At 37.5% G+C, this 288358-nt stretch overlaps 12 protein-coding genes, 11 long non-coding RNA genes and 2 pseudogenes across 33 annotated transcripts in view; 13 read left to right on the top strand and 12 right to left on the bottom strand.

Annotated features, from left to right (window-relative positions):
* Nucleotides 1-5530, top strand: part of LOC149039694 (uncharacterized) — a 14942-nt gene extending 9412 nt beyond the window's left edge. The window contains exon 3 of the long non-coding RNA XR_016180010.1: nucleotides 4193-5530. This is a non-coding gene — a long non-coding RNA (uncharacterized LOC149039694). The remainder of the gene's footprint in view (nucleotides 1-4192) is intronic.
* LOC149039691 (uncharacterized) overlaps nucleotides 1-67521 on the top strand; it is a 95748-nt gene extending 28227 nt beyond the window's left edge. Inside the window, exons 2-3 of the long non-coding RNA XR_016179996.1 lie at nucleotides 65061-65129; nucleotides 67290-67521. This is a non-coding gene — a long non-coding RNA (uncharacterized LOC149039691). The remainder of the gene's footprint in view (nucleotides 1-65060; nucleotides 65130-67289) is intronic.
* Nucleotides 11265-28942, top strand: LOC113683872 (uncharacterized). Of its 2 annotated transcripts, none has more exons than XM_089183370.1 (7): nucleotides 11265-11284; nucleotides 11545-11565; nucleotides 14729-14752; nucleotides 15397-17597; nucleotides 19207-19276; nucleotides 25856-26110; nucleotides 26376-26768. In XM_089183370.1, exons 1-7 carry the CDS (start codon nucleotides 11266-11268, stop codon nucleotides 26633-26635), a joined length of 2850 nt encoding a protein of 949 aa, XP_089039496.1. In that variant the 5' UTR covers nucleotide 11265; the 3' UTR covers nucleotides 26636-26768. The 2 variants fall into 2 exon arrangements, with proteins under 2 accessions (XP_089039496.1, XP_089039497.1); XM_089183371.1 differs by lacking the exon at nucleotides 11265-11284 and adding an exon at nucleotides 26843-28942 and having other exon boundaries at nucleotides 11348-11565; nucleotides 26376-26453.
* Nucleotides 32990-37818, top strand: LOC149039693 (uncharacterized). Its single transcript, XM_089183402.1, has 5 exons — nucleotides 32990-33144; nucleotides 33358-33453; nucleotides 33701-33849; nucleotides 36706-36748; nucleotides 37594-37818. Exons 3-5 carry the CDS (start codon nucleotides 33734-33736, stop codon nucleotides 37816-37818), a joined length of 384 nt encoding a protein of 127 aa, XP_089039528.1. The 5' UTR covers nucleotides 32990-33144; nucleotides 33358-33453; nucleotides 33701-33733.
* On the top strand, nucleotides 47227-53625 carry LOC149039692 (uncharacterized). The gene is made up of 7 exons (XM_089183066.1): nucleotides 47227-47442; nucleotides 47933-47986; nucleotides 48375-48792; nucleotides 49389-49628; nucleotides 50194-50226; nucleotides 52104-52750; nucleotides 53376-53625. Exons 1-7 carry the CDS (start codon nucleotides 47227-47229, stop codon nucleotides 53520-53522), a joined length of 1755 nt encoding a protein of 584 aa, XP_089039192.1. The 3' UTR covers nucleotides 53523-53625.
* A 32527-nt stretch (nucleotides 67522-100048) lies between the features above and the next one.
* Nucleotides 100049-105700, top strand: LOC149039690 (uncharacterized). Its single transcript, XM_089183405.1, has 5 exons — nucleotides 100049-102269; nucleotides 102381-102450; nucleotides 102700-102954; nucleotides 103209-103286; nucleotides 103660-105700. The coding sequence occupies exons 1-5, from the start codon at nucleotides 100191-100193 to the stop codon at nucleotides 103851-103853; spliced, it is 2676 nt and encodes an 891-aa protein (XP_089039531.1). The 5' UTR covers nucleotides 100049-100190; the 3' UTR covers nucleotides 103854-105700.
* A 5860-nt stretch (nucleotides 105701-111560) lies between these two features.
* Nucleotides 111561-114607, bottom strand: LOC149039689 (uncharacterized). Its single transcript, XR_016179989.1, has 2 exons — nucleotides 113777-114607; nucleotides 111561-112025 (listed from the first exon to the last, which is right to left on the bottom strand). It is a non-coding gene; the product is annotated as an uncharacterized LOC149039689 (long non-coding RNA).
* A 2331-nt stretch (nucleotides 114608-116938) lies between these two features.
* On the bottom strand, nucleotides 116939-123197 carry LOC113666306 (uncharacterized). Its single transcript, XR_016180001.1, has 3 exons — nucleotides 123060-123197; nucleotides 118536-121912; nucleotides 116939-117203 (listed from the first exon to the last, which is right to left on the bottom strand). It is a non-coding gene; the product is annotated as an uncharacterized LOC113666306 (long non-coding RNA).
* On the top strand, nucleotides 122366-231312 carry LOC149039677 (uncharacterized). 5 transcript variants are annotated; one of them, XM_089183401.1, is made up of 4 exons: nucleotides 122366-122841; nucleotides 226879-227016; nucleotides 229605-229643; nucleotides 230535-231312. In XM_089183401.1, the coding sequence occupies exons 1-4, from the start codon at nucleotides 122839-122841 to the stop codon at nucleotides 230661-230663; spliced, it is 309 nt and encodes a 102-aa protein (XP_089039527.1). In that variant the 5' UTR covers nucleotides 122366-122838; the 3' UTR covers nucleotides 230664-231312. The 5 variants fall into 5 exon arrangements, 3 of the variants coding, with proteins under 3 accessions (XP_089039527.1, XP_089039526.1, XP_089039525.1); XR_016179973.1 differs by lacking the exons at nucleotides 226879-227016; nucleotides 229605-229643; nucleotides 230535-231312 and adding exons at nucleotides 123102-123584; nucleotides 124493-126208; nucleotides 127098-129965 and having other exon boundaries at nucleotides 122367-122841; XR_016179974.1 differs by lacking the exons at nucleotides 226879-227016; nucleotides 229605-229643; nucleotides 230535-231312 and adding exons at nucleotides 123091-123584; nucleotides 124493-126208; nucleotides 127098-129965 and having other exon boundaries at nucleotides 122367-122841.
* LOC149039688 (uncharacterized) lies at nucleotides 133142-134335 on the bottom strand (annotated as a pseudogene).
* On the bottom strand, nucleotides 150922-153760 carry LOC149039687 (uncharacterized; annotated as a pseudogene).
* Nucleotides 163443-170156, top strand: LOC149039686 (E3 ubiquitin-protein ligase DZIP3-like). Its single transcript, XM_089183065.1, has 3 exons — nucleotides 163443-164134; nucleotides 164343-164504; nucleotides 170116-170156. The coding sequence occupies exons 1-3, from the start codon at nucleotides 163465-163467 to the stop codon at nucleotides 170154-170156; spliced, it is 873 nt and encodes a 290-aa protein (XP_089039191.1). The 5' UTR covers nucleotides 163443-163464.
* LOC149039685 (uncharacterized) lies at nucleotides 170964-176750 on the top strand. Its single transcript, XM_089183380.1, has 5 exons — nucleotides 170964-173808; nucleotides 173904-173973; nucleotides 174138-174392; nucleotides 174649-174726; nucleotides 175117-176750. Exons 1-5 carry the CDS (start codon nucleotides 171781-171783, stop codon nucleotides 175308-175310), a joined length of 2625 nt encoding a protein of 874 aa, XP_089039506.1. The 5' UTR covers nucleotides 170964-171780; the 3' UTR covers nucleotides 175311-176750.
* On the top strand, nucleotides 188592-190947 carry LOC149039684 (uncharacterized). Of its 2 annotated transcripts, XR_016179984.1 has the most exons (3): nucleotides 188592-188818; nucleotides 188910-188996; nucleotides 189857-190947. It is a non-coding gene; the product is annotated as an uncharacterized LOC149039684 (long non-coding RNA). The 2 variants fall into 2 exon arrangements; XR_016179985.1 differs by having other exon boundaries at nucleotides 188592-188996.
* Nucleotides 191200-194024, bottom strand: LOC149039683 (uncharacterized). Its single transcript, XR_016179991.1, has 2 exons — nucleotides 193416-194024; nucleotides 191200-191658 (listed from the first exon to the last, which is right to left on the bottom strand). It is a non-coding gene; the product is annotated as an uncharacterized LOC149039683 (long non-coding RNA).
* On the bottom strand, nucleotides 196517-208730 carry LOC149039681 (spondin-1-like). The gene is made up of 3 exons (XM_089183391.1): nucleotides 207923-208730; nucleotides 197876-198169; nucleotides 196517-196781 (listed from the first exon to the last, which is right to left on the bottom strand). Exons 1-3 carry the CDS (start codon nucleotides 208437-208439, stop codon nucleotides 196669-196671), a joined length of 924 nt encoding a protein of 307 aa, XP_089039517.1. The 5' UTR covers nucleotides 208440-208730; the 3' UTR covers nucleotides 196517-196668.
* Nucleotides 200835-204678, bottom strand: LOC149039682 (uncharacterized). The gene is made up of 2 exons (XM_089183384.1): nucleotides 204306-204678; nucleotides 200835-204200 (listed from the first exon to the last, which is right to left on the bottom strand). Exons 1-2 carry the CDS (start codon nucleotides 204443-204445, stop codon nucleotides 202103-202105), a joined length of 2238 nt encoding a protein of 745 aa, XP_089039510.1. The 5' UTR covers nucleotides 204446-204678; the 3' UTR covers nucleotides 200835-202102.
* On the bottom strand, nucleotides 212018-214246 carry LOC149039680 (uncharacterized). The gene has a single exon (XM_089183387.1). It carries the CDS (start codon nucleotides 214244-214246, stop codon nucleotides 212765-212767), a length of 1482 nt encoding a protein of 493 aa, XP_089039513.1. The 3' UTR covers nucleotides 212018-212764.
* On the bottom strand, nucleotides 215481-219774 carry LOC149039679 (uncharacterized). Its single transcript, XR_016179992.1, has 3 exons — nucleotides 219580-219774; nucleotides 216350-216505; nucleotides 215481-215771 (listed from the first exon to the last, which is right to left on the bottom strand). It is a non-coding gene; the product is annotated as an uncharacterized LOC149039679 (long non-coding RNA).
* LOC149039678 (uncharacterized) lies at nucleotides 225170-226999 on the bottom strand. Its single transcript, XR_016180012.1, has 2 exons — nucleotides 226837-226999; nucleotides 225170-226624 (listed from the first exon to the last, which is right to left on the bottom strand). It is a non-coding gene; the product is annotated as an uncharacterized LOC149039678 (long non-coding RNA).
* A 1473-nt stretch (nucleotides 231313-232785) lies between the features above and the next one.
* Nucleotides 232786-247803, top strand: LOC149039676 (uncharacterized). Of its 3 annotated transcripts, XR_016179988.1 has the most exons (5): nucleotides 232786-232860; nucleotides 237237-237305; nucleotides 238179-238202; nucleotides 243939-243959; nucleotides 247783-247803. It is a non-coding gene; the product is annotated as an uncharacterized LOC149039676 (long non-coding RNA). The 3 variants fall into 3 exon arrangements; XR_016179986.1 differs by lacking the exons at nucleotides 243939-243959; nucleotides 247783-247803 and adding an exon at nucleotides 239404-240232; XR_016179987.1 differs by lacking the exons at nucleotides 232786-232860; nucleotides 243939-243959; nucleotides 247783-247803 and adding an exon at nucleotides 239404-240232 and having other exon boundaries at nucleotides 236938-237305.
* A 21770-nt stretch (nucleotides 247804-269573) lies between these two features.
* LOC149039675 (uncharacterized) lies at nucleotides 269574-271543 on the top strand. The gene is made up of 2 exons (XR_016180006.1): nucleotides 269574-270578; nucleotides 271047-271543. It is a non-coding gene; the product is annotated as an uncharacterized LOC149039675 (long non-coding RNA).
* Nucleotides 271544-272039: 496 nt separating this feature from the next.
* On the bottom strand, nucleotides 272040-278840 carry LOC149039672 (uncharacterized). Of its 3 annotated transcripts, none has more exons than XR_016179982.1 (5): nucleotides 278072-278840; nucleotides 272825-272992; nucleotides 272679-272746; nucleotides 272470-272511; nucleotides 272040-272193 (listed from the first exon to the last, which is right to left on the bottom strand). It is a non-coding gene; the product is annotated as an uncharacterized LOC149039672 (long non-coding RNA). The 3 variants fall into 3 exon arrangements; XR_016179980.1 differs by lacking the exon at nucleotides 272679-272746 and having other exon boundaries at nucleotides 278072-278223; nucleotides 278321-278571; XR_016179981.1 differs by lacking the exons at nucleotides 272040-272193; nucleotides 272470-272511 and having other exon boundaries at nucleotides 272525-272746.
* Nucleotides 273018-274504, top strand: LOC149039674 (P2X purinoceptor 7-like). Its single transcript, XM_089183064.1, has 3 exons — nucleotides 273018-273535; nucleotides 273675-273807; nucleotides 274333-274504. Exons 1-3 carry the CDS (start codon nucleotides 273217-273219, stop codon nucleotides 274502-274504), a joined length of 624 nt encoding a protein of 207 aa, XP_089039190.1. The 5' UTR covers nucleotides 273018-273216.
* LOC149039673 (uncharacterized) lies at nucleotides 274662-275589 on the bottom strand. Its single transcript, XM_089183388.1, has one exon. It carries the CDS (start codon nucleotides 275518-275520, stop codon nucleotides 274705-274707), a length of 816 nt encoding a protein of 271 aa, XP_089039514.1. The 5' UTR covers nucleotides 275521-275589; the 3' UTR covers nucleotides 274662-274704.
* Nucleotides 278841-288358: the final 9518 nt, after the last annotated feature.

The following is a 288358-nucleotide window of genomic DNA, read 5'->3' as shown; positions in this document are numbered from 1 at the left end:
GTTTAGAGACTCTGATGAAACAAAAAGCCCGAGGTTATGAAACATATTTTCTGGGCCCGGTTGTTCAAAACCGCGATTAAACTAATCACCGATTAGGCCTAATCGGCGATTAAATTTCTTAATCGTGGGTTAGTTAATCGTTGGTTAAAAAACGGTTGTTCAAAGGAAGATTACTCGGTCGATTTACTAATCCGCGATTAAGCATAAAATGAATTATATTAATTAATTATAATTTATTTTGTGCCAGTTTACGTAATAAAATTGCCGGAAATTTATTTTTGTCAATATGGCTTCTCCAGCGAAGAAAGTGCGGAAAGCAAACTTTTCACCCGCTGAAATTTCCGTTTTAACGGAAAAATTTGAAGAAAATATGGACATTCTTCAAAGTAAATTTACCAACAGATATATCAAATGCAAAAAAAAGCAAGATTTGGGAAGAAATCTCGGAGGCGGTAAACGCCGTCGGTGTGACAGCAAGATCAACGCAGGAAGTACGAGACAAGTGGAAAAACCTCCAGAGTCACGCAAAAAGAGAGTTCAGTTCCTTTAAAAGTGAACAGAAGAAGACAGGTGGTGGCCCTGCTCCCCCGAACCCATCAGAAGCCAGTTTAAAAATAATAAACATGTTCAGTGACACACCGTCATTTACTGGGTTACAGGGGTTTGAAACAGGTAAGTTTATAAATGGAAACATTATTGTAATACCTCTCAATGTCCATACCTTGCATAAAATGTATACTTCGCTAACAAACACAAAGCAAAGTGAATATTAACGGACTTTAGACTTTTGTTTCTTTCTTATTTTCTTTTACATGTACTCCCATGTAAACAAAAAAACAAATGGCGCCGAAAAGTCTGCCTTGGCCCACTCTTCTCTTCTCGGCTTCAAATATAATATACTCTAGAGACTCTTTTCCAAAGCGATACCTTGCTCTTAATTCTTCGTCTGTATATCCATCTATCGTGAAACCGATGCTCCTAAACTCTCTTTGCTTCCTTTTTCTTCGCCCATCAACACCAACACAACCATACAACAAGTCAGCCATGTTGTGATTTTTATTTTTTAATCTGCCGATTAAGGATTTAATCCACCTAGCGAGCAGGGTTAGATTTAACCCTTGGTTTGATTGAAGGTTAGGAATAATCGGGCTTTGAACAACAGAAACTAATCGGCGACTTAAATTTAATTGGCGATTAGCCTATTTAATCGTGGATTAGCGCTAATCGCGGTTTTTGAACAACCGGGCCCTGAAGTTTTGCTTTAAAAGGGTGTCGATGAAAGCTATCAGTAATCATATCACTCCATCTTTCCTCCATTACATCAGGTGTGCGTAGTCATTAAAATCGACATCGATTTAGTGTTCTGTTTTTCTCCCGAATGTGATCGAAATTCATCTGAACTTTTCATCTTTAAGTCGTCAACCAATTTTAATTGCAACGGCACCTCAAAGTTATTGACGATTTTTTATAAATGATTTTAAAGGAAATAAGAAAGCCTTTCGACTCTTGCCTCGCAAACGGTTTGCGAGGCAAGAGTCGAAATTTTTTTGCGCGTAAGTTACCCTTAATTCTTAAGAAATACTTTCGAAGTTTTTTCCGAGTGAAAGCTTTTGATTGGAAAAATTCCTATTGGACGTTTTGGTGTGCGATATCGGTGAGCATTCTTAGTTGTTACTTTGATTATGGTCGCCGGCGCGACAAAATTAGCCCTTTTTTAATTTTTAGCAATACCTCACTTCTAGATATGTCATGATTTATTTATAGTAACCATCATTTCTTCGAGAGACCCAACAAGAGCGAAAAGCTATTTCCACGATCCATTCTCTTTCAAACATGAATAATCAGTGAGGTGTTCTTATCCACGAGTTTATTCTCATCAAAATCAGTAAGGAACTGAGATGATTTATATCTTACTTTAGTGTAATCCTTATTTTGCTTGCCTTGCAGCGTCTGAAGAAAAAGTATCAGCAATTGGCTTTTACTAAATCTTTGTAGTTTTCAATTTCCACATAGTCTAACAAAGGAGCAAGTTTCTAGGGAAACTGAAGTGCTACCTGGATGGGCAGTGGGTTTTACAAGAAAATTTGGTTTTATCAACTAAGTTGATGATGTTAACTTGGCCACTGTAAAGAATTACTAAAGCTGAGGATTTGTCTTTAATATATCGGGATGTTTGTTTAAACGGATAAAACTTCTATCAACGATACATGCGTTTTAATCTTATTCCTCCTTTCTCAGCAATTTTTTTCGCAAAATCATCGCACTCTCCCTGTTATTTCTTCGGAAAAAAAAAACAAAGAAACTCGTTCCATTAATGCTCGTTCTTACTCTAAACGTACATATCATGCAAAAATCCAGGTTTTCCTCTGCATGAGTATTTCAGCGATATCGGTTTTAGAAGTGATATGATTTTGCATACCTAGCCTGAGTAAGTTGTTTATCATCGGTTTAGTAATTTTCTTTTGGCAGTGTTTCAATATTAACAATATGAACTACACTGCTAAGTGGATATGTGTGTTTGTTTAGATAGAGCCTATGTATCCAGTAAATAATAACAGGAGCACAGTTGTTGAATTTGTAACCATCTGGTTGGCTAAACGGAGCTAGGTTACCAGCTTGTAATCTAGTTCCGATCAGCCTTTCTTCAAGACTTTGCACAATTTGATCACACTCCCCAGCTTGAGTAAAGGATATGATATTTTTTTTGTGCGAAGCTTGCCAATTTCGGAAAACATCAACAGCCCACCTCTCTTTGTACTGTACTTTTGGACTTCGAAAGTTCGAGCACAAAAACTTCCTTTTGGCTATATTTTGGTGGTTTAAACTGATAAGACTTATCCCGGCGTAGATGCTTCATTCCACTTTTCAAAATTGAGACAGGAGGTCAATGCACAGTGACGCTGCCTCTGATTAAAAAGCTGCTGTTGCAAAAATCACAAAAACATCTTTCATGACACTGAATACCAAATCTGTTCATGTTTTAACAGTTCAATGAAACAAGAGAAAGCAAGAACTAACTAGAAGCATGATCTTTGTTTTGCTTTAATTTTGTGTTTATTGCTAATAAATTAGACCCTTTGGAGAAGCCATTTCATAAGCTCGGGCTTCGTGTTTCATTAGGGTTTCTAAAAACTCGAATACAATAAAAGCACTCGGCCTGCTGCTGCTTCATTCATCAGTTTCCTCGTGTTTAGAAACCTTGATAAAACAGTCGCCTTCGTGTTACCTTTCAAATGGACATCGATCTAGTTTGTTTCGTTTCTCCCAAATGTAATCAATATTCGTCCAAACTTTTCATCGCTAAGTCTTCAACCAATTTTAGTTGGAATGGTACCTCAAAGTTATTGACGGTTATTTATATAGGTTTTTGAAGTAAAATAAGAAAGGTTTGTGAGGCAAGTGTCGACAAGTTTTTGCGCCGAAGTTACCCTTAATTCTTACTCGAGACTTTTAGGTGTTTTCTAAGTGAAAGCTTTTGATTGGAAAAACTCTTATTGGACATTTTGGTGTACTGTATCGGAGAGCATTCTTAGTTGTTAATTTGATTCTCGTCGCCGGTGCTACAAAATATAGCTCTTCTTTGAATATTCAGCAACACTTCACTTCAAAACATGTCATGATTTATTCAGAGTAAACCTTCATTTCTTTGAGAGACACAACCAGAGCGAAAAGCCGTTTCCACAATCCCTCCTCTTTAAACATTGTTAATCAGTGAAGTTTACTTATCCACGAGTATATTCTCATCAAAATCAAAAGGGATATACTAAGGGAAAGACGTAAAGAAACAAGTAACAAATACTAGCCCGTTAGCAGCAATTTGATTGTTTTGTAGTAGTTTGGTTTTTTTCTTGGTTTGGTATTGGAGGCTCGCATTTTGCTTATATTAAGTTGAGCTGTAATTGACCGCGGATTTCCACTGACCATAGCATTTTTTAATTTTGTTGTTGCAAGGATGATGAGCCTGCTGCTTTATCGGACATTTCTGCGATAATTAACCCTTGCATTTGTTTCTGTTAACTTTTATTTATGTCTACAAAACACTCTTGGAGTTGGGATAATACTTTATTTTTTTAATTAGGTAAATTAATGCACCCTTAAGCCACCAGATCTGTAGGTTCTCTACATAATTGTATTCAGGGATTGGGATGATTTTACAAACCAATCGTAATTAGTCCTTTTGTTTTCATTTTAGAGGAGAGGAAAAGGCGAGAGGGTAATTTATTTGTTATTTATTTATTTTGACCGTGTTTCAATATTCACTCTATACACTACACATTGTATATGTATGTTGGATAATAGCAAATATACTTAATAATACAATGAATTTCAATTCCTTTATTTTATAGTAGCCCATTATATTAACTGAAACTGATATAAGCATCGTATTATAAATTTACAAACTTGGCAACAACACAAAGGAAACACATTGGAAGAACGCAGCTTAATGCTTAGAAATAAAGCTGAATCGTTCCTCGGCTGCAGGGTGTGCATCTCTGTAATACCCTTCATAGACAGAACTAAACTGGTTACCTTTTAACAGCTCATATCTGTGTGATCCAACCAGCTATTTACGGTCAAATATTACCCGATAACAGTCACGAGAAATAATTCTGAGACTGATCAAATAGTATTGTTAGCGCAATCAGGTTGTTTATTAACCTCAACAAAATCTGACTTAAAAGTAAACCAATTTCATGCACGCATTCAACTTTCCTGCTCGGCTTCAACTACCCTGGACGACTGAGAAATTTCGGCACGACTTTAATAACAAGTCTCTGTAAGAATCAAACACCTTGGGAAATCCAAATTTTCAACCCCCCTTCAAATTGTGCATGCAGTTAGGGACTCAGGGGGATGCACAAAAATGCCTTTTTAAAGGTTGTAACACCCTTGTTACCATGGTAACAACGGCTGCTTGTTTGAGGTCTGGGGCCTCATTTTCATACAAAAACGTCGCAAAAAAGAAGAGTGAAATGTTTATTTCTCTATCTAAAGCTAAATACAACATTACAAATTGGCACTTCTGCCATACATAGTGACATCATTCGTCTTCACATTCAATTTCCCTGGGAGTGAAAGTGAACACACCAATAGATTATTTATCTCGGTACAGTTCGGTCGTTTTTGTTGAAGGGTAAAAGAGGGGAAACGTTTATCTGAATTTCTCCAAACGTACACCGATTCTGGAACTGAAACTACCCACCTAGCTGGTTATAATATTCTAGTTTTTGAGTATGTAAACATCTGCGGTTCTGCCTCTACTTTTTATTGGGGCAATTCGCGAAAAAAGCTCAAAATCAGATATTGCATAATTTGGCGATGTTTACATTAAATGTTCTCAACAAAAAATGTTTCAGAAAAATGAGACATGAAAGGCTTTGAAAGAATGTTATCTAATGAGCAATATCGCGAAGAGGAATCTGGCCTCTGGTTGTCATCTTTAAAAAAAAAATTGATCAACCTCCATGGAGGACTACCTGACGTAACTACAAACATATACCTCAAATCGTGTGCATATCATCCAGATTCCGAGTGCCCTCTGAAGATACACTGTTATACTTGTATGTCATTTAAAACATGTTGAAGTCGGCTGATCTACACGAAACTATCCCCACACCGGTCATTTGTCATAAACATGTAGGTTACCACGATAGCGTGACGGTGTATTTCTCCGTGAAGTTTCCATCGGTCACCCCAAAGAAGACGAGAAATGGACATTTTTCGATAAATCAACAGGTTTCCGCTTTCAGAAGTAAAAACAACCAAAACAAAAAAAAAACAAAAAAAGAAAGGGGAAAACCTCGATTGAACGCTCGTAAACACTGGGAATCTAAGAGTATAAATCGTAACTTGTCAACGGAAAATTTTTTTGCAACGTTTTTGTATGAAAATAGGCCCCAGGCCTCGAAGAGGCAGCCGTTGTTACCATGGCAACAAGAGTGCTACGACCTTTTAAAGGGCATTTTTGAAGGGGGCTTGAAAATTTTCATTTCCCAAGATGTTTGATTCTTACAGAGACTTGTTCTCAACATTCCGGCACGACTTTTTCTGGTTCTGTTCTGTTATCTAACAGTACCCACAAATATTGTTTTGTGCCGATGTCGAAAATGGCGTTTTATACGACAACGGCGAACGGCAAATGAATAAGTAAATTCTGTTCGAAATAACAATAGGGATTGTGTTTAGGCTCATATAAATATTTTATATATCCAAAAATACGTGTGTTTGGAAAGAAATTAGTAAAGGAGTGCAATACTTAAACAAATGCTCGTTCGATTGTTCGCAAGAAATTTGTAAGGCTGAAGTTTAGGGAAAGGCTATGCAGGCCCTCCAACCTTTCTTCAAGACTTTCACACACTTTAAACACACTCCCCGGCTGGCGTAGAGTGTATGATTTTTTTCGCGTATAGCTTGCCAATTTCGGAAAACATCAACAGCCCACTTCTCTTTCTCCTGTACTTTTGAACTTTGAAAGTTCGAGCACAAACAGTTGTTTTTGGCTACTTTTGGTGATCGAATCTGGCAAGACTTATCCCGGCGTAGCAGCTTCTTCCACTTTTCAAAATTACGACAGAGGAGGCCACTTCAAAGTGAGACTGCCTTTAATTAAACAACCCCAGTTGCAAAATCACAAAATAACATCTTTCGTAACACTGACTTGCAAATCTGTTCATGTTTTAACGGTTTAATGAATCAAGAGAAAGCAAAAACTAAATACACGCATGATCTTTGTTTTGCTTTTGTGTTTATTGCTAATTTATTAGACCCTTTTGAGAAACCATTTCATTAACTCGAGCTTCGTGTTTCATCAGGGTTTCTAAACACTCGAATACAATAAAAGCACTCGGCCGCTTTCATCAGTTTCCTCGTGTTTAGAAACCCTGATGAAACACAAAGCCTGAGTTTATGACACATATCTTCTGAAGTTTTGCTTTAAAAAGGATGTCAATGAAAGCTATCAGTTATCATATCAGTCCATTTTTCCTACCCTAAATCAGGTTGTGCGTAGCCATTAAAATCGACATCGATTTAGTGTTCTCAGTTTCCCCCAAATGCGACCGAAATTCATCTGAACTTTTCATCATTAAGTCGTCAACCAATTTTAATTGCAACGGTACCTCAAACTTACTGACGGTTGTTTAGAAAGGATTTTAAAGGAAATAAGAAAGGTTTGCAAGGCAAGTGTTGAAATTTTTTTGCGCGTAAGTTACCCTTAATTCTTAAGAAAGACTTTCAAAGTTTTTTTTGGTGTGCAATATCGGTGAGCATTCTTAGTTGTTACTTTGATTATGGTCGCCGGCGCCACAAAATTAGCCCTTTTCGAATTTTTAGCAATACCTTACTTCTAGACATGTCATGATTTATTCATAGTAATCCATCATTTCTGCGAGAGACCCAACAAGAGCGAAAAGCTATTTCCACGATCCATCCTCTTTCAAACATGAATAATCAGTGAGGTTTTCTTATCCACGAGTTTATTCTCATCAAAATCAGTAAGGAACTGCGATGATTTATATCTTACTTTAGTGTAATCCTTATTTTGCTTGCCTTGCAGCGTCTGAAGAAAAAGCGTCAGCAATTGGCTTTTACTAAATCTTTGTAGTTTTCAATTTCCACTTAGTCTAACAAGTTGCACACTGTAAGCTAAGTATCATAGGGGTAAGTTTCTTGGGGAACTGAGAAGTGCTACCTGGATGGGCGGTGGGTTTTACAAGAAAATTTGGTTTTATCAACTGAGTTGATGATGTTAACTTGGCCACCGTAAAGGATTGCTAAAGCTAAGGAGTTGTCTTCAATCTGTTGGGATATTTGTTTAAACGGATAAAACTTCTATCAACGATACATGCGTTTTCATCTTATTCCTCCTTTCTCAGCAATTTTTTTCGCAAATCATCGCACTCTCCCTGTTATTTATTCCGGAAAAAAAAAAAAAAACAAACTCGTTCCATTAATGCTCGTTCTTACTCTAAACGTACATATCATGCGAAAATCCAGGTTTTCCTCTGCATGAGTATTTCAGCGATATCGGTTTAGAAGTGATACGATTTTGCGTACCTAACCTGAGTAAGTTGTTTATCATCAGTTTAGTAATTTTCTTCTGGCAGTGTTTCAATATTCACAACATGAAGTACACCGCTAGGTGGATATGTGTGTTTGTTTAGATAGAGCCTATGTATCCAGTAAATAAAAACAGGAGCACTGTTGTTGAATTTGTAACCATCTGGCTGGCTAAACGGAGCTAGGTTAGCAGCTTGTTATCTAGTTCCGATCTCTAGCTCCGACAAATAAGGTCTATAAATTAGTCAGAGAAGTGAGAAAAATATTTCTGCGAGCGGGCCGTGAAGCAATTGCGGGGAAAATTGGTTTGCCTCAGAGGTCACAACTTCGGAAATAACAGAACTGACATAAAATACTTGTTATTTCCTTATTTATCTTTTATTTCGAAGAGCAGAATGATATTTTCACATTGAACGCGACTGTCAAAAAATTCGTGGCTGGTATGACGCGGCGTTTCGTCTCGGCTAAGAGACATGTCAGATACTTTTACGAAATCGTCGAGCATCACGCTCTAAGTCCCGTTCGCCAAGTCAAAATGTTAGCAGGCTGGCCCTTTACCGATTATCATTGGTAACCCTAACCCTAACCCTGGGCTCATATAAATATTTTATATATACAAAAATACGTGTTAGGATATCCAAACACATGTGTTTGGAAATCAATTAGAAAAGGAATGCAATACTTAAACAAATGCTCGTTCGTTTGTTGGGACGAACTTTGGAAGGCAGAAGTTTAGGGAGAGGCTATGCAGGTCCTTCAGCCTTTCTTCAAGACTTTGCACAATTTGAACACACTCCCCGGCTGGAGTAAAGGATATGATATTTTTTGCGCGAAGCTTGCCAGTTTCGGAAAACATTAAAAGCCCACCTCTCTTTGTACTGTACTTTTGGACTTCGAAAGTTCGAGCACAGAAGCTTCCTTTTGGCTACATTTTGGTGGTTGAAACTGGTAAGACTTATTCCGGCGTAGATGCTTCATTCCACTTTTCAAAATTGAGACAGGAAGTCAATGCACAGTGACGCTGCCTCTGATTAAAAAGCTGCTGCTGCAAAAATCACAAAAACATCTTTCATGACACTGGCTAGCAAATCTGTTCATGTTTTAATAGTTCGATGAAACAAGAGAAAGCAAGAACTAACTAGAAGCAGGATCTTTGTTTGCTTTAATTTTGTGTTATTGCTAATAAATCAGACCCTTTGTAGAAGCCATTTTATAAGCTCGGGCTTCGTGTTTCATCAGGGTTTCTAAACACTCGAATACAATAAAAGCACTCGGCCTGCTGCTGCGTTCATTCATCAGTTTCCTCGTGTTTAGAAACCCTGATGAAACAGTCGCCTTCGTGTTACCTTTAAAATGGACATCGATCTAGTTTGTTTCGTTTCTCCCAAATGTAATCAATATTCGTACAAACATTTCATCACTAAGTCTTCAAACAATTTTAATTTGGAACGGTACCTCAAAGTTATTGACGGTTATTTATATAGGTTCTTGAAGCAAAGCCGAAGTTACCCTTAATTCTTACTCGAGACTTTTAGATGTTTTTTAAGTGAAAGCTTTTGATTGGAAAACTCTTATTGGACATTTTGGTGTACTGTATCGGAGAGCATTCTTAGTTGTTAATTTGATTCTCGTCGCCGGTGCGACAAAATATAGCTCTTCTTTGAATATTCAGCAACACTTCACTTCAAGACATGTCGTGATTTATTCAGAGTAAACCTATATTCTTTGAGAGACACAATCAGAGCGAAAAGCCGTTTCCACAATCCCTCCTCTTTAAACATTGTTAATCAGTGAGGTTTACTTATCCACGAGTATATTCTCATCAAAATTAAAAGGGGACTGAGATGATTCATATCTTACTTTGTAGTAATCCTCATTTTTCTTGCCTGGTAGCGTCGCAAAAAAAGTAAAAGTAGTTGGCCGTGTTACTAAATCTTTGTAGTTCTCAATTTCCATATATTTTTACAAGTTGCACACTGTAGGTGAAGTATAAAAGCCAGAAAACAAACAAAAATACTAAGAGAAAGACATAAAGAAATTATAAGTAACAAATACTAGCCAGTTAACAGCAATTTGATTGTTTTGTAGTAGTTTTGTTTTTTCTTGTTTTGGTATTCGAGGCTCGCATTTCGCTTGCTCTTTGGACTGAATTCAGAAGAAAAAGGAAATTCGTGAACAAGCGACCTCCTAAAGAAAAGCAACAGCGACAACAGCGCTGCTTCATCAGACATTTTCTATGATAAATGATCCTTGTACTTGTTTCTGTTAGCTTTTATTTATGTATCGAATACACACTTGGAGTAAGGAAAATATTTTTGTTTTTTAAGTAGAATAGTCTTGCATTATAGCAACACCTTGCGGGGGTCAATGCTTGGGAAAAAATATGCATTCTTAAGCCACCAGATCTGTCGGTTCTCTAAATCATTTAATTCAGGGATTGGGATGACTTTGTAAACCTTATCGTAATTCGTCATTTTGTTTTCATTTTAGAGCGGTGGAAGAAGGGAGAAAGTAATTTATTAGCTACCTACGATAATGAATCTTAGTTACTTTTATTTTGACAGTGTTTCAATATTCACGCTTTGAAGATATTAGATATATTAAATGTGTATGTATTTTTAATAAAGGCAAATATACTTAATTAAACTCTCCTTATTTTTTACTTCATTTTCTTAGAACACATTCTATTGTGTTAGACTGATTGAAGCATCTTAGTATAAATGTATAACAGGCCTTGAGCTGTTGTATTTCTTTTTTTTATTTCATGCTATCGTAGATCTACGGCATCGCTAAGGAATGCAAACAATTTTCTATTTTCTTAACATTCCCAGACGATACGGTAGATCGGCGAAACCTTAGAATAAAAGAGAAATACAGTTGCCCAATACCTCAATCGAATCGTCCGCTTGCCTGGTTTCTAAGGCCTATAAAATTTAGACTTAAATTACTGTTTCGCTGTGTGTCCATTTGAGCTGTAATTGGCCCCGGTTTCCACTGACCATAGCATTTTCTAGTTTTGTTGTTGCAAGGAAGATGAACCTGCTGCTTTATCAGACATTTCTGCGATAACTAACCCTTGCATTTGTTTCTGTTATCTTTTGTTTATGTATCGAATACGCACTTAGAGTTTGGAAAATAATTTTGTTTTTAAGTAAATCAGTCTTGCATTTATCATTTATCAGTAATTTTCTTTTCATTTTAGAGGAGATGCGGAGGAGGAAGAAAGGTAAGTTATATGTTGCCTATGATGATTAACCTTAGTAAGTTACAAGCTAAAATACACTGTTGGAGTTAGGATAATACTTTATTTTTTTTTAATTAGGTAAATTAGTCTTGCAATATAGCAACACCTCGCGGGGGTCAATGCTTGGAAAAAATTATGCACTCTTAAGCCACCAGATCTGTAGGTTCTCTACATAATTGTATTGAGGGATTGGGATGATTTTACAAACCATATCGTAATTAGTCCTTTTGTTTTCATTTTAGAGAAGAGGAAGAGGCGAGAAGGTAATTTATTCGTTATCTATTTATTTTGACCGTGTTTCAATATTCACTCTATACACTACACACTGGATATGAATGTTTGATAATAGCAAATATACTCAATAATACAATGAATTTCAATTCCTTTATTTTATAGTAGCACATTATATTAACTGAAACTGATATAAGCATCGTATTATAAATATACAAATATGGCAACAACACAACGAAAACACATTGGAATAACGCAGCTTAATGCTTAGAAATAAAGCTGAATCGTTCCCCAGCTGCAGGGTGTGCGTCTCTGTAATACCCTTCATAGACAGAACTAAACTGGTTACCTTTTAACAGCTCATATCTGTGTGATCCAACCAGCTATTTACGGTCAAATGTACCCAATAACAGTCACGAGAAATAATTCTGAGACTGATCAAATAGTATTGTTAGCGCAATCAGGTTGTTTCTTAACCTCAGCAAAATCTGACTTAAAAGTAAACCAATTTCATGCACGAATTCAACTTTCCTGCACGGCTTCAACTACCCTGGACGACTGAGAAATTTCGGCACGACTTTAAGAACAAGTCTTTGAATCAAACATCTTGGGGAATCCAAATTTTCAACCCCCCTTCAAATTTTGCATGCAGTTAGGCAATCAGGGGGATGCACAAAAATGCCCTTTTTAAAGGTTGCAACACTCTTGTTGCCATGGTAACAACGGCTGCTTGTTTGAGGTCTGGGGCCTCATTTTGGGGCCTCAAACCTGCTAATTTATCGAAAAATGTCCATTTCTCGTCTTCTTTGGGGTGACCGATGGAAAACCTCATGGAGAAATACACCGTCACGCTATCGTGATAACCTACATGTTTATGACAAATGACCGGTGTGAGGATAGTTTCGTGTAGATCAGCCGACTTCAACATGTTTTAAATGACATACAAGTATAACAGTGTATCTCCAGAGGGCTTCGGATCGCTCAAATTCCCGTGGAAAAAAGGTGCAGCACTCGGAATCTGGATGATATGCACACGATTTGAGGTATGTGTTTGTAGTTACGTCAGGTAGTCCTCCATGAAGGTTGATCAATTTTTTTTTAAAGATGACAACCAGAGGCCAGATTCCTCTTCGCGACATTGCTTATAAGATAACATTCTTTCAAAGCCTTTCATGTCTCATTTTTCTGAAACATTTGTTGTTGAGAAACTTTAATGTAAACAAATTATGCAATATCTGATTTTGAGCTTTTTTCGCGAATTGCCCCAATAAAAAGTAGAGGTAGGACCGCAGAGATGTTTACGTATTCAAAAACTAGAATATTATAACCAGCTAGGTGGGTAGTTTCAGTTCCAGAATCGGTGTACTTTTGGAGAAATTCAGATAAACATTTCCCCTCTTTTACCCTTCAACAAAAATGACCGAAACTGTACCGAGATAAATAATCTATTGGTGTGTTCACATTCACTCCCAGGGAAAATTGAATGTGAAGACGACTGATGTCACTATTTATGGTAGAAGTGCCAATTTGTAATGTTTTATTTAGCTTTAGATAGAGAAATAAACATTTCATTCTTTTTTTGCGACGTTTTTTGTTTGAAAATAAGGCCCCAGGCCTCGAAGAAGCAGCCGTTGTTACCATGGCAACAAGAGTGCTACATTTTTTAAAGGAGAATTTTTGTGCACCCCTCCTGAATGCCTAACCGTATGCAAAATTTGAAGGGGGCTTGAAAATTTTCATTCCCCAAGATGTTTGATTCTTACAGAGACTTGTTGTTAACATTTCGGCACGACTTTTTCTGGTTCTGTTCTGTTATTTAACAGTACCTACAAATGTTTACCTTAGGATTGAATGTCGTCTTGTCCAATTTTATGGGGAATAGGCTTTGGTGAAATGATAACAATCAAATTGTTTTGTGTCAACACGCAAGGCCATAAGTAAAGCAGTTTTGTGACGGTTCAAAATGAAACGAAGCCAAAGCGATTATTCTAGTCAGTAGGAACAGGTTTAAACAAGAAAATGAGCCAATCATGCAGATGTTGACGAGTGGGTTGGCCACGTCTGAATTTAATTCTTCTCAGTACATTGGCGATACAGAGAACCAGTCTAACTTAAGTCCTCGCAGATATTTTATCCTCTATTGTAAACTGATTTATATTCTAGCAACTGAGTGCAAGACAAGCACATTACGCATAATTTGATGGAGGAAACTTATCTTATTTAGAAACTTATCCAATTTAGCTAGGAAAGTTGCAAATTTATTCATAGTTCTTACCAAACAGTGTGAGCTAGAACAAGTACACTGCGATCGGCCGGCGGTGATGATGATCTGATGTGTTGATTCTTGTGTTGAGTCTTTCGATGGAAAAAGTTAAATGTCGTGCCATGAAAGAGTCGTGCCAGACAAAGTCGCGCCAGAAAATTAAAATCGTGCCAGAAAATTCATGTCATGCCGGAATGTTGAAGTCATGCCGGAGTCACCGCAGATTTGGACGCCCCGCGGATTTGGACCCCTCCCCAGTCCAAATTCGTTAGCGGATATGGATCCACTTCGCAAATTTGGACCCCCCTACCGAACTTTCCTTTTAAGCATCCTTTGTATCATATTTGGTAACTAAATCTATTTGCAAGCTGTTGGTCGATGTTCTTTTCAATCACAACACAATTACCAAATTTTCTATTGTGTTAAACTGATTTAAGTATCTTAGCATAAGTGTTCAATTGGCCTTGAGTTACTGTATTTCTTTTTTTATATTCCATGCTTTCGCAGATCTTTGGCACCATTCAGGAACGTAAATAATTTTCTATTTTTCTTTCCATTTCCTAACGATGCCGTAGATCGGTGAAAGCTTGGAATAAGGGAGAAATGCAGTTGCGCAAGGTGTCAATTGAATCGTCCACTTGCCTGGTTTCTAATATAAGACCTGTCAATGTATATATAAATCACTGTTTCGCTGTGTGTCCATGTGAGCTAGGTTTGGTCCCGGATTTCCGTTTACCTTGAACATTTTCAGCTTTGTTGTTGCAGCGAAGATAAAGCTGTTGCTTTATCAGACATTTCTGCGATAAATAACCCTTGTATTTGTTTCAGTTATCTTTTGTTTATGTATCGAATACGCACTTAGAGTTTAGAAAATACTTTTGTTTTTAAGTAAATCAGTCTTGCATTTATCAGTAATTTTCTTTGCATTTTAGAGGAGATGCGGAGGAGGAAGGAAGGTAAGTTATATGTTGCCTATGATGATTAACCTTAGTAAGTTTTATTTGGACAGTGTTTCAATATTCACTCTATGTAGTACACATTGGATGTGTAGGTATGTTTGATAATAGCAAATGCAATCGATGATACATTAAAGTTCATTTTTTTTAGTTTATCATGGAACATTCTATTGACTTAAACTAATTTAAGCATCGTATTATAAATTTGTAACAATGGCCACAGCAAAAAACAAAAACGAAAACAATGATGTAACGCAGCTCAATGCTTAGAGATGAACCTGAATCGTTCTCCAGTTGCGGAGTGTGTATCTCTGTAATACCCTCCACAGACAGAACTTTAGCAATTAGGCTTTAACGATTAGGCTTTAACGGCTGTGTGATCCAACCAGGTATTTACGGTCAAACGTTACCCGATAAAAGTCACTGGAAATAATACTGAAACTGATTAAATCGAATTGTCAGTGCAATCGGGTCGTTTCTTAACTTATGTTGAATCTGACTGAAAGATGAACTCATTTTTAATTATATACTGGAAGCGCCCGTAGTCAGTATGAAGCGAATTCTGTGCTCTGATTGGCTATCTGAGCGGGATTGCCTGCTCTGATCCCATCGCTGCTAACATGTCGTCCAATTTACGCCCCTAGTCCCTTTAGAAATTCATGCTAGAGGTCCTGTGGCGGTTAAGGCCTATAACGACGCCCTCAAAGACGGAGAGGCATCTGTAAACAGAATACCAGTAATCTTGGTCGGACAAGAGCGAACAGGAAAAACTAGTCTAAAGAGATCTTTAAAAGGAGAGCTTTTCAACAAATTTGAAGAAAGTACGGATGGAATTCAGGCAGATACTGGATATTTCAAAGTCTCTAAAGAAATTTGGAAGACCGGGAAAAAAATTGAAGATGCGGGTCCTGAATCAAGTATCTCGTTTGAAAACCTTGCGGCAGCTAAGTTGATTCTTGAACGGTTAAGGCGAGAAAATTTGAGTTCACAGGATGTTCCACAACAAAGTAAAAACGCCACTCATCTCGATACCGAAAAAACCAGCAGAGATACGGCATCATCTACTTCGAGTCAGCCAAATGGAAACGATGACAGTCCCTTACACATGCCAGAAATACCTGAAGAAGTACTTCATGAGCTAACCAAACTGCTCCAGAGGGAGAGAGATGTTTCCGACATTAATGATGTCTATTCAATCTTGTGGGACTTTGCTGGGCAATCAGTCTACTACGACACCCATCCAATTTTCCTGATTGAAAATGCTATCTATCTTTTGGTAGCCAATCTGAGCCATAATCCTGAAGAGAAGGCAACTCCACCTGTGAAGAAAGGATTGTACAGTAATGTGGTAGACTCTCATAGCAACAAAACAAACCTTGACTTCCTTGACTTTTGGATGTCATCAATTTTTTCACTGGCTAGCCCCCAATCCAGCTGCTCAGATTCAGCCACAAATGGTCAAGAAAATTTACCCGGAAGACTTCCCCCAGTGTTTTTGGTTTGCACCCATGCCGACAAGCCCTTCTACAGGACTAAGGCTAGAGATCAAGCGCTTGAAATATATGGGTTTTTACGAAGCAAAGCATACAGGGAGCACCTTTTCAAGGACGTTTTCGCCGTGGATAATACCAAATCAGGAGGTGACCACGAGTGCCTAGAGGTCGTGCGCCTGAGAGAGAAAGTACTTGCTGTAGCAAAGGAGTTCCCACTGATGAAAACAAAAATACCATTGAGGTGGTTGAAGTATGAAAACTTGCTTCACATCCGTATGGAGCATGACAAGTGGATACCGCTCAATGAAGCCAGGTGCATTGCATTTGACGAGTGCATCATTCATAACGAGGCAGAATTCTCGACCTTGTTGAATTTCCTGCATGATCAGAGAATTGTTGTTCATTTCAGTGGCTCCCCAGAGCTGGAGAGGATGGTGATCTTAGATCCCCAGTGGCTTGTCGACGTTCTCAAGAAGATTATCACTGTAAAGCGGTATGAACACTCTGAAAAACAAGTAGAGTCCATGTGGTTAAAGCTTGAAGACACAGGGGTCTTAGATGAAAGGCTTATCGACCATGCATGGAGAGACTTGTTTGACAACCAAGAATCCCGCGACAGCCTCATTGCAATCTTGGAAAGATTGAGTCTTCTTTGTTCTTGGCCGTCCGCTGATTCTAACAAGCAATATCTTGTGCCATCCATGTTGATGTCACCCCCAACGAAGGATGTCTTGAGGCTTCTCGCCTCCGCAAAAATGCCATCACTTTTTATCACATTCGCGTCAGGTCGAGTGCCCCCTGGTCTCTTCTCCCGACTTATCCTTCTTTTCCTCCAATGGTGCAAAGAAGAATGGAAGAGCGAAGTGAGACCACAGTTGTTTCATAATTTTGCCGTGTTTTATATTCTTCCAGGCCAAGGTGTGTCCTTGATTTTTTGGTGCCATTCCTCGTCGATCGAAATCGTCGTTTACAGTGGAGACATCGACAACGAGACAGTAGCAAAGTCTTCTTATGAAAACTATGACCAAACTCTAGGCCGTACTATTCACTGGAAATTGAGATTGGTAATGGAATGCATGCGCAAAGAGTTCCACTGGCTCAAGTACGTGAATTACGATATGTGTGTCTGCTGCCCAGTATGTTCTCAAGCAAGCTCTATCAAATGTCGCGCTCATGACGTGTATGGATGTGAGTGTCTACACTTCTTGTCAGAATCTGATTTGAGACAGCGTCAATATTGTGACAGACCAGGACGCAGCCTTCTTGGGGATTGCAGGATTCGGGTCAACCAGTTTGAATATTGGTTCTCATTCGAAGACGTAGAGAAAAGTACTAGAATTTCAACTAATCGGGTAAGTTAAGTTGATAATCTAGAGGCATTTTCGTATAAGGTCAGTGTTTACATAATCTGAATGAACTTGACAAGTACATGTATAGTATAAAACAGTATAGTGGATAGCATTAAAGGCAGACTCTGAATAGCTAATCAAACTCCGCATATCCTTTGTCATTTACCTTAGAGTAACTCGCACGGGATTTTCGCCCGAAATTTGGGTAATCGTTGCAGGAATAAATGATTTAAAATTATAATTTTGTGCTATCTTATCTCAGAGTTTAAGCGTATACTAAAACGTTCACTCACCTCCATTTCGTTGAATAGTTGATTAATAATAATAATAATGATAATCATCGAAATATTTGACCAGGATAACCCTTCAATACAAAAGTACTGTTATCAACGGGATCCTGCTTATTGAGAATTAAAAACTAAAAATAAGAAATATTAAAATATGTATAAGATAGTACCTATAATACAAAAGACACCTCGTTAAAAACTGCTGAAACTACAATAGAAATCACAAGTAATAATTGTCCAAGGCTTTCCTAAATAAAACTTAAGAGTTAATGTTCCTCAAACCCAAAGGTAATTAATTAAAAATCGAGGGACCCAAAAAATAAAAATCTACGGCGCGCAAAATCCAGTTTGACCCTTGGTAGCTTTGTTGGTTTCCCATTGTTTCTAGTGTTTTACGCGTTATGATGTAATCGTTGGAAGTAGTCTTTAAATGGGAGACATATGGTTCCATTAAGGCAGTCAAATACAGAGCAGCATGCTCTCTCTTGTTAAAAGTTGTCAATTTTTAAAAATCGAAGATCATAGTTCTGTGGACTGCATTTAGGGGAAATGGAAATGGTTTCGTGGCTTCTGGCCTCAGTGGAGCGGATCAAGTGTTTGCGGGACTCTGACCATCAAAGACTATTATACCCGCAATACGTAAATATTAGCTTAATCATCGATTGGTAAATTCTTTGGGCGCTGACGGTATCAATGCTAGAGCGGATACGCCGTAAGAGGTTCATTCTTGCTGCTGCCTTCTTGTATATTTTATGAAAATGCGTGTCAAGATTATGTGTAGGGTCCAACTGAACATCGAAGTACTTCTAAGATGTAATGGTATTGATGTGAGAACCATTGACCGAGATCTTGACTTGACAACCAAGTATAAAAGTATATAAGTATATATTGGATATAAGTTCTGGATACTGACTTTCAATACATCGTGGTGAATTTTAAATGAATATGAAATAAGTTAACATTAATAACAGGCAAGAAGTCACTAACCCAAAGTTGAATAAAGTATTGGATCTGTGTCTCCACTTGAAGATGTTCTAGATTGATTCATAAAATCTGCACCATACGAGCGATTTTAATTTTCATCATATCTATCCTTCAAATCAAGGAAAAACTTCTCTCCTAGCAATAATATAGCTGTGGCGTACTCGTTACTAAATTGAAATAACAAATTCAATTTAAAGAGTTAACATTGTAGCCTGCAACGTGTAGCTGTCCGTTTAGTAAGCCAGCCAGTCTCATCCCCTTGCTAGGGGCAATAAGATGCGAATACGTTTTGTTTTTTTAAGGCCAATCTAAAGTTGATTTAATCTGCTTTGTTTATTTAGCATCCCCAAGCTTTTAATGCCTCGGGTCCTGAAAGTTCTCTCGATGAAGAAGGCATATCTCCCTTTGAAGGTGAGAGGCACTTTCTTTTCATGTCATCATCGCATAATGAAAATGTCGTACTAAAAAGAAAAAATTCAAGGTACATAAGAGTACTTTAGGATTCTATCGAGATCCATTTCCATAAATTGTGATACGAGAGCATTTCGAACGATGTTCTCTCTCCCGGAACTGGCATAATTATCAGTTCATGATGTTGAGCGTCAACAAATAACTTTTGTTATGGAGAGCGCCCATATTTTTTTAGAGTGCGTTGCGTTACATAATTATTAAAAATAGAACGAAGAAGTTTCTAGAACATTTAGTCATGATGACTAAGCGAGAACTTTAAGGAGAACCTTCTAGAACCGTGACTCAGCATATTTTTGTTATGATGTAATCATAGTGTAATGTTTCTAAAAATAACAATATTATAGATCTCTAGAACATTCTAGAACTTTTCCGAAAGATATATAAGGAGTCACGCTAGCTTAAAGAAAGAGGCCTTTTAGTGAGCTATAACTGTTGTTGCGAAGAGCCCAGAGGAGCGAGAGCCGGACAGAGTTGTTTACTGGAATTGAAAGCCGTGTGGAAGGCTACGTGAGAGAAAGAATTACGGACGTCGACAGTTTGTTAAAGATTTTCAAGAGAACTGTGAGTTGTGCGGTAGTGCACTGAGATTTAAGTGATATTATTTGTGAAGGACTCTAAGTTATAGGGATACTGATTGTATTAGCATTTATATCGCTCCGTAGATAAGTGAAAAAGATAGTTATTGTATTGGTTGTCGATATCGCTTCGTAGTTATTACGTTGGTCAATAGAGTAGTTGAGTTGTACGAGTTGTATCTTTCTGGCGGTTTGGAAAATACCGTAACAGAAATTGGGGGCCTGTCCGGGAGCGAATTTTGTGGAAGTGTATTTAGAGCAGAGGTAATTGTTTGGGAGCGAATTTTACAGAAGTATTTGGCATATAAGTTATTGTCTAGGAGCGAGTTTTGTAGTGAAGGTTATAGTAGAGTATTCTAAAGATAAGTTATTGTCGACTTAAGTAGTCATAGAGTATATCAAGATGTCAAAGTTTAATCCAGAAGACTTTATGTCGAGTCCCGACAAAGGAGTATTTAATGCGTTAAGGAAAGACGAACTTATTTTATTAGCAAAACACTTAGAGTTAGAGTCTAAGCAAGCAATGAGAAAGGATGAAATACGACAGATTATAGTAAACCACTTAGTGGATACTGAGGTTTTTGAAGGGACAATGTTAGAAACATCGTCAAAAACAATGTTAGAAATAAAAAAGTTGGAGATGCAAGAAAAGCGAGAGAAAGAGGAAAGGGAAATGCAAGAACGACTGAAGAGAGAAGAAATGGAGATGAAGAGAGAAGAAATGGAGAGACAAGAAAGACTGAAGAGAGAAGAAATGGAAAGACAAGAGAGGCTAGAGAAAGAGAAACTGGCTTTTCAGCATGAAATGGAAATGAAAAAGTTAGAGCTACAAATGAAATTAGGATTAAGCTCGGATAGTGAAAAGCATAGCGAAAAGTTTGATGTTACAAAGAACATCAGGTTAGTGCCTCCATTCCAAGAAAAAGATGCTGATAAGTACTTTTTACACTTCGAGAAAGTAGCTAGTAGTCTTAAGTGGCCTAAAGAGTGCTGGGTTATGTTATTGCAAAGTGTATTGGTTGGTAAAGCTAGGGAAATATATACACAGTTAAGTGTAGAACAAGCTGTAAGTTACGACGAAGTTAAGGATCTTATTTTAAAGGGTTACGAGTTAGTTCCTGAGGCTTATCGTCAAAAGTTTAGAAACTATGAGAAAGTTAGTAGTCAAACCTACGTAGAATTTGCTAGGAGTAAGGAACAGTTATTTGGTCGTTGGTGTCATTCACAGAAGGTAGATAAGAGTCACGATAAGTTAAGACAGTTGGTATTAGTTGAAGAATTTAAGAGGTGCATTCACAGTGATGTCCGAACGTTCATTAACGAGCAAAGAGCAGAAACGTTGGAAGACGCTGCACGGTTAGCAGATGAATTTTCGCTGAGTCACAAACTGAACTTCGTGGAAAAGCCCCGTCAGCCTGACAGTAGATTTCAGCCTCCCTCCGCATCACGATGGGTTGGAAGCCAGCGGAGTAAACAGAATAACGGAACACCTCCCAAACGGAACCCTGGTAACCATTTTACAAATCGTTCCAGCTCCACCTCGCCAGGACAAAACAGGTTTGTTCCAAATAAGCCCATCAAGTCACCAACCTGTTATTATTGCAGAAAAGAAGGTCATCTGATTTCCAGTTGCCCAGAAAAGTGGAGATCTGCGCAAAAATATGGTGTGGAGTCGAAGCCCAACGGATTTGTTGCCAAGCCGTCGCCTTCAGTTTCTGAAAGTGAATGTACACCTCCGCGATTTTCTCGAGAGAAGACCCAGACAATCTCTACAAATGACGTCAGTGGTTTGTCTAAATCTGTCATGGATATGTTCCAGCCCTTTATTCACGATGGCTCAGTATCATTATCCCGTGATATGACAGATTCAGTACCGATCAAGATTTTAAGAGACACTGGAGCCTCACAGTCTTTGCTATTAAGCGACACGTTGTTGTTTTCTGAGAAATCGTCCACTGGTGCAAGTGTTCTAATCAGAGGAATCAGTTCCGAGTATACCCCAGTGCCGCTCCATACAGTTTTTCTGTCGTCAGATCTTGTGTCTGGTCCTGTGAAAGTTGGAGTACAATCAACATTGCCGTTCGATGGAGTACATCTTATCCTTGGAAATGACCTTGCAGGAGACAAAGTGGTCATTAATGCTGTCGTTACAGAGAAGCCTAGTTCAGAAAAGTCTCCAGACCCCGTCGAGAAGATAATTCCTGGTCTTTATCCTGCATGTGTAGTAACGCGAGCCATGAGCAAGAAGAGGAAAACCAGCGATGAAGAAATTGCCTTAGCGGACACCCTTATTAGTCGAGTTTTTGAGGATGAGCAGCCAAGTCCCTCCCCTTCTGAGCCAACAGAAATCCTACCTGAGAAGAATTTAACAGATCAGTCTGAGAAGATGTCGACCTCTCAGCTCATCGCTGGACAACGTGAAGACCCAGAAATTTCGCCGTTGTTTTCAAGAAGCGTCAGTGAAAACGAAGTATCACAGAACCCCACCTGTTATTTTACAAAGAATGGAGTGCTAATGAGAAAGTGGAGACCGCTCGATGTTCCAGCTGAGGACGAATGGGCTGTTAAGTACCAGATTGTTGTCCCGAAAACTTACAGGCAAGACATTCTAAGTATGGCACACGAGACTCCCCTGGCTGGCCATTTAGGTGTGAACAAAACTCACAGAAAGATCTTGAATAATTTCTATTGGCCCAACCTGAGAAAAGATGTAGCTGAGTACTGTAGGTCATGTCACGCCTGTCAGATGGTTGGGAAACCAAACCAGACCATTCCAAAAGCGCCACTGCAGCCTCTGCCAGCCGTTCAAGAACCATTCAGCCGTGTAATTGTTGATTGCGTCGGACCGCTACCAAGAACGAAGTCTGGAAATCAGTTCTTGTTAACCATCATGTGTGCGTCCACCAGATTTCCTGAAGCCGTCCCCCTGAGAAACATCAAGGCCAAGACTATCGTCAAAGCTTTAACGAAGTTCTTTACGCTGGTCGGACTTCCTAGCGCTATCCAGTCTGACCAAGGTTCTAATTTCATGTCTGGTATTTTTCAACAAGTAATGCACGAACTTGGAATCGCACAGTATAGATCATCCGCGTACCATCCTCAAAGTCAAGGAGCTCTTGAAAGATGGCACCAGACTTTAAAGAACATGATGAGAGTCTACTGTTTCCAAACAGAGAAAGATTGGGACGAGGGAATCCACCTATTGCTGTTTGCGGCACGCGAGTCCGTCCAGGAGTCCCTAGGATTTAGTCCGTTTGAGCTCGTTTTTGGGCACACTGTGAGAGGGCCTCTTAAACTGCTTAAGGAGAAATTATTGTCAAGCGGTAGTGAGTCTATTAATCTTTTACAATATGTTTCAGACTTTCGTACTAAGTTATTTAGAGCTTGTGAACTAGCTAGAGACAATCTTAGTTCTTCTCAGAAGTTAATGAAGAAGAAGTATGATGTAGACGCTGTAGAACGTAGTTTTAAGCCAGGTCAAAAGGTTCTTGCATTGTTGCCAGTGCCCGGTAACACATTGTATTCTAGATTTTTTGGTCCTTATGTTATTGAGAAGAAGTTAAATAACCTTAATTACGTAGTAGTTACTCCAGATAGGCGTAAGCAGACGCAATTATGTCATATTAACATGTTAAAGCCTTACCTAGAGAGAGATAATAATGTAGTTAAAGAGCCCGTAAACGTTAATGTAGTTATTTCTGAGCCCGAAGACTTAAGTAGTGAGTTTAGTAGTAGCCACCTCAGTCCTACTGACACATCAAAACTCACCAACTCCGATGTGCTAAAGAATTTGGACTCCAAGCTGTCACACCTTGAAGAGAGTCAACGTCAAGACCTACAGAAGCTACTTGAAAGGTATAGTGACCTGTTCCCTGATGTACCATCTAGGACAAATCAGATTTACCATGACGTGGATGTCGGTGATGCTGCTCCTGTTAAACAACACCCATACAGGCTGAATCCGAGAAAACAACAGTACCTCAAAGAAGAGGTAAAATATTTGTTGGAGAACGATTTTATCGAACCAAGCAGCAGTAGTTGGAGTTCTCCATGTATACTCGTGCCTAAACCGGATGGGAGCTATCGGATGTGTACCGATTACAGGAAAGTTAATAGTGTGACCAAGACAGATACCTTTCCAATCCCAAGAATGGATGATTGTATCGATAAGCTGGGAAAGGCAAAGTATGTAACAAAATTTGACCTTCTCAAAGGATTCTGGCAAGTACCGTTAACGGATCGCGCTAAGGAGATATCAGCATTTGTAACTCCAGAAGGACTCTACCAATACAAGGTCATGCCCTTTGGTATGAAAAATTCTCCTGCTACCTTCCAACGTCTCATTAACAAAGTCATCGCCAACCTTGAGGATTGTGAAGCCTATATTGATGATGTAATCATCTATAGTGAAACCTGGGAGAAACACCGAGAAACTATCCGTGAGTTCTTCAGGAAGTTGAGCGAGGCCAAATTAACAATCAATCTCTCCAAAACCGAGTTTGGCCAAGCACAAGTGACGTATTTGGGACATGTCGTCGGACGAGGACAAGTACAGCCAGTTAACGCCAAGGTCGAAGCCATAATCAAGTTTCCGCGACCAGAAAACAAAAAGCAACTGATGCGTTTCCTTGGTATGGCTGGTTATTATCGAAGGTTTTGCTCTAACTTTGCAACTGTCACAGAGCCATTGACAAAACTGCTCAGCAAGAAGGAGAAATTTAATTGGAGCGACCAGTGTGAAAAGGCTTTTGAGGAGCTGAAAGCCATGTTACAGAGTGCCCCTGTTTTAACAGCGCCTGATTTCTCTTCACCGTTCAAGCTGGCTGTTGATGCAAGCGATGTTGCCGCTGGTGCTGTGTTGTTGCAAGAGGATGATGAAAGTGTAGAACACCCGGTTTGTTATTTTTCAAAGAAGTTTAACAAAAGTCAAAGGAACTATTCTACCATCGAAAAGGAATGTTTAGCACTGCTGTTAGCTCTTCAACATTTTGAAGTTTATGTTAGTTCCTCAAGTTTGCCCGTTGTTGTGTATAGCGATCACAACCCCCTCGTATTTCTTCACAAATTAAAGAGCAAGAATCAGCGATTGTTGAGGTGGAGTTTAATGCTGCAGGAGTATGTCTTGGACATCCGACATATAAAAGGAAAGGATAATATTATTGCAGACTGCCTCTCGAGACCTTGAGCTTTGCAAGAAAGTTTTGCAAACTTTCTTTTCTCGAAGGGGGAGGGTGTTATGGAGAGCGCCCATATTTTTTTAGAGTGCGTTGCGTTACATAATTATTAAAAATAGAACGAAGAAGTTTCTAGAACATTTAGTCATGATGACTAAGCGAGAACTTTAAGGAGAACCTTCTAGAACCGTGACTCAGCATATTTTTGTTATGATGTAATCATAGTGTAATGTTTCTAAAAATAACAATATTATAGATCTCTAGAACATTCTAGAACTTTTCCGAAAGATATATAAGGAGTCACGCTAGCTTAAAGAAAGAGGCCTTTTAGTGAGCTATAACTGTTGTTGCGAAGAGCCCAGAGGAGCGAGAGCCGGACAGAGTTGTTTACTGGAATTGAAAGCCGTGTGGAAGGCTACGTGAGAGAAAGAATTACGGACGTCGACAGTTTGTTAAAGATTTTCAAGAGAACTGTGAGTTGTGCGGTAGTGCACTGAGATTTAAGTGATATTATTTGTGAAGGACTCTAAGTTATAGGGATACTGATTGTATTAGCATTTATATCGCTCCGTAGATAAGTGAAAAAGATAGTTATTGTATTGGTTGTCGATATCGCTTCGTAGTTATTACGTTGGTCAATAGAGTAGTTGAGTTGTACGAGTTGTATCTTTCTGGCGGTTTGGAAAATACCGTAACACTTTCCTTCATCGTAAGTTTGTCATCTCAATGAGGCTCTTTTTTTTTTCAATTATTTCTATATCATTTCCAAGGAACGACACGGAAAGAACTTGCGCTGCCAGAGAATGTCAAAAGTTCCATTCAGTCCATTTCATTCCGTTCAACAAGTGATGTTGAGGATATTGTGAGTCAGTTTCAAGAAACTCTGCAGTTGGAACCAGCATCTTTGACCAGTCCAGAGCCCGAGACGAAAAGTATGCTTCGCAGCCTTGCTTTGAGAGCGAAATCTGAGAAAAGGGTTGACTTGGTGAGACACTTACGAAAGATTACACCCGCTGGTACTACTGGTGAGTTTGAGAAAGATAAGGCATTTTTTTCCTGGCGAAGGGGGGTGAGGCTCTGAGAAATAACCTTGTACTTGTGTTAGTTTCCTTTTTATGCTGAAGATGCTGAATTATTTTTTTTTGTGTTGTTGGATTTTTTGTTGATACCCTTTTGATCCGCTGTAATGTAATTTTTTAGTTTAATTTTGGTATTAAGTTTTCCAATGTCCGTTTCGCTTTGATTGTCTTCTTTTTCTTTTTTTTTTTTTTGTTTTCTTTTTCTCTGAAGGGCCCTTGTTGAACGAGGAAATGCCGATCGGTCACATGCCTTATGGACAGTACAAGGATTTGACGTTCAGCCTCTCGGGTAGGGAATTAACTAGACGCCTGTACACCAATTTATCCATAAACGAGTCTTCACCATTGATTGAGCTCATGTCAAAGGAAGGAGGAGCCTCGATGGAGCCTCGGAGAATTCGTGCCTCGACAAGATTCGATTTTGCCGATGCGTTTTCACATCACATTCCGGCTAGATTAGTTTATAGCTAGCTAAATTTCATCATCATAAAACCCTTTCCAGAAGGGTTAGACAAAGATAACTTGGAAGAAATTTGGAGGATAAAGGGGCGTCAAGGAAAAGTCAGCATTTGTGCCATTTGACTATACTGTCCACAGTAGAGTTTGGTTTAAGGTCAAAATCTGTTTTTCCAATTGTAACATAATTTATGAAAGTGCATAATATCTTTTTCTATGCAGGTGGAGACCAGTGGAAACTGTTGGCAGATAGGCTGGGTTTCTCCCAAATCGACATTCGCTTTTTAGACAAGAGATATCCGAATCCTTCTGACGTTGTCCTCGGCGCTGTGGCAAACCGTCGCCACCTGAGTGTTGGAGAAATCTATGACACATTAGTCGACTGCGAGCTACCAGCTATCGCAGATCTAATGTAATTAAAGTAGAATATGAACACCGGATGAAGGTGAGCGACACAGCAAGAAGCAGAAGCGAAAACAAGGTAGTGACCGTTCACCTATTAGCAACACATATATGTAACAATGTATTTCCTGAACATTTAATCGAGGTGTCAGAGCCTTGGTCTGTTTCAGGTAGAATTTTTTAGCAGTTTTATAGTCACTTGGAATCGCACTTTTATAAAGTAAAAAGCAAAAAAATTCTTTTTATTGATTTCCATATAAAACGTTTGCTACATTGCAAACCATAGTATAGGGATTAAATCAAGCCTCAAAGCAGAGCTCTAGTTTTTTGTTTGTTTGTTTTTTTCTGTCTTCATTTGATATTTACGTAGAGGGTTTGGTTGGGGTAGTGAACGAGAAAAAAAATTGGTAATCCAGGGTATTTTGTAACAGTTAGCGAGTGGGAATTCTTTGTTTCCTTAATATATGAGGGATTTTGTATGATGATGCATCGGAAAATGAGCTTTTAAGCGGTATAATGACAAGTGGGTCAAAACTTAAATAAAAACCCCAAAAGGAGGGCACCTGCATTTTTCAACAAATTCTATAGCTTAGTTTGAGTAGTTATCATTCAAAAGAAAATTATTTTACATTATGGCAACCAAGGATATGTTTAAAATAACATATATTCTAAGAGCGCCTTGATCTGATTGGTCAAAAACCTCTCGTTTATTGTAAAACCATAGATAATTGAAACATTTTGAGCTTGTTTTTTAAAAGTAATAGTATAGACTGCACTTTCTATCCGTTAAACGGCGTTGAGATATTGGTACGTCGGGAAAACAAGGGATGATTATAACAACCTCGAATAGGTTGTTAAACTCACTTGCCTCCGGATCACGATGTACAAACTGTCTTGGCATTCTCCCAAATCCCGCAAAGGCTGTTACGCCGATAACCGACAGAGAGTGTGTGGTCTACATTCATAGACATGAACTCAGTACAGTTTGATTTAGAGCAACTGTTGTATTTGAAACGGAAGAACCACGACGAAGGACTAAGCCGGGTTGATTTATCTCCATTAACAGAGGTAGCCTCGATTAGGGCCTGGTAAATAACATGAGGCAGTCTTCCACACTGGAGTCATAGCCTTCAGTTTTAAAAAGTATATTTTCTTTGTTTTCTAGACATTTTTATGAAATGTTTCAAACGCACCAGTAAATCTTATTTGTCGTTTCTTGCGAACAAAAAATTTTAACATGGTGGGGCATGCTGAAATAATACAGTTTTGCTTTACTTTTATGTCTATATGGCTATGGTTTTGGTGCTGATTTCTTTCTTTCTGAGTGTTTTGTGCATGCAAGTAATTAAAGGAACAAGAACAACAAGTGTTCATTATATCGAAATATTTTTACAACATAATAGCAGGGATTAACGGTGCAGGGAAGGGATGGGATCTCCCGCGAAAGAGTTCAAATCGTTTGAAATCTAGTCGTAAGCATTAAGTGTTTCCTTCTTATTCAGCATTGACGAACTTTCTTAAGGCGCGGAGCTCAAATGAAGTGACGAGGTTTCCTTGCACATGTAACGTCTCTGTATTTGTATTAGTTTTCATATTTTCTTGACTAATACACTGTTACAAAAAAATGATTTTATAATTATTAACACATGTACATTCAGTTAGCATCAGAATAATCTTCCACATTGGAGTTACCCATTTATACCCTTAGGGTAGGGAAAGTAGTTTTTACAGTGAAGTGCATTGGTGAAAAAATAATGATTTGTTGTAGTTAGTAATGCACACTGAAATATATTGGATCATCGGTTGTGCATGAACTAGTTTTGAGTGTAACTACTGAAGCAGCACATCTTATCTTCCGCTTGACCTATATGTATACCTTGTATGCCAATGTAAAGCCAAAATAAAATCGTGTGTGTTTTAGTTTATCATATGATTGAATGAGAAAATTATTAAATCTTATTTCGCTCGAAGAAAGTGAAAGATGTAGTTGTACACTTTTCCTATTCCATTTCTTCAGATTTCCGTTTTAGCCGTGGTTTACTATTCATAATCCTGAAAAAAAAAATACTTTATGAGAGAAACGTGTCTCCCACATAAAACAGAACACAGTGAGCTGAACAGGGCAACTGAAGCTATTCACCATCACCCCCAGCCCCCCTTCCACATTTCCCCCCGGTGTCAAGGTCAGTTAAGGACTTTCTTGACCTTCTATCGCAGCGTTTAGTCATTACTGATCATAAACCAAATTCAAGTTGATTGTTTTCTTTAATTACCCTTTTATGTAACTTATTACAAGTGCTAACTTTATCTTTCCCTTTTTCCTACAAATTAAACTTTCTTGGAATTGATATAGATAGTTAGTTTTTTCACTTTAACGTAATGAATGAATTTATTCCCAATGTTTGAAAACATACCGGTCCTCAAGCTGAGACTATCCAGTAATATCCTCTCTCTGTAAATTTAACGATTTAACGCACGATCAAATAACTATAAAATCAAACAGACTGCCCGTGCATTGCATGCAGGGACTTTTTTGGTTTTTAGTGATTTTATGTCAATAACTGCGAACTGCAATTCGACGGGGAGTTGCACAACCAAATTGAAGTGACCTAAATGAACAACCACAACAGAGAGAAAAGCTATTATTATTTTTCACTGCCTACCGATAAACTTCAACTCGTATCAATGATGGCGCTGATTTTATTCAAAGGATCTGATCTGAGTATTTAATGAACACATGATTTTTTAAAATAGTGTGGGTCACATTCTGTCTTAAAAACTGAAAGGAAGCCAGAACGGCCCACGAAGTCGAAGCTTGCGTGATACTTCTCATGGAATAAAATAGCAAAATCTCAGCTCTGTATAATTTGCAACTCGAGTAAGTCAAACACAGCAAGGTTTCCATTGAATGAATAATTGAGTCAATCAAAAAATCCATACGTACATCAGCTCTATTCAAATAAAACAACTTATATACTTTCTAATTAACTCACAGCTTTTAACCTAGAAATATCACCTAAAGACAAGATCTTTTATCGGTGTCACAAAAAGTATTTTCCCTCCGTGATGGATGGAAAATTTCGATTGCGCTGTTTCTACATCGGAAAAAAAGTTTTTGCATACCGAGGAAAACTTCAGAGAGGCCGAAAGAGCCTCATTTGACAGGTAATTGCTTGGAGATTTGGCCGAGGGAGTAGGTTTCCCGCAAATCGAATCCCAAATCCAAAGTCTGGTCTTTCGACATCGCATATTCCGAAAAAAAAAACTTCTCATAGTTCCGTCGCCCCTGAGTTTCAGCTAATTCTTATTACTGGCAACTTATTTTTTATGCTAGTGTAAGCAGATTGTCCGCTTTCCTTCCACGACAGCTGTTGTGTTCAAGGATGCTAGGTAATCATTTACAATCAAAGCCGTCTACTGTTGGCCATTTCTCTGAAAAAATTAATATATCGGGTTCTGTTTGACCCAAAAATTCACTTTAAACAGGTAAATAATCTCGAGTTCAATCTGGCGTAACTAGTTAGTCAGTTTTCACTGATGCACCGGCTATCTCGGTCACCATAAAGGTTTTGTATACGAACCTACCGACAGAAAATTTAATTATGTGGCCGTGGATTCAACTCGCATAGCCGATCGCGTTTCGTGCAGCTTTGTTCCCGTCTTACTGAAGTTAAACTCATTTGAAAAGTTGAAAGGAGTATTGGTGAAAAATGCATTAGACAGTTTAACAATTGTCTTGTAAAGAGTGTATTTTAATGGGTAATTGTGTTAAACCAGTAATGATTGTCGAGTTCACTCACTGAAGGTACGATGTCATATTAATACATTTCTTGCTACTTTGGGGAATTAAAATTAATTTATTTGCCCCCAGATAAAAAAAAAAAAAATGTTAAAAACTTTGTTTTATCGTTAATATTTAATTAAGATACCAAGTCCATGAGTACTGAAGGGCAGGAGCCAGGAGCTCATTACTTATATCAATAATGGACTCCTGTGAAGGATCAAAACTTAGGGGGAACAGGGTCACAGCAACCGAAATTGATTGAGCAACAATCGCAAGACTATTTGGTGACTTGAAAAACAATAGACTGTTCTTTGCGTAAGAGCCACGAGTTTTGATGGAAAATTACTAAGTCTCCAGCTATCAGTTTAAGGCTTGAAATATTTGGCGAGTTCGTCCTATTTGTCTTCAGACCTGACACTCTCGGCAAATTTTACACGCCTCTTCTTTTCGTCAATGTGTTTATGAATCATAGACACTAGCCTTTTCTTATCCTGCCCTCGCCTTTGCGAAAACTCAACGAATTCAAGGCGTCAATAACTAATCATTTAAGATTTAATTTTTTGACAATAAATCACAAACTTGTCTGGTTTCTATTTATTACAGTTCTCTTGTAAACAAAGCTCGACTGTTGTCCTAGAAATCGACTTAAATATCGCCATAGGTATAATATCATACTTCTCTACATTTCCAAGGAGACAAATCCAAATTTCCTGGTATACCTCGCAGACAAATTCAAATTTCCTGGTATGCTTCGCAGGTCCTATGTGCTACTTTAAATGTAGGGAAATCCACTGTACGATTATCTTAATCTAAGGTTGCACTCTACGCAGACACCATGTACTAGAATTGCAAGGCTAACTCATTGAATTGACTAATTAGATGGTCAATCAGTTTTGCATCGTTGAATTGTCCCTTCAAAATCTAATTTCCTGAAATTGGAAATGACGTACAGCAACGTTAGGTTTCCCAATAAAAATGGATATAATTGTGCTTGTAAGCCTCTTTTTGGCCAATATTATTTACTTACCTCGAGCTCGATTTCCTTGTACTTGAGTCAACATACCAATCGTGTTTGCAAAAGCGGCTGAGTTACGGCCCACGTGCTCCTAATTAAATTCACCAATTTTCCTCTTATGCCTTTTGTAGCTGATTGTCTTGACTGCAGTGATTTGGCTACAATTTGTTTGAATGTTAATGATGTCGCTTTCATTTTCCGGATTTAAAAGAAAGAACAAGATTCAAGAACCTTATAAAAATGTCTACATAGGAAATGGAGTTAAGTATATTTATTCCATGTGATTTTTTTTCCCGCCAGTGGAAGAAAGCTTGGTAATAGTGCCCTGGCCTGGTTATATATTAATTAATCCCAAAGATCTTTGAGAGCTCATTTATTAAGTGCGCATGTCGGACAGTTTAGGCGGGAAGCGACCCAGCGGCAAAATGAGTGCGCATGCTTGTGACGCGCGCGAAAATTTACGCGCGCAAACTAATAAGGAGTGGGAATGACAATATTTCCATGCTAGCTACCTTCACATTTCTCCACTCTGAGTGATAACCCGTTACCACGAGACTGGAAAAAGTAAGGCTTGTTATCAATCAGGGACAAGGTGGTGCACAAGTTTTCGGAGAAACGTCAACAAAACATTTGCCATGATGACCACCTATAAAAAGCCAGTCAGGAAAAAAAAAAAAATGTTGGATATATTCAGAGGCTGTCATCTCTTGCTGCATATTCTAGGTTCACAAACTTCATCCACTTATGTAATAAACAATAAAATAAATGATGACATAATTCTCAGCCTGTTTGCACGAGAAGATCACGAACTCAAAGAAAAATAATCATGCAAATGAAGATGGACGGAGTGTCATGCAAAATTCGGTTGGAGTGCTAACAGACTCCATGGATGGACAATGGGATTATCAAGTTGCAGACAGTGTAGATAGTTGTACCTGCTGTAGACAGTGTAGATAGTTGTACCTACTGTAGACAGTTTAGATAGTTGTACCTGCTGTAGACAGTGTAGATAGTTGTACCTGCTGTAGACAGTGTAGATAGTTGTACCTATTGTAGACAGTTTAGATAGTGGTACTCACTATAGAAAGTTGTAGCTACTGTTACACAATGATACTTCTTACATAACAGTTCCACAAAGTGGCGCTATGGTGACAGAATAATACAGCCTACACGCATTGTTTTACAAAGTGACTATATGTTGTTCCACCATGCAGTTTAAATCGCGTCGTAGGATTAGATTTGACATATAGTTTATTGCATTTCGCCAATGACAACGACTTTTCTGTGAAGGAGAGTCAAATTGTGGACACCCGATTCCCTCGAGTAGGTCATTTGCGCTGCTTGATTTCTGAAGAGGACACTTAATTGCGTCGCCGTGTGGTTTTAATCCAGATTTCACTTAACAGAAATCAGCTTACATTACATATTTAAAACAAAGATTTTCTAGTTATGACCTTTATGATTTTCTATTTATGAACTAAGCCTAATATCCAATCGTGTTGTTTAAATAATATCATGTTTGCACATTTAATTTAGGTGAGCCATTCCAATCATTTGAATTCCGGACACAACCGTGACTTGTCGAAGAAAATTTAATGTTCTGATGGTCGTGGTTCTGCCTCTGTATTAATGGTAAGCTACGACGAAAAATTAGCTGATCTTTATAGCAAGTATGCATAAGAATCCATACTCATAAACACGTGATATCCGTACTTAATACATTTAATTTTTACTCAAAAAAACTGGTTTAAATCTTTTATAAGGCACGCACATCTATAAATTAAATGTTTGTGCATCGCAAAGGGCCAACTGCAAGTGATTTATTGATCTGTGTTAGTCTTGGTCTACGAATATTTGGAGTTGGGTTAATCTTTTGTAGCTTTGTTATAGGATGAAGATGAAGCAGACGTAGATGTGGAATTTGCAAGCGGTGGAGATGTGGAGAAAGTATTTGCAAGCTAAAGTTCCTGTACACCAACAAGCAAGGAGAAAGGAAGCGCTACAGAAACACCTAAAAGTTCAAAAAAGGTTTGTGCCTTTTTATATCTTGTATTGCTAACCAATCTCTATACTCCCACAGGATAAAATTCTAGGAGGTGGAATTGAGTTGTAAAATAAAATTCAGTCAATTACTTGTATCTCTTCATGAGATCCCCTCCCTCCCCCCCTTGACCATTGTTAGATAAACATGCTAATTAGAATAAGAAAGATGGTCAGTTTTGAGCGCGGTAAGAAAAAGAGAAAGTTTTATTTTTCGGTTTGTGATGAGCTTGGAACAAAGAAAAAAATTTGTTTGCCAAAGTGGAATTGAACCTAGGGATTTCATGCCCCGATGCTCACCACTGATCGAGCCACAGAGACTCTATGGTGAGCAAGACCCATTATAAAGTTCATTTAAGACACATTCTGCATACTGCTACTGATCAGCGAGCTATAGAAGTAAAGCATTGATTGGTCATTTTACAGACATTTAGGTGCAATGCTTTAAATGATGAATTTCTTGTATTTTCCTGCTGAACAATGCTGTGTTCAAGGTAATATGTCAGCTGGGGGTGATTTTTTTTTTTACTTTAAGGAATCCTTGCTTTCAGGCATAGATTGATTCTTTCATTGACTGATCAGTTCTTTCTCAAATGATCAATTTCACATTTTCCTTGCTCTAAAATACAGTGATCAAGGTATATGCCAGGGGTGCAAAGCCTTTTTGCTGGGGAATCCTCACTGTTAGGCAATGGTTTATCATTTTACAGCACATGTAGGTGCAATGTTTGAAAAAATTTTTCTTTGCTCCACAATACTGTGATCAAGGTATATGCCAGGGGTGCAAAGCTTTTTTGTTAAGGAATCCTCACTGTTAGACATTGACTTATCATTTTACAGCTCATGTACAGTGAAGTTGCAATGCTTAAAACATGTTTTTTTCTATGCTCTACAATGCTGTGATAAAGGTATATGCCAGTGGTGCAAAGCTATTTTGCTAAAGAATCCTCACTGTTGGGCATTGATTGATTGATTATTTTACAGCACATGTAGGTGCAATGATTGAAATAGTTTTTTTCTTTTATCTAAAATACTGTCATCAAGGTGTACACCAGGGGTGCTAAGCTTTTTTGCTAAGCAATCCACACTGTTAGGCATTGATTGATAATGTTTACAGCACAGGTTGGTGCAAATTGCCTGAAACATATTTTTCTTTTTGCTCAACAATACTGTGATCAAGGTATATGCCAGACATGCAAGGCTATTTTGCCAAGGAAACCTCACTGTTTGGCATTGGTTGATTATTTTACAGCACATGTAGGTGCAATGCTTGAAACATAATATTATTTATTCTTTGCTCTACAATACTCTGACAAAGGTATCTGCCAGAGGTGCCAAGCTTTTTTGCTAAGGAATCCTCACTTTTAAGCATCAATTGATCATTTTACAGCACATGTAGGTGCAATGCTTGAAATATATTTTTCAAATGATTAATCATAGATATCAAACTTTGAGGGATTTCATGTCTCATTGAAGCAAGTTAAATGTATAAGTGAACGAAATGAGCTATTAGCAACTTTCAGTTGTAGGGGATAGCCACAGAAACAAAGTTGTGTTAGGCCTGGGAAGGTTTGGTGTTTGCAAGTTTACATGTATGTCTTTTCCAGTGCAGTCAAGTACTATAGTGAATCAACTACTAAAGAAACTGTAGCTGAGGAAGCTTGTGTTTTATCACACATTTCTCACAAAGCATTTCCCTTCCTTTGGTGTAGTTTTTAGAGAACTACTTAACTGCTTGTATGAGAGGTTTGTAGAATTAACCCTTTACCTCCAACATCAAATTTGTAATTCTCCTTACTGCCAACCATACAATTCTTAGAATGGTAATTCAGAGAATTTAGTATTTGATCAACTAATTATCCCCAAATTGATATTTTTCTTTATTCTCATCACCTATCTGGTTGATATTGTATTTATATTGTAAGGAGAAATTTTGTCTTGGTCACTCATGGGAGTTAAAAGGTTAAGGAAGGGATCAAACATTCATTTACCATTTTTAGAGCTCTTTAGTCAGAGAGTGTATGTGTTGACAAATCATGGTTAGGCATTTTAATGCAATGTAGTTGGGATTCTATTATCTTCATGGAGTAGGGATTGTCCACAATGACAAAAAGGAGATAATGTATTGATTTCAGAGGTGAATAGGGGTGATTGGCAGCCAAAATAATAGACTTAAATGAAGCATGTGAAGTTAGGAAAACCAAGGTAGAAGTAATTCCTTCTGGATCAGAAAGAGCTGGACTCAAAACATGACATAAACACATTGATCCTGCTTTGTATGATGGTCTGTATGCCCCTTGTTCAACTTCAGATGTTTATAGCTTTGGTTAATGGCAAGTACAATTGCAAAGACTAAGAAATCAGAACCAATTGATAAATTAAGTCTGACTTGTATGAGCAAATATAAGCAACCAGCATTTGAGACATTGGTGAGGGACCTTCACCCTTTAACTCTCAAGATCTTATTAGTAATTCTCCTTACTGTCTGCCATATAGTTCTAGTGATGTTAGTTTGGAGAATTTGGTATTCAATCAACTAATAATCCTGTAATTAATGTTTTTCCATATTCTCATCTCTTGTCTGCTTGACATTGTATTAATATTGTAAGGAGAAATTCTGTCTTGGTCATTCATGGGAGTTAAATGATTGTTATTGCCTTGTAAGCTGTTTAATTTTTCAGATTTGATGCATATAATATGCAATGTACTTTTGAATATGAGTAGTCACATGTTATGATTTGTATAACAATTACCATTTCAGTGGTTGAATGTACATTGTGTTAAACAATTTGTCAATAAATATGCTATTATTTTATTCAGCTTGTCTTTTTTTTGTTACCTTAGGTGGAAGATTGGATACATGTATAGATTTCAACTTCCAGCACATGTGAGTATAAAACCATATTATGTAAAATATTTAATATTAAGGAAGGATATTTAAAATAGCAAGTAAAACCTTACTCATTTAATTGTTTAACTGCTCTGGGCTACTGCGTAGCCATTATTAAACTTAAAACAAGTGGGTGTTGTGGATGCATTATTTACAGACTTTTGGGGTTAGCTGGGGTGTCCTATTGGAAGTCAACAATACTCATCATATGTGTGTTAAAAGTGTTGAATTGGCCATATAATTTTTTATTTGATGTTCATACATTGAATAATCTTTTTGTACCAGAAATTAAAGATCAATTTGTACTGTTTTTAATTAACAACTGCAGATACTACAGCAAAAGGAAAGGGCCCTCAATAAGAAGTGTTTACAATCCTACCAGTAACTGTCTTCTACCGAAAGAGACCAGAGACTCTTTTAATTTTAGAGCAGATTATTGAAAATAGAAAAACAGAACAAACAAACAAACAGAAATGGCTGTGAAATCAGTGTTTGCATCAAATAAAAACATGCTATTGACTGCATGTAGCTTCACTTTTAATGCCTAGCTGTGTTGTCACACACTTTCCTTGGCTGCAATTTTAAAAACAAAAATACCTATTGATCATGAACTTGCCAATGTATACAGTTGTAAAAATAATTTTGAATTGTTTGTTTTGGTCATTGATAGCCAAGGGGAGCATTTTATCTTTTTGGATATAAGGGACTAATTCCAAATTAGTCTAGCTGATCACTCAGCAACCTTTTAGTTACAACTTTCTTCTTTTGAGACTTTGTTTTGCTCATTTTTATGGGGTCAGGTGACTCATTTTTTTCATTTTTATTATTTTTTCTTTTTACAGAGAACAGCTTCAATTGATGATGAATTATCGAAGTCCTTTCAGCCTCAAATTGTGGCCATTGGTGAACAATTTGATTTTGATAAACTAACTATCATCTATGAGGGCATTATTCTATGCAGCAAACCACAACAAAGCATTGTAAATAGCATTGTGGCTTTGCTGTCATCATTTTATATATTCAATATGTGGTTTATAAAGACAGCAAAGCCATATTGTCCTTCCTAGCACACCCTTGCGAACTGAATTCCCAGTTTTCTGGGAATTCCTAGGAATTCCTAGGAATTCCTAGGAATTCTCAAAAATTCCCAATTATGCAAATGACCCTTGCAAACTGAATTCCCAGTTTTCTGGGAATTTCTGGGAATTCCTAGGAATTCCTAGGAATTCCTAGGAATTCTCAAAAATTCCCATCTATGCAAATTAACTCTGATTTAAAAAGCTTGGAATTACTGGGAATTTCTGGGAAAGGAAGACTCCAGTTTTGTGAGGACTTGGAATCCCTAGAAATTCCTAAGAATTCTCAGCTTTACAAACTACCTATAATTTAAGAAGTGTGGAACTCTTGGGAATTGCTGGGAATTGAATTTGAGGCAATTTTAATACCCTGAGGTCCACATAAATTCTAAGAAATTCTCAATACCTTGAATGTGAAGGTTTTAAGGAAAAGAGTAATTTCAGAGGCTTAAAACTTTGGCTCAATAAAAGGTATGCTATACAAAACTTACCAAGAGATATACATACAAGTACATGTTTATAACTTAAAGATCATGAAATTTATTACTCAAACTAAGTTTTAGTAAATCTTTATATTAATATGGATTTTCTCATGAACCAGCTGTCAGTTATGTTAAATGGAAATTGCCAACTTCCACAATAATTAACAATAATTACATTGTTATCTTACTTCCCTAACCTACATTACTGGTTGCCTTTGTTAGAAAACCTTGGAACAGTCAAGCTCAGTTGCCTCAAACGCTGTCAGAGACTTTTTGTTGACAATACTTTTAGTAGAAATTTCATGCCTTAGACCAACAAATTCAACACCTAATTAATCTTTCTTTTTTCATGATTGTTGTTGCTGCTTTTTTCAGTTTTTTGCTCTATTTTCATGACTAATTGCTGTAATTTGTTTTCCTGTTTTTATTCTTACAAAACATTTTTGTAAGAGTTCCAATACTTGTGGATCATCCACACACTTTGCAAACATTTGGCATGCAGACAAGACAGAGGTAGTCAATGTACCCTTTGAGGAAAAACACCTTTTATATGACGTCTTCAATTTACTTTATTTGAAACTCTGATCTGAAAATATTTGTCAACAAGACTTGTTAGTAGTGAGAAGTACCAACCAAGTTTCCTTTCATAACTTAATTTCTTAAATGTCCCAATCACTGGATCTCCCAAAAAAATATTACATCCTTTTATTTTTGGTGCAAATTACAAGTCCTTCTTTATATAAAAATGAAAAATGCTAGTCACACTTCAGTAATAACAGCTCTTAAGTTTACTTGTTGTTCTTCTCTGTCTGTCAGCTATCAACAAAATTGTTTTATACTTCGGGCAGTGCATAACTATTTGTGGACCAGAGTTCCAACGCACCTCTGTAATCGCATATAGCTACTCCTGTCTCTTGTACAAATGTTTCTCCTTTGTAAGACGCACTTTACTCTGTTGTCAATACTGCTTTAAGTTTAGTGGAAACGACTGACTGAGGAATCGAGATGGCGGTGTTGGAACGTGTTGCTGAACGTTTGCTACGGTCAAGCTTTGTAGATTTAGGTACTGGTACACTGGGATCATCTATGTATCTCTTACACTTCCGAATGTGGTATCCTTCTTTTATAAATATGAGGGTAAAAGACGATTTGTAGTAGCATTCAAAACTGTGATTGGCTTGTGTTATTTCTCACCTTTGCCATTAACACAACTCAAGTGAGTTTCGAGTCTTTGTTTCCTCGACAACTTTCGGCCACAAATCGTGCATTTGTAATACGATCGATTCTTGTCGATTATTTCTACATAGAGTGAGCTCACATCTTTATTTATATCACCAAGCTATCCATCTTCTAGAAGCAGAGAACCGGTCGGAGAAGTCAAAATAAAGTTCGGCGCTTCTCTTAACACTGCAATCGGCAAGCCAGCGGATTCACTTTGCTAGCCAATGACAAGTCCTAAAAGATCCACGTGATCATGCCCGTGATCGGAAACAAAGAAGACTCCATTTGGCGCTCATCTTTGAATGTACTTTTCATCGGTTGATCGCTTTTCTCAACTGTTTTGCTTAATATAACATTTCTAAAGATAGCTTTTATTCTGGTTCAATGGGAAAACGAGAATAGCGTGAGTGTTGTAAAAGAGAAGAAAATCGTTGGCGCCGTGGAGTTAAAAGTAGGGACAACAGTTGACATATGGACCGGTACAAACAAGGGTCGAGTGGCCATCTGTAAAGCTACGATTTTGAAAGTTTGTGGTGAGTAAAAATTGCGATATTCGTTGTGATCAAAATCTTATAAAAGAATAGATGTAGCGGGTTGAATTAAGCTTACATAACGCTCGGCGCAACTGAAACTAGAATAATTCTGAGAATCGAATCGGTCACTTGCATGCCGCAGTTTCTTAAGCTTATGCTTTACAATGAAATAAACCTATCAGTAAGGTTTCAAGATTCCTCTAGTCACGTTTGGGAACATTCAAGATTCATAACAAACTTTAGTACATAAAGAAGCCCTCCTTGGTAAAAACAAAATAATGTATTCAGCCCTTTTTTAGTAAAATCCATGAGAGAGATGTACTAACTCCAATATAAAAGTCACTCAATATAACACAGATTTCTCAATTTGAGAATCCAATGAATGCCCTTTTCCTCATAGCCATCTTAAAAGCCTGGTCTGAGCTTTAAACATACATATTTTAATTTTTTTTTTTTTTTCAAATTCAGATGTCAAGGAATCCAGATACAAAATGGTCAAGGTTCTTGTTGATAACCTCATTCAAGGCCAACTCATTGTGAGTCCAGGAAAAAAAATACAAACAGTACAAACAGCAGCTAAGTTTGCAGTTTAGGATAACTTCATTCTAATTTATTGTTACAGTTATAACAAGATTTTAATCAAAAAATCAATTTTATTTGTCTGTAATTAGCCCCTTCACTCCCAAGAATATAACTATATAAATATAACTTAGGATATTGTATTTTTTGGAAAAGAATCAACAGATTTTATTCACAATTTGTGTCAAACCAAATTTAATGATTGATTAGAACTATTTTATACGAATAGCTATAACTGAGGATTAATCCGTATGAAGTTTCCAAGAAAAGAAAAATAAATCAAATTCCATCCTAATATTACCACACATTGATGTTAATAATTAATCAAAAATATTTTACATGTACGCCTTAATCAAGCTTTTCAATAAATTTCATTGAATACTTGAATTTTAGCTGGGTTTTTTAATTTAAAGTATTTATTTTATATCATTAGCCTCAAATTTTTGCTTAAAATTCCCAGTAATTCTTAAACATTCCTAAAAATTCCCAAAAATTCCCAGAAATTCCCAGAAATTCCTAGGAATTTTTTAGATTTACAGCTTTTCAGGGAAAGTCATTGGTTCTCTGAGTTGGAATTCCTAGGAATTCCAAGTCCTGTTGGCTATAAACTTGGAATTTCTGGGAATTTCTGGGAATTTCTGGGAATTTCTAGGAATTTCTAGGTTTTTAGAACCAGAGTTGTTATGGTTGGGAATTCCTAGGAATTCCTAGGAATTCCCAGTCCGAATTTACCGTGAAAATTCACACCTTTATTCCTAGGAATTCCTAGGAATAAATTCCTAGGAATTCCTAGGATTTTCCTAGGAATTCCTAGGAATTCCAAAAGCCATTTCGCAAGGGCAGGCCCTAATGGGTAAATTTGGCCAAGGTCATACTTTGCTGAATGTCAGCACTTTCTTTAACCCTTTAACTCCCATGAGTGACCAAGAGAAAACTTCTCCTTACAATCTCAGCACAATTTCAAGCAGAAAAGTGATGAGAATAAAGTAGAATATGATCTAGGGGACTTTAAGTTGATCCAATACTAAATTCTCCCAAATAATATCAAAAGATTGTATGACAGACAGTAAGAGGAATTACTAATACGATCTTGGGAGTGAAAGGGTTCTTGAAATTTCAGAATTAGAATCATTGGTAGAATTTATTTGTAATTTCTATTTGTATGAAGAAACGTTGTACATTCTCAATGCTGTGGTTTATAGCCCTTTCACAGTAGTTTAATGCACATGTATTATTTTTAGCTTACCAAAAAAGGTCACATTTGGAGAATGTAAAACTTTTACATTGTTGATAAACCATTTTTCCCATATGTATACACAACTATTAATCGCCATTTAAGGAATTTTTATGGTATTATTTTTGCTGCTTAGTGTTGTAGAATGAGTGTGAATCAAATAAATAATTAGAATCATCTCATAGGATAAATGGAAATTGATTTTAGCTTTAACAAAACTGTTGTAGAACTAAAGTTAGGAGTCATTCAGACTTTGTTTGTATTGCTTTAGTCACAGGAGGTGCTTTCCTTTTGCCCCAGCAGGGGCTAAATGAGTCACCCTTTGAGGGTGTTGTTGGCCTAAAATGTACAGATGCAAAATAGCTCAAGTGGGGCAATTTTATATCATAACAAAAACCATTTTAGTTCAGTTCAGAGGTCTGTTTTACATAATTTTGGCCCCAAACAGCTCCTATCAAGAGCGTCGTTTCAGACCCTATGATGACGATTGAGCCATTAAATTTTGTTTGTTTTGACCATACATGGGCCTTAATTGGCCACGAAATGGGAGCCACTTTCCAATCTTTTTAAAGTACGAATTGGTTCCAGAAGGGCTGATTTGGCCAACCATTTTTGACCCCTTTAAAAGCTAAAACTACCCCTCATTTTCCAAAAACTGCCCCGTTGTGGAGTCATTTAGGCTGTCCCATACAGGGCTACAGTATTTCTGCCCTTTTTTGCTAAGGCCGAAACATTTTCAGAAGGGCCACATGAGCCCCAAAAATTGGACTATTCACTCACTGAAATGGCCCTATTTTAGGAGCTGAAACAGATCCTTTCGATTTACAGTGTAAAAATTGATGTATTTAAAGTAAAAGTATGAGAGTAGTTACTTCCACTCTGAAAATAACAGAAGTTGATTAAAACACACTTGAAATATGTCTGTAAGTATTTTGCTGTATGTCCGGGGTTTTTGCTTTTGCGAAATAGTTACCCAGTGACATAGTTCTTTCTAGCTTAAAAGCAAGCGAAAAACAAAACCTGTATGAAAAAAAATGGAACTAAAAAACCTCGAAACACTAAACAGTAAACCTTACAAAGTGTAAGTGATTAAGTGTAAATATTGTAAACTTTGTATACTTTTGAATTTAATGTGTATAGTTTAGTCACAGAGGAAAACTATAGCGAAATTATCGCTCTGACGAAGGGCTAACGCTCCAAACGTCAGCTTTTTTACCTTTTACGGTGGCTAATTTACGTTTTCAACCCAGTTGTTAACACTAAATTACCTGCTATACTCTCCCACCGACGCAGTTGTGAAAACAGGTTTTGCCTTCACAAATGAACGGACGGACGGGGACAACTCTTAAAACTCTTTCTGGGTAAAGGCTTTCCTTGGGGGCACTCGCTGGCTGCGGGAAGGTAACCGGAATCTATTACGGTTGCTGACTATCCTTGGGAGAATGACTAACGACAACAGGGTTGGCTCCAACGTAGATTTATTCTGCAAGCTCTACTACAATTTTGACCAGAACGGACCTGGCCAGGGCTGGTTCGACCCTGCTCTTCTCCCCTCTCTTTTTCTTTTCTCTTCCTCTTCCTTAAGCTTTACACAAAAGTCCTATTTAAGTCTAACGTACATGGATAACGTAATGCCATGAATAATCTAAATAATCATGTAATCTAATACACTATTGGCTAAGTAGGAATTTCGCCTTTTACAACATTAATTACTTTCAAAGAGTTCCGGTGGATAACAGTTACACAAAAAGACATGACAGGTGGCTGTTACACTGAGTTTAACACTAACAACAACTGTTTACGGGTGACTGAAGGAGAACTGGTAGCGTTTACGCTTTGCTGAACTAAGCTTTCTACGTTGAATATTGTATTTTTTAAGCGTAAGCATGAAAGAACTCGATAACTAAAAATCCTATCGTTACACAGTACCACAGTTTCTTTAGAAACTTACCCCTTTATATATATGGACAGGCCATTTTAGCTCCGCTTTAGAACATCATTGTTTAAAAACATTGGTTGTAATTGACCCTTTCCAGAAACTTGAAAGGAACCACTTTGTGAGCTAACTCGTCAAATTAAAATGTTTTTATCTTTAGCAAGAAAAGAGGGAAGGTTTAAACATTTTTTGTACTAAATTCTAAAAACATAAAATTCGGTGCACATCTAGCGTGGATACATCGGGAAAAAAACTTGATTTCTTTTAAGCCTTTAAATCTTGGAAGTGATTAACACAAGTAACTTCTCCCTATAATATCCATACATTATCCAGCAAACAGGTAATGAGAATATACTCAAACCTATAAGGTAGAAGTTGTTGTCATGATCTAACACCAGTTACTCGTAATTAGCTTGCAAAGGAATGTGTTGTAGCTAGAGAGAAGAATTAACAATCAGATATAGGGAGTTAAGTGCCACTCTCGCTAAGAGCGGTCCTCTCGACTTCCCGTCGGAAAAAAGTTTTCTTTTATTTTAGCCCATGAAAAGGGTATAGGACACATGTTTCAAAAATAGTTTAGTTGTTCTCCAATTCTCTTTTTTTGCGTTGCCACAAGCCAAAAATGATTTTTGGCCAGACCAACCCTGTGGACAGCGATCGAAAGTCTAAATTTCAAAGATTTTGTCCAGCGTGCAGCGACTGCAACAATGTAGCTCACGGAATTCTTTCTTGTTACAAGTTATAAGGTGTATTCAGTTAGTTCACAGACAAAATATGGAAACTTCAGCTGAAATATTTTTCATACCAGCGTGATCAGAGGAGACCCCTCTCTTCGACCTCAATTTGCATATCAAAAATTCACTACTTTGTACGAAAGAATTCTTAAAATGCAGGCGTTAATCGGGCTGAAAAAGTATATCAGTGCATAGTTTATACACCAATGAAGTCAAAGATTGCCTCAAACCCGCGGGTATGTTTCTAGCTTCCATCCACCAACTACTTAAAAACAACGCAAATCCATGTGTTTGCTCAATTGCGCTCGTGTCAAAGATCATTTGTATGATTCTTAGAATTGACCAAGATCTCCTTTTGACCGTTCGAACTTCGTTCATTTATCTTCTACGATGAGGATTTTAGGTTTTCACAGCAACTGAATGGAGATTTGAGGCCGAGCTGTCCTAAAACGTTGCGTAAACGTGATCGGTCGTAACGCTTGCGCGCTTGCGTGACTTACAAAGTAGACAAAGGTGATCGGAAGGCGCCTTCTCGATAATTTACGATGAAATATCAAGTCATGAACTACGCACAGTGAGGAGAAGATCAAAATTAAAGAATAAAATTTGGCACTCTGGTCATAACAGACATATTGCTTTGTTTAAAAGGACACAAAAACAAGTTAAAATAGGTTACAGTGTTTATATTTACAAAACAACACGCATTCACTCTGAAATAATTCTTGGAGTTTCTCCCGAGATTTAGTATACGGAGCCCGATGAACTAACCCTCCTTTCTGCAGATGTTTTTCCGTCACTAATGATGTTACGCTCTTATGGACCACAACGGTTTTGAGCGACAAACTCGACATTACCCTGCGACCATCAAAATCAACTGGACAAATCCAGCTTGATATATTGCGTGACGTGATTGTGCAAATTTTTCCCCTTGCCATATGGCCTGTTTCGCGGGTTCTACAAATTGAAACCAAAATTAGTTAGTGTAACGAATTAGAATCGAAAGTTATTTAAATGGACTAAAGAATTTTACATTTTAATGAGAATTTTATCGTTTAAATGTTTACTTGATTCATGGAAAGCAAGGATTGGAGTGGCTTTGGGTATTTCAGCCCTAATTTCTCTCCTGGAATGCCGGTGTTACAGCGGATTTGGACCCCCCTACCAAACTTTCCTTTTAAACATCCTTTGTATCATATTTGGTAACTAATTCTATTTGCAAGCTTTTTTGTCGATGCTCGTTTCAATCACAACACAGCACTCCTCAATAAAGGTTAAAAAAAACCCCAGCCATTTCGTTGCAATTCTTCCGCATTTATTATAGCAAGTCGTACAGTATACGTAAGAATTAGATGTGAACAAACTACTGCATTCGAACGATTGAAATAGTTACAATAAATCTTTACTTCTTCTGATGCGAATCAACATTGGTACGAAGCGTCATAACAATAGTGGAGACTATTGCGTCCAGTCACAAAAATAACTGATTAAACAGTTTTTTAACAAGAACAAAGAAACTACTCCTATTACAAGTCGTTCGTAAAGCCTATGATAAGTAAAAATGTTTCTATTCTGAACTATTGGAACTCTCAGCTTATTTTAAGATGCAAATCAACATTAACGTGAACGTGAACGTCTTAACAAAAGTGGAGACTATTACATCGAACTCAATCTTGTTTTCTAATTTTAACGATTATTAACTGTTGAGGGATTCGAAATAACACCTTAACAATTACGAAGACGTCTAGAGTCTGGCAATCTGCAGACAATGCAGAGCCACTTGCCCTCCGGGACAGTCTTAAATGGTCTTAGATCCCTCGCAGCTCATGTGTAACCATTCCTCGCACAACTCGCACTGTACCACGTCGTTCCAACACTCGGGCATTGAACAATGACGAAATAAATTAGTGTCACAAGTTTGTCTCTTATTAAATCTAGCGGTGTTCGACTATCGCGGAAAAGGTTCAAAAACGACCTTTCTCCAGATATAACTAAATTCTTGCCCATTTTCCCTTGGTCAAAAGAAACATCCGACGTGATGCTGGTTCGTATGCATTAACGATACGCAAGTGAACATTCAAGAAACACGCCCGAAAGCTGTTCGATTATCTAAATGAGGCTTTTCTAAATATGAATAAAGGAGTTTAGTTTCTAAAGAAACTTTTGTGTTGCGTCGGTTGAGGTATTATAACATAATTTGGTTTTATTAACTGATTTTATTGTGTAAATTGACCATCGAAGAGAGTTTTTTAAGGCGATTATTCGAGCGTTAGCCCATCGCTATGACGACCAAATTATCTTTTCCAACAATAACTAGATAAAAAAATTCAAAATTATGGCGACTTCCACTAAACTTTGACTCTACGACAAATCAACGAAAACCAGACCACGTCAAGGGTACCATTTATTAATTTTTCAGACCCAGTATTGGCTATTACGCATTGCGCGTCTCTGTTTTTGTCATGGTATTCACGAGAGTGAGGCTTGCATTGTTTCGCCGTAGCTTGTGGAATAATCAACTTTGAACTAGTTGCCACCGATAACCAACGCCGCGTGCAATGTATACTGGTCAAAAATGGGCCTTTAACACAGGCATTAAAGATATGAAAAACGACAATACGTAAACATGTTGGCCTTTTCCCATCAATGTGATTTCAATTGCAAATTGCCATGTTTCGCTTAAATGGAGTCGAACCAGTCAAGATTTTACAATAAGGTGTTCTATGTGTATCTCCTGGATGAAATCGCTCTCTTGATCCAATTTCTGTATGATTTCGGAAGCATGATCGCGGTGGAAATTACAATTGTGGTGATACTAGTTACCACGCTCGCCTTCGCGCCATCTTGTGACGTCCAGTCTCGAAGGCGCCGTGGATCATGCACTCCACGAAATTGCCAGGTCAGCCATTGGTCTTCATAGAATCCGTGCAGTGTAAACCAGTGTGGTCAACAAGGGTCTCAGAGTCGATCAAGAACGGTGGTCTCATCACTAGGTTGTGAAGGAGACCAGTGTCCTAATCTATACGAGACACAGCAATGTAATGGCATTAAGCCGATTAACTGTCAAGTGAGTCTTTGTTCTCTTTGGAGTGGGTGCGGTGCTGAGAAATGCGGGCAACAAGGGACTGAGAATCGATATTGAAAATTTTTTATTGCTTGTCTCATAGACTTTGGATTGCTATTGTAGACCATCTCCGGAGATGGTCTGTCTTGAACTCTTATAGGAGTTAAAGGCTAGTGGAAAAAGTTTGTCTAGTTCAATGCATTGTATTCGCAACACGCACACAATAATTATGCGCTGGTAACTTATACTCAGCGATATACGATCAGTGTTAGAAGATTAATGTCTCTTCACATGTTCGTTTTCAATGTTGTTTTTTTTTAATCAGCGCTTTGTAGGGTTATCCTGGACTCCAAAGCAATGCTACTTTGTCAGGGACCAGGTATGTCGATGGGAACAATGTGTATGCGGGTACACTCTGGAACACACATAAGCAATTACATGTATAAATCTATATTTCCGCAGGATTTTTGAGAACCAGACTGGCAATTATAGTCCCAAAAGTTAAAGTCTTGCAGTGCTCTCCAGTGTTTGTATACATCAGCCTTTTTGACGATGAAGGCCAACTGTAAGTGAAACAAAACAAAATCAAAACACACATACAGACCCTTAGAGCCGGTTATTTACACGAGCTCTAACCCAAATCGCTCTTTTACGCAAGCAGTGGGCCTCGGGGATTCGTCCCAAACTTCGTGGTGGGACAAGAGCAGCTCAAGGACCTGTTCAAATTCCTTTCCTTTGACGTGCTAAGTAAAAGAGGTCTTTAAAAGGACGTGATCTGTACTTTATCCAAGAAGTTTGCAAAGAAAGATCCCACTCACTTTGACATATTTGTTATTATTTTGATGTCTGTTTCCGGAAGGTGCAGTGGAATATCTCGTGCTGATGGTAGAAACGCGAGCCTTGAACATATCATGGTGGAGTTCACAGCATCAACGTGTCCCTCCCTCCGGGGTAAACCCCGGCTTTTTTTCCTTCAGCATTTCAAAGGGACATCTTGGGTAAACGATGAGTGCTCAGTCTTCGCAAGCAGAAGCTTTACAGAAAAGGATACCGTGAGGTTGCTTTGCATTTTCACCAGTGAGAAAGACAGCTGCCCCGAAGAAGCCGACTTTCTGCCTATTTGTGTGACTTCTACATATCCAGCTGATCAACCCAACAGAGAACCAGGGTCTTTTTTTTTATCCAGCTGAAGGATCAGTCATCATTTCATCATCGCCGGGGGGGAGGGGCGCTGGAGGATTTGGGGGGGGGGGAATCACGATGTTTTCAGGGGAGAAAAGATTGAAGTCAGTCGTCGCTAACAGAACATCATGAAAGACTTTTGAAAATTGACTGCAAATGAGGGGGAATCATTAGAATGCTACGGGGCCACAGGGGGATCAGATAAGTTTTACAATGACACAACCAAAATCCTCCGGCGATGGATAATGACGGGTCGCAAAGCGTACGAATCAAGGAAGTAAACGAAGCTTGAATTAATATTCACCAGAACCAGTCGAGCAAAACTGATATCTATTGCAGCTCAAATCAACGAAAACTTCAGGCATCATGCAGCTTATTAATATCGATGAAAATGTAATATTAAAATGGAGGTTAATTTTCTTGCCAACTTTAAAATGTCAGAGTAGAGAACTCAGAGGTAGAGTGACGGTAGGGGAAGAAAATTGTGACAAAACTGCGCGATGCACTTCAAGTGTTGGATAAGCTCGGAACGAACAGAAGAAGCCGGGCCTTGCTCAGAAAGCGTGAAAGATGGCTGACGTACCAAAATGGGTAATTTTTTCGTGGATTACCATATATATACTCTTCATGTGAATTATTGAATCAAGGGAGCGGACCAGTTACTTTTGCTTTGCTCGTTCAACAGATCTTGGACCAGGTCATAAGAAGTTCCTTTCATCTGTACCATCTGCTTGACATGTTGACGATGGTAAACAAAAAAATGAAGGATAAACAGAGTGAACAACCAAGCATCAAAATGCCATATCGGAACCACACACTCAGAGCAAGAGTATATTTAGGTAAGAAAATTAATGAAGTAATGCGCCGATCAATTTGAAGCATCAACCCCTTTCCCCCCCCCCCTCCCCCCCGGACTGGCTGAAGTTTTGAAGACTTCAAGGACTAACGTCATCATTAGAGTCTGTCAGTGGAGTGTCATAGGTCTCGTTCTTGGAGACTGCTGGTCAGTTTGAATGTTAAAGGTTTTCAAACCGAGAAATGCATACTGCATAATGTATTGATGCTAGTGACGATACGGGAAGAACACAAGTTTTAGATGAGCTTCCTCTTCAACTAACATGCCTTGGATATTGGTAAGCCTCTAGGGGGGGATTCTCGTTCTCTCTATAGTGAAATAAACGCAGCAGCTAAAGCTACACGCAATGACCGTACGATATTACTTTCCGTCCTGGAAAATTGGAACAAGTGGTCGCTGGTGAGAACAGGAGACACTTAGTAACTAGATCTGTGTTTTTCAGGTTTTGCCGTGCATCAAACATATTCCTTTTAAAATTGATTGGGATACTGAAATAATTTAAGTGGATATGCAATTCTGCCTAAAAATGGATGTTTTTTTTTCTTTAGGTTCAACAGTGCCTTTAGCCCCTATCACTCCAGGTATGACTGTTTGGATTCAGTCTCTTACTCCATTCACACCAGGAAAAAAATACTTAGTTTAACCGGGTTTAACTGACGGAAAATCAGAAACAGAGAACAGAATCAAAGTGCTCTGTGAGCAAACTCGTGAATTGATACATGATTTTTTAGATTATGTTTAATGTTATCTGGTTTAGGGAATTTTGTGGTTGATTGTCATATCTAGAGTACGAGCAGTAGTTCAGTGTTCGCTAATGTAGCAAAGAAACAAAGTAACGTTGGGATAAGAAGGCATTAGAATTGAAATAATCATGCTATTACATTTGGTAAGGTGGATGATGTCGTGTTTTAAACGTCTATCATTTTTGTTTCTGGTTCAAAAGAAAAGGTTGGAGGTAAATGTGGGTGAAAAGTGAAATTTACTGTCTTTCGTTGTAAATATTAGAAAATCAAGGCAATACTGTCTTAATGAAAACATTAACGATTCCCTCTTTATCAAACGAGACAAACGGGAACGATTTTTGAGTGATATAACTAAGCCAAGCCTGCCACCGTCATTTTGGATCTCCGCCTGGGTACCGGTAGATTTAAGTCACGTGCTAGGCAACGTATAATCAATAACAAGATAGAATTTCATTTCAGGCCTATTTATCAATTTTTTGGTGTGTAACTTTCGCATTTTAGTACGTTGTATGTATGTTGAATCTTTAAATTGTCTTGAAACCTAAAAGAAAATTGTTCTTTAAAAATTCACTGAAAATCGGTAGCTAAAATTGTTTGTTTAGGTGTTATTTAATTTTCGTGTTAACTTGTTATTTCGTCAGTCGCCGGCATCTTTTGTTGCTTCACACAGGAAAAACACACGCGACCAAACGTAGTGATCGATTTTGTCCGCAATCTCACGCCATAACAGAAAAAGCTTTTGAACATCTGTAAACTCCGAGCGCTTCGCAGTAAGTGATATTTTTAATGAATCTTCGGATTGTTTTCAAGTTCAAGGATTGTAAATTACAATTTTATGAAAAACAAAGGTTGTTCTGTTATTTCAATGTGAATCCTTGCATGCCTGCCAGTCGCTGGCACCGCTTGTTGAAACTAAAACGAAAAAAAAAACACCATTTTAAGATTATCATTGGCTTCTTTTTCACCCCACCACTATTTTAGCAACAAAGGTCGCCATTTCGTCTGTTTATTGCTCGCCAAAAACTATCAAATGCACTCAAAAGCCTAAAATCGAAAAAAAGTTTACAGGAATCGACCAATCGAGCGAGCGAGCGAATGCCACTCCCCACATCGTATCTATAACTCGCTCTTGCGCATGCGCACAATTCACGAGTTAAAAAGTGAATTTTCCATAGGATTCAAGTAATCGCGTACTTGTATTTTCAATGTGCTACATTTGAAGTCGACAGCTTCTACGAGGAAAAAACAATTTAAACCGTGTTGAACAAAACAGCCCTAAAACATGTGTAAGCTTTGGTGTGAATGTTACGGTGTATATGTCATTAGTTAACTATCCACTGGATCGTAAATACGTATTAAATACTATATGCCATTTCACCTTTTGAAAATTATAATGGTTAAGATTAAAAAAGCAAAAGGGGCCCTGAACCCTCAGGGTGATTGGCTCCTAATTTTTCCTAACAGAATATTAATCATCCTTAAATCAAAAATTAAGATCACGAGAAAAAAGAAATGATCACCAATTTAGGAAGCTCCTGATTGTCAAACAGATTATTCTTGCAGAGGAAATGAGAAGAGAACAGTGTGCAGAATATGAATACCAATGTGAGAGTGTAAAGGGTTAAAAACCACTCATATCGAGCATTTGTTATTGACACAATTGATTAATGAAATTTCTTTGATTGGCTTTTAAACTGAAACTTCAATTTTTTTAGCTTTGGCCCAGCAAGTGAGCTATGAAATGAACAAGGATCCTCGAGGATTGTGCGTCATCGTGAATAACGTCAACTTCCAGAACAGGGACCTGAACCGACCAGGAGCCGTCGAAGACGAACGTAGCCTCCAACTTCTGTTCAGGACGCTCTTCTTTGAAGTGATTATCCGGAGAGATTTGACGAGCCACGAGTTGGAGAAAGTGGCACAGAAGTTTGGAGCTGCAAATCACAAAGCGTATAACGCGTTTGTGTTCATCGTCATGTCGTATGGAGGAGATCGCGATTGCATCTTGGGCGTCGACGGAAGGGAGACAACCGTCAAGAATTTGATGTGCGAGTTCCGTGAGAACAAGTGTCCTTCACTTAAGCATAAATCCAAGGCGTTCATCATCCAAACTTGCAGAGGATGTCGAGACAACGCTGATAATTCAACTTCCTCACCTGTTAATGATATCAATTTACAACAGAAGGTCGCGACAACGTCACAGGCACAGATAAGCTCCCAGCCATGTGATACTGCATTCGTTACTGACTGCACCCTCCTGCGGAGCGTGTTTCCACCGGAAGCCGACTTTGTCCTGGCCTTTGCCACTGCGCCGGGTTACGTATCATATCGAGATCCGGATAATGGCACCTGGTTTATACAGGTAAGAAATTGCAAAAACTAAAGCAACATGCTTTGTTCGATTTATGTGCTAACAGCGTTAATTGACAATACTTAATTACCCTGTTATGCTCTCACCGACGCAGCTCCACAGTTTTTTTAGAAACTTATCCCCTTTACTAACTAATCTCCTACTGTCGAGCAGCAGCTCCACTTGAAATTTGGCGGTCGTTTATAGAGTTAAGAGTGTTTGAAGTAATCGTAATCTCCTAAGAGAGAAGTATTAGAAAAAAAACTAGAAATGGATAACTCGCTAAAATGGCCTCGTTTCAACAAAGTAGGCGGTCAGACAACAAGCGATGCTCTGTGAAAGTGAGGCGAGGCGTAAATATTCCCATACAAACTCTTATATTTTTGCCTTGACGCTTACCATGCAAGACTATCATCTCAGAGCTGGAGCTTGGGCCGCCTGTGGGCTGACTCGATTAAGGGTCATTTTAAAGGTCTTTTTCAATTTCCACATAAAGTATCCTTTTGCCAACCTAGCTTGGCCTGCGTTATAATTTTCGTCTCAAGTTTCTAAGTCTTTTGGCTCATTTTGTCCGAAAACGGTTCTTCTGCCTGGATGGTGATGTTCCTCATTTTTTTGTACTTGATTATTGCAATAGGCTTTAGTCGAAGTGATCAGCAAATACCATTATCATCATCACTTCCTTGAGATCTTGACAGAAGTCACTAGACTGGTAGTGGAGCGTGTTAACTCTGTCCAGGTTCCTGCCCCCATGGATACCTTGACTAAATTTCTGTATTTGTGAGAGGGGACTGAGCTGAGCGATTTACTGTTAGCCGTTCATATGAATACCTTGACTAAATTTCTCTACTTGTGAGAAGGGACTGAGCTGAGCGCTTTACTGTTAACCATGGCTTAACTGTTATTATGTTAGAGATTTAGAATGAAACTTATTGAATAGTTCAATGTTTGTGGACACGATTGTTACCCGATGAAAGAGGATGCCTCATCCTTTCTTGAATCAAATTAAATCAAATCACAAATTATGAAATAAATATGAAATGGCTGCTGGCTTTTTTCTTATTGAATTACAAATCAAGTTGATTTTAAGACGCTAGATGTCCTTTTCATCTGTTTACAATTTTATTTTTTATTTTAAGTATAGGAATTATTGTAGAGAGTTTACTCTAAACATTTTCATTTTTTTCTTAACTGCTTAGACTTTTAGACCCTAATTATCCATCTTGACCTTACCATCTGAATGGGAGTTTAAGAGAAACTCAAAGAGTTGTTAGAAAGTTCGTACAAAATTTTCGAATTGGTACATAAACTACCATTTTATTCTGACAAAAATATTTCATTCTGCAACAGAACGTAGAAAATGATATGTTAAAAGTTAGAGAGCAGTTACTTCCACTCTAAAAGAACAGAAGTTGATTAAAACATACTTGAAACATGTCTGCTTGATAGCAAGCGAAAAACAAATCCTGTATGAAAAAAAAATAGAAATAGTAAACCTCAAAACACTAAAAAGCAAACCTTAAGAAGTGTCATTGAATAAGCGTAAATATTGTAAAGTTTGCATACTGTTGAATTTAATATGTATAGTTTGGTCAGAGAGGGAAATAAAATGATATCACATGTTGGTTGTGTATCAAATATTTTCATCCTGTGACTGCCATTAAATAGCCGATTTTGCTCAAAAAGAGATTAGTAAGATACTCTGGGAATCCTTAGCGGTCCTAAGCCGCTTTGAATGAGCTAGATCGCATGATGTAAATGACCCGACGCATCTCATTATTTCAGATTTTAAATATTTACACAGAACGATATTATCGTGCAGATTGATCTCTGGAATCTGACTGAGCCTGTGAAGTCTCAGCTTTAGCTTAGTGATCTTCCAGATACAAATAAAGAATAGCTTGTTGAAAGATATGCTAGAAGGATCGTGACATAACTTAGAACGCTTTTGAGAAAGGAAATTTCTTCAAGTGCTCGAACAGGTAATTTTAGCTCCGCTTTGAAACATTGCTGTTTGAAAAGTGCCGTAGTTGACCATTTCCAGAAAGCTTGAAAGGAAACACTTTGTGATCATGAGCTATTAAATCAAATTAAAGAATTTTTCTCTTTAGATATTTTTCTCTTTTGTACTTTATCTTAAAAACATAAAATTCGATGCAAATCTAGCGTGCATGCCTCAGGAATATATCTTGAGGTCTTTTAAAAGCCCGCCCAATCTTCAGCCCAAGGTCGTCTTGGCCTCTTGTCAGCGGTTTGGTAGCCAAATAATGACCTCTGGGAGAATGAAATTTTTTTCCCAGAAACCGTGGGATTCCGGCTTTAACTGCGCATGTCTACATTGTTAGTTATTGCTTCCGGTTGACTTCTGCGCATGCTTAAATTAGAGTAGACGGTCCACTACGCCACCAAAAGAAGAAAAGAACGTAAATTACTGTTGTGTACGTGAACATAAGAATCATCGTAACAAATAGAAAGTGTGATTTATAAACCAGTAGAAAATACCGAGATTTTTTCCATTATGTCCTCCGGTGCTCCTGGAAATGTGGAAGTGAAAGAAAAAGGGATAAGTGATTTCAGTTCTCGCGCGGGGTAAATCGATTGCAAGCTAGTTAGTAGAGATGAACTTTGAGCAAGCAGTTTCATCTTCTTTTAGAGAATTGAGCTCAGAGGAAATGAAAAAGGAACAACGCCAAACTCTAGAAGCGATTGGTTTAGATTTAAGAGAAGTCCTCCTGCCTCTACTCCTGATGCAAAAGCTGCTGATGGAGCAGGTGACTGCACTTGAACCGGGATAACTACAAAACAAAGAAAAACAGCAATGTTTTGAAACTCTTATAAAAACACCCATTCCGTCGCCTCTAACATGCGACATACCTTAGACAACTTTCCTAACCTTTCCTTGATATACTTAACAATGAAAACATGACAAAAATGTTTCTTTTGATACTAATTTAATATTTTCCTGTTTGACATATTATCTTTTGACCTTTTGAAATGTACTTTTTTTTATTATTTCCATGTGAGAATAAAATTATTTAACAACTATTAAATGTGCTGTGCACTTGTTCCAAAAAAACTTTAGGAAGCAAAATTTAAAATTGTTACTTGATGTGTTATATTTTGTAACATTTTGAGACTATTACTTGACCCTGAGTTTACTGAAAACACATGCATATGAATTAAATACCCACATCCCTCCTTAAGATCAAGAGAAAAAGAGAAGCAACAAAGATAATTTGAACCTTGAAAAAATCACAAGCTTTGAGTTTGCTCTTGCTTCTTTATTTTATATGATTCAGTATGCTGAATCAAGCTGGGGATTAGTTGTTTTTTGTGGAGAGAAAAAAATGTGGAGGGTTCACATTTTGCAATTTTTATGCTTGTGATGTTTCAAGGTTAAATTTATATCAGTGATTCACTAAAAAGAAAGACAAATTAAAAATGGTCTTTCCTTTGGTCTGTTACAACTTTTAGCTCAAGTCTTATTTTTTTAAATATCGCTGTTATAAGGATAAGGATGATGGTAATGAGTATCTGGAAAAGGTTCAGCTCTCAGCATTGGGTATTCATCAAATAACTATATATCACACACACAAGAAGTGCTGGACTTCCATCTTCTTGTACAACAGTACACTCAAAAATCAAGCAAGTCAGGAGCTCAAACTACCATTTCTTTATTAAGCTCCTCCAACTGAAATGGTACTATTCCTTGTTACATGTAAGATATAAAAGCCAGTAGTTCCAGGTTTCTGTACACATAGGCTTCTATATTTATCAAAATCTCCTCTAGAAACTGAAATTTGGTACATGCTTTGACACCACAACTAGGTAACAAAATAATAAGTTTAGCTTTTGCACCTGGAAGGCTTGTCTACGATACAACCCATAGCATATATACTTCAACCCTTCACGATTCAGTCTTTGCATGTTCTGTCAATTGAATATAAAACAAAATGTAACTCTCTATAGATTGATAAATATTTTCATATTGAATGAGTTAAACTCTGTTGAATGTTTTGTGATCATAGTAAATTGGACAAAAATATATTGGCATGGAATTTTGATTGACACACATCTATATTGTACTTGTGAAAAAAAAAATTCTTATCACAAACCAGCTGTAAATGTAGCTTCATGTAAAACCTTCATACTTAAGTATCTCAGGATTTCTATGGCCAGCGTTCTCAAGTATTCTAATCCCGGTTGATTGCTTGGTTAAATTAGTGTTACGAATTATATAGGTGACAGAAATGAAGGATTTAATTTGTCGTAAGATTCATAAATAAATACGAAAGGATTAACTCTGTGTTTCCATCAGAAGTGTTTTCTTAGAGAACTCGAGACGTGGGTATAATGGACTGAAATTTTAAATCGTTTACTTGCGGTAAAGCGGATGGTGAAACTATGGCCTGAGAAGGGCTTTGGATGGCGACAGACCTCATTTCTGTTTTCTTAAGAGTGGAACCCTTAGCGATTTCCTTACATATTTATGCTTCTCGATTTCTTCTTTGACACTAAATACTATGCTATTCTGATGTCGAACTCTTTTACACTGGTACATTTCTGTACGCTTGCACAGCCTCTACAATGCCTTCTTTTCTGCTTTTCACTCAAAACAAATTTATATAACGATTTATTTCTACTAACAAGTCTTTGAAAACAACGAAAGTAATCCATCGTTTCATGAAGAACAGCTTTCCCTCATTGCAGCATGCAGCGGCTTTGGTTGGATGTTTTCTTACAAATTGACGGGCAGTTTACATGTGAAAACTTTCACGCAAAAAAAAAAAAAATTATAGTACATACAAACAACAGTCAAAACAATTCCAGTTTATCGTTGTTAATACTCTATTTCCGTCCCCATCGATCCCTTCCGTAAATCACACTTCCTGTGTGGAGTTTTACCATCAGTCAATCAAAAAAATTGAATTAATTCCTTCTCCTAGAGGTCATTATTTGGCAACCATACCGCTGACAAAGAGCTAAAATAACCCTAGGCTCGAGATTGAAGCCCGCTTAAGAAAGAGAGGAACCTGGGGAACAGGCTTGCTTGTTTTGGTCTTCGAAGCCGTCATCTTGAAGACTGTCAGAGCCCAGACAAGAAACATTGAACGGGCGACAAAAAGGTATGTTTAAACATTTGTGGTAAGATGTCTTAAAGGCCCATTTCCACCCTTATGCAACGCGCGCCGCGACCCAATTTCCTGTAACACGAAATTCCCAGATCATTGAAAACCTCCTAAAATCGTCTTTCTCAAGAGCCATCCTAGACATATAGTCAACTGTTTTATGGTAAATACGTTCGCCATTCGTCATTTTACAGTTTCCTAACAATATTTTGAAATTTGGCTGGAAGAATCCGAAGAAAATTTTTTTTAAGTGTCACGCTTGGATCTCTTCTTACTCTGTGAACAGAGTCGGCGAAAAGGACAACGTTCAATTTTTTTCACTTTCTAGAAGCGCTTGAGGATTCTTAATGAAGATAAAATATATCCAGTAGAAATTGTTATTTTTCAAAGAGAAATATGGAAAAATGTCAGACTGCTGGATGTTTAGTTATTCGAAGACCGTGTCCGGTAGTGTCCGGTGAAAATTTTCTTAGTGTCACGCTTGGATCTCTTCGCGCTCTGTGTACTAGGTCAGCGAAACGGAAAACGTTGGAATTTTTCCACTTTCTATAAGTGCTTGAGGATTGTAAATGAAGGTAGAATATTTTCCAGCGAAAATTAGTGTAGTTTTTATGGAACGTTGAAAACCCCGAAACGGACAACTCGCTAAAATGCGTTCTTTTCGTCAAAGTAAGCGGTCAGATAACAAGCAATACATAGTGGAAGTAAGGCGAAGTATTTTTTTTTTTGAGAATTCGACGTATTTTTTATTCCTAATAGCGGTCGTAAATATTCCCATACAAACTCTTATAATTCCGCCATGACTGTTATTGCGCAAAATGATCATCTCACAGCTGGAGCTTGGGCCGCCTGTGCTGACTCTTGGTCCTATTTAGCAAGGATGGAAAACTTCGATTTAAACAAAATCGATGAATGAATGAAAACGTGGTGGGTCAACATTTTCACTTTCTTCGAAATGCTCGCAAGGATTTTCGTGTTCCTCTTTAGCAACAACCGATCCATAAGCGTTTACTGCCTCGGATTCTACGAAATCAATGGATTCATCCAATTCCATGCCGGATTAAAACGTATAGAACTGTTTTAAACAGAATTATTTTGACAAGCTCTTCAAATTCATCGGAGAAAACGCAAGAAGGTATTTCGAGACAACGTGACAAGATAAAAATAACTGACCAATCAGAAGCGCTATTTAAACAAAAGCGGTGGTTCAAAACAAAAACAAACGACCGCGTTGCATCAAGGTTGGAAATGGGCCTTTAAATGATATAGGACTTTTCGTGGTAAATTAAAATATTACCATAAGCAGTTTCTAGTGTTTATTCTCAAACGTGTTTTAGAAAAACGGAAGCAACAGTCCGCAAACTATTAAATTTGTTGTACTTTGGCCAGTTCTGATTCACCGAGCTTATGGGCCTTAATTTTTCCAACTGGAGAAGTCAATAAATATAGATATTACTCATGATTACCTAGCGAGCAGTGAAAACGAACCATGTGGCCGGGCGAGATCATATTTATTTGATGTTTCGTCATTTTTCGACATTCAATGATCATTGGATGTTTGGACTTGTCGAACCGTTCCTCGATTAATTGAAATGTTACCCGAAGCGTTTCTTAATGTTGACTCTAAAGCAGGTTAAAATTGAAACAAGACAGTATTCGTAACTTCAGACTGATTTGATGGATTGTGGCTAATTTTGATTCCGCAGAGCTGAGGGCCTAAATTTCTCCTTCAGGAACAAGCAATAACTGATCGGAATCTTTATCGCAATTACAATTCGCTTTAGTTGGCTAGGTATTAAAACGAGCCACGTGGCGATATTATGTTTATTTGATAATTAACATCCACAGAATTACATGTGTGTCTCGAGGAGCCTCATTATTGCTGAATTATCTGTTTGTTCGTTCGCTTCGAGTGGTCAGAATCCTAGAATTTTTACGCCGACGTTGTAACGTAAATTTACAACTTAAGAGAGTGTCTCTGTAAGAGCGGTCCGGTCGATTTTGCTTGAGACACGGATTTCGCTCGTTTCTCGTGTGTTGTAAGACATTCATGTACCTATACTAAAACCACAATCAGTTTGATCGGATCTCTTTATTTTTCAGAGTTTTACGGAAATTAAATTTCCCTCGAGCGAAGGCTTGTCGTGACACTTTTCAAGACTTTAATTTTATACAACTTTGGAGGACAATTTACAAAAAACTACGGAACTCAGCAAAAAACAAATACCACAGCCATGTATATTAACTCTATCTTATCTATCGAGGCGACTTTCGTAACCATCACGTGTCAATCAAGGAAACAGGAAGACTTGAATGACACCTTATTGGTTCGCCTAAATCACCCACGCCAAAACCGATCAAATTCAAGGTAAATTTTTGAAAAAGTGAGGCGTTCTTAACTGATCCAACTAACATAGCTAGGAAGTAGGTGCCATAGAAAAGGTAACTACAGAAAAAAACTTTGCGGCCCGACCTTTACGAGAACTTTATAACTCTGTGAACTTACCTAATTTTCGGCAATCTCCAAGTTTGGCCGCCATTTTGAGGGACTTGTAAACATGAAGCGTAACCGATATAAATCAAGCAGGTAGATTTAAAACCGTCAGAAATACATACGGAAGCAATTCAAATGAACTTTACTTTCAATTCAAGCGGCACAATTTGAAATTGTTCGTTAAACTTACCATCCTCATGCGACCATTTATTCCAACAATTCAAACACTACAACTAGTGTTCGAATTCCCCTCGTCGATTTCAACGCAAGAAATAACTTGTGCCACCCAAGCTTCGACTCGAATGTGAAGTACGAATCAAGTAACATAACTGCTTCATCTTCGCGGCAATATCACGCTTGTATTTTGATTTTCCGATCGACATGAACGGTGATCAGGAATCGATCGGTTTGTTTACCTCCTAGACGTGACCGCTGACCAGCTGCTGAGTGAAAACAGTACGGTTCAGTGGCGAGGGGCGGGGTGAGGGTGGTTGTGGGCAGATTATCAGAAGATTTTTGGGAACATTCGAACATATGCATTAAAGTATCATGATAAACATTAGGATTCTCAGCCTTGATGCGAAGGCATGCTTCGTGTTGCAGACAACTTTTATTTTACTTAGTATTCTTTTTTTATTTCAAATACATTTCGTTCCAAATAGGAATAGCATCAGTTCATAGATTTAAAAACAAATCTTTACCACGTAAATAAATGTGTTTAGATAATCGAGATAACCATTGAATCTCTTGTATCGCACCGGAAATAACGTGTCTTGTCTTTGCCCAACTCTGAGAGCGTGGAGCGGCAAAGACGCGAGATACGAGTCTCGCGTCTCGCGGCTTCTCCATGCTCACAGGATACGCGTGACCTCACTATCTTTAAGAAAAATAAGAGACTGCTCGAAGTCTGTATTCCGTTCAACCATTTCATAAGAGTGACGCGAGTCTTCAATTGAGTGAGAAAGTCACAAACCCATTCTTTACCTCACGAGCGTAACCACTGACCACTCACGAATTACAATAGGCTTCTCCTTTGACGCGGAAATTGAAATCGTATCGAATATACAAAGTTATAGTGAGTTCCTTTAGATTTCCCGAACTTTTATCGCGTTGGAAACAATTACAAGTACAGGAAGAAGTGGGAAGACACGTTATTTCCGGTGCGATACAAGAGATTCAATGGTTATCTCGATTATCTAAACACATTTATTTACGTGGTAAAGATTTGTTTTTAAATCTATGAACTGATGCTATTCCTATTTGGAACGAAATGTATTTGAAATAAAAAAAGAATACTAAGTAAAATAAAAGTTGTCTGCAACACGAAGCATGCCTTCGCATTAAGGCTGAGAATCCTAATGTTTATCATGATACTTTAATGCATATGTTCGAATGTTCCCAAAAATCTTCTGATAATCTACCCGCAACCACCCTCACCCCGCCCCTCGCCACTGAACCGTACTGTTTTCACTCAGCAGCTGGTCAGCGGTCACGTCTGTGAGGTAAACAAACCGATCGATTCTGATCACCTTTCTTGTCGCTCGGAAAATCAAAATACCAGCGTGATATTGCCGCGAAGATGAAGCAGTTATGTTATTTGATTCGTACTTCACATTCGAGTCGAAGCTTGGGTGGCACAGGCTATTTCTTGCGGTAGAATCGACGAGGGGAATTCAGAAAGTTGTAGTGATTGAATTGTTGGAAGAAATGGTCGCATGGGGATGGTAAGTTTAACGAACAACTTCAAATTTTTCCGCTTAAATTGAAAGTAAAGTTCATTTGAATTGCTTTCGTATGTATTTCTGACGGTTTTTAATCTACCTGCTTGATTTATATCGGTTACGCTTCATGTTGACAAGTCCCTCAAAATGGCGGCCAAACTTGGAGATTGCCGAGAATTAGGTAGGTTCACGGAGCTATAAAGTTCTCGTAAAGGTCGGGCCGCAAAGTTTTTTTCTGTAGTTACCTTTTCTATGGCACCTACTTCCTAGCTATGTTAGTTGGATCAGTTAAGAACGCCTCACTTTTTCAAAAATTTACCTTGAATTCGATCGGTTTTGGCGTGTGTGATTTAGGCGAACCGATAAGGTGTCGTTCAAGTCTTCCTGTTTTCTTTATTGACACGTGATGGTTACGAAAGTCGCCTCGATAGATAAGATAGAGTTAATATACATGGCTGTGGTATTTGTTTTTTGCTGAGTTCCGTAGTTTTTTGTAAATTGTCCTCCAAAGTTGTATGAAATTAAAGTCTTGAAAAGTGTCACGACAAGCCTTCGCTCGAGTGAAACTTAATTTCCGTAAAACTCTGAAAAATAAAGAGATCCGATCAAACTGATTGTGGTTTTAGTATAGGTACATGAATGTCTTACAACACACGAGAAACGAGCGAAATCCGTGTCTCAAGCAAAATCGACCGGACCGTTCTTACAGAGACACGCTCTTAACAAGCAAGCAGGGAACATGAAATCGCTCTGTAGTCACATTTAGAAAACGATGCATATCTTACCTTTTGCCTTAAAAGGATTTGCTCTTAAAATGCGGTTGTGTTATTAATTCCGAGCAAGATATTTCTTTATCCGTAGACACGTATTTCCGCTTTGGGATAGTTAAGGAATATCTGTCACGAGAAAAGTACCAATTGTGCTTATATCGTTCCAAATTAGACAGAATGAGGAAATCGATGGTTGTTATGAAATGAAAGCTTTATATATATATATATATATATATATATATATATATATATATATATATTATGAGAGGAAAAAAGGACGTAACTACATTTCCCGACAAGCCTGTTTCGTGAATCGCTTCACTCTTCAGGGGTTTAAACCCCTGAAGAGTGAAGCGATTCACGAAACAGGCTTGTCGGGAAATGTAGTTACGTCCTTTTTTCCTCTCATAATATTTATTCTGCTCTGCTTCAACGTATTGAGCACTGTTCCACGCGAAAATCGACTCGCAAACTTCCTATATATATATATATATATATATATATATATATATATATATATATGGTGGAGAAACTGGATTAGCACCAATCATGTACGTGATGGGAATAAATATACTGAGTTATTTAGTCACCGGGAGGAAAAATAGGTCTTAGTAGTGTTCAGGTTTTGTAATTATTTCACAGACAAGAGAACGACTCAATGATTCAGGGCATGTATCCCGTTTTTTCTTCCTTCGTTATACCTTCGGAGAGTTACAAAGTAGAGTAAAAATTCATTTCGAAACTATTTTTTTTTTGCGTGATATTTCATGCATATTAAATACATAAATGTGTAATTAGGTGTTTTTCCCGTGACTTTTCGCTTTCTATTGCATCATTTTAGTTCTTAGAAATGCATTATTCTGGTTACGCTATTTTTTTCGTCAAGTTATGTTATTCTTAGTGCTTAATGAGCGGAACTGAACCTCGTTGTTACGATGCATTACAAATGTAAGAATTTATAGTTTTACCCTTATGTTTACATCAACGGCAAACAGTAAAACACCTACGATTTCACTCACTTTTCCAAAAACCCTACAACAAATGTCTTAAGAAAAATAGCAGCAATGATCTTGCACACAGCTATTGAAAATTTAGTCACTTTTAATTATAAACGGCTGAAAAAAAAAAAGGGCAAGAAATCTAACACTGATTATTTAAGTTTGCCATATGGTCATTCATAACCTCTCCAATAACTCAACCGTCGTCAAAATGTCAACATGATAAGGGCATCATGGATTTATTTTGTCGATCTACACTCTTGAAGCACCAAGTGAGCTTTATTTCTCGATTGAAGGATGAACGCGTCAGTGAAATCGCTGTGGGGAAAATTTGAATTTGATTTTATTTGAACTTGAACTGTGCATTTGACACGTGACATTCTATTGGCCTCGCTTTTATTTTTCCTTTAGAACTTGAATATCAAGAATTAGCAGGGCTAGTAGATAATCGTGTTTCCTTTCATGTGATCGTATTATACACTGAATGTATACATAGACAAATGATTGGGTTTGATATTAAAGTCTGGTTGTATTTTCTGATTCTCGTCATTATCAAGTGGATAAGTACAAATTGAAATTTAGAACACATATTTAGGTAGCAAAGCACAACATGACAATTCCAATGTCCTTGCAATTCCAGTGCCATACACAACCAAAAAAAGTTAACAAATCAACTAAAATAATAGCATAAATCAGGCATTATGACAAAATATCACCACCTGTTAACCTCGGAGAGCATATATTAAACGCATATTTTGGTTTGTTTTGTTATTTTCAAAATCATCTCCTATACCTTGACCTCGATTATTCTGGATATCCAATAATTGTTCAGTATATGCTTGCTACTGAGGTATATTCTAAATAATTATAGATATCCAATATCCTGAATTTTTGTTTGCATACTCTTGTATTACTATGCTATTTATTAGTATGACTGGTATGTTAGGGTTAACCATTCCAGGCTGAAATCTAGAAAAACAAACGAGCTTAAAATTGAAACTGACACAGTATGGACAATAAAGACATATGGGCAGTTAAGACATTCGTACGGAAACTGGGATCTAGTTGGAAAAGTTTTACAGTTTTTTGAATTGAGGTAATCTTTTGATTTGACCAATGTGGTTACCATAATTCGGTGCCATTTCAGAAAAGGATAAATTATTCCTTCTCTATTTATAGCTAACAGAATAATGTTACCATTCAAATTTAGCCTGTTTTTAGGTTGAAATTTATAGCGGAGAGAAGATGGAGTCGAGCACGTCTGATGATTTTGCTGAAGGTGAGTAACACAGGTTTTCGAGCTAGTAACATCTTTTGGTCTTATTTCAACTACTAGTTCAGTAGTGTTTGTAGCTGCGAGGATCTCCTACATTCATTTCTTCACGGCAATGCACAAATATGATTTTCATATATATACAATCATTATTCATTACTTGGACGGTTTATTTGGACCCAACTTAATGACCAGCTCCCAGTTGGCTTGTTAGCTCAGTTGGTAGAGCGCTGCACCGGTATCGCAAAGGTCATGGGTTCAAATCCCTTTCGGGCCTGAATTTTTGGCAGGTCTTATTTAAACTTCTAGTTCAGTAGTGTTTATAGCTGCGAGGATCTCTTACATTCGTTTCTTCACTGCAGTGCACGTTTTGGATTTTCATATATCTACAGTCATTAGTCTGATTACAAATTTTAATTTTTTGGCCATTTAATTTTTTTTAAACTTATGGTTCAGAGACTGATTTGAGTGGTTTAGCGGTAAAAAAACTAATGCATCAGCCGTAAAGTAAACTGGAAATTCGAATATCATCAAAGAGCACGAAGCTGAGTGCGGCTTAAAAAATTTCCCTAAAAAGGTTTTTTTTACAGTTACGACACGAAGTAGAGGTCTTTAGACCTCTAGTTCGTGTCTTCTAAGGGTTTTCCTCTTTTTTTCCTTTTATCTGTGTTAATTAATCGTGGACATTTTCAATATCAAAATGTCTTATGAGTTGCACTTTAAATAGTGTACTTGGATGTATCATTAGATTAGATTAAATTGATAAAAAAAATACAAATTATTTTGTTTGAGATTATAGGATGAGTTTCTTAAGAGCGAGAACTATAAGTCGAACAACTTTACTATATTCTCTTCTTTATATTTGATGTGCGATACATAAAAAAACAACTACAACAGCAACGACAACAAAAAAAACAAGAACGCAAACAAACAAAACACGGTTTTATTTTCTTGTCTTGGAAATTGGAAATCATTTCTCAGGCTCGTGAGAGTTTTACACCATGCGTGCGTACGCCATTATTCCCACGATTAGAAGTATTTTGTGCAGGATTTTTATCTCTTAACAGCTAATAAACGAATACAGGATCAGTAAATTAAAAGATAAATTCGAAACTTTCTCGATAAGCTTTAAGCCGAATGCAGTACGATAAAATTCCTATTCAGTTGAAATGCCGTATTTTATCAGCTTACTAAGGAGCTAAAGGTCGTAAAGACAGCAGAGTGGCAATAATTCTTAATAAAGAAACCACAACTTTTAGTTTGCAAGACATGTTTCGACATTCTTATGTCATCTTCAGTTGTAAATGCGATTTTAACGGTTGTACATTTGAATTTATATGAAATTACGTTACAAATTACGTACTATCGTTTACGTACGATTTGAATATTAAATACGAAAAAACGTGACAAAGCACGCGCTAGATGGGGAAAGAAGGAGAAAAGAAAAATAATGATAATAATAAGAAAAATTATTATGATAACAGAATCAAAAGGAAAGAGACAGCTCTAGATGCTTCAATTGCTGATTAAGGATGGGTTTGTCCCACTTAATATGCAAAGATCAAAGAGGCATTGCATATTAAGTGGGACAAACCCATCCTTAATCAGCAATTGAAGCATCTAGAGCTGTCTCTTTCCTTTTGATTCTGTTATCATAATAATTTTTCTTATTATTATCATTATTTTTCTTTTCTCCTTCTTTCCCCATCTAGCGCGTGCTTTGTCACGTTTTTTCGTATTTAATATTCAAATCGTACGTAAACAATAGTACGTAATTTGTAACGTAATTTCATATAAATTCAAATGTACAACCGTTAAAATCGCATTTACAACTGAAGATGACATAAGAATGTCGAAACATGTCTTGCAAACTAAAAGTTGTGGTTTCTTTATTAAGAATTGGAGCTAAAGGTCTTTAACAACAATTCGATTTGCAACATTTCCTTTGTAGACAATTCTAACTTTGATTAACGTGCAATAATGTAACGGAAATAAACTGCGCTCAGTGACTTAAGTCCCTCAGGCTTATGAAAACGGGAGATTCACATGGTACAAGATATTCAACCCACTTAGCGCTCTTGTATAGAAGTTTTCTCACTAAAGCAGCGGGTGCTCGGATGCATTTTCATACCCGATGGTAATTTCTCGTTTTTTTTTTCTTTTCAGCGTTAAAGAAGTTGGTGGAAGGTAATTACCTGTGCTAATAACTTGTAGGAATCTTTATTATCAGCACAAAGTCTTCCAGGTAGCACACGAAAGCCGAGATTTTACACGGTCCATATGGATCATTTTTTCAGTTTTGTTTTATTTTCACTGATGGAGTAAAAGAGGAAAGGTAACCACCCTGGCAATGGATCATAGAAATAGGTGAAAGTAGCCCTAAAAAACTCCTTAAGATAGCGAGACAAGACAAGACAAGACAACTTTATTTTACCAGGGTAGCCCAGTCAGCTGCAAGGCTGGTATCCTTAGGGGCCCGAGGTGTTATAGGTCTCACCTTGTGAGTTTGTTTGAAAGCTTCTAAAAAGTCACAGAAATATCCAGAATGATGGTAACCATCTCAAATCGCATAATACTAAACACTTTTAGCACGCAGGCTACAAAAACAATTTAAAGTAATATGTGCGTATCAAATTTCCAAGTGCATTTGTTCACAAACGTTCTCAAATTTTGATGCTACGATCCATACCTTTGCTCTCCTGACCAAGGGAGACTCTATTTTTTTCCTTCGTACATCACTTTTTGACTCACAGTTGCTTAATGTTTACGGAGTTTTCTTCTGCTAGAAATTGGAAACAAACCTCTCAGTGTCCTGCCTCGAAGCGCAGAACACATTTTTTGTGATCCAAGGTTTTTTTTTTTTCTTGTAAATGTACGGATGGTTTTATCTAGAAAGATAACGTAGTTACCGTTTTACTCTTTATAAAAGTCTTTATGCAAAGCCCTATGATGGTTTATGTACGCTTACCAAGTTTGATTGGATAACTTGACTCTGCTGACTAGTAATTCCTTCCCTTTTAAACATGTTCCACATGCTCTCAATGAACTTATAGGTGACAACTCAGCGCTATTGTGTAGTAGTGTTCTCATAAACTCAGCTTAAGCTCGGATGTATTTCTATAACCGATGGTAATTCCTTATTGTTTTTTTCTTCTTTCAGACATTGAGAAGAAGGAAGAAGGTAATTATCTGTGCTAATAAATTATAGAAATCTTCATTATCGGCTCAAAGTCTTCCAAGTAGCACACGGAAACAGAGATTGTAAAAAGTCTGTATGGATTATTTTTCCTGTTTTGTTTTATTTTCACCGAGGGAGAAAAAGAGGAAAGTAAACCGTCTGTGGCAATGGATTATAGAAATCTTCATAATCACACAGCCTTAGAAGCTGTGCACTAAACGAGAAACAAAAGTACGGATGGATTTATCCAGAAAGATAATGTAGTTACCGTTTTTTTTATTTGTCAAAGTCTTAATGCAAAGCTCTATTATGGTTTATGTACGCTGACCAAGTTTGATTGGATAACTTGACTCTGATGACTCTGCTGACTATTAATTCGTTGCCTTTTAAACATGATGTAAATCCGTTTTCAATGGTTATACGTGTCAATATACACGTTTTATACGCTTATAAGCTTAAACGTCTCACAAAATCAGCGGGGGCTGGGATGTATTTTCATACCCGATGGTAATTCCTATTTTTTTTCTTTTCAGCTCGTAGGAAGTGGAGGGAAGGTAATTATCTATGCTAATGAATTATAGAAATCTTCATTATTAGCACATTTAAATTGGAGTAAATCGATGAAAAAACCAACAACAACAAAGCAAAACAAAGAAACAAAACAAGAAAGCAAACAAACAAAAGACGGCTTTTTTTTCTTGTCTTGAAAATTGGAAATCACTTCTCAGGCTCGTGAGAGGTTTGCACTATGCATGCGTACGCGATTATTCCCACCAGTAGAAGTATTTTGCTGTTCGTGCAAGATTTTTGCCTCTTAACAGCTAATAAACGAATTGAGTAGCAATAAATTGAAAGGTAAATTCGAAGCTTTAACGATAAACTTTAAGCCGAATGCAGTACGATAAAATTCCTATTCAGTTGAAATGCCGTATTCTATTAGCTTACTTAGGAGCTAAAGGTCTTTCACAACTATTCGATTTGTAATATTTTCTTTTAAGACAATTCTAACTTTTTTAACGTGCATTACATGTAACGGAAATAAATTGCTACGCTTAGTGACTTAGGTCCCTCAGGCTTATGGAAACGGGAGATTGATACGGTACAAGTTACTCAACCCACTCCCCCCCCCCCCCCACCACTTCTTTTAAATGCTTATCCTTTCTGGATAGCCTCCATCCTTTTATGAGTACCTTTCCTGTTTGTGATATGCGCTCACGAATTTGGAATCGACGAGGTGTCTACGTTGGCTTTGTAAACTTGTGTTTATTTTCGGTTTACTTAGGAACTAGGTCTCTAAAAACTTTTTGATCGTTAGTTATTTGATATTGAAGTATTTAAACTTTAGTTTTAAAGTGTAGTTTACATGAAGTTACAAGTGATCAGTAGTTTTACCTTTAAATGTTACTGACTTGAAATAAGCTCAGTGACTTAATTCTCCCAGGCCTTCTAAAAGATGAGCAGTGAAAGTGGCTCACCCTATCCCTCTCTGTCTTTGTAAACATGGCTTCCTTGTGATTCGTACAATAACTTGGCTATACAGACTCTGCCGACTATTAGTTCCTCTCCTTTACACCTTGCCGGTGTGTATCTCTTCCAAGCGATAATTCAGCTCTTTTATACGGGAGTGTTCTCAAAAACTCTGCACGGGCCTGGATGAATTTTCATGTGGTTTTTTTTGTCATTCTGTTTTCTTTTCAAACATGTCAGATTTTAAGAAGATATAGTAGGTAATAACCTGTGCTAATAAATCATAGAAATCTTCATTGACACAAATTCTTCCAGGTAGCAAACTAAAGCCGACATTGTATACAATCGATATGGATATTTTCCAAATTAGATACCAACAACTCCAATTTTTTTGTAAAATAATATATTTAATAAAAGTGAGAAGGGTAAAGCGTAGCTTGTAAGAGGTGTGAAAAGGAACATGTAAACTAACCTGCCCATAGGCATTTGTTTGATTGATTATTTTTTTTATGAGTGTATACGCGGTTTTTACCTAATTCGATATGCAAATATATTTATATTAGGAGGGGCTAACGCTCGAGTTATTAGCCTTTGAAACTCTTTACGGTGGCCAATTCGAAATGTCAACTTAGTTTATTAAAAGGAAAACATATTTCTTTTATTTCCTCCAACGACCCAGCACCACAATAGTTTTTGGACACTTGCCCCCCTTTACTTTTACGCTTAGTTCAGTTAATATCGGTCGTGTTATAGGTCTTACCTTGTGAGTTTGTTTGAAAGCTTCTAAAAAGTCACAGAAATATTCAGAATGATGGTAACCATCTAAAATCGCATAATACTAAACACTTTTATCACGTAGGTTACAAAAACAATTTAAGGTAATATGTGCGTATCAAATTTCCAAGTGCATTTGTTCACAAACGTTCTCAAATTTTGATGCTACGATCCAAACCTTTGCTCTCCTGACCAAGGAAGATTCTATTTTTTCCCTTCGTACATCACTTTTTGACTCACAGTTGCTTAATGTTTACGGAGTTTTCTTCTGCTAGCAATTGGAAACAAACCTCTCAGTGTCCTGCCTCGAAGCGCAGAACACATTTTTTGTGATCCAAGGTTTTTTTTTTCTTGTAAATGTACGGATGGTTTTATCTAGAAAGATAACGTAGTTACCGTTTTACTCTTTATAAAAGTCTTTATGCAAAGCCCTATGATGGTTTATGTACGCTTACCAAGTTTGATTGGATAACTTGACTCTGCTGACTAGTAATTCCTTCCCTTTTAAACATGTTCCACATGCTCTCAATGAACTTATAGGTGACAACTCAGCGCTATTGTGTAGTAGTGTTCTCATAAAATTAGCATAAGCTCGGATGTATTTCTACAACCGATGGTAATTCCTTATTGTTTTTTTCTTCTTTCAGACATTATTAAGAGGAACAGAGGTAATTATCTGTGCTAATAAATTATAGAAATCTTCATTATCGGCTCAAAGTCTTCCAAGTAACACACGGAAGCAGAGAGTCTGCGTGGATTATTTTTCCAGTTTTGTTTTATTTTCACCGAGGGAGAAAAAGAGGAAAGTAAACCATCTGTGGCAGTGGATTATAGAAATCTTCATAATCACACAGCCTTACAAACTGTGCACTAAACGAGAAACAAAATTACGTCTGGATTTATCCAGAAAGATAACGTAGTTACCGTTTTTTCTATTTGTTAAAGTCTTTATGCATAGCTCTATTATGGTTTATGTACGCTGACCAAGTTTGATTGGATAACTTGACTCTGGTGACCCTGCTGACTATTAAGAGAGTGTCTCTGTAAGAGCGGTCCGGTCGATTTTGCTTGAGACACGGATTTCGCTCGTTTCTCGTGTGTTGTAAGACATTCATGTACCTATACTAAAACCACAATCAGTTTGATCGGATCTCTTTATTTTTTAGAGTTTTACGGAAATTAAATTTCCCTCGAGCGAAGTCTTGTCGTGACACTTTTCAAGACTTTAATTTTATACAACTTTGGAGGACAATTTACAAAAAACTACGGAACTCAGCAAAAAACAAATACCACAGCCATGTATATTAACTCTATCTTATCTATCGAGGCGACTTTCGTAACCATCACGTGTCAATCAAGGAAACAGGAAGACTTGAATGACACCTTATTGGTTCGCCTAAATCACCCACGCCAAAACCGATCAAATTCAAGGTAAATTTTTGAAAAAGTGAGGCGTTCTTAACTGATCCAACTAACATAGCTAGGAAGTAGGTGCCATAGAAAAGGTAACTACAGAAAAAAACTTTGCGGCCCGACCTTTACGAGAACTTTATAACTCTGTGAACTTACCTAATTTTCGGCAATCTCCAAGTTTGGCCGCCATTTTGAGGGACTTGTCAACATGAAGCGTAACCGATATAAATCAAGCAGGTAAATCTAAAACCGTCAGAAATATATAAGAAAGCAATTCGAATAAACTTTTCTTTCAATTCAAGCGGCAAAATTTGAAATTGTTTGTTAAATTTACCATCCCCATGCGACCATTTATTCCGACAACACAAACACTACAACTTTCTGAATTCCCCTCGTCGATTCCACCGCAAGAAATAACCTGTGCCACCCAAGCTTCAACTCGAATGTGAAGTACGAATCAAATAATATAACTGCTTCATCTTCGCGGCAATATCACGCTGGTATTTTGATTTTCCGATCGACAAGAACGGTGATCAAGAATCGATCGGTTTGTTTACATCGTAAACGTGACCGCTGACCAGCTGCTGAGTGAAAACAGTACGGTTCAGTGGCGAGGGGCGGGGTGAGGGGTGGATGCGGGCAGATTATCAGAAGGTTTTTGGGAACATTCGATAAACATTGGGATTGTCAGCCTTAATGCGAAGGCATACTTCGTGTTGCAGACAACTTTTGTTTTACTTAGTATTCTTTTTTATTTCAAATACATTTCGTTCCAAATAGGACTAGCATCAGTTCATAGATTTAAAAGCAAATCTTTTCCACGTAAATAAATGTGTTTAGATAATCGAGATAACCATTGAACCTCTTGTATCGCACCGGAAATAACGTGTCTTGTCTTTGCCCAACTCTGAAAGCGTGGAGCGGCGAAGACGCGAGATACGAGTCTCGCGTCTCGCGGATTCACCATGCTCACAGGATACGCGTGACCTCATTACCTTTAAGAAAAATAAGAGACTACTCGAAGTCTGTATTCCGTTCAACCATTTCATAAGAGTAACGCGAGTCTTTCAATTGAGTGAGAAAGTCACAAACCCATTCTTTACCTCACGAGCGTAACCACTGACCACTCACGAATTACAGTAGGCTTCTCCTTTGACGCGGAAATTGAAATCGTATCGGATATACAAAGTTATAATGAGTTCCTTTAGATCTCCCGAACTTGTATCGCGTTGGAAACAATTACAAGTACAGGAAGAAGTCGATCACAAGCGAGACGTTCATTATGTCTCAGGACTGCTTTTTGAATAGCAAAAATGGAAAAAACTTTGGTTCATCGTCTGGGTTAAGTGGTTTGGTATGACTGTCTGAATGCAATGACGAAGTAAAACATCATTTGATAAGCTGCCACCTGTCTAAAGAGGTTTTTAAGTGAAAACGAGCTAATCTTGGCAAGGATTGGCCTATTTCACCTCGCTCAGGAGGATAAACAAAAAACGTGGATTTGCTATAGGCATCGCTACACTCTGGGGAAGTTTTGGAGAAGTGCAAAGGTAACACGTCAGTATCCTGATCATGATGGTGTCAGGAAGCTTATCCAAGGCAGAGATGTAATTACCTTGCATATGTCTCAGGACGTTCAAAAGCTGTTTTGAGTTATATTCCAGTTGAATCAGGTGGTCTTCAGTAACATTTTCTGTTATCTATTTTTGTCACGTGACATATCTGCTCGAAAAGAGAAGAAATTCTCTATTAGATGAAGGGTACTTTAGTACACATCACGTTGAAAAAAAACAGATCTATGTGTAAGTGCTTCTCATCACAGATGGAAATATGTACAAAGTTGCTCGGTTGATAATCAATAATGTTTTTTGTAGAAGATCAAATCACCTGACAACGCAATCTACGTACTCATGCGTACGGTTCACAATTATTTGCGGTCAGTTTTCCTCAGTTTGTATGACTCTCATTAACCGATATGATTAAATTTGCAGACTAAAACACCCCTTATTTGATTAAGAATAATAAAAGTAAACAGTGCATGTCGGTTTTTAATTCCTGAGGGATGCTACTGGGCTTTACTTTAGCTGAGAAATTTGGAATCGCTTACCTCAGCTCACTATGTCCCATGCCGTAAGAAGCACAAGAAAAAAGTTGATGATAGTGAGTCTTGGTTGAGACAAGAAGAATCAGAGAAGAATCTACGGTCCCCAGAAACGCCACTTTTAAACACGAGACAACTAAGGTAAATTGAATGAATTGTTATTTGTTTTATTTAAAACTATCGTTCAGATTATAAGATACGCGAAAAACTCTCCCCACCGATTTTTTCCTACATTCTGTTAATCAAAAGTTTCAATAATTACAAAGGCTTTCTTGTTGATTGTCTTAATAGTAACAGATCCAAGGGGAGTAAAAGAGAGAACAATTTTCTGTGTAGCTAGGTAAGGCGACATGCCGGCTTTATATTTCTTCCGGCGTGATAACGATAATGATGACAACAATGGGCAAAAAGCACCGTCCGCTAATGATGACGATTATCATAGTTATTAACAAATTTCAGTTATAGTCCTGAAAAAAATCTTAAGGGGTCCTTTGAACCATCCTCTTAATCTCGCCAGAAGTCAAAGTTGCCTAAACTCATTCTAAGGTTCGTGCGATTTTACGACGAATTTTCAATTCCGGTGTGTTGCACGCGCGACTTTTGATAGAAAAAACCTGCACGCGCCATAACTTAAAAGAACGTGTCAGCGGAATGAATCAAATCTCTATCACTTTGCATACATTCTTGGGAACAGAAAAAAATTACTCAGAGCAAACATTCTAAGTATAGTTTTCATTCCGTGCAATGGGGCATAAATAAAAGGTTCTGGTGGAAAAGACATTTTATTTTATACCACTGATGACAAGCAAAAAGGTTATATGGGTACCCGGTTAAAAATATACGAATAACTATTAATTAATATCAGTTCTAATTTAAAGGAGAAAGTTATGAGAATGACGATAAGCCCGCCAACCACCCCACCCCGCGCTATGCGGTTTTCACTTAGCGGCTGGTCAGCGGTCACGTTTACGAGATAAAGAAACCGATCGATTCCTGATCACCGTTCTTGTCGATCGGAAAATCAAAATACCAGCGTGATATTGCCGCGAAGATGAAGCAGTTACGTTACTTGATTCGTATTTCATATTCGAGTCGAAGCTTGGGTGGCACAGGTTATTTCTTGCGGTGGAATCGACGAGGGGAATTCGAACACTAGTTGTAGTGTTTGAATTGTTGAAAGAAATGGTCGCATGAGGATTGTAAGTTTAACGAACAATTTCAAATTTTGCCGCTTGAATTGAAAGAAAAGTTTATTTGAATTGCTTTCGTATGTGTTTTTGACGGTTTTAGATTTACCTGCTTGATTTATATCGGTTACGCTTCATGTTGACAAGTCCCTCAAAATGGCGGCCAAACTTGGAGATTGCCGAAAATTAGGTAAGTTCACGGAGTTATAAAGTTCTCGTAAAGGTCGGGCCGCAAAGTTTTTTTCTGTAGTTATCTTTTCTATGGCACCTACTTCCTAGCTTTGTTAGTTGGATCAGTTAAGAACGCCTCACTTTTTCACAAATTTACCTTGAATTTGATCGGTTTTGGCGTGTTTGATTTAGGCGAACCGATAAGGTGTCATTCAAGTCTTCCTGTTTTCTTTATTGACACGTGATGTTTACAAAAGTCGCCTCGATAGATAAGATAGAGTTAATATACATGGCTGTGGTATTTGTTTTTTGCTGAGTTCCGTAGTTTTTTGTAAATTGTCCTCTAAAGTTGTATGAAATTAAAGTCTTGAAAAGTGTCACGACAAGCCTTCGCTCGAGTGAAATTTAATTTCCATAAAACTCTGAAAAATAAAGAGATCCGATCAAACTGATTGTGGTTTTAGTATAGGTACACGAATGTCTTACAACACACGAGAAACGAGCGAAATCCGTGTCTCAAGCAAAATCGACCGGACCGCTCTTACAGAGACACTCTCTTAACTCCTTGCCTTTTAAACATGATGTAAATCCGTTTTCAATGCTTGTACGTGACAATATATACGTTTTATATGCTTATATACTTATCCGTATCACAAAATCAGCGGGGCTCGGATGTATTTTCATACCCGATGGTAACTCTTAATTTTTTTTTTAAGCCTGTAGGAAGAGGTTGGAAGATAATTATCTGTGTTAATAAATTATAGAAATCTTCATTATCGGCGCATTTAATTGGAGTGAGTCGATAACAAAAATAGAAATTCTTTTGTTTAATTTTATAGAATGAGTTTGTTATGAACGAGAACTATAAGTAGAACAACTTTATCCTCTAGTTGAAGTGCAATACATGAAAAAAACAAAACAAAACTAAACTAAACTAAATAAACATACAAAACAAGAAAGAAAACAAACAGAACAGGTTTTTTTTTTCTTGTCTTGAAAATTGGAAATCACTTCTCGGGCTCGTGAGAGGTTTGCACCATACATGTGCACGCTTTTATTCCCACGATTAGGAGTATTTTGCTGTTTGTGCAGGATTTCTGCCTCTTAACAGCTTTTAAACGAATAGAGTAGCAATAAATTGAAAGATAAATTCAAAACTTTCCTGATAAGCTTTAAGCCGAATGCACTACGATAAAATATCTATTCAGCTGAAATGCCGTATTTTGTCAGCTTACTTAGGAGCTAAAGGTCTTTTACAGCTATTCGATGTGCAATATTTCCTTGGTAGAAAATTCTAACTTTTTTTAGCGTGCATTACATGTAACGGAAATAAAATGCTGCGATCAGTGACTTAAGTCCCTCAGGGTTATGAAAACAGGATATTGATATGGTACAAGTTACTCAACCCACTTCCTCCCCCCCCCTCCCCCACCTCTTTTAAGTGCTTATCCTTTTATGGATAGCCTCCATCCTTTTATGAGTATCTTTCCAATTTGTGATATGTGTTCACGAATTTGAAATCGACGAAGTGACTATGTTGACTTTGCAAACTTGTCTTTATTTTCAGCTTACTTAGGAACTAGATCTCTAAAAACTTTTCAATCGTTAGTTATTTTGATTTTGAACTATTTAAACTTTAGTTTTTGAAGAGTATTTACGTGAAATTACAAGTGATCAGTAGTTTTACCTTCAAATGTTACTGACTTGAAATACGCTCAGTGACTTAAGTCTCCCAAGCCTTTTAAAAAGTGAGCGGTGAAAGTGACTCACCCTACCCCTCTCTGTCTTTGCATGCATGGCATCCTTGCGATTCGTACAATAACTTGGCTTTATAGACTCTACCGACTTTATTAGTTCCTCTCCTTTACACCATGCCGGTCTGTATCTCTTCTAAGCGATAATTTAGTTCTCTTATCTGGGAGCGTTCTCATAAACTCAGCACGGGCCTGAATGAACTTTCACTTCGTAATTTCTCATTTTGTTTTCTTTTCAAACATGTCTGATTTTAGGAAGATATGAAAGGTAATTACCTCTGCTAATAAATCATAGAAATCTTCATTGACACAAATTCTTCGAAGTAGTAAACTAAAGCCGACATTGTTTATAATCGATATAGATATTTTCCAAATTGGATACCAACAACTCAAATTTTTTTGTAAAATAATATATCTAATAAAAGTGAGAAGGGTAAAGCGTAGCTTGTAAGAGGTGTAAAAACGACATCAAAACTAACCTGCCCATAGCCATTTGTTTGATTGATTATTTTTTTTTATGAGTGTATGAGTGGTTTTTACCTAATTTGATATGCAAACATATTTATGTTTCCTTTGAGGGTTTACCGGAAACATGTGAGGAGGAGATACACTCGAGTCCTCAGCCTTTGAAACTCTTTACGGTGGCCAATTCGAAATATCAACTTAGTTGATTAAAAGGAAAACATATTTCTTTTATATCCTCCACCGACCCAGCAACACAATAGTTTTTGGAAACTTGCCCCCCTTTACTTTAACGCTTAGTTCAGTTAATAAATATTGCCTCTAAGTATTACAGTGCTTTCAATAAGATTTGGAGTACGTGGCTACCTCGGTAAAGTACCGGCCGGAGGATGATGTGAAAAAAGATTTCCTTCTGGTTGGCCCATTAGTCCCAGAGAGAACAAACTGGCTTCAAACGGAGTTTTCCGTGTTAAACTTAGGCAAACAATCATTAAATATTAGTCTCATTCGTAACAATTGTTTATTTGATCGTTTTATTTCTGTTCAAAATCTTTCATTTGCTGACATGGAAACCTGCTGCCTGAGCTTCACAAAAAGGTCCTCTGAAAGGGCATAGAGTTACTGGTTAGCGAAATTTAAGTCAGTATGCTTTCGGAAACGCAAAATCTTTTTTCCGCTTTTGCTGGAAATGGGTAAAAGTAGCCCTAAAAAAACTCTTAATCGCGAGGTGTTTTAGGTCTCACCTTGTGAGTTTGTTTGAAAGCTTCTAAAAAGTCACTGAAATATCCAGAATGATGAAAACCATCCAAATTCGAGTAATGCTAAACACTTTTAGCGCGCAGGCTATAAAAACAATTTAAGGTAGTATGTGCGTATCAAATTTCCAAGTGCATTTGTTCACAAACGTTCTCAAATTTTGATTCTACGATCCAAACCTTTGTTCTCCTGGCCGAGGTAGATTCTATTTTTTCCCTTCGTACATCACTTTTTGACTCACAGTTGCTTAATGTTTACGGAGTTTTCTTCTGCTAACAATTGGAAACAAACCTCTCAGTCTCCTGCCTAAAGGTGCTGAACACATTTTTTTGTGATCCAAGGTTTTCTTTTTTTTTTCACTGGGTGAAATTAAAGATATTTTTCAATTTTTTTTAACTTTCACAGCCTTACAAGCTGTGCACTAAACAAGAAACAAAAGTAGGGATGGTTTTATCTAGAAAGATGACGTAGTTACTGATTGTCTTGTAAAATACTTTATGCATAGCCCTATTATGGCTTATGTACGCTCACCAAGTTTGATTGAATAAACTGACGCTTGTGACTTTGCTAACTATCAATTCCTCCTCTTTTGAACTTTTGAACATGGTCTACATACATTCAATAACCTTATACGTGACAATTCAGCGCTCGTGTGTCGTAGGGTTCTCGTAAAATCAGCGGCTGCTCGGATATATTTTTGTACCCAATTGTAATTCCTTGTTTCTTTTTCTTTTCAGAGTTTCTTAATGAGCTGGGAGGTAATTATCTGTGCTAATTATCTGTGCTAATTATCTGTGCTAATAACTTGTAGAAATCTTCATTACCGGCACAAAGTTTTCCAGGTAGCACACGAAAGCCGAGATTTTACACAGTCCATATGGATTATTTATTGTTTATTGCGGCGGTAAACAGTGACTTTTATGCGTGACCGGTTATATGCTTCACCTTTCCGTTACTTCCAATTGGCATAGAAGTTAAATATTGACAGTTATTACAGATTAAGAGTTATCGCGGTTCCTTTCATGCCATGGTTCTTCCTCAGAGCTAGCTGTTTTAAAAGGGAAATGAAATTTCGCATAAGAATGTTGTTATATCTTTTTGATTGTGGAAGTTTTCGGCAGGACTATGGTAAATCAAAATTTACAATATATATTTTCCTGTATAACGTACGTATATTGTACTAAGAACTTCAAAATGTAAGAGTTGCCTTTTACCTGACTAGAAAAAATGCGGTTATTCCGAAATTAGGGCATAAATTAGGCGCTGTGCAATATCTCAGCGCCTGCAAAAGAGGCGCGTTTAGCTGGGTTAACTCGTGCCGGGGTAACTCTAAACGTTTTAAATCGTGTGTATGGATGTTTTTTCTAATTTTAATTGAAACAACTCAATACCAACAATGGAAATATTTTGTTCAAGATTATCTTCAACAAAATAAGGATGGGTTTTTTGAGAACGAGAACTACAAGTCTCTAACAATTATAATTTTCTTTCCATTTTAGGGCCTAATTTATCTCCAGGTAAGTTATCTATTACCGTTTAAATAATTTTAATCTTAAAGTTTTTCTCTATTCACACTGTGCATTACACGGTGGATATGTCTGTTTGCTTTAGGTAGAGCAAATATACTCGATCAGTAGGATATTCACTTTCATTTTCTTGATTGTCTTTTAACAAATTTTATTTAATTTTACTTATTTAAGCATCTTAGTGTAATTTTATCAGACAGCGACAGATTGACAACAACAACAAAACAGGGTGGAAATAACGAGTGTATACGTGGTTTTTACAGATGGTTGTATGCGCGATTTTTCCTAATTAAATGTGCAATATTTCTTATGTTTGAGGGTTTACCGGAAACGTCTGAGGAGGGCCTAACGCTCGAGTTGTCGGTCTTTGAATCTCTTTACGGTGGCCAATTTGAACTATCAACAAAGTCGACTAAAAGGAAATTATTTTGTTATACTGAAGAACCATAGCAGTTTTCAGAAATTTGCTCCTCTTTACTTTTACGTTTAGTTCAGTTAATAAATATTGCCTCTAATTAAGTAACAGTGCTTTCAATAAGATTTGAAGTGCGTGGCTGCCTCGCTAAAGCACCCGACGGAGAATAACATGAAAAACAATTTCCCTCTCGTTGGCCCATAAGCTCCACAAGTTTTATTTAATGGGAAAACCACAGGATTATCCTATTATTCTCGTCTACAGAAGTGTGCAATATTACTGATGCATTCTAAAAAGTCACTTGCTCATGTTTTGGCTAACCAGTAACCGTAAGAACACGTTCTTCTTCGCTTTCTACGGCAACTGCAGGTTTTTTTGTTTTATAAATTAACAGTACGTTAGACCTCAAAGTGTTCAATGGCTGTCTTTGTTTCTGTCTTTGTAGTCCTCGGTTAGGCGTTTCATAAAAACTTAACATCCGTGCAAAATTTCCGAATTTGATTTACGTGACGTCTTATGACGCGATAGTTTAACAGTTTTGAGTTTCAAGTTTGTTTTCTCACTAGAAGTCGAGAAGAAATGCTGGTGTTTTACGTGTCCAAAATTATTTGATTTCTGAGGCTAGCACAAAGTTACCAGTTAAAATTATTTTAAGTAATCGACAATGTGTACTCCTTCTTCACGCATGATGAATTTACGTAAAACATTCAAAACGTGCAGAACATGCAGATACAGGAAAAATCCGGAGAAAGAACAAATCTAACAATCAAAGACCACGGAATTTGAAAAATAAAGGTGACTGCTCCAATATTGAATTGACGATAATTTTCTGTGTTGTTGATTTCTCATTCGACTTGGACGTGTCAAAGTCCGGTGAAATTACCCAGCCATTCACAAATTCGGGTGCCGGGTCTTACTGCAGTAGTTAAACAGCTAATAAACGAATGCAGTAGCAGTAGATTGAAAGATTAATTGGAAACTTTCAAGAAGAGAACTTACCCTTGTGAGAAAAAAAATTCTAATTCAATTGAAATCCAGGAAATGAGTATACTTTCCGCTTCCTGTAGTTTTTTCAGTTCTAAGAGATGCATTATTCCCGGTAAGCAGTTCTTGAAGAAATTTCATTTCATATGAAAGTTATTTCCAGCCTTTTTATTTTCTTTTTTAATGAAAGCTAATGATATTTTTTCGTCAAATTTTGTTATTGTTAGTGCGTAATTACCGGAACTGATCCTCGTTACGTTGCATCACACTGAATGCAGGAGTTTGTAGTTTAACCCTGGTGTTTACAGCAACAGGAAACGGCAAAACACTTCCGATTTCACTCACCTACCCAAAAGACCAACTAAAGACGTCTTCAGAAGAGTGATCAATGTCCTTGCACACGATTATTGATAATTTTGTCATTTTAAAACATAAACGGCTGAAAGGAAATTGCGAGAAGTCTGACACTGGTCATATTCATTTGCCATATGGTCATACGTAACTTTTCCAAAGCGCAACAGTCGTCAAAATATAAAAATGATAAGGCCATTGGATTATTTTGCTGATCTATACTCTTAAAGCACCTTGTAAGCTTTACTTCTCGATTGAAGGTTGAACGCTCTAGTGATAGCGCCGCAAGGAAAATTTAAATTTGATATGTTTGGACTAGAACTGTGCATTGAATGGGCCCCGCTTCTGTTTTTCCTTTTGAATATTAAGAATTGGCAAGTTTAGAAAGAAGTCCTGTTTCTTGTGATGTGATCGTATCATACACTGAATGCATGTACTAGACATATGATGGAGTTTGAATTAAAAGTCTCTTTGTATCTTATTTTCGCCATGATCAAGTGGATAAGTATAAAATAGAATTTAGAACATATACTTAGGTAGTAAAGCACTATAAGAATTTACTAAAAAGCACAGAAAGTACGATTTGCTTTTTCTCAGGCAAAGCGCCTGGTCATGTGCAGCTTGCATAGTGATATAAGTTCTTTAAAGGACACACAACACCTAGAAGCTGCCTGAACAGTTATAAATGGTGGATAATGTGCTAGAATTTGCTGAATATAGGAAATGGAGAAGTGCAGAATATCCAAGATTGAAAGCATTGGAAACAAGGCATCATTCCCCACCCACTAGGGGTGAGAAAAGAACACGAAAGGCATCGGTCATTCGGGTGATAAAACCACTTTTATGTCGCAGCTACAACGTGATTTCATTATATGCTATGTAACTGAAATTTGTCATGTAACTTGGTTGCAAGCCCTCTCTGCTGTGAATTACACCACATGCGAGTCCCTCTTTACTTGCGCAGTCAGTTGGGCGTTCCAGATAAAACTGGTGGCGTCTCGTGAACCCTGGAAAGCGACGTAAACTTTCTGGAGTTCGTGCATCGCTGGGAGACATCTGTTTTTTCTTCTCACAGATTTCTGTTGACCTTTTTAATATTGACACTCATTGGATCGCTTTCCGTTTAAACTTTTTGGAACACGACAAATAAACGCATGGACTAGAAGTGTCATAAACGGGAAATTACAACACCTGTTGAAGAGCATGGGGTGGAAGGTAGCTAGGAAAAGAAAAATTCAATGAATTTAAAAGTCTTTGTGTATTTAATTTCTAACTCGCGGAATTGGTCTCCAACAACTTGAAGTAACTAGGGATTTTGTAGGCCAACATGATTACATTGATTATATGCCTGCAACGAAGGTTTAGTCGAAATAACTATAGATATCTAATTGATTCATATGATTGTGATTAACACAGGTTTTCGAGCTAGTAAGAGCTTTTGGTTAAAGGTCTGGTAACAACTTTTAATTATTTTGGTCAGGTAGATTTTTTTTAAAGTTTATGGTTTAGAGACTGATTTGAGTGGTTTAGCGGCAAAGAAACTCGTGCACTAGCCGTAAAGTAAACTGGAAATCTGAATACCATCAAAGAGCACGAAGCTGAGTGGAACTTTAAAACAACTGAAAATCATAATAACTTGGTGTTTATTTACAGTTTTTATGGTTTTATTATTTATTCACTTAATATAGCACCTTGTAACATAAAAATGATCAAAAGCGCTTTACATGAATTTAAAAATATATATAAAAATACAGTAACAATGATGAATTGTAAGAAATATTTATAAACCTTATGCTAAATAGTTATACATAATTGACCATCCCCGAGAAAAGTTATTTGTCGTAAGCTAAATTAATAGATGGGTCTTAAATTTTTCCTTAAAAATGCTGAGTAATGTTATTTCCCGAATATTTGCTGGAAGGCTGAGTTCCACAGTGTGGGGGCAGAAGCATAAAATGAACGAGCTCCTAATGTAGACAACATGCGCCCCCTGGGACGGTCCAAAATTAATGAAGAATTCGATCTATGGAAATAAACAGAACACGACTTAATAGACATTAAGTTACTAATGTAGCTAGGTGAAATCATTAAGAAATCTTTGCTTCAAATAATTACGATTCGCTCCTTTAGCGCCAAGGGTTTAAAAAAAACCGTACTGTAGCTTGGTATACTGAATTCTAAGTGAGAAGCTATAAATTGAATCCCAGTGACTGAGAGAGAAATCTTGCCACATTACTCATGCCAGAATGGACTGGTGTAAATTGAATTTCGCAAATGACTAAGCTATTCCATCTCAACTGATCCGTTTAAAGCGTTACCTTCTCTAACGGTTTCTAGGGCTAGGTATTTCGAACGTCTTGGCGCTTTATTTTCACGTTGTATATATATGTTTTTACTACGAATGCTTTGTTTTCCTGAGGTAAATAAATCTGATGATGGACATGTCAGATCTCACAACCTTACGTTGAATCGTGTATTAAATATGATTGGTTAACGGCAACTCTTCATTGCTTGAGAGAGACAACAGCGGCAAAAATCGTTTATCTTTTTTCTTCGCTTTTTTTTTCTTTTTTCCACACATAAAATTTCATATTAGCTGTTCAAATTAAGGGGGGGGGATGGTGGGCAATGGCGGCCGACTTCTCAGAGTTAGAAGTAACACAAAGATAATAGTTTATAATTTAATCGTTCACAAAAAGTACCCAGAAAGTTGAAACGTGAGGTATTTGGTTACAGTTAAACTGAACGATGGAACTTTCGTTCAGCGAAATTTTAATTTAAGTTCTGCAACAAATATACGCTCTTGGTGAGTCTTTCCAATTCCGTTCAATTTGGACATTTGTACCTTAAATTGCACAACAGAAATTGAAGGAATTTTTTGAGAAAAGGCCGCATTACATTCCCTTGTGTCTCGTTGGAGTGTGCCATTCGAATTTAGTTTTTGTGAAGGAAAGATCAGAGTTAAACACACCATTACAGCAAACAAACGAGCAAACTCTCACAACTTCAAAATAAAAAAAATTGAATTTACTCACAATTACTTTCCTCGCCGTTTACTTAATGAACAGAGGTAAATCTTCGTACATGAATGGTCGATGAGAGTGAATAATACTTTCCGTTAGATCATTAACTGATTTGGAAGAAAACATTGTCGTGACAGTCCTTGCCAAACTAGTTCTGTTGGTTTTCAAATGTTCCTACGCGTTTTTTTTCTTGCGCGCTCTCTAATTGACAGGTGTCAGATTGTGACAGATACTTGTAAAAATAATGTTTCAAAGTTTGTTTGGAAGCCTTTTAAATCACCTTTATCGTTACGGAAATGAAAATGTTTCGCTGAGGCATCTCTCTTAAATTTGCATCACCTCTATTTTAACTACCATTTACTCACTCAAAAATTGTTCAGTTTATGGAAGATCTTGCCGTATTTACGGCCATAAATCATTCGGGTTCTTTCGGAAAGAATTTCGTCAAGTTTAAAAACAATAAATATGTTATTTACCAGCTAAGGGTCGGTCCGTATAGTGAAAAACTGTGACCTCGGTCTTGAAAATGCTGCCCTCGGCCTACGGCCTCGAGCAGTATTTTCAAGACCTCGGTCACAGTTTGCACCATACGGACCTCCCAGCCGGCAAATAACATATATATATTTTCCGCTTCCTGTAGTTTATTCAGTTCTTAGTGATGCATTATTCCGGGTAAGCAGTTCTTGAAGAAATCTCATTTCATATGAAAGTTATGTCTGGCCTTTTTCTTTTTTATGAAAGCTAATGATATTTTTTCGTCAATTTTTTTTTTATTCTTAGTGCGCAATAACTGGAACTGATCCTTGTTACGTTACATTACACTGAATGCAAGAGTTTATAGTTTAACCCTGGTGTTTACATCAACAGGAATCGGCAAAACACCTCCGATTTCACTCACCTACCCAAAATGCCAAGTTAAGACTTCTTCAGAAGAGTGATCAATGATCTTGCACACGACTAGTGATTATTTTATCATTTTGAAACATAAGTGGCTGAAAGGAAACAGCAAGAAGTCTAACACTGATCATTTTCGTTTGCCATATGGTCAGACTTAACATTTCCAAAAGCGCAACAGTCGTCGAAGTATAAAAATGATAAGGCCATTAAATTATTTTGTTGATCTATACTCTTAAAGCACTAAGTGATTGTCGATTGAGGGTTGAACGCTCTAGTGATAGCGCTGCAGGGAAAAATTTTAATTAGATTTTATTTGGACTTGTACTGTGCATTGGACGCGGGACAATTGATGGGCCCAGCTTCTTTTTTTCCTTTTGAACTTGAAGAGTTAAGAATTAATTAAGTCAGGTGATCGCATCATACACTGAATACATGCACTGGACATATGAAGGAGGTTGAATTAAAAGTCTCGTCGTGTTTTGTTATTTTCGCCATTATGATAAGTATAAAATGAAATTTAGAACATGTATTAAGGTAGCAAGCCACAACATGAATTTAATGGAAAACTCACAAAGTACGATTTGCTTTTTCTCGGGCAAAGTGCTGGCCATATTTGGCCGGTGTTAGGGCTCGAGATTTACCGCAGAGAGAGGATTGAGTTGAGCATGTCAATTGATTCAGATGATTCTGATGATTATAATTAACACAGGTTTTCGAGCAAGTAAGAGCTTTTGGCGAAAGGCATGGTCACAACTTTTATTTTTTTTGACCCGGTATAAATATATTTTAGTGGTTTAGCGGCAAAGAAACTCATGCATTAGCGGTAAAGTAAACTGGAAATCTGAATACCATCAAAGAGCACGAACCTGAGTGGAACTTCAAAAAAATTAGAAATTATAGTAACTTGGAGGTGTCACAGTGTATTTATAGTGTATATGGATAATTGTTAAGTTGGAGTAACTCGATAACAACAATAACAACAATTCCTTTGTTTGATTTTATAAGAAGAGTTTCACAAGAACGAGAACTAAAAGTCGAACAACTTCACTTTTTTCTCCTCTCTCTACTTAAAGTGCAACACATACTTGTCGCTGTTCATGTATAGCACTTTGATTTGTTCTTATTGGTTTTTTTAGTCATTAGTGCCTTTGATCTTCATTGTCATTTCGATTATCAGATGTTATCCCCTGGGATTATCTTTCAGTTTTGTTTTATTTTTACTGAGAGAGAAAAAGAGGGAAGTTAACTATCTGTAGCAATGGGTCATTGAAATCTCCATTATCACACAGACTTACAAGCTGTGCACTCAACGAGAAACAAAAGTAGTAATGATTTTATCTAGAGAGGTGACGTATTTACCGCTGGTAAATTTGTTGAACGACCTCCTATTTGTATACTTTTGTCGCCGGCTTGTGGCTTAACAACTTTTGTCCTATTCTCCCAACATCTCGTACGCGGTTTATTGCGCAGGTAAACCGATAGTGAGAGTGGTTTATTGCTCAAGTAAACGATGACTTTTATGCGCCACCGTTGATACGCTTTATCTTCCCATTGCTCTCAGTTGGTATACAAGTTGAATATTGACAGTTGTCACAGACTGAAGGCTATGGCGGTTCATGCTATGGCAATTCATGCCCTAGTGCTTTTCCAAAGCTCGCTGTCTTAAAAGGAAAATGAAATTTCGGATAAAAGTCGTTTTCGGCAGGACCGTGGTACATCAAAATTTACAATGTATATTTTCCTGTATAGCGTATGTATAATCTATCACGAACTTCAAAATATTGGAGTCGCCTTTTTTGGTGACTAGAAAAAATGCGGTCATACTGAAATTATGGCATAAAACAGGCACTGTGACTATACATAAACGCCTAAGAACGAGGCACATCTGGCCGGGGGGATTCTTCACTGATATCAGTTGACCTTTTAGTGCTGACGCAGTAGTTCATTTGGGTGGAGCATTTTTTATGAGTTAAATCATTTGATTCCGTGTAATGTTTACAACTGACGTCCCTCATTGGAAAAATCTCGTACTCTTATCTGGTGAAATATACAACCGACCTTTTCTTCGCAGAAGTTTTCCAGAAGATGAATACTAAAACTTTGTGTCCTGCGGAAGTGTGTCTCAGCCTCAGTTGCAGATTGGTCCATCCAAGAGGTTTCTGTTCGTATTTCGGATTTCATTTTTAAGATCACAGTTTTCAATCTGCCTCTTCAGCGTAGCTACGCTCTTGTTAATGCCATGATATTTGACTTAAAGTTCAAGTAATTTATTATTGGGAAATCATTCGTTCAAATAATCACGAAGCGCCCATTGAGCTCGAAGGGTTTCAAAAGAACAGCACTGTATCTTGGTATACTGAATTCTAAGCGAGAAGCCATAAATTGAATCCCAGTGACTGAGAGAGAGAAATCTCGCCATATTACTCGTGCCAGAATGGATAGGTATAAGCTGAATTTCACATATGACTAAGCTATTCCATCTCAACTGCTCCGTTTAGAGCGTTACCTTCTCTGACGGTCTCTAGCGCTAGGTATTTCGAACGAAGATTTTCCGTGTGACCACAATGTTTTAGTTTTCTCGGGAAAAAAACACGCTTTGCAGTTTACATTTTTTTTCCGGGAGCGAGTATGCAAATTATTTTAAATTTTTTCACTCAGGCTTTGAGAACATAGATTTGTTTCAGTTGTCTCCCAAATTTTATTTGTTAGAGTCTTTCATCCCCAGTGTGTAGCAGCTAAAGAAACAACATGATGCAGCTACCTGTTTTCTCTTTTTTTTTACTTCGTACCTTTTTAACTCAATAAAGTGAATTTCAAGTGAGCCACTCCCCATCTCTTTACTTTATGTGCATTTTTCCTCTGTGTGATATGCCTTGAGGACTTTATGAAAATAGATCTTCATTGCCTGTGCCTTCATGCACGTTCTGCATCTCGCAAATAGATATCTAGCGATAGATATATATTCAGCTTGGTTTTTTGTGCGCGAGTGATCTCCGTAAAATAAATGGATTAGTGCGATGATTTATCACTCTTATTCATAATCACTTATTTATCCTTTTTTTACATTTTTTTTATCAGCAAGTTTCATATATTGGCGATGTAACATAATTTACAGCGACGTTGAAAATGGCGTTTTATACGACAACGGCGAACGGTAAATGAATAAGTAAATGCTGCTCAAAACTAGCAATAAGGATTGTGTTTAAGCTCATATAAATATTTTATATATCCAAAAATACGTGTTAGGATATACAAACACGTGCGTTTGGAAATCAATGAGCAAAGGAATGCGACACTTGAACAAATGCTCGTTCGATTGTTCGGACGAATTTTGTAAGGCAAAGGTTTAGGGAGAGGCTATGCAGGTCCTCCAACCTCCCCGGCCGGAGTAAAAGGATATGATTTCATTCGCGTGCAGCTTACCAATTTAGGAAAACATTAACAGCCCACTTCTCTTTGTACTGTACTAACTTTTGGTCTTCAAAAGTTCGAGCAAAGAAACTTCTTTTTGGCTTTCTCTGGTGGTCGAAACTGGCAAGACTTATCCCGGCGTAGCTGCTTATTCCACTTTTCAAAATCGCAACATAGGAGTCATTGCAAATTGCCATTGCCTCTCATTAAAAAGCCGCACTTGTAAAAAACACAAAAACATATTTCATCACACTGCCTAACAAATCTGTTCATGTTTAATGAAACAAACGAAAGCAAAAACTAAATACACGCATGATCTTTGTTTTGCTTTTGTGTTTATTGCTAATAAATAAATTAGACCCTTTGGAGAAGCCATTCTATAAACTCGGGCTTCGTGTTTCATCAGGGTTTCTAAACACTCCAATACAATAAAAGCACTCGGCCACTGCCTCGTTCTTTCATCGGTTTCCTTGTGTTTAGAAATCCTGTTGAAACAGTCGCCTTCGTGTATGAAGCATAAGTTTTGCCTTATAAAGGATGTTGATGAAAGCAATCAGTCATCATATCAGTCCATTTTTTCTCCACTAAAGCAGACTCTGCATAGCCATTAAAATTTACATCGATCTGGTTTGCTTAGTTTCTCCCAAATGTGGTCGAAATTCATCTTAACTTTTCATCGCTAAGTCTTCAACCAATTTAATTGGAACGGTACCCCAAACATATTGACGGTTATTTATATAGGATTTTGAAGCGAAATAAGAAAGGTTTCCGAAGCAAGTGTCGACAAGTTTTTGTGCGGATGTTACCCTTAATTCTTGCTTGAGATTTTTAGAGTTTTTCCGACTGAAAGCTTTTGATTGAAAAATCTCCTATTGGACTTTTTGTTGTACTGTATCGGTGAGCATTCTTATTTGTTTGTTTGATTCTCGTCGCCGGTGCGACAAAATATAGGACTTCTTTGAATATTCAGCAACACTTCACTTCAAGACATGCCATGATTTATTGAGAGTAAACCTTCATTTCTTTGAGAGACACAACCAGAGCCAAAAGCTGTTTCCACAATCCATCCTCTTTTAAACTTAAGTGATCACTGAGGTTTTCTCATCCACGGGTATATTCTCATCAAAATCAAAAGGGAACTGAGATTATTTATATCTTATTTCGTAGTAATTCTCAGTTTGCTTGCCTTCCTCCGTCTGAAAAAAAGTAAATTTAGTTGGCTGTGTTACTAAATCTCTGTAGTTCTCAAGTTAATTCCACATAGTCTTACAAGTTGCACACTGTACGCGAAGTATAAAAGGGAGAAAACAAACAAGAATGCATAAAGGAACAAGTAACAGATACTAGCCTGTTAACAGCAACTGTTTTGTTTTCTCTTGTTTTGGTATTAGAGGCTCGCATTTCGCTTGCACTTTAGACTATAATTTGAGAAGATAAAGAAAATTCGTGAGCAAGCGACCTCATAAAGAAAAGCAACAACGGCAACAGCGCTACTTAATCAGACATTTCTGCGATAATAACCCTTGTATTTGTTTCTGTTAACTTTTAATTATGAATTGAATGCAATTGGAGTTAGGAAAATACTTTTGTTTTTTAGGTAAATTAGTCTTTTATTTTAACAACCCCTCGCGGAGGTCAATGCTTGGAAAAAATTACGCACTTTTTGTTCAGTTTGAGAAAATACATTTTTGAAACTGAATACCAATAACTCAATTCTTTTTGTAAAATAATATCTATAGTGAAAGTGAGAAGGGTAAATCGTGGCTTGTATGAGGTGTAAATTCGACCATGAAAACTAACATTCCCAAAGCCGTTTGTTTGATTGATTATTCTTTTGAGCGTATGCGTGGTTTTTACCTAAATTAATATGCAAATATTTATGTTTCTTTGGAGGGTTTACCGGAAACTTCTGAGGAGGGGCTAACGCTCTATATCTATATCTATAGATAGATAGATAGATAGATAGATAGATAGATGTCTTTATATCTTCCACCGACGAAAAACCACATTAGTTTTTGGAAACTTGCCCCTCTTTATTTTAACACTTAGTTTAGTTAATAAATATTGCCTGTAAGTATTACGGCGCTTTCAATAAGATTTGGACTACGTGCCTACCTTGGTAAAGCACCCGCCGGAGGATAATGCGAAAAACGATTCCTTCTTGGTTGGCCCATTAGTCCCAATGAGAATAAACTGGCTTCCAACGAAGTTTTCGGTGTTAAACTTCGGCAAACAATCAGTCAAATTAATATTAGTCTTCTTTGTTACAATTGTTTATCTGTTTGTTTTATTTCTGATCAAAATCTTTTATTCGCTGACATGGAAATCTGCTGCCTGAGTTTGACATAAAGGTCCTCTAAAAGAACATAGAGTTACTGGTTACCGAAATTTAAGTCAGTATGTTCTCGGAAACTCAAAATTTTTTTGCTTTTTGCCGGAAATGGTTAAAAGTAGCCCAAAAGAACTCTTTAAGATCGCGAGGTGTTTTAGGTCTTACTATGAAAGTTTGTTTGAAAGCTTCCAAAAAGTCATAGAAAGATCCAGAATGATGGTAACCATCCAAACCCGCATACAATAACACTAAACACTTTCGTCACGCAGGGTACAAAAATAATACAAGGTAATATCATGTGTGTATCAAATTTCCACATGTACATGTTCGGAAACGTTCTCAAATTTTGATGCTACGATCCAAACCTTCATTCTCCTGGCAAAGGCGGATTCTCTTGTTTTCCCTCCATACATCACTTTTTGACTCACAGTTGCTCAATGTTTACAGAGTTTTTTTCTGCTTGCAATTGGTAATAAGCCTCTCAGTCTCCGGTCCTGCCTCGAAGCGCAGAACACATTTTTTGTGATCCAAGTTTTTCTTTTCTTTCACCTAACTTAACTTTAGGACTTATCTGTTATTCTCGTCTACAGAAGTTTGTATTATTACTGATGCAGTCCACTAATAATGGTAATTGATAATAAGGTAATTGAATAAATCAGTCAGCCAATGAATTCTAACTGTTCCCACGATTCGTGTTTCTTATCAGATCCTAAACATTCGTCGAGCCGTCGATTTCTTCTAAGTCATCTGCTAATGTTCTGGTTTACACAGCAATTGCAATTTCATTTTTTTGCAATAAACAGTTAGACGCGTAAGTGTTCAATGGCTATATGTTTGTTTCTGTCTTTGTAGTCCTCGGTTAAGCGTTTCCATGTTCACGTAAAGATTTTGATTTACGTCAGTCTGTTTATTGACAAGGACCCTATTTTAACAATCTCGATTTTTGGGCACTTAACGAGAAACAAAAGAAGGGATCGTTTTATATAAAAACATGACGTAGTTACTGATGCTCTGTTTGTACAACGACCTCCCCATTTGTGTAATTTTGTCCCCGGCTTGTGGCTTTATATCATCATCATCTTTTATTTGCCTTATTTACACAATACAAAAAATTTATTCACAGCGGTTATAGCTAGAAGGCGAGGAGACCCAGGAAGCCACCGGGCTTATGGGAGAGGCACCTCACTTACATTAATAAATGAAGTAAAGAAAAAGTGCTGTAATATGCGGCTTGGCCGATTCAGTGATTATTTAAGTAAAAACTCTTGCATTTTTGTCCTAAAACTAAGAAGGTTTGACGAAGGAGTGACGGAAACAGGAAGAGAGTTCCAAATTTTAGGACCTTGGCAGAGAACTGAAAATTGCTTGAGATTTGTACGGCACAAATGCGTTCGATAATTATTGGCTGTTCTGGTACCATAGTTGTGAATTTGGCTATTTGTTACGAAAAGATTGAGAAGCAATGGAGGCAGTAAGTTATTTCTATAATAAAACATGAAGTTGGCAATTTCAAACGTATTGACTTTGAAAATATATAAGATTCCTAGTTTGGAGAATAAAGGAGCGGAATGGGCTCGATAGTCTGAGTTGGTGATAGCCCGCACAGCTCGCTTTGGCAAATAATAAATTATATTTAAGTTAGATACGTATGTGGACGACCATGCGCAGTTACAATCGACGATATAAGGATAAATTAAGGTGTAGTACAAAGTGAATCTGAATAGGAGGGGAGGGGAGGGGCTAACGCTCGAGTTGTAGGTTTTTGAATCTCTTTACGGTGGCCAATTCGAATTATTAACAAAGATGATTAAAAGGAAATCATTTTGTTATACTCTCCATTGAAGCAGCTCCATAGTAGTTTTTAGAAATTTGCCCCCCTTCTCTTTGACATTGCCTCTAAGTAACAATGCTTTTTGGCTAACCAGTAACCGTAAGAACACAATCTTCTTCGCTTTTTACGGCAACTGCAGGTTTTTTGTTTCGTAAATAAACAGTACGATAGACGCCAAAGTGTTCAATGGCTGTTTTTGTTTCTGTCTTTGTGGTCCTCGGTTAAGCGTTTCATAAAAACTTAACATCTGTGCAAAAAAGGTGCGATTTTGATTTACGTGACGTGTTCTGGCGCGATATTTTTACAATTTTTGGTTTCAAGTTTGTTTTCTCACCAGAAGTCGACAAGAACTGCTGATGTTTTATTTGTCCAAAAATTATTTGAAGTCTTAGGTTAGCACAAAGTTACTTGAAGATTATTCTAAGTAAGCGACAATGTGTACTCCTACTTCACGCATGATGAATTTACGTAAAACATTTGAAACGTGCAGAACATACAGAAATAGGAAACTTCCAGAGAAAGAACAAATCTAACAATCAAAGACTACTCCAATATTAAATTGACTATAATTTTCTGTGCTATTTATTCCTCATTCGACTTGGACGCGTCAAAGTCCGGTGAAGTATACCCAGCGATTCACAGAAGCGGGTGCCGGGTCTTACTGAAAGCACTGCATGCGCAGTAGTTAAACAGCTAACAAACGAATGCAGTACCAGTAGATTGAAAGGTTAATTCGAAACTTTCAAGAAGAGTACTTACCCGAATGCAATGAGAAAAAAAATTATAATTCAGTTGAAATCCAGGAAACGCTTCCTGTAGTCTAATTTGTCGATCGAAGGTTGAACGCTCTAGTGATAGCGCCGCAAGGAAAATTTAAATTTAATTTATATGGACTTGAACTGTGCATTGGGTGCGGGACAGTCGATCGGCCCCGCTTCTATTTTTCCTTTTGAACTTGAAAATTAAGAATTGGCAGGGTTAGAAAGAAGTCGTGTTTCCTGTGATGCGATCGTATCATACACTGAATGCATGTACTAGACATATGATGCCCGTTGACTTGAAAGTCTCATTGTATTATCTTATTATTATATTGCCGCTTCTATGCTTTGTGCAAGCGTACACTGGGACAACATTGATGCACTCTCCGACTGCTTTAACAAGACCCTAACTGACATACTGGATAAGTTTGCCCCGCTTAAAACAAGGATTATGATTAATCGTCGAAAGGTCCCATGGTTTAATGATGACATTAAACAACTCAAGCGTCAACATCGTCGCCTCGAAAAGAGAGCCGTGAAAACTGACCTCCCTGGTGACTGGAATAATTATCATAAAGTTCGTAATCAGTACTCTGCATTTCTTAAATCTGCACGTGTGAATTATTATTCAAACCTAATTGATCAGTGTGCGGGTGACTCTCGCAAGTCATTTCGTGTGGTTAATTCTTTACGTAGGGAACCACTTGAGACGGCTCTTCCAGAGCACACTGACCCCACAAAGCTAGCTAACGAATTTGGTACCTTTTTCCTAAAAAAAAATTGAAATCATAAAGGAAAATCTTGACAAGTTTCAAGTTCAAGAACCTCGACTCGTTCCTGTTACTCTTAAGGAGAATCTGGAGAGTTTTTCCGCGCTATCCATCGAAGAAGTGTCTAAGATTGTTCAAAAATCCCCCAATGCCTCTTGTCGGCTGGATCCTATTCCTACATGGCTTCTGAAGTCCTGTCTTGATGTATTAGCTTGCTTATACATTAGCTTGATTGTATTGCTTATAGTTTTAGCGCTATATAAAATCCTTATCATTATCATTATCATTATTTTCGCCATTATCACGTGGATAAGTATAAAATGAAATTTTGAACATTTTTGAAGGTAGCAAAACACAACATGAATTTACTGAAAAGCTCGATTTGCTTTTTCTCAGGCAAAGCGCCTGGCCATATGCAGCTTGCAGAGCGATATATTTTTCTCAAAGAACACACAACACCTAGAAGCTGCCGGAACAGTTATAAATGGCGGAAAATTTGCTAGAATTTGCTGAATATAGGAATGGAGAAGAGCAGAACATCCAAGATTGAAAGCATTGGAAACAAGACATCATCCCGTACCCACTAGGTTGAGCCTTGAGGGGCTTTGTACGCTTGTAGATTTATGCATTAAAGAAATTATTGAAAGGATGCAGTTCAGTATCGGTAGATATTTCGTTTTCGCTTAGAAAAAATTATTATTCATCGCACTCTCCCTGTTATTACTCCGAAAAAAGAACTCGCTGCCGTAAATGCTCGTTCTTTACAAAGGGTTCGAGGTGCCTAACTCTAAACGTACATATCATGTGAAAATTCAGGTTTTCCTATGCATGAGTATTTCAGCGATATCAATTTGGAGGTGATATGATTTTGAATACCTTATCTGAGTAAGTTGTTTATTATCGGTTTAGTAATTGTTTTCTGACAGTGTTTCAATATTCACCATATCATCAACGCCGTCAGGTGCATATGTGTGTTTCTTTAGATAGAGCCTATGTATCCAGTAAATAAAAAAAGGAGCACGGCGGTTAAATCTTTAGCCATCTGGTTGGCTAAACGGAGCTAGGTTATCAGTATTTAATCTAGTTCCGATCTCTAGCTCAGATAAATAAGGTCAATAAATTCGTCAGAGAAGTGAGAAAAATATTTCTGCGAGCGGGCCGTGGAGCAACTGCGGGGAAAATCGTTTTTCCTCAGAGCTTACAATTTCGAAAGTAGCTGAACTAACACGAAATGCTTGTTATTTCCTTATTTTTCTCTTATTTCGAAGAGCAGAGGGATATTTTCACATTAAAAGCGACTGTAAAAATTTCGTGGCTGGTATGACGCGGCGTTTCGTCTCGGCTAAGGGACTTGTCAGATACTCTTCGTATATTTCAAGCGAACTCGTCGAGCATCGCGCTTTCAGTCCGTTCGCCAAGTCAAGATGTTAGCAGGCTGGCCCTCTACCGATTCTCATTGATTCTGTAACTAAAATTAAATAAGCACCTAGCTGGTTATAACATTCTAGTCGCTAAATATGTAAAAATTCCTGCTGGGCGGCCTCCATTTTTCAAATACCCAATTTACAAACAAAGCTCAAAAATCTGATTTAGCATATTTTGGCGATGTTTACATCGTATGTTCTAAACAGAAAAGTTTAAAACACATGGAAAGTACATGGCTTTAAAAGAAGGGTCTCTTATGAGCAATATCACCGAGAGAAATATTGTTTCTGGCTGTTATCTTTTAAGAAGAAATTGACCAACTTTTCTGAGGACTACTCGACGTAACCACAAACATATAACCCAAATCGTGTGCACATCATCCAGATATCGAGTGCCGTGCATTCTTCCGTGGGAGTTTGAAGAACCCAAAATCCTCTGGCGATACACTGTTAACTTTTATTCACGTAAATAATACGCACTTAGCTTTTGGAGAATATTTTTAAAGGTAAATTAGTGTTCTATTATGACAACATCTCAGGGGTGGGGCTAATGCCTATAAAAAGATGATGCATTCTACAGCTACCAGATGTGTGGATTCTTTATGTCATATCAGTAAGGGATTGAGATGACTTTGCAAACCTTATCATAATTCGTCATTTTGTTTTCATTTCAGAGTTCATCGAGAAGATACAAGGTAATTTATTAGTTAACTATGGTAATGAATCTTGGTAAATTTTGTTTTAACAGTCTCGATATTCGCTCTTTGCACTACACATTGGATATTTATGTAAGTTTGATGAAAGTAAATGTATTCAGTTATGAACTCCATATTTTTTAAACTCATTTTCCTGGAGCACATTCTATTGTGTTAAACTGATTTAAGCATCTCAGTGTAAATATATAATTGGCCTTGAGCTATCGTATCTCTCTTTTTAATTCCACGCTTTTGCAGATCTTCGGCATCGTTCAGGAATGTAAAGAATTTTTTTTTATTTTTCTTACATTTCCTGACGAAACCGTAGATCAGCGAAAGCTTGGAATAAGAAACACAGTTACTGAAGGCTTCAATCTAATCGTCCACAGATCTTCGGCATTGTTCAGGAATGTAAAGAATTTTTTTTTATTTTTCTTACATTTCCTGACGATACCGTAGATCGGCGAAAGCTTGGAATAAGAAATACAGTTACTGAAGGCTTCAATCTAATAGTCCACTTAATATGTTGTGGTTCAATTTTATCCTTGGTTCAAATTTTATATTCTTTTGTTTTTGGGTAATGTAATGTATGATGGTGAGTTTTAAACAAAGGGAAATAAAATTTGAACCAAGGATAAAATTGAACCACAACATATACATAAATCACTGTTTCGCTGTGTGATTTCCATTTACCGTTAAATGTTTTAGTTTTGTTGCTGCAGTGAAGATAAGCAGCTGCTTAATCAGACATTTCTGCGATAAATAGCCGTGTATTTGTTTCTGTTAACTTTATTTATGTGTAGAGTACACACTTGGAGCTAGGAGAATACTTTTGTTTTCTTGGTAAAGTAGTGTTTCATTATAACAACACTTCGCGGGGGTCAATGCTTTGAAAAAACGATGCACTCCTCAGGCACCAGATCTGTAGGTTCTCTATATAATTTCATTAAGGGATTGAAATGACTTTGCAAATCCTATCATAATTTATCACTTTGTTTTTATTTTAGAGGTGATGGAGAAGGAAAAAGGTAATTTATTTTTTACCTATACTAATGAATCTTTGTAACTTTTATTTTGACAGTGTTTCATTAATTATTAGTCTCGTTCTTTAGTGGGGTTAGGAAACAAGGTGTATACACCATTAGCACATGACACCACGCACCCAAAAATATTCTCAGCATGCCAGATTAGCACTGGTAACGCACCGCGTGACACAACACATTGGATATGTATGTATCTTTGATAACAGCAAATATTCAACAATAAATTGAGTTTCACTTTCTTTATTTTATCATAGCAGGTTCTATTGACTTAAACTGATGTAAGCATCAAATTTAGAATAACGGAGCTCAATGCTTAGGAAAAAAGCTGAGTTGTTCCCCGGCTGGAGGGTGTGCATCTCTGCAATTGCTGGTTTTCACGTGACGTCAATAAATTTCAGACTTCAGAACTATTGATCCTCCTGAGATTTTACTTTCATGATGTATTAGAGCAGCTAAAAACTAATATTCAGACAAATTTTCACTCCAAATGGGTTCTTGGTTTAGTGATAGACTACTCTTGAATTTCTAAGCTTTTGCGTGACGTGGCCTTTACATGACGAGCGAGAGAGCTGTTATGTTGGTTTAAAAGGTGACTTATTTAGGGAAATTCAGCTATCTGAACAGTTCTTGTATTAGAATAAAGTATTATTGTTACGTTTATGAGTTCTTAGAGAGATAAATTCACGCTTTTGTAGCAAAACTCAGTGACAGATGTTTCTGCTGGTTTCCGGCCGCCATGTTCGTGCCCATCTAGGTGGGCACCAGCATGGCGGCTCCATACAAATCTCTATAAATTTGGGAAAAACGTTTCTCCTCATATCTTCCGTAAGAAAAATTGCTGTGACCTGAATCTTGGCGAGAGTCTTTACATATCTAGCTTCTTTCTATTTCCAGATTCTAGACTAAATCGATTGAACAGTTTTTATTTTTTATTTTGATCTATTTTGAATGGCGTGACACTGAAAACCAGCAATACCCTCCACAGACAGAACTTACTAATTACTTTTTAACGGCTGATATCCGTGTGATCCAACCAGTTATTTACGGTCAAATGTTATCCGACAATAGTCACGGGAAATAATTCTGAGACGGATTAAATAATATTGTTCACGTAGTCAGGTCGTTTCTTAACTTTAGCGGAATCTGACTTAGAAGTAAACTAATTTTTAATTGTATGATAGCAGCTGAGGTTAACCGTTAGCCGTAGGACGGCAAAAATTTTGTCGTTAGGCCTAAAAATTGACAGATTTTAACCGTTGGTCGTATAGGAAGTCAAACGTAAAAAAATTTTCTTTCAACCGTAACGCATGATCTTAGAATCACATCTTCAGTCCCTCTGGAGATCTATGCGCGAGGTCCTTCACTCTGCTCCATTCAATTAGTCCTGAGTGTAAATGTATTTACACTGATCGATTATTTCTATTGATACAGTTTTCGTCGTTTTTGCTGTAAGGTAATGCAAAGAAAATTTTTTTTTTCTACACTCCCCAAAAATTCACCGATTCTGTAAATTGAACATATTAAGCGCGTAGCTGGTTAATTATAATATTCCAGTCGCTAAATATGTAGAAATCCCCGCGGACCAGCCTCTATTTTTCATAGAAGCAATTAACGAACAAAGCTCAAAAATCTGATTTTCTTTATTTTAGCGATCATGTCTAGATGTAATTCTTTTTTTTTTTTTTATCAACAAAAGTTTCAAACAAATGAAGATTACATGGCTCTAAAAGAAGGGTCCCTTATGAGAAATATCCCGAAAAGAAATATCGCTTCTGGCTAACATCTTTGAAAAAAAATGGTTAGCTTTTATAAAAGACTACTTGACGTAACTACAAACGTATACCCCGAATCGTGTACATATCATCCAGATACCGTGTGCCGTACTCTCTACCTGGGGAATTTGAATATTATCATTATTTGAAAAGTTAGCAAAATCAGGTCGTATCCTAACTTCAGCAGAATCTGACTTAAAAGTATACATATTATATACTGACAGCGCCCGTAGTCAATATGAAGTGAACGCTTGGTCATTAACTCATATGTATCATTATGTTGCACTAATAACCATATTTTAATATTTCCAAATGATGAAATGTCTCATTACATGACTCTCTGAAGACTGAGAGCTAGCAACACCAGAAGAAAGGGTAGCATTATATTTTAAAGACAACCTGCCCCTCTTCAACTTGCATGAAACAACCACAGGTTATTATACCCGCTAACGCATGATTTTAAAATTACATCTTCAGTCCCTTCGGAAATTTCTGCTCGAGGTCCTGAAGCTGTTGAGGCATATAACAGAGCCTTAACGGGGGGAAAGGCCTGCATCAAGAGAATACCAGTTATGTTGGTCGGACAGGAACGGACAGGAAAAACTAGTCTCAAAAAGTCCTTAAAAGGAGAAAATTTCAATGAAGAAGAGGAAAGCACAGTCGGAATAGACACTGACTCTTTATACTTTAAAGTATCAAAAGAGATTTGGAAGAGCGGAAAGGTGAAGGAAGAAGTAGAATTTGAGCCAGAAGATCAATTTGAACACCTTGCAGCAGCGAAAGTTATCTGTGAATTTTTAAGGAAACAAAGGGAAAATTTAACGGGGATTCAGCAAAAGTCAGATTCTGACTCAGAGTCAGATTCAGAGTCTGAGTTAGAGTCTCATGATGGATCAAGCACAAACATTTCTCGTTATGGCTCAACTAAGCCCTCAAGAAATATCGAATCTTTACACGGAAAATTGCCCGAGGAAGTAGCCAGGCTGGTTGAAAAAATGCTTCAAGAGGAGGAAAATGCAAACCATGAAGACTACATCTACTCAGTTCTATGGGATTTTGGCGGACAGTCAGTATACTACGAAACCCATCCAATTTTCCTTACGGAGAAAGCTATCTACATTTTGGTGTCTGACTTGAGTTGTGATCCAGACAAGAATGCCATCCCGCCTGTCAAAACAGGACTTTTCGAGGACAAAGTGGACAGTGACTGCAGTAAAACAAACCTTGATTATCTGGACTTTTGGATGTCATCAATTTATTCCTTGGTAAGTGCAGATGTTCGAAGCTCTCAAGAGACTGCTCCGAATGTTGTGCCACGGAGGCTTCCCCCAGTATTCCTGGTATGCACCCATGCTGACGTGCCGTTTGATGGATCTAACGCAAGAGACCTTGCTTTAAAAACGTACGGCTTTCTGCAGCACAAGACCTACAAGGAACATCTGTATAAAGATGTTTTCGTCGTGGACAATACAAAGTCTGGCAGTGAAGAAGAATGTACTGAAGTTAAAAGGCTGAGAGAAGAGGTGCTTGCTGTTGCGAAGGAACTGCAACTGACCATAGAAGAAATTCCGGTGAAGTGGTTGAGGTATGAAAACAAGCTTCGCAAAAAGCATGACAAGTGGATAACACGTGAAGAAGCCAAGTGGATTGCATTTGAAGACTGCGGGATCCAAGAAGATGATGAGTTTTCCACTTTGTTGAACTTTTTGCATGATCAGAGAATTGTGATTCATTTTAGTGGCTCTCCAGAGTTGGAAAGGATGGTGATATTAGATCCTCAGTGGCTTGTTGATGTCCTCAAAAACGTAATCACTGTAAGACCTTTTAAACACACGGAGCATCCTGTCAAAGACCTGTGGATACAACTTGAAGAAACCGGAATCTTGGATGAAAAGCTCATTGATCATGCTTGGAGAGACTTGCTCGACAACCAAGAAAGTCACAAGAGCCTCATTGCCATCATGGAGAGATTAAGCTTGATTTCCCCCTGGCCGTCATCTAAAGACAGCAAGCAGTACCTTGTACCGTCCATGTTGATGTCACCCCCAACAGATGACGTCCTACAGCTTCTCGACTCTGTAAACGTTCCATCTCTTTTTGTAACATTTGCATCAGGTCGAGTGCCTCCTGGTCTATTCTCCCGACTTATCCTTCATTTCCTCCAGTGGTGTGGTGAAGAATGGAAGAGCAAAGTGAGCCCAGAGTTGTTTCATAATTTTTCCATGTTTCACATTCTTCCAGACCAAGGTATCTCCGTTATTTTTTGGTGCCATTCCACAGCCATTGAAGTCGCCGTTTACAGCGGAGGCAATGACGAGAAAAGAGCCGATATCCCCCGTGCTGTTCACTGGAAATTGAGGTTCATACTCGAATGCATGCGGAAGGAGTTTCACTGGCTCAACAACGTGAAGTATGATATGTGTGTCTGCTGCCCAGTCTGTTCTCGACCAGGGTCGGTAAAATGCCGCGATCATGACGTGCGTGGATGTGAGTGTCTACACTTCTTGTCAGAATCTGATTTGAGACAGCGTCAACATTGTAACAGAAAAGGACGCAGCCTTCTTGGGGATCGCAGGATTCCGGTCAAGCAGTTTGAATGTTGGTTCTCAGGCGGAGAAGAAGGGAATGATGCTGGAATACTCACGAATCAGGTACGTTGTCAGTCCCATCCTCTTCCTTTGTTTGATGAGACGCTAATACTTTTTAGGTTCAATGATATTTTTATAAACTGGTTTAAAAGTGGATTTAATTTGTTTTCTTAGCAGTTGCAAGCTCTTCACACAACAAGTCATGGAGGTTACCTCGGTGCAAAAGGCATATTTTCCATAGAAGGTAAAGGTAGCTATCTTTCATGTCATTATATCATAATAACAATGTCGTACCTAAAGAAAGAGCTAACAAGATCCCTTCTCGTATAATTTTAGGAGCAATTTTATTAATACCATTGTTTCTCCTGGAACAGACTTTTAACCAACTCAAAATATTTGGGTGTCAGCAAAATACATTCCGTCTACTTAACTTTCTCTTATTTCATTTAATTTCGTTTTTCGTTATTTCAATTCGTTCTAAATCCTTTTCAAGGAAAGAAACGGAAAGATCTTGCGCTGCCCGATAATATCAAAACCTCCATCCAGTCCATTCCACTCCACTCAGGAAGTGATGTTAAGGACATTGTGATTCAGTTTCAAGAAGCTCTGCAGTTGGAACCAGCATCTTTAATCAGTCCAGAGCCAGAGACGAAAAGTGTGATTCGTGGCCTCGCCTTGAGAGCTAAATCTGAGAAACGGGATGATTTGGTGAGACACTTACGAGAGATTACACCTGCTGGTACTACTGGTGAGTTCAAAAAGATTATTTTTTTCCGCATGCAGGAGGGGTAATAGGTTTAAGATATAAAGAAGTACTCACACAAGCATCCTCTCAATGCAACATTAAAATAATATCGAGGTGTTCTTGATTTTAGTGTGTAGCTGTATTTGTTGATGATGCCCTTTTGATCTGCTTTAATATATTTTTTCATTTTGGTTTAAAGTTTTCTAAAATAAATACTGCTATATTTATCTCCCTTTCCTGTTCTTTTGTCTCTACAGGACCGTTGTTGAATGAGGATATGTCAGTTGGTTGCATGCCACATAAGCAATACAAGGATTTGACGTTCAGCCTCTCGGGTAAGGAATAAGTTGGCGTCCGCACACCCATTTATTCATAAACTAATTTTAACCTTTGATTCAACTCATAGGTTGTCGTCTCTCGACTCTGAAAAGGACCCTCGAAAAAGCAGATGCGTTTTCAGATCATATTCCAGCTAGATTAATTCATAGCGAACTAAATTTCGACAGCTTTCGTCAAAACCCTTACCAAAAGGATGAGATGAAAATAATTTAGACGAAATTTGGAGGATATCAGGCGCCAAGAAAATGTTAGCAATGCAATTTATGCTATTTAACCATGCGGTCTACAACAGAGTTTGATTTAAGGTCAAAACCTGTGTTTCAATTGAAACAAAATTTATGAGAGAGCATAATATGTTTTTCTACGAAGGTGGAGACGAGTGGAAACTGTTGGCAGAAAAGCTGGGTTTCTCTCAAATTGAGATTCGCTTTTTAGACAATAGAGTTGTGAATCCCTCAGACGTTGTCCTTGGCGCTGTGGGAAACCATCGCCACCTGAGTATTGGAGAAATCTATGACGCATTGGTCGACTGCGAGTTACCAGCTATTGCTGATCTAATGTAATTAGAATATGAACAGCGGACAAAGATGAGCCACACAGCAAGAAGCAGAAGCGAAAAGCAAGGTAGTGACCGACGACGTATTAGCAAAACATACATGGAACAATGTAATTACTGAAATTTTAATCGAGGTGTTAGAGCCTCAACCTGTTTTAAACACCATTTTAGCAGTTTTATAGTCATTTGCAATTGCCTTTTTATAAAGTAAAAAGAAAAGAAATCATAGATCACATTGGAAATTAAGCCTTCATTCATCTAGCGGTCAGATGACAGGCTTTCTTTAGTTTTCCATTTGGATGTTATACTAGTTTTTTTAATATTTGAATAATTATTTCTATTAATCTCCATATAAGACGTTTGTTACATTGCAAAAAATAGTACAGAGATCTAATCAAGCCTAAAAGCAGAGCTCCAGTTTGTTTTCTATTTGTTTGTTGGTTTTTCGTGCCTTCATTTAGTATTTTCGTAGAGGGGTTGGTTAGAATAGTGTGGGGGGGGGGGGGGGGGGAAGTGGTAATCCAGGGTATTTTTCTGCAGTTAGAGGGTAGGAATTCTTTTTTTACTCAATATACAAGGGGTTTTGTACATTGATTCATCGGAAAAGTAGCTGATAAGCGGTGTAATAAAAAGTGTGTCAAAACTTACATAAAAAGCAAAAACGGAGTGCAATTACATTTTTAAACAAATTCTAAAGCCTAAGCCTGAGTAGTTATCATTCAAATACAAATAGGTTGTTATAATCATGCGCCTTCCGATCGTGATATACAATTTTTTTTTAATTCTCCCAAATCCCGTCAGGGCTATTACGCTGATTAACCGATAGAAAGTGTGCGGTATACTTTTATAAACATGAAGCCAGTATGGTTTGATTTATCGCAATTACTGTATTTGAAACGGAAGAACTACGGCGAAGGACTAAGCCGGGTTAATTTATCTCCACTAACATCAGTAGCCCTGGTTAGGCCATGGTAAATAGCATGAGACAGTCATGCACACATGGAGTCATGGCCTTTAATCCAGTATCAAAAAAGTATATTTTCTTTGTTTTCTGGCCAGTTTTATGAAATTTTTAAATGCACCAGTAAATCTAATTTGTCATTTCTAGCGAACAACAAATTTTAACATGGTGAGGACATACCGAAATAATACAGTTTTGCATTACTTTTATGTCTCATTGGCTATAGTTTTGGTGCTAATCAATTCACTTCTTTCTTTCTGAGTGTTTCGTGCAATTAATCATTAAGGAACAAGAACAATAAATGTTCATTTTATGGGGATATTGTTACAACATGATAACAGGGATCTACGGTGCAGGGAGGGGATGGGATCTTCCGCTGAAGAGTTCAAGTAAATAACATGCAAGACTCGTTTGAAATCTAGTCGTAAGCATTAAGTGTTTCCTTCTCATTCAGCATCAAAGACCTTTCTTGAACCGCGGGGCTCGAATGAAGTGACAAGGTTTTCTTGTACATGTAACGTCTCTGTATTGATATTCAGTTTTCACATTTTCTTGACTAATTCACTGTTAGAAAGGATTAATTTCGTAGTTAATAGCACGTGTACACTCAGTTGAACATCAGATTATCCTTTCAGATTCCAGTTACCCATTTATACCGTTGGGTAGGGAAAGAAGTTTTGAAAATGAAGTGCAGTGATGAAAAAATAATGATTCGATCATCGGTTATGCATAAATTAGTTTTGAGTGTAACTACTGTAGAAGCACATCTTACCTACCGCTTGACTCATATGTATACCTTGTATACCAATGTTAAGCCAAAATAAAATCGTGTGTGTTTTAGCTTAACATGTGATTGAATGAGAAAATTATTAAATCTTAGTTCGCTGGAAGAAAGTGAAAGATGTAGTTATACATTTTTCCTATTCCATTTCTTCAGATTTCCCTTTTAGCCGTGTTTAACCATTCATACTCCTGAATAAGGAAAGACATTATGAGCGAAACGAGTCTCTGATTAAAAAAACAGAACACAATGAGCTGAACAGGGCAAATGAAGCTATTCACCATCACCCCCAGTCCACCTTCCACATCTCCCCCCCAGTGTCAAAGTCAGTTAAGGACCCTCTTGACCTTTTATCGCAGCGTTTAGTCATTGCTGGTCATAAACCAAATTCAAGTTGATTGTTTTCTTTAATTACCCTTTGATGTAAATTGTTACCAGTGCTAACTTTGTCTTTCCCTTTTTCCTAAATTGAACCTTCTTGAACTTGATGTAGATAGTTAGTTTTTTCACTTTAATTTATTGAATCTATTTATTCTCAATGTTTGGACACCTACCGGTCCTCAAGCTGAGACTATCCTTGATCTAATATCCTTGCTCTGTAAATTCAACGATTAAACGAACGATTAAATAAGCAGAAAATGAAACAGACTGCCCAAGCATGACATGCAGGACCTGGTTGGTTTTTGTAACTTTATAGCAATAACTGCGAACTGCAATTCGACGGAGAGTTGCACGACTAAATTGAAATGACCTAAATGAACAACCACGAAAAAGAGAAAAATTACCACTGGCATGCATTTTTATTATTCTTCACTCCCTGCCAATAAACTTCAACTCGTATTAAGGATAGCGCTGACGTAGTTCAAAAGCTCTGATCCGGATATTTTACGAACACATAAATTTTTTAAAATTATGTGGTTGTTTTTTTTAAAGGGAAGATAGACAACCCCCCGGTTTTTCTTGGTTTTCACTAAGGAAATTGCCTCAAAATAAAATGTATGAAGCTCTCACTGCAATGGTATGTAACCAATTACTCTGAGGGTTTGCACGCATATTATATTTGACAACTTTGAGATCCAATATTCCCCCTTGCCAGAAAGCTACAACACTAATCTTAATTCCCCTTGATAATCTATCATTTCATCTCGGAAAATCATCAAAAAATCTTTGGGCGCTACTGTATTTTTGTCTTGGACGCCTTTTAAAATCTGTGACGGTGACAAGTTTCTCTCAACTACGCCTGTCACGCAATTATGGCTCTAGTTGGTCACTTGACCAAATAAACCTACATTTTTTAGCTCTTCATACAAGATGATTGATTAAGAAAGCCAAAACCTATGAAAAACTTTCGTGGCGTTGCGTTTCTTTCTTATGTCGTTTATTACTTTGGAGATTTGCTAAAATCAGCAAATATGGCTTTTGTACGGCACAAAACATCCATTAGTCTATAATTTGATTGTTTATCATCGTCACTGCTCATTTTAGGAGATTTTAAAGTTACACGCTGCGTGTTGGTTGACATTATTACAAGTTCCAGTGTGCTACAACTTCGGCTTCTACAGACGAGAAATTTTGCGCTCTCGCATGAGAGCAAATATCAATAGCTCTATCCTTATCTTAACCTGAGAAACATGCTGCAAGGATTTCTGACTGAGTATACATCGGAAAAATAGCTTTCATGTTTTAGAATCAAGACGTGTTTTCACTTTACTTCGTTTTCTTTTTGTACAAGTGAAAACTTTCATATTCAGGTCGGAAAACAAAATGCTCAGTGATATCGCTCTTTTAAAAAGGCAGGCGTCTAGTCGGTGGTTTCTTATGTAATTGCCAGAGTGCTATTGGTCAAAGAACCATAGCTTGAGTCAAACGACATGAAGTTTTTTATCGATTTCTTCTCGCCTACAGATTGCTTGAAGTGTCTTAAGCACCGAGATCGATCTTTATTAAAGAATGAAAATAAAAGGATCGACAATCTCCAAATGAAATTCGCAAGTACGTGCGCACTCAAAACATGCCTTGAATCAATATAAAACCAAGCAATGGGCTTAATTTTCAACAGACAAAGTTGTCAGTTATTGCATTGGTCCTTAGCGATAGAAGAAATCTCTCAGGTACACTTTCAAAATCAACTTGTGGCAAATCTTTTAGTTGTCGATTTTCGTTCTCAGCCGCTAGAAATACCATTACCAAAGCCACGGAATACGTAACTTTCGGTTTTTGTTTTCATATTTTTGTTTTTTCCCACTATAAGTTATGTTTGAACGTCAATTAGCGATACGCTAGCTCTACGTTAGCGATACGGATTTTTTAGTGTTTAGCAGCCATAACCCGAAAAAATTCCGAAAAAATGACCTTGGATTGAGACGAAGTGGCGCGAAAGGGGAGTGACGTGTCACAGCTGATTGGCTATATCAAAAACGCGCGAAAAAGTATCGTATTTTTTTCACGTGTGATGTTACAGCTTTTCTCAGGGCTGGAAATCCTTGTATAACACCTTAGTTTATATGATAATAAGGCTTAATTAACTCTGTTTGTGATGATCTTTGCATTCATTGTTAGAGACAATGTGATAAAATTAGCTCAGGAGCTCCTCAAACTAGTTCAAAAGCAAACCTTCGATCAAAAAGTACATTTAAAAAGTAACCCTTTATATGAATGTCTTTCAAACATAACTTTGTCCAGTGTTTCGTGAATACAAATCCAAGCAACAAGAGAGCACCAAAATATTTTTTTATTTGGCAGTAGTTGAGTAGCTTCTAAATGCAAAATAAATGAATACGTTGATTTTTAAGTTAATGTTTCTAGCCGAGCTAAGCAGGATTAATTGAGGTAAATATGGTATCAAGTGGAGTAGGCTGAGTGCTCTTAGACCCATGCTGTGCGGGCCTCGCCAGGCGCCTGGCTTGCGTGAATAATCATAATATCTACCCTGTTTCTGTTATCCTTCCAGTCATGCTTCAGCTGCCAGTAGATGGAGTACAGCAAAATACAATAAATGACTCCAGCTCCGGAATAGGATCCCCCGACTACAAGCCCGCTTGAATTGGTCATTGGTCGTGGTTCTGGAAATTGGTGACTCTGTTCTTCTACTTCATACCCATCTAACGGGGAAGGACAAGTAGGAGACAGAGAAAGACACAATTATTTCATTATTACAAGAGAAAATAATGGTCGTATTATTTTCTCTTGATGAAAAGTAATGGTAATAGGACTGAGTGGAGTGCAATTCGGTCTTTAACCATACGAGTGAGAACAAAATCTGACGACCGTGAAGCGGAAGTCCAATTTGTCAATCACGAGTATGATTACAGACAGAATAAGAAGACACGAAGTTCTATTGCCAACTAATCATAACCGTTACAACTTCTGAAAAAACAAATACATTTGTCGGATCTCTGTCAGTATCTGAGCAAGTGCGCATCAAAACTTCACCAAACAATTACAGAGTTGATCCCAATAACCATAGCAACAACCACTTATCCTGAAAAAAAAAAATGGGTAGTTTCCAAAATGGGGCAATTTTTTTCTCTCGACATTGTCTCAACGGGAGATGTTTGGCCTCAATTTATCTGTCTTATTACAACTGTACAGAATGATTTGTGAAAATAAAGCAGCTAACACGCCAATCACATTTCAGTAAATTACAATGGTTATCATTATTAGTATCATTGTAATTATCAGTTCTATAATTATCATACTCATAATTGTTTTTATTGAATCATAAGCTAAAAAAGAATAGTGCAGATAAAGAACGTGGCTGAAATCCCTTGTCAATACAATTACAACGTTTATCAAAAAATTATCATTCTCTGAATGAAGAGCATTTTCTTACGTTACTGCAAGTAAATTACGTTACTTTGGTCTGCTTTTGTTTATGTTTGCGTGACTTCCCTTCGGAGTCGAAACACGGAAGTAAAAAAAAATTATCAACTCCCTTTCTTAGATATATTTACTTATTCTAGCAAAGGTACACAGAAGAACGGAAGAATAGTGATATAATCTGTTCACAAATTTCCTATACATGCTTACGAAACCGGGGCAGGGAGGGAGGATAAATTTTAAAACCATAAAACAAACTGCTTCGGGACGGCCCAAATTCAACTCTCGTCAAACAGCTAGATCGCAATGAACACATTCGATACAATTTACATCAAACTCTACGTGCTCCGGCGCTTAACGCTATAAAAGATATCTTTTCAAAGAATGCTTTGAATCGAGGCCGCCTCGATACTGCCACACTCCAGTGATTGACTTTATTCACCTTCGTACTTTCCTACCTTCCCTGGGTCTCGGCAGACCAAAAAAAAGCAAAAGCCGCTTTTTTTCCTGGTGCCAGTAACAATTTCCGTGATTCGATTGTCCTTGCTGTAATGCGCATTCGATGAAGGTGAAATTCTCCCATAGGAACTGTTTCACTTGGAGCAGGAAAAAGTTGGCATTGGCTGCAAGTGGGCTTGAGTGACAGTCACCAGAATTATCATCCAGAGAAGCGTAAAATATATCAAACAAGAAATCATGATCAATTACACGTTTTTTTTAATTAAAAAATATTATCCAGACGCCAAGGCAGCGTATTGAAAATTTTGCTTAAACCCCACCTCCTTCCCCCTCCCCCCGCCCCCCCTCCTTCCCCCTCCCCCCGCCCCCCCTCCTTCCCCCTCCCCCCGCCCCCCCTCCTTCCCCCTCCCCCCCCCTCCTTCCCCCTCCCCCCCCCCTCCTTCCCCCTCCCCCGCCCCCCCCTCCCCTGAACAGACAATAATCATGCAGCCAATCAAATGCGGAATATATCTAAATTTGGTCAGTGCAAAAGCTATTGAATTTCTTGCCCTTTTGAATTTCCTAGAAAGGAGAAAGTTCAGATATATTATTTAGGAACCACGATTGAATTTAAAAATGAGACGTTCCCAAATGTCTGCTGGCATCGACCTTACTTCGTTCGTGTTTTTGGATAAGCTGTAACCCCCGAATATCTACCAACAATGTATTTCGCTAACAATTTCCTTGTATTTATGCTCTTGAGTGACTTGTTTTTCTTGAAAGATAGTGCTTTTGATGTAAATGTCACGCATATCAGTTATTGTGGGCTTGCCTAGTTATATAATGACTGCATATGATTTAGTTTTAGCACAGTCATATTGTAGTGAAAATTTCTCAGTTTTAATGTGCTGATTGCATTACAATAATCAACTTTGTGTAACGCAGTTGAGCTCTACAAAACTACAAACATGAAATTGATATCATGATCAGCACAAAAATTTCCTGTAAAAAGGAAATTGTAAATACGAATCATTTCTCTCGTGTTGTAAAACAAACCGGCTCAATAGAGCAGGGCTCAGAAAATGCTGAATATGAAGGAGGAAGTTCGTCGGCAGTAGCTCCATTTTGCTTAGAAGAGGCTCTGGTTCAATGCAAATAACAAGCTCAGAAGGATTTCCTGAATGAGTTTTTGGATCAGATCTCAACAGTCTGTAAAGCATGTACATCCACAAACAAAGTAAGAATAATTCACTAGTGCACGCAACCTCCCCCGATCGCACCTCCACTCGAGTTTGTAAAGGAAATCGGACTCCTACTAATTGTTTTCTCAGCTTACCTATGACGCTTCAATCTGATCTGAGGGAGAGTAGATTAAGATTTGATACAATTAAGAAAAAAATGTTGATGTATTGGCTTGCAACAGACCAAAACGATTTGCAAGCATTTCCGGAAATATTTCTGGGGAAGGGTGGTGAGCTAAAACAAGAGAAGATTAAAAGACCAATTACGGTATCTCACTTCAAATTGGAATTTGTTTTGGCAGATCTGGAATTTGGAACGTTGATTTCAGTCACTTAAAGCGCCAGAGCAGAAGACATGTATCCCTTAATGCACTTCGCGTGATTTGTATTTAGCAGATAACGAAACCGTACTTGGCCAAAGATAGGGGAAAAAAATGTCTGTTATGGTGGCTGTTAAATAATGACAACACATGAACATAATCAGATCGTAATGAAGATTTATTTAGCTGATTGCATTACAGAGCTCTACAAGATTCTGAAAAGCCACAAGGAATGACAATGATATCATAATATGCCAAAAAACTTCATCACATAAATAATTTGTGAATACAACTCATTTCTTTCCAGCAGAAAAACAAACCGGCTCAATAGAGCAGGGCTCAGAAAATGCTGAATATGGAGGAGGAAGTTCGTCGGCACTAGCTCCATTTTGTTGTGAAGAGGCTCCAGCTTCAACGCGAATAACGATCTCGGAGTAATTACCCGGATGAGTTCTTGTATCCGATCTTAAAAATCTGAAAATTATGTACATCAGCAAGCAGAGTACAAAAAATCCAGCAGTGAAACTTCCCCCAATCAAACCTCCGCTTGAATGTGCCATAGAATTGGATTGCAAAAAGTTGTCTTTTCTGCGGCTCACCTCTTACGCTCCAATCTAATCTATTAGGGAGATTAAAGATTAAATGTAGATTTTTATTCAATTAAAGAAGTACCGTGCGGAGTATTATAATTTAACAATTGGCCATTTCCTGAGCTTCGCTTAAGCAACCGGAAATTTTCCCTTCGATGCCTATCCCATATTCAGAGTTGAACATCTGAAAACCAATTAAAGAGCAACAAAAAAACAGAAACCAACTCGTAACCTCGATATCAAAGCTCAGCATCCAATAAATGCTTAGAACAGATTTGCTTCTTAGACCGTGTAATCTTGTGCGATTTTAATTGTTTCGTCACTGTGGATGATGAATCACTTGTAGACTTTAGAGTTTCTTTTGTTTCCTCTAAGTGAAAATCTCTTAGGTTTGATTTTGCAACTGCTTATCATACCCTTGTTCACAACATCTCGATAGAACACCGCATGCAAACTGTAAAGTCCGCGAATATTTTATGGAATATTTTGATAAGGCAAATACAAGCCCCGTTTTAGCTTCTAAGAAACGAAATCTTCCTTTCTCAGAACTGAACAACGGATGTCTATCACGGAATAGAAGTTGTCACTGTAATCCATTGGCGAGACATGACGAATAAACGCTGTCACATACGGTTGAATTGTGTTCACAAAACGGATTTCGTTTTTCTATCGATAACGGAGAAGTGAACATGATGATATTCAAATTGTAAACTTTAGGTCTCACTTTGAATTGACCAAAGAAAGGGTTATTAAAAATTGAAAAAATTCCATGACCTTCTATGTGTAAGCAGGCTCCAGAACTTTGATCAAAAATGTTATTGTGTTGTGGTTTCTGTTTACTTAGTTGTGTTCTCTGTTGTTAATGAAGTCGTTCGCTCTTTTGCATAACGTGAACTTGCTTAATCTTTTGCAGCGGATTAGTAAGAAAGGAAAAAAAATGCAAGTATATACTTTAAATACAGTTTAGATGGATAATTAAATCCCTCTTGGTTAAAGAAGAGTTAAATATTCGTTAGACTTCAACTCGATATGTCAATTTGATATTATCATTGTTATCAAATAACAATGAAGCTTTGACAAAATATGCCTCAGGTAACAAAATGGTCACGAAAAGCTTTGAATAATACTTGTTTTCAACGGTTTATATAGAAGATGTATAATAATACTTTTGTTCAAAATCACACATTTCGAGTTTTGTTCCATGTTCTGAGAGTAACTGTTTTGGAATTTACCGAAAAGGAAACTAGTCAAAGGGCATGTTGCGTCTATGAATGCAAACGCTGTTCTCAGTCAATTTTCTGTGTCCGACGTTATGAACAGATTGAGGAGGAGGTGGGAATATGGACTAAGAAATCAGAATTCAACCTTTATTCGATCTCTGAAATCTGAAAGTGCACAAAACTCAACCGAGGATAGAATGAGATATGAAAATAAGTTTCAATTAGATGATAATGTACAGTATTACAGAAACGGAACTTTCCCATTACAGGTAATGATATAGATCTTAACGATTTTAACTGCCCAATTGAATCAACTCTGGAATACTACTCTGCGATATTTGTTTTCTGAATAACAGTCAGCAACATCACAAACAGAATTTTGAACCTCGCCACATTTATTTACTCAAGCGATGTATATTTCAAACGAAAGCTGTTTTCCCATGTCAACGAATATATTTACTCATTACATCGATTTTTAGCTAGATTCCACGCTTTAGTTGGAGACATTTCATCAGTCCCTTAGCAAAGACATTTCTTAACATACTTCATACATTTCTTACCTTTTCTAGGAAGAGGCTGGCAATGTAATTCCGTGTCCATACATGAAACAAAGGGTCTCTCAGTCGGTCGGCCAGACCTGCTCTTGATAGTAAGACCTATCCCAAATTTGATCCAGATGACAAGAAAAGGATCACTTATCATAGACCTTCTTGATGTTTTCTACTAGAAAAAGCAAAATGAAATTGAGATCTGGGTAAGTAGAACGTCGACTGCTCCAAACGAACCCTCCAGTAACGCGATGAGTTTGTCTCGTACAACTAGGAAATGGGAAAGCACACTCCGACATCCGTCAGAAGGAGGTCATCTCGGGTAGATTTCCGATTACGAAATCCGAGCTCGCCCGATGTTGTCTTCTTTCACGCGCCCAGCAAATCAAGTGATAACCAGCTGACGAACATGCGCGTCTCAAAATGTCAACAAGACTTCTATTACATCCTAATGAATCTAACACGCAGAGTTGTTAACAACTGAGCAATTAGAATTTGAGCTTCGTCTTTGGAAGGTTTCGTTATATACATTTTTTAAGACAAATGATTGCCGCCGAGACTGAGCTGTTAATTCCGTGCATACTTAGTCTCTGGTTTAAGTGGAGCGCTTGCACAACCCCTTGGGGAGTATCAGGAATACAGACCAGTTTTCGTCACAGAACAACTGATGACGCAACACACACACCATTTTCAATCCAAGATCATTTGTCGGAATTTTTCTGATTATGGCTGTTAAAACACTGAAAAACCCGTATCGCTTAGAGACAGTGACGTTCAAACTTTCCTAGAAGGGAAAGAAAACCAAAAAACGACGTTTCTATCTTCAAGAAGCTTCGGGTGATATCAAAACCGGTACGCATATAGGCAGCGGTTTATTTCAAATAAAGCACTACTCAGTGCAGTCAGCAATGATTTTGTTGTTTGCATCAGGGACAGAGGCTAGTCGTTAACATGACTGTCAACTTCTTCCGTTAAATGTCTGAAAAATGTTGTCATGGTTATTAAGATGAATTTGTCCTGCGATGCTCAGCTCTTGTTAAAACTATCTATGCATTACAATGAGTCATACATGTTACTGTCCACCCAATGAGATCCGATGTTTCGCAAAAATTGAGAGCAAAAGTATGTTGTTCTTGCTGTCGAACCATGACAATGATGGTCAACTCTACCAAACCAAGTCCAGTGGAAAACATCATATTTTTTTTGGTCCAACTTGCATTGCATGAAATTCGATTGCGTGAACTGGAGTTTCTCTCCCCTCAAACTATGTAACGAATGATCGAAGAAATAAAATAGCTAAGCTCGCCTTCAAAACAAAAAAGAAACATTGCGGCTTTTAATCATTGGTTACGAAATAGAATTTCCTTTGATGACGACATTTGATGTGAAATTAAAAAATTCTCTATAGATTCTTTGCTGTTTCGAAGTATGAAACTTTGGCCGGTAGTCTTATCAATATTTTGATTAGAAATGCGCAGGACGCTGAAGAAATAATTTCCGCACAAGTAAAAAAGATATTAACCTGCTTTTTATATACTCAAGCTTCCACTTCGCCCTCCCCCCTCCCCCCACATTTACAACACTACAGTATGGCTCAGAGAACATGGCCATGAACCACAGAAACAACGAGAAATGGAGTGTCTCCTGGCTTCCAAAGAAGTGTGATTTCTTCATGACGTTTCTTTGGCCTTAAAGGGGATAAAAAGATTTAGCATTCAAGGAATAGCAGACAGACTAAGGTAAGAATCTTAATCGTTTATTCAGTAAATATCATCAATGATGCAATTGTTGCGGAAATTTCAACATTCCCAATGGCTAGGAGAATGCTAATTATTCCCCAGTCGATCATAAAGTTGAAATTTGGCTCAAAAGTTGAAACATAGAGTGGTAATCAAATTATTTCTAAGACACTTTGGGATAGGCTCTCGAGAGCCCTCTGACTTCTACGTTTTTTTCGGTTATAATCGTTGCCAAATATACTCCTGCTGGTTGAATAAAAATTGCTCTCGAAATCATTTTGTAACAGTATAAATGAGAACAAATTGAAGGACGAGCACCAAAAAACTCTTCACTAGCCTTGTGTCGGCTTACTGAACACTGTGAATTTACAGCACACTCCTAACGCACTTTCAAAGTTGGATAAATACTGGGATGGTCTCTTCTGACGCATTTTCGGTTCAGAGGTATGTGAGCACCATTCAAGAGAAAAACCAGTGCAGGTCAATCAGTTTTGAAGCAAAACACATCTTTCGTCGTTTCTTTGTCAGCATAAGTTGTATTTACTGAGTCCAAAAGAGGATCACTTTGATTAATCCGTGATGTATGCAATTTTTCATTGTTAAAAATGACACAGAGAGGATATGGTTTGGAACTTAGGGCGGAGTAAAATTATCACATGGTTATATTGATAAAAAAACAGCCTAAAAGATCATTTCGATGCAAAGATACTTAAGAACCTCTTGATGACTTGCGCCATGACGCGAGTGAGAACTCTAACCAGATTAGCATGAAATTGACGTTGCACTCGGGTTTTATCATTGATAACATTTCATTCAGAGTACACCGCGGTCAAACGACATATACATGGAAAATTAAGGTTATGACTTTCTCTTTTTAAGTTTTGATACTTTAAATTTGTGCATCAACGTCGATGGAGTTTTTGGAGATTCAATAAACTTGTTTAATTCAAAGTCTTGTGGATTGCGTATCCCTACTGCGCACAATGCTTTGCGCACAGGTTGCGCGCTCCTTAACAAAATGGCGGCTGCTATTAGGGCCTGAACTCGCCCTCAGTTGATTTGTCATTTGCTCGTGAACGAGCTCGGTGATCCCCTTTTCTTTGGTAGCAATATTTAATTTTTGATTTTTTCACGAAAAATATATTTTGAAGAGAAAGAAAGCTATGGGTTTTATAACTCATGGTAAAAGACGTGAAAATCTTCGTCTATGGGTTGTTGACTAAAGGCTCCATCCATTAGAAGTTTGAACGCGGCAGAGGGTAGGAAAGTAAGCATATTCCCCTAACTGATTAACTAGTTCGAGCATAAATCGATTTATGGCTAGAATCCTGGTTCGAGTCTTTGTATAGCTTGTAATAGGCTATCGCTTACACCATGTTTCGCTCGCCCATTTTTTCACTTTTCCTTTCAAATAATTAAGTAGTTAGGCAAAGGCTTGTCCTTACACAATTTTAATTAAAGAAGCTCTACAAACATTTGACTTAATTCATCTCATATGTAGCGTTTTCAGCTTAACTCTAAGTATGCTATGTAAAAGGTCAAAAAGGTAACTTTGGATAGATCTGCATTGATTTTCGAGGCCTGGGTTCATCCCCTACAGGAAAACCAACACACACATATGATGATGGCGATGAAAACCAAGCATCCCGACACCGACAACCCGACCGTGATTTTGTATGAGCTTTTGTCAGTATCTGTATCTGAAAAGGAGAAGAAATATGATAAGCAATCAAAACATTTGATCCAGATCAACTGGAAAGTCATTTGAATGATCAGTTCAGTAGCCGCTTTTCAAGCAATAAGATACATTTTTCAAAACATTTTAAGAATTTAATCTAAAATGTTGAACTCAGAGAGAACTGAAAACTTTGAGTTGTCGAAATAAATTTGCTAGCTAATGCATTTAACCGGCAAAACGTTTCGTTGTACCTAATTAATAGGACAGCCCTTAAATCAGTTCCCTGAAGCTCAGTGATCGAACTTTAAAATCCACGATCAAAACATCTAGCAGCTGTATAAAGAAAAGTATTGGCCATATGATAGCAGGAGCCAATGGAGATTGCACCTGTGGTAGCTGTGGTCTGAGCATAGTAAACAAGCAAGGTAAAGAATAGATCTACTTTGTTTTGAAAGGAAGGGGAGGTGATTACAGTTTTAGTGCTTAACTATTAAATTTTGCAGGATTAGTTCTTCGTGATAAACTGTCTTTCATGAAATAAAATTTCGACCGTAATATGTCCCCCTCCCCATTCACAATTTAAACCGTCAACTGTTGGAACAAATTATGTTGTCAACAGTCATGCCTACCCCTTAAGATTCTCTCATAAGAAAAGCTGGATTCGAAGCTGCTATTTTCTTTGGCCAGGTCATCTCTTAAGGTAGCTACCAGGCCCTTTAAGAAACGCATCGCTTATAACCATGCATACATTATATACTTAGTGTATGGTCTCGATGGAAATAGCTAGTTTTGTTTTCCTCGTCTCGGGAAACATTGGGAATTCAAGAAAATGAACGACACTTTAAAAACATGTTTCCACAGTTCTTCTGTCATCTTCAGTTCTGAATAATACAAAGTACAAAGTTGAATTTAAATTGTGTAACAAAATGCTGATTGGACAAAACAAACAATAGTAATTAACAGAACAATGTATGCATTTACAAGGAAAGTTTTAAATTAAATGAAATTATGAATTAGATTCAATAAAATCTAAATTAAATTAAGTTATATTAAATTAAATAAACTGAAGAACTAAAGACGACATTCAGACATTTTGGAAACATCAGGACTCGAGAAAAAACAAAACTAACTAGTTTCCCGAGGGAACATAAGTCAAGTGCTTTGTCATATATTTAGATTTTCCCTTAAACAATCACGTATGGCAAAAACAAACGTGCTGTTGTATTCCAAGCGCGGGCTACAACGGCGCAATTGGCAAAAAACAAGGATTCGTGCGCGAAAAGTAAAAGTAAATGTTTCAACACCACATGCGTCACGCATTTAAATATCGCAAGAATGTTTACAGACTACTTACCTCGATTCTTCGCTAGGATTTTCCAGTTTTCCGTCTAATTCGGATTCCTCACCACTAGAGATACCACCATGCTCACTTCCATCGTCAAAAATCACCTCTAAAGCCTTAGCTACGCTGTATCTCTAGCGTTTCGCATCGGACGCCATTATCGCAGACTGAAATCGTACGCAAATAATTTTCGGATCGGGCTCCTGAGATCACGTTTGATGGTTCGGAGCTAAAACTCATCATGTGATTGGCTTAGAATGTTTATATGCTACAGCCAAAATTTCAGAGCGATCAGATATAATCCGAGAATTTCCGAAAAGGTCAAAGTAATCGTGCAATTTTGCACGATCGGCCCCAGGGCTTCTTAATGGACCGTTTTTGGCCTCAAAGGGCAGAGCCATTTCGATCCAGAACATTCAACATTATCAGCTCTGTATAACTTGCAACTCGAGTAAGCCAAACAAGGTTTCCATTTAACGAATAAATGAATCAATCAAAAAATCCATACGTACATCAGCTCTATTCAAATACAACAACTTATATACTTTCTGCTCAACTCACAGCTTTTACGCTAAAAATCTTATTAAAAGACAAAAGCTTTTATCGGTGTCACAAAAAGTATTTTCCTTCAGTGATGGATGGTAAATTTCGATTGCGCCGTTTCTCCATCGGAAAAAAAAATTGCATACCACGAGACAAACTTCAGAGAGGCCGAAAAAGCCTCATTTGACAGGTGGTTGTTAGGAGATTTGGCCGAGGGAGTAAGTTTCCGGCAAATCAGATCCCAAATCCAAAATCGGGTCTGTCGACCTCGCACTGATTCCGAAAAAAAATTCCCATAATTCCGTTTCCCCTGAATTTTAGCTAATTCTTATTGCTGGCCATGCTAGTGTAAACAGATTGCTCCCTTTCCCTTCCACGACAGCTGTTGTGTTCAAGGACGCTAGGTAATTATTAACAAACAAAGCTGTCTACTGTTGGTCATTTCTCTGAAAAAATTAATATATCGGGTTCTGTTTGACCCAAAAAAATTAAGTGGCCGTGGATTTAACTTGCATAGGCATCCCGTCTTTCTGAAGTAAAACTCATTTGGAAAGTTGAAAGGAATCTAGGTGAAAAATGTATCAGACAGTTTAACAATTGTCTTGTAGAAAAGGTATTTTAATGAGTAATTATATTAAACCGGTGATTACTGTAAAGACCGTGTAGAAGAGTTAGAACTCTTTATTCGATCTGAACTCCTCACTGAGACCAGCATAGGAGGCTCTTCCCAACAAAATTGTTCAGTTGATTGTTGAGTTCACTCGCTGAAGGTATGATGTCATATTAATGTATTTCTCGCTACTTTGAGGAATTAAAATAAATCTATTTGCCCCAAATAAAAAAAATTTATGTTCCAAACTTTGCTATATTGTTAATGTTTAACTAAGGTACCAGGTTCATTAGTACTGAAGGGCAGGAGCCCATTAATTATATTTGTAATGGGTTCATTTTAAGGGTCAAACCCTAGGGGGAACAGGGTCACAGCAATCGAAATTGACTGAGCAACAATCACAAGACTATCTGGCGACTTTAAAAACAATGGAATGTTCTTTGCGCAAGAGCCGCGAGTTTTTATTGAAAATTGCTAAGTCTCCAGCGATCAGTATAAGACTTAAAATATTTGGCGAGTTCGTCCTATTTGTCTTCAGACCTAACACTCTCGGCAAATTTTACCCTCCTCTTCTTTTCGTTGATTTGCTTACGATTTTTCACGATTTTTATCCTGCCCTCGCCTTTGCGAGAACTCAACGAATTAAAAACGTTAATGACTAATCATTTAAGATTTAATTTTTGACAATAAATCACAAACTTGTGTGGTTTCTATTTATTACAGTTCTCTTGTAAACAAAGCTCGACCTAGAAATCGACCCAAATATCAACATACGTATATTTTCATACTTCTGCACATTTCCAAGGAGACAAATCCAAACTTTCCTGGTATGCCTCACTCGACACCCTCTTTCCCTTGTTGGCTGAAGTTTACGGGTTCGTCTCTAGCCCCACCTACTCAAAGATTTGCTTCGCAGGTCCGATGTGCCCCTTTAAATTTAGGGAAATCCACTATACGATGATCTTAATCCAAAGTTGCACTTTACGCTGACACCATCTACTAGAAGTGCAAGGCTAACTCATTAAATACACTAATTAGGTGGTCAACCAGCATTGTTGAATAGTCCTTTCAAAATATAATTGCCGGAAATTGAAAATGACACACAGCAACGCTAGGTTTTCCAATAAAAATTGATATAATTGTAGTTGTAAGCCTCCTATTGGTCAATATTGTTCACTTCCCTCGATTTCCTTGTACTTGAGTCGACATACTGCAATCGTATTTGCAAAAGCGGCGGAGTTACGGCCCACGTGCTCCTGATTAAATTCACCAATTTTCTCTTGCACCTTTTGTAGCTGATTATCTTGACTGCAGTGATTTAGTTACAATTTGTTTGAATGTCAGTAAATGTCGCTTTTATTTTCCGGATTTAAAAGAAAGAATAAGATTCAAGAACCTTATAAAAATGTCCACAGAGGAAACCGAGGTAAGTATATTTGTTCCATGTAACTTTTTTCCCGCCAGTGGAAGAAAGCCTTGTAATAGTTTCCTGGCCTGGTTACACATTGGTTAATTCCAGAGATCTTTGAGAGCTCATCCTTAAGCGCGCATGTCAGACATTTTAGGCGGGAAGCGACACAGCGGCAAAATGAGTGCGCATGCTTTTAACGCGCGCGAAAATTTACAAGCAGAAAGAAATAGGAATATCGGTATTTCCATAGCAACGCTATAGCGGCGATGTGGCGGCATTGTTAAATTTCATATTGTTTGTTTTTATTTCGCGGGGATAGGCCTTAGCATCAACAGATAGGGTTCCCATTTTCAAGAAAGTTTCTTTCGAACCTGCTCTGCAACATATCTTTCCCAAAAAAAAAAAAATTGGCCACAGGTGTCAATTTTAGTATTGAAGTTGAGCATTCTTAACATGGCTACGAACTTCGTAAGCCCGTGTTATTGTTATGGCACTTGTTTGTGTCGTTTCTTCAGCAAACCACACGGCGAAAAAGGTTTGTTGTCTGAGAGAAAAAACACGCCATAGCTCTGCTCGTACAGGATGAATAAAATGCCTTAAACACTGAAATGATAAAAGGAGGAAATGTTGTGTGTGAATTTCATTATCAGCAGTTACGAAAAAGGACCAACATCTGATCGTGCCCACTAACTTCGCCTTTTTCCACTCAGAGTGATACACCCATTACCACGAGACTGGAAAAAGTAAGGCTTATTATCAATCAGGGACACGGTGGTGCACAAGTTTTCGGAAAAACGTCAACAAAACACTTGCCACGAAGACCACCTATAAAAAGTCAGGAGAAAAAACGTTAGATATATTGAAAGGCTGTCATCTCTTACTGCATATTCTAGGTTTAAAAACTTCATCCATTTAAATAATAAACAATAAAATAAATGATGACATAATTCTCACCCTGTGTGCACGAGAAGAACACTAACTTAAAGAAAAATAATCATACAAAATGGAGATGGAGTGCTATGCAAAATTCAGCTGGAGTGCAACCAGACTCCATGGATGAACAATGTGATTAACAAGTTGTAGACAGTGCAGCTAGTTGAACCTATTGTAGACAGTGTAAGTAGTTGTACCTGCTGTAGACAGTGTAGCTATTTGTACCTACTGTAGACGGTATAGATAGTGGTACATGGTACCCACTGTACAAAGTTGTAGCTACTGTTATACAACGATGTGTCTTACATAACGGTTCCGCGGAATGGCTCTATGGTGACAGAATAATACAGCCTACACGAACAATCTTCAAAGTCACTCTATGTTGTCCTACCATGCAGTTTAAACCGCGTCGCAGAAAGATTTAACAGATAGTTTATGGCGAATATCATACTGTGCATTTCGCTAATGACAATGATTTTTCTACGAAGGAGAGTCAAATTGTGGACACCCGATTCCCTCGTGTGGATCGTTTGCGCTGCTTGCTTTCTGAAAGGGACTTTGCATCGCTGTGTGGTTTATCCTGATTTAACTTAACAGAAATCAGCTTACCTTACATATTTACTACAAAGATTTTATTGTTATGACCTTTCTGATTTTCTTTTTATGAACTAAGCCTCATAGCCAATCTTGTTATTTAAAAACAATTTCATGCTTGCACATTTACTTCAGGTGAGCCATTCCAATCATTTGAATTCCGGACCCAACCGACTGACTTGTCGAGGAAAATTACTCACGCTCGTGGTTCTGCCTGTGTATTAATGGTAAGCTATGATGAAAAATTTGCTGATCTTTAGCAAGTATGCACAAGAATCCATACTCATAAACACGTGATATCCGCACTTAATACTTTTAATTTATAGTCATAAATTGGTTTAATTAATCCTTCATAAGGCACGCACATTTTTAAGTTCAATGTTTGTGCATCGCAAAGGCCAACTGCATGCAGACCAAGACTAACACAGATCAATAAATCTCTTACCAATATTTGGAGTTGGATTAATCTTTTGTAGCTTTTTTATAGGATGAAGATGAAGCAGATTTAGGTGTGGAATTTGCAAGCGGCGGAGATTTGGAGAAAGTATTTATAAGCCCAAGTTCCTGTACACCAACAAGCAAGGAGAACGGAAGCATTAAAGAAACACCTAAAAGTTCAAAAAAGGTTTGTGCCTTTTTATATCTTGTATTGATAACCAATCTCTATACTCCCACAGAATAGAATTTAAATTCTAGGAAGTGGAATTGAGTTGTAAAATAAAATTCAGTGAATTACTTGTATCTCTTCATGAGATCCCCTCCCTCCCCCCCTTGACCATTGTTAGATAAACATGCTAATTAGAATAAGAAAGATGGTCAGTTCTGAGCACGGTAAGAAAAAGAGAAAGTTTTATTTTTCGGTTTGTGATGAGCTTGGAACAAAGAAAAAATTTTGTTTGCCAAAGTGGAATTGAACCTAGGGATTTCATGCCCCGATGCTCACCACTGATCAAGCCACAGAGACTCTATGGTGAGCAAGACCCATTACAAAGTTCATTTAAGACACATTTTGCATACTGCGAGGATCAGCAAGCTATAGAAGTAAAGCATTGATTGGTCATTTTACAGACATTTTGGTGCAATGCTTTAAATAATGAATTTCTTGTATTTTCCTGCTGAACAATGCTGTGCTCAAGGTAATCTAACCTAATTTTACTTAGGAATCCTTGCTTTCAGGCATAGATTGATTCTTTCATTAACAGATCAGTTCTTTCTCAAATTATCAATTTCACATTTTCCTTGCTCTAAAATACAGTGATCAAGGTATATGCCAGAGGTGCAAAGCCTTTTTACTGAGGAATCCTCACTGTTAGGTAATGATTTATCATTTTACAGCACATGTAGGTGCAATGCTTAAAAAAAAATTTTTCTTTGCTCTACAATACTGTGATCAAGCTATATGCCAGGTCTGCAAAGCTTTTTTGTTAAGGAATCCTCACTGTTAGACATTGATTTATCATTTTACAGCATATGTACAGTGAAGGTGCATTGCTTAAAACATGTTTTTTTCTATGCTCTACAATGCTGTGATAAAGGTATAAGCTAAGCTAAAGCTAAGCTATTTTGCTAAAGAATCCTCACTGTTAGGCACTGATTGATAATTTTTACAGCACAGGTTGGTGCAAATTGCCTGAAACATATTTTTCTTTTTGCTCTACAATACTGTGATCAAGATATTTTACAGCACATGTAGGTGCAATGATTGAAATAGTTTTTCTTTTATCTAAAATACTGTCATCAAGGTGTATGCCAGAGGTGCTAAGCTTTTTTGCTGAGCAATCCTCACTGTTAGGCATTGATTGATAATTTTTGCAGCACAGGTTGGTGCAAATTGCCTGAAACATATTTTTCTTTTTGCTCTACAATACTGTGATCAAGGTATATGCCAGACATGCAAGGCCATTTTGCCAAGGAATCCTCACTGTTAGGCATTGATTGATTATTTTACAGCACGTGTAGGTGCAATGCTTGAAACATAATATTATTTTTTCTTTGCTCTACAATACTGTGACAAAGGTATCTGCCAGAGATGCTAAGCTTTTTTGCTAAGGAATCCTCACTTTTAAGCATCAATTGATCATTTTACAGCACATGTAGGTGCAATGCTTGAAATATATTTTTCAAAATGATTAATCATAGATATCAAACTTTGAGGGTCATTTCTCATTGAAGCAAGTTAAATGTATAAGTGAACGAAATGAGCTATTAGCAACTTTCAGTTGTAGGGGATAGCCACAGAAACAAAGTTGTGTTAGGCCTGGGAAGGTTTGGTGTTTGCAAGTTTACATGTATGTCTTTTCCAGTGCAGTCAAGTACTATTAATAGTGAATCAACTACTAAAGAAACTGTTGCTGAGGAAGCTTGTATTTTATCACACATTTCTCACAAAGCATTTCCCTTCCTTTGATGTAGTTTTTAGAGAACTACTTAACTGCTTGTATGAGAGGTTTGTGGAATTAACCCTTTACCTCCAACATCAAATTTGTAATTCTCCTTACTGCCAACCATACAATTCTTAGAATGGTAATTCAGAGAATTTAGTATTTGATCAACTAATTATTCCCAAATTGACATTTTTCTTTATTCTCATTACTTATTTGGTTGATATTGTATTTATATTGTAAGGAGAAATTTTGTCTTGGTCACTCATGGGAGTTAAAGGGTTAAGGAAGGGATCAAACATTCATTTACCATTTTTAGAGCTCTTTAGTCAGAGAGTGTATGTGTTGAAAAATCATGGTTAGGCATTTTAATGCAATGTAGTCGGGATTCTTTTATCTTCATGGAGTAGGGATTGTCCACAATGACAAAAAGGAGATAATGTATTGATTTCAGAGGTGAATAGGGGTGATTGGCAGCCAAAATAATAGACTTCAATGAGGCATGTGAAGTTAGGAAAACCAAGGTAGAAGTAATTCCTCCTGGATCAGAAAGAGCTGGACTCAAAACATGACATAAACACATTGATCTTGCTTTGTATGATGGTCTGTACGTCCCTTGGTCAACTTTAGATGTTTATAGCTTTGGTTATATGGCAAGTACAATTGCAAAGACTAAGAAATCAGAACCAATTGATAAATTAAGTCTGACTTGTATGAGCAAATATAAGCAACTAGCATTTGAGACATTGGTGAGGAACCTTCACCCTTTAACTCCCAAGATCTTACTAGAAATTCTCCATACTGTCTGCCATATAGTTCTAGTGATGTTAGTTTGGAGAATTTGGTATTCAATCAACTAATAATCCTGTAATTAATGTTTTTCCATATTCTCATCTCTTGTTTGCTTGATATTGTACTAATATTGTAAGGAGAAATTCTGTCTTGGTCATTCATGGGAGTTAAAGGGTGAAGACTGTTATTGCCTTGTAAGCTGTTTAATTTTTCAGATTTGATGCATACAATATGCAATGTACTTTTGAATATGAGTAGTCACATGTTATGATTTGTATAACAATTACCATTTCAGTGGTTGAATATACATTGTGCTAAACAATTTGTCAATAAATATGCTATTATTTTATTCAGCTTGTCTTGTTTTTGTTACCTTAGGTGGAAGATTGGATGTATTATAAGATTTCAACTTCCAGCACATGTGAGTATAAAACCATATTATGTAAAATACTTAATATTAAGGAAGGATATTTAAAACAGCAAGTAAAACCTTACTCATTTAATTGTTTGACTACTCTGGGCTGCTGCATAGCCATTATTAAACTCAAAATAAGTGGGATGCATAATATTTACAGATTTTTGGGGTTTCCAGAGGTCATTTTAAAGGTTAGGCTATTTGGGAAAATTTGTTTAGGTGGGGTATCCTATTGGAAGTCAACAATTCTTGTGATATGTGTGTTAAAAGTGTTGAATTGGCCATATAATTTTTTATTTGATGTTCATACATTGAATCATCTTTTTGTACCAGAGATTAAAGATCAAATTGTACTGGTTTTAATAAACAACTGAAGATACTACAGCAAAAAGGAAAGAGACCTCAATAAGAAGTGTTTACAATCCTACCAGGAAGTGTTTTCTACTGAAAGAGACCAGAGACTCTTTTAATTTTAGAGCAGATTATTGAAAATAGAAAAAACAAACAAACAAACAAACAGAAATAGCTGTGAAATCAGTGTTTGCACCAAGTAAAGATATGCTATTTACTGCATGTAGCTTCACTTTTAATGCCTGGCTGTGTTGTCACACATTTTCCTTGGCCGCAAGGTACAAAACAAAAATAGCTATCAATCATAAACTTGCCAATGTATACAGTTGTAAAAATTATTTTGAATTGTTTGTTTTGGTCATTGATAGCCAAGGGGAGCATACATGTATCTTTTTGGATATAAGGGACTTTTTCCAAATTAGTCTAGTTGATCACTCAGCAACCTTTTAGTTACAACTTTCTTCTTTTGAGACTTTGTTTTGCTCATTTTTATGGGGTTAGTTGACTCATTTTTTTCATTTTTATTATTTTTTTCTTTTTACAGAGAACAGCTTCAATTGATGATGCATTTTTGAAGTCCTTTCAGCCTCAAATTACGGCCATTGGTGAACAATTTGATTTTGATAAACTTATTATCAACTATTAGGGCATTATTCTATGCAGCTTACCACAACAAAGCATTGTAAATAGCATTGTGGCTTTGCTGTCATCATTTTATATATTCAATATGTGGTGGATAAAGACGGCAAAGCCATATTGTCTTTCCTAGAGCAGGCCCTAATGGGTATTGGCTAAGGTCATACTTTGTTGAATGTCAGCACTTTCTTTAACCCTTTAACTCCCATGAGTGACCAAGAGAAAACTTCTCCTTACAATCTCAGCACAATTTCAAGTAGAAAAGTGATGAGAATAAAGCAGAATTATGATCGAGAGGACTTTAAGTTGATCCATCACTAAATTCTCCCAAATAACATCAAAAGATTGTATGACAGACGGTAAGAGGAATTACTAATACGATCTTGAGAGTGAAAGGGTTAGTGAAATTTCAGAATTGGAATCATTGGTAGAATTTTATTTGTAATATTTGTACAAACGAGTTAAGTTAAAATATCCGTCTGTACAAACGTAGAGCATCGACAGCCAATGAAGCCATTCATTTGACCATGATCCTGCCATCGATCTTGTTTAAACAGTGCACCTCAGATCTTGTTTACAGATTGGTGAAATCGAGATAACCCTTTCTTGGTTCCCGTGTCATGGTTTTGCTAAATCGGCTACTCTCTATCTGTTTATATCATCTTAATTCATCTTTCCTGGTTTTATTGACAATTATTTCAACGGCCCCGCTTGGTGCGTGACACCGATTTGACCTTCTATTTGCTACGGAACTACATTGCGTCATTTGTCCCTAAAGCGTCTCGGCTTCAGACAAGGTCGCGGCATTGTGTCTGCAGATTTATTTCGTGAAACTTGAAAACAAAAAAACATGAAGTTTATTTTCAATAATAATTAGAATAAACAAAGGAGGAGATTGTGAGTTTCTCGCAATAGCCTTTTAGGGTATTTGGCGGCGAAACTATTCTCAGTAAATTGCGCTTATTTCATGAATGTCACACGAAAACGGCAATAGTTTACCCAGAAATAAAATGCGCTAGTGTATCCTAGTTATAGTTTTTGAAATTATAATGTTCAATGTTTTCGCTTCAAGATAATTATCCGTCGCTCGGAAAGTTTTTCCGCAAAAGATCTCCCGGCTCAATCACAACTGTTTACATTAAATTTTTATCTCTCCGTTTGTCGATTTTGGTCAACTGTACGTTTCTCGGTTTAAGCTATCCGTTTTTGGACTTTCGTCAACCGTTTAAGGTTTCGAGCTAATCGTTTTTAATTTTGGTCAACCGTTTAACAGTGTTAGTCATCCGTTTTTGGACTTTGGTAAACCGTTTAACGTTTCGTGCTATCCGTTTTTATTTTTGGTCAACCGTTTGAGGGCCTAAGCCATCCGCTTTTGGACTTTGGTCAACCGTTTAAATTTTTTGCCAACCGTTTAAGCGGTTATGGAAACCGTTTAAACGCTTGAGTTAGGCGTTTAGTATCCGTTTAAAACCGTTTTTCTAGACCCTTTAACGGAAAAGCGTTAGTGTCCGTTTTCCCATGGAGGGTCACGAATGTTCAATTAACATTGCATATTCTCAATTCTGTGGTTTTATAGCCCTTTCACAGCTGTTTTATGCACATACATTGTTTTAAGTTTGCCAAAAAAGGTCACAGTTGGAGAATGCAAATCTTTACATTGTCAATAAACCATTTTTCTTATATATATATATATATATATATATATATATATTTATATAACTATTAATCATCACTTAAGGGATTTTTATGTTATTGTTTTTGTTGCTAAGTATTGAATAACGAGTGTGAATCAAATAGATTATTGGAACCATCTCATAGGATGAATGGAAATTGATTTTAGCCCAAACAAAACTGTTATAGAGCTAAAGGTAGGAGTCATTCAGACTTTGTTTGCATTGCTTTAGTCACAGGAGGTGCTTTCCTTTTGCCTCAGCAGGGGCTAAATGAGTCATCCTTTAAGGGCATTGTTGGCCTAAAATGTACAGATGCGAAAAAGCTTAAATGGGGCAATTTTTATATCATACCAAAAACAATTTTAGTTCTGTTTAGAGGACTGTTTTACATAATTAAGGCCCCAAATTTAAATTTTGTTTGCTTTGACCATACATTGGCCTAATTGGCCACGAGATAGAGGCCAATTTTCGCTCCCTCTAAGGTACGAATTGTTTCCAGAAAGGCTGATTTGGCCATACCATTTTGACCTCTTTTAAAAGCCAAAACTACCCCTCATTTTCCCCAAAACAGCCCTGTTATGAAGTCGTTTGGGCTGTCCCATACAGGGTCATTTCTGCCCTTTTTTGCTAAGGCCAGAACAACTCATTACCAGAAGGGCCAAATGAGCCCCCAAAATAAGACTATTTCACTCACCAAAATGGCCCTGTTTTAGGGGCTGAAACAGATCCTTTCGATTTACCGTGTAGAAAATGATGTGTTGGAAGTAAAAGTAATAGAGTAGTTACTTCCACTCTGAAAAGAATAGAAGTTGATTAAAACACATTTGGAACATGACTGTAAGTATTTTGCTGTATGTCCTGGGTTTTTGCTTTTTATTAAATAGTTACACAGTGACACATAGTTCTTTCTAGCCTAAAAGCAAGCGGAAAACGAAACCTGTATGAAAGAAAATGGAAATCGTAAACCTCAAAACACTACACAGTAAACCTTGATAAGTGTAAGTAAGTAAGAGTAAACATTGTAAACTTTGTATACTGTTTTATTAATTTTATTATAATTTAATGTGTATAGTTTGGTCACAGAGGAAAATAAAGCGAGATCAAATGTTGGTGGCATGTCAAATACTTTCATCTGCAACTTCCATTAAATAGCCGAGTTTGCCCAAAGAGAGATTAGCAATGATGTACTTTGGAAATCCTTAGCGGTCGTAAGCCGCTTTGAATAAGCTAGATGTAAATGACCCGACGCATCTCATTACTTCAGATTTAAAATATTTACTGCAGAACGGCTTTAATGTGCCGATTTATGAATCTCTATGTTCTGACTGAGCCCATGAGGTCGTCAGCATTAGCTTGGTGATCTTTGAGATACAAATACGCAATAGCCTGTTGAAAGTTACGTTCGTAGGACTATGATATAACTTAGAATGCTTTTGAGAAAGGAAATTTCTTAAAGTATATGGACAGGCAATTCTAGCTGCGCTTTAGAACATCATTGTTTGAAAGCATTGGTTGTAATTCACCCTTTCCAGAAATTTGAAAGGAAACACTTGGTAAGCTACTTCGTCAAATTAAAGTGTTTTTTTCTTTAGCAAGAAAGGAGGGAAGGTTTAAACATTTTTATGGTACTAAATTTTATAAACATAAAATTCGGTGCACATCTAGCGTGCATGCATCAGGATTAAAACTTGATGTCTTTTAACCCTTTAAATCCTAAAAGTGATTAACATATAGCTTCTCCCCTATAATGTTCATACATTATCCAGCAAACAGGTAATGAGAATATACTCAAACCTATAAGGTGGAAGTTGTTGTCATTATCTAACACCAGTTACTCGCAACTACCTTACCAAGAAATACGTAGTAGCCAGAAAGAAGAATTAACGATCAGACATTGGGAGTTAAATGTTTGAAAGCCGGCCTCACAATCTCTTCTCGAGATGACGAGCTTTGCTCACCAAAAGAATTTATGCAAATGCGGCTGAGGCGAATCTGAGATCCGCCTGGCAATCATTTACTCTAAGAGAAGAACTAAGTTCGCGCCCACAGAACGATCGAGGTGTTGCGGATGAATTTTCAGTAATTACTTTTTTGGCTCTTTTCGGCGTCCGAATTGCATGGCGAGAGTAACCCAAAACCTCAATGCAGACCTATCTTGTCATAATACGAATGTTTTCCAGATAGGGACACGCGTTAACGTCAGCTTCACTCGCGTGCTAGCATTTCTCAAGGTTAAACCCTCGCGTGGAACTAGCAACTCAAGTTTACTTTAAAGCGCACAATGCAAGCCAAAGAAATTTTATAATTTGACTCAATAGTGGAAATTTTGTTTACAAAGGATAATAAAGGATCGACACCGACCTAGAGCGTCAGCTTCACTCGCGGGGAGTCAACCATTTTCTCTTGCCCCTTGCGCATCATAGAATGCAAATTTGCTGTCACACTCTATTGATACACACAACTCGACAGTCATTAAGAGTTGAAAAAGATGAAGTTTTTTACCAAAACCATGTTTTCCGATTTTTAAACGCTAACAAAAATGTAGTAATGGTATGTCCACTCCGCAAACAACAGCAAGCCCTAACCGCGATGCGAACACTTATGGATCACACAGCGCAATAGAACTCATTTTGTTTGTTTGTTCTTTTTTCTCCGATAATATTGACCTGTAAAGAAATATATAACCGAGTTTTTTTGTACCTTCCGCCGGCACCACATAATTGGCTAAATGCTAAGGAAGTAATATACTTTAAAGAGATCACTTAAGGAGTAAAATCTTACTGAATTTATTTTTCCTGCTGGGGTTTCCTGGCGCGCCGCTGCGAACACAGGTAACCTCATGTATTAGGGTGCGAGAAAATAAAAAAAGACAAGTAGAAAAAGTTCTTTACTCACAAATCTCTTTAACAATCTATGACCGATTTTACATCTCGTGTCTGAAGTTGATTTTTAAGCAAGTTGAGAGCAGAGTTGGAAATGTAAATGCAATTTAATACGTTGCGAGAAGAGGTATTTTACTCATTGGTAATTTTATTCCTAAATACGTTATTTATTTTTAATTGAAACATCACGGGGTTTGAGGACAGACACCACCAAGGCAAACACAACATCGACGGAAAAATTACCAGTCAACGGAACGTGCACTTATGATATGTAATTAAGTTAAAATTGGTTGGTCATCTCAACAGGAAAACTATCTTTTTTTATTAAAACAAGCATTGCATTGAAAAAAAGGAAAGGTTTTGTCTTCAAATAACAACAGCCCAAACAGGACTGACTACCCAAGAAAGACAGAACCAGGTGAAAAAAAGGGAAAGGTTCTGCCTTCAGATAACAAGAGCCCAAACAGGACTGACTACCCAAGAGAGACAGAACCAGGTGAAAAAAAAAATTAAAGGAAAGGTACTGCCTTCAGATAACAACAGCGCAAATAAGATTGACTACCCAAGCGAGACAGAATCAGGTGAAAAGAGAGGAAAGGTTCTGCCTTCAGAAAACAACAGCTCAAATAGGATTGACTACTCAAGAGAGACAGAACCAGGTGAAAAAAAGGAAAGGTTCTGCCTTCAGATACCAAGAGCCCAAATAGGACTGACTACCCAAGAGAGACAGAACCAGGTGAAAAAAAGGAAAGGTTCTGCCTTTAGATAACAACAGCCCAAATATGAGTGATCACCCAAGAGGGAAAGAACCAGGTGACTCCAGAAAGTTCAGGTAACTGACTGAACCATTCTTGACACGTCCTCTTCAAGTCACTGGGGAACTCGTCATCCCAACCTAAACCCAGTGACCACGTCTCCTCCATAACCATCCTGGCCCTAACTGTGAATGGTACTAGCATCTGTAATGGGTCAAACAGCATGGCTAGTTTCTTTAAAAACCCTCGCTTGGTATAGACAACATCCTGCGGCGGGTTCAATTTGAAGGTAAACATATCCGTCTCAGCATTCCATTGCACTCCTAACGCCTTCATGTAAGGTAGTTCAGACTCCTCAATGTTGACATGCGCTACACGATCTTCCACAGGAACATCTCTTAGTACCTCTGGCCTGTTACTACACCAACGCCGTATTTTGAAGCTTACCTTGCCAAGCAGCTCTCTTAGCTGTTCTCCAGCTTTGATCGCTTCATCCTCCGTCTCCAATAAAGTCATAATGTCATCCATGTACATTTGTGATAGGATAATGGTTACTGCTAACGGGTAGTTATCTCTGTTATCTTCTGCATGTTGTCGCACAACGTACTGGGCTTAGTAAGGTGAAGCACGATCACCAAACATTCATCTCATCGCTTCATAGACTTCGGGAGGTTTTGAGAGGTCTAGGCCTCGCCACAGGAAGCGGTGGTACCGTCTGTCTTTCTTCGCCATGGGGAGTTGTGAGAACATTTCCGTCATATCTGCACCAAAGCTGCCGGATTTCTGCGGAAACGCAATAGCACATCGAAGACATCTTGCTGCAGTTTTGGCCCAGGCAACATAGTATCATTAAGGCTTACTCCGCCGTATCTGGCTGCTGAATCGTACACTATCCTCACTTTGGTAGTCTCTTTGTCTTCTCTTACTACAGGAAAATGAGAGAGGTACCAACTTGCGCCATTATCAATTTCTCCTGGCTCCAGTTTCCGGATGTAACCCTTGGCCTCATTTGCTCCCATCACCCGACAATATTTCTCAGCAACGTTCGGCCTTCGTTGTAAGTACTTCTCAAGAGAGTAGAGCCGGTCCTCAGCAATAGTCCTGTTGCAATACAATGGCGGTTCATCGTCCTGCCATGGAATTGCCACTTCATAACGCCCCTTGACATAACACCTTGACTCTGCCTCCTTGCGCGTAGCAAGTACCTCTTCTGCAGTCAAAGGCTTGTTTTGATTAGTGATCCCTACCACTTCTTCATCCCACATCTTCCGCATTAACTCGTCAGCCCTCATTTCCGGAGTAAAGGTTGTATGGAATGTGTAGACATGGTTAGCAGTATTACCCTCGTTTGCTGTTTCTGAGACATGTCTAGCAATTGTCCATCCGAGTGGTGTCTTTACCCCTACAGGCTCCCCACTTTCCTACGCGATGTTCAAGTGGTAGAGGAAGTTCTTCATAATAATCACTTCCAAGCAGTACATCGACTTCTCCATGCTCGACTGGCTTTTCTATCTCTAAATCACGAAGATGGTCCAGTTTCCTTGCTTTGGGTGACTAGTCAACTGCTGTCATTTCACAAATTTTGGGGGTTGTCCACAGAAATACACTCTTCTTAAGACTCCCATCTATACTTTCTAGGCGCACAGTTACAGTTTTGCTATCTGTCACAATTGACTTTGCTCCAAAAACACCAACACGTAGTGGTTTACGCTCAGCGTCCAAACCCAATATATCAGCGATCTCCTCCTTAAGGTAGGACGATCCAGAACCACCATCAAGAAAGGCGTTTGCTCTGATCTTAATTCCGTATTTCCCTTCCAGTATTGCGGGTATCATCTGCAGGGCTACTCTCTCGGGGCGTGGTACACTTTCTTCAGTCACTCCACAGGTCGTATGATTAGTTTGCGTACCGTGTCTCCTGCAGCTGCTTGCGAGGGATGGAATGTCTCAGCCGCTGCATTTAACTGTGCCAGCGCTATGACCGCATGAAGTTGTGGGTGATGTCTTGGCACACACCCTTCGACTGGACATGTTCCTTTTAGCGAGCAACGTTCAATTCGATGTCCTCTTTTGAGGCAACAAAAGCACAAACCCATTTTTTTTGCTAATTCCCATCGCTCATTTACATCTAATTTCTTCCATGTCTCACATAATGTCAGTACATGTTCTCCCTTGCACACAAAACATTCCACTTTTGCTCCTGAATTTGCATGAGTGTCATTCCACACATCCTTCTTTTTCTTGAACCACTTGGGTTTGTTTGAATTTGCCTCGGGTTTCTCTTGTGCAGAATTCTCCTTAGTACTGGCCAAACCAAAAGCCATCTCCTGGACTTGAACCTCTGTTCCTAGCCACTCAGCAAGGTCGTTAAGGTCAAGTTCCTTTGGCTGCAGCTCTAACTTTCGCCTGCTCCACCTAACAGCAATTTTCGGAGGTAACTTTGTAACAATCTGCAGCATATTAGCTGCTGCTCGTAAATCTGCTTCATGGCCATAAGTCTTCAGTGTTCTCACAATGGTGTGCAAGTTGTCAACAAACAATCTCAAACTTGACGTGTTTTCATCCTGAACTGCTGGTATTGCCAGAAACTTATTGATCAGTGACTTTGAAATAAAGGCGGGGTTTCCAAATCGTTGAGTTCTCTCTGCAATGGCTTTTTCATACATTGTTCCATCAAAAAACATCCCTGCTATAGCTTTTTCCGCAGTTCCTTTGACTGATGCTTTGAGATAGATCATTTTCTGTGTTTTGGAAAGCTGTTGATCATGCACTAAAGCTTTAAACATGCCATACCAGTTTGGCCACGCACAAGGATCTCCATCAAATACTGGTAAGTTAAGTTTAGGGAATGAAGTCATCATTGCTGACTTTGAAAGGACAGACTGTGAGAAATCCACCAGTCTCTCTTTGCCAAGTAAATGCTTAGAAATGTCAGTCTCTTTCTCTTCATCCGTTTCCTCCTCCTTAGGGCTCACTGTTTTCAACCATTTCTTAACTTTCTGTTCGGAGTCCTTAATATTATTCATGGGTACATCTTCTTGCTTGACCTGGGACGTTGTCTTAATCTTTGCATTTTCCTCTCCCACTGGGTTATCCTCAAAATCTTTCATGCCATCAGACAAATTATATTCACCTAGCTCTTCGTTTAACAGCAGTCCTCAATTTCCTTCCTACCTGCCTCGTGTTTAGCTTCCTGAATTACAAGTTTTGCTTCGAGCTGAGCTTTCTGTGCTGCAATCTTAGCTTCCAGTTGAGCTTTCTCCTGAAGCTGCTTGTTCTCGGGACACCGTGAAGAGGTCGCTTTGCTGCTACTTTTCTTGCTTTTGCGACCAAGGCTTGTGATTGAAGAGTTTTCGGTTTGTTCCGTCCGAATTTGAGGTGCTTCTGGCTCGATGAGAGCTTTTGAGACCGTTTCACTAGTGTGAGTTTTGACTTCACCATACTCAACAGTTTTACAATTAAGTTCCTCTACAAGTGCTTGGGACTCCAATAACCATGTATCTGCTTCCTGCAGTTCCTCATCATTACCACACAAGGCTTGAAATTCTCCATGATTCTGGATCAATAGATCCCATGCTCAATTTAGTTGAGTACATGCAAGCTCAATTAACTTACGGTTTTTCTGTTCCTTCAAGTATTCCCTTATGATATTCATCTTCCGCGTCAAATTTCCTCGCATCGATTTTCTTCTGTTCTTGATTGTCTGGAGCTTGTTTTGACCGGGGACTTCAGTTTAATCGCTCAAATACCGCGGCAGGTTCCTTTCACGTGTCACGATTTCACTTCGCTCGTCCACATCTGACACTTCCACATGCGATTACGCCGATTTCTCCGCCATGCTTCGATTCTACGTATATATAATCCAAAACCCGATTTGATTCTCCTGTATCCGGCTCGAAGGACCACTATGGAGATTCTTAGGCGTGGGAAATTCTATTAGGGTCCCAGTTTAAAACACACTTCAGACATTTGCCATGTGCTCTCAACTCGAAGCTTTATTATTCGTTCCAGTCCCCACACGGGGGGCACGCCTGGCGCTTACAAAAAACAAACAAACAAACGACCGCGTGTCCAATTTCGACATGACTGCTATTTCGCAAGATGATATTCTCACAGCTGGAGCTTGGGCCCCCTGTGTTAGGACCCTAAAAATTTCGCCATGACTGTTATTTCGCAAGATGATCTTCTCACAGCTTGAGCTTGGGCCGCCTGTGGATGAACAAGCTACACAGTGTCACGAATGTTTATTCACGATCATCATGTCCTTGAAGCGTAAGCGATCCGTTCTTTCAATAAAAGATAGTCAGTGTATAATTTTGCGATTAAAGAAACGGGAAGAAGGAACCAATTTGTTTGCTGAGTATGGCGTTAGTACGCCGCAGATATCTGATATCCGCAAGAACAAGAAAAAGATCATCAAGTTTCCGGACAACTTAGAGACTAGCGCAGGACTGAAGTTGCACATGTTAAAAGGCTCGATAAAGCCCTGTCTGCCTGGTTTATTCAGCAACGAACAGAACCAAACCACCAGTGACATAATTCATATGTAAAAATTAAAATCTACGCCATTTGAAAGGAGTGAAAGTGTTTGCATCATTGTTTACCCCATCAAAACTTACTTTGCGAATATGATATATTAATAATAATAATAATACAAAAATTTCCATAGCGCCCTATTCTCGAAGGCGCTTTACAATAAAATTTTTAAAGCAGTAACTTAGTAAATAATAAATTCGAAAAATACTAGGGCAAAATTACAAATTAAAATGGCACTTAAAAAGAAAAGTTTTAAGGTTGCTCTTAAAAGATGTAAGATTTAAACTACACTTTATATGCTCTGGAAGATTATTCCAAAGTTTAGGGGCGCAGACCGAAAAACCACGATCGCCATAAAATTTTAACCTCGATTTAGGAGTCGCTAACAAGTTCATGGTTGATGATCGTAAATTCCTATATGGCTAGTAATTAAGTTTGCAACAAATCACGAATATAGCTAGGACCCAAATCATTGAAAGAATTAAGTGCCACTCTCGCTAAGAGCGGTCCTCTCGACTTCCCGTCGGAAAAAAGTTTTCTTTTCTTTTTTGCCCATGAAAAGGGTTTAGGACACATGTTTCAAGAATAGTTTAGTTTTTCTCCAATTCTCTTTTTTTGCCTCGCCACAAGCCAAAAACCATTTTTGGCCAGACCACCCCTGTGAATAGCGATCGAAAATTTCAATTTCAAAGATTTTGTCTAGCGCGCAGCGACTGCAACAATGTAGCTCACGGACTTCTATCTTGCTACAAGTTACAAGTTATATTCAGTTAGTTCACAGACAAAATATGGAAACTTCAGCTGAAATATTTTTCATACCAGCGTGATCAGAGGAGACCCTGCTCTTCGACCTTAATTTGCATATCAAAAATTCACTACTTTGTACGAAAGAATTCTCAAAATGAAAGCATTAATCGGGCCGAAAAAGCATATCAGTGCATAGTTTATACACCAATGAGGTCACGGATTGCCTTAAACCCGCGGGTATATCTCTAGCTTCCATCCACCAACTTCTTAAAAACAACGCAAATCCATGTGTTTACTCAATTGCGCTCGTGTCAAAGATCATTTGCATGATTCTTGGAATTGACCAAGATCTCCTTTTGACAGTTCAAACTTCGTTCGTTTATCTTCTACGTTGAGGATTTTAGGTTTTCGCAGCAAGTGAATGGCGAATAATTAGATGCCGAGTTGTCCTAAAATGTAAAATTCTTCAGTATATTTTAATAACTTTCGATTCGAATTTGTTACACTAACTAATTTTGGTTTCAATTTGTAGAAACCGCGAAACAGGCCATATGGCAAGGGGAAAAATTTGTACAATCACGTCACGCAATATATCAAGCTGGGTTTGTCCAGTTGATTTTGATGGTCGCAGGGAAATGTCGAGTTTGTCGCTCAAAACCGTTGTGGTCCATAAGAACGTAACATCATTAGTGATGGAAACAAATCTGCGGAAAGGAGGGTTAGTTCATCGGGTTCCGTATACTAAATCTCGCGAGAAACTGCAAGAATTATTTCAGAGTGTACGCGTGTTGTTTTGTAAATATAAACACTGCAACCTATTTTAACTTGTTTTTGTGTCCTCTCAAACAACGCGATATGTCTGTTATGACCAGAGTGCCAAATTTTATTCTTTAATTTTGATATTCTCCACACTGTGCATAATTCATGACCTGATATTTCAACGTAAATTATTAAGAGAAGGCGCCTTCCGATCACATTTGTCTACTTTGTAAGTCACGCAAGCGCGCAAGCGTTACGACCGATCACGTTTACGCAACGTTTTAGGACAACTCGGCATCTAATCGCCATTCACTTGCTGTGAAAGCCTAAAATCCCTAACGTAGGAGATAAACGAACGAAGTTTGAACTGTCAAAAGGAGATCTTGGTCAATTCCAAGAATCATGCAAATGATCTTTGACACGAGCGCAATTGAGCGAACACATGGATTTGCGTTGTTTTTAAGAAGTTGGTGGATGGAAGCTGGAGATATACCCGCGGGTTTAAGGCAATCCGTGACCTCATTGGTGTATAAACTATGCACTGATATGCTTTTTCGGCCCGATTAACGCCTGCATTTTGAGAATTCTTTCGTACAAAGTAGTGAATTTTTGATATGCAAATTAAGGTCGAAGAGCAGGGTCTCCTCTGATCACGCTGGTATGAAAAATATTTCAGCTGAGGTTTCCATATTTTTTCTGTGAACTAACTGAATACATCTTGTAACTTGTAGGGAGATAGAATTCCGTGAGCTACATTGTTGCAGTCGCTGCGCGCTGGACGAAATCTTTAAAATTGACACTTTCGATCGCTATTCACAGGGGTGGTCTGGCCAAAAATGGTTTTTGGCTTGTGGCGACGCAAAAAAAAAGAGAATTGGAGAACAACTAAACTATTTTTGAAACATGTGCCCAAAACCCTTTTCATGGGCAAAAAATAAAAGAAAACTTTTTTTCCGACGGGAAGTCGAGTGGACCGCTCTTAGCGGGAGCGGCACTTAAAAGTCAACAGTAAGATTTTGAAAACAATCCTTTGCTCCACGGGAAGCCAGTGTAGTTCTCTCCGTGAAGGAGTAATACGGTCATATTTGGAACAACATAAGTAGACGCGCCGCACAGTTCTGAACTAAGCTTCTTCTTGGTCGAAACGCGTGTTTGTGATATATCGACGTCTCTCAAGTGTTCTTTTATGCTGTACACCCACGACAAAGGGTATGAGCTGTTGCCGTCCTGGCCAGCTCGAGAAATATAACATTTGATTTTACAGTTAATTTCAAATAAACAAGACAACTGCGTCATCTCGACTCTCTCAATTCTAGTTTTAAGTTGAATTGAGGGCCTTTTTGACGCTCGCTCGGTAATTAGATGGCATCGCTATGAAGACACATTACAACTGACACGTTTACACTACATAGGATCAACAATGTCTGTTGCGCTGTGACGAGAGGGAGGAAAAAAAAAGTGTAAACTCTCTGACCGTTAGATGACGTTTCAGAGATGTCTATCTCCGGCTGTCACAAATAATTGACCCCCCTTAAATTTACTTGGAAAATTCAACATACAAACTCCTTGTTGAATACATTGGAATTTATTTGACCGATACGCCGGTTGTTTCAATTTGCTTTTCTGACTACAGTCACACGAGACATTCAACGTAAAAAAGTTTATTTAGGATGAGCCAGTCAGTCTTTTGCAGCTGGTAAACACATCCCGATACAATCTTAACATGTGCAACCTGAAACTAGGAGTCTACAAAACGAACCTGTGCTACGCCAGATACAAAAAACTACTAAAAAACAACTCTTTAATTTACATATGGCCAAAAAATGAGTAAAAACGTATTTCTTATCTAATGCAGCAGCACGAAACCCCGGAGAAATAGTAAATAAGTTGTCTCTCTTCGATTGAAGCAAGCGGAAAGAATTCGCCAGGTACACCTACGGTATTGTACATGCGTAACATTTTTCGGACGTACTATATACGAGTACGTGATCTGTTTTAGATTCAGACATTAAGTGTAAATGTTTGACCCCCCAACACATAATTGTGTACTCGTCAATGTAACGCCTCTAGTTTACAAAGGTCTTAGAATACTTTATTGCCTGGATTTGCCTTCTGCGGCTAGAAGGCTAAAAGCAAATTTTCTCGGGCGTAATTGCTTTTGATTCCTCAATTTATGTTTTTCAGTCGAGAGTCACGAAACAATACTTAATGGGACCTAGTTTCATGTTCTAATTGCTATAAATAGCAATTAAAAATACATTTTCTTGAGAAATAAAGTTATAAATAATAGGGGTTCTTTGAAACAACTAGAAGTTGAAGGAGTTTTAATTCTGGTCGATATTGATTTTTCACAGCATGTTTTCCAAATCTGAGGGAACGCGCTGAGGGAATTAAAAAAAAAAACCTATATCTTTGCTAATGCGAGAGAGAAAATAAAAGTACAAGTAAAGAAAAAGGAGAAAACATAGAAACCCGTGTTGCTTGCCCTTATGCAGCTAGCGTGCAGAAATATTTGAGCCAGACTTATACACTAAAACCCACCCACCACGCACACAAACTCGAAAGAGTGGTGACGGTGTACCAACTGGAAAGACCATGATAATCAGCGGAAATAATGGCAGATGCAGATGACAATTGCAGGCAAAAAACAGGCAAATAAAATAACAGGAGGTGTAAGAACTTTCTAGAAGTGTTACCTTGAAAAAAAAAATGTAAACCATTTTTTTTGTACTTATCTAGAAATTAAAGGTCACGCAGTCAGGCTACAAACACTATTTCTGCGTGGAATTTTTTAGATGGTAAAAAAGGGAAAATAACATTTTTCAGTCTTATTCCAGTAAAAATAGCGCAGTTTACGAATTTACTGGGGCTATTGATATTTGAAACGAGAGGGCAGGAAAGGAAAGGCCGAAGTTGTTACACACGAACTTATATGTCAACAAGCACGCGACATGTGACTATAAGATATTTGACCTTATAGTTATCAAATATTTAGATGAATCGAAAAGTCTAAAAACACGGTTATTTATTTGCCTCTTATTTGCACTCTAAGTATCTACAGTTATTTATTTTGACATCAGTCTAATACAACAAGTGACTTAAAGGGAGTTGTACTTCAAGCTGCTCTTCTTTACAAGCTGGCTGGTTTTCGCAAGGGGTTTATTTTCCTTTTCATCAGTCGCTGATGATGCTAGCTCTCAGTTGATGAACAAGGTTTATGATAGGTGACTGCTTATGCTGTTGCAACAAAATTTTGAAAATAAATTTGTCTCCATTATTATGGAGAAGGGAGGTGAGGTTCTAAACAAACTGTGGTGCTACGTCGGTGGGAGAGTATAACAGGGTAATTTAGTATTATCGACTGAGTTAATAGCGTAAATTTGCCACTGTAAAGAGTTTGAAAGCTGACGTTTCAAGCGTTAGCCCTTCGTCAGAGCGATCGGCGAGGGCCTAACGCTCGAAACGTCAGCTTTTAAACTCTTTACGTTGGCCAATTTACGTCATCAACTCAGTAGATGATACTGAATTACAATATTATGACCTATCATTTTTAAGTACAACTTGATAACTCTTTGTATTCTTTGAAGTTGAAAATATCATAACGGCCTTTTATCGGGAGGAGAGTAAACAGAAAGGGTACTAAAATGTTTATTAATTGCGGTTCGACATCTTTGGAATTTGCAATGTTCATTTTCATCATTTATTCGCCAAACAAGAACAAAATTACGCCTTTTTGTGACTTGTATATATATGTACAAATATATAATTAATGATTATTATTTATTATTTAATTATTTAGGTCAAAAATAGGGGCAAAAAGATAAATCAGTCATTGTGGGTGTGCATAATTTCATAACGACTGCGTATATCATTTATAGCACAATCAGATTGTCAGAACACTCGTTAGTTCTAATCGATGGATTGCATAACAAAGCTTTACGAAGTTCTAAAAACCCACAAGGAACGAGATCGATATCATATTCAGCATAAAGATTTCCTCTGAATTAGAAAATGTGAATATAGCTCACTTCTTTACAGCAGAACAACAAACCAGCTCCACAGAGCAGGACTTGAAAAATGCAAAATATGGAGGAGGGAGTGTGTCGGCACCAGCGCCATTTTTGATTCTCACATCCTTCATGTTTGACACGAATAACGATATCGGAAGTAGTCTGTAAAGCATGTAAATCACGAAACACAAAAATCCACTAGTGCAACCTCCCCCGATCCCTCCGCTTAAATGTATCATAGAAATTAGACTCCTGAAAGTTGTTTTCTCTTCTCACTTCTGACTCTCTAATCTATATCAGGGAGATTGAAATTATATTCATTGTTTCATCATATACAGAAGAACCGTGAATTGTATTTCATTTAACTAGTCATTTGCTAAGGCTCGCTTAAAGAGCAATTTCCCAACAGATACCTATCACGTATTCAGGGATGAACAACTTTAAAAAAAAACAACATCAAACAACAAATTAACAAAGAAACAAAAACCAACCAAAAGGGAAAGAGCAAAACTAAAGCTATGGAGAAATCAGAGAGAAAACATCTGATAATTGATCAAAACAAATGTGCCTTTCAGACCTTGTCATCTTGTGTAAATTCAGTACTAATAATTCGAGTATATCTATAGCGCTATATATATCGTTTAGTCGTTGTGAATTACCTATATTTTTCAGAGTTTCTTTTATTTCCTCTACCTTCAAATCTCGTAGCGGTTTGATTTTGCTTATAACGCCCTTGTTTATAACCATTCGATACACCTCTGCATGTCTGCTCTTCGATCTGCGAATATTTTAGGACTATTTTGGCACGGTTAGCTTGAGAAGTTCCGTTTCAGCTTCGAAGAAACGATATCTTCCTCTACCGGAATTAAAAAAAGAAGGTTAATTGTCTTTCATGAAAATGGAGTTGTGCGATAAAATCTTTTGGCGAGACATAAACAATGCAATGCAATAGACAGTGACTCGTGCGGTTTGTTTAAGTTAAGAAAATGCTATTCAGTATAGTTCCAATAAAGGAGAGGAAAACATTAAAATTGCGATCTTTTGGGTCCACTTAGAATGGTCTAAAGACTTTTGGCGTAATATATGCATGTATACAACGCAGCTTTAGAAGTTTGTCATACATTTGAGGAATTTGTAATGGTGATGATTAAACCACAGAAGGGGCCCTGACACCTTAGTGTGACTGGCTCCCATTTAGTCCCGACAGAATATTAATCATCCTTAAATAAAAAAATAAGATCACGAGAAAAAGGTAATGATCGCCAATTTAGGAAGCTCCTGATTGTCAAACAGATTATTCTTGTCAGTACCAGAGGAAATGGACAGCTGATTTTGCCACAAGAGAAGACTCAGCAGTCGTAAGCCGCTTTAAACGAGCTAGATCGCATGGTGTAAATGACTCAACGCATCTCATTAATTCAGATTTTAAATATTCACAGCAGAACGCATTATTGTGCCGATTGATGAATCTCTGGAATCTGACTGAGCCCGTGAAGTCGTCAGCTTTAGCTTAGTGATCTTCCAAGTGCAAATATAGAATGGCCTGTTTTAATATATGTTCAACGACGTGATATAACTTAGAACACTTTTGAGAAAGGCAAATTCTTAGAACAACATTGTTTATATCATTAGCTGTAATTGACTGGTTTGTTTTGCTCTCCAAGGCCGCCATTTTGAAGGCCGTTGCCCAAATATGAAATATTGAACAAGCGACAAAGAGGTATGTTAAACTAGTTGCGGTAAGATGTAGGACTTTTCGTAATAAATTAAAAGATTACCATAAGCGGTTTCTAATGCTTACTCTGAGACGTGTTTTAGAAAAACAGAAGCAACATTGTATTCGGAAGCCCGCATACCATTTGACTGATTTGTTGGACTTTGACCAATTCGGATTCCCCGAACTTATGGGCTTAAATTTCTCCAACTAAAGTCAATAACGATATATATTACTCATGATTATCAGGCGAGCAATGAAAACGTATTATTTGATGTTTCATCATTTTTCGACATTCAATGATCATTTAAAGTTTCTACCTGTCGGTTAAACACGATATAGGACTCTTCCTCGATTAATTGAAATGTTATCCGAAGCGTTTCTTAATGTTAACTCTAAAGCGGGTAAAAACTGAAACAAGACAAGATTCGTAACTTCATCAGACTGATTTGATGGAATGTGGCTAATTTTGATTCTGCCGAGCTGAGGGCCTAAATTTCTCCTTCAGGAACAATCAATAACTGAACGAAATCTTTCCTGCAATTACCATTCGCTTGGTTGGCCAGGTATTGAAATGAACCAGATGACGATACTACATTTATTTGATAATTAACATCTTCATAGTTACATGTGTGTCACGGGGAGCCTCATTACTGCTAAATTGTCTGTTTGTTAGCCCACGTCAAGTGGTTAGAATCCTAGAATTTTTACATGTACGTTGTAACGAAAATGCAAGCAAGGAACATGAAATTAATATTTAGTCATATGTAGAAAACGATGCACATCATATCTTTTGCTTTAAAATGATTTGCTCTTAATATGTGGTTTTGATATTTATTCTGTCAAATGATTGCTTTTTTCGTGGAACGTACTTCGGCTTTGAAATAGTTTGAGGAATATGTGTCACAAGAAAAATAACAATTGTGCATATATGGTTCCAAATTCGATAGAATGAGGAAAGTGATGGCTGTAATGAAATGAAAGCCGTATACGTGATCGGAATAAAAATACTGAGTTATTTAGCCACGAGGAGGAAAAATGGATGTTGTTCAGGTTTACAGGAATAGGCGAAAAAACAACTCAATGGTTCAGAGCATGCATTCTGTGTTTCCTCTCATGGTTTAACTTCAGTGAGTAACAAAGCTTAAGTTGAGTAAAATTTCATTTCGTAACTGTTTTTTGAGTACTATCAGTTTTCCGGCATAACACAAACGCTAATGGGTAATTAGTGGTTTTTTCCGTAACCTCTCGCTTTTTATTGCATCATGTTCAGCATGTTCAGTTCTTAGAAAAGCATTATACGGGGTAAGCAGTTCTCGAAGAAATTCATTTTCGTATAAAAGGTTTAACTGTCTTTGTCTTTTTTTTTTTATTGAAACTAAAGCTATTTTTTTCGTCAATATTTTCTATTCTCAGTGCCTAATTTCCGGAACTGATATTTTGTTGTCATGTTCCATTACAAATGTAGGAATTTATAGTTTAATCCTTATATTTACATCAAGAGCAAACATTACTGAACACCTCCGATTTCACTGACTTTTCCAAAATATTACAACAAACGTCGCAAGAAGAATAGCAACAATGATCTTGCATGCGCCTGATAAAAATTTTGCCATTTTAAAACATAAAAGGCTGAAGGAAACGGCAAGAAGTCTAACACTGATCATTTTCGTTTGCCATAACGTCATGCGTAACCTTTCCAGTAGCGCCACTGTCGTCAGAATGTAGAATTGATGAGGCCAATTCGCTGAAAGGAAGAACGCTTCCGTGATATCGCCTCAGAGAAAATGTAAATTTGTTTTCATTTGAACTTGAACAGGGCATTTGACCATTCAGTGACAGTCGATAGGCTCAGCTTTTCTTTTCCCCTTTGAACTTGAATATTAAGGATTAGCAAGGTTAGAAAATGATCGTGAACCCTCAACGGTCGTAAACCGCTTTGAACCAGCAGCAAGATCGCATGATGCAATTGACAAGACGCATCTCATTATTTCAAATTTTAAATATTTACAGCAGAACGACATTATTGGCCGATTGACGAATCTCTGGAATCTGACCGAGCCCGTGAAGTCGTCAGCTTTAGCTTAGTGATCTTCCAGGTACAAATATAAAATAGCCTGTTTAGAGGTATGTTAAAACGATCGTGACATAACTTAGAACACTTTTGAGAAAGGCAAATTCTTAGAACAACATTGTTTATATCATTAGCTGTAATTGACTGGTTTGTTTTGCTCTCCAAAGCCGCCATTTTGAAGGCCGTTGCCCAAATATGAAATATTGAACAAGCGACAAAGTGGTATGTTAAACTAGTTGCGGTAAGATATAGGACTTTTTGTAGTAAATTAAAAGATTACCATAAGCGGTTTCTAATGCTTACTCTGTGACGTGTTTTAGAAAAACAGAAGCAACATTGTATTATTCGGAAGCCCGCATACCATTAGACTGATTCGTTGGACTTTGGCCAATTCGGATTCTCCGAACTTATGGGCTTAAATTTCTCCAACTAAAGTCAATAACGATATATATTACTCATGATTATCAGGCGAGCAATGAAAACGAATTATTTGATGTTTCATCATTTTTCGACATTCAATGATCATTTAAAGTTTCTACCTGTCGGTTAAACACGATATAGGACTCTTCCTCGATTAATTGAAATGTTATCCAAACCGTTTCTTAATGTTAACTCTAAAGCGGGTAAAAACTGAAACAAGACAAGATTCGTAACTTCATCAGACTGATTTGATGAACTGTGGCTAATTTTGATTCTGCCGAGCTGAGGGCCTAAATTTCTCCTTCAGGAACAATCAATAACTGAACGAAATCTTTCTCGCAATTGCCATTCGCTTGGTTGGCCAGGTATTGAAATGAAACAGATGACGATAGTACATTTATTTGATAATTAACATCTTCATAGTTACATGTGCGTCACGGGGAGCCTCATAACTGCTAAGTTGTCTGTTTGTCAGCCCACTTCAAGTGGTCAGAATCCTAGAATTTTTTTTTTTTTTACACGTGTAACAAAAATGCAAGCAAGGAACATGAAATTAATATTTAGTCATATGTAGAAAACGATGCACATCATACCTTTTGCTTTAAAATGATGTGCTCTTAATATGTGGTTTTGATATTTATTCTGTCAAATGATTGCTTTTTTTCGTGGAGACGTACTTCGGCTTTGAAATAGTTTGAGGAATATGTGTCACAGGAAAAGTAACAATTGTGCATATATGGTTCCAAATTTGATAGAATGAGGAAAGTGATGGCTGTAATGAAATGAAAGCCGTATACGTGATCGGAATAAAAATACTGAGCTATTTAGCCACGAGGAGGAAAAATGGTTGTTGTTCAGGTTTGCAGGAATAGGCGAAAAAACAACTCAATGGTTCAGAGCATGCATTCTGTGTTTCCTCTCATGGTTTAACTTCAGTGAGTAACAAAGCTTAAGTTGAGTAAAATTTCATTTCGTAACTGTTTTTTGAGTACTATCAGTTTTCCGGCATAACACAAACGCTAATGGGTAATTAGTGGTTTTTCCCGTAACCTGTCACTTTTTATTGCATCATGTTCAGCATGTTCAGTTCTTAGAAAAGCATTATACGGGGTAAGCAGTTTTTGAAGAAATTTATTTTCGTATAAAAGGTTTAACTGTCTTTGTCTTTTTTTTTTATTTAAGCTAACGCTATTTTTTTCGTCAATTTTTTTCTATTCTCAGTGCCTAATTACCGGAACTGATATTTTGTTGTCATGTTCCATTACAAATGTAGGAATTTATAGTTTAATCCTTATGTTTACATCAATGGCAAACATTAAAACACCTCCGATTTCACTGACTTTTCCAAAACCCTACAACAAACGTCGCAAGAAGAATAGCAACAATGATCTTGCATACGCCTGATAACAATTTTGTCATTTTGAATCATAAAAGGCTGAAAGAAAACGGCAAGAAGTCTAATACTGATCATTTTTGTTTGCCATAACGTCATACCTAACCTTTCCAGTAGCGCCACTGTCATCAGAATGTAGAATTGATGAGGCCTATTCGCTTGAAGGAAGAACGCTTCAGTGATATCGCCTCAGGGAAAATGTAAATTTGTTTTCACTTGAACTTGAACAGTGCATTTGACCATTCAGTGACAGTCGATAGGCTCAGCTTTTGTTTTCTCCTTTGAACTTGAATATTAAGGATTAGCAAGGTTAGAAAATGATCGTGAACCCTCAGCGGTCGTAAACCGCTTTGAACCAGCAGCTAGATCGCATGATGCAATTGACTAGACGCATCTCATTATTTCAGATTTTAAATATTTACAGCAGAACGACATTATTGGCCGATTGACGAATCTCTGGAATCTGACCGAGCCCGTGAAGTCGTCAGCTTTAGCTTAGTGATCTTCCAGGTACAAATATAAAATAGCCTGTTTAGAGGTATGTTAAAACGATCGTGACATAACTTAGAACACTTTTGAGAAAGGCAAATTCTTAGAAGAAACATTGCTTATATCATTAGCTGTAATTGACTGGTTTGTTTTGCTCTCCAAAGCCGCCATTTTGAAGGCCGTTGCCCAAATATGAAATATTGAACAAGCGACAAAGAGGTATGTTAAAACAGTTGCGGTAAGATGTTATCATGATGTGGGACTTTTCGTAGTTAACAAAAAGATTACCATAAGCGGTTTCTAAAATGCTTTCTTTGAAACGTGTTTTAGAAAAACAGAGGCAGCATAGTATTCGGAAGTTCACATACTATTAGACTCATTTGTTAGACTTTGGCCAATTCGGATTCCCGGAACTTATGGGCCCAAATTTCTCCAACTAAAGAAGTCAATAACGATATATATTACTCATGATTACCAGGCGAGCGATGAAAACGAACCGTGGAACCGGGCGAATTATTTATTTGTTATTTCTTCATGTTTCGACATTCAACGATCATTTGTTGTTTCCACTTGTCGGTTCGACACGATATAGGACCCTTCCTCGATTAATTGACACGTTACCCGGAGCGTTCCCTAATGTTGACTCTAAAGCGGGTTAAAACTGAAAAAAGACAGTATTCGTAACTTCAGACTGATTTGATGGACTGTGGCTATTTTGGATTCCGCCGAGCTGAGGGCCTACATTTCTCCTTCAGGAACAATCAATCCAATGAATGAAATCTTTCTCGCAATTACCATTCGCTTGGTTGGCCAGGTATTAAAACGAGCCAGATGGCGATATTACGTTTATTTGATAAATGTAGAGTTACATGTACGTCACGGGGAGCCTAATTATTGCTAAACTGTCCACTGGTCGGAATCCTAGAATTTTTACACGTACGTTGTAACGGAAATTGACAATTTTACAAGCAAGCAAGGAACATGAAATGCTGTTTAATCATATGTAGAAAATGACGCACATTATACCTTCTTCTTTAAAAGGATGTGCTCTTAATATGCGGTTGTGATATTAACTCCGGCAGGACATTTCTTTATTCGTGGACACTTATTTCCGCTGAGAAACAGTTTTGAGGAATATCTGTTACATGAAAAGTAACAATTGTGCATATATGGTTACACATTAGACAGAACGAGGAAAGAGGTGGCTGTAATAAAATGAAAGCTGTATGGTGGAGAAATTGGATGAGCACCAATCATGTACGTGACCGGAATAAAAATACTGAGTTATTTAGTCACGGGGAGGAAAACTGGGTATTATTTCACGGTGGTTCGTTGCTAGGTTTTTTCCTCCCGGAAGCGCGGGCGCGTAAATGTCTGCGGTAATGCCATTAGTATTCCAACGTAAAGTAACATGGCGGCGAATTTAAGTGAAGTCGTGTTCGATTTAAGAGGCCAAACAGATTTTTCAGAGAGGGGAAAAACATTTTGGAACGCACGTGAACTGGAGCTGAAGTTTTCTTTTGAGCGGGAGTGGATAAAGGCGGTCAGGTAGGCAAAAAGACGACCAAACTATGGTATGGGGAAGATGAATAGCGGACTGGTAGAGGTTTGCGGCAACAAACTTGAGCTTTGTGGTCCACTGGTGGATGGCTACCTTTTAGAAATTGGAGAGGAGATTGCTTCGAAACTAAGTCGCTCAAAAGCAACATCATTGGTAGGCCCAGTTGTCATCTTCATTCCGTGGCAGATATTTCGTCACATAACAGTTTTGTTCAGGGGCTATAGTGGAAAAGTGAAATTTAATGAAAGAAAATCAAAAATTACTTCGACACTATCTTGTATACAAGCAGTGGAGAAAGCATTTTCGCCGGCGAGATTCGAAGGCCAGGATGTTCTTAGAAAAGAACATTTCAGTCAACAACCGAAATCACAGGGAAAGCTGTCGTCTGTTTACAAAGGCAGGTCAGCCGTTGTTGTATCCGAAAACACTCCTTTTGTTGTTGAATACAACCTCAAAAGTCAGAAGGCTATGGTGACATTTTATATTCAACGGTACACAGCAGAGGATTTTGTTTTCGACAAAAGCTTACAAAGCCTCATGAATAAACAAGGTAATATCAATTAATATTGTGAGGTTAGTGTTGATCAAAGAAACACGAGTTTGTAGCTTTTTTTTTCAAACATACATTAGTTACACGTCTGTGTCAACATGGTCTCATGTTGAAATTTTCTAGACACTGTATTTCCAGTAAATATATTTAGCTTTCCATCTGGTGTGTAAAATATATTATTTTAAATTTTATTACAACTTCAATGATAAATAATCTTAGGTGACATTGCAGTTAAAATTTACCTGGTTAAAAAATAAACTTATGTAAACTTTATATTAAATGGGAATAAAATATGATTATGGAGCTTTCTGGTGATACACTGACAGTGAAAAGTCTTATTCTATATAGTCTCACTTGCTAATGTACCCTCAAGGCGTCTCATAAGAACATCTTTGTTTCCACTAGTGCTTAATTGCCTACTTTGCAACTCCATTTTTAGGTCACTTACTTTCATATTTCTAGGGTTTAGATTACGGCTATTTGTAACTGGACTAACAGGCTGTTTGTTGCATAAGTGAACACTTTTATGAGCCTCGTATGTTACAGTATCAGGAAATCTCTCATTACATACAGGGCATAGGACTGGTTTTAATGATGAAAGTACTTCAGGTATTAGTTGCTGTCCCTCTGCACACTGGACAGTCACCCTGGCATCTACACATACCTCATATATATAATCATTTATTTCCTTCTCTCTTCCACAATTGCAAAAGTTGTTTGAATTTAGCTGAGAAGGAAGCCGAGACTTAAAATGAGAAGTATAAGAACTTGGCATTGTTTGATGTTCTGGCAAATAAAATGCTCTTACATAATTAGCTCTCATGACTTGCCACCATTTCCCTTTTTCAGTTGTTGTATTGGATCTGTTTGTCAAATCCAAGTCATTTTTAACCCCTGAATGTTTAGCCTCTTTAGCCTGTAATGATATTATACCATAACCCACTTTGTAAATTTCAGTTTAGTTGCATGATATGGTATGGCATACCCTACTGTCCACACAGTTACATTAACATTCGATGAAAAAATAATGCATATAAATTAAAATAAAGTGTACAGAATTCTGTGAGCTCACCAAGGTAGGAAGGGCTAACTTCAATTTTGTTAAAAAGAGCCACAGCATTCCTAAGGAATTGTGCAATTTTTCCTAATGCTAATATTTCTAGTTTCTGGGCTGGGGATTCATCTAAGACTTTAAGGGCATCAATGAGCCTAAAAGAAAAGTTTGCCAAAGCAATGGCCTGGTCTCCTATCAACTGTACTGGAAGCTTCTTGTGCCTACGAGCCTCATCATTATAGTGATCCTTAATCACAGAAGCTAAATACCCCAACCCACAACCAAGTTCACCAAAATCTTCCTTATGGTTACTTGACAGTGCATTGCCCAGGTCACATACAAACTTTTGGTTAGAAGCATTAACAAAATCAACCTTAGTAGATCGTTCTCCAGCACCATCATTATGTGGAACATAAACTTGTGATTTTCTATTCCCATTACCATTTCCTTGATCAGCTCTCCTTTCTACAGCTGAGGCACTTAATATATCAATAAATTTGGTAAAAACACCTCTTTGTGCTGCTACCCTGTATATGATATTTAACACATGTTGCCATGCATTAATTTCACAGTGGATAGGCTCTGGGTGCTGCCGCTCTGCAAAAATTCCAATTCAGGGGGTGCCTAACTGGCGAATTCCATTCTCTGCCATGAACTGTAGTTTTCTAGAATGGCGATTTTTTTCACTCAGGGAAGATGGCAGGGAAATCATAAACTCATTTACCCTCATAACATGGGAATTTCTGACCTCCAGAGTATAAGGTTTGAATAAATCCTCTTCCCCCATCCCAATAGTGGCACCCATAGTACACATATTTCCTTTGCTTACGTTAGCATAAGGAGATGGGTAAGTGGCAGCTTGATTTAACTCATTGTTAGCCCAGCTTTGACAGCTCATATCAGCACTGGGCCGAAACTCTACAGTACACTGCTTGTTAGAAACAACAAATACATTACCCTCTAACATTTCCATTTCATCAGTGTGTTGCTTCCAGATACTTTGCAACACCTCATCTTTCTCCCCCTGAATGACACAATGTAAAATGTACTGGAAATCCCTGCTTCTCACACTGTCCCCAAAATTCCATGATGTTAGGCTGCCAATTGACATGGTTAGCTGACTTGACTCAGAGGCCCCATCATCAGAAAATTGCATGATGAAATGATTTATGTTGTCATTAAACCAAATTAGCTTACGGAATAAATAGGGAAGTCTAAGGTGCAGATCAATTATCATAAACACCAACCCAGTTATTGTTCAGGAAACACCTGGTGCATTGGGAATTTGATTAACATGACCAGTGTCAAGACTTCTCACAAAATTCTCCACCCGTTTGTCAGAAATAGCTTTATTTGGCACCCTTAAGTCCAAACCTAAACATTTTATGTTACGGGGTACCCATAGATCAGAGTTTGGATCAAACACTGAAGACTGAGTTTTGCAGACAATGGTATACTTTCTGCGAGACAGAAAGTTCTGGTACTTCATAAAAACAGCTTGTTTCAAAGCCTCATCTGAATTTTGATACCCTTTCATTGTCTTGTCAAACAGACCCTGGAGATATTTCCCTCGTTTAAGTCCAGAAATCAGTTTGTCCATGGTTTGATTGTCAGCAGTAGATGAAATATAACCCCAAGCCCCATATATTGACCCTTCTTTTCCCCCATGAATAAATTCTAATACATTTTTTGTATCCTGTCTTCGTCTGTACTTAGTGCTGGAATTGACATTTGTAATTATATCATAAGTTGTACTGGCATTTTTTCTCCTAGCTACTGAAAAGCCTTTTTGTTCAAGCAGAGATTTAAATTTGTGATATTGCTCATTTAATTGTGTTACTTTTTCCTCTTGTTGCTTTACTTGATCTTCCTTTTCTTCCACACTCTTTTGAAGGCTTTTTAGCTCTTCTTCTACTGCATCTTTCTGAGCAACAGAAGTTTGTATTTGTCCCTCAAAAAAAACAAACAGAGAAATTAGATCTCAACATTTTTTGCAATCACATGTAAATAAAATACTAAAGGAACAGAATGTTGTACCTACATAACTTAATTTTCCGTTCGAACTTCAGAGTAGCATGGTGGTAAAAATGAAATCTTTTGCACGTTTCGAAAACACTCAAAGTTATAATATTACCATATTCATCCAGCCGAGCCTTTTTGGCTTCAATGTCCTGTGATAGCCTTTTGTTTTGTTCTTGTAACTCTCCTTTTCTTTTCAAAGCTACATGTGAAGATGAACTCTTCCAGAATGCGTGAAAAGTTCTACTAGAATCACAGCGTCCTTGGTGAGAATTAGACTTATTGCATATTCTGCGTTTTCGACTGCAAAGTGAGCAAGAAATTTAAGTTATTGAACATAACCACACAAACGCAAATTCGACGTTCAGAATTGCTTTGCTTACCTATCGTCCCGTTTATCCCCTGAAAAATTGCTGGCCATACGAAGATTCTTCCTCGAATGGTCCTTTCACTGCCGTAATTATTCACAACGATCGGCGATCTGTAGAGAATCCAATATGGCTGCCAGCAAGAAGCATCGAGCGCTCGATAAAATCGGGGTTTAAAATGTACAAATTTACGGTTTCCACGATTGAAAATACAAACAAACGGAATCTACATATAACGATAAAGCTTTTTTATTTGTGATAGGTAGAATACAACGAGAATAGAAATTACCCAGGATGGATTTCCCCCTCACAACGCGCCAAATTCGCATTCTTAAACGATTTCACCTCGAAAACACAATCCTAAGGGGGTGTCCCGAAATCAAAAACATACTTTAGTATGGGAAGAATATACCAACCCCTGAAAGTAGCGATTTTGACCTTTTTAGCTAGCCTTTAAACCAGGAATTTGTCTCAGAAAGGGACTGAGTAAAACTCGCTTTTCGTTGCCAAACGGAAGCGTATGCAAGCTTTATTATTAGAAAGCCATTACTGGAATGTTGGGCAACTGTGTAAGATGCAAATGTATTCATATTGTTTATTGTATTGCCGAGCAGCGAATTTCTATATCTCCACCGCTACTGAGCCATCGAACGCGAAAACAACAAAGGCCTGTTGGATCACGTGACGACAGGGACGCTATGGGAGGAAATCGCATAGCAACGAACCACCGTGTTTAGATTTTGCACGTTTATCACAGGCGAAAGAGCGACTTAATGATCCCCTATTTTTTCTTTTCTCATTTTACCTTCAGCATGTAAAAAAGTAGAGTAAAACTTCATTTCGAAACTGTTTTTTTGAGTGATATTTTCATGCATATCACATATACAAATGTGTAATTGGTGGTTTTTCCCGTGACCTTTCGCTTTTTAGTGCATCATTTCGGTTGTTAGAAACGCATTATTCCGGGTAAGCAGTTCTTGAAGAAATTTCTTTCGTTTGAAAGTTTTGTCTGTCTTTTTATTTTTTTATTCAAGCTGACGTTTTTTTTTCCCTCAAACTTTGTTATTCTTAGTGCTTAATTACCGAAACTGAATGTCGTTGTTATGTTGCACTACAAATGTAAAAAATTATAGTTTAATCTTGATGTTTGTTTAGTTCGTGTCTTTCAAAGGTTTTTCTTTTTTCATCCTTTTTTTCACTTTAAGGGAAGAGGATTGACAAATTCTTTTGTTTGAGATTATAGGATTACTTTCTTAAGAACGAGAACTATCAACTTTTTTATATCTCTTCTTTCTCGTTAAAATGCAATACATCCAAAAAAAAAAGAGAGAGAGAGAAATAAATAAATAAAAACAAACAAACAAACATAAACAAGAAAGAAATAAAACGGATCAAGTTTTTTTTTTCTTGATTGTCTTGAAAATTGGAAATCATTTTTCAAGCTCGTGAGGGATCTGGACCATGTACGCTTACACTATTATTCCCTCGGTTAGAACTATTTTGCTGCCCGTGAAGGATATCTGCCTCTTAACAGCTTATAACCACATAGAGTAGCAGTTAATTAAGAGATAAGTTCGAAACTTTCACGAGGAGTACTTAACCGAATCCAGAACGATATAATTCCAATTCAGTTGAAATGCCGCACATTTTTTTTTTTTACTTTGGAATTAACGGTCTCTTACAAGTATTCGAATTGTAATATTTCCTTTTTAGACTATTCAAACTTTCTTTAAGGTGCAATAAATGTAAGGGAAATAAACTGCGCTTGGTGACTTAAGTTCCTCAAGCTTATGAAACGGGAGATTGATATGATACAAGTGACTCAACGCACACCCAAAAAGCGCCCCCCCCCCCTCTTTTGTATGCTTTTCCTTTTATGGATAGCTTCCATCCTTTTATAAGTATTTCACTATGTTTGTTATGCGCTCAAGAATTTCAAATCGATGAAGTGACCGTGTTGACTTCGTTAACGTGAGCTTATTTTCGGCTAACTTAATAAGGTACTAGATCTAAAAAAAACTTTTTGATCGTAAGTTAATTTGATTTTGAACCATTTAAACTTTGGTTTTGAAGTGTATTTTACGTGAAAAAAGTGATCAGTAGTTTTACATTCAAATGTTATTGAATTAAAATACGCTTAGTGACTTAAGTCCCCCAGGCAAGTGTCGATAAGTTTTTGCGTGGAAGTTAAACAGTCCTTAAGAGGCTGTCTCTCTTATTTCCACCTGGTCAATTTTGCGTCAAAAATAATTTTACCTGAAACTCTGTCAACAGAAAGACTTTACCTGGGAAAGAGCTAAATTAGATTTGGTTTGATTCGAAATAATTTTCTGACTGCATTAGGGGCCATAAAAATCAGAAGGGGAATGAAATGATTTACATCTTACTTTGTAGTAATCCTCGATCTACTTGCCTTGTAGTGTCTGAAAAAAGAGTATTTGGCTGCCACTAAATTTTTGTAGTTTTCAATTTCCACATAATCTTACAAGTTGCACACCGTACGCTAAGTATCAAAGAGGTAGGTTTCTAAGGAAACTGAGGTGCTGTGTAGGTGGGTGGGGATGTTACGAGAAAATTGGTTTCATCGACTAAGTTGGTATTGTAAACTTGGTTACCGCAAAGATTTTCTAAAGCTAAGGATTTGTCTTTAAGAGGAGGGAGTCAATGTCATAGGTATTGCGTTTAATTTATTGATCACTACAACAAAACAAAACATGATTTTTTTTCAGGACGAGAAGCCTCAGCTTGTAATAAGTGGTCTGATGCCCCCTTTTGACCATTATCTACGCATGTGCAATGATAGAATGAGTTCCGAAGACAATATTTATATTTTCAAATTTCTGCTGCTTTGACCGTCCATTTTTGAGAAAGACTGGAAAATTATTTCTTGGTGGACAACCCCTAAGGACTTTTGAATGAAAATCTAGAAGTTCATGGCCATTTTGCTGTTGACTTAAAAATGGTCAGGCTATTGTGTTGAAAGAAAAAGACTGACTTTGCTGTATGTTTCTTTTGTGAGAGATATCAACGCCTCAATATTAATAGATGACCTCATTCCTTCCAACTAGCAGTAAGCATTTTTAAATAAGAGACTGAGACAAGTTACCACATACATTATTATTCTTGTGTTCTTATTAGAGCCCGAAAAATGCGTGAATAGATAAAAATCATCTCGTGGTGCAATCGATCATTTGTTCAGTTTTGAAAAAACATGTCATACATGTTTGATTTCTTACATTTAGTAGCGACTTAGTAGAAACAAGGCCAAGTCATATTTTGGTGGTACTGTTCTCAAGTTTCGCTCTAGAAAGGGTATTGATAAGTGCTAGGCTGTGCACAAAACTTTAATTTGACTATTCTTTTATAGCTAATACCAATCCATACACACAATAATAATAATAACATTAGTAATAATAATAATAATAATAATAATAATAATAACTTAATTTACCCTATAAAATGGATAAGCTAGTACCGTAATAAAAGCTGGTACCAACCTATGCGTAGCTATAATAAAATACTCTCTACAATTTCTATTTCTGTAAATAACTCTAACAAAATATATTATTATAAAACCTTAAAATACAACCCTTACTATATATAAATTGGATATTTGTATTTGAATGTAAATATAAAAATCTGAATAAAATGTTAGTAGTATCAGTGTGAAAAATGTGCCATACATCTTCAAGGTTTCATGTAATTATTTTAATTACATGAATGTTAACTGATACAAGGAGATCAAAGGATGTTTAAAGGAATATAAAATTTGGCTGAAAAATCGTATTCAGCATGGGCCGGATAAACAAAATTCTTAGAAAAAGTAACGTGTACTTATGAAAAAGCTAAGCAAACGTCTTTTAGAACAGCTGTCTTTAACTGTATGGTGCATAGTAAAGTCATTTTAAGTAGTCATAATCCTGGTTTTAATGTTGACAACTCACGCGCATGCAGATGTTTAATAAACATGCAGTTCAAGCCTGCAATGACTTCATAATTTTGATGCAAACCTCAGAAGGAGAACAGATAAATTTCAATTTTCTATTTATTCATTTTAGGTTAGTGAGGTAAAATTGGGTCAGACATTTATAGAACAACTGATCTATAAAGTTAGCCTACCCGGAAAAGTAACTTTAATGTATAAATTAGACCAGATTTGTACCAATAATGGGAAAAAATCACTCCTTTGCAAGGAAATAATGATTGAGAATTGGTAGCAAACCACAGCCTTAGGTCTGCAATTAATTGTCATCTTAAGAGAGTGCTTTAAAAATAGCAATTTGCTCATGCACAAAAGAACCATCTGTGTAAGAAGGAAGGCTTTCATTTCTGCTATTCTACTGAGGTTATCATTTTTCCACAAGCTTAGTAGAGATATGGTTTGCGCAACTCTATCATTTTAATTTTTTAACCTATAAAGCAAGGGTATTTAAATTCTTGCCTCAGTGTGATTACGAGGACACCAATTAAGTTAACTTTCATGCGTCAAAGTACAAAAAATATTCTTTTCATCTATGTGCCTTACAAATTGAAGGGAAGGAGGAAGGTAAATGTAAAAAAATGGATTAAAATAGGACGGCCCCCATTTATTTCAGTTTTAATTAAAGGAGGATCCTTGCTTTTCCAGATTCCCTCTCTTTAAAATTCACATATCTTGTGACGAATTCCCTGCATCAATGTTTAGTTTGGGTATGAGCATTAGTAAGAAACACCATGTACTATTGAAAGCTTGAGCAGGAGTATTTAATGCAATCTAAATAATATTACATGTCACAATGTGATACTTACACAGGGAAATTATATAATCGCACAAATCCAAACTAGGGAAGTCAGGTTATAAACTCACCCTCTTCAACTTTTGAGGGCTTAAAGTACAGAGAATTTGATATGGCAAACGGTTACAATTAATACAAAGTTGAAAGTTTGAAAACATGAAGATATGCATTACAATCATTAAACCCTTTGCATCCTAACCAAGAAAGGGTCAATTACCGCCATAACTTCTCCCAAACATTCATGCTTACAGGGAATCATTCATTTTTGTCTCTAGGTGGTACTTTACTTGCAACAGTTCTACAACTCGAATGCATTTTTCTTAAGTATATAGCATATGACAGCACAGGTCGTGTGGAAGGTTCCTGCACGAGGACTGACATTTCAAATACTTTAGCAAACTGTAATCATTAGAATTGCAAGCCAAGGTGTATTTACCAAGTACTAAATAAATGGAAAGACGTAAATCTTGTCCTTATTCATAAATGTGAATCTAAGACGATGGTTTCAAACTACCGTGACATTTCGCTGCTTGATGTTCTGTCTAAAATTTTGGAAAGACAAGTTTACAATGAGATCTTTAGCATTGTTTGTTTCCATCTTACCCACTGGCAACATGGCTTTTTGCCAGGTAAATCCACTGTCTCTCAACTATCCCAAGTTGTTCATCAATTCGCTAATGCTCTTGAAAGGAGACAACAAGTTGATGTTATTTATTTACACTTTTTTAAGGCTTTTGATAGAGCATCTCACGAAAAACTGTTATTTAAGCTAGAATGTCTTGGTATTGGTGGATCTTTGTTGGCCTGGTTTAGATCATATTTATCTGGCATAAGACTCAGAGTTGTGTTAGATAACGAGTCGTCTGATTTCCTCCCTGTAACATCTGGAGTCCCGCGAGGGTCAGTTTTGGGGCCTTTTCTGTTCTTTATTTTTATCAATGATATGTTTAATGTAATTTCCATGGAAATATCGTTACCCCTCTTTGCCGATGACTCTAAGTGTTTTCGCTTAATTCTTGGGCGGGATGACGGTGAAAAATTGCAGGATGACTTGAATCAAATATTTTATTGGTCTCGTATCTGGGAAATGGAGTTTAATGCCAGGAAGTGTAAGGTTTTTAAGGGTGGCTCGTATAAGATCATTCATTGATAAAGTTTATTACCTTGGTGGAACTAAGTTAGACCGTATTGAAGTTGAGAAAGACCTGGGGGTTTTGGTTAGCCAAAATTTGAGCTAGATTGATCACGTTGATCTCATCTCTTCGAAAGCTCAAAGAATGCGTAATCTCCTTTACCGTACGTGCAGGGACATAACTGATATTAGTACAAAGAAATTGCTTTATATTTCTTGGGTTCGGTCGCGACTTGAATATGCTCGCGTGGTATGGTCATCTAATACCAAACGAAACATCAATAATTTGGAACAGGTCCAACGCAGGGCTATGAGATTCATTCTTGGTAAGGATTATTCGGAGCACGAGCCCCTTAGTAAATTAAATTTATTACCTTTGCAGTATCGTAGAGAAATTAATGATTTAGTTTACTTTTTTAAGTGTTTTAAGAATATATATAAGTTAAATATCTTTGATTATGTATCGTTTCGCTTTTGTATCAAACCGTTGAGAAACGTTGATCATTTAACGCTTGAAGCCCCTTTCAGCAGGACTGACGTCTTTAAGAATTCTTTTTTTGTTCGAATCTGTCGCCTGTGGAATGAACCACCTCTTAGTATAAGAGAGTCAAATACCTTGTCGATCTTTCGTAAGAATTTGATGGCCTTTTATCATATTTTATGAGGAGGATACTGGCATTTACGAGCCCGAAGGTCTGAATCCCATACCACGTTGTGCTCGATATTAGGGGCACTGTATCGTGAAATCGCAGCCTTCGTAGTCTCCATATAAGCCAATACGAGCTAGAGGAAGCTTCTTCTTCTCGAACGAAACGCATGTTTCGAATCCACTGACGTCTCTAAAGTGTTTTTTATCCTCTACACCCACGAATTTAAGGGTATAAGCTGTTGCCGTCCTGGCCAGCGCGAGAAAAACAACATTTGGTTCTAAAGTTAGCTGCAAATGAGCAAAACAACTGTACCATCCTGGCGAGGTTGAATAGAGGGCTTTTTTTAGGCGCTCGCATCACTATGAAGACGCAATACGACTGGCACACTTACACTACGTAGGATCAACAATATCTGTTGCGCTGTTGTAAGAGGGAGGAAAATATAACCACAATTGTAAACTCTTTGACAGTTACATGACGTTTTAGAGATGTCTTTTTCCGGCTGTCACAAAACATTGACCCCTCTTAAATTCACTTGGAAAAATTAACTTACAAACTCCTTGTTGAATAAATTGGAGATCATTTGATCGATGCACCGATGCTTTTTTCTATCTGTTATAAAACAGTTCGTAAGTTGACTAATGAATAAACTATTTTAAAATACCGTTCGGAACTTTTTTTTCTCTTTTGTGTGCTAACCAAGGGAAGAAAAGTTTTTTTTTAAGACATTGGACAAGAATTTAATGGAGCTCAATAGGGAGGTTACCTTGCCGCATCGTCGGCAATTATCATCGGCCAAAGTCAAGACGCGCCAGGTTAGGTGACCTCGCCCTTAAGTGAAATAATACCTGTACGAGGGCCTGATCTGTTCTAGGGTCGCAGATTTAGTGTAAATATTTGAGCGCCAGACACATTACATACTCGTCCATGTAAAGTCTCTAGTTTAAAAAGGTCTTAGAATACTTCAATACATGGATTTGCTTTCTGCGTCATGAAGACTAAAAGTAAATTTTCTCGGGCGTAATTGCTTTTGATTTCGCAATTTATGGTGTCGCAAACAGTTTTTGGGAGTCACGAAACAAAAAACTTATCGGCACCTAGTTTCATGTCCTAATTGCAGTAAATAGCAAATAAAAACACATTCCCTTGAGAAATAAAGTTATAAATAACATAAGGTTCTTTGAAACAATTAGTAGCAGAAAAGGTTTTAGCTCTGGTCAATGTTGACTTTGATATCCTGCTTCCAAATCACGCACTTAGAGAATCGAAAAAACATACACGTACGATAATGCAAGAAAGAAACTAAAAGTACAAATAGAGAAAAAGGAAAAAACATAGGAACCCGTGTTGCCTGCCGTGCGTGCAGAAATCTTGTGAGCCAGACCTACATACATAAACCCCACACCACGCAATGAAACTCGAAAGAGTGCTGTGTACCAACTGGTAAACAGTTCATACTTATCATTATTCCAGTATTAGTGTAGGTGTGTCACCAACTAGGAATTCCTTTGTCAATTCCTCATTTCATCTGACCTCATGAAACATGCTTACTTTTCGCTGACTCAATATCGTCATGCTTTCCAGCGTTCATCCAAAAATACAAGAGAAAACCTGGCAGTAATAGAAGGGTGTCAGAGCAGTGTAGCTTTAGTTTATTTTATTTTATACAATTGTATCAGTAAGTTGTTGAAAGCATTGATTCAGGTTGTAATCTGGTAATAAATAAACAAGGTAGTTAACTTCGTACATTTAAATCTAATGAAGCTATCCAGTTCATGGTAAAACAAAATATTTGCTCCATTACATCCGAAATACGGTAAAACGGTGACCACCAAACTAATAGTTTGTTTATTTTACAAGAGGTAATTTTGTCTGACAAACTCGAAGTAGAGGAAGAAATCGAAAAGCAAATTAAAAAACAAGGCTCGGAGAAAGAGCACGGGCATATATCTTGTTATGCAGAAAGGCGCAATTTAGTTGCTCTCAAACATAGCCTTTTTTGTCCCATGTGCGTTGATAATCAGTCGCTTGTCAGAGAGTTAGCAAATGTTTTTTTTTTCTCTTTTTTTTTTTGCATATTACTAACACGCTTCCCTAAGGCAGTTAACCTCAGTGGCACCTTTCTCTCTTACCCTCTCTCCCTTTCCCTCCATCTCTCTCTCTCTATATATATATATATATATATACTGCTTGTCATATATATATATATATACACACACATATACATATATATATATAAACACACACACATATATATATATATATAAATATTATGAGAGGAAAAAACGACGCAACTACATATCCATATACATATAGGGATATGTAGTTGCGTCGTTTTTTCCTCTCATAATATTTATTCTGCTCTGCTTCAACGTATTGAGCACTGTTCCACGCGAAAATCGACTTGCAGACTTCCTATATATATATATATATATATATATATATATATATTATATTTCTCATCAAAAAGTATCTCTTTTTTGATGAAAGAACAAAACTTATCACACGTAAAATATATATACGGTATATATATTTCATGTATATTTCTAAATTGCAACTTTTTTAAAAACAGGTGTATATGATGTATATATGTATATTATAGCACTATAAACTCTTGCAGCTGATTTAATGGTTATCAATTTCTTTACAGTTTTCCCACATTTGTCAACCTGCTTGTCATATTCATATCCGATTTTAGGACTGGTATTTATGACATGGCAGAGGAAGCCCTACAATCAACATGTCTTCAAGCAAATTTTCATCGCCTGACACGATTATTGATGTGTGGAGGCGTGCAGCTTTTCCGGGAGACTTTAGACTCCATTCACTCGCCAACTGACCTCCGTTTGAGACTCGCTGATCCTGCCATCCAGGCACAGCTGAAACGAGCAAGACTTACCCAGTCAGAGTGGGTTTGTCTGTACCCATCCCCAGGGGTGTATGGCAGGTCCAACGATTTTGACATCACATTAATCTTCAAGTTATTTAGGAATATTTGCAGCCTGACCCCTCCCCCTGGACCGAGAGGATGGGATGATTTACCAAACGGCTCAGACCACACTCTGGTGGCAGATTTAGTGCGAATAAAATATTATCGAAATGAGATTTATGCTCACTGTCGCAGGATGGAAATATCTGACATCGAATTTAATCGTCTCTGGAAGGAAATTAGTGAGACTCTGTTAAGAATTGCGGCAAATATTAGTCCTGCAAAGAGAGATGAGTGGGAGAAGTCCATTGATGATTTTCTTCGTAGTACTTTAACGCCAGATGAGAAAAGATACATTGAATACCTAGAGGCCTGGTATAAGCAAGATATGGACATCAAAGATGAATTGGTAAAGATGAGAGAGAAGATGAATTCTCTACATGCCGTGCTCGAAGGTCAGTAAAAGGGTAAATTTAAGTCCCCATTAGACAAAAGTAAGGACACCTTATCTTCAGTTCCCTTTAATGTTAATCCGGTGTTCTCATTTTCCCGAGAATGTTCATTTAATTACTTTGACTTTGCACATTTGGTTCAAAAATAATTTTACAATAATGCTCTTTTTTGAGTTCAAATGCAGGTTAATATTCTGTTGTTTTCTATCAGACATACAGATGGCTACAGTTGGATATCGTCAAGCCGCTGGATCCGAACAAGCAGCGGGAGCTGATGACCCTGAACCAAATAATCCACCAGAAAAGAGCGAAAGTCAAAACACCTTGCAAGATACAATCACAAAGGCTATTTCTGATGGATCTATCGAGCCAGGTAACGCAACGATATTTAGCATGATGCCTTTTATCCAGCTGCCACAAAGATGGTTAAATTTTTACAAGGTAATTAGTTTGTGGATTTGTATAGCACCGATGTTCAGGCCTCAAGAGAGAGCGGCCAGAACCCTTCATTATTTAGATCCTCTCCGCATTATGTTATAATTCACGTATAGTCTGGGAGATATTAATTTACAAATTTATGAAACGCAACTCTGGCTCTAGGCGGTTACTTGAGCAAATAAACCAACATCTTATAGCTCTTTATACAAAATGATTGATCAGGGAAATTAAAAAATGTGGACAACTTTCGAGGGTTTTTGTAGGAATGGAAAATTTCACGTTTAGAGAGATGCATATAGGCGAAATGTTGACGAGAAAATCGCAGCGTTTCTTTCTTCTGTCGTTTATTACTTTGGAGATTTGCTAAAATCGGCAAATATGTCTTTTGTACGTTACAAAACATTTATTAGTCTATGATTTGATTGTTTATTATCATTATCGCTCATTATAGGAGATTTTAAAGTGACATGTTGCGCAATGGTTGACATACAAGCTCCCGTGTGCGACAACTTCGGCTTTAACAGAAGAGAAATTCTGCCCTCTCCGACAGAAAATATCAATAGCTCTACCAAATTCAAAAACTGTGCTACTATTTCGAAAATAAAACTAAAAAATAGTGTTGTCGTTGTCACTTACCGCCATCGAACTTTTCCATTCAGAACTCCGCCAAAATAAAATATATGGCGTGACCCGAAGACTGTTTGTAGGAATTATTTAGGTGGTGCTTCATGCAGTCTGCTAGATAACAATTTCAGATTATTCTGCAGATCTCTATGTGTATTTGCTTGCTTCGATCGTAAAATATCTGCAATTTTTTAACCATTCTATACCTATATGTAAATCACGGATGTACAACACCGTAGGCGTACCTGGCGAATTCTTTCCGCACGCTTCAGTCGAAAAGAGGCAACTTATTTACTAACTGTATTTAAGCAAGCTTGTTTACCCTGTGTGTAAAACTCCTTGATGTCAGATGAAACGCGTAGAAGATAAATACAAATTTTTACTTTCTCAGTTTGTGCAGTGATGCTCACGACACTAGTTTGTTCCGTCAAAAACAGGAAAAAACCGTCTTTGATTTAAAGTCACGTCAAGCTCGACAGAAAAATTAGCTTCACCCTGTCATAATCAATGGTCTGATACCGTAAGTATCAATTACGTTATATCATTGAGCTTTGATCACAGTAATGAAAAATGTGCGTTTCCTCACGCTCGTTACATTTATTATTATATTTGTGAAATCTTTTCACTCGAGGGCGAGGTCACTTAGCTTGGCGCGTCTTTACTCTGGCCGACGATAATTTCCAACGATGCGGTGAGGTGACCAGTAAAATTCCGAACAGAGCACCTTGCCGAAAAGAGCATAACGCATAAATTATGACTGATTGTGCAATCGAAGCCATGTGGTTACTTAAATAGCACGCCCAGAGAACTTACATGTTAAGTTGCACTGTGAAAGTAAAGTGAGGTATTTTTATCGAGAATTTGACTACATTTTTTTTTCCTAAGAGCAGTCGTAAATATTCCCATACAAACTCTTGTATTTTCGCAATGACTCTTTTTTTTACGCAAGATGATTATCTCACAGCTGGAGTTTGGGCTGCCTGTGGTCAAACAAGATTGATTTCAAGTCTCGCACTCTTTTTGGCACGCTCAGAAAATGCATATGTTAAGATGTTAAGGGGGATTGACTTCAAGTGTAATACTCTATTCGGTACACACAGAAATTTCATAAGTCAGGTGAGAATGACATGTCAAACTATGTTTGGCGCGCTCAGAAAACGCACATGTCAATTAAGGTTGACTTCAAGTCTCATTGCCTATTCGGCACGCACAGAAGGTGCACACGTTAAGTACGACTGACCTCAAGTTTCACATTCTATTTGGACTAGGTATAGACAGAAGATTTGTGGAATTTCTTCCTACTTGAAAACTCTGTCTCTGGGAAGAATGAATTCCAGTCTCGCACTAGATTCGACACGGGGATATAGCTCTTTTTTTAAAAATCTATTACTGCTGTAATACTGTTCCTGTTATTCGTCAGCTGACCTGACAGCTGCGAATAATGAAGCCTGCCTTACTTGACATGAAGTTACACGTTTTGAGGTTTAAATTCAAATGGTTGAGCTCATACCATCGTCTCTTACCTCGTTTGAGAGAGAAATTTTGATATCTTTTACAGGCACTGATTTCTTTTTACAGGGATGTGACGAAGGATTTTGCAACTTAAGCAACAAGTTGCGAATGGTTCTGTTTCGTTATTAAAAATGTATATAGATATTTTCGTAAGCACTTTTGATAATCAGCAATCGCAAATTGTTTTTACGGAAACCAAGATTTTCGTGATTTTTGTTTATAATCACACAAAACCACTGCTGTGTGATTACGGTTGTACTGAACCCCGAAAAAAAAGACCTAAGACCCGAAAACGGACACCCTTTCGTGATCTTGATATAGGAACTGCGTGTCACGCTTTATTGCTTCACCGATGAAAAACAGTAAAAAGCTTGGCAATTTCCCTGATCGCAACGTGACCATTCATCAGTTAAAAGAAGCGAAATCGCTTTATTTCCTATAATTTTCTTATTGGATGCTTTCTCAATTTATTTCCGAAAACACTAGTGCCCTTCAAAATTTCTAACGGCCGCCCCAAGAGCTTGCAGATGTGAACTTTCGACCCGGCTGACGCCAGTAGGTGTTACGGCGTTGCTCTTCTTTCATACAAGCCGGTCCTGCTCTCTTCATACAAGCCGGTCTAGCAAGAAAAATGCCATAATAAAGTATTGTCAGTGTTGCGTGAAGGCAGGTTTCGTTCCTTCTTCCTCTTCACAGAGAAGGTGATTTAACGGTTGTAGCTTCTTACGAAACTTTAAAATTCGATTTAGGGAACTTACGCAGAGACGTGTTCGAGACGCAGACGGTAACCAAAAGAAGAAAAACTAATTAGAGCGCGCTTTGACGTTGATCGACTTAAAGGCCGTCAATGTAGCCTTTTAAATTAACTTGTGCTGACCAGAAAGGTATAGTAAGCACTGGGAAGAGTCCAATGAATGAACACGGTTCTTATAGGCACTTAGTTCGCATTTGATCATATCCCTTACCTATGTCTTCGTTTTCGGGGTCTTTTGATTGCACACTTCATTGCTCTGAGCCAGATTAAAACCGGAGCTGGATATTTCCGGTGAGAAACCATAACAAGATCATCTTCAATTAAGTCTTCTTCGTTTTCGGATCTTTGCTTTCGGGTCTTCGTTTTCGGGTCCTTAGTCTTTGTTTTAAGGGGTCTACGATTTCGCTACAACTGTGTGATTACATCGTGGTAGTGATAGGTTTTACGCATTCAATTTATCTTCCCTTTCTTCTTGCCATTTTCACGATCTGACATTCTTAAAGTTCTACCGTCACTGTAATAATTCAGGAACTGGAAAATCGAAATCAAGACGAAATGGCTTGCTATTTTGTGGTTAGGCGGACTTTGGATGGGCCTTTTGGAAGACACATAAAGCAGCTGCCCTTTCTCGGAAGCAAAGAATTATCTCTTAGACGTGTGCTGGACAGGGGTGGAAACTAGTAAGGCCACCGCTTACAATGTGGCTTCCCAAATAAAGAGTTTAAAAGACGACACCGGCCAGAAATGTTGTCTAAGACTGACTGGTTGATGGAGAAACAAATCGCTCTATCTGCCCTGACAAAAACCGGTTTATTGAAGAGGTCCCTGTCTGTAAGTATGAATGAGGACGAAGAGGCCGATGCCCATTATTTAGCTTCAGAAGTCGAAACTGACCGAACAGGGCAGAAGATAAGGAGGGACCTTGCAAAATTTAGACGAAGACTGCTGGAGAGGGTACAGCTGCTATTAGGCCACAAAAAATACAGACTTTTACATCTCACATTTCTTTCAAAATTATTGTCATTACCTACGAAGACAACTGGCCATGTCTTCGTATTTTTTATCAAGGGAAATTTGCAGGAGGCCTATTAGTCAAAAATATTGCTGACTCATTCTTTAAGTCACGTAATTCAACGTCAGGCAACACTCATCGAGAGAGATGTAGATTTTAGCTTACGTGTAGCCGTACCCCTCCCCACTTGGTCAAATGCTTCCATTTTACCTCCCATGGGTGGAGGGTACGGCTGCACGTAGGCTAGGTAGATTTACATGTAGTTCTAGAATGCTTGAAAATAAATGCAGATATTTTACGATCGAGGCAAGAAATACGTAAAGAGATCTGCAGAATATTCTGAAATTGTTTTCTAGTAGACAGCATGAACAACGCGCTTAAATAATTACGAAAAGTCTTCGGTTCACGCCACAGGTGTTAGTTTGGCGGAGTTCTGCATGGAAAAGTTCGATGGCGGTAAGTGATAACGACAAAACTATTTTAGTTTTATTTTCGGAATAGTAGCACAGTTTTTCAATTTGAAAGAGCTATCGATATTTCCTCTCGAGCAAGAGGGCAGAATTTCTCGTCTAAATTTCTCGTTAACAGTAACGAAATGTCTACTACACACGCTCTTACGTAAATAGTAACTTTTATGCGTAACCGTAGATACGCTTCATTTTTTTGTTTTCCAGTTGACATACAAGATTTATAATGACAGTTTATTACGGGTTGAAAGTTATCGCGGTTCCTTTCGTGTTATACTTCCTCAGAGCTCTGTGTCTTACAAGTGAAATGAAAATTTGGATAAAAGTCTGTTGTATTTTTTTGATTGCCGTCGTTTGCGTTTTCAATATATATTTTCCTGTCGAACGTATGTGTATGTTACTACAAACATGAAATTAAAAACCGGACGAAAATTATAAGTTATGAGCATAAAACTATGGAATTAACAGAACTAGTATAAAATGCTCGATCTTTCCTTTTTTTTTTTTTTTTTTTTTTTTAATTTCGGAGAGCAGAGGGATATTTTCGTATTGTACGCTGTTTACGAATGAAAATTCGTGGTTAGTATAAATGTTCTAGTCGCTAAATATGGAAAATCCTGCGGGCCGGTTTCTATTTTTCATAAACGTAATTTACGAACAAAGCCCAAAAATCTGATTTTGCATATTTTGGCGAAGTTTACATCTGATATTCTCAACAGCAAAAGTTTCAAACCAATGGAAATTACATGGCTTTAAAAGAAGGGTCTCTCATGAGCAATACCCCGAAGAGGAATATCGCTTCTGGCTGTCATCTTTTATAAAGAAATTGGTCAGCTTTTACAAAGGACTACTCGACGTAACTACAAACATAGCCAAAATCGTGTGCATAGAATCCAGAACCGGGTGCCGCACATTCTTTCGTGGGAATTTGAAGAACCCGAAAACCTCTGTCGATACACAGTTAACTTTCCCGTAAATACTACACAGTTAGTTTTTGGATAATATTTTTTTTGCAGGTAAATTAGTGTTTTATCATGACATCTCCCGGGGTTAATGGTTATAAAAAATGATGATGCATTCTACAGCTATCATTTTGTAAGTTCTATAAGTCATATCATTAGGGGACTGGGGTGACTTTGCAAACCTTATCGTAATTCGTCACTTTTTTTCATTTCAGAGGCGTGGAAGCATCTAACAGGTAATTTATGTGTTACATAAAAAAAAGTATGATAAAGAATCTTAGTAACTTTTATTTTGACAGTGTTTCAATATTCTCTCTTTGCACCATACGTTGGATATGTACGTTTGTTTGATAAAAGCAAATATACTCAGTTATACACTCCCTAGTTTTTTAGTACTTCATTTTCTTTGAGCACATTCTGTTGTCTTAGACTGATTTACCATCCCACATTCCCTGACGATACCGTAGATCGAATAAAGAAGAAATACAATTGCTCGAGACCTCAATCGAATCGCCCACTTGCCTGGTTTCTAAGGCCTGTAAATTTGGACATAAATTACTGTTTCGCTGTGTTTCCATGTAAGCTAGAATTCGTCCCGGATTTCCTTTTACCGTAATAGTTTTAGTTTCGTTGCTGCAGCGAAGATAAGCTGCTGCTTTATCAGACGTTTCTGGGATACAAAAAACCTTGCAGTTGTTTCTGTTAACTTACATAATATATATTGAATACACTCTCGCGGGGTCAATGCTTGGAAAAAACGATACACTCTTCAGTCACCAGATCTATAGGCTCTCTATATCATTTTATGGAAGGATTAATATGATTTTGCAAACCTTAACATAATTAATCATTTGTCTTCATTTTAGAGGAGATGAAGGAGAAGGAAGGTAATTTATTTGCTTCCTATGATAATAAATCTTGGTAACTTCTATATTTACAGTGTTTCATTATTCACTCCATGCACTACAAATTGGATATGTGTGTATGTTTGGTACAAGCAAATTTTCTCAATAACGCATTGTATCATAGCACATTCTATTGACTTAAAGTGATTTAAGAATCGTATTATAAATTTACAACCGTGGCAACAACAAAAAGAAAATACATTGGAATAACGCAGCTTCATGCTTGGGAAAAAAATCTGAATCGTTCCCCGGCTGCAGGGTGTGCATCTCTATGATACCTTCCACTGACAGAACTTAACTGATTACTTTTTAACGGCAGATATCTGTGTGATCCAACCACCTATTTACGTTCAAATGTTACCCGATAACATTCACAGGAATAATTCTGAGACTGATTCAATAGTGTTGCTGACGTAATCAGGTCGTTTCTTTACTTAAGCAGAATGGCTTAGAAGTCAACTAATTTTTAAATATAATGGCGGCTTACGTTAACCGTTAACCGTGAGACGGCAAAAAAATTAGCCGTTAGGCTTTATTGACCAAGCTTTTTCGGTCAAGATGGCTGGAAATTAGCCTCATTTTTTGATGCGTTTTTGTAGGCCTTCATCTCGCCTTGGTCCATAAGAAAATGCAAAGTAATTAAGAACTCGGCCACGCTGGGTCATTAACCCATATTTATCGCTACTTTGCACTAATTACCATTTTTGATTATTTGCAAGTAACGAAATATTTCATTACATGACTCTGAAGACAGAGAGCTAACAACACCAGAAGAGAGAGTAGTATTATGCTTTAAAGATCACCTACGCCTCTTCAACTTACATAAGACAGCCACAGGTTGTTATAATCCCTAATGCGTGATTTTAAAATTCATCTTCAGTCCCTTCGGAAATTTATGGTCGAGGTCCTGAAGCTGTTAAGGCATATGACAAGGCCTTAACGGGGGGAAAGGCCTGCATCAGGAGAATACCAGTGATGTTGATCGGACAGGAGCGGACAGGAAAAACTAGTCTAAAAAAGTCCTTAAAAGGAGAACATTTCAACGAAAAAGAGGAAAGCACAGTCGGAATAGAGACTGACTCTTTGTTCTTTAAAGTATCAACAGATATTTTGAAAATCGGAAAAGTGGAGGAAGAATTACAGTACGAGCCAGAAGTTCACTTTGAACACCTCGCAGCAGCGAAAGTGATCGTTGATTCTTTAAGGGAAAAAAGGGCAAATTCAGAGTCAGAGCCTCCGGATGAATCAAGTACAAAAAGTTCTCGCTATGGCTCAACTAAACCCTCAAGAAATATCGTAACTTTTCACGGAGAGTTGCCCGAAGAAGTATCCAGGCTGGATGGAAAAATGCTTCAAGAGGAGGAAAATGCGAGCCACGAAGACAGCATCCACTTAGTTCTGTGGGATTTTGGTGGACAGTCAGTTTACTACGGAACCCATCCAATTTTCCTCATGGAGAAAGCTATCTATATTTTGGTGTCTGACTTGAGTCGTGATCCAGACGAGAAAGCCATCCCGCCTGTCAAAACAGGACTTTTCGAGGACAAAGTGGACATTGACTGCAATGAAACAAACCTCGATCATCTGGACTTTTGGATGTCATCAATATATTCCTTGGTGAGTCCAGATGTTCCAAGCTCTCAAGAGAACGCTCCGAATGTTGTGCCACGGAGGCTTCCCCCAGTATTCCTGGTATGCACCCATGCTGACGTGCCGTTTGGTGGGTCTAATGCCAGAGACCTTGCTCTAAAAATGTATGGCTTTTTGCAGCGCAAGACGTACGAGGAAAATCTGTATAAAGATGTTTTCGTCGTGGATAATACAAAGTCTGGCAGTGAAGAAGAATGTACTGAAGTTAAGCGACTGAGAGAAGAGGTACTTGCTGTTGCGAAGGAACTACAACTGACCAAAGAAGAAATTCCGGTGAAGTGGTTGAGGTATGAAAACAAGCTTCGCAAAAAGCATGACAAGTGGATTACACTCGAAGAAGCCAAGTGGATTGCATTTGAAGACTGCGGAATCCAAGAAGATTATGAGTTTTCCACTTTGTTGAACTTTTTGCATGATCAGAGAATTGTGATTCATTTTAGTGGCTCTCCAGAGTTGGAAAGGATGGTGATATTAGATCCTCAGTGGCTTGTTGATGTCCTCAAAAACGTAATCACTGTAAGGCGTTTTAAACACACGGAGCATCCTGTCAAAGACCTATGGATCCAACTGGAAGAAACCGGAATACTGGATGAAAAGCTCATTAGACATGCTTGGAGAGACTTGCTCGTCAACCAAGAAAGTCACGAGAATCTTATTGCCATTATGGAGAGATTAAGCTTGATTTCCCCCTGGCCGTCATCTAAAGATAGCAAGCAGTACCTTGTGCCGTCCATGTTGATGTCACCCCCAACAGATAAAGTCCTACAGCTCCTCGACTCTGTACACATTCCATCTCTCTTTATAACATTTTCTTCAGGTCGCGTACCTCCTGGTCTATTCTCCCGACTTATCCTGTATTTCCTCCAGTGGTATAGCAAAGAATGGAACAGCGAAGTGAGCCCACAGTTGTTTCATAATTTTGCCAAGTTTTATATCCTTCCAGACCAAGGTATCTCTGTCATTTTGTGGTGCCATTCCTCAACTATCGAAGTCGTATTTTACAGCGGAGACAATGACGAGAAAAAAGCAGTTATATCCCGTGCTGTTCACTGGAAATTGAGGCTTATACTTGAATGCATGCGGAAAGATTTTCACTGGCTCAATAACGTGAAGTACGATGTGTGTGTCTGCTGCCCAGTCTGTTCTCAACCAGGGTCGGTAAAATGTTTCGGCCATGACGTACGTGGATGTGAATGTCTACATTTCTTGTCAGAATCTGATTTGAGAAAGCGCCAACATTGCAACAGACCAGGACGATGCCCTTTTGGGGATTGCAGGATTGAGATCCAGCAATTCAAATGTTGGTTCTTATTTGGAGAAGAAGAGGAAGGTGCCGGAATGTCAACGTATCAGGTACTTTGCCAGTCCCATCCTCTTCCTAGTACTTTTTAAGTTCAATGTCATTTTTGCAGAAGTGGTTTAAAACGGGATTCAATTTTTTTTTTTAGCAGCCGCAAGCTCTTCACGCAGCAAGTCATGGAGGCTCCCCAGACGCAAATGGCATATTTTCCACAGAAGGTAGAGGTCCCTATTTTTCATGTCATTATATCATAATAACAATGTCGTCCTTAAAGAAAGAGCTAACAATATCCCCTCTCGTATTATTTTAGAGAAATTTGTATACAAATATCGCATTTAATTTCGTTTTTCGTTATTTTAATTCGTTCTAAATCCATTTCAAGGGAAGAAACGGAAAGATCTTGCGCTGCCCGATAGTATCAAAACCTCCATTCAGTCCATTCCACTCAACTCAGGAAGCGATGTTAAGGACATTGTTATTCAGTTTCAAGAAGCTCTGCAGTTGGAACCAGCATCTTTAATCAGTCCAGAACCAGAAACGAGAAGTATGATTCGTGGCCTCGCCTTGAGAGCTAAATCTGAGAAACGGGATGATTTGGTGAGACACTTACGAAAGATTACACCTGCTGGTACTACTGGTGAGTTCAAAAAGATGATTCTTTTTTCGCATGCGGGAGGGGGAATAGGTTTAAGATATAAAGAAGTACTCACACAAGCACCCTCTCAATGCAACATTAAAATAATGTCGACGCGTTCTTGATTTTATTGTGTAGCTGTATTTATTGTTGATGCCCTTTTGATCTGCCTTAATATATTTTTTTCATTTTGGTTTTAAGTTTTCTAAAATAAATGCTGCTATATTTATCTCCCTTTTCTGTTCTTTTGTCTCTACAGGACCGTTGTTGAATGAGGATATGTCAGTTGGTTGCATGCCACATAAGCAATACAAGGATTTGACGTTCAGCCTCTCGGGTAAGGAGATAGGTTGGCGTCCGCACACCCATTTATTCATAAACTAATTGTAACCTTTGATTGAACTCATAGGTTGTCGTCTCTCGACTCTGAAAAGGACCCTCGAAAAAATATTAACAAGATTCAATTTTGCAGATGCGTTTTCAGATCATATTCCAGCTAGATTAATTCATAGCGAGCTAAATTTCGACAGCTTTCGTCAAAACCCTTACCAGAAGGATGAGCTGAAAATAATTTAGACGAAATTTGGAGGATATCGCGCGCCAAGAAAATGTGAGCAATTTATGCCATTTAACTATACGGTCTACAATAGAGTTTGATTTAAGGTCAAAACCTGTGTTTCAATTGAAACAAAATTTATAAGAGAGCATAATATGTTTTTCTACGCAGATGGACACGAGTGGAAACTGTTGGCAGAAAGGCTGGGTTTCTCCCAAATTGAGATTCGCTTTTTAGACAAGAGAGTTGTGAATCCCTCGGACGTTGTCCTTGGCGCTGTGGGAAAGCATCGCCACCTGAGTGTTAAAGAAATCTATAACACATTGGTCGACTGCGAGCTACCAGCTATCGCAGATCTAATGTAAATTAGAATATGAATACCGGAAGAAGGCGAGTGACACAGCAAGAAGCAGAAGCAAGAAGCAAGGTAGCGGCCGAAGACTTATTTGCGAGAGATATAAGGGAAAATACTCTTCCTGAGCTTGGAGTCGATAAATTATGCGTTGAGGTGTGACAGCATCATTTGGGCAGATTTATAGTTGCTTCTAAGTAATTGCATGTTTGTAAAGTAAGAAAAAAAAACTTTAAATGTAGATTTTCTTTGAATTTATATCTTCGTTGTCCTTGCGAGTAGGTATATCATAAACATAAAGCCATTATTAATTAATCTGGAGTAGTTGTTGTATTTGAAACGGAGAAACTACGGAAAAAGGACCAAGGTTGATTTATCTCCACTAACAGAGGTATAGCCTCGGATAGGGCCTGGTAAATAGCATGTGACAATATTCTATATATTAGAATCGTGGCCTTTAATTCAAGTATATTTTCTGGCCAATTAAATGAAATTTTTTAAAAGCTCCAGTGAATCTAATTTCTCATTTCTAGCGAAAAACAATTTTAACATGGTGAGGACATGCTGAAGTAAGATAGTTTTGCATTACGTTTATGTTCACATGGCTATGGTCTTCGTGCTAGTTTTAATCTTTCTGAGTTTTTTGTGCATGCAAGTGATTAAAGGAACAGTAACAACAAATGTTCATTTTATCGGAATATTATTACAACATAATAGCAGGGATTTACAGCGCAGGGAAGGGATGGGATCCTCCGCTAAATAGCTCAAATAAATAGCATGCAAGACTCGTTTGAAATCTAGTCGTAAGCATCAAGTGCTTCCTTCCTATTCAGCAGTGACGAAATTTCTTTAACCGCGGAGCTCGAATGAAGTGACAAGGTTTCCTTGTGCATGCAACATCTCTGTATTGGTATCCAGTTTTCATATTTTGTTGACAAATACACTGCTAGAAAACAATGATCTCTTAGTTAGTAAAACATGTACACTATGAAATTCCCTTTTTGGTTTGATAAATAATAAGACGGTTTTTGTTTCAGAAAAAAAAAACTCAGTTGAACATTAGATTAACCTTTCAGATTGCAGTTATCCATCTATACCCTAGGGTAGAGAAAGAAGTTTTGAAAGTGAAGTACACTATTGAAAAAACAGTGATTTGTTGTAGTTAGTAATGCACACTGAGATATATTCGATGATCGGTTGTGCATGAATTAGATTTGAGTGTAACTGCTGTGGCAGCACATTTTATCTTCCGCTTGACCTATATGTGTATGCTTTGTATGCCAAAGTAAAGTCAAAATAAAATTGTGTGTGTTTTAGCTTATCATGTGATGGAATGAAAAAATTTTTAAATAAATAAATATAAATAAATAAATGAAAATTTTATATAGCGCCCTATCCAAAAGCTCTAAGGCACTTCACAATCACAGTAAAAAATAAAAATAATCAAACGTAATCATTCATAAAAATAACGCTTAAAAAGATAAGTTTTAAGATTACGCTTAAAAGCGTTGAGATCTACACTACATTTTATGGTTTCAGGAATGTCATTCCACAGCTTAGGTGCAGAGACAGAAAAGGCGCGATCGCCATAAGATTTCAACCTGGAACGAGGAATCACTAACAAGTTCCTACTCGATGATCATAAAGACCTAGTAGGCTTATAAGTTTCTAACAAGTCACTGATATAACTTGGGCATAAATTATTTAAAGCTTTAAAAGTAAAAAATAAGATTTTACAAATAATCCTCTGCTCCACGAGGAGCCAGTGCAGTTCCCTCAGTAAAGGAGTAACGTGATCATGCTTGCGACCACATAAGATCAGCCGTGCCGCACAATTCTGGGCTAATTGCAATCTATGAACTAAATGTTTCGGAAGACCGTATAACAGAGAATTACAGTAGTCTTATCTGCATGTGACGAAGGCGTGTACTAACGCCTTAGTACTACTCACTGACAAAAACTTTCTAATCGGTGTATAGTAGATGATTAGCTTCGGTGTTATGCGTGCGCCATCGTATTTCCAGTTTTCTTCTCTTTCTCTTTGCAACTTTAATTTCGTCCGTAAACCATGGCGCATAAGGGCGAAGAGTAACAGACCTAGGAATGATTGGGGTATGATTGTCGATCATAGATTGCAGAGTGGAGTTGAATTGATCAATAACTAATGAAAGGTCATCGTTTAGAGGTGATCTAATTAGCGCGGATTCTTCCAGGTCAGAGGAGAACTTATACATGTCAATAACACTTTAACGTCGAAAAGATGACATTTGATCTTGAGCAATATGTTTACAAAAATCCAGATTACACCGGATCATAAAATGATCAGAAAGTGCAGGATCAAAGACCAGAGATTCTTGATGAAAGATTGTTCCTCTCTAGTGATAACGAGGTCAAGAGTATGGCTATTCTTATGCGTAGAATCATTTACGTGCTGGCGAAGGTGAAATGAATGAAGAAGGCCAGTAAATCGCCGACCAGCATTATTTTGAGAATCAACATGAAAGTTGAAGTCACCAACAATCAGCAAATAGCCTGATGCCATTACTATATAGGCAAGATAGCTAGCAAACTCATCAAAAAACACTGACACATCGGATGAAGGAGGACGGTACAGGACAATTAAACGGACAAAATACTTCGTAGCCCTGAGTTCCAGCTCAAGATGTTCGAAAGAGCAATAGGATTCATGTGCTTGAATTTTGGCCTTGATATTATTCTTGAGAACAATGCCAACCCCGCCACCAGTAGTATGTAATCGAAGGACATGGTGGAAAACATATCCATCTGGACAAATATCACGGAAATAATATAAATCCGAGTCATCACCACGAAGCCACGTCTCTGACAGGGCAAAGAGGTCGATATTGTGATCAGCCATGAAATTATTTATCAGCCGAGACTTGTTACAAATAGATCGAGCATTCAAAAGGCAAAAATCCAAAGGTACAACGGTCGATAACTTAGACCGCAATGGATCCGGACGAATACAAATTAAGTTGTTCACATTGACACCTAAAGGGCGTGATTCACAGATTTGTAACGTTGAAGTGCCATTTTGAATATTTAATGAAACACGGTAATGGCGACGACCAGAACAAATCACAGGAATCCTAAGACCATTTCCCATTGATTTTTGCTTATTCAACCTTCCAGCACGCTTCCCCCGGTATCTCAAAAGATCCAAAGATTTTAACTTCCCCAGAAATTCAGGCGAACAGTAGTGCTTACTCCAATGACGAAGAGACAGTAACCGGTTCCTCTCGTAAGATATGCAAGAAGGTCGATAATGCTTCTGATGTCCCAGGTCAAGTCCACGAACATTGTAAGAGCTTGTAGTAAAATGGGCCTTTAACAAGGAACAACAAGGACCAGGATTTCTTTCAACTTCCAGAAAGATAGTTAAATCAGAGGCAGACAGGGATAGGCACACGAAGCCGCGTTTGTTCCAGCTAACGATCGGTCGCCTTGGGTTGTAACTAGGAAAATCTCTGCGGCAAATAACATGTAACCTCGGTATCCAACAGAGGGCTGGTTATTAAGCACGTTCCCTAGCAGTACCGACCTGGTGAAATAAACTTAAAAAACCGGAACACAGCAGCATAATTAGACACAAATTGCGGAGAGCGAAAATCGTGGCTGCCATCATGGCGCCTGAAAGGATCCAAAAACTAATTCGCTTGAAGAAAATGAAAGATGCAGTTGTATATTTTTCCCATTCCATTTCTTCAGATTCCCCTGTCTATCCGTGGTTAACCATTCATACTCCTAAATAAAAGAAAGACTTTATGAGAGAAACGAGTTTCCCACAAAAAACAGAACACAATGAGCTGAACAGGGCAACTGAAGCTCTTAACCCCCCCCCCCTTTCCACTTCTCCGATCAGCTAAGGTCCTTCCTGACCTATCAGTCCAGCGTTTAGTCATTGCTGATCATAAACTATGATGAACCACGCGATGCTTTTGAAGTTCATTTTATATATATAGATATAGATATTTTAATGAAAACATGTTTCGGTTAAAACATCACCCATCGTCAGTTGCCTAATGAGAAATAAAATTAAATTATGTAATAAATAGTAAAACAAAGTGAGAAGTCAACAAGAATAGTTAAAAAAAAAGTGCAACTAGTTAAGCTAAGAAGGGGACTAATTAGTATAAAAGGGATAAATTAATATGTTTTACTTGGGAATTTAAAGACGGCTGCTCCCAGAGGATGTGCATGACTTCCTTAATTTTCAATTGGAAGCTTGTGGAAGCAGAGTCCAGAATTTTAAAACAATCGTTTGAACAAAGGGAGCGACAATTTTCAGAACCTTTCAGGTGCTTAAAGATGTGGGAATGTTTGTCAGAGGAGAGATGTTCGCGGATGCGAGTGGCGACGTGTCTGTTGGTTTCACCAACATAACAGGCACAACAGCCTGCACATGAAAACTTATAAATAACTTGCGATCGTAAACCCGCAGGGATAGGATCCTTGGCCCCGAACCAACTCTAAATTTTAAACGGGTGAACACCAACTAAATGTCAAGGTCACTGCAAAATGTACTGACTAATTTTTTAATTCTGCGTTACGCTGTGTTGGAAAAAGGACCGATGTACGGTAATTTAAAATGCAAACAATTTTTCCTATGAGCAGCACTCTGAAAAGAGTCGGAGGGGAAGTTATTGTTATGAAATTTTCTTACAACATTCTCGATGACGTTAGAGGGGAACAAATTCCTTCATAACACTTGAGTAAGGTTATTTATGCCAACTTTTAATAATCAACCCTAGCTTAACTTGAATTGAGACGGAAGGAAACTAAATGATTCAGTAAGATTTACACAGATTTTCATTAACTTTTAGGGATTAGAATAGTTAATGGAGCAACTTTTTTTTCCAGAAGTTACATTAATCAAACTCTGTTAACAGTTTGACTCGAATACGCATGCGCAGTCAGGAAGCGTGAGCCTTTCTGAGTTCAAACTCCATCACGTCATTCACTTTTTCACGGTCTCTGATAAAGATCATTTGAATTTAAATTTGCTGATAAGATTCTTCCAATCATTGGAGCTTATAATTATTATGAACGCAGCTTAGTGATGTTATGCCATTTGTTCCGAGCATTGTTCCTAACAAAGGTTCATTGCTGAATATATTATAACTTTTAAGACAAAATCGTTTATTTTCGAAACAATGAATAAGAATAAAAAATGATTATGAAAGAAAAAATTTAAACTATAGAAAATCATTTTAATTATGACTTCCAACTTGATTTAAATTACACTGACAGATAAGTAACTTCCAGTTTAAGAACTCAACATCTAGTTTCGCACTTTTTTAACTTCACCTTCATGAAACCTATGCAATGCAAGGCAATTAATGTATCAGCTCATTACGAGGCTGAGGTTAATTCCCAAAATCAGAAACGATAAAATATCTCTATAAGTGATTCTATATCATCTGTCGTACTTAACGATAAAACTTTACAAAGGCAAAGAGCACATTTACATTTTGTATCTCCGTTTACATAACCTACAATGACTCGGAGCTTACTTATCTTTTAAGGGTCTGTACAGGCGTGGCTGTATAGAATAATTATTAACAATCTTAAATAACCCAATTTTGCATACAAGGCGCTTCGACACTAAAGAAGTCAAACGAGAAAAGAATGGCTACTTCCTTTCCGGAGAGTTCTGTGTATCAGAGTAAATCCTTTGCAAAATTACAAAGTGCAACGAGAAAACCCTTTCATTACGATTCGAAGCATTTGTTTCTACAAACCTACATGGGATGATTTTTTGTTCTTCATCTTTTCGCTTTTTGTTTCCTATGTAAATATTCATTAACTGCGTTTTACAAAATGTCATTGAATTATCAGTGTAGAACTTGTTGGGTATGATTTCTGCACGATCCATATTCATCATATTTCAGTTCTTGAATAAAGGAAACATTGGCGAAGCCATTTGATTGCGAATGGAACACTCTCGTATATTTCTACTTAGTTTACGTGTTTCTTTCTTCTTTTTTTCAGTTTAACCTTCCTTGTTCTTCCGCAAGATACTTTATTCATTGATCATATAAAGGTTCACAAGTAAGATGATCATGTCATACCAGAATGTTCATGGTTATATCAATTTGATTGTATCACTCAAATTGAAGACAAGTAAAAATGCTACTTTCTTAAAAGCTGTCCACAAAGCACGTGACAGTGCCGCTTTTCTCAATCTCGCTTGTTATGAATAGACAATAATATATGGGCGCGCGTAGATGTCTAGTTGAAAACGAGAAGAGAAATTTCATATCTACAAATAACTATGTATTATTTTGTCTATCATATTAATTAACACAATAGCCCTTCAATGACAAGAAAAATCGACTTTATTAAAGAATGAAAATAAAAGGATCGACAATCTCCGAATAAAAGATCGCAAATACGTGTGCACTCAAGAAGAAAACATGCCTTGAATCACTATAAAACCAAGCAATGGGCCTAATTTTCAATAGACAAAATTGTCAGTTATTGCATTGGTCCTTAGCGACAGAAGAAATCTCTCAGGTACACCGCGAAAATCAGCTTGTGGCAGATCTTTCAGTTGTCGAATTTTGTTCTCAGCCATGAGAAATGCCATTACCAAAGCCACTGAATACGTGACTTTCAGTTTTATTTTCATATTTTGGTTTTTTCTCCTTTTAAGTTAAGTTTGAACATCACTTAGCGATACGTTAGCACTACGTTAGCGATACGGATTTTTTAGTGTTTAGCAGCCATAACCCGAAAAAGTTTCGAAAAACGACCTTGGATTGAGATGGAGTGGCGTGAAAGGGGAGTGACGTGTCAGCAGCTGATTGGCGAAATCAAACACACGTGAAAAAGTATCGTATTTTTTCACGTGTGTTGTTACGGCTTTTCTCGGGGCTGGAAATCCGTGTATAACACCGTAGTTTATATGATAATAAGGCTTAATGATTTTTTTTGATGATCTTTGCATTCATTGTTAGAGACGAAGTGATAAAATTAACTCAGGAGCCCTTCAAACTCGTTCTCTAAAAGCAAACCTTCGATCAAAAGGTACATTTAAAAAGTAACCCTTTAGATGAATGTCTTTAAAACATAACTTTGTCCGGTGTTTCGTGAATACAAATCCAAGCAACAAGAGAGCACCAAAATAACTCTTATTTCGCATTAGTTGAGAAAATTGTAAATGCAAATTAGATAAATACGTAGATTTTTAAGTTAGTGTTCTGGCCAAGCTAAGCAGGATTAATTGAGGTAAATAAGACATAAAATAGAGTAAGCTGAGTGCTCGTTAGACCCATGCCGTGCGGGCTTCGCCAGGCGCCTGGCTTTCTTGAATAATCATAACATCTACCCTCTTTCTTTTGTCCTTCCGGTCATGCGTCAGCAGCCAGTAGAGGAAGTACAGCAAAATACAAAGAATGACTCCAGCACCGGAACAGGATCCCCCGATTTCAAGCCCGCTTGAATTGGTCATGACTCCTGGAAATTGGTGACTCTGTTCTTCTACGTCACATGCATCTAATGGGGAAGGACAAGTAGGAGACAGAGATAGACATAATTATATCATTATTACAAGAGAAAATAATGGTCCCATTATTTTCTATTGATTATTAGTGATGGTAAAGGGACTGAACGGAGTCCAATTCTGTCGTAAATCCTACGAGTGAGAACAAAATTGGACGACCGCGAAGCGGAAGTCCGATACGTCAGTCACGAGTGTCAATGGAAATACAATTACGACGTTTCTCAAAACAAAAAACAAAGAACGAAGAAAGAAATTTTTCTAAATGAAGAATATTTTCTTACGTTACTGCAAGTACATAACGTTACTTTGGTCTGCTTTTGTTGATTTTTTCAACCATTTTTTTTTTCACTCTTTTCAATAAAAGAAGGCCACAGATGTCTTGCATTATATAAAAACTAAGTCACATTGGACTACTGGCGTAACCTCCCTTCGGTGTCGAAACACGGGAGTTAAAAACAAATTAATCAACTCCCTCTTATAGATAAATTTATTCAGTCTAACAAAAGTACACAGAAGAACGGAAGAACAGTGATATAATCTGAACACAAATTTCCATATATATATACTTACGAACGGGGGGGGGGGGGGGGGGGGGAAGAGAGGATTAATTTTAAAACCATAAAACAAACCGCTTCGGGACGGCCCAAATTCAACTCTCGTCAAACAGCTAAACAGCTACATCGCAATGAACATATTGGATACAATGACGTCAAATTCTATGCGCTGAAAGTTATTAAAGTATCTTTTCAGGGCATGTTTTAGATCGAGGCAGCCTTGAGACTGCTACGCTCTTGTGATTTAATTTTACTCACTTTCGTACAAATCTACAATTTTTCGCTTTTTTGTTCACAGCATATCCACACATTGTAACTTGAGTTTCAAACTGACACAAACAGGCAATCTTTCATGCTTTTCGCCTTTAAAGACTAATGAACAGCGACTAATATTTCTGGAAGGATTCGATGGAGTCCGAAATCGTTTCATTTTCATTACACTTATGTTTACCTTCAAGACTTCATAAAAAATTTAGTAGGTGCAACAGAACTATCTGTTTAGACCTAACAATATCTAATTTGTCTTACCTTCGCTGGGCCGCGCAAGAACAAAACGAAAGCAAGAGTCGCTTCTTTTCCCAGTGCCAGTAGCAATTTCCGTGATTCGATTGTCCTTCCTGTGGTGCGCATTCGATGAAGATGGAATTCTCTTATAGGAAATGTTACATTTGGAGCAGAAAAAAGTTGACATTGGCTGCAAGTGGGCTTGACTAACAGTCACCAGAATTATCATCAAGAGAAGCGCAAGATATTTCAAACAAGAAATCATGATCAACTCCACTTTTTGTTTCACTAAAAAATGTTATCCAGACGCCAATGCATCGTATTGAAAATTTTGCTTATACCCCACTCCCTCCCCACCCCTCTCCCCCTGAACAGACAATGATCATGCAGCCAATCAAATGAGGAATACATCTTAATTTCGTCAGTGCAAAAGCTATTGAATTTGTTGCCCTTTTAACTGGTTAGAAACGAGAAAGGTCTGATATATTACTAAAAGACCACGATTGATTGTAAAAGCGAAAGATTCCCAAATATCCGGCATTGAACTTCGTTCTTGTTTGAGATAAGCTGTGATTCCCGAGTGTCTACCAACAATGTATTTCGCTAAGAATTTCGTTGTATTTATGCTGATGGTTTTGTTTCTTATCGCTCCTGATTGTGATGCTTGGCGAAGGCGTCGTCGACGTCGCTGTACTCCGCGAAGCTGCAAAGTTAGTTCTTAGTCGTCCTGGAGCACGTGCAGCACAGATCAGTGTGGGCACCAAGGATCCCAAAGACGATCAAGAACTGTACAGTCCTCGCCAAATTGTGGGGGGGCGCAGTGCCCTGATCTGGATGAAACACGGCTGTGTTATGGATATAAACCGATGAATTGTCACTTAAGCTCCTGGTCAGAATGGAGCGCTTGCACTACTGTCTGTAGCGTATCAGGGAAACAGAAAACTTCTCGCCATAAAATAAGAACAGAACAGTGTGGAGGAATATGTACGCCCACCTTCTATAGAACACGAGTCTGTCCACTCACGAGTTGTCTAAACGGAGGAAGTTTAGAAGGTGAAACATGTTTCTGTAAGGAAGGATTTGGTGGAAATTGCTGTGAGAAAGAAGGTAATATTTAGAGGTTGGCAACTGTTAAGAGAGTGTCTCTGTAAGAGCGGTCCGGTCGATTCTGCTTGAGACACAGATTTCACTCGTTTCTCGTGTGTTGTAAGACATTCATGTACCTACACTAAAACCACAATCAGTTTGATCGGATCTCTTTATTTTTCAGAGTTTTACGGAAATTAAATTTCACTCGAGCGAAGGCTTGTCGTGACACTTTTCAAGACTTTAATTTCATACAACTTTGGAGGACAATTTACAAAAAACTACGGAACTCAGCAAAAAACAAATACCACAGCCATGTATATTAACTCTATCTTATCTATCGAGGTGACTTTCGTAAACATCACGTGTCAATCAAGGAAACAGGGAGACTTGAATGACACCTTATCGGTTCGCCTAAATCACACACGCCAAAACCGATCAAATTCAAGGTAAAATTTTGAAAAAGTGAGGCGTTCTTAACTGATCCAACTAACATAGCTAGGAAGTAGGTGCCATAGAAAAGGTAACTACAGAAAAAAACTTTGCGGCCCGACCTTTACGAGAACTTTATAACTCCGTGAACTTACCTAATTTTCGGTAATCTCCAAGTTTGGCCGCCATTTTGAGGGACTTGTTTACATGAAGCGTAACAGATATAAATCAAGCAGGTAGATCTAAAACCGTCAGAAATACATACGAAAGCAATTCAAATGAACTTTACTTTCAATTCAAGCGGCAAAACTTGAAATTGTTCGTTAAACTTACCATCCCCATGCGACCATTTATCCCAACAATTCAAACACTACAACTAGTGTTCGAATTCCCCTCGTCGATTCCACCGCAAGAAATAACCTGTGCCACTCAAGCTTCGACTCGAATGTGAAGTACGAATCAAGTAACATAACCTCTTCATCTTCGCGGCAATATCACGCTGGTATTTTGATTTTCCGATCGACAAGAACGGTAATCAGGAATCGATCGGTTAATTTACCTCATAAACATGACCGCTGACCAGCCGCTAAGTGAAAACAGTATAGCGCGGGGTGAAGTGGGTGGCGGGCTTATCGTCATAAGATGTTCGAACACATGCTCAAAAAGCTCTTGGACTATCAGTCTAAACAGTTAAGGTATGCTTCGTGGTACAGACAACTTTTATTGTATTCTCATAACTTTCTCCTTTATATTAGAGCTGGTATTAATAGAGTTATCAATATATTTTTAACCGGGTGCCCATATAACCTTTTTGCTTGTCATCAGTGGTATAAAATAAGGTGTCTTTTCCACCAGAACCTTTTATTTATGCCCCATTGCAAGGAATGAACACTATACTTAGAATGTTTGCTCTAAGTAATTTTTTCTGTTCCCAAGAATGTATGCAAAGTGATAGAGATTTGATTCATTCCGCTGACACGTTCTTTTAAGTTATGGCGCGTGCAGGTTTTTTCTATCAAAAGTCGCGCATGCAACACACCGGAATTGAAAATTCGTCGTAAAATCGCACGAACCTTAGATTGAGTGTAGGCAACTTTGACTTCTGGCGAGATTAAGTGGATTGTTCAAAGGACCCCCTGAGATTTTTTCAGGACTATAACTGAGATTTGTTGATAACTATGATGATCGTCATCATTAGCGGACGGTGTTTTTTGCCCATTGTTGTCATCATTATCGTTATCACGCTGGAAGAAGTATAAAGCCGGCATGTCGCCTTACCTAGCTACACAGAAAATTATTCTCTCTTTTGCTCCCCTTGGATCCTGGAAACTGTTGCTATTAAGACGATCAACAAGAAAGCCTTTATAATTATTGAAACTTTTGATTAACAGAATGTAAGAAAAAAATCGGTGAGGAGAGTTTTTCGGGTATCTTATAATCTGAACGATAGTTTTAAATAAAACAAATAACACTTAATTCAATTTACCTTAGTTGTCTCGTGTTTAATAGTGGCGTTTCTGGGGACCGTAGATTCTTCTCTGATTCTTCTTATCTCGGCCAAGACTCACTATTATCAACTTTTTTCTTGTTCTTCTTATGGCATGGGACACAGAGAGCTGAGGTAAGCGATTGCAAATTTCTCAGTTAAAGTAAAGCCCACTAGCATCCATCAGGAATTAAAAACCGACATGCACGGTTTACTTTTATTATTCTCAATCAAATAAGGGGTCTTTTAGTCTGCAAATTTAATCATACTGGTTAATGAGAATCATACAAACTGAGGAAAACTGACCGCAAATAATTGTGAACCGTACACATGAGTAGGTATATTGCGTTGTCAGGTGATTTGATCTTCCACAAAAACATTATTGATTATCAACCGAGCAACATTGTACATATTTCCATCTGTAATTAAAAGCACTTACACATTGATCTATTTTTTTTCAACGTGATGTGTACTTAAGTACCCTTCATCTATAATAAAGAATTTCTTCCCTTTTCGAGCAGATATGTCACGTGACAAAAATAGATAACAGAAAATGTTACTGAAGACTACCTGATTCCACTGGAATAATAACTCCAAACAGCTTTTGAATGTCCTGAGACATATGCAAGGTAATTACATCTCTGCCTTGGATACGCTTCCTGACACCATCATGATCAGGATACTGACATGTTACCTTTGCACTTCTCCAAAACTTCCCCAGAGTGTGGCGATGCCTATGGCAAATCCACATTTTTTTGTTTATCCTCCTGAGCGAGGTGAAATAGGCCAATCTTTGCCAAGATTAGCTCATTTTCACTTAAAAACCTCTTTAGACAGGTGGCAGCTTATCAAATGATGTTTTACTTCGTCATTGCATTCAGACAGTCGTACCAAACCACTTAAGCCACACGATGAACCAAAGTTTTTTCCATCTTTGCTATTCAAAAAGGAGTCCTGAGACATAATGAACGTCTCGCTAATGAACGACTTCTTCCTGTACTTGTAATTGTTTCCAACGCGATACAAGTTCGGGAGATCTGAAGGAACTCACTATAACTTTGTATATTCGATACGATTTCAATTTCCGCGTCAAAGGAGAAGCCTATTGTAATTCGTGAGTGGTCAGTGGTTACGCTCGTGAGGTAAAGAATGGGTTTGTGACTTTCTCACTCAATTGAAAGACTCGCGTCACTCTTATGAAATGGTTGAACGGAATACAGACTTGGAGCAGTCTCTTACTTTTCTTAAAGATAGTGAGGCCACGCGTATCCTGTGAGCATGGAGAAGCCGCTCCACGCGAGACTCGTATCTCGCGTCTTTGCTGCTCCACGCTCTCAGAGTTGAGCAAAGACAAGACACGTTATTTCCGGTGCGATATAATAGATTCAATGGTTATCTCGATTGTCTAAACACATTTATTTCCGTGGTAAAGATTTGTTTTTAAATCTATGAACTGATGCTAGTCCTATTTGGAACGAAATGTATTCGAAATAAAAAAGAATACTGAGTAAAATAAAAGTTGTCTGCAACACGAAGCATGCCTTCGCATTAAGACTGAGAATCCTAATGTTTATCATGATACTTTAATGCATATGTTCGAATGTTCCCAAAAATATTTTGATAATCTGCCCGCACCCACCCCTCACCCCGCCCCTCGCCACTGAACTGTACTGTTTTCATTCAGCAGCTGATCAGCGGTCACGTTTATGAGGTAAACAAACCGATCGATTCTTGATCACCGTTCTTGTCGATCGGAAAATCAAAATACCAGCGTGATATTACCGCGAAGATGAAGCAGCTATGTTATTTGATTCGTACTTCACATTCGAGTCGAAGCTTGAGTGGCATAGGTTATTTCTTGCGGTGGAATCGACGAGGGGAATTCAGAAAGTTGTAGTGTTTGAATTGTTGGGATAAATGGTCGCATGGGGATGGTAAGTTTAACGAACAATTTCAAGTTTTGCCGCTTGAATTGAAAGTAAAGTTCATTTGAATTGCTTTCGTATGTATTTCTGACGGTTTTAGATCTACCTGCTTGATTTATATCTGTTACGCTTCATGTAAACAAGTCCCTCAAAATGGCGGCCAAACTTGGAGATTGCCAAAAATTAGGTAAGTTCACGGAGTTATAAAGTTCTCGTAAAGGTCGGGCCGCAAAGTTTTTTTCTGTAGTTACCTTTTCTATGGCACCTACTTCCTAGCTATGTTAGTTGGATCAGTTAAGAACGCCTCACTTTTTCAAAATTTTACCTTGAATTTGATCGGTTTTGGCGTGTGTGATTTAGGCGAACCGATAAGGTGTCATTCAAGTCTCCCTGTTTCCTTGATTGACACGTGATGTTTACGAAAGTCACCTCGATAGATAAGATAGAGTTAATATACATGGCTGTGGTATTTGTTTTTTGCTGAGTTCCGTAGTTTTTTGTAAATTGTCCTCCAAAGTTGTATGAAATTAAAGTCTTGAAAAGTGTCACGACAAGCCTTCGCTCGAGTGAAATTTAATTTCCGTAAAACTCTGAAAAATAAAGAGATCCGATCAAACTGATTGTGGTTTTAGTATACGTACATGAATGTCTTACAACACACGAGAAACAAGCGAAATCTGTGTCTCAAGCAAAATCGACCGGACCGCTCTTACAGAGACACTCTCTTAAGTGTCTGCTAGCTTCCTTATAATCCAGTGGCAAGACTTACGTCTTACTGTATTCATAACCTCTTAATCAATGCCACGTTTACCCTACGAAGGATGAATTTAGAACCACTGCTGGAGCTTCTTTCCTAATACACCAAAAACGAAATATTTCAAAAAACATTCCTCAAAATAGATAAATTTTTTTGAAACGCAGTCCAAGGTTCAAACTTACACCTGTTATTCTCTTGCGCTAACCTGGGATACATAGGTTTTTTCGCCTGCTTCAGTTTCACTTTATCGACAATTTTCATTGCCTCGATTATTTTGTTGTCTTTTATAGATTCATCTTTGTCGACGGGTGAAATTTGCGGAGTAGTCATTGGCTCAGTCGCCGGAGTGTGTTTTTTTATCATCCTATCCATCAAGTTATACAAGTTATACAAGTTATACAAGTTGTACAAGTTATATAAAGAAAAGGAAAAAAATCGAGTCACAACATTTAAGCCAAGTTGATGTTTATAGTCTGCCTGGGTCTTGCAAGTAGCCAACTGATATTCCTCTGTCTCTTAAGGGATCCCTAAGGTACCCCTTGTACCATAAACTGTTTTGAGAAGAGCAGTTAACTATAATATTATTGCTCAGATGATTATGGAAGGAACAAAATATTACCGAGCTCCCAAAAATGGCCCTTGCGTGACTTGTTTTTCTTCTTTCTTGTGATAGTTCAAAAGACAGAAGTGAAAGATAGTGCTTCTGATGTAAATGTCACGCATATCAGTTATTGTGGGATTGCCTATTTATATAATGACTGCATATCAGTTAGTTTTAGCACAGTCATATTGTAGTGAAAATATCTCAGTTTTAATGTGCTGATTACAGTACAATAATCAACATTGTGTAACGCAGTGAAGCTCTACAAAATTGCAAACATGAAATTGATATCATGATCGGCAGAGAAATTTCCTTTAAAAAAAAATTGTAAATACGAATCATTTCTCTCATGCTGAAAAACAAACCGGCTCAATAGACCAGGGCTCAGAAAATGCTGAATATGAAGGAGGAAGTTCGTCGGCAGTAGCTCCATTTTGCTTTGAAGAGGCTCTGGTTCAATGCAAATAACAAGCTCAGAAGGATTTCCTGAATGAGTTTTTGGATCAGATCTCAACAGTCTGTAAAGCATGTACATCCACAAACAAAGTAAGAATAATTCACTAGTACACGCAACCTCCCCCGATCGCACCTCCACTCGAGTTTGTAAAGAAAATTGGACTCCTAATATTTGTTTTCTCAGCTTACCTATGACGCTTCAATCTGATCTGAGGGAGAGTAGATTAAGATTTGATACAATTTAGAAAAAAATGTTGATGTGTTGGCTTGCAACAGACCAAAACGATTTCCAAGCATTTCCGGAAATATCTCTGGGGGAGGGTGGTGAGCTAAAACAAGAGAATATTAAAAGACCAATTACGGTATCTCACTTCAAATTGGAATTTTTTTTGGCAGATCTGGAATTTGGAACGTTGATTTCAGTCACTTAAAGCGCCAGAGCAGAAGACATATACCCCTTAATGCAGTTCGCGTGACTTGTATTTAGCAGATAACGAAACTGTACTTGGCCAAAGATAGGAAAAAAAAAAATGTCTGTTATGGTGGCTGTTAAATAATGACAACACATGAACATAATCAGATCGTAATGAAGATTTATTTAGCTGATCGCATTACAGAGCTCTACAAAATTCTGAAAAGCCACAAAGAATGACATTGATATCATAATATGCCAAAAAACTTCATCACATAAATAATTTGTGAATACAACTCATTTCTTTCCAGCAGAAAAACAAACCGGCTCAATAGAGCAGGGCTCAGAAAATGCTGAATATGGAGGAGGAAGTTCGTCGGCACTAGCTCCATTTTGTTGTGAAGAGGCTCCAACTTCAACGCGAATAACGATCTCGGAGTAATTACCCGGATGAGTTCTTGTATCCGATCTTAAAAATCTGAAAATTATGTACATCAGCAAGCAGAGTACAAAAAATCCACCGGTGAAACTTCCCCCAATCAAACCTCCACTTGAATGTGCCATAGAATTGGATTGCAAAAAGTTGTCCTTTCTGCGGCTCACCTCTTATGCTCCAATCTAATCTATTAGGGAGATTAAAGATTAAATGTAGATTTTTATTCAATTGAAGAAGTACCGTGCGGAGTATTATAATTTAACAATTGGCCATTTCCTGAGCTTCGCTTAAGCAACCGGAAATTTTCCCTACGATGCCTATCCCATATTCAGAGTTGAACATCTGAAAACCAATTAAAGAACAACAAAAAAACAGAAACCAACTCAAAACCTCGATATCAAAGCTCAGCATCCAATAAATGCTTAGAACAGATTTGCTTCTTAGACCGTGTAATCTTGTGCGATTTTAATTGTTTCTTCACTGTGGATGATGAATCACTTGTAGACTTTAGAGTTTCTTTTCTTTCCTCTAAGTGAAAATCTCTTAGGTTTGATTTTGCAACTGCTTATCATACCCTCGTTCACAACATCTCGATAGAACACCGCATGCAAACTGTTAAGTCCGCGAAAGTTTTATGGAATATTTTAATAAGGCAAATACAAGCCCCGTTTTAGCTTCTAAGAAACGAAATCTTCCTTTCTCAGAACTGAACAACGGATGTCTATCACGGAATAGAAGTTGTCACTGTAATCCATTGGCGAGACATGACGAATAAACGCTGTCACATACGGTTGGATTGTGTTCACAAAACGGATTTCGTTTTTCTATCAATAACGGAGAAGTAAACATCATGATATTCAAATTTCAAACTTTAGGTCTCACTTTGAACTGACCAAAGAAAGGGTTATTAAAAATTGAAAAGATTCCATGACCTTCCATGTGTAAGCAGGCTCTAGAACTTTGATCAAAAATGTTATTGTGTTGTGGTTTCTGTTTACTTAGTTGTGTTCTCTGTTGTTAATGAAGTCTTCGCTCTTTTGCATAACGTGAACTTGCTTAATCTTTTGCAGCGGATTAGTAAGAAAGGTAAAAAAAACGCAAATATATACTTTAAATACAGTTTAGATGGATAATTAAATCCCTCTTGGTTAAACAAGAGTTAAATATTCGTTAGACTTCAACTCAATATGTCAATTTGATATTATCATTGTTATCAAATAACAATGAAGCTTTGACAAAATATGCCTCAGGTAACAAAATGGCCACGAAAAGCTTTGAATAATACTTGTTTTCAACGGTTTATACAGAAGATGTTTAATAATACTTTTGTTCAAAATCAAACATTTCGAGTTTTGTTCCATGTTCTGAGAGTAACTGTTTTGGAATTTACCGAAAAAGAAACTAGTCAAAGGGCATGTTGCGTCTATGAATGCAAACGCTGTTGTCAGTCAATTTTCTGTGTCCGGCGTTATGAACAGATTGAGGAGGAGGTGGGAATATGGACTAAGAAATCAGAATTCAACCTTTATTCGATCTCTGAAATCTGAAAGTGCACAAAACTCAACCGAGGATAGAACGAGATATGAAAATAAGTTTCAATTAGATGATAATGAACAATATTACAGAAACGGAACTTTCCCATTACGGGTACATTACATGATATAGATCTTAACGATTTTAACTGCCCAATTGAATCAACTCTGGAATACTACTCTGCGATATTTGTTTTCTGAATGACAGTCAGCAACATCACAAACAGAATTTTGAACCTCGCCACATTTATTTATTGAAGCGATGTATATTTCAAACGAAAGCTGTTTTCCCATGTCAACGAATATATTTACTCATTACATCGATTTTTAGCTAGATTCCACGCTTTAGTTGGAGACATTTCATTAGTCCCTTAGCAAAGACATTTCTTAACATACTTCATACATTTCTTACCTTTTCTAGGAAGAGGCTGGCAATGTAATTCCGTGTCCATACATGAAACAAAGGGTCTCTCAGTCGGTCGGCCAGACCTGCTCTTGATAGTAAGACCTATCCCAAATTTGATCCAGATGACAAGAAAAGGATCACTTATCATAGACCTTCTTGATGTTTTCTACTAGAAAAAGCAAAATGAAATTGAGATCTGGGTAAGTAGAACGACTGCTCCAAACGAACCCTCCAGTAACGCGATGAGTTTGTCTCGTACAACTAGGAAATGGTATTACTTTCACGCGCCCAGCAAATCAAATGATAACCAGCTAACGAACATGCGCGTCTCAAAATGTCAACAAGACTTCTATTACATCCTAATGAATCTAACACGCAGAGTTGTTAACAACTGAGCAATTAGAATTCGAGCTTTGTCTTTGGAAGGTTTCGTTGCATACATTTTTTGAGACAAATGATTGCCGCCGAGACTGAGTTGTTAATTCTGTGCGTACTTAGTCTCTGGTTTAAGTGGAGCGCTTGCACAACCCCTTGGGGAGTATCAGGAATACAGACCAGTTTTCGTCACAGAACAACTGATGACGCAACACACACACCATTTTCAATCCAAGGTCATTTGTCGGAATTTTTCTGATTCTGGCTGTTAAAACACTGAAAAACTTGTATCGCTTAGAGACAGTGACGTTCAAACTTTCCTAGAAGGGAAAGAAAACCAAAAAACGACGAGTCTATCTTCAAGAACCTTCGGGTGACATCAAAAAGTACGCATATAGGCAGCGGTTTATTTCAAATAAAGCACTACTCAGTGCAGTCAGCAATGATTTTGTTGTTTGCATTAGGGACAGAGGCTAGTCGTTGACATGACTGTCAACTTCTTCCGTTAAATGTCTGAAAAATGTCGTCATGGTTATTAAGATGAATTTGTCCTGCGATGCTCAGCTTTTGTTAAAACTATCTATGCATTATAATGAGTCATACATGTTACTGTCCACCCAATGAGATCCGATGTTTCGCAAAAATTGAGAGCAAAAGTATCTTGTTCTTGCTGTCGAACCATGACAGTGATGGTTTGTAATAACTCTACCAAACCAAGTCCAGTGGAAAACATCATATTTTTTTTGGTCTAACTTGCATTGCATGAAATTCGATTGCGTGAACTGGAGTTTCTCTCCCCTCAAACTATGTAACGAATGATCGAAGAAATATAACGGTCTCTGACTAGGTAACTTAAAATAGCTAAGCTCGCCTTCAAAACAAAAAAGAAACATTGCGGCTTTGAATCAGTGGTTACGAAATAGAATTTCCTTTGATGACGACATTTGATGTGAAATTAAAAAATTCTCTATAGATTCTTTGCTGTTTCGAAGTATGAAACTTTGTCCGGTAGTCTTATCAATATTTTGATTAGAAATGCGCAGGACGCTGAAGAAATAATTTCCGCACAGGTAAAAAAGATATTAACCCGCTTTTTATATACTCAAGCTTCCACTTCCCCTCCCCCCTCCCCCCACATTTACAACACTACAGTATGGCTCAGAGAACATGGCCATGAACCACAGAAACAACGAGAAATGGAGTGTCTCCTGTCTTCCAAAGAAGTGTGATTTCTTCATGACGTTTCTTTGGCCTTAAAGGGGATAAAAAGATTTAGCATTCAAGGAATAGCAGACAGACTAAGGTAAGAATCTTAATCGTTTATTCAGTAAATATCATCAATGATGCAATTATTGCGGAAATTTCAACATTCCCAATGGCTAGGAGAATGCTAATTATTCCCCAGTCGATCATAAAGTTGAAATTTGGCTCAAAAGTTGAAACATAGAGTGGTAATCAAATTATTTCTAAGACACTTTGGGATAGGCTCTCGAGAGCCCTCTGACTTCTACGTTTTTTTCGGTTATAATCGTTGCCAAATATACTCCTGCTGGTTGAATAAAAATTGCTCTCGAAATCATTTTGTAACAGTATAAATGAGAAAAAATTGAAGGACGAGCACAAAAAAACTCTTCACTAGCCTTGTGTCGGCTTACTGAACACTGTGAATTTACAGCACACTCCTAACGCACTTTCAAAGTTGGATAAATACTGGGATGGTCTCCTCTGACGCATTTTCGGTTCAGAGGTATGTGAGCACCATTCAAGAGAAAAACCAGTGCAGGTCAATCAGTTTTGAAGCAGAACACATCTCTCGTCGTTTCTTTTTCAGCATAAGTTGTATTTACTGAGTCCAAAAGAGGATCACGTTGATTAATTCGTGATGTATGCAATTTTTCATGGTTAAAAATGACACAGAGAGGATATGGTTTGGAACTTAGGGCGGAGTAAAATTATCACATGGTTATATTGATAAAAAAACAGCCTAAAGGTCATTTCAATGCAAAGATACTTAAAAACCTCTTGATGACTTGCGCCATGATTCGAGTGAGAACTCTAACCAGATTAGCATGATATTGACGTTGCACTCGGGTTTTATCACTGATAACATTTCATTCCGAGTACACCGGGGTCAAACAACATATACATGGAAAATTAAGGTTATGATTTTCTGTTTTTAGGTTTTGATACTTTAAATTTGTGCATCAACGTCGATGGAGTTTTTGGAGATTCAATAAACTTGTTTAATTCAAAGTCTTGTGGATTGCGTATCCCTACTGCGCACAATGCTTTGCGCACGGGTTGCGCGCTCCTTAACAAAATGGCGGCTGCTATTAGGGCCTGAACTCGCGCTCAGTTGATTCGTCATTTGCTCGTGAACGAGCTCGGTGATCCCCTTTTCTTAAGTAGCAATATCAATTTTTGATTTGTTCACGAAAAATATATTTTGAAGGGAAAGAAAGCTATGGGTTTTATAACTCTTGGTAAAAGACGCGAAAATCTTCGTCTATGGGGTGTTGACTAAAGGCTCCATCCATTAGAAGTTTGAACGCGGCAAAGGGTAGGAAAATAAGCACATTCCCCTAACTTATTAACTAGTTCGAGCATAAATCGATTTATGGCTAGAATCCTGGTTCGAGTCTTTGTATAGCTTGTAATAGGCTATCGCTTACACCATGTTTCGCTCGCCCATTTTTTCACTTTTCCTTTTAAATAAGTAGTTAGGCAAAGGCTTGTCCTTACACAATTTTAATTAAAGAAGCTCTACAAACATTTGACTTAATTCATCTCGTATGTAGCGTTTTCAGCTTAACACCAAGTATGCTATGTAAAAGGTCAAAAAGGCAACTTTGGATAGATCTGCATTGATTTTCGAGGCCTGGGTTCATCCCCTACAGCAAAACCAACACACACATATGATGATGGCGATGAAAACCAAGCATCCCGACACCGACAACCCGACCGTGATTTTGTATGAGCTTTTGTCAGTATCTGTATCTGAAAAGGAGAAGAAATATTATAAGCAATCAAAACATTTGATCCAGATCAACTGGAAAGTCATTTGAATGATCAGTTCACTACCCGCTTTTCAAGCAATAAGATACATTTTTCAAAACATTTTAAGAATTTAAAATGCTTAATTTAATGCTTAACTATTAAATTTTGCAGGATTAGTTCTTCGTGATAAACTGTCTTTCATGAAATAAAATTTCGACCGTAATATGTCCCCCTCCCCCTGCACAATTCAAACCGTCAACTGTTGGAACAAATTATGTTGTCAACAGTCATGCCTACCCCTTAAGATTCTCTCATAAGAAAAGCTGGATTTGAAGCTGCTATTTTCTTTTGCCAGGTCATCTCTGAAGTAGCTTTCAGGCCTTTTAAGAAACGCGTCGCTATATAACCATGCATACATTATACACTTAGTGTATGGTCTCGATGGAAATAGCTAGTTTTATTTTCCTCGTCTCGGGAAACATCGGGAATTCAAGAAAATGAACGACACTTTTTAAAAACATGTTTCCACAGTTCTTCTGTCATCTTCAGCTCTGAATAATACAAAGTACAAAGTTGAATTTAAAGTGCGTAACAAAATGCTGATTGGACAAAACAAACAATAGTAATTAACAGAACAATGTATGCATTTACAAGGAAAGTTTTAAATTATATGAAATTATGAATTAGATTCAATAAAATCTAAATTAAATTAAGTTATATTAAATTAAATGAACTGAAGAACTAAAGACGACAGAAGAACTGTGGAAACATGTTTTTATCTGCTTCTATCCAGACCTTTTGGAAACATCAGGACTCGAGAAAAAACAAAACTAACTAGTTTCCCGAGGGAACATACATCAAGTGCTTTGTCATATATTTAGACTTTCCCTTAAACAATCATGTATGGCAAAAACAAACGTGCTGTTGTATTCCAAGCGCGGGCTACAACGGCGCAATTGTATCCCGGTCGGGATACATTTGAATTTGATCAGGGGCACGTGACCAAGAATCAACCAATCACAGTGCTCGTTTTGTTGAGTGAAAGTCTATGTATCTAACAAATGCAGTTATTCATATTTCTGTGTGGACTTTACCTTTCTTAGTGTTCTCATCGTCCTCACAGCAATCACCAGAATAACCCGCTTTGCATATACATGCTCCATTCATTAAGCTGCCTCCATTTAAGCAACTGATCTGAGGACAGGCTCGTGTTATTTTTAAGTTTAATCCACCGGGGCATGTACCTCCACACTGCTCTGTAATCAGCCGGCGACGGGTGCTGGTCTGCTTACCCCCCACACCGCACATTGTCGTACAAGGACCCCACTCTGACCAGGAACTAAGTTGGCAGTCAACTGGCCTGAGTCTACCGCAACGCCAAGTTTCCCCTACCAACGACATGAATAATTAGTTCGACAGGAAAATAATCCAGTTTTTCGAATAATTTTCGTAAACTCCGGTAACAGCTAGAGAGGATAAGGAAAGATGTTATTCGTTGAGACGAGGAAGATATGCGATCGTGTAGCGCATCTCTTGGAATCATACTCGGGAAAAACACGGCAGAAAATGAAGGTTGGAAAGCTCCCTATGAGAAGCTAAGTGTCGTGGCAAGTTCAAGCAGTCAATACTCTATTCGGTTTTTGTGTTGCGGAAAGGACTAGACGCGATTGCATGTATCGACCATCAGTGATGCAGGCGTGGGTCACCAAAGAGTCTCTGTGGCCCAGTTTTTAATTGACACCAAGGACCTCATATTAAGCTATACTGTTCGAAAAGAAAAGACGGGTTCCTTAGAATCTTAGTAAGGACCTCCTCTACGATGTGGAGTAGAGGGTTAAGCTAGGATAGTATTATCTCCGCGCACTAAGTCTGCATAAACAGATATCCTGTATTTAACAACAGGTATTATAGAGAAAAGAAGATGCGGCTACTTCTAAATCAAACGTACTGCACTGTTACGGTTGTAAAAAGGTCATGATTTTAAAAACCTGCTCCGTAGTCGTCAACGCTTTCTTAAAACTATAAAAGCAACACAAAGCAATGCAACAACATTAGCAAAAGTGAAAATGTCATGAATTTTCGTCTGTTACAAATGGTATGCTTCATAAAAACTTTGGATAACCTGTGTACTACAAGTTTCTGTCTCATTTCTCTGCACTGGACAGAAAAAAAAAAACATATTATTTAACAACTGACCGATCAAAAGTTTTATTAATTGATGTGAACTTTCTGAAGACACGCACAATAGCTTTGGACATATGATGGTTTTCATCGACCTCTGAAGCTAAGGCAGTAACCTCTTAACTGCTAAAATTTGGCAAGACCACCAAACACGCTCTTCTGTTGTTCCACATCTTTGAACTGTAGACAATCATTTCCTTGTTGCGTTACACTAAGAGACCGGAAATACGTGAATAGGGAACCGTAAACTCGTGAATATGATCTTCGTTTTGTTAGGGAAAAAGGTCGTCTTAAATTTTCAGCTCATCAGTTGACCTGCAGATGTAATTGCGGAGATTTAGGTTTTCTAGAGTAAAAAAGATGACTTAAAAGGAAACGTGTGTTAGTACGTTTTCGACATTCAATACTACATACAAATATTTTCTTAAAACCTATCAGAAAATTTTAATTCTCTAGAATTTATTTTAACAAAAGCTGGGCGCGTGTTCAGTAAGAATTATTATTAGTCATACATACGAGTGCGCTTCGCCATAAACAAGTCCTGGAAGTTTGTTTTGGAAAATCTGCACGCATTTGCGCCTATTTTATGTGTGCAGATATCATACTAGCAGCATTTCTGCGATAAAAGTTTAGCAAAATCTGTAACTCATCATTGTAGTATTCCTTCAAGCTCGAAATTCCCTATGTGACTCACAAAATTTAACACGCGACGGACGCCTTCAGCATCTCTACACGCAACGTCTCCTTTTAGTCGGTCTCTCATAACATGGTTTTACTCGTCAAATTGTTCTGGTGCAACGATACTACTGACTGTAAATCGAGTGAAATAACCAGTCGATATCAAAGATTACAACACGCGTGTTTTGGTGCTCTTGGCATCAAACGCAGGCGCTGTCAATTTGCTTCCACATCTGAAATGAGGTCAAACCACAAATGACATTCCTTGCAACGAAGTTAACCACATTGCTTTGATTGGTCATGATATCAATCGATACGACTGGCTTATGTCATTTGTATCATACCGCACATTCAGCTAAGCTCACCATCTAAAAAATTTTAATATGGGTCTTTTATCTCACAATTTCAGTGTTTCTTTCTATAATTTCTTGAACAATGAACTAATTTTTGTTTTTTCCTTAATCCGGAGTACAATCGATTATTATAATAACCCACTCACTTGATTTAGCGTATTTTCCTCTGGGTTGGTTATTTTGTCTTACTGATGTACAGCCTAAGTGTAGCCGTACCCCCTCCCCCCCCCCCCGCCCAAAATTCGATTTCACTCCTACTTTCATATTTTTGTAGCCCAATATGCAATATGTCCTGATAATTTTGGTGTAATTTTTTTTTGTGAAAATGTATTTCAGTTTTCGAGAAATAATTTTTTTTCGTTCGACCGCTCAAATATGCAAATTTTCATCGCAAATATTACCCGAGTTGTGTGACCTCGTGTAACGAATAAACTTGACCTCCGGTATTTCTGTCAACAAAATCCTTTGTTTTATCATCTAAACTTAATCCCCTGTCATTACTGGAGCTGGCAAAGAAACATTTATTTTGTGGTAATTTTTTTTTGTCCGACATACTTTTCTTATGTCGAAAAGAAACATCAAAACAAAGACAGTTTTAAAAATGACCGATGGGACAGAATCTACTGAGCTTCGAGCTTTTAAAAGACAAAGGGATAGTTAAAAAGTTGCTGTAAAAATTTCCTTGTGTAATTGTGTTGTTCTATCTTGAGACGAACTCAAAGTTCGGCAAAATTTACTTGCTAGCGACCATGAAATATGCATGGTGTGCCTATTTGTCGCCACCGTTTACTGGCATAAATCACTACAATTTGTTAAAAAAATGTAACATAACACTCTTACCTTGTTTATTTATGAATTTATTAGCTTTTTCGATTATTATACAACGCCTGGGTGTTACATTTTGACAGGAGCCCAGGTTTTGCTTTGTGCTTTCCCCTCCACTGATTACATCATAAGCGAGTCACTTAATAATTTATACTGACACAAATGAACATTTACCCTGTATAGATATTTTTGTTTAAGTTGAATTGAAAATATTAGAATACATGCCTTTTGTGGTCACTAATGGTTGTTTCAGTGGCAGCGAAGCAGTTAAAAGCGGGTTGTTGCTTCAATGCTATTGAAATTTATAGTATTTAGACCAGAGAGCAGAGCGTGATGCTCTGGCAATAAAAACTTTTACGTGCCTTTTACATGATATCGGAATAAGTTTTGTTCAAGAACAAGTTCATACCGGCTGCCACATGATATCTGGGTAAAGTTTATTCGAAACGAGTTATTTCTGAATGAGTTTATTGGGGTTTTCATTCCAGAACGAAACACTCAGTTTTGTACCTGTGTAATGTAAACGGTACGGTAAAGCGGTACGGTTCCATATCAAACTCTTTCCACAGCGCGACGAACATTTGTTTTTCTCGGTTCCAGGTGTACGCGACCACTAAGCCTTCGTAATGCATAAACATGCTCTCTGTTGCGAATTTTCAAAATGGCGGACAGGCTAAAGAGGGAAGTAAAAAAAGCAAAGCGATTTTTCAACAAATACTTGACATAAACCCCCGTTAGAAAGGCGAATCCACAATAGAAAGATACAAAACTGTATGATATTGAGATTAGGGAGGTTGACAAAATCAACAAGAGAGGTTGAAAATTCATGACGTTGGCTCACATGCTTCGATGAATGGACACCCTTGAGGGCCGATAGAGGATCTGGATATTTTCCGTTTGTTCGCAGCGAAAAGCTGTTCATTCCCCCGGAAAACTCTCTAGAGGATAGAAAAGAATCGTTCCATGGCCAACTTGCTCGTGAAATAAAGAAAAAGCTTTGGTCTGGACGGCGAGAGGACCCTGATATAAACATAGACCTTAATGTTGACCAAGATGTTTTCATGGAAGGTGTTGGGAGTGTTTTGCCCGGCGTTCTTCAACGAGGGAAGATAGTTTACCAATCGGAGTCAAATAGGGTGCTTGATTCATATCTGGGGCTGAAGTGGGATGAAAGAATTTTAAATGTAGCTGACGATTTTGCCTATGTAGCTCCAGGAACTATTTAGTATCGGCTGGGACAAAGAAGTCCAATCATTGAATACGAGCTCATCGTTGTAGGTGTTCTTAAACCCTTTCATAACCTGCTGCCTCCAGGAACTGAATCCTGTTTTTCTTCAGAAACAGTTGTTTGAGGGCATCAACCCCTTTGTGAATTGTGGATCTAAAGAAATCTTTAGAAGCTCTATTATTGTATTTTTCCAAGCCTTGCTGTGTGTAATATGCTATGTTCTGATAAAGTGACAGGAACTCAGGAACATGATAACATAGTGCATGTATGTAGGGAGTGACATCTTTTGCTTGGTAAACTTTGAGAAAGTGCTCAAACCATGATTTGCTATTTCTTTGCAGTTCAAGAATACCCTCTTCAGATGTAAAATCTAGCCTCAAATCACCAATTATGTCCATAAATTTAGCCCAGATCACTTGTATGTCTTTGTTTTGACAAGCATAGGTCAGAATTTTTATATTCTGAAAGAGTTTCAACTTTTCTGGTTCAGTAAGATCTCTATATTCCAGCTTTTTGCTCTCTTTGTTGATTCTAAAATTAAAAGTGATTCCCATACTTTTGATAAATTCTTCATAACATGCCATGTGTTTATATTTATCTCTTGGGAATCTATCAGAGGTTTTTTTTCTTGTAAACAAGTTAATCAAAACATCTGAAATCCTCAGAAAAAAATGAAATATATCTATGATGACAAGGTCCATAGGTATAAAATCAAATAATGGTTGTGCCTTACAGTTTAATTTCCTTCCAGTGGAAAACCTTGCTATTTCGGTGACAGTTCTAGCACCAAATTTGGGGTCATTAATTGACCATGTTTTGCTTGTGTCCCACCATTGCTCCCTGGGACACTTGCACCACACACAAGCATAATCCTCATTTGCCCTGCCTAAACCACATACCAGTGCTAAAAATTTCAAATCTCCACCTAAAAAGTATTCAATTTTATAGGTGCAATTATTTGCACTTATCTCCTTTAAGTTTGACATTTCCATTTGAAGGTCTGCTAGGCTGTCTCTCAGATTATGATATGTCTCTGTAGTTTTTATAACAGCAAGTACATAATTTCCCTTCTCAGCCATTGCCACATCCTTTTCATTGAGAATAGTAAATGTGAAGTTGACAACTGTAAGCCGCTTTCCAATATTTGTACCATCACCGCTAAGCTTGATCTTAATAGTTTCTCCATCATTGATTTCTCCATTCTTCTGAAGCCTAACAATGTGCTCTTGCAAACTTTCTGCAAATCCTAACTGAACACCTTCAGCATCTCCTGGTGTTGGTTTCAAGTTCCATTTACTGTTTAGCTCATTAATTCGCTTCTTGATGGAATATGTATTGGGGAGACCATTAGCCTTTGTGGCAATTTCATGCCAGGCCTCATTTGAAATATTGAATTTATCTTTGAGGTAGAGCCACATATTTATGTTATCAATGTCATAATTATCAAGGGCCTTTGGGTCAGACTCTGTAAATGGTAGCTCTCCCTCTCCAACAAGATTGAAAGTTTCATATTGATTAGTCTCAGTGTTGAGGACTTCAATTTTGGTTGCAACAAAATTGTACAGCCCAAGAAAAGAGAGTGTAGTTTGGCACTCGTCCTTCAGTTGGTTTTTAATTCTCTTTTGATGGTGCTTAGAATAGTCATAAAACTTCTTCTTAGCAGGGCCTCCACCTTTTTTCCCATTTTTAATCACTTTTTTGGCCAATTGAATAAATTTTTTCTTGTAGAAGGCCCCTTTCTTCTCAGCTTTCTCGAGAGCTTCTCGGGCTTTTTCATCCACTCGCAATCGCTTTGCCTTCTCCTGTACCAACGATTCTTCTAATTTTCTTTTTTCTCCCCTTAACTGGCTGTTCTCATCTTTAAGCCGATGCACATCAACCTCGTTGTAATACACCTTAAATCGATACCGAGGGCCCGCTTCCAAATTGCTAAGAAGTGCATTTAATTGCCTTCCGCCACGATTACTAGCTTTCTTGACAGCTTTCTGAAGGCTGAATATTTTCTTTCTGAAGACTTCTGAAATGCGGCTATTGATTATTACACCTCGTATACCTGATTGCTCAAACACTTTGTTTACGATTGTTGAAAGGACCGACTCATGGTTTTCTCCGTCTTCGTCTTTACATTGCTTTGAAATAGTATAGATTAGTAAGCTGAAACGAAGAATCAATCGGGGAAGTTTACGAAAAAAACAGCCAACAAGCTTAGAAGAGGCATTTATTTAGACTTCATACTGCGACAAACTTCACAAATCTTACTTGTTTATCTCGTAAGTAAACGATGGCAGATTAATTCCCGAAGCGCTCTCTGATTTTCCAGATCCCTCTCCTACTGCTTTCACGCTTACAAAACAGGAAAAAATCAAAAGGAGGAAGATACAGCTGTTTTGAAACGCCATTTGACGAGGGTAAATCTGCTTTTTGTTCGGCACTTTACATATCAAAACAAAGGAAATTTGTTACTCTTTTTTATTCTGGCGGTACATTTTTAATTTGCGCCTGCGTAAAAGAGGTATCGTTTGAAACCTTTCGCTTGGTTGTGTTTTGATCAAAAACGCCTTGTTAATTTCACGCAACCGCTCGGAGAAAAGGTAAAAATGACGGGGGTAAATCTGCTTTTTGTTCGACACTTTACATATCAAAACAAAGGAAGTTTGTTACTCTTTTTGATTCTGGCGGTACATTTTTAATTTGCGCCTGCGTAAAAGAGATATCGTTTGAGACCCTTCGCTTGGTTGTGTTTTGATCAAAAACGCCTTGTTAATTTCACGCAACCGCTCGGAGAAAAGGTAAAAATGACGGGGGAAAAACTTTACCTTCAAGTTAGAATATTAGCGAAATAGAAAGCCAAAATATTATAGTTTAAAATTTCAGAGGTACATTGAGTGCTTTTTCCGTAGAGAATTCGCACGATGGTAAAATATTCGAAAATTACACTCGATTTGAGTGGGGCGTTAAACTGGGCGTGGTCGCTATATTCATGTTAAGACTATTTGTACCCCATGAGTTTGATATGTATATCTGTATGAATCCTCTTTAGGAGCGAGAGAAGCATAGAAAAAGACAGAAAAGGACATAAATAATTGTTTTTACAGGTTAAATTATTTTGCATGTAAACACGGCATATTAGATTTTTGTGGTGGGGGACGACTGGGGCAAATCACTTTTTTTCTTTTTTTTTTTTTTTTCCACTGGGGGGCAAATCTTTGTTTTTAGGTGCTGACCGAGGGGAAGTAAGCGATCGGAAATGGGTAAGGATGCTTGTCGTACCTTTTACGGGTCAAAAAAACCAGAAGCCTAGCTGGTACGTCTTAGGGTGTTTTTCGCTCAATAAAACACCTGAAATAAGCATTTCTGGGACGATTTTAATGATCTGACTTGAGCCTCTAGAGCACATCGATCAAGGAATTTTTATATTTGAGATTTTTCAATTTTTTGCTTTTGAATTAGTACTTTTTAGGGGTAGACACCAATTGTTGCCACTCTCACACAGATTAGACTCAGGTACCTTTAATAATTTCATAGGGGTCGTTTTCAGAATTCCCGGCGCGCACCCCCGCCCTCTTATGTAAATGTCTACCCCGGGGGTGATGATACATGCAGCACACTTGAAATTTAGCAACGACAAATTTTGATGTGATTTTGGGTGAAGAGTTTTGTCCGCCTCCAGTAGCTAGTGCGGAAGGGCCCTTTACCACCGTGTGCATAATTACGCGTCCCGCTAAACAACGGGAAGCCAACAAAGTGCTCAAACATTAGTATAGAAAACTCCGCCTCTGTCAGGATTTTTGGTAGCCTATTGACCAATTCCCAATCGAGACTTAGGTCTAACTGGACGCGTAGTCTTTCTCACGGTGATAAGTAGCCTACTTACCGGAGTCAGGCTATATGCATTTTCCAGACATCATGAGTACTACCTGTGATACACGCTTGCCAATTCCCCTAAAGGCTTTTGGAATCGACTTAACCTTACCATTGCAATGGCCGGACACCTCTTTAGGCACTCTACATCAACTATTGGAACCACAACTCTACCCAACATCTATGTGTGGGGCAAATTGTAAAATGATCGATATCTGTCAGCATCTCGTAGATGCCGCCAAGCGACAAAATAAGATCAACATCATTTTCTGAATCTGAAAACTTGCAACTCCGCACCTGACTTGAAATGTCTTTTTTTGCAAGAGAACGACTTGAGATATGCAACTTCGGTCTTCTCGATAACTAAACCCTCAAGTTCCACCAGCGAACGATTTAAATGAACAGTAAATTTCCATGTTAGCATGTAAGATGAGACGCTTACACAACAGATAATTACCTAAATCAGTTGGTAGCTTGTCAATCAAATTGACTTTTGTAATCATTCTTCGACTCCGGCCGGCAAAGGAATCATTGAGGCATCTTCAGTTTTCTGAATGCGGTAGTTCCTGAAAGGTTTTTCTAGATATCATGCAAAGAGGAGAAAAACTCATCTCTTGGTATTTCGGAGATTGATACTTCTTTAAATTTATGTGTCACACTTGTCATGCAACTGATATAAAAAGATGGAGAAGATATAAAAACTGGCACTCAAATTTGGCTACAATGTGGTAGAGCATAACGTGATCATCGAAACAGCTCCTAAGATTATAAATAAACAAGGTAAGAGTGTTATATTAGAGTTTTTTACAAATTGTAGTGATTTATGCCGACAAGTAGACACACCATGTATATTTCATAGTCGCTAGCAAGTAAATTTTGCCGGACTTTGAGTTCGTCTCAAGATAGAACAACACAATTACACAAGGAAATTTTTATAGTCACTTTTTAACCATCCTTTGTCTTTTAAATGCTTGAAGCACAGTAGTTTCTGTCATATCGGTCATTGTTAAAATTGTCTTTGTTTTGATGCTACTATTCGACATAGGAAAAGTATGTCGGACAAAAATATTCACCAAAAAATAAACATGACTTTGCTAGTTTCAATAATGCCAGGGGATTAAGTTTAGATGATAAAACGATGGATTATGTTGACAGAAATAGCGGTGATCAAGTATATTCGTCACACAACTCGGGTAATATTCACGGTGAAAATTTGCATATTTGAGCGGTCGAACGAAAAAATTCATTTCTCGAAAACTAAAATTGTCAGGACATATGGGGCTACAAAATATAAAAGTAGGGGTAAAAGCAAATTTGCGTGACTTGCCACTGTTTGTCTGATGCATGCCGACATTAGCTCTTAAGTCTCATAGAACTTTAACACGCTTCAGTCTCTAAACTTCACTACTCTGTGAGCAAGTGATTTTGCCAAAGCGCAAATAATCGATTCATAAGCGGTTCGTATCTATGAGAATGCGCTCGACAGTCTCAGTTCTAAGGGCGCTTAAAAAACTTAATGATCAGATCCACGCTTGTCTCGATTAATTTTTCTTCCTTTTTGTAATACTTTGTAGACTTCACTGACATTTGCCCCATGGTGAAGAAATTATATTGAATACAACAAGTGAATTAAAATGTACCTCAACTTCTGTTAACACAAGAGACAAGCCTCCAGTTATCTAAGCAATCTGGGCTGAAAAATAAGCCGTTTTTGAGTCCTAATTGCAGTTTGAATCATGATGGACCGGCCTTTGAGGGGTAAGAGACAATATCACAGTGTGTTAGAGAAATGATCTGCCGTTCGAAAGTAAGAAAAAAACATGTTAATGTGCGGTGTTTCTGTACGAAGCGTAGACTCAAGTGATGTCTTAAACACAGACCTGTTTTGATTGTAAAGATATAAAATCATATATGAACATACAAACATTCCGATTAATTAATAATTGAGAGGTGCTTACATAATGTGTTTGTGTTAGTGCGGGGCTCATAGTTTCTAGTTTTCTTGAGTTAGTTACCTTGCAGCTGGCAGCAATCGCCAGAAAACCCTGCTTTACAGAAACATGCTCCTCCTTTAAGAGTTCCTCCATTGAAACAGCCGGTCAGTTGGCAAGATCGTGTTCTTGTGAGGAAAGATGAGCATGTACCGCCACATTGTTCGATAGTTATTCGGTGACGGGAGCTGGACTGTGTTCCTGATATGCCACAAGCAGTTGTACAACCGCTCCATTCTGACCAGTAGCTCAGTTCGCAGTCAACTGCTCTACTACCATAGCACTGCCGAGTTTCGAAAAGGTTGTCAGGGCAGTCTTTTCCACCACAGGATGGCTTTGATACTATCATTCTTGATCGACTTCGATAGCCTTCCTGTCCACATCGGTCTGCAGTGCAATAACTCCAGTATGACCAAGAAGTGATATCACAGTTTTTCACTGGGCATCGACGGCGACGGCGTCTTCGCCAAGCGTCACAGTCAGAAGTTAAACAGAACCACACGAGCAGTATTACAACAATGGAAGTCTTGGCCGAAAACATCTTTGGTATACCTTATGGAACTACCTTTCACGGTTCTGAACAAAACAAACTAAGCTCCATATAAGGAAGTAGACGAGCCCAACGCTAATTAAACTGGAATTCGGACTTTGCTTGCGAAAGATCACGAGGAAGTCAGACCACAGCTGAATGACGAGAAGAAGCCGACGGCACTTCAGAAAAACCAAGAATGCTAACGGCACTCCAGTAGAACCAAACCACTTGTGGCGTACTTCCTACTTAAAACAAATACATCAGCAAAAATTAAAATCAACGTCATTTGAAAGGAGTGATAAAAAAGTGTCTGTATCATTTTTTATCCCTTTAAACTTACGTTGAGAATATGATATATTCAACTAATGCCGTGACTGTTTTTTTTAACCTTTAATCTAGCTAACAAGCGCCGAATAATCCGGGTATATGACGTCATGAACAAAAAGGACGCTTACATGAAAGAAATTGCTCTCTGAGGAGCATTTAGCCTCATTTTGAAGTATAAGGTTGTTTAAGGGTGTGCTGAATGTCTTTTTTCGCGTAGTTTTCTTCGTTGTTTTATTTGAATTTGCCGGTTTTTCTACCAGCCTGAGAGCTCTACAGTTTATTTCACAAGCACTTCAAATTTAGAATACACAACTGACTATGCAACGCCAACGTGAACTTAACGATCTTCTATTTTAATGATATTTTAATGAGCTATTTTAATTAACGGTTTTAACACATATTTTAAACATTTTATCACGCCATTAGTTTTCACGCGTCCTACTGGCTAGTTTTACACTATGCTAATTTACAGTGGCACCTCCAACGTTTAAAACCATAGCGCAAATATTTTATCGTCCTCCCTGATGATGCCGTAGAACGGCGAAAGCTCGGAGTGAATAAAGAAAGAAGGAACGACAGTAGCACTTAAAGGCTTCATTTGATCAATATCCCACATCATTACGACATACTACTAAAGGACACGTTCAAACGCAATACAAACTATTTGGCCATCAAAAGGAAGCTCAATTTTTTTGTTTGTCTATTTGAATATCTTTTTTTTTTGTTTCGCTTTGTTGCTACGTTAATTACTACATTCTTGTTATTTCCTTTACTTTTTAATGATAATAATAATAATAATAATTATAATTATTATATATCATTTTTTTTTCCATTGAAAAGTCAATGATAAAAAAATGCCCTGCATCTTCGGACGAAGACTTGCACCAGATTCGAACCGATCATGATCTTGTTAGGTAAACGACTGCATGGTCGTTTGTACTATAGCAGTCTTGTTTGGGTAAGAAACTTTATTTCGTATATTTGTAAATTACATTAATGATGTACTTGTGAAAACTGCAGCCAGCTCAATGGCTGAGAGAACGCAAATTAATCCCGAACAAATTATAAAGTTGAAGTTGGGCGCAAAACAACTTGAAACTGAGTGCTGAAAAGTTGAAATTAAATTCATTTTGTATCGAGAGAAATCAAATTATTTCTCAGACAATTTGGAAAAATTAGCACTCGAGCATCACTACCCTTCCTTGACACTTTTTGATCTTTGCCAAGTTTACCCGTGTTTGTTTAATCCCAGTTGCTCTCAAGATCATTTGATTAACTGATAACTGAAAAATGCAGTTCCCCAAAAACACAAAGCAATTCTTAACTAGCATTGTATCACTGAGCTCATTGAGCACTGTGAATTCATATGAAACTTCTTTGAGCTCAAGCAGATTCCTAAAGCACTTTCTATGTATACGTAGGGTCAACACTACTGGTCTGCTCGAAAGTGACACCATTTTCAAACTGGAGGCATATTAAAGATTTCCAGGAGAAAAACCAGTGCGAGCACCTCAGTTCTGAAGCAAAAACCTTTTACGACGTTCCTATGTTGACACAAGATGTCTATGAATGTGGCAACAACCGATTGCAAAGTAGAATCACCTAATACATTCCTTGTTGTACTATTTCTAAAACGAAAGCGAGTGTTTCATCGGGGTATCCAAACACCGAGAAACAAATGAAAGTGCGAGGCTGTAGGCGAAGTGCTTTAATTGTTTCTAAACGGTCGTGTAGGGTTTTCGAAGAATGGAAACAGAATCGATTAGTGAAGTCCTGTGCTTTGGAACCTGGAGGCCTTTTTACCGCGAGAGACTTCGAAGAAGGAGTACAAACTTTGGACACGGCCTTTACAGATATGTCTCCATGCAGTGGGAACTGCTGGCTGTCAAGGTTCGTTCAAGAAGTAAGCAACTCTTCCAGGGAACGCTATCCTTCCCGTTCGTTGGACTCAATCATTTGGGGACTGAAGCGCCACCTTCCTGATGTAAATGGAAGTGCTGCATTGAACCCTTTCATTTCCGACCGCAGGTAAGTTACATTTTGGGGGATAAAATTTAGTTCGTGTAAAGTACTTGTGTGTATTGTTGTCTTTAACACTACTTCTTTTCTTTCGCTTTGTTAGGTTTGTGAATTTTTCTATTTTCGAATATCAAATGTCAAGTTTAATGATTGTGAGGTAAATGTTTTTGTTAATGGGCTTAAATAAGATAATGAAGCATTGTGAAAGTAAGGTTACTTGTGAGTAATAAATATGCATTGATTTTTTGCAAGTTGTCATTGTGCATATTTTAGTGGTATATAGATCGTTTTCACGTGACGTCACATCATTTCCGGTCGGCCATATTGGTGTACCACTTTCGATTGCGTAATCCCCGTAATTTTTCTACAACGATCATTCCCACAAGTAAAATGGATTCAAAAGAGAAAGAAAAAGAGTCCCAGAACAAAAGCGGGGTCGACTATTCTTTTCCGATATCCGAATACGCGAAGCAGCTGGATTTTCCAGTCAGAGATCGATATTTACAGAAAATAGCGGCAATTGGAATTGATCCAGTTTTAGTCGAAGGGAAGGACTTTAAGCCGGACTGTTTGCCTCCTGTTGAATCCACAGATATTTTGTGTTATCTTGTCTTGGAGACAAGTTTCTACTCTCAGAAACAGTTTAAAGCTTTCCGAAGTCTTGAAGCATATAACCAAATGGTCTCTGGTTTTATCGCAAGCGTGCAAGGCCACATAATAAGGTTTTGGAGGACTTGCATATTACCCGAAGTTTTAGGGAGATGGTACACTAGGAAACATGACTTTGGTGATGTTAAGCCAATGGAAGCCCATTGTGTTTGCTTTTGCCGAACTGTGACAGCTGAAGACACAGTAAGCTGCTGTAATGCTAATTGTCCTATTTTGAAGTTCCATTTGTCATGCTTAGGTATTTGCAGCATACCTAAAACATGGTACTGCCCCAACCTTACTAAGCCAGTAATTTCAAAGGAACTTAAGGAACTGGTAGAGGCTTTGCTTGGTCCAAACTTTCAGGGCATTTCTAACATCCCAGTACAGCAGCAAATGAATGTCAGTGACTGCGGAGTGTTTGCCATAGCCTTTGCAACATGTCTTGTTTATGGACAAAATCCATGTAATGTGATTTTTGACATTCCTAGGATGCGCCAACACTTGCATAGATGTCTGAGAACTGGCATGATGCAGTTGTTCCCTACCACTTGAATTTCTTACTAAGTACATTTGGTCATCAGCTACAAAACTGTACTAAGTTATGATTTTTAATATGTAACTGACATGTGGCTTTTGAAGGTTAGTTTACATTTGAGCAGGTCTTAACCCTGGCCACCTGACAAAGTTTACAACAACTTTCATTGTCTCATCTTTTTAAAAACTTTCTATTAACAGCTACCTATTGCTTTCAAGTTTTAAAAAACTCTTACAAACTAGGTTGAAAGAAAGAGTAAAGCAGATTTGATAAATCCCATTTTGACTTGAGTTAAATGTAAGAGAGCCAGAAGAAAATTGTCAGAATAATGGGGAAGTCATTTTAGGTGCCCATGGTTGTCACTGTAAGTTTCAGTTACATATATGATTTTACGTATATATTTCAATGACAAGCGCATGCGATGCCTCATTCAATTACATAACACCATGTAAACACCAATACGTATGACAGGTTTCCAATCACCCTAATTACTAGTAATTATAAAATTGCTCATTACTCGGTTGCAACTGTACAACTGTGGTTCATGAAAATGAAGAACAGCTAGAGTCTTTTGTCTCTGCGATCACACTCTATGTCACAAAGAATGTACTGCTAGTTTATCATAATGCTTTAAAGGACCCCAGTCAGCCAATCAGGGAGAGATTACTGAGAAACTACTAAAGGCAGTTAAACAGACTTTTAGTATTTTGCTCCACTATACGATGTGCATTATGTCGAGAGCATTGAAGTGGGGGGGGGGGGGGGGGGGCTGACTAGGCTCCTTTAACTTTTCGCTGCCATTTCAGTCAAGTGGTACAATGCCTGGGCACAAATTAACAAGAGCTGCAGATACATTAATAATCCTGTCAATCACTGGTGTTGCTTCTTCCTGAGAGCCACCAGGGTTGGAAATTAAGAAATCAATTGGCAGAATTCCAGACAATATCGAGTACTTTCGGCGAAGGAGGCCAATAACCCTTTCGACATGAATGCGAACATTTGCGATCCCCCTAGTTTTTTCAACATCCACAGGGTCAAGCTGGTCTTTTCCCTTTGTGAAAGCAGGGATGGCTAGTTGTGCTTGCCGAAACATAACACTCTCTGCGATGGTGAAACCACGGTCAGCCAAGACCAGATCCCCAGGCAACAACTTATTTAAAATTCCACAGTTCTCAGTTAAATATTTGTCTGATGTTCGTCCTCCCCAAGCTTGGGAAACATAGGAGATTGTACCTTGTGGAGTTATCCCAATCAGCACCTTAACAGTGTTATGGTGTTTGTACGATGACCATGTCTGTGCTCTTGCGAGCAGATTTGATGGTCTATTAATAAATACTTCGAAACAATCAATAATCACGGTAGTTTTGTTTCCAAATGAATATTTAAAACACTGTGGCATAGTTCGCCATAAAGCCTCACGTTCAGGCCAGTTGATAAGTGGAGCCAGGCGTACATCTAGCGCTACCATCCAGGATGAAAAAATCCTTGAAACTGTTGAAAGGGAGACATTAAAGCGATATGAAAGATCTTGATGTCGTGCGTCAAGTTTAAGTTTTATCAAAGTCATGACAAACTCTTGAAATGTGGTCAGATTCTGGGACTTGTAAGCAACAAACGGAGAAACATGTTCGAAAACATTTTGCAGGATATCGAAGGAAGGCAATCCAGTGTAGAATTTAACTTTTTCTTCGTTTTGTACAAATTCCCACCGATCAAATGGTTTCCGGTCAATGTTTAGAGAGCTGAATAAATATTCAAACTCTTCAGTTTGTGTGCCAGCTTCAACTGTTAATTTTTTCTCTTCGTCCTCATTTCCTTCAAAGCTGAGGTTTGAAACCTGTTCACCGGGCTCATTAAGTTTCTGTCTCTTCGCCGTTCGCTCTAGTTCTAGCTCTCGTTCTCTCTTTTCAAAAGCCGGCTTCTTCACCAGTTCACGTTCCCTCGCTCTCTCGCTTCGTTTTGCCGCCGCTTCTTTATGATCTGCTCGATCAGTAGCTTTCTTGTGTCCCAAAAGCAATGTCGGAACCCAGTCAATATTAAATTTATCCCAGCTCTTAGCTGCCCTTCCTGAAACAAAATGCTTTTCGCACACACGATCGTTTTCTAAGATCTCTTCGGTCAGATCGTCACGGCTTATCGCTGAAATCCAGCGCGATCTTCTTTCTTCGGATAGTTTCTGTGCCTCTTCGCCTTGATTTGTGACCACAGAAGGCACCCTTGCAAAGTACAACCCTTTATCTCGTCCACTTTTGCTGCCACAACCAACGATCAGACACAAAACCATGTTCTACGCGAAGGACGCTACTAGTTTGTTTACAATTGAGGTACACCAATATGGCGGCGTAGCAACGGTAGTCAAGGAATTGGTCACGTGAGTGAAAACGATCTATACCACTCTCCAGCGAGAGTGGTATGCTGCAGTTTTTCATTGGGTATCTAAACACATGCATGTGATGTGGTATACATTTTGTGGTTGGTAGTTGACCTCATGAATTTTTAATGAGTTTGAGAAGTATGCAGTAAAAGTGGCACCATTTTCCAAGGATGATATATAAAAGAGAAGCCCTCTGAGTAAAAAAAAAAAAAAAAAAAATATATATATATATATATATATATATATATATAAAGTACGGGTTTGGAACTTACAGCAGAGCATCCCAAAACAAAAATATTACCGGGTACCACCTGAAAGCTACGCTTCGATAATAAGAAGGTTGTGGTTTAAACAGTTTTTAAGCGAAAGTACTTTAACGCCTCGTAAGGACTCAAACTAAAGTTGGCAGTCAACTGGCCCAAGTCCACCGCAACGTCAAGTTTCCCCTGCATACGACATATATAACTAGTTTGACACTCTTGGCAACGAAGTCAACCTCATTGCTCTTCAGTTAGTCATGATATCAATTGATACGACTGGCTTACGCCGTTTTTAAATAGCACATCCAATTAAGCTCACCATCTGCAAACTTTTAATGTGGGTCTTCCATCTCGCAATTTCAGTTGCTTTCTATGATTTACAGTACAATGGACTCATTTTTGTGTTTTTCTAAATCCGGTGTTCAATCGATTTGTTATAATAATCCACTCGCGTATTTTCACGTATTTTCTTCTGGGTTGGTTATTTTGTCTTATCATGTGGAACCTATACAATGTAAATTTAGAAGATCTGTTTCAGCCCCAAAGGGCCGACTTAGCTCTATGGTCTTGAAGCTACTGTGACCCCTTCTAGGGCCAATTTATCATCTGGGTCAAAATCTACTTCAATAAAAACCATTTCAGCCCTTAAAAAAACTATTTCAGCCCTACCAAGAACCATTTATGCCTAAAGAGGAAATCAATTCAGCCCCTTGGTGAGAATCAGCCCCTTGGTGAGAATCAGCCCCTTGGTGAGAATCAGCCCCTTGGTGAGAATCAGTCCCCATACCAAGAGCCATTTGGTTCCGCAGTCGGTCAGTTGACCCAAATTTGAAGCTATTTCAGCACTGTTAACTCTTTATGGTAGACTTAAAAAAAATGACAAATGATGGTAACCTTTTTTCTTTTATTTTTTTTTGTCAACAGTATTTACACTAGTGATTAGTGCTATCTCTCATTTGAGAAAGGACAAAATTAGCTTTTCAGAAAAAATATATTTTGCCTCCAAAAATCCATAGATTTTAAATCATGCTATGAAAATGGCATACGATTTGCATAAATTATTGTACAACTTTTGACTTTGAAACAGCCTGGGCCTGAATGGATTGGAGTTAAAAGGAAACATTTCTTGGATAAAATATTCCTTATCTTATGGGTAAGACATCCAGAGACTCTGGCTGAAAAAGAACAAATACGGAATTAATTAGAATTTTTTTCAAAACTGTACCCCAAAACCATAAAAATTGACCCAGATTATTGAAAAATTTATTCCTCACCAAGTATTTACACAAGGGAAGTAAGCTATACCTCACTTGAAAGAGCAGTAAATAAGCTTTCCTGAAATGCATGTTTCCTCTCCAAGAAAAAGGAAACAACCTCATTGAATGCTTTCAAACTAACATTAATTAGCATAAAATATCATCAAAATTTGAACTGTGAATTAAGTGATACCCAAATAATATAAAGTAATGAGGCAAAAAGAGGTTCCTTGTTACATGGGCAACATCTCCATAAAAAAAAAATTGGTTGGAAAATAACAAATATGAGATGTGTTACACATATTTAGTGAACACTGATTGACACACTGACTAATTAGTCTGACCTCATCATCACCCCAAGCCCAAATTTACTAATCCCTCTTGAAGTCTACAGTGCAATCATTGGAACTATATTTCTTTGTTTGACTTCTGAAATTTTGCCTTGAAACAGGGACAAATGAGATAATCAACCTCAAAATACATAAAGCGCAACATACATCAAAAGCCTTTCACTTGCAATGCACCACCAGTATTTTCTAGAGTAAACAATTCAGAAGTGAAACCGGAAACTGTCATTTTATATCATTCCACTCATTCTTGAGCATAATTTGTTTGTTTTGTGAATTTCCAGCATGTAACAAGTAGAACCACATCTAAAAAAAATACAAAACATATAAGATAATGTACAAGTCGATATATATTCAACTATCGTTTTAAAAATAAAAGATTTTATTTGATTTAGTTCGGACGCACACTGCGTCATTCGATCTGGGCTTATACTATTTTGAGAAACGAAACTAAATCAGGTGAGATAGAACAAAACTAAAGGAATAATGCAGATATATTTTCTAACAAGGTAAAGAAAACTTTCACAAGGAATTTGGAGTAATCGTTCATTAACAAGAAGGATTTCTATTCATTTCGCAAAATAGTAATTTTAGGAGAGTTACTATTTTGCGAAATGGAATTTTTCACTCTGCGGTGACAACGTGACCTCTTCCATGTCACAAAAATACATTTAAACATTACAAATTAGTATATCACCGAAGATTTTGGCCTCCTCTTATTTCTTAAACCGTATTAAAATGCATTTCGCAAAATAGTAATTTTAGGAGTTACTATTTTGCGAAATAGACAATTTTTACCCAGCGGTGACTAACGTAACCTCTTTTATGTCATAAAAATACATTTAAACATTACAAATTAGTATATCAACGAAGATTTTGGCCTCTTCTTATTTCTTAAACCGTATTAAAATGTATTTCGCAAAATAGTAATTTAAGGAGAGTTACTATTTTGCGAAATGGACTATTTTCACCCTGCGATGACAACGTGACCTCTTTCACGTCACGAAAATAGATTTAAATATTACAAGTTAGTATATCACCGAACATTTTGGCCTCCTCTCATTTCTTAAACCGTATTAAAATATATTTCACAAAATAGTAATTTTAGGAGAGTTGCTATTTTGCGTGACCTCTTTCATGTCACGAAAATACATTTAAACATTACATTATAGTATATTCTCAAAGATCTTAGTCACCTCCTCTTTAATGTAGTAATTTCTAAACTAATTGAATGTAGTAATTCCGAAAAATGTTTATTTTGCGAAATGGATTATTTACACTCGGCGGGCGGGAACTCGAGAATAAGGGCGAAGGGATTGTTGCAGATTCCCTTGAACTTCACAATGTTTGGATGTTTCAACTCTTGAATGATTCTTGCTTCCTTTACAAACGTTTTCTTATCCAATATGTCCTCGCCGAGCAATTTCTTAACGATGACTTTCTCCGCAGCGGCCGATTTCCCACCCGCATCAGGAACAGTCTGCCAGTTAGCAGTGAACACAGCACCATAAGCGCCCTTACCAATGATTTCCTTGTTTGTCAAACACTTGAAATCATGAACTGGAAGACCTGAACAGTCGATGGTCTTGGGCTTAAGAACAGGAAATTTAAAAGTCATAATCTTGCCTGATTTAGCAGCACACAAAGCGAGCACAAAGCAAACTTCTTGCAGCAAGTGGAACTTGTGCAAATGCGAAACACGATCTCTTGTTCGTAAGGAAAAGGTGTGCGACGGGGGTGTAATCAGAAGCGCGTAACTTTTCCATGTATATTATTTTTATTAAAAATTTTGAATCAAAGTAACTGTATTACCGAACCCTTCGAGAATATACTATAATAAAATGTTTAAGCGAATTTTTGTGACTCGAAAAGAAAGTTATTGAGGGGTAAAAATAGTCCATTTCGCAAAATAGTAACTCTCCTAAAACTACTATTTTGCAAAATAAATTTTGAAACGGTTTAAGAAATAAGAGGAGGCCAAGATGTTCGTTGATATACTAATTTGTAATGTTTAAATGTATTTTTGTGACATGAAAGAGGTCACGTTGTCACCGCAGGGTGAAAATAGTCCATTTCGCAAAATAGCAACTCTCCTAAAATTACTATTTTGCGAAATATATTTTAATACGGTTTAAGAAATGAGAGGAGGCCAAAATGTTCGGTGATATACTAATTTGCAATGTTTAAATGTATTTTCGTGACGTGAAAGAGGTCACGTTGTCACCGCAGGGTGAAAATAGTCCATTTCGCAAAATAGTAACTCTCCTAAAATTACTATTTTGCGAAATATATTTTAATACGGTTTAAGAAATAAGAGGAGGTCAAAATCTTCGGTGATATACTAATTTGTAATGTTCAAATGTTTTTTTGTGACATGAAAGAGGTCACGTTGTCACCGCAGGGGTGAAAATAGTCCATTTCGCAAAATAGTAACTCTCCTAAAATTACTATTTTGCGAAATATATTTTAATACGGTTTAAGAAATAAGAGGAGGTCAAAATCTTCGGTGATATACTAATTTGTAATGTTCAAATGTTTTTTGTGACATGAAAGAGGTCACGTTGTCACCGCAGGGGTGAAAATAGTCCATTTCGCAAAATAGTAACTCTCCTAAAATTACTATTTTGCGAAATACATTTTAATACGGTTTAAGAAATAACAGGAGGCCAAAATTTTCGGTGATATACTAATTTGTAATGTTTAGATGTATTCTCGTGACATGAAAGAGGTCACGTTGTCACCGCAGGGGTGAAAATGGTCCATTTCGCAAAATAGTAACTTTCCTAAAATTACCATTTTGCGAAATATATTTTAATACGGTTTAAGAAATAAGAGGAGGCCAAAATCTTCGTTGATGTACTAATTTGTAATGTTTAAATGTATTTTCGCGACATGAGAGAGGTCATGTTGTCACCGCAGGGTGAAAATAGTCCATTTCGCAAAATAGTAACTCTCCTAAAATTACTATTTTGCGAAATGAATAAAAATCCTTCTTGTTAATGAACGATTACTCCAAAATCCTTGTGAAAGTTATCTTTACCTTATTAGAAAATATATCTGCATTATTCCTTTTGTTTTATTTCATCTGACCCGATTTCGTTTCGTTTCGTTTCGTTTCGCAAAATAGTATAAGCCTTCGATCTGTCATCGGCTGATAATTTAGGTCGTTGCGTTTTAACATTCCATTGAAGATTATTTTCTCTGTCGCTCAAAAATCATGTTTGATCGTAATATGTGTTGCTTTTCATTCACAAATATACATTTACAGGTTTGTCTCAAGGCAAACAACAAGGATTCGTGCGCGAAAAGTAAAAGTAAATGTTTCAACACCACATGCGTCACGCATTTAAATATCGCAAGAATGTTTACAGATTACTTACCCCGATTCTTCGCTAGAATTTTCCAGTTTTCTATCTAATTCGGATTCCTCACCACTAGAGATACCACCATACTCACTTCCATCGTCAAAAATTACCTCTAAAGCCTTAGCTACGCTGTATCTCTAGCGTTTCGCATCGGACGCCATTGTCGCAGACTGAAATCGTACGCGAGTAATTTTCGGATCGGGCTCCTGAGGTCACGTTTGATAGTGCTGAGCTAAACCTCGCCATGTGATTGGCTTAGAATGTTTACATGCTACAGCCGAAATTTCAGAGCGATCGGATGTAATCCGAGCATTTCCGAAAAGGTCAAAGTCATCGTGCAATTTTGCACGTACGGCCCCAGGGCTTCTTAATGGACCGTTTTTGGCCTCAAAGGGCAGAGCCATTTCGATCCAGAACATTCAACATTATCAGCTCTGTATAATTTGCAATTCAACTAAGTCAAACACAGCAAGGTTTCCATTGAACGAATAAACGAATCAATCAAAAAATCCATACATACATCAGCTCTATTCAAATACAACAACTTATATACTTTCTACTTAACTCACAGCTTTCAAGCTAAAAATCTTATTAAAAGACAAAACCTTTTATCGGTATCACAAAAAGTATTTTCCCTCCGTGATGGATGGTAAATTTCGATTGCGCCGTTTCTCCATCGGAAAAAAAAAATTGCATACCACGAGACAAACTTCAGAGAGGCCGAAAAAGCCTCATTTGACAGGTGGTTGTTAGGTTATTTGGCCGAGGGAGTAGGTTTCCGGCAAATCAGATCCCAAATCCAAAATCGGGTCTTTCGACCTCGCACTGATTCCGAAAAAAAAATTCCCATAATTCCGTTTCCCCTGAATTTTAGCTAATTCTTATTGCTGGCCACTTATTTTTATACTAGTGTAAGCAGATTGCTCCCTTTCCCGTCCACGACAGCTGTTGTGTTCAAGGACGCTAAGTAATTATTAACAAACAAAGCTGTCTACTGTTGGCCATTTCTCTGAAAAAATTAATATATCGGGTTCTGTTTGACCCAAAAATAATTAAGTGGCCGTGGAATTAACTTGCATAGGTAAAACTCATTTGGAAAGTTGAAAGGAATCTAGGTGAAAAATGTATCAGACAGTTTAACAATTGTCTTGTAGAAAAGGTATTTTGATGATTGATTATATTAAACCGGTGATTACTGTAAAGACCGTGTAGAAGAGTTAGAACTCTTTATTCGATCCGAACTCCTCACTAAGATCAGCATAGGAGGTTCTTCCCAACAAAATTGTTCAGTTGATTGTTGAGTTCACTCGCTGAAGGTATTATGTCATATTAATGTATTTCTTGCTACTTTGAGGAATTAAAATAAATCTATTTGCCCCAAATAAAAAAAAAAATTTATGTTCCAAACTTTGCTATATTGTTAATATTTAAGTAAGGTACCAGATTCATTAGTACTGAAGGGCAGGAGCCCATTAATTATATTTGTAATGGGTTCCTTAGGGGGGACAGGGTCACAGCAACCGAAACTGACTGAGCAACAATCACAAGACTATCTGGCGACTTTAAGACCAATAGACTGTTCTTTGCGCAAGAGCCGCGAGTTTTTATTTTATTTTTAAATATCAAAATTAAGTCTCCAGCGATCAGTATAAGACTTGAAATATTTGGCAAGTTCGTCCTATTTGTCTTCAAACCTGACACTCTCGGCAAATTTTACCCTCCTCTTCTTTTCGTTGATTTGCTTACGATTTTTTACGATTTTTATCCTGCCCTCGCCTTTGCGAGAACTCAACGAATTAAAAGCGTTAATAACTAATCATTTAAGATTTAATTTTTGACGATAAATCACAAACTTGTCTAATTTCTATTTATTACAGTTCTCTTGTAAACAAAGCTCGACCTAGAAATCGACCCAAATATCAACATAGGTATATTTTCATACTTCCGTACATTTCCAAGGAGACAAATCCAAACTTTCCTGGTATGCCTCACTCGACACCCCCTTTCCCTTGTTGGCTGAAGTTTACGGGTTTGTCTCTAGCCCCACCTACTCAAAGATTTGCTTCGCAGGTCCGATGTGCCCCTTTAAATTTAGGGAAATCCACTATACGATGATCTTAATCCAAGGTTGCACTTTACGCTGACACCATATACTAGAAGTGCAAGGCTAACTCATTAAATACACTAATTAGGTGGTCAACCAGTTTTGCATTGTTGAATAGTCCTTTCAAGATATAATTGCCGGAAATTGAAAATGACACATAGCAACGCTAGGTTTTCCAATAAAAAATGATATAATTGTAGTTGTAAGCCTCTTATTGGTCAATATTGTTCACTTACCTCGATTTCCTTGTACTTGAGTAGACATACTCCAATCGTATTTGCAAAAGCGGCGGAGTTACGGCCCACGTGCTCCTGATTAAATTCACCAATTTTTCTCTTGCACCTTTTGTAGCTGATTATCTTGACTGCAGTGATTTGGTTACAATTTGTTTGAATGTCAGTAAATGTCGCTTTTATTTTCCGCATTTAAAAGAAAGAAAAAGATTCAAGAACCTTATAAAAATATCCACAGGGGAAATCGAGGCAAGTATATTTGTTCCATGTAACTTTTTCCCGCCAGTGGAAGAAAGCCTGGTAATAGTTTCCTGGCCTGGTTACACATTGGTTAATTCCAGAGATCTTTGAGAGTGCATGTCAGACATTTTAGGCGGGAAGCGACACAGCGGCAAAATGAGTGCGCATGCTTTTAACGCGCGCGAAAGTTTACGAGCAGAAATAAATATATGTTATTTGCCGGCTGGGAGGTCCGTATGGTGAAAAACTGTGACCGAGGTCTTGAAAATACTGCCCGAGGCCGTAGGCCGAGGGCAGTATTTTCAAGACCGAGGTCACAGTTTTTCACCATATGGACCGACCCTTAGCCGGTAAATAACATATTTATTGTTTTTAAACTTGACGAAATTCTTTCCGAAAGAACCCGAATGATTTAGGGCTGTAAATACGGCAAGATCTTCCATAAACTGAACAATTTTTGAGTGAGGAAATGGTATTTAAAATAGAGGTGATGCAAATTAAAGAGAGATGCCTCAGCGAAACATTTTCATTTCCGTAACGATAAAGGTGATTTAAAAGGCTTCCAAACAAACTTTGAAACATTATTTTTACAAGTATCTGTCACAATCTGACACCTGTCAATTAGAGAGCGCGCAAGAGAAAAAAAGCGTAGGAACATTTGAAAAACATCAGAACTAGTTTGGCAAGGTCTCTCACGACAATGTTTTCTTCAATGATGTCAATGATCTAACGGAAAGTATTATTCACTCTCATCGACCATTCACTCATGTACGAAGATTTACCTCTGTTCATTAAGTAAACGGCGAGGAAAGTAATTGTGAGTAAATTCAATTTTTTTACTTTGAAGTTGTGAGAGTTTGCTGGTTTGTTTGCTGCAATGGCGTGTGTGACTCTGGTCTTTCCTTCACAAAAACTAAATTCGAACGGCACACTCCAACGAGACACAAGGGAATTTAGTGCGGCCTTTTCTCAAAAAATTCCTTCAATTTCTGTTGTGCAATTTACGGTACAAATGTCTAAATTGAAGGGAATTGGAAAGACTTACCGGGAGCGTATATTTGTTGTAGAACTTAAATTAAAACTTCGCTCGCTCTTTCACTACGAACAAATTGCTCGAGAAAATTCAGATATTAAATGAATGAAAGTTCCATCGTTCAGTTTAACTGTAACCAAATACTTCACGTGTCAACTTTCTGGGTACTTTTTGTGAACGATTAAAATTAAATATAATTGCAGACGGTTTTTAGGCCGCTTGTTAACTTCGTAATGACACTATTGTTTATTCAAATTCATTCTGAAACCAATATTTTTCTGTCAACCAAACTGATTTGATAGAGAGAAAAGAGAGGATTCATAAGTTATTAATCGGCTTGAGGTAGTGACCGACGTGTTTGCTTAAAAATACTGCTCAGCCGGAAAACGAGATATATTTATGAAAAAAATGACAACGAAAGTTGGGATGCACTCGGCGACTCAAGAAAGCGTTACCGTGGCCCGTGGGCAGAGATAGGAAAATACTGACCGGGTAAAGAACCAATCAGATTGCAGGATTCGTTACCGTGCCCTCTAAAAAAACAATAAATGGGAATATCGGTATTTCCCTAGCGACGCTATAGCGATATGGCGGCATTTTTAAATTTCATATTGTTTGTTTTTATTTCGCTGGGATAGGCCTTAGCATCAACAGATAGGGTTCCCATTTTCAAGAAAGTTTCTTTCGAACCTGCTCTGCAACATATCTTTCCCAAAGAAAAAAAAAGAAAAAAAAAAATTGGCCACGGGTGTTAATTTTAGTATTGAAGTTGAACGTTCTTAACATGGCTACGAACTTCGTAAGCCCGTGTTATTGTTATGGCACTTGTTTGTGTCGTCTCTTCAGTAGGCAAACCGCCTGGCGAAAATGTTTGTTGTCTGAGAGAGAAAAAACACGCCATAGCTCTGCTCTTAGGAAGAATAATTGCCCTAAACACTGAAATGGTAGAACGAGGAAATTTTGTGCGTGAATTTCATTATCAGCAGTTACGAAAAAGGACCAACATCTGATCGTGCCTGCTACCTTCACCTTTTTCTACTCAGAGTGATACATCCATTACCACGAGACTGGAAAAAGTAAGGCTTGTTATCGATCAGGGAAACGGTGGTGCACAAGTTTTCGGAAAAACGTCAACAAAACACTTGCCACGAAAACCACTTATAAAAAGTCAGGAGAAAAAACGTTAGATATATTGAAAGGCTTTCATCTCCTACTGCATATTCTAGGTTTACAAACTTCACCATTTACAAAATAAACAATAAAATTAATTATTGTTTCTTTAGAGGGCACGGTAACGAATCTTGCAATCTGATTGGTTCTTTACCCGGTCAGTATTTTCCTATCTCTGCCCACGGGCCACGGTAACGCTTTCGTGAGTCGCCGAGTACATCCCAACTTTCGTTGTCATTTTTCATAAATATACTTCGTTTTCCAGCTTGGCAGTATTTTTAAGCAAACACGTCGGTCACTACCTCAAGCCGATAAATAACTTATGAATCCTCCCTTTTCTCTCTATCAAATCACTTTGGTTGACAGAAAAATATTGGTTTCAGAATGAATTTGTATAAACAATAGTGTCATTACGTTGGTTGACAAGCGGCCTAAAAACCGTCTGCAATTAATTTTAATCGTTCACAAAAAGTACCCAGAAAGTTGAAACGTGAGGTATTTGGTTTCAGTTAAACTGAACGATGGAACTTTCATTCATTTAATATCTGAATTTTCTCGAGCAATTTGTTCATAGTAAAAAAAAAGCGAGCGAAGTTTTAATTTAAGTTCTACAACAAATATACGCTCCTGGTGAGTCTTTCCAATTCCGTTCAATTTGGACATTTGTACCTTAAATTGCACAACAGAAATTGAAGGAATTGAGAAAAGGCCGCATTAAGTTCCCTTGTGTCTCGTTGGAGTGTGCCGTTCGAATTTAGTTTTTGTGAAGGAAAGATCAGAGTTAAACACGCCATTACAGCAAACAAACGAGCAAACTCTCACAACTTCAAAGTAAAAAATTGAATTTACTCACAATTACTTTCCTCGCCGTTTACTTAATGAACAGAGGTAAATCTTCGTACATGAATGAATGGTCGATGATAGTAAATAATACTTTCCGTTAGATCATTAACTGATTTTTAAGAAAACATTGTCGTGACAGTCCTTGCCAAACTAGTTCTGTTGGTTTTCAAATGTTCCTACGATTTTTTTTTCTTGTGCGCTCTCTAATTGACAGGTGTCAGATTGTGACAGATACTTGTAAAAATAATGTTTCAAAGTTTGTTTGGAAGCCTTTTAAATCACCTTTATCGCTACGGAAATGAAAATGTTTCGCTGAGGCATCTCTCTTAAATTTGCATCACCTCTATTTTAACTACCATTTACTCACTCAAAAATTGTTCAGTTTATGGAAGATCTTGCCGTATTTACGGCCATAAGTCATTCGGGTTCTCTCGGAAAGAATTTCGTCAAGTTTAAAAACAATAAATATGTTATTTACCGGCTAAGGGTCGGTCCGTATGGTGAAAAACTGTGACCTCGGTCTTGAAAATGCTGCCCTCGGCCTACGGCCTCGGGCAGTATTTTCAAGACCTCGTTCACAGTTTTTCACCATACGGACCTCCCAGCCGGCAAATAACATATATTTATGACATAACTCTCACCCTGTGTGCACGAGAAGATCACTAACTTAAAGAAAAATAATCATGCAAAATGGAGATGGAGTGCTATGCAAAATTCAGTTGGAGTGCAACCAGACTCCATGGATGGACAATGTGATTAACAAGTTGTAGACAGTGTAGCTAGTTGAACCTATTGTAGACAGTGTAGGTAGTTGTACCAGCTGTAGACAGTGTAGCTAGTTGTACCTACTGTAGACGATATAGATAGTGGTACCCACTGTACAAAGTTGTAGCTACTGTTACACAACGATGTGTCTTACATAAATATTCCGCAAAATGGCTCTATGGTGACAGAATAATACCGCCTACACGAACAATCTTCAAAGTGACTATTTGTTGTCCTACCATGCAGTTTAAACCGCGTCGCGGAAAGATTCAGCAGATAGTTTATTGCGAATATCATACTGTGCATTTCGCTAATGACAATGATTTTTCTACGAAGGAGAGTCAAATTGTGGACACCCGATTCCCTCGTGTCGATCGTTTGCGCTGCTTGCTTTCTGAAAGGGACTTTGCATAGCTGTGTGGTTTATCCTGATTTAACTTAACAGAAATCAGCTTACATTACATATTTACTACAAAGATTTTCTTGTTATGACCTTTATGATTTTCTTTTTATGAACTAAGCCTCATAGTGAATCTTGTTATTTGAAAACAATTTCATGCTTGCACATTTACTTCAGGTGAGCCATTCCAATCATTTGAATTCCGGACCCAACCGTGACTTGTCGAAGAAATGTACCCATGCTCGTGGTTCTGCCTCTGTATTGATGGTAAGCTATGAGGAAAAATTTGCTGATCTTCAGCAAGTGTGCACAAGAATCCATACTCATAAAACACGTGATATCCGCACTTAATGCATTTAATTTATAGTCATAAAAAATTGGTTTAATTAATCCTTTATAAGGCACGCACATTTTTAAGTTCAATGTTTGTGCATCGGAAAGGCCAACTGCAGACCAAGACTTCACAGATCAATAAATCACTTACCAATGTTTGGACTTGGATTAATCTTTTGTAGCTTTGTTATAGGATGAAGATGAAGCAGATGTAGACGTGGGATTTGCAAGCGGCGGAGATGTGGAGAAAGTATCTACAAGCCCAAGTTCCTGTACACCAACAAGCAAGGAGAACGGAAGCACTAAAGAAACACCTAAAAGTTCAAAAAAGGTTTGTACCTTTTTATAACTTGTATTGATAACCAATCTTTATACTCCCACAGAATGAAAAGTGGAATTGAGTAGTAAAATAAAGTTCAGTCAATTACTTGTATCTCATCACGAGATCCCCTCCCTCCCCCCCTTGACCATTGTTAGATAAACATGCTAATTAGAATAAGAAAGATGGTCAGTTTTGAGCGCGGTAAGAAAAAGAGAAAGTTTTATTTTTCGGTTTGTGATGAGCTTGGAACAAAGAAAAAATGTTGTTTGCCAAAGTGGAATTGAACCTAGGGATTTCATGCTCCGATGCTCACCACTGATCGCGCCACAGAGACTCTATGGTGAGCAAGACCCATTACAAAGTTCATTTAAGACACATTCTGCATACTGCTAGGATCAGCGAGCTATAGAAGTAAAGCATTGATTGGTCATTTTACAGACATTTTGGTGCAATGCTTTAAATGATGAATTTCTTGTATTTTCCTGCTGAACAATGCTATGTTCAAGGTAACATGTGAGTTGGGGGTGAATTTTTTTTTTTACTTAGGAATCCTTGCTTTCAGGCATAGATTGATTCTTTCATTGACTGATCAGTTCTTTCTCAAATTATCAATTTGACATTTTCTTTGCTCTAAAATGCTGCAATCAAGGTATATGCCAGAGGTGCAAAGCCTTTTTGCTGAGGAATCCTCACTGTTAGACATTGATTGATCATTTTACAGTACATGTACAGTGTAGGTGCAATGCTTAAAACATGTTTTTTTCTATGCTCTACAGTGCTGTGATAAAGGTATATGCCAGAGGTGCTAAGCTATTTTGCTAAAGAATCCTCACTGTTAGGCATTGATTGATTGATTATTTTACAGCACATGTAGGTGCAATGATTGAAATAGTTTTTTATTTTATCTAAAATACTGTCATCAAGGTGTATGCCAGAGGTGGTAAGCTTTTTTGCTAAGCAATCCTCACTGTTAGGCATTGATTGATAATTTTACGGCACAAGTTGGTGCCATGCCCGAAACATATTTTTATTTGCTCTACAATACTTTGACAAAGGTATCTGCCAGAGGTGCTGAGCTTTTTTTAATTTGCCAAGGATTCCTCACTTTTAGGCATCAATTGATCATTTTACAGCACATGTAGGTGCAATGCTTGAACTATATTTTCTAAAATGATTAATCATAGATATCAAACTTTGAGGGATTTCATGTCTCATTGAAGCAAGTTAAATGTGTAAGTGAAAGAAATGAGCTAAAAGCAACTTTCAGTTGTAGGGGATAGCCACAGAAACAAAGTTGTGTTAGGCCTGGGAAGGTTTAGTGTTTGCAAGTTTACATGTATATCTTTCCCAGTGCAGTCAAATACTATAGTGAATCAACTACTAAAGAAACTGTAGCTGAGGAAGCTTGTGTTTTATCACACATTTCTCACAAAGCATTTCCCTTCCTTTGGTGTAGTTTTTAGAGAACTACTTAACTGCTTGTATGAGAGGTTTGTGGAATTAACCCTTTACCTCCAACATCAAATTTGTAATTCTCCTTACTGCCAACCATACAATTCTTAGAATGGTAATTCAGAGAATTTAGTATTTGATCAACTAATTATCCCCAAATTGATATTTTTCTTTATTCTCATCACCTATCTGGTTGATATTGTATTTGTATTGTAAGGAGAAATTTCATCTTGGTCACTCATGGGAGTTAAAGGGTTAAGGAAGGGATCAAATATTCATTTAACATTTTAAGAGCTCTTTAGTCAGAGAGTGGATGTGTTGAAACATTATGGTGAGGCATTTTAATGCAATGTAGTCAGGGATTCTTTTATCTTCATGGAGTAGGGATTGTTCACATTGACAAAAAGGAGATAATGTATTGATTTCAGAGGTGAATAGGGGTGATTGGCAGCCAAAATAATAGACTTCAATGAAGCATGTGAAGTTAGGAAAACCAAGGTGGAAGTAATTCCTTCTGGATCAGAAAGAGCTGGACTCAAAACATGACATAAACACATTGATCCTGCTTTGTACAATGGTCTGTATGCCCCTTGGTCAACTTCAGATGTTTATAGCTTTGGTTATATAGCAAGTACAATTGCAAAGACTAAGAAATCAGAACTAATTGATAAATTAAGTCTGACTTGTATGAGCAAATATAAGCAACTAGCATTTGAAACATTGGTGAGGAACCTTCACCCTTTAACTCCCAAGATCTTATTAGTAATTCTCCTTACTGTCTGCCATATAGTTCAAGTGATGTTAGTTTGGAGAATTTGGTATTCGATCAACTAATAATCCTGTAATTAATGTTTTTCCATATTCTCATCTCTTTTCTGCTTGATATTGTATTAATATTGTTAGGAGAAATTCTGTCTTGGTCATTCATGGGAGTTAAAGGGTTAAAACTGTTATTGCCTTGTAAGCTGTTTAATTTTTCAGATTTGATGCATACAATATACAATGTACTTTTGAATATGAGTAGTCACATGTTATGATTTGTATAACAATTACCATTTCAGTGGTTGAATATACATTGTGTTAAACAATTTTGTCAATAAATATGCTATTATTTTATTCAGCTTGTCTTGTTTTTGTTACCTTAGGTGGAAGATTGGATGTATAGATTTCAACTTCCAGCACATGTGAGTATAAAACCATATTATGTAAAATATTTAATATTAAGGAAGGATATCTAATATAGCAAGTAAAACCTTACTCCTTTTTTTGTTTGACTACTCTGGGCTACTGCTTAGCCATTATTAAATTTAAAACAAGTGGATGTTGTGGACACATTATTTACGATTTTTGGGGTTTCCAGAGGTCATTTTAAAGGTTAGGCTATTTGGGAAAATTTGTTTAGGTGGGGTATCCTATTGGAAGTCAACAATTCTTGTGATATGTGTGTTAAAATTGTTAAATTGGCCATATAATTTTTTATTTGATGTTCATACATTGAATCATCTTTTTGTACCAGAAATTAAAGATCAAATTGTACTGGTTTTAATTACCAACTGAAGATACTACAGCAAAAAGGAAAGAGACCTCAATAAGAAGTGTTTACAATCCTACCAGGAAGTGTCTTCTACTGAAAGAGACCAGAGACTCTTTTAATTTTAGAGCAGATTATTGAAATAGAAAAAAACAAACAAACAAACAAACAAACAGAAATGGCTGTGAAATCAGTGTTTGCACCAAATAAAAACATGCTATTGACTGCATGTAGCTTCACTTTTAATGCCTGGCTGTGTTGTCACACATTTTCCTTGGCTGCAAGGTACAAAAGAAAAATACCTATCAATCATGAACTTGCCAATGTATACAGTTGTAAAAATAATTTTGAATTGTTTGTTTTGGTCATTGATAGGCAAGGGGAACATATCTTTTTGGATATAAGGGACTAATTCCAAATTAGTCTAGTTGATCACTCAGCAACCTTTTAGTTTCAACTTTCTTCTTTTGAGACTTTGTTTTGCTCATTTTTATGGGGTTAGGTGACTTATTTTTTTCATTTTTATTATTTTTTCCTTTTACAGAGAACAGCTTCAACTGATGATGAATTGGCGAAGTCCTTTCAGCCTCAAATTGTGGCCATTGGTGAACGATTTGATTTTGATAAACTATGTATCATCTACAAGGGCATTAATCTATACAGCACACCATAACAAAGCACTGTAGATAGCATTGTGGCTTTGCTGTCATCATTTTTTATATTCAATATGTGGTGTATAAAGACATGAAAGCCATATTGTCCTTCCAGAGCAGGCCCTAATGGGTATTGGCCAAGGTCATACTTTACTGAATGTCAGCACTTTCTTTAACCCTTTAACTTCCATGAGTGACCAAGAGAAAACTTTTCCTTACAATCTCAGCACAATTTCAAGTAGAAAAGTGATCAGAATAAAGCAGAATATGATCTAGGGGACTTAAAGTTGATCCAATACTAAATTCTCCCAAATAATATCAAAAGATTGTATGTCAGAGAGTAAGAGGAATTACTATTACGATGTTGGGAGTGAAAGGGTTCATGAAATTTCAGAATTGGAATCATTGATAGAATTTAATTTGTAATTTCTGTTTAAGTATGAGGAAATCAGTATAATTAACGTTGTACATTCTCTATACTGTGGTTTATAGCCCTTTCACAGCTGTTTTATGCACATAAGAAGCAGCAATGTCAGAATTTTTCCGCTTAGACTTTCACATCAAGTTTACAGTACAGCGGTCAAATTTGAAATACGTCATGTTACCTTCAGCACTTGTTCCCCACGAAAATAAACAATGGAGCTTTGAGGTCCTACGGCAGTTTCTTGATTTTGTTTGAGTATTTTGTGGTTGTCATAAAATAACCACTGAGATACATTTCTTTTGAACAGTTTTCATGGGATTTTTACCTGTAAGCTAAATGCGAGTACAGATATTTTTTTATAACGTGTACATCATGAATAGCATTACACCGTTACTATTTTTTTCCAGTATCGATCACTAGGAGGAGAAGAAATATTACTAAATGCGTGATCGCGTAGTTTATAGCGATTCCCAAAATCCTAGATTAATGAAGACAAGCCATCAAACTATACTTCTCTGTTTTTGTTTACTCACATGTGGCTCACAGATAAAGATATGCAAAAACTAATAAAAATGTTTTCAGTATGTTTGAGCTATTTACTAGGTTATCAATGCGCTAATAAGCCCGACAGTAACGTTTGAATTTTGAACGGTAATGTGGTCTCTTAAAAAGTAAATTATGAGAGAGATTCTCCGCGCAGCGTTGAGTCCGTTGAGAGATGTTCAATGTTTTTTACTTACGTAATACGAACTTGAAAAAATTTGTCAACACTGAAACGTCAGATAATTCGTGAAATAACGAACGGGAATTTCAGGAATTGTACACACCCTATGTTTATGGGGAATTCTGAAGTAAATGACCTTCCCGATTTTGTTTCCTCAGTATGCGAAAAGCTCCATGGATTCCTTCACTAAAATACCTCGAAAAATTAAAACAGTTTCGCGGGTTATGCAAAAATCGAATGCTACTGGTACGTTTCATTATAATTCAAACTCTGTTTTCAAAAGGAATTCTCACCTTTATTGGTCCGTGGAGGTAATGCCGAGTTTCATTGCTTACGATGGTAAACGGTTTGCCAAAAATTTGGATCGGTACATTACCACCATTGTGTTCAAAGACGGGAGACGCTGCAAATGCATAATTTGAAAAAGTATTTCGGTATGCTAGATTACGCATTAAGAGTGTTTTCCAAGGGCTTTCCTATATATGAAATATTTTTAAATATTTCAACACTTTTACGCCCGGTGCGTGGCGTAAGTTTTTTACAAAATTGCGGCAAAAGATCAAATCTCTACAAGGCCCACACCGAACTGATAAAGGCAAAAAAATCATCTAAAAATAAAAGAAACTTCCTACCATTTTTCGAAAACTTCTTGCGATTTAACTCCTTTGAGTGTAAGGCCTTCTTTACAAAGCATGTGGAACTAATAAGAAGAAAACTCTCGAGCATATCCTCGAACTCGTCTCTTTTCCCGTCGAAATAACCCACGAAGTACTGGTTTTCAACAGAACAATTTTCAAGGTTCTCCTCAAGGAAGTCAATCTCCGATTTATTTAAAGAAGAATGATTAGTCGCCGCCATCATTACGCATTCTAGTGCCTTAATCAAAAATTGTCTTCAGTTTTTGGATGTCATCCTTTCGCGGGCTTTCGCAGTATTCGCGGGTTTCATAATTTCCCCACTGACCAAAATTACCGTGTACTCTTACGCTCCACGAATGCCTTCGATATAGCGTGACCCCCATCTTAAAGGCTGCGTCCCAGATATGAAATATTAATCAGGCGACGAAGAGGTATGTTAAACAGTTGTGGTAAGATGTTTTTACATGATGTAGGAATTTTCGTAGTATATTAAAATGTTACCATAAGCGGTTCCTAATGCTTACTCTGAAACGTCTTTTAGAAAAACAGAAGCAACATCGTGTTCGTAAGTCCGCACACTATTTCATTTGTTGGACTTTAGCCAATTCTGATTCACCGAGCTTATGGGCCTAAATTTCTCCAAATGGAGAAGTCAATCGAGATATATATTACTCACGTTTACCAGGCGAGCGATGAAAACGAACCGTGTGGCCGGGCGACATCATATTTCGTCATGATGCGACATTCAATGATCATTTGATGCTTCGACTTGTTGGTTCGCCATGATGTAGGACCCTTCCTCGATTAATTGAAATGTTACCCGAAGCGTTTCTTAATGTTGACTCTAAAGCAGGTTAAAACTGAAACAAGACAGTATTCGTAACATCAGACTGATTTGATGGATTGTGGCTCATTTTGAATCCGCCGAGCTGAGGGCCTAAATTTCTCCTTCAGGAACAAGCAATAACTGACCGAAATCTTTATCGCAATTACAATTCGCTTTAGTTCGCCAGGTATTAAAACGAGCCAGATGGCGATATTATATTTATTTGATAATTAATATCCACAGATTTACATGAGTGTCTCGAGGAGCCTCACTATTGCTGAATTATCTGTTTGTTCGTTCGCTTCGAGTGGTCAGAATCCTAGAGTTTTTACGCCGACGTTGTAACGTAAATATACAATTTAACAAGCAAGCAGGGAACATGAAATCGCTGTGTAATCACATTTAGAAAACGATGCATATCTTACCTTTTGCTTTAAAAAGGATTTGCTCTTAAAATGCGGTTGTGTTATTAATTCCGAGCAAGATATTTCTTTATCCGTAGACACGTATTTCCACTTTGGGATAGTTAAGGAATATCTGTCACGAGAAAAGTACCAATTGTGCTTACATCGTTCCAAATTAGACAGAATGAGGAAATCGATGGTTGTTATGAAATGAAAGCTGTATATATATATATATATATATATATATATATATATATATGCAGTTAGTTATATATATATATATATATATATATATATATATATATATATGGTGGAGAAACTGGATTAGCACCAATCATGTACGTGATGGGAATAAATATACTGAGTTATTTAGTCACCGGGAGGAAAAATAGGTCTTAGTAGTGTTCAGGTTTTGTAATTATTTCACAGCCGAGAGAACTACTCAATGATTCAGGGCATGTATCCCGTTTTTTCTTCCTTCGTTATACCTTCGGAGAGTTACAAATTAAAGTAGAGTAAAAATTCATTTCGAAACTTTTTTTTTTTGCGTGATATTTTCATGCATATTACATACGTAAATATGTAATTAGGGGTTTTTCCCGTGACCTTTCGCTTTTTATTGCATCATTTTAGTTCTTAGAAATACATTATTCCGGGTAAGAAGTTCTTAAAGAAATTCAATCCTTTTCGTATAAAAGTTTTGTCTATCTTTTTCTTTTATTTTATGAAAGCTAACGCTATTTTTTTTTCGTCAAGTTATGTTATTCTTAGTGCTTAATGAGCGGAACTGAACCGGCTCATTGTTACGATGCATCACAAATGTAAGAATTTATAGTTTAACCCTGATGTTTACATCAACGGCAAACAGTAAAACATCTACGATTTCACTCACTTTTCCAAAAACCCTACAAATGTCTTACGAAAAATAGCAGCAATGATCTTGCACACAACTAGTGAAAATTTAGTCATTTTGAATTATAAACGGCTGAAAAAAAAGGGCAAGAAATCTAACACTGATTATTTTGTTTGCCATATGGTCACACAACTTCTCCAAAACCTCAACCATCGTCAAAATGTCAACATGATAAGGGAATCATGGGTTTATTTTGTCGATCTACACTCTTGAAGCACCAAGTGAGCTTTATTTCTCGATTGAAGAATGAACGCTTCAGTGACATCGCTGTGGGGAAAATTTACATTTGATTTTATTTGAACTTGAACTGTGCATTTGACGCGTGACATTCTATTGGCCTCGCTTTTTTTTCCCTTTAGAACTTGAATATCAAGAATTAGCAAGGCTAGTAGATAATCGTGTTTCCTGTCATGTGATCGTATTATACATTGAATGTTTAGATAGACATATGATTGGGTTTGATTTAAAAGTTTGGTTGTATTTTCTGATTCTCGTCATTATCAAGTGGATAAGTACAAATTGAAATTTAGAACACATATTTAGGTAGCAAAGCACAACATGACAATTCCAATGTCCTTGCAATTCCAGTGCCATACACAACCAAAAGAAGTTAACAAATTAACTGAAATAATAGCATAAATCAGGCATTATGATAATATCTCAGCATCTGTTAACCTCGGAGAGCATACATTAAACGCATATTTTGGTTTGTTTTGTTTTTTTCGAAATCATCTCCTATACCTTGACCTTGATTATTCTGGATATCCAATAATTGTTCAGTATATGCTTGCTACTGAGGTATATTCTAAATAATTATAGATATCTAATATCCTGAATTTTTGTTTGCATACTCTTGTATTACTATGCTATTTATTAGTATGACTGGTATGCTAGGGTTAACCATTCCAGGCTGAAATCTAGAAAAACAAACAAGCTTAAAATTGAAACTGACACAGTATGGACAATAAAAACATATGGGCAGTTAAGATATTCGTACGGAAACTGGGATCTAGTTGGAAAAGTTTTACAGTTTTGTGAATTGAGGTAATCTTTTGATTTGATTCGAGTGTGGAATCAGTTCCCTTACCAGCGTCGTGGTGCTTAAAATGTACCAGGGTTGAAATAATAGACGCTAGTTCTTGTTACCTGTGTGTAACAAAGACATAGTCTAACGGTGGTCGAAATTCTTCAATAATTAAAAGTGTTAAGTAACTAAGGATTTGGTGGTCTAGCATAATTACAATGATCATATGCCTGCAACGGCGGTATAGTCTAAATAACTTTATAATAAAGTTCGGATATAACGCTCGCTGTCATTGGTTGAAAGAGCGTGCTCTATGAGAGTATAGAGCATAGAACTGAGCTCAAGCTGTCACGCCATCTGCCAATTGTACTATGTTCGACCTTTTCCGGGACTTCTTTTTAGCTTTTTCCCGATAATTGAAAGTGAAATTTCGGAACTGAAGCGAGCCGGCAAATAGCAACAGAAGAATCAAACAAAGGTTTGTAAACATACCATGCGCCGTAATTTACGTTATTTAAACGTGAGCAGATACGAAAATCCTCAAAGGAAAAACAAAATAAACATTCCGAGTTTTAAAGATTTTCACGCTCAGTTAGATTGCAAGCTTACGTACGGTAATAAAAATCAAACACAGCTAACATTCGTATAGTATATATAGTTCAGTGTTCAAAAACAAAACAGGACAAAACAGAAATGATGAAAAATATAGCCAAACTGGCATAATTGTTAAAATTCATACTAATCATAACGGTGTCTGAGCGAATATGATCATGCTAAGTTCATCGCGGCTCGCTCATCATGGCGATCTCCGGTCATCACAGTAAAGCAAGCCTCAGAAACTACATCGGCCGCCCTTCGAGTGAAAAAAAAAGGGCTTGCTCTGATATCCTTTCCGATACGTTGAGTGGCAATTCACATCGGTCACTGCAGCCGAGTTTTGCGGCGCTGTCATCACGAGCGATCTTCATGTTCCGGTGAATTCAGCTGTCTTTCATTCAAAAAACACTCGCCTTGAACAGCTTGTTTTCTATCTTGTCATGTGGAAAAAACTCGCGTGTTTTTATGAGCCATAATTCGGTTGAATTTCACTGAACATATCACTTCGAGATTCTGTATTAGAGACTTAAAAACTTCAGGCAAAAGTGTTAAATTCGACTTGCCGAACTATTTTGGTTTGTAAACTATCGTAGAATGTGAACTTTGATGGTTTTTGAACTTTGATGGTTTGACACTTTTGACAGCTTTAGTCTTGTACAGCCAATCAGATTATTTGAACCATTCTAACAAGGATTCTGATTGGCTTATTGTAGCGTGCTTTATGAGAATATAGAGCATGCTGACGACATTGTTGTTCGTATGACTTTAGACTGCTATGGTAAGATTAAACACTCTGAATTGAAAACTACAAAACAAACTTGAACTTAAAAACGAAACCGACTCAACATGGGAAATTTGGATATTCGTAGAGAAACTGGAACCTATTTGGCAAAGTCTGGTAGTTTTGAGACTGGAGGTTATTTTTTGATTCCAGCAATGTGGTAACTACAATTCGGTGCCATTTCAAAAATTTATGGCCAATTTTTTCTATATTTATGGCTAACACAATCATAATGTTACCACTCAAATTTGGCCTGTTTTAGGGCTTGAGATTTAGAGCAGAGAGAAGATGGGGTCGGAAATGTCAACTGATTCACATGATTCTGATGATGGTGAGTGACACAGGTTTTGGCTTAGGGTCTAGTTACAACTTCTAATTATTTTTGTCAGTCAGTTTTTTTGTCTTTTTTGTTTTTGGTTTTTTTTCTTTGTTTTTTTTTTTTGTAATTTATGGTTCAGAGATTGATTTGAGTGGCTTAGCGGCAAAGGAACTTAACTGCACAAGCCTTAAAGTAAACTGGAAATCTGGGTACCATCAAAAAGCACTAAACTGAGTGCAACTTCAAAAAAATTGACGTAAAGGTGTTTATTTACAGTGTATTTATAGTGTATATGGACAATTACTGAATTGGAGTAAATCGATAACAACAGTAGAAATTATTTTGTTTGATATTGTAAGATGAGTTCCTTAAGAACGAGAACTATCAGCCGAAAAACTTTACTTTATTCTCTTCTCTCTACTTAAAGTGCAATACATAGACGGCGCGCTGTCATCTGTGCTTTTCGATCCTCGTTATTATTTTGATTATTAGAATTTATCCCCTTATAGGTAGGCTTTGTTACTGATTGGCTGTTATGCTTTGTGATAGCAGGGATCCATAAAACCGGTAGTTTTAGGATGAGGTCCCTTGTGGATGGCTTTTTTTTTTTTTTTTTTTTTTTTTAATAATAACAACAATACAAAGTCTTTATGCATAGCCATATCATAGTTTATATACACTCACCAAGTTTGATTGGATGACTTGACTCTGGTGACTCTGCTGACTATTAATTCCTTTCCTTTTAAATACTGTCTACATCCTTTCAACGAACTCATACGTGACAATTCAGCTTTCTTGCGTAGTAGTGTTCTCATAAAATCAGTAGGGGGCTTGGATGTATTTTTATACTCGATGGTAATTCCTCTTTTTCTTTCTTCCTTTCAGCACGTAAGAAGAAGAAGCAGGAAGGTAATTATCTGTGCTAATAAATTACAGAAATCTTCATTATCGGTTCAAAGTCTTCCAGGTAGCACACGAGAGCCGAGATTGTACACAGTCCATACGGATTAATTTTTTCAGTTTTGTTTTATTTTCACTAATGGAATAAAAGAGGAAAGGTAACCATCCTGGCAATGGATCATAGAAATCCTCATAAGCACACAGCCTTATAAAGTTTTGTGTTATTTTCACCGAGGGAGAAAAAGTGCAGTAATTTTGCCTCTTAATAGCTAATAAACAGATAAAGTGGTAGTAGTAAATTGAAAGATAGATTCGAAACTTTAACATTAAGCTTTAAGAGCCTGTCCACGAGAGCACCAGGCATTCGTGCTACATGCCATCTCACCGATTTCAATGAAACTTTGCCAGTTTAAAGGGTCTACCCCAAAACTCAAAAAGACAAACCGGTTTCTGTTTTGGTTTTTTCCGGGGGAAGATAAACCACCCCCCCCCCCGGTTTTTCTTGGTTTTCACCAAGGAAATCGCTTCAAAATAGCTAAAATGTATGAAGCTCTCACTGCGACAATATTTAACCAATTACTCTGAGAGTTTGCACACATATTTTTCCATCCTTAGTTAATGTCCGCCGCAAGTATCAGTCAATTTGATTCACGGCTTGTCAATCAACAGAGACAAAGAAACGACTGTGTTTTTAGACTTTTCGATTCATCCAAATATTTGACAACTTTGAGGTCAAATATCTCCCCTTGCCAGAAAGCTACAACACTAATCTTGATTTCCCTTTATAACCCATCATTTCATCTCTGAAAATCATCAAAAAAATCTATGGGCGCTACCATATTTTTGTCTTGGATGCCTTTTAAAATCTGCGACTGTGACAAGTTTCTCTCAACTACACCTGTCACGCAATTCTTGCTTTAGGCGGTCACTTAACCAAATAAACCTACATTTTTTGGCTCTTTATACAAGATGATTGATCAAGAAAGGTGAAAAATGTGGAAAACGTTCGAGATTTTTTGTAGGAATGGAAAATTTCACGTTTAGAGAGATGCATGTGGGCGAAAAATCGATGAGAAAATAGTAGCGTTTCTTTCCCTTGTTGTTTATTACTTTGAAGATTTGCTAAAATCAGGAAATAGGGCTATTGTACAGAACAAAACATTCATTAGTCGATAATTTGATTGTTTATCATCATCATTGCTCATTTTAGGAGCTTTTAAAGTCACATGCTGCGTGTTGGTTGACATCACTACAAGTTCCAGTGTGCTACAACTTCGGCTTTTACAGACGAGAAATTCTGCGCTCTCGCTTGAGAGCAAATATCAATAGTTCTATCAGACTAAAAACTGTGCTTCTATCCCGAAAAGAAAATTAAAGTAGAGTTGTCGTTGTCACTTACCGCCATCGAACATTTCCATGCAGAACTCCGCTAAGCTAACATCTGTTGCGTGACCCGAAGACTCTCTTTAGGAATTATTCAAGCGCGTTTTTCATGCTGTCTGCTAGATAACAATTTCAGAATAATCTGCAGATCTCTATGATTATTTGCCTGCTTCGATCGTAAAATATCTGCATATTTTTTCAAGCATTCTATTACTACATATAAATCTACATCTCTCTAGATCGAGTGTTGCCGGCGTTTAGTTGCGTGACTTGCAAAATTTATTAAGAATGAGCCAGCAGTATTTTGACCAGTAGGCTTCCTGCAGATTTCCCTTGATGAAATCCCAAGACATAGTCAGTTGTTTTCGTGAGCAAAGACATTAAATATGAAAGAAAGTGAGATGCAATTGTCGTTATTTTTTTTTAGCTTAATAGCAGCTGTACCCTCTTCTGCAGTCTTCGTCTAAATTTTGCAAGGTCCCTCCTTATCTTCTGCCTTGTTCGGTCAGTTTCGACTTCTGAAGCTAGATCATCGGCATCGGCCTCTTCGTCCTCATTCATATTTACAGAGAGGGACCTCGTCAATAAACCAATTTTTGTTACGGCAGATAACCGGCTGAAGTATCGAGCGATTTGCTGCTCTATCAACCGGTCAGTCTTCGACAACATTTCTGGCTGGTGAAATCATGATTTGGGAAATCACATTAGAGGCGGTTGCCTTACAAGTTTCCTCCACTGTCCAGCACACGTCTACGAGATAATTCTTCGCTTTCCAAGAAAAGGTGGCTGTTTTTTGTGTTTTCCAAAGAGCCTATCCAAAGTCCACTTGGCTAATAAGGGATTGTTCGTCAGAATTTTACCTGAGGTCCGTCCTTGAACGTAGCCATCCCCTATAAAATGTCTATTTCCTCTAGATCTTATCGTAGGCGGATTCTTTTTTGTATCGTCTCGATACATTCTTCCTTTTAGCAAGAATATCTATCTTGTTCTGTCTGATACACCTACACTACATAGGATTAACAATGTCTATTGCGCTGTTGCGAGAAGGAGGAAAATATTACCGGAAGTGTAAACTCTTTAAGAGTTTCAGAGACGCTTCAGAGATGTCTATCGTCGGCTGTCACAAAAAATTGACCCCCACTTAAATTCACAGGGAATAAATTACAAACTTCTGGTTGAAAAAATTGGAACTCATTTGACCGATACGCCGGTTGTTTCAATTTTGCTTTTTCCTCGCGCTGTTATAAAACAGTTCATAAATTGACCAATAAATAAAATATTTTGAAATACCGTTCAGAATTTGCCTTTCCTTTTCTGAGTGCAAATCAAGGGTAGACAAAGTTTTTAAAACATTTAACAAGAATTTCATGGGGTTCACCTCGATAATTTTCGTCGGCCAGAGTCAAGACACGCCAAGCTTAGCGACATCGCTCTCGAGTAAAATAATTTTCCAAAGAATAAATGTGGCGAGCGTGAGGAAACGCACATTTTTTTTAATTATTGTGATCAAAGCCCAATGATGTACCTAAATAGGCAGTTACAGTATCAAACCATTGATTATGACAGGGTAAGCTAAATTTTTCTGTCGAGGTCGACGTGACTTCACATTAAAAGTGTTTTTGACGGAACAAACTAGTGAGCATCACCGCTCTGAGAAAGTAAAAACTTGTATTTATCTCCCACACGTTTCGTCTGACAAGAGTAGACTTCATCAAGGATTTTTTCAAATAGGGTAAATAAGCTTGCTCATGTACAAATAGTAAATAAGTTGTCTCGTTACTGTTGAAGCCAGTGGATAGAATTCGCTAGGTGCGCCCACGGTGTGATATACGCGTGATATTTTCCGAACGTTACATGTACGAGTACGTGATCCGTTTGAGGGTCACAGATTTAGTGTAAATATTTGACCCCTCAACATCACGTAATGTCTCTAGTTTACAGAGGATTTAGAACGTTTCAGTACATGGATTTGCGTTCTGCGGGTAGGCGTAATTGCCTTTGATTCTCAATTGATGTTGTCGCAAACACAGTTTCTGGGAGTCATGAAACAAAAAAATTATCAGGACCAAGTTTCATGTTCCAATGGAAATAGACAGCAAATAAAAACACATTCTCTTGAGAAATGAATTTATAAATAACAGGGTTTCTCTGAAACAAATAGTGATAGAAAAGGGTTTCAGTTCTGGTCAATATTGACTTTTCATAGCCTACTTCCAGATCTGAGGGAACGCGCTGAGGGAATAAAAAAATATAAATGTGTGATAATGCAAGGCAGAGAATAAAAATACAAATAAAGAAAAAGGAGCAAACATAGGAACCCGTGTTGCAGCGTGCAGATATCTTTTGAGCCAGACCTACAAACCTAAGCCCGACACCACCCAAAGAAACTTGAGAGAGTGTTGTATTTGAACTGGCACGCACGTGCACGCAGGAAAGGCCATGACAATCGGCGAAAATAATAGCAAATGTAGATGATATTTGAAGTAAAAAAAAAAGGAAAATAAGATAACAGAAGGATTAAGAACTTTCTAGAAGTGTCTTCTTGAAAAAAAAAAGATAAACAATTTTTGTTTCTCATGAAAGGTCACGCAGTCACGCTACAAATACTATTTCTACGTGGAATTTCTTGATGGTGGAAAGTGGAAAAAACATTTTCCAGTCTTATTTTCTAGAAACATGGCGCAGTTAATGAATTTTATGGGGCTGTTGATATTTCCTATCAAATAAGGGGGGCAGAGTTTCCCGTCATCCGCGGTATGGAAAAGCCGAAGTTGTTACACACAGGAACTTGTACTTCAACAAGCACGCGACATGACTTTAAAATCTCCTCTCCTGTTACATTTTCCTTATTATTTGAGCGATAATGATAATAGACGATCAAATTATAGGATAATGAATGTTTTGTTCTGTACAATAGCCCTATTTCCTGATTTTAGCAAATCCTCAAAGTAATAAACGACATGGGAAAGAAACGCCACGATTTACTCCTCGATTTTTCGCCCAAATGCATCTCTCTAAACGTGAAATTTTCCATTCCTACAAAAAATCTCGAACGTTTTCCACATTTTTCACCTTTCTTGATCAATCATCTTGTATAAAGAGCCAAAAAATGTAGGTTTATTTGGTTAAGTGACCGCCTAAAGCAAGAATTGCGTGACAGGTGTAGTTGAGAGAAACTTGTCACAGTCGCAGATTTTAAAAGGCATCCAAGACAAAAATACGATAGCGCCCAAAGATTTTTTTGATGATTTTCAGAGATGAAATGATGGGTTATAAAGGGAAATCAAGATTAGTGTTGTAGCTTTCTGGCAAGGGGAGATCAAAGTTGTCAAATATTTGGATGAATCGAAAAGTCTAAAAACACAGTCGTTTCTTTACCTCTGTTGATTATCAAGCCGTCAATCAAATTGACTGATACTTGCGGCGGACATTAACTAAGGATGGAAAAATATGTGTGCAAACCCTCAGAGTAATTGGTTAAATACCATCGCAGTGAGAGCTTCATACATTTTACCTATTTATCTGTGTTTGCATGCATGGCCTCCTTGTGATTCATACAATAACTTGCCTTTACAGACTCTGCCGAATTTATCAGCTCCTTCCTTTTACACTTTGCCGGTCTGTATCTCTTCTAAGCGACAATTTAGCTCTCTTATCTAGGAGCGTTCCCGTAAACTCAGGACGGGCCTGGATGAACTTCTATGTCGTAATTTCTCCTTTTGTTTCCTTTTCAAACATGTCTGATTTTAAGACGATATGAAAGGGAATTACCTGTGCCAATAAATCATAGAAATATTCATTGACAGTGAGTTTGTTTGAAAGCTTCTAAAAAGTCACAGAAATATCCAGAATGATGGTAACCATCTAAAATCGCATAATACTAAACACTTTTAGCACGTAGGCTACAAAAACAATTTAAGGTAATATGTGCGTATCAAATTTCCAAGTGCATTTGTTCACAAACGTTCTCAAATTTTGATGCTACGAACCAAACCTTTGCTCTCCTGACCAAGGGAGACTCTATTTTTTCCCTTCGTAAATTTTGTGATCCAAGGTTTTTTTTTTCTTGTAAATGTACGGATGGTTTTATCTAGAAAGATAACGTAGTTACCGTTTTACTCTTTATAAAAGTCTTTATGCAAAGCCCTATAATGGTTTATGTACGCTTACCAAGTTTGATTGGATAACTTGACTCTGCTGACTATTAATTCCTTCCCTTTTAAACATGTTCCACATGCTCTCAATGAACTTATACGTGACAACTCAGCGCTATTGTGTAGTAGTGTTCTCATAAAATCAGCTTAAGCTCGGATGTATTTCTATAACCGATGGTAATTCCTTCTTGTTTTTTTCTTCTTTCAGACTCTAAGAAGAAGAAAGAAGGTAATTATCTGTGCTAATAAATTATAGAAATCTTCATTATCGGCTCAAAGTCTTCCAAGTAGCACACGGAAGCAGAGATTGTAAAAAGTCTGTATGGTGAAATTATAAGATCCTCGCAGCTAAGAACACTACTGAAACGAGTAGGACCTGAAAAAAATTCAAGCCCGTACGGGATTTGAACCCATGACCTCTCTTTTCAGCCCGTAGGAAGTGGTTGGAAGGTAATTATCTGTGTTAATAAATTATAGAAATCTTCATTATCGGCGCATTTAATTGGAGTGAGTCGATAACAAAAATAGAAATTCTTTTGTTTAATTTTATAGGATGAGTTTGTTATGAACGAGAACTATAAGTAGAACAACTTTATCCTCTAGTTGAAGTGCAATACATGAAAAAAACAAAACTAAACTAAACTAAATAAACATACCGAACAAAAAAGCAAACAAACAGAACACGTTTTTTTTTTCTTGTCTTGAAAATTGGAAATCACTTCTCAGGCTCGTGAGAGGTTTGCGCTATACGTGCGCACGCTTTTATTTCCACGATTAGGAGTATTTTTCTGTTTGTGCAGGATTTATGCCTCTTAACAGCTTTTAAACGAATAGAGTAGCAATAAATTGAAAGATAAATTCGAAACTTTCCTGATAAGCTTTAAGCCGAATGCACTACGATGAAATATCTATTCAGTTGAAATGCCGTATTTTATCAGCTTACTTAGGAGCTAAAGGTCTTTTACAGCTATTCGATGTGCAATATTTCCTTGGTAGACAATTCTAACTTTTTTTAGCGAGCATTACATGTAACGGAAATAAAATGCTGCGATCAGTGACTTAAGTCCCTCAGGGTTATGAAAACGGGATATTGATATGGTACAAGTTACTCAACCCACTCTCCCTCCACCCCCCCCCCCCCCCCACCCCACTTCTTTTAAGTGCTTATCCTTTTATGGATAGCCTCCATCCTTTTATGAGTATCTTTCCAATTTGTGATATGCGTTCACGAATTTGAAATCGACGAAGTGACTATGTTGACTTTGTAAACTTGTGTTTATTTTCAGCTTACTTAGGAACTAGATCTCTAAAAACTTTTCAATCGTTAGTTATTTTGATTTTGAACTATTTAAACTTTAGTTTTTGAAGAGTATTTTACGTGAAATTACAAGTGATCAGTAGTTTTACCTTCAAATGTTACTGACTTGAAATACGCTCAGTGATTTCAGTCTCCCAAGCCTTTTAAAAAGTGAGCGGTGAAAGTGACTCACCCTACCCCTCTCTGTCTTTGCATGCATGGCATCCTTGCGATTCGTACAATAACTTGGCTTTACAGACTCTACCGACTTTATTAGTTCCTCTCCTTTACACCATGCCGGTCTGTATCTCTTCTAAGCGATAATTTAGCTCTCTTATCTAGGAGTGTTCTCGTAAACTCAGCACGGGCCTGGATGAACTTTCATGTCGTAATTTCTCATTTTGTTTTCTTTTCAAGCATGTCTGATTTTAGACGATATGAAAGGTAATTACCTGTGCTAATAAATCATAGAAATCTTCATTGTTACAAATTCTTCCAAGTAGCAAACTAAAGCCGGCATTGTTTATAATCGATATGGATCCAAATTGGATACCAACAACTCCAATTTTTTGGTAAAATACTATATTTATTAAGTGAAAAGGGTAAAGCGTAGCTTATAAGAGGTGTAACACGACCATGAAAACTAACCTACCCATAGCCGTTTGTTTGATTGTTTATTTTTTTATGAGTGTATGCGCGGTTTTTACCTAATTTGATGTGCAAATATATTATGTTTCCTTTGAGGGTTTACCGGAAACGTCTGAGGAGGGGCTAACGCTCGAGTTATCAGCCTTTGTAACTCTTTACTGTGGCCAATTCGAAACATCAACTTAGTTGATTCAAAGGAAAACATACTTCTTTTATATCCTCTACCGACCCTGCACCACAATAGTTTTTGGAAACTTGCCCCCCTTTACTTTAATGCTTAGTTCAGTTAATAAATGTATCCTCTTAGTATTACAGTGCTTTCAATAAGATTTGAATTACGTGGTTACCTCAATAAAGTACCCGCCGGAGGATGATGCGAAAAATGATTTCCTTCTGGTTGGCCCATCAGTCCCAATTAGAACAAACTGACTTCAAACGAAGTTTTCGGTGTTAAACTTCAGCAAAAAATCATTAAATGTTAGTCCCCTTTGTAAGAATTGTTTATCTGATCGTTTTATATCTGATCAAAATCTTACACTGGCTGACATGAAAACCTGCTGCCTGAGCTTCACAAAAAGGTCCTCTGAAAGGACACAGAGTTACTGGTTACCGAAATTGAAGTCAGTATGTTTTCGGTAACGCAGACTCTTTTCTCCGCTTTTTGCTGGAAATGAGTGAAAGTAGTCCAAAAAGACTCTTTAAGATCGCGAGGTGTTTTAGGTCTCACCTTGTGAGTTTGTTTGAAAGCTTCTAAAAAGTCACAGAAATATCAAGAATGATGGTAACCATCCAAAATCGCATATTGCTAAACACTTTTAGCACGCAGGCTCCAAAAACAGTTTAAGGTAATATCACATGCGTATCAAATTTCCAAGTGCATTTGTTCACAAACGTTCTCATATTTTGATGCTACGAACCAAACCTTTGCTCTCCTGGCCAAAGGAGATTCTATTTTTTCCCTTCGTACATCACTTTTTGACTCACAGTTGCTTAATGTTTACGGAGTTTTCTTCTGCTAGCAACTGGAAACAAACCTCTCAGTGTCCTGCCTCGAGGCGAAGAACAAATTTTTTGTGATCCAAGTTTTTTTCCTTTTTTTTCACAGGGTGAAATTAGAGATATTTTTCAATTTTGTTTAATTTTCACAGCCTTATAGGCTGTGAACTAAACGAAAAACAAAAGTAGGGACGGTTTTATCTAGAAAGATAATGTATTTAGCGTTTGTCTTGTAAAATTCTTTATGCATAGCTCTATTTTGTTTTATTTTCACTGATGGAGTGAAAGAGGGAAGGTAACCATCCTGGTAATGGATCATAGAAATCTTTATTATCACACAGCCTGTGCACTAAACGAGAAACAAAAGTAGGGATGGTTTTATCTAGGAAGATAACGTAGTTAACGTTGCTCTATTTGTACAATGACCTCCCCATTTGTGTACGTTTGTCTCCGGCATGTGGCATAACAGCTTTTCTCATGTTCTCCCAACATCTCCCACGTGGTTTATTGCGGCGGTAAACAGTTACTTTTATGCGTGACCGGTTATACGCTTCACCTTTCCGTTACTTCCAATTGGCATAGAAGTTAAATATTGACAGTTATCACAGATTAAGAGTTATCGCGGTTCCTTTCATGCCATGGTTCTTCCTCAGAGCTAGCTGTTTTCAAAGGGAAATGAAATTTCGCATAAGAATGTTGTTATATCTTTTTGATTGTGGAAGTTTTCGGCAGGACCATGGTAAATCAAAATTTACAATATATATTTTCCTGTATAACGTACGTATATTGTACTAGGAACTTAAAAATGTAAGAGTTGCCTTTTACCTGACTGGAAAAAATGCGGTTATTCCGAAATTAGGGCATAAATTAGGCGCTGTGCAATATCTCAGCGCTTGCAAAAGAAGCGCATTTAACTGGGTTAACTCGCGTCGGGGTAATTCTAAACGTTTTAAATCGTGTGTATGGATGTTTTTTCCAATTTTAATTGAAACAACTCAATACCAACAATTGAAATTATTTTGTTCAAGATTATCTTCAACAAAATAAGGATGGGTTTTTTGAGAACGAGAACTACAAGTCTCTAACAATTAAAATTTTCTTTCCATTTTAGGGCGGCCGATTTTATCTCCAGGTAAGTTATATATTACCGTTTAAATAATTTTAATCTTAAAGTTTTTCACTATTCACACTGTGCATTACACGGTGGATATGTCTGTTTGCTTTAGGTAGAGCAAATATACTCGATCAGTAGGATATTCACTTTCATTTTCTTGATTGTCTTTTAACAAATTTTATTTAATTTTACTTATTTAAGCATCTTAGTGTAATTTTATCAGACAGCGACAGATTGACAACAACAACAAAACAGGGTGGAAATAACGAGTGTGTGCGCGGTTTTTACGGATGGTTGTATGCGCGATTTTTCCTAATTAAATGTGCAATTTTTCTTATGTTTGAGGGTTTACCAGAAACGTCTGAGGAGGGCCTAACGCTCGAGTTGTCGGTCTTTGAATCTCTTTACGGTGGCCAATTCGAATTATCAACAAAGTTGACTAAAAGGAAATTATTTTGTTATACTGAAGAACCATAGTAGTTTTCAGAAATTTGCTCCTCTTTACTTTGACGTTTAGTTCAGTTAATAAATATTGCCTCTAAGTAACAGTGCTTTCAATAAGATTTGAGGTGCGTGGCTGCCTCGCTAAAGCACCCGACGGAGAATAACATGAAAAACAATTTCCCTCTCGTTGGCCCATAAGCTCCACAAGTTTTATTTAATGGGAAAACCACAGGATTATCCTATTATTCTCGTCTACAGAAGTACATTATTACTGATGCATTCTAAAAAGTCACTTGCTCATGTTTTGGCTAACCAGTAACCATAAGAACACGTTCTTCTTCGCTTTCTACGGCAACTGCAGGTTTTTTTGTTTTATAAATCAACAGTACGTCAGACCCCAAAGTGTTCAATGGCTGTCTTTGTTTCTGTCTTTGTAGTCCTCGGTTAGGCGTTTCATAAAAACTTAACATCTGTGCAAAAAAATTCCGAATGTGATTTATGTGACGTCTTATGACGCGATATTTTAACAGTTTTGAGTTTCAAGTTTGTTTTTATCATTAGAAGTCGAGAAGAACTGCTGGTGTTTTACGTGTCCAAAATTATTTGATGTCTGAGGCTAGCACAAAGTTACCAGTGAAAATTATTTTAAGTAATCGACAATGTGTACTCCTTCTTCACGTAAAACATTCAAAACGTGCAGAACATGCAGAAACAGGAAAATTCCGGAGAAAGAACAAATCTAACAAACTAAGACCACGGAATTTGAAAAATAAAGGTGACTACTCCAATAATGAATTGACGATAATTTTCTGTGTTGTTGATTTCTCATTCGACTTGGACGTGTCAAAGTCCGGTGGAGTATACCCAGCGATTCACAAATTCGGGTGCCGGGTCTTACTGCAGTAGTTAAACAGCCAATCAACGAATGCAGTAGCAGTAGATTGAAAGATTAATTGGAAACTTTCAAGAAGAGAACTTACCCAAGTGCTATGAGAAAAAAAAATTTTAATTCAATTGAAATCCAGGAAATGAGTATACTTTCCGCTTCCTGTAGTTTTTTCAGTTCCAAGAGATGCATTATTCCGGGTAAGCAGTTCTTGAAGAAATTTCATTTCATATGAAAGTTATTTCCGGCCTTTTTATTTTCTTTTTTTTATGAAAGCTAATGATATTTTTTCGTCAAATTTTGTTATACTTAGTGCGCAATTACCGGAACTGATCCTCGTTACGTTGCATCACACTGAATGCAGGAGTTTATAGTTTAACCCTGGTGTTTACATCAACAGGAAACGGCAAAACACTTCCGATTTCACTCACCTACCCAAAAGACCAACTAAAGACGTCTTCAGAAGAGTGATCAATGTCCTTGCACACGACTAGTGATAATTTTGTCATTTTAAAACATAAACGGCTGAAAGGAAATTGCGACAAGTCTGACACTGGTCATATTCATTTGCCATATGGTCATACGTAACTTTTCCAAAGCGCAACAGTCGTCAAAATATAAAAATGATAAGGCCATTGGATTATTTTGTTGATCTATACTCTTAAAGCACCTATTAAGCTTTACTTCTCGATTGAAGGTTGAACGCTCTAGTGATAGCGCCGCAAGGAAAATTTAAATTTGATATGTTTGGACTAGAACTGTGCATTGGATGCGGAACAGTCGATGGGCCTCGCTTCTGTTTTTCCTTTTGAATATTAAGAATTGGCAAGTTTAGAAAGAAGTCCTGTTTCTTGTGATGTGATCGTATCATACACTGAATGCATGAACTAGACATATGATGGAGTTTGAATTAAAAGTCTCGCTGTATCTTATTTTCGCCATTATCAAGTGGATAAGTATAAAATGGAATTTAGAACATATACTTAGGTAGTAAAGCACTATAAGAATTTACTGAAAAGCAAAGAAAGTACGATTTACTATTTCTCAGGCAAAGCACCTGGTCATGTGCAGCTTACATAGTGATATATGTTCTTTAAAGGACACACAACACCTAGAAGCTGCCTGAACAGTTATAGATGGTGGACAATTTGCTAGAATTTGCTGAATATAGGAAATGGAGAAGTGCAGAATATCCAAGATTAAAAGCATTGGAAACAAGGCATCATCCCCCACCCACTAGGGGGTGAGAAAAGAACACGAAAGGCATCGGTCATTCGGGTGATAAAACCAATTTTATGTAGCAGCTACAACGTGATTTCATTATATGCTGTGTAACTGAAATTTGTCATGTAACTTGGTTGCAAGCCCTCTCTGCTGTGAATTACACCACATGCGAGTCCCTCTTTACTTGCGCAGTCAGCTGGGCGTTCCAGATAAAACCGGTGGCGTCTCGTGAACCCCAGAAAGCGACGTAAACTTTCTGGAGTTCGTGCATCGCTGGGAGAAATCTGTTTTTTCTTCTCACAGATTTCTATTGACCTTTTTAATATTGACGCTCATTGGATCGCTTTCCGGTTAAACTTTTTGGAACACGGCAAATAAACGCATGGACTAGAAGTGTAATAAACGGGAAATTACAACACCTGTTGAAGAGCATGGGGTGGAAGGTAGCTAGGAAAAGAAAAATTCAATGAATTTAAAAGACTTTGCGTTTTTACTTTCTAACTCGCGGAATTGGTTTCCAACAACTTGAAGTAACTAGGGATTCGGTAGGCCAACATGATTACATTGATTATATGCCTGCAACGAAGGTTTAGTCTCTATAACTATAGATATCTAATTGATTCATATGATTGTGATTAACACAGGTTTTCGAGCAAGTAAGAGCTTTTGGCTAAAGGTCTGGTAACAACTTTTAATTATTTTGGTCAGGTAGATTTTTTTTTAAAGTTTATGGTTTAGAGACTGATTCGAGTGGTTTAGCGGCAAAGAAACTCGCGCATTAGCCGTAAAGTAAACTGGAAATCTGAATACCATCAAAGGGCACGAAGCTGAGTGGAACTTTAAAACAAATAAAAATCCACAGGACGAAATCGCATGTTTCCGTATTTCTGAAACGTGGCGGAAACATGCAACTCCATGTTTCCGTTATGTTTACGTAAAAGTGGTCCGGTTCCGTTGTATACGCAGCAACGGAAACGCGAGAAAACGTCACGAAACCGGTAACGGAAACACAGGTTATCCGTCGTGTTTCCGGAACGGTTTAACATGTTTCTGCCACGTTTCCGTTTACGGATTCTTGCAATTTCGTCCTGTGATCATAATAACTTGAAGGTGTTTATTTACAGTTTTTATGGTTTTATTATTTATTCACTTAATATAGCACCTTGTAACATAAAAATGATCAAAAGCGCTTTACATGAATTTAAAAATATACATAAAAACACAGTAACAATGATGAATTGTAAGAAATATTTATAAAACCTTATGCTAAATAATTATACATAATTGACCATCCCAGGGAAAAGTTATTTGTCGTAAGCTAAATTAAAAGATGTGACTTAAGTTTTTTCTTAAAAATGCTGAGTGATGTTATTTCCCGAACATTTGCTGGAAGGCTGAGTTCCACATTGTGGGGGCAGAAGCATAAAATGAACGAGCTCCTAATGTAACAACATGCGCCCCCTGGGACGGTTCAAAATTAATGAAGAATTCGATCTATGGAAATAAACAGAACACGACTTAATAGACATTAAGTTACTAATGTAGCTAGGTGAAATCATTAAGAAATCTTTGCTTCAAATAATTACGATTCGCTCCTTTAGCGCCAAGGGTTTAAAAAGAACCGTACTGTAGCTTGGTATACTGAATTCTAAGTGAGAAGCTATAAATTGAATCCCAGTGACTGAGAGAGAAATCTTGCCACATTACTCATGCCAGAATGGACTGGTGTAAATTGAATTTCGCAAATGACTAAGCTATTCCATCTCAACTGATCCGTTTAAAGCGTTACCTTCTCTAACGGTTTCTAGCGCTAGGTATTTCGAACGTCTTGGCGCTTTATTTTCACGTTGTATATATATGTTTTTACTACGAATTCTTTGTTTTCCTGGGGTAAATAAATCTGATGATGGACATGTCAGATCTCACAACCTTACGTTGAATCGTGTATTAAATATGATTGGTTAACGGCAACTCTTAATTGCTTGAGAGAGACAACAGCGGCAAAAATCGTTTATCTTTTTTCTTCGCTTTTTTTCTTTTTTTCCCACATAAAATTTCATATTATCTGTTTAAATTAAGGGGGAGGGGAGGGTGGGCAATGGCGGTTGACTTCTCAGAGTTAGAAGTAACACAAAGATAATAGGTTGCGGTTGTTAATGAGAATTATTTTCACTTTTTTCACTTTTTTTCATACCTAGGTTTCGAGAACATAGATTTATTTCAGGTGTCTTCCGAAGTTTATTTGCTCGAGCCTTTCATCTCCAGTGTGTAGCAGCTCAAGGAACAATATGATGCCGCCACCTGTTTTGTTTTGTTTTTTTACCTTGTATCTTTTTCACTAGGTAAAATGAACTTCAAGTGAGACTGCCTCTAATTGAAAAGCTGCTCTTGTAAAAAACACAGAAACATATTTCATCACACTGACTAGCAGATCTGTTCATGTTTCAGCAGTTTAATGAAACAAAACAAAGCAAACACTAAATACAAGCAATATTTTTATTTTGCTTTTGCGTTTATTACTAATAAATTAGACCCTTTGGAGAAGCCATTCTATAAACTCGGGCTTCGTGTTTCATCAGGGTTTCTAAAAACTCGAATGCAATAAAAGCACTCGGCCCGCCGCCTCGTTCTTTCATCAGTTTGCTTATGTTTAGAGACCCTCTGGTAAAACAGTCGCCATCGTGTATGAAGCATAATTTTTTCTTTAGAAAGGATGTTGATGAAAGCAATCAGTCATCATATCAGTCCATTTTTTTCCTCCACTAAATCAGACTCTGCGTAGCCATTCAAAAAAAAAATCGATCGAGCTTGCTTCGTTTCTCCCAAATGTGATCGAAATTCGCCTGAAATTTTCATCGCTAGTCGCTAGTCAACAAGCAACCTCATAAAGAAAAGCAACAACGAAAACAGCGCTGCTTTATCAGACATTTCTGCGATAAATAACCCTTGTATTTGTTTCTGTTAACTTTTATGTATGTATTGAATACACTTGGAGTTAGGAAAATACTTTAGTTTTTTTAAGTTAAATTAGTCTTGCATTATAGCAACATCTGGAGGGTCAATACTCGGAAAAATTATGCACTCTTCAGCCACTAGGTTCTCTACATCATTTGATTGAGGGATTGAGATGATTTTGCAAACCTTATCGTAATTAATCATTTTGTTTTCATTTTTGAGGAGAGGCAGAGGCGAGAAGATGATTTATTAGTTACCTATGATAGTCAACCTTAGTAACTTTTATTTTGATGGTGTTTCAATATTTACTCTTTGCAGTCCACATTGGATATGTATGTATGTTTGATAAAAGAAAATGTCCCCAGTTAAACGCTCCGTATTTTTTATTTCATTTTTTTTAGAGTACTTTCAATTACGTAAGACTGATTTACGCATTCTAGTATAAATGTATAACAGACCTTGAGCTGTTGTATTTCTTTTTTCATTCCATGCAACCGTAGATCTACGGCATCGTTTAGGAATGTGAATAATTTTCTATTTCCTTTACATTCCCAGACGATACCATAGATCGGAACCCTTGTATTTGTTTCTGTTAACTTTTATTTATGTATACAATACACTCTTGGGGTTGGGAAAATACTTTCGTTTTTTAGGTAAATTAGTCTTGAATAGCAACACCAAGGGGTTCAGAGCTTTAGAGTTTTTCCGAGTGAGAGCTTTTGATTGAAAAATCTCCTATTGGACGTTTTGCTGTACTGTATTGGTGAGCATTCTTAGTTGTTTGTTTGATTCTCGTCGCCGGTGCGACAAAATATAGGGCTTCTTTGAATATCCAGTAACACTTCACTTCGAGGCATGTCATGATTTATTCAGAGTAAACCTTCATTTCTCTGAGAGACACAACCAGAGCCAAACGCTGTTTCCACAATCCCTCCGGGTATCCGGGTATCCGGGTATCCGGGTATCCGGGTATATTCTCATGAAAATCAAAAGGGAACTGAGATTATTTAAATTTTACTTCGTAGTAATTCTCAGTTTGCTTACCTTCCTCCGTCTGAAAAAGTGAATGCAGTTGGCTGTGTTACCAAATCTCTGTAGTTCTCAATTTAATTCTGCATAGTCTTACAAGTTGCGCACTGTACGCGAAGTATAAAAGGGAGAAAACAAACAAAAATACATAAAGAAGTATCAAATACCAATCTGTTAACAGCAATTTGTTTGTTTTGTTTTTTCTTGTTTTGGTATTCGAGGCTCGCATTTCGCTTGCACTTTGGACTATAATTTGAGAAGATAAAGAAAATTCGTGAGCAATCGACCTCATAAAGTTAAGAAAAGCAACGGCGCTGCTTAATCAGACATTTCTGCGATAAATAACCCTTGTATTTGTTTCTGTTAACTTTTATTTATGTATCGAATACACTAGGAGTTAGGAAAATACTTTTGTTTTTTAGGTAAATTAGTCTTTTATTGTAACAACATCTCGCGGAGGTCAATGCTTGGAAAAAAATTACGCACTTTTTTTCAGTTTTAAAAAAATACATTTTTCAAATTGAATACCAACAACTCAATTTTTTTTTGTAAGTAATATCTATAATGAAAGTGAGAAGGGTAAAGTGTGGCTCATAAGAGTGTAAAATCGACCATTAAAACTAGCATGCCCAAAGCTAGTTTGAAAAACGATTTCTTTCTGGTTGGGTCTGTAGTTCCACTGAGAACAAACTGGCTTCAAACAAAGTTTTCGGTGTTAAACTTCGACAAACAATCATTAAAATTAATATTAGTCTTCTATGTTACAGTTGTTTATCTGCTCGTTTTATTTCTGATCAAATCTTTCATTTGCTGACATGCAAACCTGCTGCCTGAGTTTCCCAAAAGGTCCTCTGAAAGGACATAGAGTTACTAGTTACCGACATTTAGGTCAGTATGTTCTCGGAATCTCAAGATCTTTTTCGTTTTTTGCTGGAAATGGGTAAAAGTTGCCCAAACGAACTCTTCAAGATCGCGAGGTGTTTTAGGTCTTACTTTGTGAGTTTGTTTGAAAGCTTCCAAAAAGTCACAGAAAGATCCAGAATGTTGGTAACCATCCAAACTCGCATACTAAACACTTTCAGCAAGCAGGGTACAAAAACTGTGATTTCATAGTTAACTGTTATTTTGTCTTGAGTTTATACACGGTGTTACTTAATTAAATATGTAATTTTTTTATATTTCTTTTGAGGGTTGAACGAAAACGTCCATAGAGGTGCTAACGAGTGCATGCGCGGATTTGCGGATGGTTGTATGCGCGTTTTTTTCCTGATTAAATGTGGCCAATTCGAATTATCAACAAAGTTGATTAAAAGGAAATCATTTTGTTATACGGTAAGCAATGTGTTGGCTATAACTCGGTGCCATTTCAATAAATGATGACCAATTCCTTCTCTATTTGTAGCTAAGACAATCATAATGTTATCATTCATATTTGGCCGGTTTTAGGGCTCGCGATCTATAGCAGAGAGAGGATTAAGTTGAGTATGTTAACTGATTCAGATAATTGTGATGATTGTGATTAACACAGGTTTTCGAGTAATTAATAGCTTTTGACTAAAGGTATGGTTACAACTTCTAATTGTTTTCGCCGGATATATAAATTTGTTTAAATCTACGGTTTAGAGACTGATTTGAGTGGTTTAGCGGCAAAAAGACTCATGCACTAACCGTAAAGTAAACTGGAAATCTGAATACCATCAAAGAGCATGAAGCTGAGTGGAACTTCAAAAAAATTAGAAATTACAATAACTTGGAGGTGTTTATTTACAGTGTATTTATAGTTTATATGGATAATTGTTAAGTTGGAGTAAATCTATAACAACAATACAAATTCTTTTGTTTGATTTTATAGGATGAGTTCCTTAACAACGAGAACTGCAACTCGAACAGATTTACTATATTTTCCTCTCTCTTCTTAAAGTGCAATATATACTCGTCGCTGTTCATGTATAGCACTTTGATTTGTTCTTATGGGTGTGTTTTAGTGCGCTGTCATTGGTGCCTTTGATCCTCGTTGTTAGTTCGATCAGTAGATGTTATCCCCTTTTTCAGTTTTGCTTTATATTCACCGAGAGAGAAAAAGAGGGAAGTTAACTATCTGTGGCAATGGGTCATTGAAATCTCCATAATCACACAGCCTTACAAGCTGTGCACTCAACGAGAAACTAAAGTAGGGTTGGTTTTATGTAGAAAGATAACGTAGTTACCGTTGGTCAGTTTGTTGAACGACCTCCCATTTGTATACTTTTGTCTTCGGCTTGTGGCTTAACAGCGTTTCTCGTATTCTCCCAACATTTCCTACGCAGTCTCTTGCGCCGGTGAACCGATAGTAAGTGTGGTTTATTGCTTAAGTAAACGATGACTCTTATGCGCGACCGTTAATACGCTTTATCTTTCCGTTACTCGCAGTTGGTATACAAGTTGAATATTGACAGTTATCACGGACTGAAAGCTATGGCGGTTTATGACATGGTACTTTCCCCAGAGCTCGCTGTCTTAAAAGGAAAATAAAATTTCGGATAAAAGTCTGATACATTTTTATAAATGTAGTCGTTTTCGGCAGGACCCTGGTACATCAAAATTTACAATGTATATTTTCCTGTACATCACGAACTTCAAAATATTGGAGTCGCCTTTTGTCGAGACTAGAAAAAATGCGGTCATACTGAAATTAGGGCATAAAACAGGCACTATGACAATATATAAACGCCTGGAAACGAGACGCATCTAGACGGGATAATTCTTCACTGATATCTGTTGACCTTTTAGTGCTGACACTGTAGTTCATCTGAGTTGAGTATTTTTCTGAGTTTAATTCCGTTTAATGTTCACAACTGACCTCTCTCATTGGAAGAATCTCGTAGATAAAATTGATTGCTTAAAAAAAAATCCTAGATTTGCACTCTTATCTGGTGAAATCTTCAACTCACCTTTTCCTTGCACCAGTTTTCTGGACGATGAATACTAAAACTTTGTAGCCTGGTCCATCCAAGAGGTTTCTGTTCGTATTTCGGATTTCATCTTTGAGACCACATTTTTCAATCTGCCTTTTCAGCGTAGCTACGCTCTTGTTAATGCTATGATATTTGACTAAAAGTTTAAGTAATTTATCATCAGGAAACCATTCGTTCGAATAATCACGAATCGCCTTTGAGCGCAAAGGGTTTCAAAAGAACAGCACTGTAGCTTGGTATACTGAATTCTAAGCGAGAAGCTATAAATGGAATCCCAGTGATTGAGAGAGAAATCTCGCCCCATTACTCATGCCAGAATGGACCGGTGTAAACTGAATTTCGCAAATAACTAACCTATTCCATCTCAACTGATCCGTTTAAAGCGCTACCTTCTCTGACGTTTCTAGCGCTAGGTATTTCGAGCGTCTGAGCGCTTTGTTTTCACGTTGTATATATTAGTCTTTGCTACGAATGTTTTGTCTGCCTCCTGAGGTAAATAAATCTGACGATGGACATGTCATATCTCACAACCTTACATCGAATCGTGTATTAAATATGATTGGTTAATGGAAACTCCTCGATACTTGAGAGAGATAATAAGGGCAAAAATCGTTTATCTTTTTCTTCGCCTTTTTTCACACACTAAATTTCATCTCCAGTGTGTGGCATCTCAATGAATAATAGAATGCTGCTACCTGTTTTTTTACCTTTTATGTCCAACCAGTGTTCGTTAGCCCTAAGCTCGATCAACAGCTTAAGCAACACGAAATTAAGCCCCCTATTGTTAACCAACAATGTATCGTTTATGAATTTAAATGTAACCTGTGTGATGCAGGGTATGTGGGCTATACTCGTGGTCACTTACACGATCGCGTAGAAGGGCACACAAGGAAATCATCTTCTATCTACAAACACTACCACCTCCAACACAATAGTGAAATGCCTGAACGCTTGATCGAGCAATTTAACGTCATCGCGAAATGTAACGGCAAATTTGATTGCCTTGTTAATGAAATGTTGTATATTCGCATGCGTAAGCCAACATTGAACGTGCAAACGGATTCCATCCGCGCCAAGGTGTTTGTTTAAGCCGTTCATTCTAATTTATGCTATTCTTGTACCTTTCCTTATTTGCATGTTTTTAAACTAGTCTCTTGATAATGGAGTCACGATGACCCCGAAACGTCGAGTAATAAATCTTTCCTGGTTTTTTCTATGCCTTTGCTTTAGCAAATCCCTGCTGATCGAGTGTTTATCTTCTTCACTAAGTAAATTGCCTTTCAAGTGACTTCCCCCCCCCCCCCATCCCTTCGTCTTTCCTACGTGGGAATGTTCTCAGGAATTTGTAGGAGACGAGTGGACTCCTTGGACTTTAGAAAAGTCCGTCTTAAATATCTTTCTTTTTATACGTATTCTACATCTTGCAAATAGATAGTTAGCGATAGATGTATATTCAGCCTGGTTTTTGCGCACATGAGTAGTCTCCGTAAAATCAATAGATTTGTGCGATGATTTATCACTCTTATTCATAATTACTAATTTCTGGGGTTTTTTTTGTTTGTTTGTATGTTTTCCTTTTTTTTTAAAACAAGTTTCACACATTTACAATGTAACATAATTTACAGGGCCGTTGAGAATGGGGTTTTTTAATTAGAACGTACAGAACGTACGTCAACTTATTGAAGGTTATTTACATAGGTTTTTGAAGCGAGATAAGAAAGTTTTGCCAGGCAAGTGTCGACAAGTTTTTGCGCGGAAGTTACCCTTAATTCTTACTTCAGAGTTTTAGAGTATTTCCGAGTGAAAGCTTTTTATTGGAAAAACTCCTATTTGACGCTTGATGTACTGTATCGGTGAACATTCTTACTTGTATCTTTGATTCTCATCGCCAGTGCGATAAAATATAGGGCTTCTTTGAATATTCAGCAACACTTCACTTCAAGATATGTCATGATTTATTCAGAGTAACCTTCATTTCTTTGAGAGACACAACCTGAGCGAAAAACTGTTTCCACAATCCTCCCTCTTTTAACATAGGTAAACGGTAAGGTTTTCTTATCCATGAGTATATTGTCATCAAAATCAAAAGGGAACTGAGATGATTTATATCCTATTTTGTAGTAATTCTTAGTTTGCTTGCCTTCCACCGTCTAAAAAAAAGTAAAAATAGTTGGCTGTGTTACTAAATCTCTGTAGTTCTCAATTTCCACACAGTCTTACAAGTTGCATACTATACGCGAAGTTTAAAGGGAGAACACAAACAAAAATAGTACGAAAAAAACAAGTAACAAATACTAGCCTGTTAACAGCAATTTGTTTGTTTTGTATTTGTTTAATTTTTTTCTTGTTTTGGTATTCGTGGGTCGCATTTCGCTTGCACTTTAAAAGATGTACAAAGCCAAAGTCATTTTTCTAGTCTGTAGAAACAGGTTTAAACAAGAAAATGAGCCAATCATGCAGAAGTTGACGATCGAGTTGATCACGTCTGGATTTACTTCTTCTTAGTACATTGGCCATACAGAGAACCAGTCTAACTCAAGTCAACGCAAATATTTTATCCTCAATTGTAAACTGATTTATATTTACAGTAGCAACTGAGAGCAAGACAAACATATTTAGCATAATTTGATGGAGGAAACTTATCCAATTAAGCTTTGACCAGTTGCAAATTTATCCATAGTTCTTACCAAACAGTGCTAGGTCGGCCGGTGGTGATTATGACCTGCAGCGTTGATTCTTTAGTTGAGTCTTCCGGTAGAAAAAGTTAAAGGTCGTGCCATGAAAGAGTCCTGCCAGAAAAAGTCGCGGCGGAAAATTAAAATCGTGCCAGAAAATTGAAGTCGTGCTGGAATGTCAGTTTATGTCGTGCCGGAAAGTTGAAGTCGTGCCGGAAATTTAAATTCGTGTTAAAGTTATGAACTCATAATTTTTCACCTAATTTTCTTTTGTGTTAAACTGATTTATGTATCTTAGCATAAATGTTAAACATGTGTTTAACTTATGAACTCCATTTTTTTTTTCTGAAGAGCATGGGGTGGAAGTAGCAAGAAAAAAAAAAAAAAATTAATGAATCCAGAAGCCTTTAAGTGCTATTGAAAGAGAGAGACTGACTTTGCTGTACGTTTCTTTTGTAAGAGATATCAATGCCTTAATTTCTCCTAATTCCTTCCAACTAGCAGTGAGCATTTTAAATAAAAGACTGAGACAACTTACCACATACATTATTATTCTAGTGTTCTTGTTAGAGCCCGAAAAAGGCGTGAATAGATAAAAAACATGTGGTACAGTCGGTTACTTTTTCAGTTGTGGAAAAACATGGCAGACAAATTTGCTTTCTCACATTTCTTAGGAAATTAGTAGAAACGAGGTCAAACTTTGATGTATTTTGTGGTACCGTTTTAAAGTTTCGCTTTAAAAGAGATATCGATAAAAGCTGTCAGTGACATCGCACGGCTCCTTCCGCAATGCCATATGGAACAGAGCTTTTCTTTAAAACTCTTTTGTCGGAGTATTCTCAGCACAATCTGAAGAAGGCGGAGATTATTCTTTATATTCATTTTTCTATTTTGTTTCGCGTCCGAGAAAGGAGAGAAATTTCCATATGTTTCTTTTTTTACTGGGAATATGGATGTTTGTTTAAACGGATGAAACATCTATCAACAATCTACGCTTTTTCATCTTATTCCTGCTTTCTCAGCAAGTTCTTTGGAAAAAGAAATGAATCCTACCGCGATTGTAATGTACGTTATAGAAAAGTTGATCTGTCAAATGGAAAGTTCGACATTGGAACTGGACCTGAACTATAAGTTATCAGCATACAACTCCGGAATTGACAGCACTTATATAAAATGCTCGTTATTTCCTTCTTCTTCTTCTAATTGTTTTTATTTCGGAGAGCAGTGTATTTATAGTGTATGTGGATAATTACTAAATTGGAGTAAGTCGATAACAACATTAGGAAATTTATTAGATAAGTTTCTCAAGAACAAGTTTTAAAAGACGAACAACTTTCCTTTATTCTTTATTCTATTCTTTTACCTTATTTCCTCCCTTTTTTTCGGACATTAAATTTGATTAAAGGAAAGGAAATGACGGTTGACTTCTCGGAGAAAGGAGTAACACTAAGATAATCTTTACTGAAAAATACATATTGTCATGGTCCGTATTTTTCGGGAATAGATAAATATAAGTAAAAAAAATATAAGTAAAAAAATTTTTATTTTTCGTGTTACTGCGATATTTTAGTTTTCCCGGAAAAAAATCCCCTTTGTAGTCTATATTTTTTTCAGCAGGGAGTATGTGAATTATTTGTACTTTTTTCACTCTTCGGCTTTCAGAACATAGATTTGTTTCAGCTGTTTCCCCATTTTTATTTGCTCGAGCCTTTCTTCCCCAGTGTGTAGCAGCTCAAGCAACAATATGATTCTGCTAACTGTTTTGTTTACCTTGTATCTTTTTAACTAGATAAAGTGAGTTTCAAGTGAGCCGCCCCCCCCCCCCATCTTTCCTTTCATGCGCATCTTTCCTACTTGTGATATGCGCCGAGGAATTTGAAAGAGATGATGCGACTCTCTGAACTTTATAAAAGTCGATCTTCAATACCTGTCTTTTTACGCGTGTTCTACATCTTGCAAATAGATATGTAGCGATATCTATAGATTCCGCCTGGTTTTTTGTGCACGAGCTGTCTCCGTTAAATCAATAGATTAGTTTGTTAATTAATCATTTTTTAACCACAGCTTATCATTTCTGTTTTTTCTTTTTCTTTTTCTTACCAGCAAGTTTCGTAAATTTACAATATAACATTATTTACAGTGACGTTGAGAATGGCGTTTTATACGACAACAGTGAACGGCAAATGAATAAGTAAATGCTGCTCAAAAAATAGCTATAGGGCTTATATTTAGCCTCATATAAGTATTTCCGATACCCAAAAAAACATACCAGAATGTTTGAAAATAAATTAGCCAAGGAATGCAATACTTGAACAAACGCCCGATCGTTTGTTCCTACGAACTTTGATAGTGTTCGGAATGGTCCCGCGGCCAAAAAAAAAAAAAAAATGGAGTCTTCTGTAGTCGGAATTTATACGTATGTTGATTAAATATCGTCGGGTTTATATCTGAAGTTTCAGTGTTTACTTAAGCACGAACCCCACAGCCATTTCATAAACTCGGGCTTCGTGTTTGATGAAAGCCATCAGTTATCATACCAGTCCGTTCTTCCTCTGTTAAATCAGACTGTGCATAGCCATTAAAATTGGCATCGTTCTAGTTTGCTTAGTTTCTCCCAAATGTAACTGCAATTCATAAGAAGTGTTCACCGTTAAGTCCAACCAATATTAATTGGAACGGCACCTCAAATTTAGTGGCAGTTGTTTACAAAGTTTCTGAAGCGAAATGAGAGAGGTTTGTTAGGCAATTGTCGATAAGTTTCTGCGTGGAAAATACAGAATTGAAATTGAAAGCTTTTACTATTGGAAAAAAACTCGTATTGGACATTTTGGTGTGCTATATCGGTGAGCATTCGTAGTCATTACTTTGATTCTAGTCGCCGCCACGACAAAATATAGCGTTTTTTTTGTATCTAGCAACACTTCATTTCAAGACGTGTCATGATTTATTCATAGTACACCTTCATTTCTTTGAGACACAACAAAAGCCAAAAGCTGTTTCCACAATCCCTACTCTTTCAAACATAAGTGATCAGTCAGGTTTTCTTATCTACGGGTATATTTTCATTAAAATCAGTAGGGAACTAAGGTGATTTACATCTTAATTTATAGCAATCCTTATGTCGCTTGCCTTGCAGCGTCTGAAAAAAACTATATGTAGTTGCTGCACACTGTACACGAAGTAGAAAAGGGGTACGTTTCTGAAGAATCTGCGCTGCTACTTAGCGGGCAGTTGGTATTACAAGAAAACTTGGTTTTATCAACCAAGTTGATGATGTAAACTTGGCCATGGTAAAGAATTTCTAAAGCTAAGGATTTGTCTTTAAGTGGAAGTAATCTATGTTACAGCCATTACGTTACGTTTTGTTTATTGGTTACGTCTTCAGAACGAAAAAGCCATAGCTTGTAATAGGTGGTCTGATGCCCCCTTTTGACCATTATCTGCGCATGTACAATGATGGAAAATGTTCCGAAGGTAGTATTTATATTTTGAAAGTTATGCTGCTTTGACCGTCCACTATTAGAAAAATTGGAAATTATTTTTGAGTGGATTACCTCTACAGACATTTTAAATGAAAATCTAGAGATTCATGGCCATTTTGCTGTCGACTTAAAAAGGTCAGTCTATTGAAAGAGAAAGGCTGACTTTGCTGTATGTTTCTTTTGTCAGAGATATCAATACCTTAATATTGAGACATGGTCTAATTACTTCCAAATCACAGTGCAAATTTTAAATAAGAGACTGAGACAAGTTACCACATGCATTATTCTAGCGTTCTTTTTAGAGCACGGAAAAGGCGAGAATACATGAAAAAATATCTCTTGGTACAATCGGTTATTTGTTCGTTTGTGGAAAACATGGCAAACAAATCTGCTTTCTCATATGTAGTAGCAAATTGGTAGAAACGAGGTCAAAACCATATTTTGGTGGTGCTGTTTTAAATTTCGCTCTAGAAAGTATATCGATCAAGATGATCATCGCCTAGCTCCTTCATCAAAGCCAAAAGAACAGAGCTTTTCTTTAAAACTCTTTTGTCGGAGTATTCTCAGCACAATCTCAAGAAGGCGGAGATTATTCTTCATAGGTGTTTCCTGTTTTGTTTTCATTTCTAAGAAAAGAGGGAAATTTCCATATGTTTCGCTTTTTATCGGGAATATGGATGTTTGTTTAAACGGACAAAACCTATATCAACAATGTATGCTTTTTCATCTTATTCCTCCTTTCTCAGCAAATTCTTTATAAAAAGAAATGAATCTTATTGTAGTTGTAATGTACGTAATAGAAAAGTTGATCCGTCAAATGAGAAATTCAACATTGGAACTGGACCTAAATTATGAGTTACGAGCATACAACTTCGGAATTCACAGAACTAATATAAAATGTTCGTTATTTCCTTCTTCCTCCTTTTTTTATTTCGAAGACCAGTGTATTTATATTGTATATGGATAATTACTAAATTGGAGTAAATCGATAACAACAATAGAAATTCTTTTATTTGATTCTATAGGAGGAGTTTCTTAAGAACGAGTTTTAAAAGGATGTTAAAAAACGCACTTTAAATTTATAAATTATTAATATTATTTAAAAGTCGAACAACTTTCCTTTATTCTCTTCTCTCTACTTATAGTGCAATACATACTCGATGTATTCAGTTACAGCATTTTGATTTGTTCTAATTGGTATGTTTTGGTGCGCTGTCATTGGTACATTTCAATCATCATTATCAATTCGATTATTAGATGTTATCCCCATATAGGTAGGCTTTGCTACTGATCGGCTGTTATGCTTTGTGTTGGTAGAGATCCATGCATCAGGACTTTCGTTTCCGTTAAATCTAGTCTATCGATAGTGTTAGGATAGAGTCGTATGTGGATGGCTTTTTTCACCAATAATAACAAAAATACACTCTTTATGCATAGCCTTATGATGGTTTATATACGCACAGCAAGTTTGATTGGATAATTTGACTCTGTTGAATTTGCAGACTATTAACTCCTTCCCTTTTTAACATGGTTTACATCCGTTCAATGAGCTTAAACGCGACAATTCAGCGCTCTTATGCAGTGCTGTTCTCGTAAAATCTAGATCTTGGATGTATTTTCATACCCGGTCGTAATTCCACCTTTTTTTTTTTTCAGGGCCTCGAAGGAACATTTCAGGTAATTACCGTATCTGTACTAATAGATAGTAGAAACTGTAGGGATGGTTTTATGTAGAAAGATAACGTGGTGTTTAGTTGGTCAATTTATGCAACGACCTCTCCATTTGTGTACTTTTGTGTCCGGTTTGTGGTTTAACGACTTTTCTCGTTTTCTCCCAACATTTGTCACGTGGTTTGTTGCGCCGGCAAACCGCTAGTAAGTGTGTTTTATTGCTTAAGTAAATAGTGACCTTTATGTGTGACCGTTGATATGCTTCATCTTTTCGTTTCTTTCAATTGGCATACACGTTTTATAGTAACATTTTCTTTCGCTTGAAAGTTATCGCGGTTCCTTTCATGCCATTGTATACTTTCCCCAGAACTCGCTGTCTTAAAAGTGAAATAAAAATTGGTATAAGAATCTGTTTAATAATCTTTTTAAAAATAAAAACTAGTTAGCAGCACTCTTGCCAACTTAGTTTATTATCCGACCGGTTTGGTCTGATCACACAGACCTCATCAGGGATTTTGACGAGATGAACAAAATTTGACAGCAGTAACTTAATCACGAGAAAATTCGGAACTAAATAGGTCAACAAGTTCTCCAAGCCTCACTACCGCCCTGCGGTGAACACGGCCTCCTGAAAAACTGAAAGACTATAATCTACTTGTGCGATACACCTAGACACTCGAAGCATGGAATTGAACTTTTCGACAATGTAACATATCCCAGTTTATCGTTTTTACACTGTAAAATTAAAAGAGTTGATTTGGCCCCAAAAATGGGGCCAAAACGAGTGAGTCCAGTTTGGCACTTGCTTAGGGTCAATTCGGCCCCATTGAAATGGGGCTGTTTTTGGCACCAATTTTGGGGCTGAATTGACCCCGTTGTAGGGGCGAAATTGGACCATGTGAAGGGTTAATTTGAAAAATACAGGGGCCACTTTGAAATTTATAGGGGCCAAAACAGCCCCCGAAATTTCAACCCTCTCACATATGGCCCCTTTAAAAAGAGCCAATTCAGCTCCAATGTGGGCCACTTCAGAAGTAGAGGGCTCTTTCCTCTCCATGCTGATTTTCCCCCTTACATTAAAATAATGAAAATACACCACATACTTTATCTTTCAAACACTCATTTATTAGGTTCTAGATATTGTTTATGTAAAAACCTTTTATGGTACCTGATTTTACAGTTATTAAGAATCTTAATTGTGGTATAAAACAGACAAACTTTGAAACATCATGTGAAAGAATATAACATACATACATATTTAACATTAATTCAACCATTTTCTAAAATAGATCTCTTCCCTAAATCAGTATACTTCTTAACAGTGCAAGCATTGCAAGAAATTACACCCAAGAGACACTTGTGAGTAGAGCTTCCCTTTTCGATGACTTAGCAAATGTGGTAATGTAAAGCAGCTTATAATTAAGACTGATTTAAAGTACAGAAAATTATCAAAATAAGACAGAGGCAACAAATGGTCCAGTTCCTGCACAAGAATATAGATCTTGTTTGATTAGTGCATATGAAAAACAAAGAGCCTTAGAGCAGCAAAGAGTATTCTTCCAGTGGATGTGAGAATACATGCACTCATATTGCTACTTTAGATATTATCAAAATATAAACTATCAGCAAGTTCTACCACAGGCATTTGCCAAGTCATTGAAAATAGAGGATACAGTGACAAGAGTCTGCCTGTGCCCAATTTCAAGCAATGCTTGCTCTAAAAAAAGTCAAAATTGCCTTTGACCGATTGTAAGAAAATATAAATGAGCCAAGTAACCCAATGAGAGCATCAAGAATCTTTTCTTGTGAGAAGTGACAAATTACACTTCCCTCTGTTACTATATTCAGGTGATTGATGTATTGAAGATCTCCAACAATTAAAATTTGTGCTGGACATAATCTCTGATTGCTGAATCAACATCAGCTACTCTAAACAATAAAAACAAGTTTTAAAACCACATTAAAATCAAGCCAAAGTGCAAAAAGTGCCTGTAGCCAGAAAAAAAAAGAATATATATACACACACTTAAGTTAAAGAATTAAAGAGGACGCATCAATTCTCTGTGACTGAGTTTTGTGCCTAAGTGCTTGTCAGACAGAAAAGTTCTGTCTGACAAGTGCTTAGGTGCGAAATTCAGAGTCACAGAGAATTGATGTGTCCTCTTTAATTCTTTAACTTATGTATACTTAGCTTTGCTACCACAGCATTGAGCACTTTATGCCAAGGTAGACTCTACCCCCACATTTATATATATATATATATATATATATATATATATATATATATATATATATATATATATATATATATATATAACTAACTGCAGACAGTACTGTTTCGGCCTTCTGGGCCTCATCAGTGCAGTGCTGATGCTAGGATGGAGGTAAGGCTATATAGCCACCCCAAGTGATCTCACATATGTGGTATCATCTAAGCCATGCCAGAGTGCTCAAACTAGAAAAACTAGTGAGCATGCATAATGCTAGCAGCAATGACTCATCCTAGTAGAGTGCTCAATTTGGACATGAAAGCAGAGCTTCGTATGCCAAAGAGCTATATCTAACTGCAGACAGTACTGTTTCGGCCTTCTGGGCCTCATCAGTGCAGTGCTGATGCTAGGATGGAGGTAAGGCTATATAGCCACCCCAAGTGATCTCACATATGTGGTATCATCTAAGCCATGCCAGAGTGCTCAAACTAGAAAAACTAGTGAGCATGCATAATGCTAGCAGCAATGACTCATCCTAGTAGAGTGCTCAATTTGGACATGAAAGCAAAGCTTTGTATGCCAAAGAGCTATATCTATAGCTATATATGTATATATTGTTTTTCTAAAACCATAAGCTAAAACACCAGAAATGGAAGTGGAAGTTTAGCTCAATGTGTGCAAATTGGTCTCCCATTCAAGACTTGAAAAACTAATGTATGACTCCCGAAATATCTGAAAAAAATCAGCTATTCTATGTCCAATATTTATCTAATGGTTTGACAACAGGAATATTTTAAAAAATTGCAAAATCAAAAAAACTAAACAAAAAGGCAAAATTAATACAACCCCAAAGTACTTGAACCTTTGTATCTGGACTTCATTGGCGAATGGGCTCAGAAATTTTAGCTGTTCATCTTAGTACCAAATTAGCAGTTTTTTTGACTTGTACCTCCAAAATGGTCACAACTTCATTAAATGCATGTGATGACAAACACACAAGAACAAAGGTCATGAACTTAAAAGGTGAGAGTGATTATTTTGCAACTTTTTAGTTTAAGGCAAGAGATTCAGCACCACAAAATTGTCTCTCTTCACTACAAGCAGAAGAGGTGAAGCAATAGATTTTTAGACCATACCACCCTTGCGAACTGAATTCCCAGTTTTCTGGGAATTCCTAGGAATTCCTAGGAATTCTCAAAAATTCCCAACTATGCAAATTAACTCTGATTTAAAAAGCTTGGAATTTCTGGGAATTTCTGGGAAAGGGAGACTCCAGTTTTGTGAGGACTTGGAATCCCTAGGAATTCCTAGGAATTCTAAGCTTACTTAATTCTAAGACTACCTATAATTTAAGAAGTGTGGAACTCTTGGGAATTTCTGGGAATTGAATTTGAGGCAATTTTAATACCCTGAGGTCCACATAAATTCTAAGAAATTCTCAATACCTTGAATGTGAAGGTTTTAAGAAAAAGAGTAATTTCAGAGGCTTAAAACTTTGGCTCAATAAAAGGTATGCTATACAAAACTTACCAAGAGATATACATACATGTACATGTTTATAACTTAAAGATCATGAAATTTATTACTCAAACTAAGTTTTAGTAAATCTTTACATTAATATGGATTTTCTCATAAACCAGCTGTCAGTTATGTTAAATGGAAATTGCCAACTTCCACAATAATTAACAATAATTACATTGTTATCTTACTTCCCTAACCTACATTACTGGTTGCCTTTGTTAGAAAACCTTGGAACAGTCAAGCTCAATTGCCTCAAACGCTGTCAGAGACTTTTTGTTGACAATACTTTTAGTAGAAATTTCATGCCTTAGACAAACAAATTCAACACCTAATTAATCTTTCTTTTTTCATGATTGTTGTTGCTGCTTTTTTTCAGTTTTATGCTCTATTTTCATGACTAATTGCTGTAATTTGTTTTGCTGTTTTTATTCTTACAAAACATTTTTGTAAGAGTTCCAATACTTGTGGATCATCCACACACTTTGCAAACATTTGGCATGCAGACAAGACAGAGGTAGTCAATGTACCCTTTGAGGAAAAACACCTTTTATATGACGTCTTCAATTTACTTTATTTGAAACTCTGATCTGAAAATATTTGTCAACAAGACTTGTTAGTAGTGAGAAGTACCAACCAAGTTTCCTTTCATAACTTTCTTAATCACTGGATCTCCCAAAAAAATATTACATCTTTTTATTTTTGGTGCAAATTACAAGTCCTTCTTTATATAAAAATGAAAGGTGCTAGTCACACTTCAATAATAACAGCTCTTAAGTTTACTTGTTGTTCTTCTCTGTCTGTCAGCTATCAACAAAATTGTTTTATACTTCGGGCAGCGCATAACTATTTGTGGACCAGAGTTCCAACGCACCTCTGTAATCGCATATAGCTACTCCTGTCTCTTGTACAAATGTTTCTCCTTTGTAAGACGCACTCTACTCTGTTGTCAATACTGCTTTAAGTTCAGTGGAAACGACTGACTGAGGAATCGAGATGGCGGTGTTGGAACGTGTTGCTGAACGCTTGCTACGGTCAAGCTTTGTAGATTTAGGTACTGGTACACTGGGATCATCTATGTATCTCTTACACTTCCGAATGTGGTATCCTCCTTTTATAAATATGAGGGTAAAAGACGATTTGTAGTCGCATTCAAAACTGTGATTGGCTTGTGTTATTTCTCACCTTTGCCATTAACACAACTCAAGTGAGTTTCGAGTCTTTTTTTCCTCGACAACTTTCGGCCACAAATCGTGCATTTGTAATACGATCGATTCTTGTCGATTATTTCTACATAGAGTGAGCTCACATCTTTATTTATATCACCAAGCTGTCCATCTTCTAGAGGCAGAGAACCGGTCGGAGAAGTCAAAATAAAGTTGGGCGCTTCTCTTAACACTGCAATCGGCAAGCCAGCGGATTCACTTTGCTAGCCAATGACAAGTCCTAAAAGATGCACGTGATCATGCCGGTGATCGGAAACAAAGAAGACTCCATTTGGCGCTCATCTTTGAATGTACTTTTCATCGGTTGATCGCTTTTCTCAACTGTTTTGCTTAATATAACATTTCTAAAGATAGCTTTTATTGTGGTTCAATGGGAAAACGAGAATAGCGTGAGTGTTGTAAAAGAGAAGAAAGTCGTTGGCGCCGTGGAGTTAAAAGAAGGGACAACAGTTGACATATGGACCGGTACAAACAAGGGTCGAGTGGACATCTGTAAAGCTACGATTTTGAAAGTTTGTGGTGAGTAAAAATTGCGATATTCGTTGTGATCAAAATCTTATAAAAGAATAGATGTAGCGGGTTGAATTAAGCTTACATAACGCTCGGCGCAACTGAAACTAGAATAATTCTGAGAATCGAATCGGTCACTTGCATGCCGCAGTTTCTTAAGCTTATGCTTTACAATGAAATAAACCTATCAGTAAGGTTTCAAGATTCCTCCAGTCACGTTTGGGAACATTCAAGATTCATAACAAACCTTAGTACATAAAGAAGCCCTCCTTGGTAAAAACAAAATAATGTATTCAGCCCTTTTTTAGTAAAATCCATGAGAGAGATGTACTAACTCCAATATAAAAGTCACTCAATATAACAGAGATTTCTCAATTTGAGAATCCAATGAATGCCCTTTTCCTCATAGCCATCTTAAAAGCCTGGTCTGAGCTTTAAACATACATATTTTAATATATTATTTTTTTTCAAATTCAGATGTCAAGGAATCCAGATACAAAATGGTCAAGGTTCTTGTTGACAACCTCATTCAAGGCCAACTCATTGTGAGTCCAGGAAAAAAATACAAACAGTACAAACAGCAGCTAAGTTTGCAGTTTAGGATAACTTCATTCTAATTTATTGTTACAGTTACAACAAGATTTTAATCAAAAAATCAATTTTATTTGTCTGTAATTAGCCCCTTCACTCCCAAGAATATAACTATATAAATATAACTTAAGATATTGTATTTTATGGAAAAGAATCAACAGATTTTATTCACAATTTGTGTCAAACCAAATTTAATGATTGATTAGAACTATTTTATATGAATAGCTGTAATTGAGGATTAATCCGTATGAAGTTTTCAAGAAAAGAAAAATAAATCAAATTCCATCCTAATATTACCACACATTGATGTTAATAATTAATCAAAAATATTTTACATGTAAGCCTTAATTAAGCTTCTAAATAAATTTCATTGAATACTTGAATTTTAGCTAGGTTTTTTTAATTTAAAGTATTTATTTTATATCATTAGCCTCAAATTTTTGCTTAAAATTCCCAGTAATTCTTAAACATTCCTAAAAATTCCCAAAAATTCCCAGCAATTCCCAGAAATTCCCAGAAATTCCCAGAAATTCCTAGGAACTTTTTAGATTTACAGCTTTTCAGGGAAAGTCATTGGTTCTCTGAGTTGGAATTCCTAGGAATTCCTAGGAATTCCTAGGAATTCCAAGTCCTGTTGGCTATAAACTTGGAATTTCTGGGAATTTCTGGGAATTTCTGGGAATTTCTAGGAATTTCTAGGTTTTTAGAACCAGAGTTGTTATGGTTGGGAATTCCTAGGAATTCCTAGGAATTCCCAGTCCGAATTTACCGTGAAAATTCACACCTTTATTCCTAGGAATTCCTAGGAATTCCTAGGAATTCCTAGGATTTTCCTAGGAATTCCTAGGAATTCCAAAAGCCATTTCGCAAGGGCAATCCATTCAGTTTCCAAGTCAACTTAGTCTAGTATCCTGCTAACCATACAAGGATACTCTGCAATAAATTTTTTTTTTGCTATCCACTGTTGCTCAGAGTACTTTAGGCTGCTGATGAGATATCCCTTCTGGGTATCCAACTCTACTGAGGCAGAGAACTGTACAAAAAAACAAACAAATGAGCAAATTAATTTGTTGTTGGAGAACAGTAAATTTTTGCAACTTCAAAGTTGCAAAATATTTGTAAGCAAACTGTGCATAAGAAGTAAAAACACAATAATGGTGATCATCAATGATGTATTTTCACCAAACTGTATATGAACTTATCAAGAAAAGAAATCATACCTCTATGCACTTCAGTTTTATTTCAGTATTCATGAATAAATAAGGATTGCTTGTAGACTTAAAAAACAAAACAAAGAAAAGTTTCTTACCCTCGATGGTAGTTGGAATTTTGAAAGCCATTCAGGAGGAACCTGTAGGTAAATATTTGTTTTCAAAAAAATTAAACTGCCTGATAACATCCTATCAATTCACTAATTTTTTAATTTACCAGATTTAAAAATTGGGTTTACTTTGTTTTATGCATGGTGCAAGTAAATACATATCTAATATATTTCAATAAAAATAAAGCAAATCTCGCCATTTTTGTAGGTGCAATCCCCGAGATTTGTCATCTTTAACTGACCAACTGGCACCTTGTGTGTTTTCCTTTAGGATATAATCGAAAGAAAGTAATCGATAATGTACTCTTCACCATCCTGCTAAGTTTAAAATACAAGAACTTACTTAGACAGTGCTCAGTTCTGTCGCCTCGTCCGTAAAACAGAGATCCTTGGGCGATTTACCCTTTTCTTTCGGTGCCAATGTCACCTCTAAATTTTCATAACCGCTGATGTTATCTGAATCATCAATCGACGTTTGAACCGTCTTACTCGAAGGGCTTGATTCTGCACGCTGAAAGAGTGAGAGCCAAAAAATCAGCTTAAAGGGGAAGTACGGTCTAGAAAAAGTTTACCTATATCAAAAGTTTCTGACTTGTTTTTTCATAATTGGCAATTCATTTGAGCTTTAAGTGTATTTGTTGCCAGAAATTACGTTTAAAAAATTGACATTTTGGAATTGAAATCCGCCATCTTTATTATGACGTGGCTATGACGTAGCAATAGTCAAGCGTTGTAATGTCGACTAAGATGGATGAAAACATAGAAAACAGCGGCGAGGAGAGCGATAATGACTCAATTCTCGACTTGGATCTTAATCCAGACGGTGTAATTCGTCCATTCATGTTTGAGCCGCAACATAGCTCATCTTCAGGAGAAGAAGAAATTTCTGTTGACAAAGAAACTCAGGAAGAGATACAAGAAGAAACATCTACGCGCTCACGTCTTGGAAATCGCGAATGGTGCTCTTGCGGCAACTGTCAAGAGATGCCAACAGAAAACGAGTGTATATGCTGCCAAGAAATGGATGTACTAGGTGATCGACTCGATCTGGAAGGTAATTAATTCTTCTCAAATAAAATCTTTGTTTCTAAAGTGATAATTTTTTATTTTTTTACAAAAGAACGGCGCAGTGCCCGCAATGGATTTATTTCACCCTGCTAACTGAGTGATATGAACTATCACTGAAATTGCAGGTAACAAGCTTCAGAGTATTACAGAGCACGGACCATTTGGACCCGTGTGTTTACTAGCGGACGTCTTGAGAACAGCCCTAGTTGGCATGCACCAAGTGAGAAATGACAGACTTGAAGATTATCCGTCAAATGAGTAAGCACCGATAGAATAAATATTTTTCACAAAATTCATGCAAACAAAACGCTTTAGTTGTTTACGAGTTCGTGTGACGCGAACCCTAAGAAACAAATGCAGTGTTGCCAGCCCTTTTAATACAAGTGGTGTTGTAGTCTTTTGTCTGAAGGGTGAACTTCATCGCTATATTTAATTGTAAAGAGCCAGTACACCTCTTCAGTTTGTGTACTTTGTTTTCCTAATGGAGGTAAATTATGAGTAAATATGGACGTGGACGAGACAAAATTGAAAGAAGGAGTTCTTATGAGAATCATCACATCACTTAATGAGGGAAAATAAGAAAGGGAAACTTGCTACATGTAAACAGAGCCTTAGTCAAACGGCGAGCGTCAGGAAGTCTCCCTTTGTCACACAATGTTAGCTTAAGATATTGATCTCATTACAAATGAGCCCCTGCTTGGCGAAGTAGAATTTGTTTGTTTCAACTGCATTTGTCTGGGTTCTGTTCCGAGCATGTATCAATGTCTTTTGTTTTTTTCCTAGGAGTATGCCATTGGCAGGTTATAGACAGTTTACTTGGTGGACTTATAACAGACTTGGTAAAGGGAACAGACGCGTGATTCCTTCGTGTGTTGTGGCATCAATAAGACGTAATTACCCAGATGCAGCCGGAAATTATACAGGCTTTAAAGATGCCGAGAACAATGACTCATGACCGGGATAGTCACGTTTAATTAATAAACCTGTCTTTGTTTTTATTAAACATTCAAGGAGGTCCACGGCGCTATAGGGGTATCGGCTCCAGTTCCAATCATTTAAATACCTTCAACAGTCTGTTCCAATAATAGAAAACTGACAATGTAAATGCTAGTGCCATTTTAGGCGGACTGTTCGATTTTTGTATTTCTATTTTTTTCACTTGCTTAATTTTTTTCCAAATCTGGATACATGCCGTGCGAGAAGGTCCTCTTTTGGTGGGCGCGGAATGGGTGCGATGTTTTTTGGGAGATCAGGGACTTGAACTTGCTCTGGCTCTTCTCCTGTGTCTCTCATCTCCAACACTGAGCATAGCATTTCCGTAACGTGCGGCTTGGTCTTCTCTTCGAAAACAGGCCTTACAACCCAATCCTTCATCCCCTTAGGATAAACATAACGGAATGGTTTCTCCCCACTCGAAGCCTCTGCTTGAGATCGACCAGTGCCCGAATTGTGGTCTAAAGCAGATAGCTGTGTACGTGCTACCATTCCCAGGTATCCAAAATGTTGCCGCTTGGGCGCGTATTTGTTGTAGAGTGAATGGTACACTTCCAAGGCCCCTGTGTGGATGGTCTTCGTTAGAAGGTCCAAATCCTTTAAGGGTGTCTTCTCTAGCACTACATGTCTTAACGCTTCGTGTGCCGGGGAACCTGCGACTAGCCATTTCGTTTTACGATGTGCCCTTGGGGAAATGGGCTCGTGTGCACAACGATTGTACAGCACAGTCGAATCCCAATTGTGTTTGTCAGCCGTGTGGTGGAGGATGCTGACCCACTTCTCTTTGAGGAGCTGGGGATTTCCGTCACACTTCATCGCTGACCACCACATATGGTTTGTCACGGATTTTATCCAAGGAGAGAGGTCCTTGCATTCTTTCTTCTTGGCTTTCGTGACTAGCTTGGACTTGATGTTCTTAGTCAAGTGCCACACGTCTACCTGGTGCTCAACACCGAGGTCCTTATACTCGCTTCTCATGAGTGCCTTGATACCGGTGTGCCTGTCAGTACCTACAACGCCTACAGGAATGCCACTATTTAGTGTGCGATCAAGACTGCTTAAAACCACGTTTCTCCATTGCCTGTGAACTTGTACTCTGCTTTACATGGCAAACTTCGAAATCGACAATTTCCTCACTCTCTTTGTCCATCATGGTGTAAGTTCCGTATTTGGCACTATAGCCTGGGGAGTCACAACGTCCATCCCCGAGGAGAGTGACTGAGTTCCTGTCTAAGAGATCGGCGAGGACTGCCGCCTTTTCCTGCTGCCAACGATCATTTATAACAGGGAAAAGGTGCTTGTTCTGCCAGTTGTGATAATCCGATTTACTCAGAAAGGCAAGATTTATTGCAGAGGCAACTTCTGAAACACGCGAAAACGTATTTCCTGTAAAAAGTATAGCACCTGAAAGCAATACGTTCCCCGCGGCCGCCCTGTTAACAAGTGGCTGGGAAACCCACTCCTTCGAATGGGAGTTTTTACAAAGTGTCGTTACTTTAAGTGCACTTCCCTTTTTTAATAGCTCCTTTTCCAGAACCTCGCCACTGCATTCAACACAACGGCCAAATAACTTAAGCAGTTCTTCCTCAAATACTATGTACTTGGGAGACGAACACATTTTCTCATAAATGGTATCGTGACTGTTACTAACGGGCGGATCAGTCTCCAAATCGCTTTGGGTGGTGTCCTGGTCCACTTCTTCAAAGCTGATGTTAAACGAACTGTCTTCCCCAGCCTCTTCATCACAGCTGACTTGAATGGAACTGTTGTTGATATTGTCATCGTCAAAGCTGACTTGAAGGGAATTGTCGTTCACATCGTCATCTATTGTTACGTCAGTATCTTCTTCCAGGTTAATCGAGAGTTCCAGAAGCCGAGGTGGTTGGCTAGATGAAGCTTTGATCGGGGTCGAAGTAAATGGCTGCGTGCAAAGGGATCCAAGCTCAGAGAATAAAGGCAGCGGATTCCATGGTGGAACACAACTATAGTTGTGATCTTGAAGAAGCAGCGCGTCTCCTGTTTCACTAGCAAGCCATTGTGTTCCACACGTCGTAAACTTTTTTTCAGGTTCGCGGTGTTCTGCGCTTGCAGATGTAGCGTCGGTCCGGATAAACTGAGATTCCGTGCAGCTTGGGGAAGAAAGTTGATTCGCCGAAGGTTCTGTTTCAAGCTTTGGAGAAGAGGGCGAAGCAGCACAGGAGGTAGATAGTGTATCGCCAGTGTTTTCCTTTACAACTGAACACGAAGACTTTTCTTGCTCTAAAGATAGCAAATGGGTGTTTTCAAGAAGGGTGTTCAAGAACTACGATGAAATGCAGAATGTACGGTGTTGATTACATTTATAGGCTGGTATCACAAAACAGTAGTTAGTTGCATTATTAATATTTCACACCCCACCTCCTGTCGGCTCTGGCGATTCGCCCTACCAACGCTTGTTTGTCGGATTTTCTTTGGTGGAGGCGCATAGGGAAAAACAGATGGAACTGCATCATCTTTTAAATGTCTCTTTTTCCTTCTACCGTCAGATCCAAGGAGCTCGGCCTGTATTTTTACAAGAAAGGAAAACAAACAAACATTAAACACACTAATGGTTTTCCTCATTGTCTTCTTATTTACACAGAGTGACTAGAAGACCTTTTTCACCGTGATTCTGGTATAAACAAATATTCACGTGCCTTATAAGATAATAATAAACACTGCTTTGGAAAAATGCTTGGGAAAAATTCTTGGGAGAAAACGGCTAAGCGCCTCATGGTCGCGATTGAATTTACTACACGCGGTCAATCACCAATGCGAGCTTCAATTTGTTTTGCTGCTATTACAGTGGTTCTTTTAAATAAAATTAAAGAAAAAAATACAATTCGAGTATGGGAAAGGTAAACATAGCTTTCAGTTTGAAGCAAAGGTCAAATATTCATACCTGAATATTCCGCTTGAAGTCGTCCTTGATAAAGTGATCTGAGCAGACGTAGCAGTTCTCGGGTTTCGGCAGAGCGTCCTCGCGTTTTATTTTTGCCAGCCAAATTTCTTTAAATTTTCATTTACAGGTAGCTTGTGGAAGCTTACTTCTTTCCCTTTTGTATTTTTGTAAGTATTATGGCAGTTAACTACAAGACAGTTAACCATAGTTAAACCCTCATTAGAAATACTCGTCAGAAAGGTCAATCAAGTCAACCAGGTCAAAGCGATAAACAACAAGGTTTGACTATTGCTACGTAATAGCTGACGTCATGTCCAAGATGGCGTTTTTCTAGTCGCGAAAGTGGTAGATAAGAGCAACTTCAAAGCGCTGTTGTCGTAATTGCAAAGAAAACTGGACAAAACGGCAACTATTTTCGAATTCCTGTGGAAAAGTTCTATTAATAGAAGTAAAATTTTTCTAGACCGTACTGTAACCGTCTCTATCTCTCGGCGCCAAAATTTGATCACGTGACTTTAGTTGCGAAACCGCTGAGACTCAACAAGACTCGGGGGAAGAGGCGAACCATTCATGCGTCAAATTCTCTGGTGGGAAAATTAATTACCGTACCGACGAAGAACTCGTGTCATCTCTAGGTTCAGCGTTCATTGCAATCAATTTCTTGAGCTTTAGACGCTCTTTTATAATAGGGATGTAGTGACTTGGTACGTCTGCATCTTGGGCGATGGCAAGGAGATCTTGGCCATCGCAACCGTCTTTTTCTGCAAGATAGGATACGAACAAAGATCAATGGAGCGGTCAAGTTTGTGAATGTAAAGTTGCAGTAAAATACGTTGTTAAGAAATTTCTTTTGCCTACCTTTCCTTTCTTAAGTCTCATTCCATGCGACTGTAGCCAAGAAACAGCCTCTTCAGTGACGAATTCGCTGCTATAATTCATTATTGTTTCCGACGCACGTGGTCTAGGTTCGACTAATGCCATCACAGGCAGCTCACGCTCACGTCTCGAGAAAAAGCCAACGATTAATTCGTTGTGTGACTCGGTGTTTAGTTACGAGAGGAACCGTTGAAAATTTGAACACTTTATAAGGAATAGTATAGGGAACGAAATATGGTCGAAAAAAGATAATTATTTTTATATTTTCTTTTTTTTTTCAAAAATTGCACCTCGTTGAGTCCAAATTGGTCAATCCTACTTGGCTCTTGGAAGGGCCAAATTGAGAAAAAGTTCCAAAGTAGAATTCATAGGGGCCAATTCAGATTTTGGAGGGGTCGAAATGGTACCTGTCCCGCCCGTTTTGGCTCAAATAGTCCAAAACGAACCTTGATGGGCCAAACTGGCCCTCGAGGAATTGGGGCCAATTTGGCTTTTGGGGTCAATTTGGCTCTTTTCATTTTACAGTGTAGTTATTAAAGACAAGTTACTTAAGTCAATCTTTTAAGTATACATGTATCCAAGTTTATAATCAAGAAGGGGAGAGATGTAGTGTTTTCGACAGCTGTCAATAACAGTGTTCGGAATGCTCCCGCGGTCAAAAAAAAAAAAATGGAGTCTTCTGTAGTCGGAATTTATACGTACGTTGATTAAATATCGTCGGGTTTATATCTGAAGTTTCAGTGTTTACTTAAGCACGAACCCCACAGCCATTTCATAAACTCGGGCTTCGTGTTTGATGAAAGCCATCAGTTATCATACCAGTCCGTTCTTCCTCTGTTAAATCAGACTGTGCATAGCCATTAAAATTGGCATCGTTCTAGTTTGCTTAGTTTCTCCCCAATGTAACTGCAATTCATAAGAAGTGTTCACCGTTAAGTCCAACCAATATTAATTGGAACGGCACCTCAAATTTAGTGGCAGTTGTTTACAAAGTTTCTGAAGCGAAATGAGAGAGGTTTGTTAGGCAATTGTCGATAAGTTTCTGCGTGGAAAATACAGAATTGAAATTGAAAGCTTTTACTATTGGAAAAAAACTCGTATTGGACATTTTGGTGTGCTATATCGGTGAGCATTCGTAGTCATTACTTTGATTCTAGTCGCCGCCACGACAAAATATAGCGTTTTTTTTGTATCTAGCAACACTTCATTTCAAGACGTGTCATGATTTATTCATAGTACACCTTCATTTCTTTGAGACACAACAAAAGCCAAAAGCTGTTTCCACAATCCCTACTCTTTCAAACATAAGTGATCAGTCAGGTTTTCTTATCTACGGGTATATTTTCATTAAAATCAGTAGGGAACTAAGGTGATTTACATCTTAATTTATAGCAATCCTTATGTCGCTTGCCTTGCAGCGTCTGAAAAAAACTATATGTAGTTGCTGCACACTGTACACGAAGTAGAAAAGGGGTACGTTTCTGAAGAATCTGCGCTGCTACTTAGCGGGCAGTTGGTATTACAAGAAAACTTGGTTTTATCAACCAAGTTGATGATGTAAACTTGGCCATGGTAAAGAATTTCTAAAGCTAAGGATTTGTCTTTAAGTGGAAGTAATCTATGTTACAGCCATTACGTTACGTTTTGTTTATTGGTTACGTCTTCAGAACGAAAAAGCCATAGCTTGTAATAGGTGGTCTGATGCCCCCTTTTGACCATTATCTGCGCATGTACAATGATGGAAAATGTTCCGAAGGTAGTATTTATATTTTGAAAGTTATGCTGCTTTGACCGTCCACTATTAGAAAAATTGGAAATTATTTTTGAGTGGATTACCTCTACAGACATTTTAAATGAAAATCTAGAGATTCATGGCCATTTTGCTGTCGACTTAAAAAGGTCAGTCTATTGAAAGAGAAAGGCTGACTTTGCTGTATGTTTCTTTTGTCAGAGATATCAATACCTTAATATTGAGACATGGTCTAATTACTTCCAAATCACAGTGCAAATTTTAAATAAGAGACTGAGACAAGTTACCACATGCATTATTCTAGCGTTCTTTTTAGAGCACGGAAAAGGCGAGAATACATGAAAAAATATCTCTTGGTACAATCGGTTATTTGTTCGTTTGTGGAAAACATGGCAAACAAATCTGCTTTCTCATATGTAGTAGCAAATTGGTAGAAACGAGGTCAAAACCATATTTTGGTGGTGCTGTTTTAAATTTCGCTCTAGAAAGTATATCGATCAAGATGATCATCGCCTAGCTCCTTCATCAAAGCCAAAAGAACAGAGCTTTTCTTTAAAACTCTTTTGTCGGAGTATTCTCAGCACAATCTCAAGAAGGCGGAGATTATTCTTCATAGGTGTTTCCTGTTTTGTTTTCATTTCTAAGAAAAGAGGGAAATTTCCATATGTTTCGCTTTTTATCGGGAATATGGATGTTTGTTTAAACGGACAAAACCTATATCAACAATGTATGCTTTTTCATCTTATTCCTCCTTTCTCAGCAAATTCTTTATAAAAAGAAATGAATCTTATTGTAGTTGTAATGTACGTAATAGAAAAGTTGATCCGTCAAATGAGAAATTCAACATTGGAACTGGACCTAAATTATGAGTTACGAGCATACAACTTCGGAATTCACAGAACTAATATAAAATGTTCGTTATTTCCTTCTTCCTCCTTTTTTTATTTCGAAGACCAGTGTATTTATATTGTATATGGATAATTACTAAATTGGAGTAAATCGATAACAACAATAGAAATTCTTTTATTTGATTCTAAAGGAGAAGTTCCTTAAAAACGAGACTAAAAAGCCGAACAACATTCCTTTGTTCTCCTCTCTCTACTTAAAGTGCAATATATACTTGTCACCATTCATGTGCAGCACTTTGATTTGTTCTAATTGGTGTGTTTTGGTGCGCTGTCATTGGTGCATTTCGATCCGCATTATTATTTCGATTATTAGATGTTATCCCATGTAGGTAGGCTTTGCTACTGATCGGCTGTTATGCTTTGTATTAGCAGGGATCCATGCATCAGGATTTTCGTTTCCGTAAAATCTAGTCTATTGATAGTGTTAGGGTAGAGTTGTATGTGGATGGCACTTTTACCAATAATAACAACAATACAAAGTCTTTATGCATAGCCTTATAATGGTTTATATGCGCTAACCAAGTTTGATTGGATAACTTGACTCTGGTGACTTTGCTGACTATGAATTCCCCCCTTTTCAACATGGTCTACACCCGTTCAGTAAAGCTCATAGCCGACAACTCAGCGCTCTTGTGTCGTGGTGTTCTCATAAAATCAACGGAGTCTTGGATGTATTTTCATACCCGGTCGTAATTCCCTTTGTTTTTTCTTTTCAGTTCCTGTCAGTTGGCTCCGCCACCGCTTGTCAGGTAATTATCATATCTGTGCTAATAGATAGTTGAAACTGTAGAGATGGTTTTATGTAGAAAGATAAAAGAAGGGTCCCTTGTGAGCAACATCCCAAAGAGAAACATCGCTTCTGGCTGTCATCTTTTAAAAAGAGATTGATCAGCTTTTATAAAGGACTACTCGACGAAACTACAAACATCTTCCTCAAATAGTGTGCATACCGTCCAGATGCCAAGTGCCGTACATTCTTCCGTGGGAATTTGAAGAACCCAAAATCCTCTAACGATACACCGCTAACTTTTATTCAGGTAAATAATACACACTTAGGGTACGTTCCTTGGGAGAATCCCGATCTGGATTTCTGATCTTTGGCGTTCCTTTCGAGCAAATCCATTTTCAGATCAGTGATCTATCAAATCCGCTCTGATCAAGAATTCATCGGATCACATTCATTTAGATCTGCGCGATCTAAAGACTGGCCATTGGATCACTGATCCAACGTATTCCATTGGGCGAAGGATCCTAAATTGATTAATCATTTTGCCCAGCGGTGCTCAATTTCAAGCAAGTAGGTACTTCATTTATTGACTAGAAAGATTGTTGGTAATCGCTCCACAAATTCTGCGATAAACACGAAATAAAATCGATTTTGTAATGTTAAATCGATTGGCCACTGATCGCAGACATTCAGGGTTCTCGAGTATACATATCGTAATCAATACTTGCTTTTGTTTTAATTCCATCGTTTGAGTTAACCATGAGAAAATGTGCTTCGCGCTAAAAGCCCGTGTTAGACGAGCCAGCCACGTGCATACAAAAGTCTTAAAATAGCGCACTTTTTTAAATTCTCTAAGAGCTCGTCTAAAACTTTCCTTTCATGCACCGTGATCTGTGTGATCTTGGATCACAAATTCTTATCCGGACCCTCCCAAAGGAAGGCATCCTAAAGCTCCGTTCCTTTGATGCACCGTGATCTGTGTAAAAACTATGCAAACCTTATCATTATTCGTCATTTTGTTTTCATTTTAGTGGAGGAGGAGATCATGCGAGAAGGTAATTTTATTTGTTACCAATAATAATGAACCTTATTAACTTTTGAAAATGTTTTAATATTCACTCTATGCACTACACGTTGGATATGTGTGTATGTTTTATAAGAGTATTATATTCAGTAATACAATCACTTTCTTTTACTCTTTACATTCTTTGGGCAGATTCTATTGTGTTAAATTAATCAAAGTTTTTTTATTGTATAAAGAAGATACAGCACAATGACACAGTCTATTGTATTTACATTATTGCACTTGCCTGTTTTCTAAAGCATACAAATGTAGACGTGAATTTCTGTTCGTTACATGTCTATGCAAGCTATACCTGTTGTCCTCGAGTTTCTACTGAGACCGGTTAGTGCCATCTCGCATTTTTCATCAACTTTTTTTGCACGACCTCAACTTTTTTTTACGACTTCGACTTTCCTGCACTTTTTATTAACTTTTTTATACGACTTCACCTTTTTTTCACGACCTCAACTTTTTTTCACGACTTTAACTTTCCAGCACGACTTTAATTTTTCGGAACGACTATTACTCAACGGTGTATACAAATGTTTACGTTGAGTTTAAATGTCATCTTGTCCAAATTTTATGGGCATTTGGCTTTGGTGGAACGTTAACAGTCGAATTGCTTTTGTGTTAGCACACAAGGCTATAAGTAAAGCAGTTTTGTGACGGTTCAAAAAGAAACAAAGCCAAAGCGATTATTCTTGTCAGTAGGAACAGGTTTAAACAAGAAAATAAGCCAATCATGCAGATGTGGACGAGCGAGTTGGCCATGTCTGTATTTACTTCTTGTCAGTACATTGGCGATACAGGGAACCAGTCTAACTTAAGTCAACGCAAATATTTTATCCTCCATTGAAAACCCATTTATTTTCTTGCAAGCGAGTGCAAGACAAGCACGCTAAGCATAATTTGATGGAGTAAACTTATCCAATTTAACTTTGCCCAGTATTACAGTAACTACATTGCGATCAACCATAGGTGACCTGCCGCGTTGATACTTGTGTTGAGTCTTCTGGTGGAAAAATTAAAGTTAAAGGTCGTGCCATAAAAAAGTCGTGCCAGAAAAAGTCGCACCAGAAAATTAAAGTCATGCCGGAATGTTTAAGTCGCGCCATAAAGTTGAAGTCGTGAAAAAAAGTTGAAGTCGAGAAAAAAATGTTGAAGGCGTGAAAAAAAGTTGAAGTCGTAAAAAAATTTGAAGTCGTGAAAAAAAGTTGAAGGCGCGAAAAAAAGTTGCTGAGAAATATGCGATGGCACTAACTGAGTTTCGTAGGTTTAAACTCATCGTATCTTGTCTTCTTTGCCCGTGCATGTCCAATACACACCAATAGATTCCGATGGAAAACGTGGTTTTCCGATAGAATAGGCAAATTTCTATTCGTGAAATCTTTCAACGGAAGTTAGATAACCGGAAGTCATGACACGAATAGTACTAGAAGTCAGGGAACAGAACAGAATGACGGGACGTCATGACAATAAAAACTTACCAGAGTAAAACATTACTGGAAGTCAGATGAACATCAGGGAGGGCAGATATGTTGTCCGATGGTATCCATCGGTATCTATTTGTTAGATGGAATCCGATCGAGTTGATCGGAGTCCGATGAGTCCATGCACGTCCATTGGAATTACTGGAAGTCTAGTGGTAAAGCTAACTTCAGACAAGTGCAGTATATGTGAAATATGCCCAGTTCTTAAAGCCGTGAAGCGAAACAGCCCATTTCAAGCATGGATGACTTCAAATATACTTCCTTTTTGAAGCCTATGATCGAAACAGCGCTTGAAAACATACCTCGTACTTTAAGCACGGATGACTTCAAATCTCGTTCTTCACGCCTTAAAGCAAAAAGACACTGAACATCGAAAAATGAAGTACAGAAAAGGTGAAATATGCCTCGTTCTTAAAGCCCTTCATCGAACAATCACTTTCAAGCGCGGATGACATGAACTATACCACTTTCTTGGGGCCATTTAGGCGAAACGGTTCTTAACACAGACGAATTGAATGCAGCATAAGTAAAATATGCCTCGTTTTTAAAGCCACCAAGCAAAACGACTCATTTCAAGGGTGAATCACATGGAACATATCATGTTCTTCGAAACAGCGTTTTGCACTGACATGTGGCAAGTCTCTCACCATCTGAAAATCGATAACTCCGAAGGAATCGATTGGATTCTATTCGTGTCCACTGGAATATATTGACACCGATAGAAGCATGCACATGATCGATTTATCGACTTCCGGTGTATTTGATCATTATCACTTACGGTAGTATACCTTAAAATACTAGGTATATTTTTCACTTATGATCAGCGTAAAAGCAGAGAGCTTAACTTTGACCTTACTTTAAAGTCAATAAGAAAGTCCTTAAGCTGCTGGCAATGGAGAAACTTAACATTAATTGGTAAAATTCAATTAGTCAAAACATTTGCTATGCCTAAGTTTATGTATCGGGCCTCCTTTATCTCTTTTGATAAGGATATAATTAAAAGCATAAATTCTGTGATATTCAATTTCGTGTGGAGAGGCAAAGACAAAGTCAAAAGACTAGCCTTAATTAGTGAATACGAAGACAGTGGCCTCAAAATGCCTCACCCTGAATCTTTAATTAAAACTCAAAGAATTGTGTGTCTGGCAAGGTATTTAGATGATAATAGTAGTCCGTGGAAAGTTTTCTTGTCTCATTATCTTAAGAATGTAGGAACCAGTTTTCTGCTTCAGTGCAATTTCAATCCATCGCGCCTACCCTGTAAACTACCTTCTTTTTATAAAGAATGTCTTGAAGTTTTGTCTGACTTTAATGGCAATCACGATATAATAGCTACAAAACAGGACGTTTTAAATGTGACTATCTGGAACAACCAGAACCTCTTGATTAACAAGAAATCAATATACAACAAGAGAATAAAAGAAGCAGGTTTTGTGAAACTTGGAGATATTCTCTCAAATGACTCAAAATTAAAAAGGTGGGACGCTTTTAGAGAGAAAAATCTCTCCTTGTCAGATTACTTACTCCTACAAGGCATTTTTTCCGCCATTCCGCCTAACTGGAAACAGCTCCTTAACGTTGGAGAGAATAATAACAACCGAATTGACAAAACTGTTTCAGACGATGTTCAAGATATAACTAGAATGACTTCAAAATCAATCTATTCCACCCTGGTCAAACGAATCCAGATTTCTCCGACTGCCCAATCTAAGTTTAATTCCGTATACAATATTTCAGGTAATATAGACTGGAAAAATATTTATCTATTGCCGGGTCGAGTCACTCTTGACACTAGAACGAGAGCCTTTCAATACAAAATCTTAAATCGTATTCTCTACACCAATAAAATCCTATATAAAATGAATTTGGTTCCTTCTCCGATGTGTACCTTTTGTGGAGATCACGAAGAAACTCTTGAGCATCTTCTAATCAGCTGTGCTTACACTAAAAACTTTTGGCTTTCGGTTATTTCTTGGTTAAATACTTACAATATGAAAATTGATAAGCTTGATGAGGTAACAATCCTCTTTGGTATTTCCGATAATATCCCTGGGAATTGTTTGTTAAATCACATAATCATTCTTGGAAAATATACCATTTATTCATGTCGTTGTAAAAATATCAAGCCGTCTGTATCCTTACTGAAGGCTAAAACATCTGAAACTCGGAAATTTGAATTTTTGATTGCAAAAAAGAATAAAAAAGAATCTATTCATTATAAAAAATGGGAAAACATGTTATTGTAACTCAATAGATGAGTATCGGGTATTAACAGTTATAGACGCAGTTGTATATACAGTCGTTCTACCAAAAAAGGAATTTGATGTAGAAGTATTTGTACAAATTAGGTTTATATTATTATATAACCACAACATAAATTAAATCTAGCCGACTGTGAATGTAATGTAACGCAGTATTTCGTAATTAGTGTTAGTGAGTAGCGTAAGCGTTAGTGTAATTAACTTTGTATTTGTTTGTATTATTCTAGTATTTGTGCTTTAAGTGAAAATAAAAAATAAATAAATAAAAAAATAAATAAATAAAAAAAATAAAAAATTAAAAAAAAAAACTTACGGTAGTATAATTCCATTTTTATCAAGACTTCTGGTTTTCCGATGGAAGGCATGTATTTTCCGATAGAATCTATTTGTGTGCATTGGACCTCCTTCTGTGAAGACATCCCACGCAGTTTTGGGTCGACCTTTGGTGATCGCGTGACATTTAAAACAAAGATCTTGTGCTTTCAAGAAGTTTACTGAGACTTTCATTGGAAATTCTGTGAACAGTTTGTGACTGCCTAGTCTTATTATACCTTACCCGACTGTTCGGCATATGGCCACAGAGAATGAACTGCTCGCAAGAAGCCTCTCTTGTTGCCTATTTAAAACAAAACATTTGCAAACGCCTCCTTTCCCTTTGAATTTTTCAATCATATATGTGTAACGATTACATCAGCAATTTGAGTTTATCGTTTCCCCATTAAAAATGAGACTTGCCCAGTTGCATCTAATTCCTGTTTATTTTTTATTCTTTTTGCTTTTTTCATGATTTCTTCACTAATTGCAATTTGGTGTAACCATTCTCAAAAAGAGAAGAAAATGTGAACGCTCCCAAATTATTCTAACATTGATAGCTAGACTGTTACAAATGATGTTGTAAAAACTACCAACCTTATCTCTCTGATTTGTCGATGTGATCCATTTTAATACATGTATATGTATATATATGAATATATTTTCAAAATAGACATCTGAGTCAAAATGCACGATCTGTACTACTGAATCTACATCGTCGCGTCAATTACAGCTTATCACTAATCGCTGCTAAAATGTCGTCCAATTGACGCCTCTATTCCATTTAGAAATTCATGCTCGAGGTCCTGTGGCGGTTAACGCCTAAAAGATGGAGAGGCACTGTAAACAGAATTCCAGTTATCTTGGTTGGACAAGAGCGAATAGGAAAAACTAGTCTAAAGAGATCTTTAAAAGGAGAGCTTTCCGACAAATTTGAAGAAAGTACGGATGGAATTTAAGCAGATCCTGCATATTTCAAAGTTTCTAAAGAGATTTGGAAGACCGGGAAAAAATTGAAGATGCGGGTCCAGGCTTTTTTTTTTTTTTGCCAATAATAACGACATTAAAGGTCCTTATGCATAACCTTATTATTATTCATATACTGTCACAAAGTTTGATTGGATAACTTGACTCTGGTGACTTTGCTGCCTATTAATTCCGAAACTTCCCCTTTTTAAGCTTAAATTAAGGATTAACCCTCCCTCTTCAAAAACCCGCTCTTGGGTTTCTCAATTTTTGCCTCTTGCAATTGAAAAACCGAATTTTATGAACGCTGCTGAGCTAGTTTCGGCCCTTTCTTCTCTAATTATGGGCTTTTCAAGGCGCGAGTGCATTCAGATCTCCCGCTTCAGTGCTGATGAATAATTAATAATGTCCAGGCATTGTACGCGATGTCTTCCCTTTTAAACATGGTTTACATTCGTTCAATAAGCTTATACGCGACAAATCAGCGCTCGTGTGGTGGTGTTCTCATAAAACTAACGGGGTCTTGGATGCATTTTCACACCC

Source organism: Pocillopora damicornis, chromosome 9, assembly GCF_964200805.1.
Source record: "Pocillopora damicornis chromosome 9, jaPocDami1.2, whole genome shotgun sequence".
Taxonomy (NCBI): domain Eukaryota; kingdom Metazoa; phylum Cnidaria; class Anthozoa; order Scleractinia; family Pocilloporidae; genus Pocillopora; species Pocillopora damicornis.
The sequence above is the reverse complement of the archived record's forward strand: the minus strand, read 5'-3'. Positions and strand labels throughout refer to the sequence as shown.

What these genes read in the sequence shown, in the direction of transcription:
- LOC149039673 (XM_089183388.1), bottom strand. Translation starts at nt 275,520, where the DNA reads ATGAGAAGCGAGTATAAGGACCTCGGTGTTGAGCACCAGGTAGACGTG.
- LOC149039685 (XM_089183380.1), top strand. Translation starts at nt 171,781, where the DNA reads ATGTTGATCGGACAGGAGCGGACAGGAAAAACTAGTCTAAAAAAGTCC. An exon ending in CCGGAATGTCAACGTATCAG is followed by an intron (nt 173,809 to 173,903) that starts GTACTTTGCCAG and finishes TTTTTTTTTTAG; the next exon opens with CAGCCGCAAGCTCTTCACGC. An exon ending in TTTGACGTTCAGCCTCTCGG is followed by an intron (nt 174,727 to 175,116) that starts GTAAGGAGATAG and finishes TTTTCTACGCAG; the next exon opens with ATGGACACGAGTGGAAACTG.
- LOC149039693 (XM_089183402.1), top strand. Translation starts at nt 33,734, where the DNA reads ATGTGGAATTTGCAAGCGGTGGAGATGTGGAGAAAGTATTTGCAAGCT. An exon ending in CACCTAAAAGTTCAAAAAAG is followed by an intron (nt 33,850 to 36,705) that starts GTTTGTGCCTTT and finishes TTGTTACCTTAG; the next exon opens with GTGGAAGATTGGATACATGT. An exon ending in GATTTCAACTTCCAGCACAT is followed by an intron (nt 36,749 to 37,593) that starts GTGAGTATAAAA and finishes TTCTTTTTACAG; the next exon opens with AGAACAGCTTCAATTGATGA.
- LOC149039692 (XM_089183066.1), top strand. Translation starts at nt 47,227, where the DNA reads ATGGAGTCGAACCAGTCAAGATTTTACAATAAGGTGTTCTATGTGTAT. An exon ending in TTTAGCCCCTATCACTCCAG is followed by an intron (nt 50,227 to 52,103) that starts GTATGACTGTTT and finishes CAATTTTTTTAG; the next exon opens with CTTTGGCCCAGCAAGTGAGC. An exon ending in ATGGCACCTGGTTTATACAG is followed by an intron (nt 52,751 to 53,375) that starts GTAAGAAATTGC and finishes TTATTGCAATAG; the next exon opens with GCTTTAGTCGAAGTGATCAG.
- LOC149039682 (XM_089183384.1), bottom strand. Translation starts at nt 204,445, where the DNA reads ATGGCGTTTCAAAACAGCTGTATCTTCCTCCTTTTGATTTTTTCCTGT. An exon ending in TTTACTTACGAGATAAACAA is followed by an intron (nt 204,201 to 204,305) that starts GTAAGATTTGTG and finishes TCTTCGTTTCAG; the next exon opens with CTTACTAATCTATACTATTT.
- LOC149039686 (XM_089183065.1), top strand. Translation starts at nt 163,465, where the DNA reads ATGGCAGAGGAAGCCCTACAATCAACATGTCTTCAAGCAAATTTTCAT. An exon ending in TCTACATGCCGTGCTCGAAG is followed by an intron (nt 164,135 to 164,342) that starts GTCAGTAAAAGG and finishes GTTTTCTATCAG; the next exon opens with ACATACAGATGGCTACAGTT. An exon ending in TGATGGATCTATCGAGCCAG is followed by an intron (nt 164,505 to 170,115) that starts GTAACGCAACGA and finishes TTTTCATTTCAG; the next exon opens with AGGCGTGGAAGCATCTAACA.
- LOC149039690 (XM_089183405.1), top strand. Translation starts at nt 100,191, where the DNA reads ATGTTGGTCGGACAGGAACGGACAGGAAAAACTAGTCTCAAAAAGTCC. An exon ending in TACACCTGCTGGTACTACTG is followed by an intron (nt 102,955 to 103,208) that starts GTGAGTTCAAAA and finishes TTGTCTCTACAG; the next exon opens with GACCGTTGTTGAATGAGGAT. An exon ending in TTTGACGTTCAGCCTCTCGG is followed by an intron (nt 103,287 to 103,659) that starts GTAAGGAATAAG and finishes TTTTCTACGAAG; the next exon opens with GTGGAGACGAGTGGAAACTG.
- LOC149039681 (XM_089183391.1), bottom strand. Translation starts at nt 208,439, where the DNA reads ATGTTTTCGGCCAAGACTTCCATTGTTGTAATACTGCTCGTGTGGTTC. An exon ending in CGATTGCTGCCAGCTGCAAG is followed by an intron (nt 198,170 to 207,922) that starts GTAACTAACTCA and finishes TGTCGTTGGTAG; the next exon opens with GGGAAACTTGGCGTTGCGGT. An exon ending in CGATGAGAACACTAAGAAAG is followed by an intron (nt 196,782 to 197,875) that starts GTAAAGTCCACA and finishes TCTCCTTTTCAG; the next exon opens with ATACAGATACTGACAAAAGC.
- LOC149039674 (XM_089183064.1), top strand. Translation starts at nt 273,217, where the DNA reads ATGTCGACTAAGATGGATGAAAACATAGAAAACAGCGGCGAGGAGAGC. An exon ending in TGATCGACTCGATCTGGAAG is followed by an intron (nt 273,536 to 273,674) that starts GTAATTAATTCT and finishes CTGAAATTGCAG; the next exon opens with GTAACAAGCTTCAGAGTATT. An exon ending in GAAGATTATCCGTCAAATGA is followed by an intron (nt 273,808 to 274,332) that starts GTAAGCACCGAT and finishes TTTTTTTCCTAG; the next exon opens with GAGTATGCCATTGGCAGGTT.
- LOC149039680 (XM_089183387.1), bottom strand. Translation starts at nt 214,246, where the DNA reads ATGGTTTTGTGTCTGATCGTTGGTTGTGGCAGCAAAAGTGGACGAGAT.
- LOC149039677 (XM_089183399.1), top strand. Translation starts at nt 226,509, where the DNA reads ATGCTTGCACATTTACTTCAGGTGAGCCATTCCAATCATTTGAATTCC. An exon ending in GTTCTGCCTCTGTATTGATG is followed by an intron (nt 226,620 to 226,878) that starts GTAAGCTATGAG and finishes GCTTTGTTATAG; the next exon opens with GATGAAGATGAAGCAGATGT. An exon ending in CACCTAAAAGTTCAAAAAAG is followed by an intron (nt 227,017 to 229,604) that starts GTTTGTACCTTT and finishes TTGTTACCTTAG; the next exon opens with GTGGAAGATTGGATGTATAG.
- LOC113683872 (XM_089183370.1), top strand. An exon ending in GATGCGGAGGAGGAAGGAAG is followed by an intron (nt 14,753 to 15,396) that starts GTAAGTTATATG and finishes TTACGCCCCTAG; the next exon opens with TCCCTTTAGAAATTCATGCT. An exon ending in AGGCATATCTCCCTTTGAAG is followed by an intron (nt 19,277 to 25,855) that starts GTGAGAGGCACT and finishes ATCATTTCCAAG; the next exon opens with GAACGACACGGAAAGAACTT.